Below are 267,373 nucleotides of genomic sequence, written 5' to 3' on the forward strand. Positions count from 1 at the left end.
AATGCGCATCAAGAGTAGAGAGAGTTTCTATGGCACACAAGGATGGAACTTCACTCCCCCCAAGCGAGATGCTCGCCGCTGGGGTATCTCCGTTAGGCCTCTTGTGCTGGGCCCATGAGAGCACACAGTGGGCCCCGTTGTGCCTAGCAGACACGACGACTGGGACCATTCACGCAGACGGGTTTTGACCAAGAGATGGAGAATATTTTAAACGTACACACACCCAGTCAATCACAAGAATTTTTCGCCTCCCGCCGCCCCTCCTGGGCCCCGCCCGCCCCCGCCTGCGCAGCCGCCGCTCCTCCTCCGCCTCCCCCCGCGCGATGGAGGTGGTGCTGGCGGACACGCTGCTGTCCCGCTGCGGGGACCGCGCCGCGCTCTTGCGGGCGCTCAGCGCGCCGCTCTGCGCCGAGCGGGCGGAGGCGCTGCGCCTGCTGCTGCAGCGCCTGGCGGCGGGCGGGCCGGCGGCGGCGGGCGAGGCGGAGGCGCTGCGGCGGGCGGCCTGGGAGGTGGCGCTGGAGCGGTGCCGGCCGCTGCTGCGGGGCGGGGAGGGCGCGGCGGGCTGCGGGGAGCGGGTGCGGGCGGCGCGGGCGGCGCGGGGCGCGCTGCGGCACTGCGTGCAGCTCTGCGGGGCGCCGCTGGCAGCGCGCCTCGCCCGCGACGCGCTGGCCGAGCTGGCGGCGGGCGGCGGGGCGGGCGCGGAGGAGGCGGCGGTGGAGGCGCTGGTGGCGGCGGCGCCGCGGCTGGAGGAGCCGGAGCTGCTGTCGCGGTGCGTGGCGGCGGCGCTGGCGCTGGTGCGAGAGGAGGGCGAGGGCGAGGCGGCGGCGGCGCTGGTGGCCGGGCGGCTGCTGCCGGCGCTGGGCGGGAACGGCGCGGCGCTGCCGCGCGTCTGGGAGGGGCTGCTGGGCGCGGGCGGGGCGCCGCGGGCCGGGCGGGCGCTGCTGGCGCTGAGCGCCTTGGCGGACGCGCTGCTGCCGCGGGGCCCGGCGGGGCCGGGGCTGGACGCGCGGCTGTGCCCGCGGTTCTGGCGGCTGGTGCAGGAGGGCCTGACGGAGCGGGACGGGCTGTGCCGCAAGCGGGCTCGCTACCTGCTGAAGCGAGCGCTGGACCTGAGCGGCGGCCAGCGCGCCGAGCTGCGCTGCCCTCCGGACGGCGGACACGGTACGGCCGGGCGGGCGGCGGGAGGGGCCGCGCGGCCCGGGATGCGGAGCCGGCAGAAATGGGTGTCTTTATCTTTTTTTTTTTCTTAGAATCGAGTCTGTTTTGGTGGTCTGCTGAGAAGAACGAGCAACTCCTACAGTTTTGGGAAACTTACATTTTGATAATGGAAACTTTGGAAGGAAACCAGGTAGGAGCGCCTTAAAATCTCTGCCCATCCTAGACAGACGTGCTGCCTCACTTGTGGCATGTATGAATGCTCCTGTAGGGCAGAGTATTTACAGTTTTGGTGATTGAGGGTATCTAAGTCAGCGTTAACTAGAATATTTTTGTTTCAACTCGTAAATACTTAAAACACAGCATGTGTCATTCATTGGGAATAAATTCAGAACTCTTCTCTGTCATCGGAATACATCTTGTTAATGCAATGGCAAAAACCTGGGGTGCAGCTAATTGCAAGAGCAAGGTAACCAGCTTAGTGAAAGATCCAATGATTGCACTTAATAACCTCTCTTTGGTAGAGGGGACTATGTCTATATGGTGAAGTACCTGTGGCTGTGGATTAAAACAATTTTTTTTGGGTGAGGCTTCCATAATTGTATGGTATCATGGTGTTAACTATTAGTAGTGTACCCACCTCCCTGTAGTTATTTCATGTTATTTGTACATGGTTGTTCTGCAACTGAAAAACTGTTTATTTAAATGCTTAATTATAGATATTTGTGCTGTTTTACTTTTGAGGAATGGAATGGTTATTAGTAAGTATCATTCTTAAAATATGGTAGCATTGATGTATCAGTTTTTCTCCAGTGCTAAACTGCATCTGAGTGTTGCATGCCACAGGCATTATAGGTTTTATTTAAATGTACTTCTCTTGTCAGTTGCTATATTAGTGCTATTGATAGTAAATTCTAGTCCGAGTAACTGACAGCTCCTGGGTTTGAGATATAAACTGTTTACATCTCATTTGCATTTCAGATCCATGTTATAAAGCCAGTATTACCAAAACTAAACAGTTTATATGAGCTTGCCATATCAGGGGATAAAGGTAAGATGGACCTTTTTCTATTTAATCTCTTAAATATTAGTCAGTTAAATTACACTCTTATGTTTTCTTCTTCTGTTTAGTAGCAGCTTTTTGTAGTGTTTTGTTTCTCAAGTTAGGTGTTTCCTGGGTGGCTGTTCCAGTTTTTGTGGGTCTGCTCTATGCATAGGTTGTTTGGCAAACATGCATAGGCACTGGCCACTCTGCTGTGAGAGGAAATCCGAGCATATATTTGTTGCTTACTATATTGTCTTGAAATACTGTTTTTCTGCTAGAAAAGCCAAATAAGTGGTCATTTCCCACTGTGTTTTGCTTTACTTAAGACAATGTGAAAATACAACAAACCCAGAGATTTTTGGGGTTGTAGAAACCAAGTCACCTGCACAACTTTGTAAAAGGAGAAATCCTCCCCCCCAACCCAACTTATTAGAAGTGGGGAGAGAATAAAGAATATGAGTGCTGAGACAGTGTGTCTAGGGCACACGAGTACATGTGATTAGGTAGTGCAACATGTTAGAGATTGGTAAAGCAGAAAGACCACTAATGTGAAACTTTTGCCTGGAAATACATTGGCATAAATAGAGTTGCAGAAAGAAGGATGTGCCATTTGCACTTCTTAGTGATTTTAATTTGTAACTAATAAAATAGAGATCAACTGGAGAAAACTATTAATTTTTAAAATTAGATTTAGCAGGGTGTCTTTATAAAACTAAACAGCTATAGTCACCTTTTTGAAATGTCTTGTACATAGACTATAATGTCATTATGTTACGTGCTAGTGTGTCACTGTCATTTCTGTGTCAGTTTAGTTTAGAAGAATTTCTTTTTGTAATAGGTTGTTGGCTGTTTCACCCATCGTGGCATATGTGCATTTATAGACGAATGTTTGAGAGTGAGAATAAAACACTGACAAAGGAAGGCATTCTTCATTTTCTGGAGCTTTATGAAACAAAGCATCTTCCAAATCCACTTGGTTTCTCAGAGGTAAGGGTGTTACTGTTACTTGCCTGAACAAACAAATTTTCTAATTTGTAACAGATCGTAACACTAATTGCTTCAGTAGTTGGAATTGGACACATTCTGCCTCTGTAGTATAATCAGTGTATCACTGTATCCCATAAAACCCCCACACTTTAAAATATTCTCTATGTGGGAAGAAACATTAAGGCTTAAAGGTTTTTTTTATTACTATCACGTGTGTATTGACTGTCCAACCAGCCTCCAATTTAGTAAGGAATGATCTACATTATACTATTTAGTCTTCATAGGAGCTCCCCCCTCAGAGGTTAACATTCCTGAGTTATACAAATTAAGTCAGCCTTAATATGCACCCTAAATCTTTTTACCTGTGTTGGTTCTTCATCATTCTTTTATTTCATGTTTAAATCTGTTTTCTCTATCTGTTTCCCAAAAGGATTTCTTATTTGCCTGCATCTTTCACAATACTCTGTGAAATGTATCTAGTGGGAAAATCTCATTCCTTGTTTACTTTCCTGGTCCCCCTTCTCTTTAGTTTCTTCCTCTTTTTGCTTCTCCTATTTACTATTAACAAGAGTATTCTCTGATTCCTGGCTCTGTCCTTTAAAGTCTGGTGGAATAAGTCTAGCTTCTATGTAACAGTGCCTTGGAAATGTACATATAGCCATTGTTCTTGTTTCTTTTTTTTTTTTTTTAGTTTGTTATTGGACCACTAATGGATGCCCTTTCAGAAAGTTCCCTCTACAGCAGGTAAACCAGTGGTTTAATTAATCATTTATAATGTCTTGATTGCTGCAAATGTGTTCTAATAATACTGGTTTAAGTATGTGGGTAAAATCTTAGCTAAGGAAAACACATTAATGAAAAAAATGGTGCTGCTAAACTTACTGACAGGTAGAGAGTTTTTCAGGAAAGGGGAGTGGCTGTGAACAGATGAAGTATGTACAATTTAATCTGAGTAACAACAACAAAGGATGCCTCAAGCTCCTATATTGCATCTTGCTTTGAAACATTAATTTGGAAGTGAGATACAATAAATGAATAACTTAGCGAAGTACTTTTTTATCTTCTTATTTTCTTGCCACACAGACTGCTCTAGTTGTTCCCAATTCATAGGTGCTGGATGTGGGTGTTTGCAGGAGACTGTGGTTGGTGGATGACATGGATCCTCGTGGTGTAAATATGTAAAGAACAGAGGAAAGCTGGAGGAGTTGCAGGTTGCTGCACATTCAGTGTAGTGATGGATGGCATTCAGTCCTTTGTGCTAGTTGCATGGAGAGTATTGAGAGAGGAATAAAGTACTAAATGCACTTTCGTTATGACCCAAGGTAACGGAGGTTCTTGTTAATAGATCCCTTGGAGTGGATTAGAGTGAATGACTGGTGTATTTATATATGGCAGGTTTATTTCAGAACAATTTGGTTCAATGAAAAGGAAGTGTGTAGCCATTTTGGTTGTCGTCCATAGAAATGTAACAATATAAAAATATAAAATATATATAATGAAAAGAAAGAGAAGATGAGAGTAGATAGTGGAGAGGAAGGATATCACCATCTGTGGATCCAGTGACAAGACTTAATTGTTGCAATTTTCAATGCCCCTTGGTCGAGTTGATGGTCACGGTCTTAATCTAGTGGGGGAAGGCCATGAAACAAAGAGTTCAAAGAGTTTAATATATGCTTATTTTTGGGGGGATAAAACCAACTGTCACTGGTGATAGTGGGGATTAGGTGATGATGGATGAAGTGTAGTCAAAATAGATTGTTTCCTCTAATTATGGCAGGACAGATGTGACCTCTGTAGGCACTTGGCAGCAGTTACACATTTCTCATCTTAGCTGGCTGCAGTATCTTTCCATGGACATGCACAGATGGGAATTCAGAAGGTGAAGCAAGTGCCAAGTGTTTCAGTGTGTATGTTAGAGCTGTGTTGACTCAATACTTCGTAATCTTCTTAAACTTCTCTCTTAGCTTCTGTGTTTCTGCTGAAACATATTGGCATATGTAGAGGAGGGTGCATATTTGAGTATACCAACAATATACAAAGTTGTCACAGTTAATGTCCAGCTGAGAGAAAGCTATAGAATCTCTTGACTGATGCTAATCTTTGATAGCCAGGATCCTGAGACTTCTCATGAGACATAGGTGGTCTCTGTTGGTCTCATGGATTGCCACTGAATGACGCTTTGTTTTTGTTTAGGGGCAATTCTAAACATTCTAAATCTGTTTGATTTTAGATTAAATCTGTTACATCTAATCCTAAAGCTGTTAACATGCCAGTTGCATCAAAACATGTTTTAAAACCCAACAGGACACCAGGTCAATCAATAGGAGCTTGTCCTCCTTTGGGAATAAGGTTACAAAAGTTTTTGGCTACTTATCTCACTCTTCTTCCAGAAGAAGAAAAAGGTATGTTTCAGTCTCACCTATATCTTTTTTTAAATAAGGAAACCAAATAAAAGCTATGGAGCCATTTTTTGTATGTCATGTAAGCATTTACTTGAGAGAAAAAGGGAGTAGTTGTCCTGACAGTGGACTTTCCAGAGAAGAGGCCTTGAGCCAGTCTAAGGGACCCTGCAGTACTAAGCTACAAAATTGTTCTAGGGGTAAAACAAAGCAGATTTGCTTTTTATTAATGGAAAAATAAAAAGCCCAAACAAGTTCCTAAGATCTGAAGTGAACAGTACTTGCAGATTCTTTTTTCTTTATCTGTCAGACTGTTTTAGTCATGACTTGTGTAGTGACACATTCAAAAGAGCCAGGCCAAGTGCTGAAACAAAATAAGGATTCTTCTGTTGTGAAGCTGGCTGGGGAAAAATTTCTGAGACTGTTTCAAATTTTGGTGCTAGTATAGGCTGACATGAAGGCAAGCAGGATTTAATACCTGGTCTAATTGGATCAGATAAGGGTAGAATCAGCTCTCTTCAGCACCCTATATGTACAGGTGTATTCTAGTAGGAAACACCTTATATATTTGTAATGCCATAGGTGCCTTGTTTCTCTGTCATGTCCCAAGGCATATATTTTATCACTAAGTGGGAGGGTGTGTGATCAGGAATCCTGAGATGGGTAGCCTGCTTCCAGAAACTGTACATGTGATGGCTTATTGAGGATTGCTCTGCCCATTCCAGCATTCATTAAACTGGTTGAATTACTGTGGTCAGCCATCTCACAAACTGAATAGCAACTTAAAAAAGGCATTGATTAGTGCTCAAAACAATCAAGAATTAAAATTCCATTCCTGAACATGGTGATTAGTGCAGATTACCAAAGTCAAAGCTAGGTTTATTTCTGGTTATCTCCGAATCGTATCACCTTACTGACAAACTTCTTTGGAATGTAATTTTTTTCTTTGAAATAATTAGGAAATTATTCTGTTGTCTTTAATTGTCAGAAATTATAATAACACTCTTCTGCTGGAGTTCATGTTATTTGAATGCACTGGAGAACACAAAATCACTCTGGGTTGTTTTGTTTACTTTTATTTTAAGGTAGCTTCCTGTTAAAATTTATTCAGAAGATGACGAGTAGGCACTGGTGTGCTGTTCCTATTCTGTTTCTTTCTATGGCTTTGGCATCTATCCCTGCATGTAAAGTACTTGGTGCTGAAGGCCTTCATGCTTTAAGGTAAATATACACTGCACTGTGTTCTTACAGCCTTTTTCCAAAGAAATGTGCTGACAGTCTGGAGAGCCAGGATTTGATTCATGTTCGTTACTTCTGAAGGGATGGCTGTGCATGGGAATGGAAGGTTCTGTCTCCTTTATGGCTAGTTTTCAGAGGAAAGCAATTCAAGAATCAGTGTATTTATATCTCTCTGTGAATTAAAAAAAAAATTGAGTTTTTGCATTTTAGATCTTCATAATTTCTACTTTTTAGGATATTTTTTTTTCCTGGTCTTTCGCACTTCCTGCTTGATAGATATCACACTTCTTCCTTTTCTTCTATTTACAGTACAGCCTGCTTTAACAGCAGTTGAGACTATATCAGGGGTATAGCCACAGCCCATAATGCTGGAAATGGAAAGATTTCTCAATAGAAGGCTAGGTAAAAGTTTTTGGCCTCATTATTGACCTTAATCACACTGATATTTCCTAAGTGTCTGCTTTCACTTCCTAGAGCCACTAAAAATCAGTTGTCATTCCAGTTTAATCAAATCTGAGCTTTTAAATAAAATCTTACTGGTGGTTGAAGGAGTATTGGATAGAAGCAGTTTACAAAAAGAAAAAAAAAAATGTTGGACATGCCTTTGCTGATAAAAGATCCCTGAAAGTTTCTTTCAGTTTCATGCTTGAGTGAGAGTTTGATGGCAAACATTTGTATACTTGTTACAGATAGAAATGGTAGTATTAAATTATCAGTTTGAACTGATGTGGTCATGGGGGTTGTTCCTTTAGTTTTGGTTTTGTTCTTTCTTCTCCCCCTTTTTACTTTGTCAGGTTTATGCTCTTCCAAGTTTCACTAGCGGTTTTTGAAAGTACATGTAACAGTAGTCTTGGTTCTGGATTGTTTGTGGTCTGATCAGGCAGTGTTTGTGTCATACTTAACAGAATATGTCTGTTAACATGCAATCTAATGTATTTTAAATGGTTAATAATTAGAAAATACGTGAAAATGTTTACATTTTTAAGTGTGTGTTCTATGCAGTGTGTATTTTTCATCTTTGCAGAGATGTCCTCCAGTGTACTATGATTACACATCAGATTTTGTTGCGTGGAGCTGCTCAGTGCTATCTTCTTCAAACAACTATGCATTTGACAGATGTGGTCAGTTTGGGGTTTTGTTTTGTTTTGTTTTATTGTTTTCTTCTTCCCTGATGTCATAGAAACCCCATAGCACTTTTACAGGGCCAACAGTATTAAAAAAATTGCTACATACAGTATTTTTACTGATTTTGCTGGATTTGCAATTTTTTTTTAGTGACTATTTAAATTCTGCTATGTAAGTATGGTATGCTTCTGTTACCTTTGGTTTTCATAAGAAGTATTTTTTTCATTAGCTTTTATGAGTTGATGTTTTATTGTGGGGTTTTTCATGTGCTAGTTATCATAACAGGATATTATTCCATATCTACCATATAAACTCAGGTTTTAACAGATAGAAACTAAATAGACTTTCCTGTAGTACCTAATAATAAAAGTATTCATGATACCAGACTGATAAACTACCATTACTGTTGAAATAGCAGGACCATAGTTATTCAGTAATTGAGGTATTCATGTTTTGTTTGTTTCGTAGCTTGCTTTCTAAATAAGTAGTCTTCCTGTTGTGTGTTATGGCTGTAAACCTGTCTCAATTTCTTTCTAGAGATGCAGAAATAGTACTTACGAGCAGCTCTTAATCATTTATCTACATTAATTTAAAAGGTATCATCAGTGAATAGCACCATTCGTACAGTCACTCATTTATTTTCAGATAGGCTTTAATACTTGGGAAATTAAGTTTTGTTCCTTGGTACAGATAAGTTGGTCCCAAAGGGGCAGAAATGAGTCTGCATCACAAAAAGGAAAAAGTAAATTTCTTCTAAATTTTCTTTAAAAACTTGCCAGATAAAGGCAAACTTCTTAAGTTGTCATATAGATATTATTTGTTATATATTATGTTGGTAGCTATTGTATTTTGATTAATTTTTTCAGGAGAAAGTGTCCTTCCCAGAAGTTTCAAGCTTTCTTCTGTCCCTTAGACCAGAGGAGTCCCTAAGGAGAGATACTTTGTTGTGGACAGAGGTGAGAACTGAAGCTGGTTTTATGTTCATCAAACCCATCACTGGTAGAAATAGCAGGATAATCTCAAAGGGAAGAATGTGCATACCATGTAAAGTGAGATTGTAAGTCATAAATTTTCACAGGATATGTATTTTGTGTCTTTGCGAGATGTAAAATGCTGTGAATAAAAATTCAAAAATGAAATAATTTTTAATATAGTATATACTGGAGCCAACTGATCATGTAGCCATAATGTTTGGTTGCTTGTAGAGCCATATAGTGATAAAGCGATTTTTTGCACAATGTCTTCTTGTTATGTGTACTGTGTGTTTCATCTTGCTCCATTCACTTTTGGCATACAAGTTAAAAAGACAAAATGGTGGTCTCACTAGACAACACTTGATTGGAAGAAGCCCTTTTGAGAGAAGGGAATTTTTACCAGTCTTGCTTAATTTTAAAAGTTGTTGTTTTTCTTATGTTGGTGCCACTGGTTTTTTGGGGGTGCTCTGAGTTACCCTCTGGAAGGACATTTTTCTGTGTGTAGTTAGAAGGGAGCAGTCTGCTCAGGCTCAAGGTAGCTGTGGTGAACACCTCTCGCAGTGTGTGCATTTCCTGATGTAAGAGTTTGTGTTTAACAGTGCTCTGGTGTGCTGCTGTTAAGTCAGTGATGTCAGTGCACCGCTGCCAGATGTGGTCAAGGAGTAACATACTGTTCTTAATTCAGCTTTGCAGTTGGTTGCAAGGGAATGACAGGTGCTTCAGGAAGTCTGTGACCTCTGATTTTGAACATCAAGAGACATCATCATTATGTCAATATGTACACAGTCTTGTGGGAGAGTACTTTAAGACGCCTGCATCTGAAAGTAAGTTACATGTGTATTGATAAAAACCACTATTTTAAAGATAATTTAAAAAGAAATTACAACAATCCCTTGGATTTTAGAAAAGTTGTCTGGTTTTTTATATTATACCTGTTCAGGTTCTGCCCAACCTGTCTATTCACAATTCTTAAGTTTGAACCTTATTTTTTAATTCCAGCTTTCCTCCCTAAATTAGTCCTGCAGTATTAATTGAACATTAAGTCTTAATATTCAGTTTTAATGCTGCCCTGATGCTTGTCCATTAGATTTATTTTGTCACTCTTTTGATGGTGTCTGAAATTGCTGGAATGTGGGGGCGGAGGAAAGCGCAGGGGAATATGAACACCAGATTCTGTCACCTTTCTCAGTAGAGCTTTGTAAAATGACCAAGTATTTTTATAGAGAGAGAGGCCATAGAGTGAGGCAGCTTCTCAACAGCTCATTGCACACCCTCCTGTGTTGTTACATTCTTTTGATCTTGGACAGCTTGCAGCAGGTGAGCTGCCACATGTTATAACCAAGGAAGGTGCAGCAAATGTGCAGATAAATTCCAAAGGGCCTTTTTGTTCACTGATACATTTTAAATGATTACCGCGTCAGGTTAGTTTCTTCTTTCAGGTACATTGAAAGGAATGGCAAGTTGATTTTTTAAAAAATACTTCAACTTCTGTGTGGCATTCACAATCATAGTGAATTTTATAGTTCTATTTTGTCAGAAGTCAAAACTGAACATGTTTAAAGTATTATACATACAGGAGATAAAAAAGCTAGGTCAGAATTTGCTAATGATAAATAGCTTCAGAAGCTTCCTGCAAACCAGGAAACTTCACGTGATTGTCTTATTCTTAGAGAAGTTGCAAGCAAATTCTCTCTGTTGATACTCCAAAGTAAATTTGCTAAAAATTTTGGCAGATCTTCTCTCCTTCCTGAAATGTTTGTTTAGTCCTTGGTCTGTATTATCTGCAATTCCATGGCAATCATCTGCATTTCACTTATAAAAAGTGATGTTTTTAATCTTGGTTTTATATGAAACTTAACTAATGAGCAGTTCTTTAGAGGAAAAAAATAAAAAGAACCATGTCCAGCTGCTTGAATTTGACCTCCAAAGTGTGTTTTTCTTTCTGAATTTCCAAAGCCAGAAACATACCAGTTAAAAAGCCCCTTAAAACCAATTTATGTACTGCTATTTAAGAAACAATTTTATAACTATGATGATGTAGTTCTTCATCAAAGACTGATAAAAAGAGAAACTTCACTTGGTTTTTTTAAAATTTCCTTTTTACAGAACAGTTTTAGTTCTTTATGTAACTACTGTGGTCAAAATCACAGCTGATATTTCTGATAAAGTGTAGTGGAATTACGTTCTTCATTAAATTCATTTGAATATGCTAATGTGTTTTTAAAAGCAATGGAGGAGTCTGTGAACTGCTACATAACATATGATACTACATAACACATTGCCTAGAATTTACTTGAGCATCAAGGCCAGTTGTGTTTGAGTTTAATTTTTATCTAGATAAAGAATACAAAAAGTTAGTAGTAATACTCATGTTAGCATGAATTGTTTTTGAGCTATTATTTTATTAAAGTAAGTTACAAAACCAGAAGTTTTAGAAATTAATACAAAGGTATTTTTTAGTTACTGTGGAAACCTTAAAATATCTTTAATCAGGAGAAAATTGCTTTATGCCTGACTGGTTTGAAGCTAAGCTTGTCTCCACAATGATTCTGTTGGCTGCTGATGTGGAGCAGATGAAGAATAAATACAGGTAAGTATGAAATACCTTATTTTTTACATTTCTCTCTTTTTCAATCCCCTCACTCCTGAAGGATCCGGTAGAAGCCTGATGAAGTTGGGAAGCTGTCCTCTTTTCTCTGTAGACTTTTGATCAGCCTGATCATTCCTTAGGCCTTGTCAAACTGTTGCTGCAGACATAGTGGGTAACATTCTAAAGATACTTAAGTGTCTTGGAAACGTGTCCTATTTATTTCCATAAGTAACTTCAGCACTTAAGGCAGATACTCAGAAGAAGACTTTCTTTTTAATTTTTGTTTTTGTGTAGTGGAAAAAGCAACATAGAGTGGATTGAACTAGAGGCTTTCTTGAACCCTCTTCTGGATGTCTTGATGAAACTTGGCAGTAATGCTTACATACCAACAGTGAAAACAGATAAAAGCCTTCAGCTTCTCTTGAAGTTATTGCAGACCCGTTGGTTAAAATGTTCCAATTCGCAAGATGGTTAGTGACATCTTCAGTCTACTGTGTCTTCTGTTCATTACACTCTTAACTACAGCTAAGCTGCTTAACTGTTTTACAGCTACATTGTCAAACTGATACTAGCCTAGAAGTGGTAAATGTAAAGGTTGACAATCTGGCGTGTGTGTTATAAAACTTGAGCTGTGGGTCCAGTCTTGCAGATGTCCTAAGGACTGGGAATTGAGAATGGGGAAGCCTTCTGAGGAAGCGATTGTTGTCCATTAGGATTAGATTATCAGTTAAAATTTAATGAGTGTGACTGTATTGCAAATATTTGTAGGCCTATTCCTTGCAAACAAATGAATTCCATAAATCATTTAGTCACTTCAGAAAGAAGTTACCTACAGAAACCCAGCCTAGCCTGCTTAGTTGCCACAGCCAGCCTTTCCCGAGTGCATAAAGTGATCCTGATGGACATCCTGTTTTCTGAGTTGACTGGTAGGCTAAGAGGTGCTCATTGAAGTACAAGCCTGGTGATCTGTCTGGGAGTGTTGGCCCCTCACAGATGGAGCACTTTAACTTGTTGACCTTTCAGGAGAGTCTGAACAACAAACTATGGAGTCCTTACTACTCCTTTTGAGAGAACTTGGTTGGTTTGTAACCAGAATAGACCTAAATGTTTTTCCTGAGAGCAAATGAAAAATTGCAGTATTATTTTAATGAATTGGGATGCTGAATGGGAACAGGAGGGATCTTGGTGTTTGGTTTCTGTTCCCCCAGATTATTTTGGGATTTTTTTCAGGGTGTTTATAACATGGAACAGAAGAGTAGTTTTGGAGCGGGGAGGCTCTATATCTAGGCTCTTACTTTTAACAAAGATAGTTTTGTGTTATACATCTAGGTTTCATATACATGTCTAAATGCAGCCCAAAATAAATGCCCACCCTCGTTTTAACAAGTGCTGTATACATTCAAAACCCCTGCGCCCTTAAATTTTAGCTGTTTGTCTGAAATTCTGAGCACTAATTATGCAGGCTATTCAAGTTCATATTGGGGCATGGTCTGTGACTGTTGAAATGGGTTGCTTGAAATGAACTAAACTGGAAGAAGTGTCCACTAAGCTACCACTGGGCTTTCAGCCTCCGGCACAAGGACAGAACGAGCCTGAAGCAGAACCCTATAAAGCACATGCAAGCGCATATTAGTTTTTTGGTATCAAGAGTAAGTAATTACCTTGTGTGCCTTATTTCTTCATGTGCTTGCTAATGTACCTGCAGTGGATTGCTCCTGCTTTGGGAATTTTGACACCTGGCATGGCAGGTTGAATTCTGCTAACAGAGTTCCAAAGGTATGGCAAGGCTGAGCATTGCAGTGTCCCCATCCTTTCAAAGGTCCCTATAGGTGCTCCAGTACAGCCCATCATCAATCTTTTGAGAGGCTTCTGAATTGCATTGTAGTTCTAAGTTAAGCAAGGATTACTTTTCTTAAATTATTTTTTACGGTGTTTTTGTGCTTCTTCCTTCTGCACAGGTGAACCAAGTAATAAATCATCTTTGTCTGCAGCTGTGATTTGAGTGTGGTGAGGGGTGGGAGGATTAATGCTGTAAAATACAGAAGTTGTGTTTCTGTGTTGATTAAATGGGAGGTGAGAAGTCCTGTTTTTCAAATGGAAAGCAATAAAATGGTAGGAAATAATAAAGGAATTTAACTTTGTAAAACAAAAATAATAAGTGGGAATTGTTTTATTTAAGAATATTTTAATGGGGATAGACATGCCTGGAACGCATGCTGAAATCATCAGCATTCTTCTACAGTTCTTGCTGTCTAAACTGTTGTTAGAGTTCACTATTTTAAACAGCAGGATTTTGGTAATTACTATTTTTTGCTAGTGTTACAGAGCCACTGGTAAGGAATTGGGTTTTATGTCCAACATGCTTATCTGAAGATTTTATGAATAAAAATTGCAGAAGATGTTTTAGTGATTTGAGACTTAGGATGAAACATGATGATAATCTGACATAATTAAACTGTTGGTTCTAAACAATTTAAGCCTTAGAAATGTAGTCCAATGAGCCATTTTAGCTGGGAGCATTGAAAGTGCAATATGGATTTGGAACTTCTGGAAATATTTCCCTTTATATTTTTACTTTTTGAAGGTCTTCCATTTCATAATATTTTTGCAACTGAAGTGTTCCTCAGGGTCAGCTCCAGAAAAAACGGCTCTAGCCTCTGGATAATACTAAATACTGAGACTGATAGAACAAGGTGGCCATGCAGAGTATTTTAACTTCATTTTCATACTGAGATGTTATTTCCTTGTCTCTCAGCTAGCCCTTACCCTTGAAACACAGACTGAAGTGTGTTTGTGGTTAAATGTTTTACCAGAGTGACCTACCCTACCTCCCTTGTGTATAAACTTGTGTCTTCATTTGTGAAATGCTGTGTACATGTGGTATACTTGGTAGCCTAGCCTTTTCTTATAGAAAATACCACATTTTGTGTCATAATCTTGTATTTTCATTTACAGTGTTAAGCCTGGAAGCTACTTGGCTAAAATCTTGTAAGATCACACTATTTCCAAAGATGAATTATTCCTAAGCATCAAAAAGCAAGCCCCAAAAACCAGTGTTCATGTCTATAAATACTAGGAATGGAAGACTGTATTTTTCTCACATAAAGTTAATTGCTGGATATGAAAGCTTTTGGTTTTATTAAAGACTTAAGTTCATTAATAATCTGTTTGTGCAGATGGTTGGGAGTAGGACAAAAGTGGGCATTAAAAGTTGGAAAATTGGACTGTGGTCTTCTGGTCTTGTGTGGGTTTTGGTTCACTAATACATTGTGAGTCTCAGGAAATAATGTAATCTGGTTTGATTCTTTCAGCCTTATGGCTTACACTGTGAAAGAATATAGAGCTGTTTTAAGTTATTTTTAGGTATTTGAATACTATTACTGTATAACTTTGTAATATAAATAAACCTGCATGATATAATAAAATTCTGAAGGGACTTGTGTTTCTGTATTTATACTTTTTTTTTTTTTTCCTCCACACAGATGAAGTACTGGTTTTTATCTGGAAATCTCTTGTGACACCTGTGGAGAGTATTCTTGAATTTGTTCTCCGACGGCTTACTACCAATGAGTTAAGCACTGTAAGTAATGATTATGAGACATACTTTGGTGTGGTTTTGCTTGTTAATTTGATTTAACAGTGTTCCTAAAGTTCATACCAAATCTTTAAACACCTCAAAAGTCAATTTGCATAGAAACATTCCATTACCATTTTTTGAATGGGCACAGTAAGAAGAGAAAAAAAAAGGTGTCTTGACAAGTAGTGTTCACTGTCTATAAACTGCATTTCTTGTTTCTTCTTAAATCTAAAGAAACCATGTATTAAGAAATCCCGAGTGTTACGTACTGCATAATATCTACTAGTACAGCTGTGGACATAAGATGTTAGGTGTTTGGAGACTTTAGTAGTCAGCCTGGTTATCATCTTATTTGACTGTCTCTCACTGCTTGCTCGTTTCTGTGGCCAGTGTTTAAGTTTATATTGAAAGAAACCTGACACTTGTAAAGCAAAGCAAAAGTTAGAGTTGAATCAGGAGAATGGCATCTGGAAGTCAGTTTTTAAGATTTAAAAATTAATGACCTCCCACAAACAAAACCCAAAATTAAAATTTGTTCAGTTGCAATGACAATTGTAGTTTTCCTTCTGCAATCGTTACCAGTAGTTTTCTTCCTGATTTTCAGTTGAATTTTCCTCCTCTCACTGATTCAGATTGCTGTTGTTTCCTCGCTTTTAGGTTGGCGACCTGGATCGTTGTGATCTGTATTTGACTGTAATTCCAGAGACAGTGAATTTGTGCTTGAAAGTCAACTGGAAGAAAATGCCATCTATCAAGAATTTCCTTTCATCCCTGATAAATGCGTCTATTCGTAATCTTCAGGAGAGAAATTCTGAAAAGGTAATTTAAAATTATTTACAACAATAAAGATTAACATAAACCAATAAGTAGTAAATAAAATATATGCTAATATAATATTTAGATTCTGCATCAATAATTATATAGACTTACTATAAACCTAAGTTAATGTACTGCTATTTATTTATATTATGATATATATATATAATGCATAATAATGTTATATAGAATGTGAAATTAAATAATAGTTTGTGTGGATGTGTATGTGCTTATATATTCCCTAACACATATGTCTTTATTTGGCAGTGTAATATGAATGTAAAATATTTGTAGCTAAGATTTAGTACTTACTTTTGGTCTTTTGTATTGCATTATTTATAAGTCTGTATAGCAAAAGTAAAATTCTTACTGTAAAAATGAACTATGTACTCAAAGATTTTTTTCCTCAAATATGAAGTAATCTTACTGATCAAGTTACTATTAAATGAAATGCCTTTTGTGTTTGTTGACTTCAAAGCTGAAATATACAGAAAAAAAGAAATTCCAAAATCCAGCATTGCTTTGGCTTTTTCCTATAGTTATGTTGATTGTCCCATAGCTCTATGAGTTAGGCTACTGTATCTGAAATAGATAAATTTTCAAAAGGTAAAGAAACATTAATAACTTCCATTGAAATAAAGGAGATTTAAATTAAGATTTGTTGGGCAGTGTAAACTTTGGTCTTGTTATTTGGTATTATTGTTTTGTGCAAGAACAGTTAATAACACATTAAAAGATTGTAAGTATTTGATTAGTTAGGTTTGCGTTCTAAGGAAACAAAGAACAGCACTTAATTTTATTTTTTTCCTTCATTTATGTGAATTATATACTTCTTCCAGTAGTTTCAAAGTAAACATTTTCTGGTTCAAACTTAGTGTTCACTGGGGGCCTTTACCAACTTATTTTGAATTCAGGGAAATTATAGTTTCATTATGATTTCTTCAGTACACCTTCAGTACAGTACATCTTCAGTTTCAAAAGAAAGAAGAAAATGCTGAGTAATTACAGATGAGAAAAGGTTTTTATGTGCTCTCGACAGCCAAATGTAACTTTTGGAGATATTTAAATAACATCAAAGTTTTCTTATTATACGAGTATTACATGCCTATTGGCGTTTTCTTTTTAATGAGACTTTTCTATTTCATGCCTCTTTGAATATATACGTTTATCACACAAAATAACCATGGCATGGTTGTGATCTTTTGGGTGTTTGGAGCAGCCAGTGTGTTGTATTCCAAATTCCAGCTGTTGGGTTTCTGATTAACTGGACCTACATCTTTTTTTCTAATCGCTCTCCTGCTGTATGTATGAACTGTTGTTACCTGGCAAGATAGGAGTGTTCTGTCACAGCCAAGCTGCCTGCACTTAATGCATAAGTGACTCTAATTTGGAAGATTTTTGGTTCTGTCGGTGTTTGTAGCTTGTGATCATGCTGGCGCAGCCAAGCCAAGCTGTGTTAGGCACAGGGAAAGAAAATAGAGAAGTAGAAGGATGCAGAGTTGCTACCTTATGATGTCTGTGGTGATACAAATAGGAGGATTATTTAAAGTATTAGTGTGTTATTTGAATCATATTAGAAGAAGTTGGTGTGTGTTTGTTCATGTATGATTTGGTTTTTCTTAGGAGCCAAAGATGAAGGAACAAATCAGAAAAGTAGCTAGCATGGCTTCACTTGCAGCTGTATGTGAGATAATGGGTGGGAAGCCGGAAGCGCACCTGGAATCTCTGCCTTCTGTGGATGCTCTGAAGAAATTCATTTCCTTTTCTCAATTCAATGAAGTATTAAAGAAGCCATCTCATGTTGAAGAAAAAAATAGGTATGTCTGCTAAAGCTTCAGTAATTTTTTAGAATAAACTTGATTAATGTGAAGCAGTGGTTAAGATGTTGGCTTTTCCTGTTCTTTGACAGCTTTTGGCCAAGATGAAAAGATGTACACGAACTATTCACTCAGTTGCTCTTTTGTCTTAACATCCAGGTTTTAGAACATTAAAGAAGCCATAATTGATCAGACCAAAGCTGCTTTTGTTCAGTCTGATGCCTTAGGCTGTAAATTTTATATTTTTCAAATTCTGTACTGCTTAGTGTGTAACTCTGAAGTTTCTTGCAGCCTGTTGATTTCTGCTCTCTCATGCTAGGTAGACATAACAAAGCCTCTCCGGGCCTGCTCTTCAAGGACACCCAGACTGTCCTAGGCCCAAAAAGTATAAACCAAAGAGCCTCTAAAGGGGGGCAAGCAGAGGGGAAATTATATCATTAAACTGAAGCTTTAATTGGAGAATTAACCCTGATATGCAAATGAACCAAACCTATAGAAGTGTGAAGAACTTGTGACCTGTTGTCCATCTTGGGGTCCATCTTGGGAATAGCCTCTGGCTCCCCAGGGGGTACCTTTGAAGGCCTTTCAAATAAATACCTACCTTTATTCCCTTACTCCTGTCTAGTCTCTGTGTCTAGTAGGCCTCTTAAGGCATCAAGTCCCGTAGCGCTATGAAGCCAGAGCTGGCTTTGAACACTGCTTACCCTTAGGCCAGATTAAATATTTATACACTGCAGAAAGCCATGGCATGTACAAAAGCAAGTTTAAATGGAAATTATTTATTGTTGGGAAAGGAAACCCAGAGCAAGCCAGAGAGCCGAAACCCAGAGCAAGCCAGAGAGCCAAAACCCAAATACTTGGGTAACAAAAAGCCATGACCAGCATATAGTGATGTTTCCACTGAAAACTCTTAACAGGTGTTTGACTAATGAGACTGACTGAGCCCAGAATTGACTCTTCTCTTTTTAAAAAACACTTCATTTTCAGATTTCTTTTCCATGTACTTGTCCAGTCTTGCCTTGAACTGTATAAATCTTAGCACCTTGAAGTAGCACAGTGAGTTTGTACAGTTAAGCACTTCCTGGTGGAGTAGGAATGTGTGGGATAAACTTAACACAATGTTTATTTAAGAAAAGTGTTTTTTTCACAGCTTATGCGATGAAACGACATCTCAAGGATGGGGGAAAATTGTTGCACGCTACATTCGTGACCAGTGGATTTGCCTTCGTTTTGTTTTAAATTCATTTCCAACACTGCCTCAGGGTTATGAAGAAACTTCAGAAATGTCATTTTCTACAGTTGAAAGGTCAAAAAAAACTCTACAGTCTGCACTGGAAGCCCTGTCTATTCTTCCTTCAGACCAAGTTTTACCTGTGTTTGACTGCATGAAAGTCCTTGTTCCCAAGGTAAAAGATAAACCTGCGCAGTATTAATAGGGTTTTTGGGTGTTTTTTGTCAAATGTAACTTTGTTCATCTCTTTATTTACAGCTTCTGGACTCATCAGAGTCTCTCTGCATAGAAGCATTTGATTTGGCTTGGAAAATTATATCCTCTTTGAGCAACACACAGCTAATATTTTGGGCCAATCTAAAAGCATTTGCTCAGTTCATCTTTGATACTGAGGTTCTAGCTGTTGCTGCAAGTGCAAAGGGTCAAGCATATGCCAAAATAAAAGAGGTCAGTTTCAAGAATTCTTTTTTTTTTTTTGAGAAGGGAACATAAATTCTGTGTGGATGTAAAAATGTATTTATTTTCCCTTCAGCTATTGTTGTGAATTTTTCATTTCTGAAAAGGCCCAGGTTTGAGAGTGTAAAGATAAAACACCTGAGAATTAGATTTAAGATAAAAAAAATATATTGTTCTTGTAGCACAGAAAATGAAAAGTACTATTGCTTTGATTTTTAGATTGTTCAGTATGTTCTGCATGCAGTAAAACTAGTGGGTTTTGTCTTTTATTTTTACATAATGCTCTTCTTCTTGAATATTTTATTTAGGATTTGACACCTGAACTGTCACAAACTATTAATATTCTGGGGAACTGATGCTTTTTTTTTAATAGTTTACTCTTTATGAAAGTGCTGTCTTAGATGAAAAGTTAGAACAGTTCAAAATTTTGTAGATAAGCCATTACCGATAAGCCGTTACTGATAAGCCATTTTTACTGCTTCTTTAAAGGCTTCTTTTTCTCTGGTGGTCAGGATGTAGGAAAAAAAATCCACAGTCACCTTAGAGTTCAGTTTAATACTGCATGGCAGAGCTGCTTCCAGAGCTAAGGAGAAGAAAAACACAATCTTCTTTTTTAAGATTTATGCAGCTGCTAGAACTCCAAGAGTTCTTGCATACGTCGTAGTGTTCTTTTTTTTGATTTTAAGTCCGGGAAACTGTATGCAGTACTGGGATGTTGGTTCATATTGGCTTTATGCATTGGAAAGTTGTTAACTATTTATTTTCTAAATAATCTTTCTTGAGTTTTTTTCTTGGTTTTGTTTTTCCCCTCTGAGCATCAATTAAATATTTGTGCAGAACAGTCCGCAATGACTGCTAGACTTTAACTAGGGCAGTAGTACATTATGAATTATATACCACTAAATATGTCTGCTTAGACTTACTAGCTCATGTGCTGGCTTTGCACTTAGCACACAAATCACACTAGGAGGGATTGCAGTTTTGCTTTGAAGTCACCGTAAGTAGCTCTGTCCTGGTGCCACACTCATAGCTGTAATAACAGCATAATAGCAAATGTCTCAAATTCATTTTCAGCCCAGACACACTAAAATTATTTGTAATAAAATACAGAAAAATAGACACTTCCCAGCTATTTAAAACTGCTGTGCTATATCCGTATTAGCCTTAATTACCTTAAAATGTAGTCCCATTTATTTTCTCTTTGTTTTTTTTTTTTAAACTTGCTTCAAATGAATGTTACCATTCTCTATTTTAAACACTTTGCATTTGTAGTCTCCCTGTGGACCCAAGCCAAAATAAGATACATATGTAAAGATGTAAATTACCTCTTCTGTTGTAGAAGTCGGTTAGCTTTTACTTTTAATGAATATCTGTAACAGCTAATTGTATGCTCAGTGTTGTAGTAACTAATGAGCTATAGTTAGTATTTTATTTTTCTTGATCTTAGAACTTGTTTAAATTCTTAAAATTACTGCCTTATATCTTCAGCATTATTATTTCAAGCATTATGTAAGGTGTGTTTTGCCAATGTTGAGAGTGTTGAGTCCATGTGACAGCTATCCCATTGTCTGCAGTGGGACATACCATGACAGCAGGCATCAAGGAGCTAATGAAGGTCTCCTATACTCAACAAAGGGCATCTGGTCGAGCCACCTTCTGCCCCTTCATAAGAAAATGAAGATAAAGTTCCCAAGCAAGTGCCTACTTACGTATATTCTTATCCCAGCCCTCAGCAGTCCCTGTTGCCATTGACCTGCTGTGTAGTTGTAGCTAAAGAGAAGAAAAAATTGAACTGCCTGATGTTGATTTGTCACAGAAGCATAATTTTAATATTGTCTACCACAGTGTACTCTTGTCTTTTTAGTAGTTGGAAGGGGTGGAATAAAGGGGTATTTTTGAGTCAAAAAAGGGAGTATCGCTGTGGTAATACTGTGAAGGGCTTCCACAGAAGGTGCCCAGAGCACTGTGTTCTTTAGCTTAATTTCTTCTGCTGCACTCTTCTTTTTTCTTCGTGATTATTCATATGTTAATTATGCTAGAACTTAAATATCCTAAATTTCTTTCGTGTGTGCTGAACTTCTACTATTATTAATGAAACAGCTGAAAAAAATTTCAGGATTGAGAAATGTGTAGTAAATGCTGTGCTGCTTCCCTACAGGTGAAACAATAGTTCAATTTTGGAATTATTAGGAAAGTTACAATGCCTGTCTTTGCACTAGAAAATAGGTTTGAATTCGCGGTAAAAACCCCACATACTACTAGTGTAGAGCTTTCTTTCCAGCAAGCATTTCTTCAGACTGCATTGCATTATTTCAGTTTTAAGTTCTTCATGAGCTTCTTGGTGCTTCAATGCTTAGCAATTCAGAACAACTTTCTCTATAAAATCAGCATTGCTGTCAAAGAATTGTCACATTATCAAACCTATCATTTCAGTGTAGGGAAGCAAAGCACCTTTGTCCTTTAAGAGCTGTTACACCTTCTGAAAAACCATTTTCATGGATGAACTGATGTCTAAAAAGGAATTCTTAGAAAGCCTTACCTGTTCATTCTAAATCTCCCTGTCCTCTCCCAAATGCTTGCAAATTCTTAGAAAAAAATTTACTTTGGAAGTGAAATTTACTCTTGCTCTTACCCTCAGGAAGAGGAAGAAGAATTTTGGGGCCATTTTTCTTGTTTTATTTTTCTTCTTTTTGGGGAAGCTTTAGATAGCAGTTTCAAATACCTTAAATATGCCCTCCTCAAAACCAAAAAATAAATGGTACAAAGACACTTTTGCACTGTAACTTAAATAGGAACTTTGACATGAATGTAATCCTCCTTAAAGAAGACAACTAGTGATAGGGCTACTTATGTAAGAAATTTTGCTTAATTTTTTTTTTTTTCTGAAGTGGTGAGGAGGGATTAAAACATGAGGTTTGTGCTCATGAAGTAAGCCCTGGTTCATTTGTTCCACTAACCAGGAGATTTGTTTAAAGCAGCTGGTGTTAATATTTTTAAGCAAAGATCAGTTCTGGTTTTTGTTAACATAAGCATATACTGGGCCAGTTGCTGCCTGTTCACCTGCTCTTACAATCAGGGAATTCTAAATAGATTGAAGACAGCATTAACCTGAGCAGAGATAGGATGCAAAAGACCATGAGACCTATTAAAATAGATACCACTGCAATTTTATTCTAATAGATCTGGCACTTCTGAAAACTAGATTTTGAATATTTTATTTCTTATTTTCAGATAATTTTCAAGCTCATAGATCTGTCCACTACAAAGACTGGAGTCTTCAATGTAGTCCTTAGTCATTGTTGTCAGTCTTGGATATTTCCCACTGTTGATGAGAGAAGTGCCTTGACAAATGCTTTCTTAAATGCTGGAAATTATAGTGAACTTATCACTGAGGCTTGTGTCTTTGGAACTGTGTTTAGGAGAGATCAAAGGTATATAAAAAAATCTTTAAAAAATCTTTGTGATTTATGTTTTACAATCTCGTGTGCTTTTTCTCCTTTTAAACTTTGAGATAACTATTGAAAGGTTTTGTATGTTATTCTGCTAATTTTTCTTTGTCTTCTTTCATCTCTGAAGACTCATTCAGGATGTGCATGCCTTCATAGAAAATCTTGGAGAAAAATGTGCGGCAAATGTTGTTACAGAAAGGTAATGCTTTTGAGGATGCATCTTAGAGTATTTGGTGTAAATTGTCTCTTTGTCTTGATTGGTGCTCTGATAGGAAGGATGCTGCTTTTGAACTCAGCTGTTTACAATACAATCGTGGAATATCATGAGTAGTAGGAAGGGATGCACAGAGAATGTATTCATAATCTTTTTAAAATACTGGTAAAAGGGTTGTACATCACATTATATTCATAATTCAAATACAAAAGGTAGAAAAATGCTAAGTATTTTCAGGAAAATATATCCCACTTGCTAATCTGATTGTGGCTGAAATAATTACTTCCTCATTGTCTCACCTCATAAAAGTAATACTTTTTAGGATGCTGAGCTAATATGTATCTTATCATTGTAAGCAAGACAGTTAGGAAACTCAAATTTTAATGCAGCCAGATTTTGAGCTTGGCTTTTTAACTTTGGTTGCAGGCCCTTTTCGTGTGTTTACTGCCAATAGGCTCTGCCTCCAGCTTTTGAAACAGGGATGTTAGCTACTGGATTGTTAAATTTTTTTCTAGTTTCGCTCCTATCTTTACTCAGTGGAAGAAAGTCAGAGAGAAAGTTCTTTCACCTTGCTTTCAGAAGAGTTAGTAGTTTATAAAACCTGAGCTTTAAAAAAATTCTACTGCAAAATGTGAGAAATGAGACAACTCTTAGTTAAAAAAAAATTAAAATAATTTATTGAGAACAGAAAAATTGAAAAATTTCAAAAATTAGAAAAATATAAAAATTTGGGATCCTACGGCTCGGTAGATGGTATGCCCCAGGAGCGCAGGGATTTGAGATCTTCTGGCTGAGATAGCACTGGACCTCAGGTAGAGAAAAAGGACTTGCAGTGCTGGGCTGGCTTTTAGCTGGTCCAAAAGTCAGGAAAAAAAATTATTAAAGGCTCCTTAATAGGAGTAAGGCTTTTAATGCCTAGCACTGCTGTCCACCACAGCTAGCCTGCAGAGAGCGTCTCTCTGTCTCGTAGTTTTATAGTGCCTTTGCTCCGCCCACAGCCCGCCCCTTCAGTTTAAAGTGATTGGTGCTTTCCCTTTGACAGATCATCTCCGTCCACCAATGGCTCATCGTTGTCAGAGGGGTGGTATCAGTTGAGATAAGGGAGCTGAAATGCCTTCATTAAAATTCAGGTTGCCACGGAGCTTGCCTACAGGGTCATGGCTATGGGGCTAAAAATAGCTGCTGGCTGTTAGAAACTGGGGTTTTTGGAGTTAGCCTTGGAACCAAAGTGCAAGTAAGAACACCTAAAAAAAGTATTAAAATACATCCAGCACATCTTAGAACACTTGTAAAAGTATACAGTAAACACAGGAAAGGTAACTCTTATGGTGTACAGGTGGTTTGAAGTTTGAAAAGGGAGCAAGTTGGTGATTTTTAACTGGGGAATTTTTAACTGGGAAGGGTGCAACTCTCTTAATAAATTACTTTGAACAATTGAAAACACTGATAATGGAACTTGATTGTTGTACCTGGGCTGATGGGTTAATTTTAACATTCAATTTAAAAATATTTAACTCAAAATTAATTAATTAAAGCACTGAATATGCAAAGACCAAGCACAAATAGGGATTTCATGTATGACACAAAAGTTCACTACTCCGGTGTTTTCTGCCAAGAGCTTTTTGGTAATCATGTATCTTGTTGTGACAGTCTGCAGCTGTCACAATCTATAATGTCATTAATTTTACTCTTGCCATAAGTTATTCTAGATGTCTGTAATTAACTGATAGGAATAAAGTGTTGTTTCGGACTAGAATATTTGACCAAACTGTAAGCGTGAATTAGTTGTTAAAAGATTACAGTTTACAGGCACAACATTTCAAAAACTTTTTGATACAGATTTTTCTATAGAAAATTTTTTTAAACACCTAGATGTTACTAAAGAACTCTAGGTAGACTCAGGGTCAAGTTGTGAACTCACTAGTTTTGATCACCAATTACAGATTTTAAAATTCTGGTTCTGGATATTTGATGTTGTCTCACTGCAGACAACTTGATGGCTGTATGTTCAAGATGATGTGTGGTGCTTTTTTATAATTTAGGAATTATCTTTATGTCTAAACAAGTAGCATTTGATTTTTATTTTTATTAATATTTTACAGTACAAATCGAGATGATCACTACGTTCGTGTTTGTGCTGTTAAATTTCTCTGCTTGGTGGACGCATCAAACATCTTGCATAAGGCGTTTATGGAAGACATTTTTATCAAGCTACTTGATAAAGTAAAATTCATTTCTCTTGGTATAGAAATGTAGTGTTAGTACCATCAGTAAAATGCGAAATAATTACAGTTGACAGGATGCTTTTATGGTTGTTTGTTTAGCCTCTCTAGATCTCCCAAGTAATACACTTCTCTTTGTTAGGAGACAGAAGTTAATTTGGCCAAACCAAAATAGTAAAAATTGCTTTTTGGTTTTATTTCTCTGTTTTTAGTGGATATTTTGACTTCCTGGAACATTATCCAAATTGTAACCATTGTTCCATTAAGAGTCTTCCATTGGGCTGCATTCTGAAGTGCTGCATTTGACTTTAACAATTGCAGACTGCCTCTTAAATTGAGAGAGCCGTTGTCTCCTTAGAATACCTTTATAGATAGAAATCATGGAGAAGGTGGGGGTCCGGTTTTCATTTATATCATAGCTGCTTCTGCATTGGCAGGAGTCTAAAGTCAGTGGTAAATTACTGCGGCTGCTATTAGAACATCATCCATACATTCTGGTACTATTGAATTCTGCTTTTGTCTGAAGAACAAGGAGTGGGTAGGTCCCTCAATCCTCTCAATTAAGAACTGCAGAAGAATGATTAGTATTTGTGTTGTGAGATTGACCAAGCGAAAAAAGGGAGCTTTAGAAGGTATTTGCTTACTTTATTATTTAATGATAAGCTTCAGAATTTAATTCTTAATAAGTTAATATATTTTCCTACACTTATGTTCAGTGCTGATCCTAGCTGTGCAGTAGATGCTGTTTTCTTAGTACAGAAAAGTGTATTTACATGTATTCAAATGTAAAGGAAGAATGGGCAATAAACCTAATTTTCTTTCAGGATGAACTTGTATCCAGATCTAGAACACGATATTATGCCAACTCTTTACAGCATAGAGTTAAAAACCGGGTATGGCAGACACTCTTAGTTCTTCTCCCAAAGCTTAACCAGGTATTGCTCTTCACTATTAATTTGCAAATAAATAAATATGTACCTACTTTCAAGACCTAATTTGGTGTCATGCAAGCTGCGTATATTAAATTACAGCAGGGTATAAAAGGCACGTAACCTGTGGCTGATGTGGAAGTTTTATGTAGTATAAGTTCTGTGTAGTTTCATTCTTTCAGTCTGAAGTCATGGATTTATGATGCATTTCTAGAGGACACTGGAAACTGATTCTTACATTTGTGAATTTTAGGAGGCCAGATTGTTCCTGTTAAAGCTAGCTAAAAGTTTGTACTGACTAGCTGATTGAAAACTTTTCATTTAGTAAAAATGTTGCTACTTTATGAACAGTCAAGAAACTGACAAGTGTTACTTTCATCAAATGCTGCTTCATAAGAAAATATTTGAAAAGTACAATAAAGAAATTAGATGGTTCTAAAATGTTTTAATTTGCATATTAAAATATATATCTGGTAGTATGATAAAGGTGAGAATGTTATGGGGTTTTTTTCTCTATGGAAATAACTCTTAACAATATACTAAAGGATTGCCTGATTTTGTTTTCTCAGAATTTTTTGTGTGGAGCTCTTGACAGAGTTTTTCAGGCTGGATTCAGTAATAATCAGGCATCTGTGAAATACTTCATAGAGTGGATTATTATCTTGAGTCTACATAAATATCCCCAATTCCTTGATAAATTCTGGGATTGCTTTTGCTATGTAAGTAAGACCTTTGTCATTCACTTGAAGAGTAATTTGAACAAAGAGGGTACAGTTTGTCTTCCCATACCTTACTTTCTGTGTATTCCAATCTTCCTTTAAAAGCAGTGGGCTGTTGAGTAGTTCAGCTTAGCTTGGAAGTGAGTCTGAGCAATAACCTGAGACATTTAGAAATTTGTGACGTAAAAATGGCCCAAGTGAATTCCTCCTGTTGAGAGATTTCCTTTTTTGATGTATTATTCTGGGCAGAGTAGAGCTGGCATAGCGAGTCAGAGTAGTCCAATGTAAGAGCCATCAGGACCACATGGATGCCCTAGATCCTGAGTCTGAAGGTCTGAGTTACTTGTGGTTTCCACAGCCTACCTTTGTCTTTTTTGTCACATCCTCTGTGTCAGTGAGAACATGACTTGCATAGTACTTATTCAATTTGGAGCTTTTAATGTGGAATTCTCTCACAGTGGAGTTCTGTAATGAGATTTTAAACCTGAAGAAGGGTTTGAGTGATGATACCCAAAAGTTAAAGGGTTGACTGAGGAGAGCTGACTGTTTCAGAGTTCCTTCCAAAAGCTCAGGCTGTTGGAATTGCTGTCATTTTAGTAGATGATAATCTGTTGGATCAAAGTGATCTCATGCTGATACCAAATGTACTAAATCACAGTGGGGCCATTCAAACCATCAGAGCAAGCAGAAAACACGTAGATTTATGACAAAGGAGTACAGACTGTGTTTTCAGAGGCTCTCCTGGTGTTGAGGAATACATGTAGTGCAGGTGGCTCGGTGTGCAGCTGCAGTGCGAGCCGTGGATTGAGCTCTGGTTAGCGGGGCCCCCGGCAAGAGGCTGTGGAGTGGTGCTGACCCTCTGCATTCCTGGGGGAATACAGTGAACTTGGGTTGAATTTTAGCTCATTTATACCACTGTATACTTCATTCTGATTGAAGTGTCAGTAAAAAGCAAGCAGCGTGTTAGGAAAAATTAAATCCTAATAATATCAACCTTGCATTTTAGTAAATTTGGCTGTGGAAACATGTAGATTTTAAATGGTGTTAATATTATTGCGTGTGCAGAACATGGTGCGAAATATATAAAGTATAAAAACGTTTTAAATATGCATATGTCTTGTTAAATTCTTTTTTACTTTAGGATGAAGAAAAGCTTAAAACAAGCATCTGCACATTTTTATCAGTGTTGGCCCACTTTGACATCATTCTTCAGAATACCTCAGAGAAGGTACATTTCTCTAAGAGTGTTCATTCTTTATTCACTTTCAGTGCATATAGAGATCTGAATTGAAAATAGACTGCCAAAATGGTTTAAAGATCTCTTTAATACTTACTTCCTACTAAGGTATCCTTTGTTATGCAAAACACTAACTCTTCCTGTCACCTCTGTAAAATACTGGACTCAGGAAAATTAGCAAAACTAGCAGGTGTTCTGGATACATAGAGCCTGATTACCTGTGAAATTTTCTAGAATAGCTAATCCAGTTTTAACTAAACATGTGGATGCACCTGGGTTTGTTTTTCTTGCTGCTCTTTTAATCAGAAGTAAGTAGAGGTTTCCTCGTAGGCAGAATAATGATTTTTAAAGCAAATGAATACATTTTCAAAAAACAAGTGGGGCTGTAGGTTTTGTCCGAAGGAGATGGAAAGAAGGAAATGATTATCATGTTCAAAGACTTTTGCTTTCCAAAAGGCTTTCTTTTGAGGAACTTTTTCTTGGGCCACTCATAACTTCTGAATGGTGCATTCAGATTTGACGTAAAAGAAGCTTCTTTGTCTTCGTTTCTTTAGAAGCCAGCTTTGAAGAAAGCCCTCATAGTTGTTCTGCAGTGGTGTTTCAACCATAATTTCAGCGTTCGACTTTATGCGTTAGTCGCCCTTAAAAAAATCTGGGGTATGTGCAGAATGCTACGTGTGGAGGAATTTGAAGCTCTGACACCAGTTATTGAATCTAGCCTTCAACAAGTGGAAAACATGCACGGCACAGGGTTAGTAACATTTTTTACAGCTTAACACTGTTCTTCTGAGCCATTTGCAGCAAGTTACATTTTCTAAAATATCACTTGATAATTTTTATGGGGTTTTATGGGGTTTTTTTAATCTCTGTTTAAAAAGAAGTTGGTGTGGGGAGACATGAAACAGAAAAAAGTAGCAACAAGAGGAGTCTTGACTTTATTTTTTTTTTTTTAACGGCTAAAAGCTGGCACTGAACCATGGGCTAGTATCCAGTTTCCATGGGATACTTCTTGCCAAACTCACACCTTTTGATAACAGAATTTGAAGGTGTGTTATGGGCCTTTCTTGAAGCGTAAATAAAACTCATTTCCTGAATGCTGTTGGTTTTTTAAAAATGGGCCTGTACTTAATTATTGAAGTACTTTCTTTCCTATACAATATATAGTAAATAAATTAGGTTGCTTTATGCCAATCTGACAATTGAAATTTTCAATCCAGCACATTGCCTTTTTAATGTCTCTTATATAACTTTCTGCACTTGCAGGAACGCCAGAAGGAATTGGCAGCGAATCCAAGATCACTTCTTCTTTGCAACATTTCATCCAGTTGAGGATTATAGTCTAGAGGCAAGTCCAAGACCACACTATTTGTCTAGTTTCACAACTGTATTTTTTCATCTCTTTTGGTATCTTCTAATGTGGGATGAAATTATCAACTATTATTCATTTAAAACCCCGAAAAATTACTTTGCCCAGATTGTGATGGGTTTTAGACTAAGATTGCAGTTTAGTTTTTCTACTTGGTATTATGTTAAAAACCTAAGAGGAGGTATGTGTGATGAACGTGCCTATTTGTGGGAGTTAATCAGTTTTGGATTTGTGACTGGGAAAGTTCATTCTAATAACAGAAGACCATCTACTTAATTGAGGTAGTTTATTAGGACTTTTAAGGCATCTGTTCTCAGAAGTAACTTGAGGTTGCTTAACTGGATTGTCTGATGTGAGTGGGATACAGATACATCACTTCCAGAGCACCGTTTTCAGCCATCCTTTATGCTATAGCTCAAATAACTAACAGCTGAATAAACATTGAGGAAGGAAGGTAAAAAATAAGGGTGCAGATAAATATAAGAGACAGGAGAACTAAGCTCAAAATACAAGATAAGCATGGGTGTGAATGGGGTGTATGTTTTGGCAGAAACAGTGCCATCTTTGACAAAAGAAATACTTTTTTAACTGATGCTCTATGAAGTATTTTTATAAACAGAAATATGCTAAATAGTGGAGAGTAAAAGTCCTGAACAGGAGGAAAAAAAAGAGCAAAGCAAGACTAGTATTTATGAAGCATTTAAATGTATTCAGGGTGCATCTTCACCTTTGTCTTGAAGGGTGCATTGGGATAAACAAAAAGTCTGGGTTTTAAACTCTTTGACTTACTCAGTCTTTTCCTTGGGATGCATGTTTTTTCCTCCTTGAAAAATCACGGTTAGCTAGCTGTGTTGGTTGTGCTGAGTTGGATTTTACCACTAGATTTTAATGCTTTCAACTATTTTCCTTTTGACTTTAAATCAATCTGCATCCTTTACTAGAAATTTGTAAGGATATTTGAAAACTCTTTAGTGTTACACTTACGAGATTTTCACTAGATTGTGCTGAGAGGCATAGTGTTAATTCTTTGATACTCTAAAAGTTCAGAATCGTAATCAGTGCAGATTCTCAGGAAAAGTTTAATTACAGAGAGAATGAGACTAGATTTACGGAAGTTTTGGATAGCACTATAAGTAAAGTTGTGAATATTGAGAGACATACTGGTAAGCTGTATCAAGTACCCAGAAAAACAAGTATGAAAAGCATAGGAGGCTAGATAATAGACTAGTTCAGTTAAACTACCAGGGATTAATTATCTAGTTTTGCTTGCTCTAGTGCTGCTCTGCTGATAACTCTGTGTTGCATTGCATTGCAGACGATATTTTATACTCTTCCCCGCCTTTCGGAACTCGCTGAAGATGAATGGATCTCCCTCTCTAAATTTGACAGATTCACTGACATTCCTTTGCCACCAGCATTTCAGGGGTACCATTCCCGAAGGGAACTTCGTGATCTGAAACCAAGTGACTGGTCTCAGCAAGACATGGGTAAAATACAGCCAGTATATGTTTGTTAATTACTTGTATGGAGTAGCTGTGTACATCTGTTCAATCTGACCTCTGGTTTTCAGCTGAAGTAAACTTATATCTATGTGAGTAGAACATGCACCATAAAATAATAGTGGATGATGAATGGTATCTCCAGTATTACCATTTGGATTATCTTCTTTATTGAAGCACTAGTTTCACTCCCCCTTGCATACCCATATGAATAATACAGTTTGTTGTTATAGGTTCACATTCAGTTGAAGCAGACAGCCAGCCAGAGTGGACTGATGTTCAGAAAAAGATTATACCCTGGAAGAACAGTACTCCTAGTTTAGACTTGGAAACGGCTTTTCAGGATCGTGCTGCTAAACTTGGCAAATCAAACAGCAGATTGATTGTGGTGGCTTCACTTATTGATAAACCTACCAATTTAGGAGGTAAGGTTGATTGCACATTTTCAAACTTTTATTTTACACCTTGGTGCACACTTAGATAATGGAAGTTAATTTCAGTTTATGTTGATAATTAGAATGTTACTTAAGTACAGCTCAGAAGAATAGATCATTATCCTGAAAAAAACTGGAAGCCAAAGAAAATACTACCTATTTCAGAGAAAGGGGCCTTCTACAGTTACATTTTAAGGGAAAAAAAAAATACTTTCACATGGCATGCATTAATTAAGTAGAATTTGGCTGTAAATCATGCTCAGTTTCTTGCTGATTTTATATTTGCTACAGTTGAATTTTTCAACTGTGTATGCAGTTAGAAGAAATGATTTGCTTTTTCATTTTTTTTCTGTAATGATGAAACCAAATCTTGTAAACCAGCTAGATTCTCATGTCTGTTGGACAGCAGAGCCCCATTTCCTGATTAAGATTGTCTTCACAATGTGTGAGCTGTGACATAATAAATTCTGCAAATTCATTATTGCCATGGTGTTCAATGTTGTTAGCAGTTTAAATAGCTGCAGTGAGTAATGAAAAGCCCACAAGCTGGTGCTGTCTGCATTGTAATGCTGTTATGTGTCATCCTCTCGAGCCTTTCATTTAACAGGTACTGGATTTAAAGCTTAAGCTTGTGTGTGGATGTGTCTAATCACCTATCCTTGCTAAGGCTTGGACACTTAACCCCTTACTTTGTGTAATTAGTATTGTAAAAGCATGTTGTCAGACACAGTGCTTTTCTAATTTCTGTCTTTCTGCTGAGTTACAGAACATTTTTTTCCTGTAATTTATATGGAACAAGGTGTGGCTTGGAAGACCTGAAACTAATTAAAAGTAGATAACTAAAGTAGCCATTTCTCTTTCACATTCTTTGTAATTTTCACTTTGTGTTCTGCCTTGGTGTTCATTTTCTACACAAAAATCACTTTATTTCTTGTTTTTGTAGGTTTGTGTCGTACAAGTGAAATATTTGGGGCATCTGCACTAGTTGTTGGCAGTCTTCATTATATACAGGATAAGCAGTTTCAGCATCTGAGTGTTTCTGCAGAGCAGTGGCTCCCCCTTGTTGAGGTGAACGGAAACATTTTGATAGCTAAAAAGTGTACTCAGCATCTTCAGTTTGTCACATGCATAGTTCAGTTTCTTACATTTTTTATATTGAAAAAAATACCATTTTGTTTAATGGAAGCTCGTGCTGTTATCTCTGACACTTAATCTTGTATGTTTTGGGTCAACCTTACAAAAAAGAATTTAGAAAATACTTGCAATTTCTTACTGCTGTGATAAAACTGCTTATGTGAACTGTCATTGTTACATCTTAGTAGCAGTGAGTTTGAATTTGATGTTTATAGAAGTTGGACAACACTTCATTTTTCTTGCTTGGTCCACTGCTTTTGGTAACTTTCATAGGGATAATCTTCAAGTTTGCCTGAAGTTTACTTTTGCCAAGCTTTTAGAACTTATTACCACTTACAAAAATAAAGGGTATCAACCTGTATGTGTAGTGTTCGGTAGAAAATATTTCTGTGATATTTTATAACAAATCACTTTTTCAAGGTCAGCTTTAAGTGATCTGAAACATCCAGTGTAAATTTTTCATTCCGTGCAAACCCCATTGTGTTCATTTTCAGCCTATTTTCAGAACAAGATAGCTGTAGTGTGTTTTGCCTAAAACAGAATGCTGATGGACACAAGTTGTCGTGCCTAATCTCTGTGCAGAAGTGTACTGATGGTAGAGCTGCTGTTGCATGAAGAAATTGGCATTTTAATACAAATTAGCAGTTTAGAGAGTAGGATGCAGAGAACTAAGAAATTCTTCACTTTGAGCTATCACAAGTGGCAGTGCAGTTTCAGTACTGCCTGTTCTGTGGTATTGGGAAGGAATTTCAGGTTAAATAACAATTATGCACCTTGTCCCTATGCAAGAATGATTCTTTCACATTCAGATGTAAGGTTTGTAGCTATCAAAAGCCTGGAAAAGGCCTTTCTTCATTGTATTGGTGGGGGTATTTTGTGGCATTACTTAACCTTTTGTGCTACTGCTGAAGAGCTTTTAAAATGTTAAGCTATGTACATGGAGAGAGTCTTCGGGGATAAAAGTCATTAATCTTAAAAAGTGTCCAAGTAAATTGGTTTTTTTTTTTTAGAGTAACTTCAGAAGTTTACAAAAAGTGATACTTAAGTATTTTTCTATTTCTCTCTACTTTTAATGGACAGGTGAAACCATCTCAGCTTGTTGATTATTTACAGCAGAAGAAAACAGAAGGCTACACTATTATTGGTGTGGAGCAGACAGCTAAAAGTTTTGATCTTACAGAATATTGCTTCCCAGAGAAATCACTATTATTGCTGGGGTAAGAGCACACACAGTTTTGTAAATCTGCCTCTTGCAGTCCATCCCTTTCTCTAGTCAGTTTGGTCATATGAAAACCAAGTGACACTGGTAAAGGTGATTTTAGAATGGGAAATGACTATGGAAAGAGCAGAGCTTGTCTTTGTGTGCTAAGGACCAGGAGGTATTGATATCTACTGAATGACCCTTCCTATCCATAATAACCTATCCCTACACTGTAACTCCTTTTCATAATGGGTGAAGGTAGCAGCAGCATGGGTTGTATTTTTCTGGGAGTGCTAGAGATATCATCTGTTCAGTTTGGTTACATGGGGCCCTGTATGTGTGGGCTGTGGTGAGCTCAGCGAGGAGGAGGCTGCGTTTGCCCTGCTGAACTTGGTGGGGGGGGGCTGGAGCAGACTGAGTCTGCATAGCTGGGAGATGATTTAAAAGTTAAGATGAGGCACAAGATGAAGTAGCAAGTTTTTGCAGTACAAGCAGAGCATGGGACAATGCTGGAGAAGAGCAGTAATCAGTTTCTATAAACAGACAAGCCTCAAATGTGATACAAAGGGGAGGCTACTTAAATCTACAGTAAAGCACATACAAACCAGAAAGCTTCTGGAATTGCAGGGCCACTGAGTGAAACCAGGAGGGAGGGCCTGGCTATCCTCTTAGAACAAAGTTTTTTTCCAACTTCTTTATATGTAGCTTGTCTTCAAAATTGAGTGCTCATAATCACTTTGTTCTCTTTAATTACAAACAATAGTTTTAACTGCCAGTAAACTTTGGTATCCTCTGGTGTGCTTAGTTTTGACATTCCTTCATGCTGAGACCTGAATGTAAAGTGGGCAGTTGAGCTTTCCTGTTGTGCCAGCAGCTCATACCATGGTCATTTTGCTATATATGGAGTTTAAAAACAAAAGCAGAGAGTCTTTATGCTGAGTGCTCAGCTGTTGCTGGACCAGTGAGCTGAAAATTCAGTCTTCCAGGAGTTTTTTAACACCAAAACTTAAATCAGCTCTCCCCATGTTTTCTTTGTAATGTCTTACTGTTTTTAAAAAATTCATTTCTTGTCATCAGTTACCCTGTTTTGCACCATTTGTCAAAAGATGTCTGGATCCTTTTGTGCCATTTGTATTTTTTTGCTTTCTGGAACACACATGTCCTCTCTCAGATACAAGTTACTGTTTCTTCTTTACTAGAAATGAACATGAAGGAATCCCAGCCAACCTGATTCACCACCTGGATGTCTGTGTGGAAATTCCTCAGCAGGGCATCATTCGGTCACTCAATGTTCATGTGAGCGGAGCTCTGCTGATCTGGGAGTACACAAGGCAACAAGTGATCAAGCAAAAACAACAATAACTGCCCAGAGTCTCGTGCCTTATTGTACAGCTGATGGCTTCCTAGGTGCTACAGCGTGAAATCCTGAATAGATGAGATACAAACTCAGGGTGAACGAGGATTCTTAACTTCTGCATGTTCTGTTCTCTGTAGTGTTCTGAGTGACTTTTATATGCCTTAATACTTTACCTCCTTAAATTGTTGCATTGGAAATAAATATTATTTATATTGCATGTGGTGTGCATGTGTTTTTCTGCTATTTGAACATCAGCACAGTACTGTGAACAATCCCAAAGTCAAAGTTACTTCAATTGTGATGACTGTGCTTGAAATTGAAGTTGTGCCTTTAGCCATAATATTAAATTATTCTAGCACCTAGATATACTAGATTATATTATTTTTGGAAGGGAATGTCACATAATTACATTTAATGCTGCTGCTTGTTTAAATGCCTTCTACAGTCACATTTATTAGTCCTGCTGTAAACAGTCTGTACCTTTCAATAAAGCTCCATCACTAAGGTAATCCAATTCTACAAAAGGCCATAATGGGAGAATTGTGAGAAATAACTAGACATACTTCTAGCAGAGATACTGATTGAAAACCTGTCATCAATGTAAAAATCCCTGTTGCTTATAAAAAAAAGAGCATACTCGAAACATAAATTACATATCATATGCACGGGATGCTTTAGGTCTTCTAGTGACCACTGTTACATAAATTAGCGTCTGACTTAAACTGTATTTTAAAATACTTTGAAATACTTGGTAAATGACAAATACAAATTATATTATATAACCCACTGCTTTCGACAAGAAAGGCAAGTTGGAATGGAATTTTTTATTTTAGGAAAAAGCTGGTTCACTTACTGAAAAACAATTTCATTTTCTCTTTAGAATATGTACATTGCAGTATTAAATAGTCATTTATTCCTGTGAAACAATTTTTCCCATTATACATTCAAACCCTTAAATCTGTGAATACCCCTGCACCGTATTTCTTTGACTTGAACTCATCAAAAAGCTGTCCATGACTTTTTTTTTTTCAGCAGACACGTGAGACCTGGCAACAAGAAGAGCGGTCTGCATTTCAGCGAGATAGCCACATTACCAGTTCTTGCACTCAAGCAGCTTCTGTTGCTTTCTCTGGCTTCTTCCTTCTGTAGTTACTTTCACTTGATTTATTTTGAAAGCAGACTTCCTATGACTTTCCAGCAGCTTCTGGAGGATGATAGCCTTCTGTTTCAAGCTTTTTTTTATATTTTAAAAAGTCTCTTCTTTTGTCAAAGTGTTTAACCTGTTTAAAAAGAGAAAAGATGTTCCTTAGAAGAAACTAGCAAGAGCAAGGGGCTTTGTGTAAACAGTCTTTGATCACTGAAAAGGAGGATTTTTAATACACTAGTTAGGAGCTTCTTCTGTTGAAGACTAAAAAGTGGCGTTTAGTTTTTGGGGTTTTTTTTACCATTTTGCCAGTGAACTTTAGTTTCTTTAAGTTCACCACCCTGTTACTTCATGAAGACATTGTAGAAGCAGTCTGTTGCTTTCTTCACTGCTACAAACAAAAATTACGTGTGATGCAAAGGTAAGTCCAGCAGCCTTTCTATGGTATCACAGCCTCTGTAACCTCTGAAGTCACTGTCTGAATTCATTGATGTGCACGGTGCAAAGCACTGCACGTGAGACCATCCTCCCTTCTGTACTGGCCTTGCTTCTTAGTAACAGGAATTTCTGGGTACTTCTAACAACAAGCTTTCAAGTATCTTCTAAAACTTTTTTCTTAAATTAAACAATAACGCTGTGTGTTTATCTGGAAGTGCGAGACCGTATTTTCCTTTCCCTTTGTACTATACCCTTAACACTGCTATTCTTAGTTCCCGGGCCAGGCAGGGGTGCGCTCAGGCTCTGTCCTTCCCTGTCCAGCCAGAAGTGTGCAAACCAAGCTACGCCTGGCACGGGTGCAGGGTTCTCTACGGAAAGCTTCGGGCTGCCCGGGCTCTGCACCGCAGGAAGCTGGAGCTGCCATCCCAGGCAGCAGCTGCATCCCGCCGCTGCTGACAGGGATGCGCGCACGGTGCTCACCCACTGCTGCGGGCAGCGCGACTCGAAGGCCCGGCGCAGCTTCTCGCACTTGGCGGCGTCATCCCCGTGGCTGTCCAGGCACTGCCAGAACTCGTCTCGGGCCCCCCAGCACGCCTTCCTCTCCTCCATCGTCGGCGCCGCCATCCCGGCTGCGGCCCTGAACACAACACACGGCCGCTGTCCGAGCGCTCCCGCCCCGCTGCCATGGGGGGCCCCGGCGCCGCCCTGCCCGCGGTCCCGAGGCTCCGGGGGAAGGCGCCGGGGGCAGAGCCCCGCACGGCCCCGCACTCACTCACCCGCCCGCCAAGGTCGCGCTCCGGAAGCGATCCCGGCGCTTTCCCGGGGCGCGGCCGGGCCCCGGCGCGATTGGCGGGCAGGACGCGTGTCCCGCCCCGCCTGGCGCTGGCCCGCCCCGCCGGGTCGGCACGGGCTGGCTGCGGCTCCCGCATCGTCCTGTCCCCGGGTTCCCCCCATCCTGGGCCCGCCAGGGCTGCTCTGGCCTCTCGGTCGCAATAGATATTTGGAAATATCAGTTGCCTGATGTGCTTTTCTGCGCGTGATTTCTTTCCGGTGTCATCCTCTGTTCTCTAGCACACAATAAACAACTGTTCTTCTCGTGAGTTCCGTGCAGTGCCTTAGTGGATTATCTGTTCAAAGAAACGAAGCGTCTCTGCTTTCCTTTGAAAGACAGTTGGATAAAATCATTGTGTAAAATATTTGGGGTCAGGACCAGTTTCCATGTGGTGTTTATAAAGCCGTAGGAGTAAACTCAAGTAAACAGTAGTGCTGAGCAATGGCACGTGGTCTGAGCTACTTCAGGCTTTGCTAATGTAATGAATTAGGGGGGAAAAAATCTGATAGCACTTACAGCACTGTAAATTTGCCACACTTTAAATTGCGTAACAGTAAGGTAATGACTGGGTGGACGGCTGATAAAGATAGCATATACATGCAGTGCATGTTTGACAGTTTTCCTTGAAGCATGGTTCCTCCTGAGAGGCAGTCCATTGATTTGATTCAGCATGCACAAACCACTCTGGGAAGGTGTTTTGGAACGGACTCTGTCACTGAGTCAAGCTGATTACCGCAGTGAAAGAAAAGTGTACCCATAGTCAAGGTGGTAAAAGAGCAAGAGAAGCCTGAGGGCAGCCAGGTGGTGACTGAAGCCTGCAGCACTGGTAGAGAGCATCCAGAAGCACACTCTGTTTCATTATTTCATTTGGGACTCGGTGGCATTTCCTTGTGGCAGGCCCTATATGCCAAAGAATTGGCGGTCTCCTTTTATGCATCAATTCCACCTGGAAATGTGGACCAGTTTTGCAGTTTTGAAAGCTATGGCGCATGTTCCCATGGTAACACACTGAAGTTTTGGGAAGGGTGATATTTTGGCAGCTGGGAAGAACCTAAGTGCCAGCTGCTGAGCCCTTGGCAGCTCCCAGACTGCCCAGCAGCTTTACGGGGTGTTTGTCCTGGCAGCTCCCAGAACGCCCGGCAGCTTTCCCGTGAGTTTGCTGGTAGCGGATGCTCTGTGTGGTGTGTGAGATCGCTCGGCAGCCAGTTCGGGGGTGGGTGTAGCTGTCGACCTGCCTTGAGCTACCTTGGTTCTGGCTGGTGGTGCTGAGCATCCTTTCCTGGTTCTCCTTGCAGGTAGCTCACTCATCTTGGTACATGAAAGCTATTTTAGGAGAGGGCCAAAGATCTGCACTTTTTCAGCAGAGCCCCCAGGTAAACCAGCTGGATCTGGAGGGGATTTTGTTGAAATGCCCAACCATCCCTTTGGAAAGGACACTCTTTCGGAGCGATGTGAATGTGACTGCTGCTGTACAACGTATGGTATCTAACACTTGCCCATCTTGTCTGCCCTGCCTATTTGTTTAACCTTCTACACTGTAATAGGTAAGAAATAGAAATGCAGTAATTTAGTTTCTAATAACAGAACAAGGGGTTTAAGGTGAGTTGAAGTTACTGCAAAAATGAAATTTCAGTTATGTTTTTATGTTGCAAAGAATTCATGTGGTAGTAAATTTATATTACAGCTTACTTAGGACCCTTTTGCACTCAGGCTTTTGCAAAGCAAGGTTTTACAAGCATGAATATTGAAAAGAAAATTAATGTTAAGTCTCGAGACCAGAACATGTGATAATGGAACATAATAATAGGAAATGCCAGTCGTGTTTTAGATTTCAAAATTTATGTTGCGTGTAAAGTTGTTTAGTTACTGCATTTATGAAACAGAGGGGATAATGTGATTATATATAATTAATAACAAAGCCCAAATAGCACATCTGGGATATTTGTGATAAATAGTTTATTCTTTAATGACCTGTAGCCCGAAAAGTACTCACTGGAGACAATTGTAAATAACTCTGTGTAATGGATACTAAGGAAATTTAGTGATATGGTTTTATAAAGTGCATGAATAAAAAAATACACAGATTTAGATTATAAATTTTTAATGTCAGTATTTCCATTTGGTTAAACTGCTGTCATAAGGGGGTGGAGGTTTTTTGTTGTTAGTTAGCCAATTCTAAGTGTTTATTTTTAGTCTTTTGTTTTGGCAAATGTGCCCAGGGAGTAATGAATGGGATATTTATAATAATAGGCAGAGCCTGATGTTCTAGAATGATGGGAGAAAAAATTCCAGATTTGTAAGTTGTGCTGGTTGCCACAGTTGAAGCCTTTGAATTACATTTCCATTTAGCAGTTAGTGAGACAGATGTTAAAGAAATAGATACCAGTTTCCCACTGAAACTCTTGCCAGCAGTGTGTTAAAGTGAATCACGTGGTGTTTATACAGTTGATGCCTGGTTCAGCTCTCAAGCTCTTTTGTGCCTGTTCTTGCTAGTTGAGATAGAGTATTGTGTGTGCTTTGCCTTCCAGTTAATGCCTAACAGATCACTCCTCACCTACAGCCTTACTAACCCCATATTTAATTGAAATTTGCCCAGCAGATTCTTGATGTGTAACTATAATGATTTCTCCTTTCACTTTGGAAGAAATTAGTATGTTATAGGTGTCCCTACAACCAATAATAGAAGCAACCCTTGATGTACTGTAGCGCTGTGCTTATACCAGGAGCTCAGTTAATTTGTTTTTCTTTCGTTGAAATATTCTGAAATACAATCCTTATCCATGATAGATTTTCAGGGAACTGAATTTAAAAATGAGTTCTTTAAGCAATATAGCCCTGTGTCTAACTATTTATTTTGCTAGAAATAATAACAAAATCTTACCTGAGGTAGCCTGCGACATTTCCTTCTGTTGTGGAATACCAGAAATTTTTTTTATAAAATTAAAAAAAAAACGTAGTTCAAGAGAACCATATATTAAGATTCTTTCCCTCCTTCCCACCTTCCTTCTTAAATGTCCATTAAGGATGTAACTCTGACTCCTTTGGCCATACAGTGTTCCTTGCTATGCTTGGTGAAAGAAAATAATTTTTAAAAAGCAAAATCATTACAGTGATAATTGTACCTGGTTTTATTATTAAAAAGGAGTAAATTAAGCAAAGAAGCCTCATGAACTGAACACAGTAATCTTAGGTTGGAAACATTTAAGAAGTGCATACTGTACTTTCTATTGCCTTGTACAAAGCACTCCTCTTCATTATTTCATAAAGACTTCACTCTGTCTTTTATTTCTGTGAATTTCTGTTTAACAATAGCATGCCTAAACTTCAGATTAGTTAGCAAAAATTTAGGTTTATGTCTGAATAAAGAAGGAGGAGTGTATGAGGAGAAAGAAAACTGTAGCTTTTGTTTGGTGGTCTTAGCAGATCAGTTCTCCAAATCCCTAAGAAGGTGAGTTATCATGTGGGTTTGTTTGTTTGTTTGTTTAACTGTGTGTTGGGGTTCTTGACTTGATTTCTTCAGAGGGCTCTCTGCTGGGTGTTGTGATGAGTACCCCTGTGCTAGGGAGTGCCAATGTGACGTGAGCATAGAGGATGCAGCACACCAGGGCTTGGGACACTGGGGGAGGGACAGAGGTTCGAGAGACTGCCCCAGCTTTCTGTGCAGCTCTGTGTGTACCAGAGGGCTAGGTGCCTGCATCAGGTAGTGCTGGAGGGGATTTGGCTGGGAAAGATGAGCCATCTGTGCAGGCTGGTGTGGAGACAGAGGAGAAAGAATAGACAGAATGGTGATTTTTCACCTTCTCTAGGCCTGTGTTTGGTGATTTGAAGCCTGCTGAGCAAAGGTTTGTCTTATCTTTGTGACCTCTCATGGACATCAGGGGAGTACTCTGTGGAGTGTGGTCTGAAAATCAGTAGGTACCTTGAGGACTGGTGATTATGAAGATGAAGAAAAAGCCCGAAAACTGGAGGTTTAGGGTTCTTTTAGGGTGATGAAGTAATTTACATTAATTGTAGGCACTTGTTTTTAATGCCAGAATTCTGTTTTTGTTCAGTTGTTAGAAAGGAAGAAAACAGAAAGAAGAGTATTTTGGGAAAAGCAGGCGATGGTGGGAAGACTGACTAATTCTCACTCTTCTATTGGCTCCTGCTTAGCAATTCTCCAAGCCTACCAAGGACGAGACAAGTGTTCTTTGCAGCAATGTTGATGCTCAGCTTTTTGCAAGAAAGCTAGATGGGAAGCTGGAAATCTGCCTGTTCTACAAGGAGACTTCAGTTTTCAAAGCTATGTAACTAGAAGAGGAAAATTCATCTTTTAATTGGATGTCTTCAAATTTCTGTGACATGTTATGTACTAAAGAAAAGAAGTGGTTCCTCGTTCTCTCTAAGACTGAAGCATATCCTAAAATTCTTTATGAAATGCCTGTCTGCATTCTTGCATTCAGGTATTGTGTCTAATAACCCATCAGCTGCACCAGTTACCTTATGTGCACTATAAACATTGTCTGAAACGTAGGTGTACCGTACCAGATGGGATTGCTTACACATGCACAAAGGCAACATCATTCTCAAACATGGTGTTTGTTCCCAAGATCAATATCAATTTTCTTAGCAACCAAGTTAGTAAGTGACATGCCTTTGACCAAATCCAAAATCACACAATGAAAGAGCGATGCTTTGTGTACAAGTCAGGAAGGCATTTAAAATGTATAGTTGGCCAAAAATCACCAGGAGACCATTATGCAGCTTACTCTGCCTACTAGGCTGCAGTCATTAAAAACTTGGCAGCTTCAGAAGCCAAAGAGGCAGTGAGACCTATTGCTGGGAGACTGCAAAGCTACGTTCACTGCCCATAATACCTACTCATAGCCAGGAAAGACAAGTTCACATTTTTGAAGTGTTTACAAATCCTGCTGCTTGGAACTCACAGGAATCCAGGACTTAATTCAAGAATCTTCTAAGTGTCTGGATCAGTCGTGGGTATGTGCAGAAGCTGGTGTTTTGGTGTAAATGTTCTGTGGAAGTTAGGCAAGAAAGCCCTCCCTTAAGGAAAGGCAAAATGCTGCTGAAATCACAGTGTCTCAGTTGTCTCGTCCTTTCATGTTGAAAGGAGTCTGAGGGATGGATGACTTTTTGCAGACTTGTGTGTTGGCTCTTTTTTTTTTTGAGAGAATAGGGAACACTACACTTAGATTTTTGAAGGATTTTTAATGATGCTTCTTACCAAAGAAATGAAGCTACTGTTGATAAAAGGACGTTTTCTTGTGGCTTAATAACTGGGTAGTGAGCCAGGAAATAGCAGGAAAAAATTATTGCTGTTCAAAAGGACAGAGATTACTAAAGGAGCCGTGCTGAGGCCAGTCTTCTTGGTCATTGATTGGTTAAATGATTGGTCAAAAAAACCCTTTACTGATAATACTTTTTTACTGATTCAAGAGATGAGCACTGAGAGGGGATCTGTCACTCTCTGGTAGCCAAATAGCAAAACAGCTCTTTGGTTGCTGTTGTTCCCAATCTGCACTGATGGCTATCTTGAGATGGTGGACTGAATCTAAAGAGGAGGGAAACCTGGGGATGAAGAGCTGGAAAATTTGATTTCTCTTCTGAAGTGATCATCTACTTCAGCAGTAGGATTAAAGAACTGTCTCTAGATCATTGTAGAAAAGTTGCATATAACAGGTTCCTAAGTACACTGCTAATGTGAGCTCCACGACCTCTCTTGTTTAAGCCTTTTCCAGAATTGTAACTCTGCTTAGAAGTTCCACTCTTCACTTCTGAGAAGCTGCTGGCACCCTAGAATGTCTGTAGAATGCATGGAGAAATACTAATTGCCACCTTATTTAAAATGATCTTGTGCATATATGAAGATCTTTTGTACCTAACAGAGTTTCAGGTAGAAAAGAAAAATATAAGGTTTATTATTTTCAGAAGCATTAGTTTGAGCTACTGGTCCTGTCCTTAGGAATTTGATTTCCTCTCAGAAGACTTTTAAGCTACAGGTCATAAAATCTTTCTGCTCTTTTTTTTTTCTTACTTCTCTTTTTAATGTTCAGGACTTCTCCATAAGGTTCAGATTATTATGGAAATGCCCTAGAACATGCCAGCTGAAGAAGATAATCTAATTGCTTCTCTGTTAATAACAATGGGGTAATTAAACTCATCCATCAAAATCCATTTCTTCAGGCAGTTTCTGCAGAGAGATTTTGCATGAGGACTGGGCTGCGAAAGAAGCTTCTCAGCCTTGGCCTTTACCAAGGAATAGCTCAGGTTTGGAGGCCTTGAAGGCTCCATCCTTTCTGCAGTACCAGCAGGGTCCATGGAGCCAAACTCGCTGTAGTTTATGACTTTACAGCATGTGCACAGACTCCGTTTCTTCAAACTGGAGTTGTTGCAATGGACAGGTGGGCATCTTGCCCTGGAAGCTATTTTGCAGAAGGCATTTATTTCTGATTCCATCATCAGCTCTCCTGTGCTTCTGCTTCACATGAGCTGCATTGTTTCTGGCCGCTTTTCCTCCCCACTTCCCTGAAGAAATGCCCAGTCCCAGCCTGGTGTCTGAGCCCACACAGCCAAGGCAAGGTGGCTGGTGCTATTCCTAGGGCTTCTGAAGGGCTGGAGAATCTACTTCCTTTTCAGTGAAGAGAAGGGTGTTTCCATGTGTTTCAGTTGAGCACATTTTTGAGTTTATTTGGAATATGATCCATGGCTATGCCAGTCCATCTAGACTTTTGTGTTGACTCACTGCACTGGGAAACCTTCACTTCTCAGTTTGTTTTTGGGTCTGCAGACACCGTAGCAGACAGGCCTTTGACCAGAAATGGTGTCAGCCTGGTCATGTTGCCTTCTCTGTAAGTGGAAGATACAGTATCTTTAGTAACTCTGACCAGCTCAATATTGCACTAGTTTTGGTTTAGAGCACTCTGGAGAGCTGGGGGTGAGAGATTTGTTCCTGAGCTCACAGGAAACATTAATTCAGCCCCAGAACGTGGTGATCTACAGGTCCTGCTAGTCTACCCTCAGCTCCCAAAACAGTTAAGCTACATATTGGTTTCAGTGTCTTTTGTTCATCTGTTGATTATTGTGGTTGGATTTCTGCCCTTCATGGCTGTTTTCTGAAGACTACTGATATGAATACAGCCATTCTAGACAGAAGAGCAGGAAAAGCTTTTTTAAATAAGCCCGTATCTGACCCATGTGCTGATAAAAGGCTCATGCTGTCACTGTGGAGAGTTGCAATAAAAAATTATTATAAAGGTAGCAGCAGGAGACAACAGGACAAGGACAAAGGCACACAAAGGAGGAGGAGAACTGCTGTGCCTTCTCACTGCTGTATTGTGCAGCAGTGAAAACCAGCAGCTGCAATGAGGTCTGGTGATGCTAGTTGCTTTTCTGAGATTTTTTTTTCTCAACTTGCTGTTATAACAAGCCCACTGGATTGTTACTGGGCACTTTGAGGGCTGAGTTGGGGCAGAAGGTTGCCAGTCAAGGTCAGCCCTTGAATAAGGGTGCACACTTGTGGCTGGCAGTTCTCTGTGAGGGCAGGAGACACACAATGATAATGCAGGAGACCGGCTTAAGAGACACATTAAGAAACCTCACACTGGAGGGACCTGCAGTTCTGCCTAAGGAGGAGGTTCAAGGTGGCCAATGGTGGGCTAAAAGTGCTAATTCCAGGCTTGTGTTTCTCTGTGCTGCAGAGCAGGTATGGCCCTGCAGAGCAGTGTGGGGTCCATAGAGGCCAGCAGTGGGTCTCACTCACAGACTGCTGCAGAGATTGCACACAGTGCTTTGACCTCTGAGGGCAAGCAGGAGAGTCTGCCACAGCTCAGCCCTGCTCTCCAAGGCACTGAATTTGTCCTGGGCATCCTTCAACAGTCTGAGATCAGGAGTTCAATCTTGCCTTCACCTGAAGGGTGGCCCAGTTACATCTAATGCCTTCTCAGAGGGGTTTGCTCTGGCTTGTTGTTCTGGTGAAAGCCAACAACTCCAGTTTTTTCATTCCTCAGCTTCAGATCTGTGATGTTTTGGCACTTAGAGATGTGCACACATACCATATGGACATGGGGAGTTCTTGTTCTCCTAATCACACTCTGGACTTCACTGTCTGGAAGGTTTTACTATGCAGTGACTTACTGTCAAGTCAGGTGCTTATGCCTAGGGCAAGGTGTTGCCTGAAGAAATATAGGTCATTTCATCTGGTTAATATGGCCAGCTCAGAACTGCTTAACGTGGGTAAATCTAGTTTGCACAGTTCCCACTCAGGAGAGGGATGGTTCTTGAAGTGCTGTTTGAAATCCCAGCCCTTGCATGTGTTCAGCCTGTTCTCAGGAAGGATGAGCCAACAGAAGCAATGACTTAGTTGCATCTGGTAAATCACAGTTTTACTAATGCTCCTGTCCATTCTGGTGCATAAGTTCCCCCACTGAATCCATGCTGAATGCTAAAAAACCTGCTTCCATTTTGGTTAAAAACACACGTTAGTTGCCATTTTTAAAATGGCATTTGGAGGCTTTTGAATACCTACAAACTGCATCAAACACAGAACAAAATGAAGTGTGGAGATCACAGAAGATGCCACTTTTTGGGGCAATGGAAAATGGAAACACTGTTTGTATATTCTCTGTCTTGCTCAGAGAGGAAGCTTGGGGAGGATGACATCTCCAAGGATGACAAAATGATTTGTCCGAAGATGGAATAAACATTAATCTGGGAGCTTTGTGGTCAAGTCTCTATGTGTGGCCCTCAATGCCGTTACTGGAGTTGCACTTGTGCTCCTGTCTTGTGCCTTTACCCTCCTCTGCTCTCCAAAGAAATAGATTTAAAAATTCAGGTGTGTAATCTCTGTTAGCAAGTCTTTAGTGTGTGGTCATCAAGCAATATGGTGGGGACAAACATACAGCCAGGACTAGGGCCTGATTATTAATGTACAAATTCATGTCCCACATGCAGCCCCCAAATACCTGTTAGCATATGCATGTATGGCTGCTCACTGATGCATTCAAAGATCAATTTTTCCTTTGGTCTACTTCTGCTGGACGTTTGTTTCCTGACTGATGCCTAACAGCATCCCTCTAGATGGATTTGTCCAGGTAGCCTGGAGCAGGCTTTGCTGTCTTGGACAGACAGGCTAGCAGTGCATTGAGATGCAGCCTTGGCTGCTTTGATGATTGTGTCTCTCCCTTCTGATCACTTTGGCCAAATACTACCCACAGCAGAACTGCAATAAAGGTTCAGTCACGAGAAGGAAACGGATAGCACTGACCAAGGCTGAGTTTAAAATCTTTTATTATTTAGCTTTGCCAAACAGATAATGGAATCTGAAGTTGATTTGCTAAAATGTTTTGAAGTGGATGCCACCCCTGCCTGAGACAAAGAGGACCTCAGTGGCAGCAGGGACCTTAGGCTATGGCAGCAGTTCAAAAGAACACTTTTAATTTTGTATGCAACAATGTAAACTTCAAAAATAGTAAACTATAACCTTTCCCCCCCCCCCTTTTTACATAGCATGTGATCTATCACAGATAGAAATTTAATGGCGAACCAAAATCGCATAAGTAAACATCCTGGTGCTTACAAGTTTCATAAAAAGTGTTACATTTGATGTAAATATGTTACATTTTTAACTCTTAACACTCACAATTATGGAGTAAAAGCAACTGGTGATTCACCCCCTTAGTCCATGCTCTCAGACTGTACATCAGCAACCACGCTCTTGCCAGCCCCTTTGATCATTTTCGGTCGGATTGTCCCACACATGACCAAGACTCCCCCTTCCTCACATTGGCATTAATCAAGCGCAGCTCCACACAGGGGTAAAACCTGTGAAGTGAGAAGAGAACCAGGTCTCCTGCGCTCGAACTTGCAGTCCCCTGGGCCCCATGTTCCCACAGAAGCCACGGAGTGTACAGGAGGCACGTCCTGATGTCGGTGGGAATTTGGGGTCCTTTGGGGCCACAAACCTGAGCCCTGCCTTTGCAAGTGCCTCACAGCAGGACCTGGTTCTGTGTGGATAAAGACAAGAGTTCTGTAGAAGGCACTGGATTTCTCTTGCATGATTCTCAGCGTGGACTACAGTCATATGCAGAATAAGGAGATTTGGGCTCTAGACTGCTTTCTCTCTAGTGCTTTAGTGCAAGCAGTTTTTTGCGCTTGAATTTTCCCTGTTTGCAGCGCAACATGCGCTCATCTACATAGAGTGATTTCTAAATCTTCCTTCCACTCTTCCCCCCATCTTCCCGTCCCCGAAAAGATTCCCTTTTTTTGCTCCTTGAAAACTTTCAAAGTACAGCTCTGGTCAAAAATAAACATGTGATGTAGCATAGCATTTGTTTCTTTTAAATCACAGTGTGCAATGCATCATTCAGTACCTAATGTTCAAAATATCTGCCCTGCTTTTCATGAAAGTCATTCTTTAAAATAACCTATGCAAATATATTTTGACTATATATTACATTCATTTAAAAAGAGAAGAGAGGTTCTTGGTTTGCAGTTTTTTTCAGTGTACTACTTAAGTGAAAGGTCAGATGTGAAAAAAGTACAAGCAAACTGGACATGCCAAGACTCGATGCTTTAGATGGTGATCATATCAAAACTGTACAGGTATGTACACCATGTTGGACAGGTGTGCTTCTTCCCAAGAAAAGACCTTTGCATCATCATATATAACGTTAACCACAAAGTTTTGGTAAAAAGAGCATTTAATGAGCAAAGGATGACATGGAAGGGCGAGTTCTCCGGCTTTTATTAGGCAGTCCTGAAGCAATGTCTCCATTCCCTTCGGGAATTTCTTCCTTCTTCCGGACTTTGAGACGTGTGAGGAGCTTTATTACCCAGACATCCCACTCCTCTGGCAAGAGCAACAGGAGAAAGCCCAGGCCAATAATGACGATGGCGATTACTCGGACACTATTGAAGACAATTTCACTCGTGTAGTGATCAACAACTGTGTGGGACATTGAATGGGTGTTATTATATAGGAAAAGGCACTAGGACAGTATCCCCTTCCCTCCCCTCACCTCCCTAGCTCTGAGGGCTGGCTGTGGCAGGAGTACATGGCCATGGAGGCAGTGATGACAGGGGCACTATTTCCTGCTGGTTGACCACACAGCAGGGTATGCCCTGCCACCAATAGCACAGGAACTCCTGCTGAGGTCCTGGGACACAGAGAACGGGGCATTTCTCTTCCCTGCACAGCAGTTCCTGATTGCAAATTTTTCTTGCTGCCCTGAGGAGTAAGAAACACTTCCTGGGCTGAGCTGTGTGCACACTCTGGGGGGATCACACCTTTTGGTAGCCAAATCTGCCAGAGCAGTGCCTGGCTCTGTGTGCACTTAGTCAGCATGAAGCTGGGAGCTGCCACCCGCACCATGGCACCAGCTGAGCATGCTGGGTTTTAGGAGCTGCTTTAGATTGAGGTTGTGTCTGCACTCCCCTGCCCAGCCCTCTCAGACTCTGCAGTCTCTTGGCTTTCACTAAATTTCAGAAAACTGTCAGAGAAATGTACCAGGACATGCCCAAAACTGAATTGTCCAGTGCTCTTGATAAACACCTGCAATGTTATTTACCAAGGCAAGCAGAGTTACTAGTACATATCTGCTCTAAAATGTAAGCAATTTTATTTGTTTTAATTTAGTGTTAAGCCTGCCTTGAAAAAATCATTAAGAATTGATTTCTGCTTTATCCATGGGTTTTCATTCTAGCCCAGAGATGAATGTTTTCAAATCTACTTTGTTTTTCAGTATGCAGGCTTATTCGGACAGTAATTAAAAAACCAATTCTAGGGATTATGAATATCCATGTAATATTACACGATACATATTTAACACATAAAGAATAAATTTTTAATCAGTGTCATCTCTGTAAGCCTTTGAGAGAAGATGCAAAACATGTTTAATAAATCTATTTTCTTTTACCCCTGCTGTGTATTTGAAAGGCCACAGATTTAATGTGTTCATTAAGATGGAAAAGACAGAAAATCTTACCTGCATTCACTGGGACACTCAGTACAATTCCAAGAGAAATCAAGGTGGGGTAGGTAATAGCAATCCCAAAATTTAGTAGAATATTGAATGCTGATGAAGGAAAGAAAAATGTCTTTTAGTACAGTGAAATTAGGCAGAAGGAATGTCACTTGAAACACTTATGCTTTATTACTCTATTTGTTGTTCAAATAAAGGGTATGTCAGCTTCTGTTGATTTTCTTGAAGATACTAGAGGACAAAGATCTGTCTGCTGCATGTCCACCTGCCTGAGACATTGCTGTTTCTGGGGAACTCTCTATCCCTCTGGAGTCCAGTTGCAGGATCAGGGTGGGTTTTGCATACAGCCAGTCTCTCAGTGTCATGTGCAGTAACTCCTATTCTTTATACCGATCCAGTGATTCACTTGGCCCTGCTGAAAGACTAAATACTCCTCATCTGGGAGATTTCAGCTGAACAGCAGCTTCTGTCTGGGTGCCTTTTTGTGGAAAAGCTGCCTCCAGTTGCAGGTGGAAGATGCTGTAAGTCTAACCCTCTTCCAGGCAGGAACTTGCTAAATATAATTTCATACAATGAAATTATAATATCATTACTACAGAATGATTATAATATCACTCCATTGTAATACCATATGCTGTTTGTGGAGTGTTTCGTGACAAATTAATAATTGCTTTGGATCAAATTCATCCTTGTTTTAGGTGATTTAGCTTTAGCAGAGTCAAGAGAGCCTTTCCAATACTGAGCTTGTTGGGAGCTGGGGCTCCAACCACTAGTACCCATGTATTGCACACGCCAGTGATCACTTGCCCAGTTCTGCACCACTTCCTTACAGACACCTTCCACTGAGTCCACTGATAAGTAACCTGGAGGTACTTCTGGAGACAGGCATTGTGACTGTTCAGTGTAAAAGGAGCTGGGACTAAAGACAGGGGTAGAGAAGAACTATTGCCAGTAGAAATTAATGTTTTAGGAGATGTGATTCCATCATCCAGTTTAGGGACCAACTGTGGCAGCAAGTCAACACATCTAGTTTAACAATGAACAACACCACATTTCTGGTAACCATTAACCTTTAAAACTTAGATTGGCATCCCTCCCCTGGGCTCCTTTGGTAGCACAGCAGTGGCAGCAGAAGAGAGGATTGCCACCTATCAAGATTTCCATCACTGTTCAACACTACATTTTCAAAAGTTTCCTCCTCTTTAGGAGCAGCAATTAGCTACTACTGCAGGCAGCAGAGGCATCAGAGTCTGACCTTGACTGGCTTGGCTGATGAACCCAAGATAATGCCCTCCTAGCAGGGCTGGTCTGTCACAGCCTGGGCAAGCGTCTCCTGTCTCTGTGACACAGAGTTCACGAGTAGGAGTTAGGACAAGCTTTACAGTTTAGTCCCACAGCACCTTCTAAAGAGAGCCACAGTATTTTGGTGTGGTAATAACAGCAGAAGCAAGGTCTACATTGCCCCTAGGATTGGGCCCTCTCATAATATCTCAAGCTACTAATTAGTTTGAGAAGAAGGGAAAACAGCTACAGTATGAGAGAGGTTTGCAGCTTCCTCCAGTGGCCAGTTTCTGGCACCCTCCTCCACCCCGAGCAATGTGAGAGCCCCCCCCATCTACTCACTCAATAAAAGAATTGAAAATCCGCAGAGGTTCCCCCAAGGAATGATGTCAAAAGAGCTCCAGTACTCCACTTTGGTAAAATAAAGGATGACAGGAATACAGGTAACGAAGAGGACGTTGAAGACAGCTAACACAGACAGGAATAAGGCAGCTTCTCCAAATTTAGCACTGCCCAAAAGAAGTTTGAATAAAACCTAAAAGAGGAAAATACATGGGTTTAACTGTCTTGCACCACATCCCTGGAAGGCTGGTGTTTTGTTCTGGCACCTATGCAGTGATGCTTGCTGGACACTTGGGATGGCTGCTCATGAAACTGTGATAAGCAGCTTGTGTCACCCAGCCTTCACCCTCCTGGCACCTCCTGGAGCACAGGCAGGGGCAGCTGCCAACTGAGTCCATGCAGAAAGGGGACTCAGCACATTTTTCTGTGCATGTCCTGAAAGGAAATGTCACTAACCCTAGCATAGACCCTTCAACCCTAGCTTAGACCCTTCAGTCTTTTTTCTGCACCTCCAGAAAACTTGGCATTAAGAAGACTGTGGAGCAGGGCAGCCGGGAGGAGACAAAGCAATATGTTATCTCCCTGCATGAGACATCACTGGACCAGGCCTTTGGCTGCCGCCTGAGCAGTGCTGTGGTGGTGGGCAAGCACAGGCCATGCTGGCTGGCTGTCCTTCCACCTTCTCCCTGGGAACTCATCTCCAGAAGGCAGACAGCAGAGCAGCAGCCCCACAGCCCAGAGCACAGATGCAGCCTGGTTAATGAGACTGCAGGGAGGGATTTAAAAGCTCTGGTTTGTTAGTGGGTGAAGGAAAAAAGACAGTAGAAATGAAGGATGTGAGTAGCCCATCTGTGGCTGGGGAGTGCCTGTGGACAGGTCTTGTCTGGACTCTGCATTGGCTTTTCACCACAGAGCTGCAGAGAGTCTGCTGGATACCATGGTCTGTGGGTACAGTTTTCCTCTGCTACTGGACAGCCTCTGCAAACCTGGACAGCCAATGGACTCTGACTTAGTGGTTCGTGCTGCACTGGCAGCCCCCCTCACCAGTGTCAGTTCTCTCCTTTGCCTACACAGAGCAGGCAAGTCTGCAGGGCTGCCGTGCATGTAGGGCTCTGCCCACTCCCACCACCCCCCAGCCATCACTGGCCAGTGCAGCTGTGTTGCTGCTCTGCAATATGGAGCAAAATCTCCCAAAAGCCACTTACTCCTCATCTATCACCTGAGGACAGCGTGTTGCCCCTGCCAGGGCCACCTCGACCTGTCCTCCTACCCCAGACACAGACAGCAGTGACTCTGCTGCACATGGTGAGATTTGTCTGCCTGCAGATCTGCCTGCCCCTTTGGCACACACAACTCATGGAAACTGAGCCAGACTGTGGAAAGCAAGAGCAGGGTGGCAGCAGCAGTGGCAGTGGCATGTGTTGCACAACAAGCTGCAGAGCTTCATCTGTCCTGACATGCAGAGCACACTGCACCCTGCTGGCACTGCCACCACCACCCTCCTGTGCACGGGCTCTGGTGGAGCAGCCCTGAGACTCCCATTCCCAGGAAGAGCAGCAGTGTCATGGGAAGGGGAACAGAACTATGCTCTAGCCTTTAATTTTCTCTGGTTTGGAGGGCCATGTCTCGAGGAATGAGCTGTATGAAACTTCATGACCTTCCTAAAGTAAGACATCATCTGATCTGAAAAAGTGAGCAGAAAGCATCGCAGCACTGTGCTGAGGGGCACAGGCAGATGCTTCTCAGTTTGGCAAGTTTCCCTGGACTGCTGGTGTTGGGGCTGCAGGGCTCTCCTGGCTAATTCCTGCTGGATGACTGGTACAGTGCAATTCATTAGACCAGATGGAGATGTCTACATCTCCTCCTAATCTACATGTCCGAGCCAGGGTGGGTGAACCACACCCTACAAATGGTTATTCCTCACTGTGGGCTGTGACTCTGAGTGCCATGAGCAGCACAGAGGCAAGTGCCCAGAAGTGTCTCAGTCTGAGTGAAATGGCTCTGCTCAGCAGAGAAGGCGGCATCTTACATGTAGTGCAACTCATCCAGCTTCTCAGGATGAGTACTTGGTTCGTAGGCATGTGCTTTGCATTTTAAGGATGCGATTGCTTCCATGATAAGCAATACTCTTAAGCTCAACACGGGCTATGTATGTTAGTGAAGGAGGACCGGCAAGGGGAGGTAACAAAGTGACTTAAAGAAGCTAAATCTCTGCAGGGTGCTTCCAGAATCAGTGATTAAATCCAGAACCTATGGAAAAGCAGCCTCATTTTTCATGAAGGTGGGACATCTGTAAATCCTCCCCCTGGTGGAGGAGTACTGGAGAAGACTATTCCAAGGAAATAAGAGTTTTTATCCTAAGTGAGAGCAGACACCAAAGCAAGTGAACACCTGAATGCACTGCTGCAGAGCCAGTGTGTTTATGGCAGAGCTCTCAAAGAAGGGCACATGGCACTGAACTGCACAGAAGTTTGCAAGTAAGACAGGAACAGCCAAAGTGAGTGACGAGGGGGACGAGGCATCTTTCTGTGGGGGGGAGAGCCAGGTGTGCTTACCTTGTAGAGAGCAGACATTGAGGCAGAGCCCACCACCAGGGCTATCCCAATAACAGAGTGGCTGTGAAACCCATCGGCGTACGTCATCATAACTATCCCTGCAATGGCAAATATAGCAGCCACGATCTGGTTGGAGACAAAGAAAGAAAGCAAGAAAGTGTTACTAGACAACCTCCACGATGGAGAAACAGGCAGGCAGATTTACATGTGAGCGCAGTACTTCTGCATCATCTGCTTATGTGGAAAATAGTAGCAAGCCCGGGCCAATACCCAGGGAGCAGATGCTGCCTGCCCTCGTGGTTTCCCTGGCTACAGGGAAGCTGCGGGCAGAGCTGCAAAGGAGTGGCTGCTTTGGGCATGTGTGGCAAGCCAGACCGCAGGGCTCACTGCCTCCGACTGAGCTGAAGTGGGGATTTAATCTCTGTCACTGAGCCTCCCCATCAGTGGGTCCCTGCAGCCTGTGCGTGACAATAATACACAAGTAATAATTCCCTGGAGCTTGCAGAAAAGGCTTCGAGTCCTGTTGAAGTTTTGGAGGAAAAAGGTTATAGAAATAAACAGGGGAATAAAACTCATGCAACTACTTTCCAGTCTAGACGAATCATTGCAGAGAGTAGGAGGAATTTTTTTCAGCCAACTACGCACACCGCAATGCCTGAGGGGCGTCTCCCAAGCGGAGGGAGCTTTCACAAAGGCAGGGGACAGGCTGACCCTGATTTACCAGTCAGCAAGAAACCCCTGGCTTCTCTGGGATTGTCCTGTCAGATACCTTCAGCTTCTCAGGGTGTTAATTCTGGGGTGAATAGGGCTTTCTGTATGCTCATGCTTCCTGGCTCTGCAGGGATGTGAGGGAAGCCCTGCTTAGACCACATGCCTTGTGGCTGCACAGCTGTGGTGAGGCATCCAAGATGACTGGGATATTAGTTTATTTTGATCTACAGATGGGAAAGTGCCAGCCAACTGTCCCCCCTCCCAGGACCAGACTGGGGTTGTAAGCCACATCCACAGGCTGCAGCTGTCTACACATTCATGAGTCTCCTCTCGTCTTTCCTGCTTCCCACCAGAGATACCAGGGCTGCAGTGAAGATGCAGGGGGAAAGTCTGTGTGCCAAGCTCTGCTGCTGCCTGATGAGCAAGATGTGGTGAGGTAGCCCCTTTAACAGCTGCAGGTCCCAACCCCAGCAGCACCAGCAGCCTCTTCCCTGGGTTGAGCTGGAGACGGTGCCAGGAGACACCTATAAACCAGACAATCATCTAGCAGATACTTCCCGCACACTGACATCAACACCTTCAATTTCCCCTAGCATAAAAATGGCCCATTTTTGCAAACAAAGCCTTATCAATTTCTCCACAGGTGTTGCTGTACAATGGCAGGGTGACATAAGGCAGAATGCTGATTTATGACCTGGTCAGGGTGGAGCCCAGCACATGGTGCAGAGGCTGGGTATACACGCTGCAGATTTGGAGAGGTTCAGATGCAGTGTCTTGGCTTGCAGCCCAGTTGGTATCTGGTCTCTCCACGTACAGCTGTGGGGCATCATTTCTAAAGTGAAGTTTTGTGGTGGTGTAACTGGGTCTTTTGGTCCAGGACAGGCTTCTTTGTAAGTCAAGGAGAGAACCCTCCCTGCATGACTCTACAGCAGTGGGGGGCTGTTTCAGACAGGCAGTGCTGAAGGAGCTCAGCAGTTCTCTCACCAGTGTGCTGATGCTTGTCAAATAAAAATTCAGACACTCTGTGTGGCTTCAGAGGTGCAAGAAAAAAGGTCATTGAATGAGACTAGCATGAGGTAGGTGCAGAACAAGGAAAAAGAGATTTGCCTTCATCCAACACATAATTAAGTGAAGGAAAGCTTTGCTGTTGCACACTGTGGATGTGAAAAGTTTACAATGATAAACTCATGGAAGAAAAAAATTCCATTAATGACTTAGCTATAGAAACACTGCTTCCATCTCAGGAAGTCCTTGAGCCTCAAATTGTTGGAGGCTGGAAAGTCTCATGAGGAAATATCATTACCGGCTTTTCCTATTTAGACCGATTTCTCCAGGTGTCCACTATTGGCAGCTGCTGCAGGCAGGCTTCTGGGGCAGAGGCACTTTTGCTCTGACTAACTATGGCTCTTTGGAGAGCTGCAAGGTAGATGGCTCAGGGTTATCTGAAAGATGGCAACTCCTTCAACATCACCTGTGCTACAGATGAGTTGACAAAGAGTGGAAGATGCAGCATTTCCTGTAGCATCTGCTCCAGGTGTGGCTGTCCTCCTGTGAGCTGCATGGGGTTTGTCCAGCCTTCACGAGAGAGCTGAGGAGATCCACAACCACAAGCCAGGGCTGTGGCATCCAGCTGGCACCTCCAGGTGCATCGGCGAAGGAAGCCTGCCTCAACCCCCACAGGCAGCTGTAACGCCTCTGCACTGGAAGCTCAGGGTGCATTCATGAACTGCAGAATGAAAAGTCTCCAGCTTTGCTTTTAACATCGGGAGCTGATCAGCTTCAGAGCACCTTGCAAGAGACTGTAGCTCTGCCTGGTTGGAAGGGAAGACTACAGTCTGACATTTGAGAGGATATTTATTTCCAAGTCCCACAGGCAGATGTGCTTTTCTATATGTTATGTACACAGGAGGCACTTGCAAGTGATGGCTCTTTTGGATCCCAAGCTGTTTTATTCACTGTAGCATGGAGGGAAACACCGAAGTCAAAGATCAAAGCAAATAAATGCAGTCTGTAAATAGTTCTGCTGGGACAGAGGTCCTTGTCTCTTCCATCAAGCATGTCACAAGTGTCAGATGAGTCTTGGCCTCACCTCGCAGTCTCCTGCTGACCTGCCAGGGGTGTCACACACACCTTCTGTGAAAGCCTTTCAGCCTGTCTATCAAGCATGTTGTTAGTGGTGGTGACAGACTGCTTGCACACCACAGAGCCCACAAATGTCACAGCACTGCAGGGTTTGCAGAGGCAGTGCTTCAGGCACTCACAGCTTCGTTATGTGTGTGTCTTCTCTGACGGCGCACAGCCCAGCCCAGCCCAGCCCAGCGAAGGGCAAGGGGGAAGAGCTCAACTTCATTATGGGAGGTGAAGGCACTTAAAAGTACCTGAATGGCAAGGATGGGAACTTGCAGCTTGCCCTTACATTTAAATTCCACCCAAATTGTGATTTACAGGATTATAGAGCTAATAGTTGCACTTCTGAAGGCCAAGGAGGATACTTGTACTTACTTTAACTCCACTGAGTGGCTGCCTTTCTCACCTTGCCCCTGTCAGTGAGCATAAACAGGGACACCCAAATTTGCAGTCAGAGCTTTGCTGTGGCACTATCCATCCTGCTGCACTGGTTTGGGGATGGAGCAGGAGCGTGGGAAGGCACTCACTGTGGGGCAAGGCACTCTCCCCCTTGCAGCCTTGTCTGCCAAATACCCTCTCAAAGGGTGCTTCTAACAGGGTCAGCAGCTCTGGCACAGTGTGGCCCCGAGGGACCACGCACTTTGGGGCCGGGCTGTATGGTGGCTGCAGCCCCTGGGTCACTCGCAGTGAGGCCCTAGCAGCTGTCCTTCCTCCTGGCTGCCAGTCCCAGGAAGAAGGCAGTGTGCTGGGGTCATCCTGAGGCTATCCCCCAGCAGTGACACTCTTGCTGCCAGTTGCTTTTCACACGGGCTGTACAGAAAAGAGAGAAAAGAGGGAAGAAAATAATTGTCTCCAAAGACTCCATGCTATGTCCCTCTGCAGACAGGAGTGCCTCGGCACTCCCACTGTGTCACACAAAGCTGGGCAGTAGAACCGCTGTGCTGCCATGTGCCCTTCCAATCCCTAAGCACAAGTGCCTCCTCACTCCCGTATTGCCACGTCAGGATGCCACAACTGCTTAAGAGTGAATAGCCCAGTCTGTCTGCAAACCCCTTCTCCCTGTACCCAGGTCCCTTGCTGGCCTGTCACCTGGGAAGGAGACAGCTGTGTTCCTTCCTGGGTTCAGGAGATAGCTTGTTCCTTCTCAGGAAGACCCCCCCATACACAACCTCACCAATGCCAGGTGCCACAGTGAGGGGCTGGAACACATGGCAGGAGCATCACACAGCCACCACTGCCCTCGTCCCTGTTCTGCTTTTCTGCTTCATTGCTGCTTTCCCAAAGTAGTGCTGATAGGAAACAAAAGACAGCTGGACATGGCCAGGACCACCACTTGGGTCTGCTTCTCTGCTCCTTCCACTCTTTCTGCCCCTCTGAAAAGGAAGGCACCCAGAACAGGATTCATCCCCCAGTGCATGTCCCCTGCCATGGCACAAGACAACCTTCCCAAGAAGCTGCTAGAAAGTCCCTGAGCATCCTGGCTCTTCCATCATGGCCATGCACTCCGGAGAGCCCAAGAAGCACCTCTGCTCCAACATGTACATGCCCATGTAGGTATCCCTACACACACAGGTTGGCTTCTTTCCCTCCACACCACAGCCATGTCCCACGGTGACAGATGGCCCATTCAGACTGAGGAGCAAGCTGCAGGTGCAGACCACAGTGGTCACCCCTCCACACAACATCTCTCCTGATGTCCCACCAGTGCTACAGCTGACAGAGCCACAAGAGACGTGAAGACACAAAAATACCTTTTTTTATTTTCATTTATCAAAATGGCCAGCACGTCCAGCTTTGATAACCATGAGACTTCTTTACCTTCAGGATCATTTCAGGATACCCTTGCTTCTGCACTCAAAAATCACAGTTAATTTGTTTTCAGGGTAAGGCTACTTGGGCAGAGGGGTGGGCAGACACCAGCTGGCCATGCCGAGCTTTTGGCAGGTACATTTTGCAACCATCCCCTGAGCAGCCCCTTGGCTGCCACCACTGAAAGGCTGGCCAAGCTCTCCTGCCAAATTCTCCTGCCAGAGAGGAATACTTCCTGAAAAGTTAACTCTCAGCTGCTCCATACAGCAACCTCTTCTTAGCACTACCAGCATGGGTGGGTGAGCAGGGAGCTCCTCAAGCAGTGAACAGGAGATGGGAATAATTGCAGTTATTGCCGTTGATCTTGATTATTAATTACTATTAATTGGTGCAGCAAGGCAGGAGGCACCCACCTTTTCCCTGCAGTTGCTCCTGGCCCTGGCAGGAGCTCCTTGGCCCCAGGGTGGTGGGTTACCCACCCACCCACTCTGCTGCCAAAGGACACGATGATGTGCTGAGGGCTGCTGGAATGGCAGCAGGGTCAGCAGGGAGCTGAGGGCTTTTCTGATAAACCCTCTGCACGTGGCTCTGTTGCTGCTGCTGCAGAGGCATTTGCGTGGGGTGCAGAACTAAAGGTGTAAGCAAACATTTGGGGTGCCACCAGGAGAGCAGCCCACAGCTGCTGGCCAGATGCAAGTCCCTGTGGACACCGATCCTCCCTCAGTGACACATGCAGACACATGTTTCGGCCACAGGTGGGCGAGGGCAGCCCAGCTCTCCTCTCCTGTCCGCAGCTGCTGCTACCTGACATGGATGCAAAAGATAACTGTCCCACCCTGCAAGCCTGCTGTCACACATAGAAAGGTGTAAAGGGCCCTGTTAAATTCCCAGGCTGGGACCAGAAGGGCATTGTGTGTAGCCAGGGCTTGCAAGAATATGCAGTTAGAAACAACCAGGTCTGGTGGCAGCCTGGGAATAGTCACTTGGAAGGCATTGGCAAAGGCTCACACATCCACAGCAACACAGAGATAGCACATATCCTTTGTGACACACTCTGGAGCAAGTTACCTCTTTCCTGAAGCAATATGCACAAAGGCACTGGGCTGGGGGAGCCAGGGGCTCCAGGAGATCACAGGCACCTGGGAAGGCTGCAGGGAAGGATGCATCCCTGCTCTGCAAGGACTTCTGTGCCTGCTCAGCTGTCTGCATGGGTGCTGCTTGACTCAGCTGGCAGGAGGCAAGGGGTAAAGGAAAGACACAAGGGTGAGGGGGAAGAAGGGAGACAGATAAGGAGTCACTTACCCTCACTCCCATGAACCTGTCCCTCAGAACGATCCATGAAAGCAAGAACACAAAAGCTTTGTTGCAGCAGAACAACACGGAGACATCCGTAGTGTTTATTTTCTTTATTGCATGTAAGTAAAGGTAGTTTGTGAGTGTCCAAAGAACACCAAAGGGTGCTGCCTTGGTAAAAAACACCTTCAAAGTCAAGCCATTGTCTCCAAAAAATCGGCAGCACTCCCTAAAACAAGGAGAGAAAGGCAGTGTTATTACATAAGCCAGTCACAGTCTGCAGCAAATAGATGGCTTTTTTTGCTCCTCTTCTCTTCCTCTGGGGAAAGAGAGGCACACACCTTAAAGAGGAGAAAAAAATCCAAGTTTCAGCTTCTGCTGCAACAGCCAGCACCTGCACAGGGTACAAACAGGGAGGGGCTGCAAACATGGGAGAGAGAGGGCTGCAAAGAGCAAGGGGAGAGGTGACAACAGGAGGTGAAATCTCACTCTTTCCCCAGTCCTTTCACATCTTGAAGCAGTGTGGGGTCATCCTCCTCCCTTCACCCCTGTGGGCACCAGGATGCTGAGGGCCCAGGGTTGGCAGCAAAGCCCCTAGCTCCCTGCTCCTGCTGAAGCCATGGGAAGCTGGTCCCCATCCGATCTGCTATGTGGAGCTTGCAAGAAGCCTTGCAGGAGTCCGGTTTGGGGTTTTTCCACTCAAGGGGTGGGACCTGGCTCAAATCTCCAGCACCATCAGGGCAGGAGCAGGAGGGGGTGGCAGGCAGCTGCCTGCTCCCACTGGGGTGAGAACATGGCATGGTAGCACCAGGGGACACGCTGGATCAGCTGCAGCAGCAGTGGGGAGTCAGGAGCTCGTGTGTGCAATCCAGGCTGGGGATGCTGTGAATCCCTGAGCAGGAGGCAGCCTGAGCAGGTTCAGCCTTGGCACAAAGAGCAGAAGCACCAGCAGTTTGTTTGTGTCCCGAATGTGGCAGTGGGCAACAGGACACAGGAGGTGATGAGGTGCAGCTTGGCCCTGCTGGCAGAGTTGGGATGGGGCTGCAGGGGTGGGGGGGGGAGACCTGCCTACAGCGTGTGCCTGCCTGGCAGCAGAGCTGGGAGCTGCCGACTGCATGGAAATTCAGTAACACAAAGAAGGAATGAATCAGCCTGCGGGGCTGGGACTGTGGCCAGCAGCCTGCAAGGTGTGTGGGGGGCAGCCAGCACAGTGCCCTGGCAGGCACTGCCATTGCTTACTTTCAAACCTGGAAACTCCCCAGGGCCCTGAAGTACTTTATTGGGGTGTTTTGACAAAACCTGAGCAGAATTAAATTTCCCACTGACAATGATGGACAAATAGGTTTTCACTGCTGTCATGAATTTCAAGCTGTTTGTTTCCTGAGACTGGGCATGTAAAGATCATTATTTGGACTCTGATGAAAGCATTGTTTTGATCCACTTTCCTAGAAGACAGGGCTGTACCAGATGAATACCCAAAAAAACCCACATCCATTCTTTGAGGCTAATCAGATCTCCCCATCCACAAGTCTACATCAGCCCACAGCCCTTCTGCTGCAGCAGGTAGAAGACTGCAAGGTAGAGGAAACACATTTTTTGTGTTGATTGGGTTTTGTTGCCTGCCAGTCCCTTGTATCAAATCATAGCTATGCAGAACTTGCCCGTCTCTGGATGTGATGAACCTATACTTTGGCTGCTGTACACGGACACTTTCATTTGAGCTGCTGGTTCTGCACTGTGTCACTCAGTGTCCCTTGTCCTCTGCAAAATTGCCTCCTGGCAGCAGCCTATTCCCTGCCACACCTGTTAACTGCCTCTCCGTATCAGTAGAAGAGCTGCCCATCTACACCACAAACCCCAGCCCAACTTCTCACCTGCTGGAGCCGTGCTGGGCTGTTCAGGGATGCTCATGACCCTGACAGATGCTGCCTATGCTCAGCATGTGGCCTGGATCCATTCTTCCCTTCCACAAACACTATACCCACTTCAAGTCCGGCCTTCAGTCCTGCACAGCACTGACTGTACCAGCCACTTGCCACAGGCGACACCGGGAGTGCAAAAGGAAGCAGACACATTGCAAAAGCCAGTCCCAAACTTCATTAGAGGCTTAAACCTGCTTCCTAAGACACTGCGAGGGTTGACTGCCAGGGTGTCATAGGCAGCCAGCCTCATGCTCTGAAAACAAAATACACAGGCACAGTTTAAATTAAATGACGTGAAACAAGATTAGTATGAGAGGAACAGAAACACTGTACTCAAATGAAAGGACAAAAATGGAGTTTATGTTGGGATTCATCCTGGGGAAAACAAATTCCTCCTGCCAAGAATGTGCTCCCCACACACAGAATTAGCTATCACTATTTCATATGCAATAGAAACATGTGCTTTTACTGTCTTGTGGGCCTGATTCTTGTTCAGTAAATACCACTGGATTCATATGATATCACAGCCCAGATCCCTGAAGCATCCACTGTAGTGCCATGACGCCCCAAAGGACAGCCTTGCCCTGACATGGATCATGACCCTGAGCTGCAGTGCCCACTTTGGGAGACTCCTCTCTCTGCCCTATACAACAAAGCTTCCTTTTAGCTGCTTTGGCTGGTTTCACCAAGCGTGAATTGCTTTTCGTAGGCTGGCTCCAGCTTTCAACGGAAACCTCCTTATGGCAGAGATTTCCTTACTCAGCCCAGTTGTAAGGAAGCTTCTCCCCGAGGACTCCTAGGGCTGTGAAGGGTGCTGCCAGCCATGCACCCACATCCACAGCAAGCCCTGTTGTTCCAAACAGGGGCACTCCTGCAGATGGGTTAGATGGCTGCCTTGGACTGGCGTCTTCAGTGAAGTACGAGGAGGAGCATCTGGGAGAGTGTGGCATAGTTTGTGCACCAGAATGGCTATGTGTCATACAATAAACCTCTCACAATTAATTGTCTCCCCAGGTTTGCTACTGCTTACTGGGAAAACTGACTTTTCCTTGGTGCCATAGCACAGCTTGTGAAGCCACACCAGGAAGCATTTGATGAAGAGAGTTGTCCGTGAGTAACAGTAGATAAATAGTTATGGGAAGTACGGCAGGACTTTGGTATAACCTACGCTGTAAGCTCAAAACGGTCAGGGATGACTCCAGAAAAAACAACCTTCAGCTTAAATATTTTGACAGAACATTTGAACACAGCTGTTCCTGCTGTCCACTAATTTCTGGGCCCAGCACAGACATGGGCACATCCCCTATGTTAACCCCCACACTGTGTTAAAAGAGAAATTTTCATCTAAGATTGACAAAACCTATTCCTGGTCACATTACCAGAAATCCTGTGCCTGCTGCTCTCATCTGCCTCCTCAACCTGAAAGCTGCTTTGGTGCTCTCTTGACAATACAGTTTTGCTTGCTGGGATCACCCTGCTTTGCCCACAGAATAGTGGGACTTTGGGTGTGGACAACAGCCAGAGAGCTTAGAGGAAAAAGTTGATACAAAGCTCAGGTGTACCCTGGCCCTGTGAATCCCCAGGTCATGCTGAGTGTGGCCCCTCTTCGGCAGAGAAGCCGCCCTGAAGAGCCCTTCTGCTGAGATGATCTCCCCCTTAATCTCTGTAATCCTCTATGTGAGGAGTAAATTCCTACAAGTGCCAGGCTGTGTGCAGATAAGGTGGGAGCACACAGCAAGGAGCTGTGGCATTGTAGGGTGTAATGCTGTATTTTTGAGATAAATGATCTTCCTGCATCATTTTCCTCAATTCTGCCATCATGAGCTGGCGCTCCATTGTCATCACAGCATTTGGTTTAAAATGTAAATGCAAGGCATTAACAAAGGCAACAGCCAAAGTCTGTGTAAGACTGGAATGGAAATGTCAGAGGGAGGATACTGGAAGAGAAATGTACTGGCTCAATTGCTGCAGCAGCAATAGAAAAAAGTTTCCTTCCACCCAGAAGTGCCACGTCCACATCCAGCCAATTTGAAGGCTCAAGAGTGAAATAAGCCGTGGCATTACACTGCGGGGAGGAGGCCTCCATGCGAACAGAAAGCACTGCAGCCTGGTTACACGTGGCCCTTGGGAAGTGTTTCCAGTGAGATGTAGCACAGTGGATGTGCTTGCCAAGGGGTGTTGCTGAGGGCACTGCTGCAGCAAGCAGCCTTGCTGTGTGTTGGGGTAACGGGATGGCGCAGGTGAGAAAGAGGGGCAGAAACTCGGCCTGGTCACACTACTCTTCCTCAGGATGTCAACTGGTAGGGGTGACAGCTGGGAGCAGAAGTGGCTGTGTCGCTTTCAGGGCATCCTATTCATGGGAAGACAACAATGAAGGCAGATGGAAACTTGCTTGTAGTTTCTAAAATAAAGCAGTGGGCACCACATGGCACCACTGAACCCACCTTGCTGCTGCTGTGGCACAAGCTCTCCACCGCAGCAGCCCCCATGCAGGGCTCAGCGAGTCCTGACCAGCACCCAGGCAGGTGCTGTACATGCCAGCGGTCCTCTCTCCCAAATCGGGATTCTGGTCCCCTGCCACTTGTCACTTGGTGGTCTGTCAGCTTGGCCTGAAGGAGATGTGTAGTGTCACTTGGAAACAGCATGTAGCTGCTACAGTACTACAGGAACTGGGGTAAAAGATACTACAGAAAAGCCTAAGGCACAGCAATCTTCCTGTTGGTGTCTTAACTCTAAATTGTTTGCTGTTTTAGTTGTCACGTACTAGATCTTGTTCTTCCTCATACTCTTTTTAGTGTGTATGTTCATCAACCCAGCAAATCACAAATTACCTCTACCCCATTAGGCAGGTCTCCAGCACAATACTAGCAAAATAACTCCATCACGGGAACCAAGCATCCCCAGTGAAGTAGATCAGAAGTCATCAGTGCCAAAATTCTATGCTAAGTAAGAGTTAATTATATTGAAAGTAGGTGTTGCAGTCAAATAAAACTAGCAAATAAAATATGACAGCAAAGCTCCACTTTTTCCCCACTGAGTTCACAATTACGTATTTAACACTATTCACCTTCCACTGCCTGTTGCTAGGTAGTCTTGATGTTTCCCCACTTCTCCGAACCTCGAGAAAATGAATTTATAAAATTTTGCCAACACTAGAAGGAATGCTTTTTTCCCTATTTTGAGAAAAAGAAAATCCCACCTATGAAGAGGAAAGGCAGACAAGAACCAGAAAAAGTACACACAGTGTGCTGCCCCAGGCCAGGGGTTTGGTCTCCTGATACTCCTGCAGAACAAACCAGTGCCAGAAAGGTTTGTAAGCCATTGAAACTGCCATTACATCTTTGGGAAATTTGCAGCAAAGTAGAAAATTTCTGGGAGTAATACACATCCTAAGGGAATACTTTTCACAAGCCAGTTATTTCTCCTTTCCAGACTGTTAACTTTCACTAGAATTTTTTCATTGTCTCAATGTTCATACTGGAGCCTTTTTCTTGAAACCAGGTTTGGATCTGCTGTTGCTCTTAGAGGGTAATATTTCTTCTTTGTAGACTGTGCTTCTTACTTTGACCTTGCAAGGTCTGTACCTGCAAATTGAATTTGGCTAAATTGCTTCTGATTTTCAGCAGAGTGAGCATCACCTCCCTGGAGCACAGCAAAGCCACCACTGTGCCAGTGAATCCGTCTTCTTGACTAGAGATTGGCAGGCAAAACATGTTTTGCTAATCCCTGCACCAATTAGGCCTGCATGGATAAATAATCTGCAGATGTGCAACAGTCTTACATTTTCTGTTCAATGTACAAAAAAAAAAGACATGGACTGAAATGTCATGCCATGTCTTCTGGGAGCACTCGCAAGCCAGTTGTAGTAAGCAAAAGCAAAGCAGACAGGCAAGATGCCCTGACAGTAACAGGAGAGAAGGAAACTAGACTCAAGTTTATTTTCTCCCAGTGAAAAAAACCCACGAGGACGTTTTTTGTAATTCATCCTGTTAGGACCACAGCATCTCTCACACATTAAGTGGAGGTAAGTATGACTGCTGTACAGATTAAAAAATGAAAGTTAACTCAATATATTTTTCAAGAATTGTCTCCAGAAAAGTAGATGTGTTTTGCAGAAAAAAGGATCATGCCTCCAGCTCTGCTTCCCTCCCCTTTGAGCCAGCACTGACCCAAAGGGTAGCCGTGACAAAATCAGCTTCTGAGGTGGGTGGATTTCAAAGCAGTGGGAGAAAAGGGTGAGCTCATGAAACCCATTTTACAGATGTGCAAGCTGGGGCACAGAGAGACAAAGTCACTGGATGATTTAAAGTGGCAGGATGAGGGCTGCCTGTTGATTGCACCTTCAGAGAGATGGGGATTTGCTTTTCCTGCATGTTTATTTTATAGCCAGCTCCTGTTACTTATCAAGACAGTCCCTGTGTGCCTTTTTCCTGAGTCACCACAGGTTCACATGCCAGCAGAACAGTTGCACAGAGGCTCCTATGGTGTGTCCCAGATCATAAAATGCCTTGAATAAACCTGCTAGCCTCAGCACTTTGCAGAGAGATGCCCAGGACTCCTGCCATGGCTTTTATTGCCTCGCTGGTCTGAGGCTTCTACAATAAAACCTGTATACTCCTGCCTGCAGCTCTCCCCAGGAAAGTTGCTTTCCAGTGCTGGGAGGGCACAAGCTTCTCCTCAGCTTCCATGGGGCAGAAGTCTGAGACCTGTCCTGGGTGTGCTGGTGGGCCTTGCCTGCCTTGCTGCCTGCAGTACCTACTGTGGAACGCCGTAGCCCACGGCCAAGGACCTGTTGCTCTTCAGAGATGGCTGTACTTATCCAGTCCAGTCTGTCTGTGCTGGGGATCTGTCTGTGCTGCAGATCCTCGCCCTTCGGTCTCTCATTATACCCTTCCTAACGGGAATGGCAGCCCTTCAGCCCTGGAAGTAACATCAGCCCCAATGACAGCACTGGTTTCTGGAGATGGACGCAAAGGGTGGCTTCTCTAAAATACTCTAATGGCTTGTTAATGCCTATCATCTCATGCATATTTTTCTGTAAGCATGTTATTAAATGCAAGAAATTACCATAGAAGCCAATCAAGCATCCAGCTGCCACTTTTAAATATCTGTGCCTGCGACTGACCATTACTTGTTTCTACAATTAGTTTGGGGCTGGTGTTCTGCCTCTAAACTTCTATCTGTTCTGGGAGTTTCCAGCTCATATGCAGAAAATATATTCTGATAGGCAATGGAATGAGAAAATTGTCTTCTCTTAAATTAAACAAAAGTAAATGAAATAAAAAATCTCCAGACTGACCTTCTCTGAACTAGAGAGGCAGAAGCAATTGGTTTTGCTTGGCACTGTGCACGTGCCAAGCTAGACGTTTGCACAATAAATGCTCCCAGGAAATGCTTAGCTATGGATTTACATAATACACCAGAATGGCTCCAAAAGAAGCAAATAATACAAATCTTACAAACCACCTGAATACACATTTTCAAGACAAGTCTTAGCACAGACTCAGAAGCCTTAATGAGAGACTGTTTAAACTAACATTTAAATAAAAAAAGTTTGAAAGAACAAGACCGAACCACATTTTGGAAAATGCAGCAAGTATTCCTGGCAAGAAGAAGCTTTTAATGTGACAAGATGCCCTCAGCAATCAGGCAGCTGAAATGATAATGAATTATCCAACGTTTTCTGCCTTTACACCCCAGAGGTACCCAGAGCCTGCAGTACTTTATGCTCTTCTAGACAACTGGCATTATACAAATAAAATGCAAGACTGTTGCTATGTGCAAGCTCCAAACACCCACAGACCAGGCAGGCATCACACTTGAACACAGAAATGAGCTTTTTAGTTACACTCAAAGATTGCTTTGTAGAGCACCTTGTTTCTGAGCCCATGAGAAATGAAACCCTTGACTTGACCTGGTGTAGCACTCAGCATTAGCCTCAAATTTTTGTTAGAGCCCACCAGAGCAGTGGCCAGGAGGTATTCAGACTGGACATTCCCCTCCACAGCTGCAGTGCCTGAAGCTGAGAGGGGCATGAGGGAAATGAAAGCTTCAAAGGTTCCTGGGGGTTACTGGCATGCCCACAGTGCAAGCAGAGGGAGAGCTCCTGCTGGTGTTTGGGACAGGGCTGGAGGATGAGCTGGAGGGAACTGACCCATTTACTCGGTGGGGTGTGATGAAGAGTATGTCTGGACCCACTGCCATGCTCAAATGGAGTACAGGGAAAGGACTGTCAGCTCCAACAGCACCACATACAGCCAGGCACAGGCAGCCACGGCAGGGTGTGAGGAGCAGTTAATGATCTGTATTGAAGCTAATGACAGTCCTTGGGGAGCTACGGAGCAAGCTGAGAAAATGAGCAGCAGCAAGTCATCAGACAGTATTTACTCAAGAGTTCAAAAAAGCCCAAGAATGAAATAGGGAATTCATAACAGGGCTCTGTAATTCCCTTAAACCAAAGAATTCTTGCCCAAAGCAAACATTGCATTGATTCTTTAAATCCAATTTGTGCAGTGACTGTGGCTGGCTATTTGAAGATGACCATTGCTAGTTAAAGACTGCTCTGCATTACCTCTTCCTCCTCCTGGGTTCATCAAAGAGTGACAAAGACAGGGAATGCCCAGTTCAAGGAGCATGCTGGCACTGGTGAGCAGGTGTCCTTAAGGCCTTAGCCCAGCAGGAATGCTCCTGCTTGTACCATGCACCTAATGACTGCTGCCATCCTCAAAAACAGGATGCTGACTGCTTGCAGCAACTTAGTGCTAATGAATTCAGACCTTCCTGAGGATCTCCCGCTGCACCAGTCATGTGGAAGTGGCCTGGGGTTGCTGGGTCTCCAGAGGGACCTTTCCCCTGAAGGCTCTTGCTCCTCACTTTTATCCTGTGCAGCTGCAATTAGAAAAACTCTTTGGGCTCTGCCTGCCTGAAGGGAAGGCCTCTCACCTTTGCAGGTGCAGCTTCTCCCAGACAGGGAGCAGTGCAGCACCACGACCCCCCAGCATCACCAGCCTCCCCAGCCACCTGGGCCCAGCTGTGGGGGACACACTCCAGTTCTTGGGAAGGGCATCCCAGCTATCAGAAGAGCTGCTTCAGGGCCCCTTTTCTTGCCCACGGCAGGTGGGTGTTGCACTAAGGAGCAGGGGTTGTGTTTTGGGTGGCTTGGGAGATGCACTGGCACCAAAGTTACAACTAAACTGTGTCCTACATGGCGCAGTATGAATGAGTTTGCTAATGTTGGCCTTTAGTTAATCAAACTGTTTTTTGGAAGAAAACCCGAACCACAAACCCACATTATTTTTAATCCACTGTAACCCAAGTGGATTAGGCAATTCCCTGCAGGTCCCAGCAGTTTGGAGAGGCACTTTAAGCAACGCTTCAGTACTTCATTTACTGAAAAGATGAAAAGCATGAAAAGCCTTCCAGGGAAAGCACTTGGAAAGGGCACCAGGAGGCTGAATTTCAGGTCCATAGTGACGGTCTATCACAAATTTTCAGTATGAGCTTGGATGAGTCCCCAGCCAGCCTGTCCCCCTGTGGCAGTGGGGTATGAGGGTACAGGCTCGCTGTTATTTCCCAGGGCTGTGTTGAGGTAAATGCAGTCAAGCATTTGTGCAGCATTCGGCGTGTGGTGAGGGACAGCATACACAAACTGAGGCAGAGAAAACCTAAATATTAGACTCTCAAGGCTTTGACTGCCGGAGTCAACATCACCACTGCTCTCCGTCATCATCCAAAATTTCCATTGACGTCAGTGGATGTTCTGGGTGTGAAAGGCCTGCAGACTCTGAAACTGTGCAGCAATTGCTTGTGGATATCTTAAGTTTGGCCTGATGTGATTTATATCCAGCTTGTCCTCTTCAGCTGTGACCTGAACCACTTAGTACTTTTTGGAATAGTCAGAATGAAACTTTTAGGAGAAACTGGCCAGCTGGCCTCCTGTAAATTAGATTTTTGTAGTAGTTGGCATAGGCAGACCAAAAAAGTATGCAAGAATAAAATGCTTTTCTAGTAGTTGCTGTCTTGGCTTCTGTGCTGTGCTGATACAGAAACAGGGTGCCAATAGGAGGGGGAGCAGTGCTGCTGTGTCTTGGGAGAAGGAACAAGAGGCAAAAGAAGGAGGAGAGAAATATCTCTGTAATAAAACTGGCTATGCAAACACCTTGAGACAGCTGTTACTGAAACGCATATATATACCCTCACATACATATTTAATTTGCACCTTTATGCCTGTGGATTGTCAGAGACACTTTGTGTGGAGATACGGCTCCAGCTGGGCAAAGCCCTGTTAGCTCTTGCTGCTGGCACTGCCAGCCTTGGGCCAAGGGCATAAACTAATCAACTTCATAGCCTAAGTACTGATTGTTCAGCACCATGATGGGATACTGGGGATTGCTGGCAACAGGAAGGCATGTGAGTCAGGAGATACCAAAAGGCACACCATTAACTTGGCAGCTAGTCTATGAAAAGAAAGAAAGTCATACAAAAAAAGAAAGCTGAGAGTTTGCTGACATAACAGAGTAGCTGACATTTACAATGCACAAATTGCCCCTAGATGCATTAAATAAACGGGATATAGAAGGAAATAATCTTTTCTAAATACTTGTATTTGTGGTCATTTTTAGAGTACGTCCTCTCAAGAACAGGTGAATCTTTTCTGTTTGAAGTTTGTTTGACTTTTTAGTTGCACTGCTGATGTCCATTTAACACAAAAACAGAGCACTCTCTGCCCTGTACTCCCTTACTTTCTGTTCTTCAGCAAAGTCATCCCAATCCTACACACAGCAGCACAGCAAGGAGGGGACCATGGAACTGGAGTGAGGAGGTCTCAAGACTGTGATGGCATCTATACCCTCATCCCAGAGCCTGATTGAACAGCACCCTCCAGAGCACAGCAATCTTTGAAAAGCAGCCTGTGAAAGATCGAGAAATTCAGCAGTCACATGAGGTGAACGAGTACAGCTGATGAGTTTGGTGCCAAAAGGAGGGGGTGTTAGAAAATATGATGTCCATCGCTTCTGAGATTGAGATTTCTAAGCAGCTTTACTTGTTTTGACCTTTCTCCCAATAGGCTAATCCTTCAGAAAACACTGATGTTGCTAGTTGCATTAAATTTGTGTAATGCCTTAGTATAAATGGTAAAAAAAGGGCAATATATAACAGAAATTGAATGGCTTTCATTTCTTCTACTGGGACATTAAGGTCTCTCAAGTGGCATACAGTAACTGAGAATGGCTTGAAATCAATTACCTGCTGTGCAAGAGAAACATGAAACTTTACGCTCCCCATATAAGCACTTTGTTGTTTGAACAGTAAACATGCAAATTAAAAAATACTGACACCTACTGAATTTTTAAAGGACCAGACAGTGCAGAAATGGAGCCATAGTACCTGAAATGCCAAGAGAATGTACTCATGAAGGATTAGGCAGATATAACTCCAGTGAAGAGCTGTCAGAACTTGTGTGGTTTGGATTTTTGAGGGCAGCATCTCCTCTACAATGTTGTTCTACAAATGTTGGTTGAGAAGTTGCACATGTTTATTTTCATTCAATTTGCAGGGAAACAAAATACCCATTCACTGAATCAGAAGCTTCTGAAGAAGGGTACAGGTTAACAAAAAAACTTACAAAAATACTGAAATAAGTTTTAAAATTTTTTGGTTTGAACAATTTAAGTGAAATTATTCTTCTTAATTCCCAGTAAATATCAACTAAATCTATAGTGGAAAATAATGGAGGCAGCAGAAAATAATTTAAAAAATAGTCCAGATTGTACTGTACTTGGAAAGTGGTTTTATTTTCATTTCCCACCTGTGTATGCTCTTGGATTTTGCCTGTCATCCATTTGGAACAAGATTTCTTTTAAAATGTCAAAATGCATCCTAGAAAGCAAAGTCTATTAATGACCCTTTATACTATCCCTTAACAACTCTTCTATGTGACTGCATGAGAGGCACTGCTGACCCAAGCTACTCAGCCAAGAAAGCACATTCTTGAAGAGAGGGAGGGGAATTTTTCCCTCCATAGCCTTACAAGATAGTTTATAGTTACCTTCATAAATAAGACCTGCAGGAGGAAATATTAAAAGGAAATAATAAAGCTGATCATGCACATGCCATTTCAGGAGCCTTGTCTCTGAGGAATTTTCTCCTCCCTACTTTTCAGAGTAATTAAGAAATCTGTAAAATTACATGCACATATGCATATGAGGATCCTATATAAAAGCAAACTTTTCTCTGAAGACTCTTCTCAAGACACAAGTGTACAGAGCAACAACTTCATTTTCTTTCTGAGCACGAGAGGCAGGTCTACAGTATAAATACAAGGCACAGTTGTCTTTCAGTCTTCTTGCACTCTGAGGGATCGACATCTTGATAGTTCTTTCAAGCTCTTTTTATGCTTATGGGTTGATGGGCCACTCATTGTTACATGGTTCAGAACCTGAATATCAGTTTCGTGATCCATAAATATGAAGGCTGTGATCTTTTCCCCTTTATACATTCCAAAGAAGTGAGCAGGATACTGAGTTTTGTGATAGATCCTCCCTCCAGAGAGGAAGTTGAGTTACCACAGAGCAATTCTAGGAACAAGATTTGTGTCTGCTTTTGCAGCTCAGAAAATTTCCAGCTCCTTCCATCAGCTCCTTGCAACTCCCCAGACATCCCAGGTGAAAAGCCCTTGATGTTTCAGAATTGTGGAAGTAGGTAACCCTTCCCTCTCCTCCTCTGCTCAAGCCAGCACTCTCCAATTCCAAAGAAACTACAACCGGTTCTCTCCTTGAGAGATATGTCATTTTCATGGGAGAAAGGGCTACCTGTGGGTGGAAAAGGTATCTCCAGAGGTCTGCCATTAGCAGCTGCATGCCCATCTGCATCTCCTCCAGCATGTGGCCACTAACACAGGAGAACTACGAAGCACTCCACAGACAGCTATGGATGCAGAGGTCCTCCAGCAGTGTCAGGAATGGCAAACTCCATCAGAGCCTTGCCTGATAATGCTGGTGTGAACTTGGGGTCCAGAAACAGGAGAAATAGCAAGCAAATACCACAGATTCAAAGAGCTGCAATGCCCCTGTTACACATGTTGTTGCACTGGTCGGATCAGGTCTTTAAAACAGGTGTCAGCTGCCATGGCTATTAAGTCTTATGCTCATTTGAATTCTGGAATGGTGTAGCTTTATTTACCTCCCTGGTTCCTACTGGAAGTGTGGGGTGGCACATATGTGGGTCAGCCTTGTTGCCTTCACTGTTGGCTATTAGAGCAGCCACATTTGGCACTGACTTTTCTTCCAGCTGCTGTCAATGTCCCACTCTGGACTTTCCAGCCAACATCCTCCTTAGACAGAACATAGGAACATAAATACCTAATGGGGTTATGTCTTGGGGTGACTTTTTCTCAAACCAGGACAGGTTATTAGCCTGTCATTCTACAAGTAAGCAAAAGGATTATGGCACTGAGGTGATTATGCTGCTTAGAGGTTATAAGAAATGAGATCTATTTGAAGTCCCTGGAAAGACCAGAAATGAGAATGTGGTGCAGGCTACTTAAGGTGGTTTCAGATTTGCCACATTTAAAAAACAGACTTGAAGTTGAGACAGTGGATGTAACTAAAAATTGCTGGAAGCCATAAGAGTCCCTCTGAACAGGATGCTAACCATTATTATTTATGTGTTTGGATGGAATACACAGCTGTTCTTCAGAGGCAGGCGGAACTTTGTTTTGAATCTGAAGCCTTCCACGGATAGGATGCTTCAGAGTGCTCATCTGTGTGTTTTAAAATGTTATATTATTTATATGAAATATTTTATATTTTTAAGGTTTTCCTCCTACATGATAAGAGGTGACGAAGCACCAAAAGTCTTTGGCCAGAATCTGGTGCCACAGCAGTAGGAAAATACAAAGCAGTTGCATCTTGTCCTTGCTGTGCATGTGTGGGGGAATGCCAGTGTGGTTTGGATAAGGCTGTTACCGCACACCCTGCTCTCCTTCCTAGTGACATTTTTATGTACTTGTTCTTTTTAATTTATGTTTTTATTGCCTACTAAATGGTTTCTTTTGGCTCTGCTTTGTGTGAACCTCAGTGCAAAGAAAACAGTTCTGTGCAGAGAAGCACTTTGCAAACTGTCCTGAGGAGGAGCGAGCTGGTGCCTCGATAGCATATAATGCACCATCCTGATCTTGGCTGTGAATCTGCAAACCAGGATTTCAACCCAGTCATTGCTGAATGCACCAATTACTTTGTGAAAGGCTGAAAGACAGAAAGAAGCCCTTATTTGTAATGGTAATAACATAGGAACTTTTCACCACAAGATGCAGGACTCCTGAGTTAATGAATTGGAAAACCCATATGCTGGTCCAAATGCTGTACTTGTCTTTTTGGGAACAAAATTTTTGAAAGACTAATGCAGCATAAACCATCCCTTCCTTCTCTACCCATTCTGTGTCAGTGATGCAGTCACTAGGAGATGCCTGTGAAGAGATGGGCCTGGACCACACAGGAATTGCCAGCCTGGGTCCACCCAGGCCCTGTCCTATCTCTGGCAGCTGCTGATGGTGGAGGCACCAGAGACATGGCCCTTGTGAAGAAACCCATTCCCTGGGACAAGCTGCCACTTTCTTGTCTTTCTCCTCCTGCTCTCCTGCTTAATCCACCTTGGATGCATTAGCCACGTACCTTCACTCAACGTGTAACACAAGTGTAGCCCCCAGCAGTTCAGGAGCAGTGAAAATTAATTAAAATTTCATTAATTAAAGCACTCTGAAGCCCTTAGGTGTAAGCGCAGAGCTGAAGTACTTCTCTGTTGCCTTTATGAATCATTATCATAAGCTCCTGATTATCTGCACAGCTCAACTTGGACTTTGCCACCCTCAAGGAATGCTCTGCATGTGCTTGGTCTGACAAATTTGGGATTTCTTCCTGTGACAAGAAACCATCCATACTGCATGTTGTGATGGTGCAGGGTGATTTGGATTCACTAAGACTACCTCTCTGGAGAGAAAACAGTATCATTACCTTCTGGGAATTAGCACAGCAGATAGAGGAAGAATACAGATTATTCAGGGGAAAGGTACACTGTCTAGCGAGAACTCCTGGAAGACTTGCAAGGAGAGCCCTTGCTTTCAAGCGGCAAAGATTGACTGCTGACAATAAACTCGAGATGACTCAGAAACATGGTATCTGGATTTGTCTCAGAAATGTGACTGTGACATTTGAAAGTGTCAAATGAAAATGAGAACTTTTAACATGGATTTCCCTTAATCAGAATAGATCATGCATTTCATGCTGGAAATGTTCTGGCTGTTATCTGCTTCTGTGCTATTACATTTTGATGTGCCTCTGGTAATGGCTTTAATAAAATGTCTGGAATAGAGCCTGTTAAACAGTTTTCTTAGATTTAGATCCTCAGATACCATGGGATTGACTGTAGCACAGATGAACATCCTTTTATGATAGAAGATTTCTAAAATAAAATGTAAGAATATTAGGGAGGACCCTCCTGTACTACAACCTGATTTAAAGTCACGAAAGTAATTTCTGTTCTTTGACTATTTATGACTAGAGGAGTAAAGCTCCTTCTAATCTACATCAGTGAAGCATGCAGCGTATCCACTCTTACAGCACTCACTTTCAGCTAAAATGAAATAGCTTTATGACACACAGCTGCAGTTTATGGCATCTCCCTGGCTTTCATGGGTGAGTAACAGGGAATGTGGGACCGTGATTTTCTGAGTGAGACTGTAAGGGCTGTGCAATGAGCCTCCCTCCTGCTTGGTGGTTCTGAAAGCCGAGCAACAGCGAGGAGAGCCAAGTATTTGCCAGATACGAAATAACCGGGCTCATTTGTCTTCCACCTTCTACTCCTGTGACATGCTTATTCCTTCCTTCATTTTGGAAAATGACCTTGTGATCCTTGCTTCCAGCATCACACTATTTCCAGAGCAGCTGCACAGAGAGCAGTGAAAAATCTGCTCCCTGCTATTACAGAGTAAAAGCATTATGAGGGGAGGAAGCACAGGGTGTCCTTACAGCAGGAGCCAGCTCCTGCTGAAACCTTGCAGCTTGCCACCTAGGAGAGAAGTGGACCTTATCTAGCCATGATTGATGCCTGCCCTGTGGGTGTGCCTGCTCTGTCTTCATTTTAATAACACATTTTTAAGGCCCGTGACAGACTATAATTGTAAAATGGATTTTCTGGCCCTCTCCCAGATCTGTGGCTCCAGAGGCCATCAGAACATGCTACATAATTTGGATCAGATACCCTTTGGTTGCAGTTATGGCTAGTGCAATTGCAGCCACGTACCCACATACAGAGGATTGCCCGGGAAATGAAAATGGTTGGGTTTATAGCAGAAAGCATGCAAGGAGGAGGCACAGTGCTGTTCTGAGTGGTTAAAAGCAGAGGAGACAAGCACAGTTAGCTGGCCTGTTTCAGTGTGCCTGTGAATCCTTACACATGCATAGCAGGGGGTGTTGAAAAATTTAACAGAATTGCTGCTGGGGATTTATCACAGCCTACATACTCTGTAAGCACTTACCTCAGTTTAAGTTCAGACATAGATTAATTTAACCAAATAACTTTATCTGGAAAAGCATGTTTACATCTTTCTAAGACTCTCAGATTGCTTTCAGCCTTGTATTTCATAAACTGCTTTTGGTTAAGTCAGCCCAGCCAGGCTGAGCTCAGTGCTGCAAGCCTTCTGGGGGAGCTTTGCAGTGAGACTTGTCATTTGACTGCCTCTCACATAGGGTTTCCTCTTTCACTGTAATTAGTAAGATCTGGACACCTTATGTCATATTGTGACATGAACTGGGGGAGATAGAGGCATTATGTTGGCAGAAAGCAAATCTCAGGCAGAAGAGGAACCAGGCCTTTTGAAAGTCCTGTTACTTGCATCTACAAGGATGTTTGTAATTATTTGCCTTCCGGTTCACCTGCCAGGTTCTGCTACTGCATCACATGTTGTGTTACTTAGGTTCATGGTGAGGTCCATGAAGAGGTGAGAAAAGCATCTCCCTGATGTCCTCATCCTTATGTCTGGCCTTAGAGTCAAAGAATCATAGAATCTCTAAGGTCAAAAAAGGCCTCTTAAGATTACCAAGTCCAACCATCATCTTAGCACCATCACCATGTTCACAACTAAACCACGTCCTCAAGTGCCACAGCCACACATGTTTTGAATATTTCCAGGGATGGTGACTCCACTACTTCTATGGGCAGCCTGTTCCAATGTTTGACAACCCTTTTCATGAAGAAATTTTTCCTAATACCTGATCTAAACCTCCTCTGGCACAACTTGAGGCCATTTCATTTCCTTCTGTCACTTGTTACCTGGGAGAAGAGATTGACATCACCTCACTACAACCTTTCAGGTAATCGTAGAGAGCGATAAGGTCTCCCCTGAACCTCCTTTTCTCCAAATTAAACAACCCCAGCTCCCTCAGCTGCTCCTTATAAGACTTGTGCTCCAGGCTCTTCCTGGGCTTCGTTGCCCTTCTCTGGACATGGCCTTCCCTTGGCAAGTACCGTGGGACCAAAGCCCCTCCACAGGATGCCGAACAGCAGCTGAAGAAGTCAGCACTCACCAGTTAAATGCAAAATGGCAGGTTTTAGCAGATATGTGCCTCAACCTTGATGGCAGACTCTGTGGCACAGATGCTGTGTTTGTTTCCCTGTTGAAAAAGCACCAAGCTGGTCCAGATCAGGATTTGCTGGATGCTAATTTCATACAACTATTAAGCAATAGTGATACTTGCATGGCTGTGTGAGCTAAGAAAAGGAGACACGGGCTTAGATAATGGAGATTTAATATAGCATGTCGCTAGGAGAGGAAGGGAATTAGAAGTCAATAAATAGAGAACAAAAATACATGAATGAACTGTTCAGCAACGAGAATGTGTATGGGCTTGAGTTAAGTCATAGAACCCTGAGCCCTGAGCCTGGGAGAACAAGTAAGACATCAAAGATTAAGGCTGTCTCCTTATTGCTCATGGCAGCTGAAGAACATGTAAGATGATGGATGCGTTAATTAGCTCACTGCATCTCAGGAGCTGAAATAGTTGGTAGGTGGGCTGAGCCATAAACTAAAATAATCCCAGCATGTGAGAGAGGATGAGCAGGCAGCTTCAAGATTATATGGGAGATGGAAGCAAACAATGTCAACTGTCCAACAAGAAAACATAGAATAGTATCTTCAAAATACATAGTAAAAGACTAATCTATCTAATAATACTTGCTCTTTGATATGAATTTTATTTTATTGCTATGCTTGTTGAGCAAAAATATATTTAGCATTTTCTCTTCATTATCAATAGCATATGTAACAAGGATGAATATACCAAGTTTAGGGTATGTGGTCAATGCATTCTTAGAAGGGAGTTTTCACTAATTATAATTTGTGAAATAACAAATAAACTATTATTTTAGTAACTCCCCATATCCATTTTTACTCATGTGCAGTGCCAGAATGGGGTAATTGTGTTTTATATTGAAACTTGGAGCGTCCCCAGAGATCTTTGACAATTAAGGTTTACATGTGTTAGGAAATGGCTCACAATCACATTTAATTTATGCATAAATCATAAATCATCCTAAAAAGTAAACCAACAGACAGAAATGATTCGGTGTTGGTGAGATTTATCAAATTTCTCATCAAGATAATACAGAAAGAATTTGACAAATAATCCACAGACAGCACAAATGAGCAAACTGCAAGAAATGACTGGATTACTCCACACCGAAATCCTAGGAGGACCATAGCAAATTAAAAACATCAATTCATATTCAGGTACTAATGCACTGACTTTGCCAGTGGGCTGAAGATTGTCACTACCTACAGACTTCAAAAGGAATTATGGGTGATCAATTTGGATCTTAAAATAGATGTAGGAAGGTTACCTATGTCTCTCACACAGAGCATCAGCCATGGTGGGATTCCAGTCCAGGAGAGAGTCAAAAAACTCTTCTGAAGGGGAGTTTTCCCTTTTGGAAGATTTGTAGGCAGGTGAGTGCTGGGGGTGCCTTGTCCTCTTCCTGGGGCTTCAGCTCTGTCTGTAGGCAAGAAGGAAGGGACTTTGGGAGCAGCACCAGGCAGTGCTTTGCAGACAGATGCTTGAGAATAAGCAGCCTTCTTCCTGCTGTGGAAAGGCAGGTGTCAGCTCCCTCAGCAAACAAACTCGGGCCTGATCCTGGAGACCGTGCTTTTCTATCCAGACCCCCAGGGTAAGATGCTTGTTGCACAAGGGAATTTTTTCACCCCAGTCAAGAGCATGACCCCACACTGATCCTAGAGCAAGAAAGCACAAAATCTGTGGCTTCACTTTCCTTTCAACAGTTTGCAGTTTACAGGAGAGCTCCTGATCTGCAGGATGTTTTATGATGTCTGTCAAAAGTAAAACAGCCTGTTACCTCCCTGGGACGGTTCTTGCAGGGTAAAGGGGCTCAGCATGTAGCTGACATCAAATGGTGCCTGTATACACACACAGACATGCACACACGTATGTACAACACCACAAGGAGACATTTCCAACAGCTTTTACTACTGGTTCACCACTCCTTCCAACAGAATCATTACAGTCCCACCACAGCCTTCAGTAAGAATAGAGAATCCAGCAGCAGAACCTCAAAAATGCTACCCAAAATATCCTGACACCTCACTAAATCTCAGCAACAGAGTCATTCAGAGTCATAGTGCCCTGTGATATCCTTATCTGTCATTCCCTTCCCCCTCTCCCCCTCAAGGTACCTAACACAAAATCTGGCTCATTTTACTGTAAATGTGCAGGAGGGAATCTGCTAAATTTGGCTCTATCAATACTGCACCTACACAACTAGAATAAAGAGCTTCAGTGTTTGAACTCAGCCCTTTCTCAAAACTTAATGTGCTGTGATGAAACTGAAAGGGAGGTTACTCAATAAGCTGAAGCCCTTGAGAGACAGAAAAATGTACTGAACAGTAGTTACTAATTTTAGTGGAGTGTCTGACTTTCTTTACAGACTGTTTCCCAGGAAGAGTGACAAAAGCAGCAATGTGGTTCCAGCTATCTGTTCAGAGGCAATGCTGTTTTGCTACCCTACTTTCTTTTGGATCCCTAGCGGTGAGGGTGCTGCTGCTCTGGCTGGCCCCTGCTGCTGCAGGGAAGGGATCTAAAACACCTCACTAAGGCAGGTGGGCAAAGCACTCTGAGATGTGCAGGGTTTTAAGTGGCTGGGGACACCAGCTTAGTTATCTCCTAGGGTTGCTGGCTACTTTCCCAGTGCTGGAGAGCTGGTCAGCTTTGCCATGGCCATGTTGGGACTACCCAGGAGGTACAGCCTGCTGAAATCTCCCTACACCACCAAGGATGTATGAGCTGAAGAGCTGTGTAGCTAGCTGGCCAAGGGGGAGGGCAGGTGGCTATTTTGTTGAAGGGATCCCAAAGCCGGAATGACAGTTCCTGTTCATGCAGAAAGACCAGTGGCATGCAGTGGCAGAAAGCAGGTGAACCTGGCATTTAGCTGGAGACACTTTCCATCTTGTTGTAAATCACCTGCTCTTGTTCACTGTGTGGTGGTGGGCTGGAATGAACAGCTCTCTGTTCAGGCATGAGATGTGTTGTGAAGACTGTAACACAGCTACTGGGAATCACTCAGGCACACTGAGGACTATGGGAACATCAGCGTGATTTGTACCAAGTCTAACGGAAAAATCAATTAATTCATTCTCCAAGAAGCGTAAGATAACAAAGCTGCACTAACAAATCTTGCCTGGTCAGTGCTATTTACATCTTTAATTGCCAGAAAAGGGGAGAGCATCAGAACACGGAGGTGGCTATAAACCAAGTCCCTGTGGAGGAGGGATTGACCAGGTAAGCATGCACTTAAACCAGGACATGTCTTTCAGCTGTCTGCATTTTGTAGAGCATGGAGGGACTGTGTTCAAAGGCTTGGGTGACTTGAGTGTGTGCTAAGGAGCTTATCTGCTGGAGTATGTTAGATCAGCCATGATAAGCCAAATTAAGATGGCTTGCATCTCACCTGCTGCTGCCAGTGCCACCGAATCTTTGGCCTGTCTGTGCTTGTGGGGATGGATCTGCTTAGGCCTTACCTCTCGCAGAGAAGAGAGGCTCCTGAGGAGGGGGAAATGTCTGCTGGAAGCCACACACAGATGTTCATGGCTGTTTGCAGGATGGGGGATGTGTCTTAGCCTTTTTGTGGCTCTGACCCTTTGACAAGCTTTGCTCCTCAGGAAGGAGTGCCATTTGGCATTACTGAAAATCAGCACTGGCACTCCTATTAGTAATTAGTCAAATTAATTATTAAAGATACAGAAAATAACACCAGCAAGGAATTAGGAGGGTTTGCTGATTACTCTCTATTTGGTTCATAAATGTTGCTGGGGAGCTGGAAGCCAGTTTCAGGTAACTTACACTAGTCAGGATTCTCATCTTCACCCACCCCAGAGCTGTGCCAACATGAGATATTTTTGGTTTGAAAAGAGTGTAAATGAACTGAGAGTTTGGCTCACGGGTGAGGATTGGATAACATAATGACAGAAGGGCTTTATAAACATTTATTATTCAAAATCTCTTCTGCAAATGTGAACACGCCTAGGCAATTATCTTGCTTTAGCCGCAGATGGGCAATTTTGATGCAATTATTATGCACCTTCAGTACTACAAAGATTTCAGTGCCATTTCTTTTGAAAATGTCTGAATTAAACAGAATGACAAAACTAATGAACTATTGCATCTTTTTCCTGTCAGCTGCACAACGTCTAGTAGATGCCATCAGCATGCTTCATGTGGAGGAACTGCGTGGTCATGGCTGTTAGCCCAAAGGCATGCAAACGCTGAGCTTTTTTGCTGAAGACAAACCCCATCTGTAGCCTTCAGTAGCTGAGTTACTTGAGGAAGGATAATTTGTTGTTGCACACTCAGATCATGACATGAGATGGATACCAGGACTTTATTTGCCATCTCTCTCTCAAATATCCCTAATGAGATGTTTCTACATGTCCCCAAAACCTGTGGTTATTTACTGTTCTGAGCTAGACAAAAGCTTTTTGAGACTCCAGATACCAGCAGCATAATAGTAGAAAGTGTCTGAAGCCACACTGACTAAGAGAACAGTTTGTTTTTAGCACAATTGCTATGGAGGAAACACACTTGTCTCCAGTTTCTCGAAACCACTTGTCTCTGGTTTCTTGCAGCAAACACATCCGGGAAGCCAGCTGTTTTTTGTTTTGTTTTGTTTTGTTTTAATCTTTAAAACAAAGCAAAGCTCAAGAAATATAAAGCAGCAGACAAGTTAGTTTGCAACTTGCCAGCCAAAAGTGAAGTCCACAATTAACTGTACTTATAACTGGCATGATTTTCAAGAGCAATTTCCTCATTATGACTCCTGTTCACCTGAAAATAACACCAATTCACTGCTCACTTTCGAAAAGACCGCAAGAAGATATCTTTAGCAGTTTGGCAAATTTTATTTGTACATTCATTCTTGTCAAGAAACAAATCAGTTAACACATGAAATAACTCTTGGTGGTATGATTATGTCTTCCCTCGGTGGTTCTGAGTGACTTATCTGGACCTCTGTAACTTGGATGGCTGCTGAGCCAAACCAAGCCCCGGTATATCCCATGCTAACAGCCTGCAGCCAGCCACAGGACTCTATACATGAGCAATACTACAAGAAGCACACTGTCCACTGAAATCACACAGGATTTATTGACCCAGCTTAGCTCATAGAGGAGCTATAAGTACTGTCACTCATGCAAATGTTACGTTTCAACAGAGCTCAGGCACCCTGCTTCCACAACACAACACATCTGGCCTACCATCTCTGATTCCCAAGCATGCAGTAACCACTCTTTGAGGCTCTTCTTGTTTTTCAGGCTCCTGACAGCTCACCAGCACACTGAGAGAAACCAGCTTCCTTGTTTCAAATACCTCCCTTATTCTGCTTAATGTCACTTAGCTCTTTCCTCACCTTCCTCAATCCATGGTTTAGCTGATCTTTATCATACTCCCATACAGTTATCTGTCTTACATGATCAAGACTACAACTGTACTAAAAATCCATGTGGAACTTGGTAATGCAGAAAATTTTGGCATAGGAACTACTGGAACTACAGAAGAGCATGGGTTTATAAATTGTCTGAAAAATCTATGAAATCAATAGAGCTCTTTGTTAAGTGCTGTAAGACTTTCAGAGGGTTGGCCTTAATTGTTAAAAATTTCATGAGCAAGGGCAGGTCTGCATGCATGTTAACAGAAAGCAGCTGACCATACAGTGTCTGTATGTCACTGTATCCTCTTCTGGCACACTATTTTTCAACACTAAATTTTTATATTTCAGTTCTCCAGAATCAAAAGTCACTTTTGAAAAGTAATGTGGAGGAGCAGGGTGAATTTCAGTCTGGTCAAAGCCTGAGTTCCCCTCTGCAAGATGAAATAAATCTAAATAGTTATTAACTTGATATTTTTAATATACACTCAGCCAGACCCTTTCTGATAGAAATTAGGAAGAAAGTAGTTGCTGTGAGGGTGGTGAGGCACTAGAACAGGTTGCCCAGAGAAGCTGTGATGCCTCATCCCGGGAAGTGTTCAAGGTCAGGTTGGATGGGGCTTTGAGCAATCTGGTCTAGTGGGAGGTGTCCCTGCCCATGGCGGGGGAGTTGGAACTGGATGATCTTTAAGATCCCTGCCATTCTATGATGAAATCAGCATTCTGTTATGGGGCTCAGTGGAGTTATTCTAGATAGGGTCAAGTACTGCCTGTACTCATCACATTTAATATAGAGAACTTCATGAAATACTGAAAACGCTAGGTGAAAATTTGTTTGATTATTAAAAAGAAGTTAAACTCTCATTTTAGTGGCTTAATACCATTTCTTTTTAAATTTCAAGGTTATTAAAAAATAAATCAAATGGTCAGGATTTAAGTCAACATATCTTTGCCTGACAACAGAAAAATATTTAAGGTGGCTCTGGCAAAAAGGGGCAAACAGAAGCAGAACAAGTACCATTCATGGCAATATGTTCTGGTATGTGTAATTTTGGGATATCCTAGAGACAGCGCAATAAAAGATGCAATAAAGCACACCTAAATTTAATAACAGTTACGCCTCATTCAGTGTCTGCAGAGCACTAATCATTAACAAAATTAAAAGGCAGATATGATGTGGCTCTGCACTGAGCAGGCTGGAGTAGAGCTGCCTCCCCAGGTCCCCAGCAGCTAGAATTTTGCCGTGATTCTATGACCTGATGTTCAGGGTATCGCTGTGAGATGGTCTAACGAGACCACCACTTGTTAGATGGAAAAAATATCAGACAGCATTACAGAGCTGTAGTTTCTTTTTTCTTCCAGTCAGTCTTAAGAGGTACTGAAAGTAGGGGTGAAATTCTTGCAATTTTCTAGTGTCCTGTTGAACAGGAGAGTTTTTCATATCAGAAAAATTATCTTTCTGTACTTGGAAATCTATATGTACTCCAGCCAAATGTATAATAAGCCAGACTAGTGAAGAAAGTTGCAGTTCCAGTGCAGAAAAAGCAAGATACAATTTTCAGTTGGCCTGGCTGGCGTCTATAATAGACACTGTGAACAGAATTTAGTTAAAAAAATGCAGTATTCTAATGAAGCAAAACATTCTTTTAGATGCAATGCAAGGGCAAATACCATATGATGTAGAGGAAAAAGACACAGAGTCCTCCTCTGGCAAATGGACCTGGATTCATACCATCCAAGGTGCCTCATCTTAGCAATGTACTACGTGAAGGTTAATACTCTGTCACTGAGGGGGCACTCATAGATGCTTGAAGGGACCTGAGATCCCTGAGGCTTAATGGTTGTGGATGCTGAAAGAGATGAGGGATGCCATCCTTCACATAAGGCTTCCAGAGGCCCACTCCCCCTGTGGGAATCTGAATGTTTCACTCAGGCAGTGGAAGGTTTTTGAAGATATGAAGGGTATATTGCAGCAGACTCTAACTGCTTGTGAAATGAGCAGCTTCAGTAGAAGAGTAAACACCTCCCCAGCTCCAGAGAGAAGGGACACAATTTATAAATTAACAAACCACAACACCAGCTCTAGGTGGGGAAGAGCTCATTGGGAGGTATGAGGAACAGGGAACAGATGAAGCAGCCACAGGAGACTTAGTGCAGGCTTGCTTAGCCAAGAGATCCAAATGATATGGCAATGCCCATTAAGCTGTAAAGTAAATGATGCTCTTTCTTTTAAACTCACTGACTTGTAGCCCTGACCCCAGGGACTGGCAAACGAACCAACAGGAGGCTTGTTTCTTTTCTACAGCCAGGCTGAAGAGAAGTGATCTTCACTAATTGCCACCCAAAGCAGGTGAACAAGGTAACAAAACCAGATGTTGTTTGCCTTCGCCATCTTTGGATTGGATTCTCTGGCAAAAAAAGCTACTATTTGGAAAGGTGTTTTAGCATTGGAAAACACAAAATGGTTGTACATGAGTGTGTGAATACACATATGAACCTGTCTGCCCATCAGCTCATACCTTATTTCCCTCCAAAACCCCTTATGGATGTTCAGAGACAACATTATGTAGCTGATCAACAGAGTTTTTCAGTTTATGATGCCCTATTCATATACCACTGTTGCTGCAACCTTCACCTTTGGCTATTTGTCCCTTTTTACCTGTTACAGCTTTGTCTAACAGGCAAGGGTGGCCAGCTCCTGGAGACCTGGACTGAACAGGATCCTCGGCCAGGTACATGTGCACTTACATGAAGCTGCCTTTTCATACAAACACAAACACAAACACAAACAATTCTGGGAAATCTGGACACAGTTCATAACCACTAGGCAGCTGGACAAATAGGTTTTTTCCACTTCTGTAGTACTGCCAGCCTCCAACACTTCTCACTGTATCATCCATCTTTATTGAGAGCTGTTAATTATAGCTACAAAGTCTGTTGCCATACATGCACTTTCCTTTTTTAAAGCAGCTTTAAAGGTAGATGCCTTCGAGATATTTTGTCACAGATCTGGGCTGGAAAAAACAAAAGCAGAATTCCTTATCACTCCTTCCCAGGTTTTGTTGTTATTTTTGTTGCTTCTGTAAACATCATGGGGAATCTCTCTAGGACAGTCCCCATTTAATGAGTTTGTGCACTGGGGGCTAAGGTACTTGGTGTGGTGACCACGGTAAACAACATTCTGCAAAAAGGCCAGCTGTGAAACCTTCCATGTTATGATGACTGGAAAAACAGCAAATCCATGCTCACCTCAGCTTTCTGCTTCTCTTTCTACAAAGTAAACATGATCACACACACTTTTCCCAGTCCTTTTTTTTTCCTTTGCCAGCCATAAAATGCAGCTACTTTTCTGTTTGTGTGTGCAGGTTGTGCCTGGAGGCAGAAAAGGGAGGAGGTGACCCACAGTCCCTTCAGTCTGGCTTGCTTTTGTCCCATGGTCTCAGTGAGTGCAGAGAGGTCAGATCATCTTGAGTAGGACCAGCATAGGTGGATTTGCTCTTGAGGTCTCCTGAGAAAAGGCCTAGCAGTGTGGGAGCTTGGCAGCTTGCTTAACTAACCAGAGGCAGTGCTAATGAAATGCAGTTTAACTACTGACCAGAGAGAGATCATTCGGTGCTGTATGACACATCTTTTTCCAAGCAAAAGCCATTACATAAATACATTGTTTCATAGCACATGCCCTGTCTGCAGGTAAGAACAATTACTTCTCTTTCTAGTCCTTGCCTCAAGCACTGTTACCTCATAGGAGGCAGTTAATGTAATTATTTTGAAGCATCTGTTCAAGCCACAGCAGAGGAGACAAAAGTAATGGAACAACAAGACAGAATTACAGGACATTACTTAATTCAATCATCCTTGGAAGGATTTTGCAAACCAGGCTCAAGATTAAAGAATGTGGGTTTCTCCTGATCAAGCAGTACCCAATTTTTATTCTCGATTAGCACTTCAGAGAAGTCCAAAAGCCCAGAAGAGGTGCTTCTCAACAGATGAAGGCTCTTCAGATTAAGGGAAAGCTTTTAACAGGACATAAATTTTAAGCTCTTTTCAGAACATCATGTTCTGAAAAACAAATACAAACTCCAAGTATAATCTGTGAGGTTAAATTAGAAAGGACTGGTTTCCTAAAAAAAGACCTATGACCATTTTCTTACAAAAGCTAAGACACGAGTTCTCAGAGACAGTGTTCTAGCTGAATAGAAGGAATTAGCAAATTAGTCAAACAGAATTTTAAAAGAAATCTCTAAAAGGTATTTCCAGGAGGTTTAGAAAGGGAGGTAAACATATAAATGCCACCTTATGTCCCTGAGTCCACCATGCAGGCTTACCGTTGTGAGAGCTGCCTCCAGAGAAATTAGGACTTAGGCATTAATTTTAAATAATAAAGTGTGTGTCTGCCAGCCACTCACATCAAGAGTCTGATGTAGGTACCATACATTTGAGGGAGAGAAAAACTATCACCTTCATCATGTTCCAGGAGCAGTTTTTTAAGCTTTTCAATGGAAGACACTGAGAGGAGCAGTATCTCAATTCTAGTGAGGTGCCTAACTCTGGAATGGTGGAGGGGTCCCACTAGCAGCGAGTTTGACCACAGCCTTTCTCTTTCTCCTCACCCTCTCCTGCTGCTTACCTCACATACCTCATGTTTGTGCTTCTGCTGTATGTTTCGCTCTCCCATGAATTCTGTGGGGAAACCAGACATTCAGCGCCAAGCTGGCAGTGCTGGAGTATGCAGTGTGACACTGAGGAGCCAGCTGTGGCACATTTCCTCCCTAAATCAACCCCTGGTACTGTCTTCAGAGGAGACTGATGTGAACAGGAGGCTACTCTAGAAAAACTCTGGAGCTGTTATTTTCTCAAGAACAGGCAGCCTGTAGAGCATATTTTTGACAGCTGGCTGAGAAATTTTTGTTTCACGAGGCATAAAGACCAAGAGACCATGACATTAATCTTTAATCACCTAAGAAAACAAACCTCCCCAAAGAAGCAGTGGAAATGACGACTCACGCGATCATCTGGCAATAGGGCAGCATAGCTGTATTATGTCAAGGCAGCAGCAAGGGGCCACCTCCAGAACCCCCATGGGGTGACAGCACACCCATCCCATATCCCGTGGGGAGACACTTTCCTCTTCAAAAGGCAAGAAATAGCAGCTGCTGCAGGTTTCATCAGGAAGAGGTAACTACTTGACTTGAGAAACAGAAGTTAACAACCACATCACCCTGAGCTCTGTGGCTTGGGCTTCGGCTGAGCTAAGCCCAAACGAATGCCCCATGACCAAGCTTGATGCCATACAGACAACAGGTTGGACACTGGACACATGCCCACCAGCACTGCCACTACCACAAACATCACGCTGTTCCAGCAGAAGGCTTCCCTACTACTGCTACTTGCACAATTTGGCCTTGTCTTCATCTAGAACCTCTGGCAGAAAAGTGCATATTCACTGAAAACAGTTGGAGAAGTGATACAGTGGTCCATCAATAACACAACACCACCAGCAGCTCAGATATCTGAGGGAGAGATAAAGATGACTACGAGTATCATAAACCTCTTGTACAATATCCACATCTTCTTTTAATTAATTGCTTTGATACCAAGCACAAAGGTGAGCCCTGACAGATGACTGTAGAGGTCAAACTGATGTCTTGCTGTAGAGATCAAACTGATTTAATCTGGAGTTACTCCTAACTGGTGTCTTTTGAACACAGGTAAGAATCAGATGCTCTATCTTTTAATTTCAAGTTTAACTTGTTCCTTGGTTGCTTTTTTATTTTTATTTTTCCTGAGAAGCTAATGTGAACCTGAAATGTAAAGTGATTTTATTTTGAGGAACACAAAGTAAATAGGTATTATTTTAAGGATAATGTTCTTAATTAGACAAATAGGAGTTTATAAACTGAAGTTTTTTGAAAGAAAACATGCTTCACTGGGTGACATTTGCTAAAAACACTTGCATTTGTCATGTCTTGATGCCTCCACAGCTTATTTATGACTCTCTTAATGCTGTCTGCTCTGGTGGCGAAGATCCCATCTAAGTAGTAATATAAATCAGTAGGATGCCAAAAGTTAACCACACTACAACATTTTAATGCTGCTGGGTAAGAGAGGCTCATGAACACAAACCACTGAAAAATCGATAGTAAAACAGCATCCAGTCACGCCAAATGGCTCTGACCTTTTTTTCCCCTTAGAGTTTCATGGTTGCCAGGGGTTTGGTTACCAGTGGGGTTCTCTGCCTGCTGCAGAAAAGGAGGGCAGTACCGATGGTGCAGTGAATTGCATTTCATATGAGTCAGGATCAAACTAAAGGACTCAACTCCTTGTATTACTGGGGGTGATGGCTAGTGTCTCATCTTCTCCATGGTAGCAGAAATACCTCTGAAACACGTTTAGAAACTGGCCCACATTCTCCTGGACCTCAAGTGAAGCTATGGCACTGAAACTTCAAGGCCCCTTGATTCTGGGCCCATATGCATATAGATCAAAAGTGGCTTCTGTGAAGTCAGTATGTAGGTAAATCAGAGTAAGTGAGATCTACTATGTTAGTCCTCTACCATTGTTGCATCAGTATTTTGGCTCAGTTTCAAAGACATAGCAATACTTTGGTGTTACTTGCAACTTTTTCTTTATTTTCAAAGAAAAATCTTCAGATTCTGAAAGATTAGTGGCAGATAATTTGGGGACAATATCGAGACAAAACTCTGAATCAGTGAAAAAGAACATTCTAAAATGTTCAAATGTGGTGGCAGATCAGTGCGGGGACTGCACTGTGTTGATTTCTTCATTTGCCCAACACATCATGTGCATTCAAGGTTTCAGAAGAGATTTAGTTTTAGCTTCTGTTGTGTTCTTTAGTCCTAAAGCTTTATGAAATAAAAATCAAGATCTAAATGATAAATGAATAAATAAATAAATAATCCTGAAAACCATTCTTGAAAGTCCTTCCCTTTCCTTCTCAAAAAAATCATTAGCTAAGACCACACCATCAAAATGAACAAGCTTTCTGAGGTGTTTTTCTAAAATGGGAATAAACCCCTCTATTATTCCTCCCAGCTGGAACACAGAGGGCGAGTCTTTATAAAAGGCGTGTTTCATTCTGCCTAGACATACACAAAGCTAAGCAATATCTTGCAGAGATTTTAATTTAATCTTTCATGTAGCCAGGGAGTTTTAAGCCCTAGTGCTTTTAATTTATGTTACCTCATAAATTAATAATGTAGGTATGATGGAGGATAGCTCATCAGATTAAATGTGTCATTTTTTAAAGCAGTTTGGAAGCAAAAAGTATGAAGTACTCTTAAATGATGCATTAGGTGCACAAATCATTACATGTGTTATTTCTGGACTGGACAGTGGTTGAAATGAATAATATTTTAGTTACAGTAATTTTATTTTAAGCTAGTGAGCACTTGCACAAGAAGTAGGAGAGTGATGCTGACCCTGGCATGCTCTCCTGTGGCCTTCCAGAGCTCTCCGTATCACTCCCATGCATGCAGTCCTGCGCCATGATGTCCTTGGTAGCAACCATGGGAGAAGTTCTCTCTACGCAGTCTACACTTGGGCACAACCCTGACAGCATTTGATGGAGCTGTACAGGGAGTATAGAGCAGCTGGAAGTGAATGCATGAGTTCTGGTTTGCTATGAAGAGTGACTCTCTCCCCATGGTGTGGATACACTGATAGTCTACTTCAGCTTAAACAGCAAGTTCCTTACCATGCAATATGGTTCAATCATAAATCCTTAATACTTCACATTGTGGTCTAATACTCAAAATCTTATGAAGAAACTGAATAAACCTGCTCTTACATTCATGTCACTACAAAAGTTTGGTGGCAAATTTACAACTATTATACATGTTATAAAAAGGGAAAAAAAAAATCTGTTTTTCTGTCATAAGTCAGGTAAAAACTGGTTTATGTCCATGATGGGTATGTTCTTCTTGTGCGACTACAAACCATAAAAATTAGTGTATTTACAGCATAGCATACATACTGGTACAATACAACAAGAATTTAAAAACAGTAATAAACCATATAATCTATGTAGGAGGGACTATACATCTATTCACTGTTGCTACATTTTATGATCCCCCTTTTGTGTATTTTTCCCGGTGGTTGCTGTTTTTTATGTGCCCTTTAACTGTATAGGGAGGTACTCAAAGCACACCTGCTGGCTCCGGCGCCCTCAGGAAGGGGCGGTGTGAAAGCACTGCCTGTGCCAGGTGGAGGGGAGGTTGAGCTGCCCAGCCTGCTGAGGTGGCTGGGTAGGTCTCCTTGGGGAGCTTTGCTGCCAGAAACATTAGATACCTGTGGATTTTAGCAGCCTGTGTGGGCAAGATCTGAGAACTCCTTCTTTTTCTACCTCACTGCTAAGGTGACTTAGACATCATATTTCCACCTTCTCCCACTACCACCTTTTAATTTACCTTGTTCCAAATTCCTGCCAGAGAGCTCAGATAATATGTAAAATACAGATGAAAGTGAAGGATAAAAGAAGCAGAAAGTGATTATGCCAGTTTCTTTATAGCTCTAGGTCAGAACTGTCTTCTTTTAACTACCCAGAAGTCTATGAAATGTCTCTCTAACATGTCCAACCATGCCTGAACTGCAAGCTTTCCTGAAGATGGTGATACCTCATATGGAGCTGCAAAGTCCCTGTGTATCTCTTTCCCTATATATTTGCACACAAACATAATATGGAAAAAGGGGGAATAATCAAGGGGGGAGGCTGGACCGCAGTGCTTGGGTTTACTGATGTATACGCATGTGACATCTCAGCTGTAATGGAGCAAGCAGATGAGCAGTAAATCTTTTCACAGTTACTCTTCGTGCAGCACCACCAAAAGGCCTCAGTGTAGATAGTGGACATGCTGAGGCAGACACTATGTAAACACACAGTAAGGGGGAGTCTTCCCTCCTCTCTAAAGGACTTCTCATCCAAAAGAACAGGGAGTACAAGGAAATCAGAGGTCTGTAGTGACTTGCTCTAAACCACAGAACAAATCTGCAGCAAAGCTAGGAGCCATAGCCGCATCTCCAAATGCACACATCTTCCCTGACACCCAGAAAAACCTAAGTTAACCCTATTCAGTCTACTTGTCAGACACACAAACACACACTATTTATGAAGCCTGGGCAAGCCTACTGCTAATGATATCCCCCTGCATCCCAAACATGCTGCAGGGCTTGCACTTGCTCTTCAATTCAGCCCTCATTTAATTAATGAAAGACAAAACTACCAACTGTATCAATTTACTGCAGCAGTAACAAGTATGATGCTCTGGGTTTTTAACCCCAGGGATCTGGCAAACCACAACCGCTCACCCCAGAATTCAGCAGTATTTAAAACACTCTCTGAGAGCAGCTGGAAAGAAAAATACTTAAAACCAAAGAAACAAAAAGGTAGTAGCTGTTAGGCTAGCATTTGTTGCTGTTTTCAGATTAAAGTGTAGCTTTCTGTAACCTCCGTACTCCTCTTATCTCTGAAGCAACCACATTTGCCGTGAACAAATACAACCTGAAGACTAAAGTGCAGGAAACGTGGCGCTTATGAAAATGCCTTTAGAACTTCTGGATCCTGCTCTAGAACCTGCAGTGAATGGTCATATCCTTTATCTGCAGCCCCCAGATCATTTAAAAGATGAAGCAACCACAATGATAGTTAAGCAGTAAAATCTCGTAACCCTAGACATCTGAGGTAGAGCATTTCCTGAGTAACCTGGTTTCTTAGCTTTTTCTTGTAGTAAGTTTCCACCTTGCTGTGGCGCAGCTGGGAGCTGAGAAATGTGTACTTCTTACTGTTTACTTTTCTGAGCTACTTCATTAAAAGTCTATGAGTCCCACTGTGTAACAGAAGGGGAAAACGTTGTTCACATCCTTCCACGTATCAGGGAAGCTCTCTGACATGGGACATCTTGATGGCTGAGTCATCCCATCTGTCCCAGACACCTCTCAGGCCAAAATGAGTGGAGCAGAGCTGGGGGAGCGCTCCGTGAGAGGCAGTCTTTCAGGCAGACACAGCATCCTCAGCCTCTCACAGAGGATGGGCACTCAGGGCTTTCCATGAGTGACTCAGGCTTTGCGGGTTTGGCTTGCTATACAGACAAGGTGTGCTGAAGACAAAGTGCTGCCTTTGGTTATGACTGTACTTCCTCCCGGAAATAAACACAACAGCCCAAGTTTAACTGGGATCACAGCTTGGCCTTTGATGTCAAGGGCGTAGTGCCAGGAAAATACTGCAGTACTTTTTACTCAGCTATTCAAGGCTTTGCTCTACTCCTGAGCTTGGAAAAGAAAAGCTTACTTAGCTTACTCAGAGGCTGACAGAGAAGTCAGGTAGGGGAAAGAGATATTAAAAAAAAAATTACATTTGCAGAAAACTCTTGATAAATAATAGCAGAAAATGCAGACTTTCATTACATGACTTGCACATCTCGGAAATAAATCTGAATTTCTTAATGCTGAAATGAAATCATATTAGGAATAATAACAGCACCTAGCATAGGACACACAATGAACTCAGACCATCCTTTAACAAACCTGGAGAGGAAAGCAAACACAAGTTTGATTTAACCGACTGATTTGAACAAAATGTCTGCGAAATGTAGAGCAGCATGCAAGAGCCACGGGATTGAAAACAAAAGCTCCCATACCTGTATCTTTGCTTTGGAGACTGCTTTTCAGCTGACTTAAAAACATGTCCAAGATAATACAAAGGAAAGAATAAAAAGTTCCAGTTTGTTGCAAACCACGTTAGAGTGAAGGGTGCATCGAATTTCTTAAAGGTCAGTTTTGCTAGCTGGGTGGAACCCGACCAAGAGGAGCAGACACCCAGGACCACGGCCACACCCCAGAAAATCTTCTTGAGCTGCGTCACGGAGCATTTCCAGCAGCAGCGGTTCACCCTTCCACTGCCTTCCGCCCCAGCTTGCATCTGTGCTTCGGCTGGGGCTGGAGACTCCCGGGAGCGCTCATCCCCTGCGGAGAAGAAAACACATGGCTTACTAAGGAAATCCATCCTACATTTTAGTTTTCAAATCTTAGGCCTTTCTGAAGTCACGTGGAGCTTTATGAGCAAAGGAACCCACCGGATCTTGCCACAAAATGTCCTTTGTTTTTAGATCATTGCAAAGCCTCTGGTTGAACTGAGGCATAATTAGAATGCAAATAACAATTATCACCTCTAGATTTAGAAGCTGTTGAGTAAAATGGAAGTGAAAATTACATGTTGCTTTGATGTACATAGAAAGGCTTAACACACCACTTAAACTCGTGCTGTTAGGATGTGTAAATGAATGAAAAATATGGTATTGAGTTTAATAAAGCAGCAAAGGGGATTATAACAGCACTTGAAATTGTTATTGTCTTGGAAAATGCAGAAATGGCCAGTTTATGGAATATGGTGTTTCTTAAAAGAGAGGGAGGGCAATACATTTAATCTTGAAGTTAAGCAAAATCACTGCAACACAAATAGCATGATTAATACTGAATTGGATCACCAGGCATTTCAGTGATCCCTGGAAAAACAGGTCTCCTGTGGCTGTAGCCAGATGGCAAAAACTAGACCAACCCACAGGCTGCCCTGAAGTCCATCTCTGATCAGGCAATCCTAACTTTTTCAGTTCGAGTCCTGCACAAACTGAGACTGAACTGGAGCTTTGCCCCTTTATAACTAAGCCTAGCATGCTGCTGGAAATTTTTCTCCTAAAAATCCTTGCCCCTTCAATCCTCAAACACCAACTGTTATAGCCCTGCTATCCTACAGCTATCAGTCAATAATGTATCCAGCTTGTGAATGAATGAGCAAAGAGAGGTTAGGTGGTTGAGTTCCAGAGATCAAAACATGCTGGCAGACCTCAGCAGCAGGCCACTGCCCTTAGGGATTTCTACCTGCCTTTCCTAAATTCACCCCATTCAACATCCGCTGAAGTTGTCAGTCCCCCCCACACAACACTCAGCAGTGATGTCTCTTAGAGGCTGACTGCAGTTTAGTTGGTCCATTTGCCTAAAGCAGGAAGTAACAGTAGTTCATGTTGAAATCCAGCAATCTACAACTTCAAAACTGTCCAGAATTTACTGCATGCATTGAAAGATGAAAACATGTAAGTAAAGCCAGGACAGTGAGAGACTGTATTATTGCCAAACATTTATATATGTTCAAGGCAGATGAAGAGAGGTCCACATACGAAAAAAAAGTCCTTCCTTATCCTGGTGTGAATTAGTATTTGGAATGGAAAATCTCCTATTTCAAGGTAACATAAATTTGTATTTACATGACCTAACACATTATGAAAGAAAATTTTTTCTTTTTATGGAAAGAACTATTTAGTTATTTCTCTACAGGTAAGAAATACATTATCTGAGCTAAAAGTACCATTAGTTTGCCTGGTGAAGCTGTATTTTATAACAAGAAGGACTGTGGCCTCTGTTTGATGGCCTGATATCTAAAAAGAACGTACAGCAGCAAAGATATCAACATCTAGCCTTTTTGTGTGGTTTTCAGAGAGATAGGGATGTTTCTGATTTCTCCACTTATTTCAGTTTTCAATAGAAGATTGTGTGGGCAGCCTCCCACATAACAAGAGATGCACCAGCAAGCCAATGAACTGTCCAAAGTTAATGTGACCTTGTATTAAACACATAATGGAAAGGTTACAAGTTACCTGCCAAATGTTTCAATTGAAAACAGACTGCCTGAGAAGACTTGGCTCATTCAAAATAATTCTAATGCATTTTCTTAGTAATACTTTGCTTGTAACTAATGCTTCTTGCCTCACTTGCTGCACAGACCAGTGTCAGGGTTCAGTTTATACCAAACAATGGAACACTCATTTATTTTAACCTCACCACGTAATGGGCAGTTGCCAGCACTCTCTTTGCTGTCCACCACGCAAGTCCTGCAATGATTACCGCATTTTTCCTTTCCACTCAAGATCTTCTTCCGAGCATTGTCACTGCAACACCAAACACTTCACACACCCCAGCAAACTCCAGCATCCTTCTTCCCATGGACCACTGGGATTTCTGGGCACAGAATAAATGAATTCAGGAAGCCAGTGTGCCAAACAAGAGCTTAAGAGGAGTTTGTGCCTCTGGGTCAATGCAACTGCACTCAGAGTTTACATTTTTGAAACTACTTGGACACGTAGGCAAAAATGGTCCTCCTTCTAGAAGACAGCCAGTGAGGTATCTGCCATTCCCATCTTTCTGCAGTTACTCCCCTGGGAAACAGGAAACCAGGATTTAAACCACTCCTGCTGAAGATATTTAACATTAGGAACGTGCCTAAAGCCACTGGGGTATTTTAAGATGAGTAGGTGCTCTGAATCACAGCACTGAAGCTGTGTTATTTCTTCTAATATGAGAATCAATCACAACTCTACCATCTGACACTCAAGATCTGGCAATAAAGTGTTGATAGACAGCCCACTACAGACACTGTGGTGAAGATCTTCCCCTCATGAAGGGCTGAAGCCACCTGCCCAGATCCCCATTGTACTGTGCATGTACACAGGAGTCAGCAGTTCACCTGGACAGCTTGCATGCCTTCTACTCTGTTCCATGGCAATTACTCCCTAAAGCTGAACTTTACTGATGCTTTCTCTGCTACATAGGCAAAATTACTTGTCCAGGTATATTTAATTTTGTGTTAAACACACCAACAGAAACATTTGCTTTCAGCAATAGACAATACTGCATGCATAACTTCTAAAGGGACCTTGCACCTGAAAGGTTAACTTTCTAGGGATGCTCGTTCTCTTGATGCTTTTACATCCTGGAGGGACTAAAAACTTATCCCAGGCACAATGGATTTCATAATGATAGGGGTAAAAACCACTGTCTGATGATTAACAGTTACAAGCTGAGACTTGTAATATCTCTCAATATCTGTAGTATCTATCAGTGAAACTCATGATTGCTTGTGCCATAGCCTTTTCCAGTGGATGCACCACTGACCTGGAGAACACCTGGGACATAATCTGCCCCCAAAAAACAGATTGTCTTTGGAGATGGCGGACACGACAGATGATATACACTCATGCGGTCTCATCCTCTCATTTACTGTGGAGAGCACTTGCCTGCCAGCTGGCAAACACAAAACCCAAAGCTGTAGTTTGCCTTGTCAAGTGCCTGTGTCTCTCCTGGGGACATTTTCCTCACCCGAACCACAGGTGCACTGTTGGGGTGACATTAAACCCACACATGGCTGAAAAGCTCCTCTCTAACACTGCACAAGGGCACAAGGGTCAGCTGGCAACAGAATACACATGAATTTAAAGATGGCAAAATGTCTTTTTAGAATTGATAAGGCAGGGCATTGAAGAATTTTATTTCTGCAGACTTTTAATGGGTTTCTTCCATTGCTCCTTGCAGCAGACTGCTCTATATGCTACTGTATCCCCCAAAAGAACAAATTAAGATACTGAGGTAGAGGGAAAAGTGCCTATCTTGCTTTACTAATTTTGGTTTTTCATTGTCCCTTTTGTTCATTCATTTTCCTTTGTCATAAATCCCAAATGGGACCATTCCTCCTCCCTCCCTTTCAGTCCAACCTCTCTCCCATGGCATTCAGAAACAAAGGAAGGAAATCATCTCCAAAGCTACCGCCAATGCCATTAACCATGGAGATGCCCAGCTCCAGAAAACTGCTGTCCTTCTGTTTCCTCTGTTATGGCTAAGACCCCCCTCAGTTGACTTCAGATACCTCTAGCAGGGCCATCTGTACCTGAGCTATTTACTCCACAGACCCAGCTAAAGGCCATGAAGCAAAAGAGGCATGGTTAGGCACTACACCTTTAAAGCTTTAAAGGTAACACCTTGAAATAAGCTGTCCAGGCCTCTTCTAAGTCTGTACAAGAGTCTTACGACTCCTGTGCACAGCTAGATAGCTATAAACTTACGGTAGGACCACACTGTACCTCAATGTGTATGTTAAAAATGTGATACTGATAAAAACCAAGGGTGGCATTCATCTTCTTAGTTTGAGACATCTGCTATGCCGATTTGTGTATCTGAGACGGTGATTTACACTTTCTGCATAGTTAGTAGACAGAAAAAAGACATTTCCATAGCACGATTTATCCCCTCCTAAAGAAGATGATTAAAACGAGCCAGATGAATCACTCTCTCTAAGCGCTTGTTTCTCTCCACCAGCTCTAAACAGTCTGGGGCGACAAGCTGGAAGTAGGTGTCTCTGGTGTGGGTGTCTGAAGCTGGGTGAGATGAGTCCCACCTCTCCACCACTGCTGTCAGGAACAGAGAGTAAAGCCACCACAGACAGCGCTGGTGGACTTGGAGCTGTGCAGTGCCACACGAACATATTTAGCTGTCATCAGTGACCTGCTTTAGCTGTTGTCAGCTAGTCAGCAACTCAGGGAAGGAAGTATTACACAAGAGCTGGGTGCCCTTTCTAGTCCTTCAGAGTGAGAAAGTGACCCTTACAGACTAAGGTCCTGCCTATTAAGGACCAAAACATGTACCTAATGATAATGCACAACTCTTCTAGGTTCCCCAGGCTAGGAATGTGCTTTGGAGTAAGCATATTCTTAAACAGTTCTTTAAATCGGGCTTCTGGAAAAAATTCTGGTAAAAAGAACCCTCACAGGTCTCTCTGACAATTACAAATGAGACATCCTGAAGGTATTTCCATTTTGCCAGCCTGTCAAATGTTTTGTAACTGCTTGAGCATTGCGCAGAACAAATCTGCTTGCAAAAATACATGCTTATCGTAAAGAGGGGAGGAGGAGCTGAGGCAAGTCCTGTAAGACAGTGTCTGACCCTCAGCATGGTTAGAGCTCTAGAAACCTGTGACATGCAGGGGGATCAGAGCTGGATACTACCCAAGGCATATTCTCACAGCCTTGAATGCTGTGTGACTTCTTCACCCAGTATCTACTACAGGGAGAGATCAGTGGAAGACAATTAGTTCCAACATACCTGAGAACACACACAACAGCTTCTGATGGTGGTCTTCTGGACACCCAATATTATTTGCCTCAGTAGCAGACTCACAAACTCCTCAAATTTTGTTTTTATCCTGTTCCTGCCTATCACAGTTTTACCCCGTTCCTACCACACCAACCATGCATTATTTAGGTGTTCAAGGTTTTTGAGCTAAACTGATAAAAACCAGCTGAAGCATCATGCTGGGAGGATGAAATACCAAATTCATGAAGTGATTTACATCTCTAATTACCACTGTAGTTGTCTAAACCTTAAATGTTAATATTTGTTCAGATCTGTTGCCTAGGCATTTTTTTTGCAGTCAGTCAGGTTAAAGAGTGAGGTCTCAGGGACTCACTTGTGGCCTAGCAGACCACCCAGCACCTAGTGCAGCTTTCTTGTGCCATTGTCAGTGATGGCCTCTCCTTTCACAGGTCATCCTGGTGTCTGGTTTTGAGAAACTGTTAATATTTCATTTGGGGAGCCAGTAATCTCCATGTATCAACCTTCCTGCACAGATGTAATGAGAGCATGCTCAGCCTAACTTCTGCATCAAGGGACATTCCCTCATTTTCCAAATTAGGTCTAGCTTTGCCAAAACTGTTTGTAGCAGCTGTAACCTCCTCCCAGTCCCACTAGAGCTCATCAGATGCCAAAGAATCTGTTCCTGGGCATGCCAAAGGACCATGACTTCTAACACCTATGTGCCTCTCTTACACCCAGACTCTGTCAGGATTCAAAGACACATAAGTTTTCATCTCTCATTTTAGGAGTCATCTCCAGTATGTATTTCCATTCTGTATTTGAAGTAGTCACTGGAACAAGGCTAGGGCCTCACTTTTTCTCCTCTGGGCAAATGACCCCCTGAATTTATGGTTTCCTGATAAGTAAGGATGTTTTCTCTTCTAAGCCAACCAGTTTTGCTGGTATCTGGGTTCTCCTGGCCTTGGAGGGCCTGTGGACACTCTCTTTGGCAGATGGATTTCCTGCTCCTAGCAGAGGGGTGGAAGGCTGCTCTATGCACTAAGCTACTGAAGAGGGACACACACTCCTCCTCCACTTTTTGAAGGAAAGGTTTCAGCCACTTAGCTGCCAACTCAGCTCTGAAACAGAGTTGTAAGCGCTAAAGAGAGTGAGCAATAGTCAGAATAGGCATCTTAGATGGCATAAAGGACAGCATAATCTATTGGGCAAACTAGATGATTCATCCTGCAGCCTCACCAGTGTTCTCTGGCAGTGGTCAACAGGCACATTGATAAAGGAGGTGCAGGTACCCTTTCCAGGTTTTGAAGAATCTCCCAATAAAATCCGTCTCCAAAGGGCCTTACAGAAAATGGGCAGACAGGGAAAGTGCTGGAATGGATAAAAGGCTCAGTACAGGACAGGAAACCAACAAGGAGTATACACAGCAATAGGGGAAGTGGCCAAAGCTCTGCAGAGCTTTGCTGTGGGAACCGCACTCTTCACCATTAACCACAGGTAACCGGAGCAAGGGAGTGAGCCACAAGGCAACAAAGTTTCCTAATGATGTGAAGTTAGGCAGGTCAGCAAGGGCAATGGCCAGCTGCAGGGGATGACAGACTATGTGACCAGGTCATACATCAGCAGATGGAGAAGTGTGCTGATAAAGAGGTGCAGGTGGGAGTAAACAACCCACATGCTGCATGCTCAGTGGCCACTGCCATTAGGGATTATGAGCTCTTCGCACACTGCTCTGTGGAAAAGGGCAACTCAGTGTTCAAGAGCAGCAAAAAAAGCAAAATAACTGCCAAAAATTACTAGGAACAAAGCAGAAAAAAGAAATCTTTTCCTACATCTGGGGAAGCTGCAACTGTCAGCACACCCACACTGTGAGATGAGTGTCAGGCTAGAAAATACATGTTCCTGTTCAATTCCACCAAGCTGGAGGCAGGACCCGATGGACTTTTGGTCAGGCCCCATATGGCAGCTGCGTGTGATTTCTGAGGAAGCTGCTCTCGGGTTCCTACAGAAAAGCTGTGAGTCCCTGTGGGTGGCTGGTGGGTGGGAATGTAATACAGCATTGGAATGACTGGGTTTGCTCACATTTCCCCAGTTTTCCAACCACAGTCAAGGCTGAAGGTCTAAAAGATCAGTAGTCTATTTTTTGTTGAATATTAATTAACGTATCATAATGGAAAAATGCCAAAACCCCCAAAAATTTTATTAAATCAGTTTTTAAATTAGAATATTTGGTCAACACAGCATTGCACATATGGATTTTTAGATGTTATTTGAGAGAAGTTTAAAGTGCTTTCTTTAAATACTTTGCTCTTAGAGTAAGAGAAAAATAATTTTACTTAATTTGATTGTGAAATAGCATGACTAATACAGAAAACAGTTTTAAAGTCCACAATAGAATTATTTTAAAGAACAAGCCCAGGGTATTAACCTATTAGGTCAGAAGGTCTGAATTGGCTTGAGGCTACAGAATAAGGGACGGAGGTATATGAAAATAGGGAAAATTGCATGAACACAAACTCAAACCAAGAAAAAAGCGTTCTGAGTTCAGACCTTCTTCTGCTATTGAAATTCATAGTATAAATGAATTAATTATAAAAGTAAAGTGTTATGATAATCTGTGCAGGATATTCGAACTTGTCTGATCTTCTCACCTTAATTTCAGCAGGGTAGAAAACAGGACTTCTGGTTCACTGACAATCAAGGTGATTCTCATCTGTGGAAATCTGTCCCATATTACTGATATCACCAGATCGTCCATATAGTTTGATTTGTATCTAATAGGCCTAAGTTTCTTGTAGCAGGTACTCTCATATTCTGAAGTATTACTCACAGATACAGTGGATTTTACCACTAAAGGTTATTATATATGAATTCCTGTTTTATCCTGTGCTAAATATTGTATCTAAACTTACTAAGAGCTGGAATTAAATAACCTCCACACATTTTTTGAAGATATGCCAAATTCTCCTCCCTAGTATACATATGCCTTTCTGCCTCTGTCAAATGTGCCAGCAAGGCTTGCTGCAAAATATATATTCTAATTCCTGTTAGCAATATAAAGAGAACTGAGAAGTTATCAACTTCATACTGCAGCAATTTGGACTTTAATCCATTTAATTTATCTTCAGAGGCAACTGCCTTGAAATTCTATTAAAAGTCCTGCATTCGAATGGGCTCATTACGATACTCTACTTTGAATTTTATGAGGTGAGGAGTTCCCCTAAATACTGTCCCTAAATTCATGACTGGAGTCCACAATCATGGAAGAAAATGGAAGATACTGGGTGCTTTTTACAGTAGCAGCATTGTGGGACTGGAAAGTAATCACCATAAAAGCATGCAAACAGTAACCCTGATTATAAGTTACATATTCTTAATATTATTCTGCATTCCATTCTTGAATAAAAATTGCACTGAATCTTACAGTGAGTTACCCGGTCACTGGGAGTTTCACCACTTACTTTGAGGAGTTATGGAAGCAAAACTTCTATTAGAACAAAAGTCAGATATGACCAAAACTGTGTTCTGGGCAAATTTTGATCAGTCTTTTCAAATTTTAGACTGAACAGAGGGTTGAGAGGTGGTAACAGACCAGACTGGATTCTCTGCAGGCAACTACTGTAATAATTATCCAGGCATTTGAGTGCTACATGTCTTTCTTCAGTAACAGTTTTATCTCCAAGGGAATTCAATTACTTATATACCAATAGAAAGAGCACATTTATATCGGTGCATATATACAGGGAGGTAAGTGAACTCATGCTAACTGTGGAGGCTCTGCTAACTGCACTGTATCAAAAACAAGACAGTGTTCTTTCTTCCTTATGGAGCGTTCAAAAATTCAGAGCTGCCTGGCTTTCAGGTAAGCACAGTTTTCGACAGAAGACTCTGCTGTAGCCCATTTATTTCTTCCATAGTGAATTCCATCTCCACCTGATTTTTCTCCTAGAATCTAAAGGCTTAACCTGCTATTGACCTCAAACACAATGCTTTTCTTAGGTCCTAAGTTCAGGTCAAAATAGTTGGAGCATCTGTTCTCTGTCAACCAACAACCAGATTCTAGTGTGGACTTGACACGGACTTGAGCATGCTCACAGTGGTTAGAGGAATGCACATCTATCCATAGAAGTCCCCACATGATTTACTCAATGATCAACTGGAAGAAAGAAGAGATGCCTCCAGCAGCAAACTCATCAAAATCTGAGCCTCCTTTAAAAAAATACAGGTTTGGCTAGGCCCATGTGGGCACTGAAGTACTCAGTATAACTCCAAGCAAAAATACATTACATGCAAAAATTCTAGTTTCTATTTTCTCTCTGATACTTGCCTCGTCCTCTTTGCAGTGAGAAAGGCTTTTGCAACCCACCATTCCTCACTTGTTTCAGTCAGCTACAGGAGACAGACTCATGCCTTTTTCAGTCACAAATAAAATATTACCCTTGCTGAGAGTTGTGCTGGGGAATTTGAGGTGATTGGGGAAAAGGCACTTCTAGCTCTTACCTCCTCACTTCTGTACTCTCCACGACTGAATGACAAGGCTTACAGGGCTCACACTTGTCTGGGTTTTTTCAGTTGAGGAGGCTTGCGGTCAGAAGTAGTGATACTGAACAAAATGTATACCTAATACTTCCAGAAGAGGCAACAGACAACTTCTGTATAACCAAAGGGTCCTTGATCTCGTGTCAAAATTCATGCCTTGAGTAGGGCTCACAAAATTTCCAGGCTGGGTACCTCTGCATTATGTCCACATAGAGCGGATCCATGTGTTTGGAACCAGGCAACTAACATAGGAGGCGGTACCTGATTTCTCCAATAGATGGTAGGCAGCTCTGCCTAGAAGGAAGCCAGCTCTGCTCTGCTAAAAACACCTTGTTTCCTTTTGCCTTTGATCTTGTGCCTCAGTGGCTGTCAGCAAAGTTCAGTGAAGACTACAAAGTAAATCTACTCTTTCATTGGCCAAATTCCTGCTTCCGCAGGATGCTATCCAGGTCTGCAGTGGCATCTCACAGTTTATAATTAACAAAGATTAACTGGGCTGTGGACTAAAGGTTGGCAGTGGTGCTCCAGCCAAGCGGAGAGAGCTGCTTACTACATAAGTGAATGTGCTGTACTGCATATAATGTGCTAGGAAAGCAACAACATAAATAATCCTATATATGAGCCTTGCTGCTGGGAAATTGCTGGGGAATACATGTTGAGATAACTTAGGCTTGTATGTTGAACTAGGAGTCTTTTTGGAACTCCGGCTCTTACACTCAGCTGCTACAAATCCTACTGTTTACAATTGTCAGCTGTTAGGAAAGAGGGATAAAATTTCTTTTACAAGACATATAAAATTAAAATACGGGAGTGAATAATGTATTCTGGTGACTTCATATTTATTTTTTACTGGTTCTTGTTCCAGCTTCTCATGGGAGAATCTATAATTAAATAGGTGGATTAGTAATCTGCTTATTTTTTGAAAGCAAATGCCTAAATTGATTCAAGATGACTACAAAATGCACCTTACTTCATTTAGGGATAAGTGGGTGAAATGTAATGGTCTGTGATCTATGGAAGGACTGAGAAGATGATCCAATGGATGCTGTCATTCTTAAGTTCCATCATTGTAAATGAAACTACTGTTTGTCCATTGTGTGTACATACTGTCTCATTGCAGCCACTAAGGTAAGGAAGCTTAGATAAATCTTTAATAACTTATCTTTCTGCTTTGTGATGCATTAAAACTCCTGCTCTGGCCTGAGTTTAGAACCTCAAAATGGTCTTATTTTATTTTTGCATCATTTGTGGAGGGGACACAGTGCAGAAGTAATGAGTCACCTCCAAACCTATACCTTATGAGTTTGCACAGGCGAGATGGTAGCTGAAACAACCAGTGGGACATGATCAAAGATGAGCTAGAGGGACTCCCCAGTGAGTAAGCTAGCACAGCTAAGAGCAGCTCATTTTGAGGCTGTTTAAAGCCTAAGAAAGCATGGTGCCATTTGGGAAGTGAGCCAGTTGTTATGCAAGAAAAAACTCCTCATGCCTTTGGAACAAGATCTTGGCTATCTGATCAAATATGCTGTTGTGCTAACTGAAAATACTGCAAGGTATACAAAAATTGGGCAAAAGCTGCCTTGGGCCAAAGCCAGAGTGTAATTACTGCCCATGTGTACTTAACACTCAGTACCCACAGTAAGCATGGAAGAGGGTACTGCTTTTCCGTCAGCTGAGTAAGTGACATTATCATTATCCTGCGGTAACCGGGTGCGTGCTGCTAGGTCTAGTGGAGAAGCAGACACACAGCAAACCTAAACCCCCATTCATGCGAACTTGTCACTGTCACCTTTACCAGTTCCTGTCAGGAGAGGGAGAAAACTGCTACCATAGCTAAGGAGAAAGAACCAGGTGGGTTAAAGTGCCCTGATGCTCACACTGAACACTGTCTCCTGTGCAGAGAGGCAGCCTGAACAAAAGCAAAACACTTTGCAAGTTAAGTTCTCCATGCAGAAGCCAACACACATTCCTTTCAAGGCCGCTTCAGTGGGGAAGCACACCCAAACCAGCAGCCCTAGCTGAGCCACCGAAACACCGGCCTCTGCTGCCCGCCAGCTGCTCTGTTTTCCAGGATGCACGAGCACTGCGTAGATCTGTCATGCATCGCTTTCATGGGAAAAAGACCAGTGGCCACCAAATCTTGCTTCTACAGATGTGAAATCCTGGGTGAGATGTTCACAGGGTCTGCCCTAGTGCTCAGTGGTACAAACATTGCCTGACTACCAAAACCTTTGGATGCTGCCAGCAGAACACTGCTAATAGCTACACAGTATTTATCCAGAAATACAATTATGCTGCATTTGAGCTTATTTCCCAAAAAGGAAGCTTTAGTCACTGATTTCAATAAATGAAGGCTTCTCTAATCCCCATTGCATCTGTTCATGGCCCTCTCATGGCCAGAAAGGTATACATGGGAAGTTTGGGGGTCTGTTCCTATCTGCTGTAGGTCTTTTCTTGCCTGCTCTGTGAAAAGATGTGCTGCTTGTTTTCAGGCAAGTTGCTTCATTCTGCAGTTTCTCAGCTGCTCCATCTGCAAAATGAGGATAATAAGAATCTCATCTCTTAAAGAAGCTGACTGCTACTCATGGAAGTTTTTGCTGTGCTTGGGATCTTTAGTTTGTGCTTGCTAAAGAAGTGAAAAAGATTTATTATTAAAGCGATTACAGTGTTGATATGCTTCTGATGAATTCCCTGTAGGCATGCAAATATACTAAAGTCCAAATTTATTTCTCATTCGTACTTATACAAATTCCCTACAACTCCAGTGATGCAGGCCAGGTTACTCCAGCTGAACATGTGGCAGTATCTGGCTCCACAGCAACTCCGTTTAGATGTTTATGCACAATAATCGATTGCAGAGAGATGTCATTTGCCCTATAAGAAACTTTGAATATCACCAGTCACTCATTCCTGATAGAACAGTGCAGAGGAAATGTGCTATATGGGGAGGCTGCAATAGCATTTCCTTGGTGCTGAAAGCCTGGAAATAAGCAGCTCCAAGTAGGGGCTAATTAAATGGAGGATGTGTTTTCTCTGGTGTGGTGATAGTTCCGCAGCTCTTTGTCAAAGCTGATGTTACCTGTCTCTGCAAGATCCCAAGATGCAGAGCAAGAATGGAGATACTTACCTTCCCAAGGGAGAGAAGTCAGTCCTCAAAGTACACTGTGCTTTCATGTACAAATAGGGTGAAACCAGTCAACTGGCTGGTCTGAGAGGAATGGCCACTGCAGTGTGGACAGAAATTGGTAAGAAAAACAACAACACAAGGAAGAACAAGCAGAAATCAGGCACCAAGCCTACATTTCTCAAAATGTGAAGGGTGTACAATGGTACCAGGCACAGAAAACACATGGTAGGGTTACTGTCTGCCTGAGCAATGCATGTAGACACAGTTGTCTTGAAAAGTGCTGGTACAGCAGGCTCCAAGCATACTGATGATTCAATCTCTGAAATAATTCGAAATGGCAGTCACGCTTCTGAATGCACAGAGTCCTTATCTTCCTTTTAAAGCAAAGAAGCCACTGCACCGCCAGGAAAATAGAAGGAATGCTAGAGGGCTTTACAGCAATGCATATCAATGAAAGGCTCCTCTTGGCTAACCATCCTAGAATGAAACATATTCCTAGTGGTTCTGCCAAAGATCCTTGAAACGCTTTGATGGTGGTTGATAGGGGAGAAAATAATCATAACTATGAAGCAGATGAAAGTTTTTGCTGTCTTGCTCTTGTAGCATTATCTGTGCCTTTGCTATGGACTTGGATTACCAGAGGAAGGCAAATCTTTGCCAGAGGTACGGCAGCCAAGCCCAGGGAAGTCAGCAATCCATAGCGTGCCAGCTGCCTCACTTTATTTTTGCCTATAACTACGTCTTGGCTTTTTTTTTATATGGCTTTAACACCAGCTGGCAAAATTAGTCAATGTTAGTCTGAAACGAAATGTTGTCAATTGATTTGGAAAAGGAAGCTCTCAAACAGCCAGTCTGTTTCACTAAAGAGAAGGAAAGTAACTCTGGGCCCTATCATACACCATCAAGGCAATTTAGATTTTTGCCACTGATGATAAAGGAAAAAGGAATCTGAAGTAAAGAAAGAAAAGTCCAACTAGGTCAACAAAGTCCCTGGTGGGCAGCAACAGGGTATCTGAGAGCTGGTATGCAGAGCAGACATGGAAATGCTTGAAAGGATTCAATTTGATGGCACAGTGAAAGATTGCTCTGCTTCTGCTTCTATATAAGGTAGGTAATAAACTGTATTTGAACTGGTAAAAGAGGAATGAGATGACCCACATTTCAAAGCTGGAACCTGGTAGGTTATTATTATTTATGATTCATAAAGCTTGTGCAGTGCACCAAAAGAAAGGGAGGCAAGCTCCTTGCCCAGAGGAGCCTCCAGTGCAACCTTGAGAGAAACACTCTACTGTGCACGGGGTCAACTCCAAGAGCTTTTTAAAATTCTAATTATAGTGTAATGAAGACCAGGCCTGCTCTTTCCATCAAAAAACTGGGATCCCTTTTCCTATCTCTGCAGTAGGTGGTTATAGGAATGCAACAGCTGAATATTCTGTGAACTGAAATAAGAACCTTCAGGTACTCCTTACTTTCCACTCCTACTTGCTGATTTTAGTTCCTTTTCTCCTCTTGCACATTTCTGCATTTTCTCATTTTCTGCTCCACAGAGCTTTTGCTACCATTTTTTTCTTTTCCTCTATTCATTTCTCAGTTTTTCAATATTAGTTTTTTCTTTTTCATGAGCTTTCTCTGGAGTCTCACATTCACATTTCACCTCTTACTGTTCAATCATTCCCTTTTTTAGCTGTTCTTCCTCTTTGACTCACCTTGCTCATCCCTCTTCTGCCTCTCCTCCCTCCATTCCCCCTGGGCGACATTTTTCTTTCACCAACTCCATTCTCTCAACCAACAACCAAATACCCCAGTGGTATCTCCCAGACCATCGGCTTTCTCTTTGCTCTTCCTTCAGGAACTGAGCTCTGTATCTGTCCTTCAGACGGACTCCTCTTCCTGACCTGCACCCTGCCTTTGCATCACCCCTCCATCTCTAAGACGTGCCTTACAGGTTTCTACCCAAGAGAACAGCTCCTCATCCCAGACCTCAGATTTCTCCGTGGAACCCTCCTGAGCACATCAGCGTCCTTTTCAAGGTCCCCTGCCACGATCCCTGAAAAGACTTTAAAGGTCCCTGTGATCCCTAAAGGTCTGCCAACCCCCACTGCTCTTTGACTCTTATGTCCCTCCTGGCCATAAGACTCCAACTCCACGGCTACCATGCAGCTGGATTGGCAAAGAGAGGTGAGGACAGATGGCTGGAACACGGGGCTGTGTTCCTCACATCGGGAGAGCAAATCTGCCGAGCATCTTCCTTCCCTCCTGCCAAGGGTCCTGCAATGGCAGGTACTTGCCCACGGGTTTGGGGGCTGCTCTCGAGCTCCGAGGGGAGCTCCAGAGAGGTGCTCTGCCTCTGGAGCATGGGCGAGGAAAGACCCGGAGCTGAGCAGGGCGGTGGACAGGGGTAAATGCCGGCGATGCGCGGCGGCGGGGGAGCTGCACGCTCCGTGGGTCCCCACCGCCCGCTCACGAGTCGCGCAGTCCCCCGCCGCTGGGCATCGCCCGAGCACCGCACTCGCTCGCCCCGGAGCATCCCCTGTCGCGGTACCCGGTCTCCGCGGAGCATCCCCCGTCGCGGTACCCGGTCTTCCCGGGATACCCCCGTCCCGCTCCCAGCGACGTCGTTTACCTTCCACTTTGGTGAGGGTGAGGACGGGGCTGTTGCAGGCGCTGAGCGGGGCCACCCTGGCCGAATGCTTCTTCATGGCGAGCCCGTCGCCGGCGGCAGCTCCCCGCCGCCCCGCGCCTACATCCTGGCGCCGCCGGAGCCCTCCTCGGCGGCGCTCCCCGCTTCGGCTCCCGGCCCGCCGCCCTCTGCCGCAGCACCGGGCGGCGGGGGCTGGGGCTCGCCCGCCCGCCCGCTGCCGCTCGGGGCTGCTGCAAACCCGACGTCACCGGCACGGCCCCCCCCGCCCGCCCCCAGGGCTCGCGGGGCCGCCCCCGGGTCGCGGCGGGGGAGGCGCCCGGACGCCGCGGCGAGAGGCGCTGCCGGGCCCCGGACGGCGCCGGCCCCCGGTCCGGCTCCGGCGGAGGTCGCAGGGAGCCGGGACCGTAATGCGGCTGCGGACACCGCTCCCGCTCCCGCCGGTGCGCCAGGGCTCCCCGGAGCGAGCCGGGCTCCCGGCCCCGGCCGTGGCTGCTGGCGCTGGGCTACTGCACCGCACGGAGAGGGCTCCTGGCTCATCACGCTCTGCTTAGTTCCTCGCACTGTCTGAGGGGAAAGAATTCCCACTCTCCGAACCAATTCATTACTTACTCAGTATTATCCTTCCTCTGTTTTCCTTCAAGTCCAGCCACTATTCTGAGTCGATTTTCATCCATGCCTTTAGTAATTTCTGCCATCCTCGCCACAGCCTTTCTGTTCCTGCTGTATCGTTTTGGAGGGAGACCAAAACTCGACCCAGCAGCCAAGGTGAGATACTCCATGGATTTACCAATAGTACTCCAATACCTGCAGTCACATACTCTACAGCTTTCTTTACACAGTTTAACAACTTCTTTTTGAGGCACGAAACAAAGCATGTCCATACCTACACACGTTAAATAAAGTGTCACGGGTCACAACTGGATGCTGCTTGTATGTAGCAACCTTTTATGGTGTTTTTGGTTTTTTCAGCAATAATTTTAAGATCCCCAGTCATGACATACCAACAACATGTGGTAGAGCTGCCACTCTGTCAGAGCACAAGAATCTAACTGGTATTAACAAGACTTAATGTAAGTGGATTCAGGAGAGAACACATAATAATGAATGAGTATGAAAAATGTAAAAAAGATTTATATCACTGTAAGCAAAGCACCAGAATTCACAAGATGCTGCGCACAGTGACCTCAGCACCCTTTACTCCTTGTGATTTTTCTGTGGATAGGAAAATACTCTGCAGATTTACCAGGTTCCAAAACAAGATGCATCAGCAGACAAGGTGCAAATACTCAACACTTCTTAAGATCTGGTCAAATTAAAATGAGTGTACTTTGCAAACAAGACTGGGCAGCCATCAATACTCCACAAACATTCCAAAGTATTCTTTAATTATATAAATAGTAGCTATTGAAAATCAGTCCTGACAGACTTTTCAGGAAACTGTGGGAAAATATCACCTTACTTCTGCTGGCTAGAAAGTTCTTTATACTTAAGAGGCAAGCTTTCTCAAGGGGTCAGATCCACACTGTTAGTTTGCATGGGCTCATTGGCTGATCTGCAGTCTGATGGAGCTCCAGGGTGTTTTGCACTTCCTGTGCCTGTTCTGTGCAGCCTTTGGGATGAACTTTATAAAAAAATCATTAGGCTACTTTCAAAGGAATCCTTCTTAAAAGAATATTCATGTACTCAGTGCTAAGACCACAAAATACCAGCTTGGTCAAATGAAACAATCCTGGTTTTCATGGTTATTTCTATGACTTTTTAGTAGAATTGTCTGACCAATTCAGCTTCCTGGGATGTTGATCGATCATACGCATGTTGAGAACCATGGGTCCATCTTGTTTCATTGCACTATTTTGTCTCAGAGTCCAATTAGTTTCTGGTTTTTGAAAGAAGTTACATAAGAGAGGCAGATTTCACCTCAGATGGTTCTGTCCATTAAATATTTTGTGATGTTGCAGTGCCTGTTATCTGAGGATTTCAAAGAAAATTATAAAACATTAACTCATTTTACACTGCCTCTGGGAAGAAACTTCAGGCTCACTGGTAGATAAAATACAGCCACAGAATTTAAGAGCCTCCCTTAGATTCAGATGACCAGTAACACCAGAATTTGGAGAACTCTGTCTGGCTTCTGCTGTAAGCAGACCTTCCAGGATCATCTCAGCCTCTGAAAACACTAAATCAGCATTTTACATCCAAATGTCATCAATTTTTTCCCAGAAGTAGATGGCTGTGCAAGGATAATCAGACTTCTCTTCTGGTTATACTTGCAATCAATGGAATGGTCATAAGAATTAAAAGGATATTTATTAAAAAGTATTTGTTGCTGAGCACTTATATTCTTTCCTTCTGAAAGCCTTATGCTCTCTTATTTGTTAAAGGAAAGACATGGTAAGTACCATATTTTGCTTGGAGGGTGGTGCTGCTCCCCTAGAAAATCACATTGAAAACAAATGGGGTTTTGGATGGCATGTTACTTTAACCCTGCACATGTGTAATATTGCAGGGTTTGTAGAACAGTCAACATGTTTCAGGCTCACAATGTTTTATTTAAGCCTGGAACTCCAAACATCAAAGATGTGTATGGCAGTAACTCTCTCCTGTGGCTGGCTGGCCCCCTCTGCAGCTGGTGCTGTGGGAGAGCTGAGGCATCCTTCCTCCTCTGATGATGCCTTGCATGACCACAGCACTCAACCTTCCACTCCTCAGTGTTCAGTTTAGTCACCCAGAGAAGCTTTCAAAGTCATCAAGGCATTCAGTATCCAGCTAAGACTGGTTTCAAACTGGGGAAAGGACATCTAACCACTTGTGGGCTCTTGGAAACCTTTTGCCCAATGTGTGTGTGAAGCACACAGCTCTGCTCAACTCCAATCCCAGAGCACTTTAATGGTCTCTGATGTCTCTCACTGCCTTTACAGGCACACACACTTACACCAGAGATCCACACTAGGCCCCTGTCTTACACTGTGCATAAAAATACCAGCCACATATCACAATAACAAAAAAGTTGTGTTTATTTAATGAAGACTAGGATGCCTGAGGACTGTGTTCCAGGGACCCTTCTGTGAAAGCTGCATTTGGCAGCAGGCTTATTACTTTCTGTAGCTGCAGCATCCCCACCTCCCTAAGCTTTAACACATTTGCTGCTGGATTACATTTAATTTCATTTACAGTAAGCATCTTACTGTATATAAGCAATGCAAAATTGATTCATACAAGGTAAAATTTCAAGTCAAATGTATGGCTTTTAACCTTTACAACACCACTCCTGTATTCAAGAGGCAGTGGAGGAGAAACTGGTGGATGTCTGGGCTATGGACAGCTTACAAATATGGAGAGAAATTCTCAAACCTTGGAAACTGGAGAAGGCAGATTTTCATTTCCAATCAAGAGCAAGGATGCTTCATGTGAAAAAGAAAAGGTTAGATTAAAAATTCAGAATTTGCCCAGGTTGAAGAACTTGCAGAATTTGTAGTTTGATGGAACCAGTTTTGTTACAGTTGGTTACCCTTCTTCATTTTAGGTTAAAAAATCACAGCCATTGTGATGATTTTGTACATATAAACCTATATACAAGTGTGCTAACATTCAGCATCTCACTGCTTCTAAACCTATGTATTATAACCACTTTCCTGAAAGATTCTTCATTCACACAGGAAGGTAGATTCAATACAAAACTAAATTCTCATGGTTAAGTGGGCTACAACCTTTGACTTTTATCCTATTAGCTAGTTTGTTTAACCAACATGAAACACGCCCTGTTGGTAACAGGCACAGTTGGTATTTCCCCAGTTCAGACATTTTCATGTTTAGTGTACTCATTAATAGGACATTTATTAATTTATGTGCTTGCCTTATCACTGAGGGCGATAATTGTTGTGCTTAGCAACCTTAAAGGAAATGAAGTGTGGACTTTTACTTGTGTAGCCAATTTCCTAATAGGCTCCATCTCGTACCAAAATGAATTCATGTGCCTGGAGTCAAACACATACACAAAACCAACACTGGCCACAGCCTGCCTGGAAAAAAATCATCCTTTCCTCTAGTATATTTGAAGTAATTTGGTGAATATTCTCCACAAATAAATATTAGTCTCTTTGTGAGGAGCTTGTTCTACTTGAATGCTGTGTTAGCTTTGGTTGGCTACAATAACTAATAACTTTCTAATCTGTTTCTATTTCCCAATTCAAAAACCACAGATGTCAAAAGCACATTTCCAACACAAATATTAGCTATTTTGGAAGTGATGGTTGCTGTCCTGCAGTGATTCTGAAATCTGCATTGAGATGCTCTGTCTGGTGACCATGCACCACTATTCTGTTTGCAGCCTCCTACATTCACAGCCTCCACTCAGAACAAATTCACATTTTTGTCAAAATTACATACAGTTTTTCTCTGCAATATTAACCTAGCTGTAAGGACAATGTCTTTCCAATTTTCCCTCTTCCAAAATAGTTCAGTTACTTTTAGTATCATGTCTTGAATTCACAGAACAAGGCTGTGAAGGGAAGGAGAAAGGAAGAGGAGAGATTCAAACCTCCCTGGCCAAAGGTGTTCACCAGACTGCACCACACGGACACTGCTGTAGAGTCACCGCTATACCTGAATGCCTCCTCTTCAAATCTCATCAGAAGAGAGTGCTACAGATAACAGTTTAATGTGAGTTGTCCATAAGGGCTGCAGATTGTCTGTATGACAATATATCCAACAGTTCCTAGACACAGATGCAAAGTCCTGGTGAGAATATCTTCCTTGCATTTTTTTTGACCTTCTGTTTATAACTGCTGTAAGCATTACTGGAGAAGACGGCACTGATGGATTTTATTTCCAAGTCTCATAAAATATTAACTATTTCCAATATTTTATGAGAAGCTCTCCTGGTTTTGTGCATAAAGAACAGCTGCATTTCAAATAATACTGGTGGATTCCACAAAATGTAAGAAAAAAGCTAGATTTAATCTCAGAGTTTTAACACCCTCCTGGGTTTATCTGGCAATTGCTTTTCCTTGCATATTTGTATATGGGACACTGTCTGGCTACAAGACCTAAAAAACCTCAAACCATAAAAAATACATTGTTATGCCATCAACAATCCAGCAACAATTACTTCTTAACCCTTTAATTATCTAGGATACATACAGTATTAAAAATAACTGGGCATCACCTCTACATTCTTTACCACCAGCCCACTCCTGGCCAGTTGTTTTTGTAAAGCACTGAATGTGAAATGCATTTCAATGTAGTTGTGCACATTTTCTGCCATCATAAACAGTGTGTAACTCTGTAAGAGTTAAATCTCTACACCTGAAACACCCCGGCTTGGGAGGACTTGACTCTTCTAATAAAGATGCAAAGGCAAGGAGACCATGTTAGACAGTAGCTCACACTTTGAGCACTCTAAGAAAAGTAGGTGAAAAACATCTGAAGTTGGAATATATGAAAACAGAATTAAAATATCTAACACCTAAAAACAGGATTAAATAAAAAAATCTATTGTTCAGACTCTGACTCAGAAAGAAAAGAATAAATTCAATCTATGAGGCAACCTTTTGTCCTCAAAGAAAAGGTTCTTTCAGAACTGTCTGAGCAAATAAGCATATGCTCCTGGCCTCAAACATCCAAGAACAGACCATAAGAACTGAAGATAGAATCACGTTTTTTCTTCTTCTCACCTGAATATTCACAGAACTCTGCACTGCCCTCCCAATTTGTATCAGGCAGGACAGGAACAAGACATGAGATGAAAAAGAGGCTTCCAAAGATCTTTCAGAAAATAACAGTAAAGACACGTCCAAGGAGAGTCAATTCACTGTCTTTTTACAGACAGTGCTCTAGGATGAAAATCACGAAATCTGTCCAATTTAAGTTTTACTGCCAGCTGCTTGAACCACAGATTAGGTAGGATTTAAGCACTCCCAATGGCCTGCGAAATGGAGAGGGTTTCAACCTACATAAATAACTAGCCAGATATTTGCCAGGAAGAAAATTGCTGCCTATCTAAAATACAAAGACGTGTAAGAGCCAGCAGATCCAGACTGATTCCTGTGTTGCCCTTTTACCAGGAAGACTGATTTTAAACACTTTAAATAACTACATTCTTTCCTGTTCTCCTGTGTATACTCTGCACTTTGTCTTTCTTCTTATTTTTTATTGTCAGTATTTCTTTGGTTCTTTTTCTCCTTTGCATTGTCTTTTCTCTTTCATGTCTTTCCTTAGTCAAATTCCTCCCAGTGCCAATACTAAAAAGCTTGCAGTATGAACTGAATGCCACATCCACTTTTAAAGTTACACAGACAAACAGAAAAAAAATTCTACTTTGCCTTCTTTTTTAACTGTTCATGTCCATCACAACCCTTAATAGTTAGTACTGGGAGTTTTGGAAATGTCTTAGACTTCACAATTTACAGCTTCAAAGTAAATTTGCTGTAGCTGTCCAGAAGCTGTGCACCTGTCAAGCTCTCCTACCCTTTGCTCTATGATTTAAGTTTCTGCCTGTGCACAATAATGGTGCTATTAGAGAATTCAAGAATGAGGATTAGAAATAATGTCACAGGCACAGCCTCTCCCCAGATTTTCCAAGTCTGCCCTGCTTCCTCACAGGAGCTCCAAGTGAGGTTCAGCAAAGTGGGCTTCTGGGTTAATTCTCAGGAAGCAGCAAGTCAGATCTCTGGAAGCAAATGGGTTAATTTTCTTGGGAACTCTCACTGAAATGAGAGTAAGTTTTAAGAAAGCAAGTAGCTGTGCTGATTGCCCTCAGAGAGACCAATCAGTTTGGCACACTGAGTTCCCCCTTCAAGCATAGATTTTATTTAAAAGAAATTATATAGGATGAGCCTTTTAGCACCACGTGCTTTGTAATTATACCCTCCCTATCCTGCTATCCTAATCACTCCAGTCTCCCACTCTCACTGAAGCCAATTGTTTTTCTTCAGCCCACTGGCTATTTGTTTTTTTTGGGGGGCTTTTCCTCTTGCTTCATCCAGCTGCCATTAAAGCACATATTAATACAGTTGGATCCCAGCTATCTTATTATGAGACAGCAATATAAGCCTGTTTCCAAGATGAATATCTGCCTTCGGACACTGGGAAAAGGGAGAGAATGTTGTGATGGAAATGGCTTTTATAAAACCTAAAAGTACCTACTAGTGAGTGCAATGAGCAGTGGCAGTGCAATCCTCCCACTCCACTTCAGGCTCTGCCATCATCGTGGCACCGGGCCTGAGTTAAGCTGCTGCCACCAGTTACTCACAAGTACCCTGGGACAAAACCTGGCTAGTTTCTTGATGTGCTTTTGAGATCCTATGCTGAAAAGCCCTGAGAACACCCAAGCATTATTGTTATTCAACACTCAGAGTATATCTAACAGGTTTACTATTTATAATCTATTGCCCTTAATGCAGAGAATGACTTTTATTATTAGTGCAGAGGGTGAATATATTATTACTGCTGTTTATCACTAGTGCAAGGATAATTAAAGTCTTTGGGTCACATGTTAAATATGAGTTTTTGAAATGACAGTGAAACAGTGCTTTGTAGACCAAGAAGTACCTCTCTTAATACTCTAGATGTTCATAAATTGATTCATAATCTTATATATCTTTACAGAGTTGTTCCAGTTGGGCCAAATCTAGAAATATATCCTCTGAGAGAAGGCAGGCTACAACCATCCCTCCCCCACCAGGTTCGGGAAAAAATAAATTTTAATAATTTAATAATTAATAAATTTAATTATTTTAACCTCACAGGTGCATTGCTGAACAATGCAATGTCAGATGAATGCCCACAGCAAAGGAATAGTGACTGTTATTCATGAGCAACACCACAGAGAAAGAATAAGTCCTTTGTGCTGGTTCAAGGTCATGGAAGTTTTGATTAACAGAGCAGGGTTAAAGACAGGAAACTAGCTTGAGGTTGTGGCTGGAAAGTTAAGAGGGCTGCTCTGTCCCTTTGGAATGAAGGTACTTTGTATGAAGGTCCATGAATCAGGAGATTCATAACAATGCAAATCTAGAATAATTCCACAGATTTAAGTGTAGCCCTATCAGATGAATGCGCGGGAAGAAAAGAGTATCATCTGCCCCAAATATCTTGAATTAAATCCAGTCTTTTACTTAGACTGTAACACTGTGTTTGTAGTAGCCTTCAAGGGAGGGCTGAGACTGAGGAAAATGGGAAGCTTTTTCCCAGCAGTTTACTTTGGATAAAAAAGGCAGGATTGTAACATTCTATTTTCTATTTGATTAATTTAATCTAAAAGAAGCAAAAAAATTGCATGTTTAATTCTTCAGATTGGAAATTCAGCTCAGCTCTAAAATATTTGGTACATACTGGTCAGATATTGGTGAGAAGGTTTAACACATTGCCTTATGTTTCAGCAGATATAGAGGAACCACAGCCCTAGGATCTGTGAAGGAGGTCAGGAAAGAAACAGGAAGAAAACGATGGTTTCTCTTAGTCACTCACATGCTTCTCTATTTTCAGCTGGGACTGTACTATGGCACATAAATTTACCACAGTAATTTACTAAATTTACTACCTTATTTTTTCCCTACCCATTGGGCACAAGGTACAGGTGTTGTTTGTGGAGGTTCTGTATGATACACAACTTTTGTCCTTTGTCACCTTGATCCCTGCTAATGTTTAGGAGTTTGCATTTTACATATTGTTTCAAAAAGCAGCGGTTTCTACAACCTTTTTTGCTATGTGAACATCCATTGGTGGATTTTGTCTTTTTTTTCTTTCAGTATGAGACAAAAGAAGTTATAGTGGGTTCATGCTGTCTCTCGCTAGCCAGGAACTGCTATACAGATCTTGTTAAAATAGGCATGATGATTCCTTAAAGTGCTGGAGTAGAAGCTCCAAGTTCCATGCTCACAATGGCTGTGAGCACCAAAGATGTGTCATTCTATGCTATAAACCCTGACTTTCATACAATAACAGGACAAGTCTTTATAAAGCCTTCCTGCTGCTTATCATTAATCCCCCAGCTTCTAGACTGGATTTGGTTAATGCTTTTGGGCAATGAATCTGGATGATTAATTAACAGTACTAGGGATATCTGTAATAAGATTATGCACATGGTTTTACATTCCCATGACTCAGTTGATTTTCTTTTGAGCTAATGGGAACTTTGTTATTGCTCTCAATGCACTCGGTGTTGGAACAGTCATTGCTGATAAAACAGTAGTAATAAAACAGCTAAAAGGAAACCAAATTTAAAATGTAGACAAACAAAAAATATTAGCTTATAGAATAATTGGAGGGAAGGTCATGATAAGCTAGGAATCCACAGGAAAACTAAAGGAGGGTGAAGCATTAGGCAGAAATATCCAAGATAAAGAAGGAAAGTGAGGACTGCCAGGTAGGATAAGCCAAAAACAGGTGGACAATAGTTCAGGCAAGCATCAGAACACAAATACAAAACATAATTGGAGTAAGAAATAATAAGAATGTTAGGTTAATTCAGAAAAGCTGAAGCAACTGCCTATTGTGAGGTAAGTCCATATGTGGTTTGGATAGAGCAGGGGAATTCATCAGATCCTGTTCCTTTCAAGTGGAGTAAAAAACACACTACTAAAACCACAGTTCTCTATTAAAAGGAGGCTCCTTGTCCTATAATGCGTTAGGAGTTAATGTGTCCTTGTGCAAATGCACTTCTGACTCTTTCTTTAGCTGCAGTTTGATCCCTTCACTACATTCCCCAGGACAAATCCTTTGGAGAATCCAGCTGATTTGTATCCCTCCTGTCACACAAAGCAGACTTGTCAGATATGGCCATAGGAGCATTCACTGGATGGCACAGAGATGTGGAGACGACTGCCCTCCATGAGAGGCTCCCTTGGCTGGTACCCAATGGTCTCAGCATAACCCTGGGGCCCCATCAGCTTCTGGTGTCACTTACAGGAGGATGAGGCCTGCTCTGATCTTTGCTAGGAACTGGACAGATGCCTGGATGATGGTAGGATAAGGGAGCTGGGGGCAAAAGAAATCCTATGCATCTCTCTCTCAACTGCACTGAACCTCCTTAGAGGGGCTCCAGCCTCTGCACCCATGGCAGAAACTTTCTCCTGAGATCTGGAACAAGGAAATTCCCCCTGAGTTGACCATATGTGCTCTTCTTCCCTTTCCCACTCCCAGCAGATGAAGGTCTTGATCTCAGGCTAAATTTCCACGGAGCTGAGAAGCAGCAGGAAAGCAGATTTATACCTTGCACGTTATTTCCACCAGCATCTCCCAAAGTGTATATAAAACATTGCTATAATTCTGTCCTAGGGTTATGTTGGTATTAATAAACCACTTGAATTTTGCTCTAAGTAATTAAAATCACATCTACTTTTTGTTACAGGCAGGAGGCAAACACAGCTAGGGCTTTATTATTTAGATATGTGTAATAATTCAGGCAGCAGCATGTATTTCTTCAACTGCTTTTCTTTCACGTAACAGTTTAAAGCCTTCACCAATGCAATTCACTGTTCCTCAATGCTTCAAAACGTAAATCTAGATTCCATACCACCTGATGGAAATAAATAGCACAAAGGCCAAGCAATTTTCTCCTGATTAACAAAGTATAAAACACCTTGCAAATAACTTATTGCTGTTTCATATAGTAACTCACTGAAAAGAAATTACTCTTCAGTGTAATTTACACCTGGCTTGGATATTGGAGTTTCCAATGCAAAATGTAGTTCCAAACTGAGTATTACTCACTGAGATGTAAAAAAATGAAGCTTTAGACTCAGTCCAGGCTCTCTGGCTCTTTCAGACATCACTAGGAATAAGTCAGCACTTCATCAGAAGTAAGCATAAGACTTGCTGTTTGCTCAGTCTTTCCCCGACTAATGGCATTTCTCTAGGGCTGACTTTCTAGAGCAGATGAAAATGACAGCAACAACAGACGCGTAGAGAAAAGAAGGGGAAATCAGTAAGCAAATGCATTTACAGGAGACTGGAAGGTTATAAGGCCTCTCAGGCCCTATTTGCTGAAGCCTTTAATCACTGTATAGGGCATTGCTAGTGCATTGAAAGGAACTTCAGAAACCCTAATCAAAAAAGCACATGTACTCCCTGACACAAGATTATGTATGGGAATCGACAAGCTTTTTCTTGGTTTCTTTTTGCCCATCAGAAGAACTTATCTTGTGCTCTTTTCCTGATTGTTTGGATGAACAAGGGAGGTTGCAGAGTTATGCCTGGAAGGCTTGTGTGAGAGAGATGAAAGAATCAAAACACAGCTTTAAATCTACAAGGAGTTAAGACAACTGCATGACTAAGCTTGAGATAAGTTCTTGCCAGTCAGACGGACAAAAGACTCTTGAGCTTGTTAACCAGGATATCAGAATAGTTTTTTCATCGTTATTTAAGAGCTATTCTTATAATCACTGTGTAAAATAAGGTCATAGAAGGCTTATTTGTGGGAGACATTTTTTTGAATGATACTTTTGTGTCTGACAAAGCAAACAGCATCAGCTGAAGAAAACAATCCAAAGGCAGAAAACAGGCAGAAGCATACAAAACTTATAAGGGCAATTAAGGCAACAGCAAGGAAAGACATGAAATACTAATAAGACAAATATTGGGAGTGCAAGTTCACTTTGCTGAGAAAAAAGCAACAGAGTTCAGTCCACAACAGCATCCAAACAGATATTCACTGACAGCTTGCATCCATTTCATTATTTTATGAGTGTAAAGATTTACTTGAAAATTACTTAAAAAAATATGGATTTAGTAATCTGGACAGGATCCAGATGCAGATCCCTTAGGCCAATCTCCTTCCCTTAGCTGCAGAGGCACTACAGAGAAATCCTCCAAACCACAACTCTAGCTTTTAGGAGAATACATTTAGATGAAAACTGGCCCTTAATTTCTATGCTTCAGTCCGTGTCATACAGTAATAATAATAATAAAAATGCTTAATCTAAGTTAATGCTATATATTTAAAAGAGTTTTGACCCTGCTCTTCCTCCTCTGTCAGTGTATAATGTACATAAAGATAAGAAAATAAGCTGTTTACATTTTAGTCAATCTATACCGCCCACATCGAGCTTCGCCCAATTTAACTGCCAGTTGATGTCTGACTGCAAACTGTCTAAATCCCTAAGGAGCAGGACTGGTTTAAGTTCTTTTACTTAAAAAGAAGCCTTCTTTATCTTGTATATAATCATACAGCTGCTCCAATAGATGTTATTTTTCAATGAAGCCAACACCTAGATATTGGCACTCTATCTGATCATTTTAAGTACTTTAGCATCGAGCAAAGCTATTCATTTTTATCTCGCTACATCCTTATCTCCCCTCTATCTTATCAAACATAACTTTGTCATATGTAATTGCTAATCCTAAACAGTTCACCCTTAAACAGCAGCATCATCTGTGTATCATGTGCTCTAATCATTGAATACCACCAGAACTAGCAATGAGCATCTTGCATTCATTGGAAAAGCCTTTACCTCTGGTGTGGATATCCTGTTTTTTCCTATCATTCCCTTCCTGGGTCACTGCAGTGGAAAAATAAAACCCTTGTACATTTTATTTCACAGTGATTTTTACTCCTCCTACTAATAATTGGTTTTTTTGGGTTTGTTGATCTTTTTTCAACAGAAAAACCCTTTAACTGAAGAGACACCACATCCTATTGCATTACCAGTAAAATGACTACATTTCAGTGTGCAGAGCTGTACAAGTTCAGCCAGATTGGTCTCACTTCCAGATAGTTTGTAGCTTCAAAATTGTTTTATCTGCTTCAAGGGAAGTCACTCAAACTCGCTTAAGACCTTGCTTTAAATGGTAGTGCGATATCACTATATACTGGCAACAACCAGGGCCATTACATTCTTCCTTTCATACCTACATTTCATTCCTTTTACCCCATCAGCAGGAGGTTTGGGAAAGTTCTTTAATCTGCTGTATTTTTTCCATGTTTCACCTGGAGAAATTATGTTTTCTTTTTTATTTCCAACTTGAAACAAGTACAATGCATCTGGTATGATGAAGTTGCTACCCAAAGGGACTGCCAATGATTGCCTGATCAGTGCTGAGAGTGCTGGGCTTCTGGTATTCTGGTCTTGTTTTGGGGGAGTTTTTCGTTTGTTTGTTGGGTTGGGGTTTGGGTTTTTTTGGGGGGGAGGGAGCAGTGTTGTTTGGGGTTTTTGTTTTGGTTGGGGTTTTTTTTTTTTTGTTTTTGTTTTTGTTTGTGGGGGGTTTTTTAATAGTTGCACAACTTTGAGGTGAAAGGTATGGAAGAGAAACAGAAATCATTAATGCTTCTGTTTTCACTTATCTACTAACATTCTGATATTCTCCTGCCTGCTTATATACTGCACACAAGCATTAACAAACCTCATTTTAAAAAGAGATTAACAGAGAAGTGGTACCCATGAATGTGCCAAATGGGGGAAGGGAGCTTCTTTGCAGGTTGAAGAATGCCAAATCATCAAAAATTTGCCAGTAAGAGAGGAGAATATGAGCAGAATATCTGGTGCTGGAATAGGACGACCTCAAAGAAGAAACAGATCATTTATAAAATGTTAATGATTACAGAAATTCCATAATTAGAATCACTGCTACTTCTGTTGCAGATAATACAGATGGATGAAAGGGAACAGAGAAGGTCCTCCAGGCTTGCAGGAAATTTTTTTGCTGTTCAGCACTGAGGAAGATTAGGGAATCCAAAGCCTAAGTAAGGGAGAAGATGAGTAAGAAGGAGGAGTCAAGTATGTCTGGATGAGAAAGGCAAAGCAACTGTGGATAATACATAAGAAACAAGAGTGTGTCAGAATGGTTTAATATAAATCTCAACCAAGGGCCTATTTTAATTTGTTCTCATTTTTCTTTTTAGACGTTCCTTCTTCAGTACATATTTTAATGTGAAGGAGCCTTAAGAATTTGCCATGGATCCCAAGAATGACTTGAACTGAGTCTCAGACTCAAAAGAACAAAGGAAAGTGAGCATAGCACAAAATCATTTCTATTATAGTCATATAAAATAGCATATTGTAAGTCATACACTTTTATCTGTCACATCAGTAACATGCTGTGATTCCTGACAAAAGTCATGTATATTAGCGGGCTCTGTCTCATCAGCTGAAGCCAGAGCAATGGCAATAGGAGGACTGCTTTCAAATATTACACCTTTTGATACATATGCCTTCTATGTTCTTCTGCTGTCTTGCATGGTTCATAATTTCATGCTTAGTATGCTTGCTGTTGACATCACCCCTCAGCATGTTTCAATTTCAGACTCCATACAATGGAAAAGTGCCCAGGCTTATAACAAAACACCAAATAATAAAGCTTCAACTTAACCAACTTGAGCACATCTTCAGAGCTCTGTAGCTGCTTACTGAGTGATTTGCTGAGTGGCTTTAAGTAGATATTTAAAGCTAAAAATGTGCATCAGTGCTTTACTGATGCTGATTTGCGTCCTTCCCTCCATGTCATGTATTTAACCCTCGATACCCACATCTCCCGTTCTTTCATTTGATGTTGTTGGGACTGCATTGAACTCCACCCAAAAAGTCCCATCCTCTCCTGAGTCCTGCTGAACTTACAGTTCCATTAAATGTTTCACTGCAGGAGTCCTACAGGTTAGTTTTGCCCCATGTGAAAAACACTACTCAGTTTCACAGCTGCCGCCTATCTGTTTTACTGGCTAAGGAATCCAAAACGATTCTCTTTTTTTTCTTGTTTTATGAGAAAATTCAAACAGGAGAAGTCTGAGACATGATCCCTCAACCATTTTTTATTTTCCCTGCACTCACTTTGCTCTCTCCTATTTAACCCTTCTGTAAATGAAATAACTCCGTCTTTCCATCCTCTCTTCATTCTGGATCTTCTCTGTGAATGGTTTTTTCCCCTCCTCATTGTTTTCTCCTATTTCTACTGAAGTTGGTCTATGAACAGTTCATCAAAACTGAGGACAACAGATAAACTTTATGTAATAATTTAGGGATTTATACTTACGGGGAATTATGCTACTTTGGTGTGGAACCCAGAAAGACTGGGAGGGTAGTATTTCTTTAAATTTAGTGGTCTGATTTAATATGATTAATCTTGCCAACAACTCTGACAGAAGTCAGAGGAAGAAAAGAAGAAACTGAAAATACAAAGTCACGTTTTAATCTTTTGAATGTTAAGGGAGACAGAGAACTGGCTACGTGTCTGTCTTTCTCGTAACCGAATTCGTGAGACCAAAATGCTGTACAGGTATTGCCTTTCATAATACATAAATCACATTTACCTACAGAAAGGAGGAATGTTCACATTACAGTCACTCTGTCTGGGACAGAAAGGGACTGCAATGTAATTAGCAGGAGGATATGGCTGTTGTAAAAGGTCACCTCTCCTATGAAGAGAGGCTTTGCACAGTCCAACCTAGACAGGCTTGAACAATATTACAAGAACATTCATTATATCCATTATAATGTCTCAAGCACATTTGCAGCCAACCCAGGCTGCAAATACAATATGTTTCCCTAAATGGATTAATAGGAAAGCAGAGATCCTAGAATTGCTCTGACATATCATTTATACACATTGTAATCCTGACAACTGTTAAGTATTAGAGAAAATCCAAGACAGAGACTGTGCGAGGAGAGCCCACAATTTATTACACTCTACAATGCAGCAAGCTGATCTGTTGATTAGCCCTCAGCTATAACAGCTAAGAGACTTCTCAGAAAAAGTTTAGAAGACAGCTAGAATTTTTCACCTATAAATACATATGATTTTATCTCGTCTTCCTTTTTTAACACTCTTATTTTTAACTATGTTTTCATATTTATGATCAAGAACGTAGCATATTGCTTTGCTAGACAACACTTGTTTTCATTCACTTTACGCCTGGCCATCATTTAAATCTCCTGAGACAGATAAATTACTTCTTCAGAAGCAAAAGGATGAAATAAAGCAATATTACAGTCAAGCTCTGGATGCCAGCAGACTAAGTCTCAGCTCGGACTTCCAAACAGCAGCAGCTGAGGGAGGAGTGCACTGCTGTGGGTGAAGTTCTGTATGTGGAAACCCATTTGTGACAGAGCAGAGGTGCCCCCAGCTCCCCAGGCCAAGCTCTGCACAGGCACAAGCCTCTTGCAAGGCATTTGTGGAGAGGAGATGTGTGCACCCAGACACCCAGGAGCTCTGCAAGTACAAGGTCTTGCTCAGGCATCCTGGGTGAAGACCTCAAGACTCCTGCAGCATTTGACAGTGCTTTTAGGTAGAATTTGTGACTGAGTACTTCCCTCTCTGCTACTGTATACTCTGGTTTCTCTTCAGATCATATAAAGATAAAGATGTGTTCAAAGAATTTCAGTGAAGCAGAAAGGCTCTGTTTTCCGTTTTGGAAGCTCAGTTTGCTACTTCAATGAGGAGATGTTCTGACTTTCTGGAGCATATCTGTGCGAGCCTACAAGTCGACTGTGTGAACTATGTCTATTGACCCTCCAGGAGAAAGGTATCTGCAGCCTGGTCTTGAAGATAAGATCCAAATTCCACAGGAGTCAACAGAGAGGCTACTGCTGGTATCTCTGGAAAACTTACTCCTGGCTTAGGCAACTTTGGGTAACTCACCACAGTTGGTCTATTCTGCTGAAGTCCATGGAATTGTAGAAGAAAATAAGTCCCACAGAAGGAAGCATTCAGTGAATCACTACTTTTTCATCAGTAAACTGGACCATCAGGAGTGCTGGAAAGTGTAGAATGTTTTCAGTGGAGATTGAAAGAACCAGAGAAAAGGATTTAGACCACGCATGCCTCATCTGTGAACAGCTACTAGATGTCTGGTTTCCAGATAAAATAACATTATGGGCAGTACAGAAAAATTGTGTAGGTATTCAGAACATCATATTTATAACCTGTACACATGACATCTTAAAATGCATGGTAAAATAATCTTCACATAGACACACTATTTGTAGAAAACTCACTGTCATTTTGAACTGGAAGGCAAGAGAGAGAAAAAAAATTCTGAGAAATTTATTTCAGTAATTCTAGTGATACAAGATCTAATTTTATTTGCTTCCTTACAATGTCCTTGCATTCATATATAACTGGTGCATGATAATAAACAAGTAAGAGAAGATTATTATTAGAACCCATGATATACTGTATAGTGACTTATTTTTCAGTTAAGATATGGCCTATCTCAAATACTTTTCTTCAGTGTGAGCCTCCCTATAAAGGCAGCAGAAACTGCTGCTCTGCTTTTTATAAAACATCTTTGTCAAAGCACTACAACTGGACTCTAAGTAACCAAAATGCATTAGGCTTTCACACAAAGTGTGATAGGGCTTTTCCTCCTCACTCAGCCATTTTGGCTGGCTGTTACAATCACCTTGAGATTGTTCTGATTTGGCTCTGTTGTGCCTTTTAGAGCTGAGACAAGACATTCTGCTTGCAGTATTACTTGGTGTATTTGGCATTTGCTGCAGTCCTGTGTGGCTCTTGTTAGTGTGGAGCCATGTAAGTAGTGACAATGCTGTGAAGGGAACAAAACCCCTATGGAAAGTAGGGGGGAGGATGGTGCATGGAGAGAGTGCTGGTAAGAGCATCATCTGTCCTGCTTTACATGTGTGTGTGCTGTCTCCGAATAACTCAAAGCAAACAGAAAGCTGAGAGTCTGTTAGTACATGAATAGTAAATATTTCAGATACATGATTTATAAATACGATACTGTCCTGGAAATGTAGTTACCATGAGTAACTAGCACAGTTATTAGTTCACAAAATGCAGCGACCATTCAAACTTGAAAGAATGCGCTAATTAAGAAACACAGTGGGGAGAAAGAAAGCCCTGACTTGCTATATTAACATTATTTTATTTCAGAGCCTGGTGTCAGATAGGGAGGTAAAAGGCTGCTTCATCACAGTCATTTGCTTATAAGCACAAAATTTACCTGATGGTGGGCAGCAAGACTGAGATGACAGAAGATGGGAATCCATCCTAAAAAGAGGAACAGAGCAGATTCAAAAAAGTAGAGGAGCTCCCAAAGCAAATCAGAGTGGCAAACTAGGTTGCCTGTTGTGCTAGGTGGTTTTGAAGACTCACTCCATGGGCAGGGGATTGCTGCTAAAAGGACACTTGGCTACCGCTGCCAAGTCCGCACTCAGAGCCCTGGCTGCCAGGCAGTTGGGGTACTCTGACAGTGCAGGCTGCTCTTTCCCACTTCTCATTTTGGTTTTGGTTTACATTATTGGAGCACCACCCTTCACTAGAATAAACCGGGGGGGGGGGGGTGGGTGGTGTGTGGGTTATATTTTAGGTTAATATTTGAAACAGGTTTGAGACAACCTAATGCCTCTGGGTTTTCTTACTTCCTGAGTAGTCGAGAGCCCAGACCAAAAGTGGTGTGCAGAAACCCACCATGTCTGCAGCTTGGTATCTATGAAGAGACCCAGAGGCTTATGGAGGTGCTTATGGCCAAGTGTTAGGGAGAAATCAGCCCTGCCTCACAGGCAAGGAATTGTTCATTTACCACCTTGGGTGACTCTCAGGTTAACAAAAATATCTTTACATGGAGAGATAATGTGTATTCCAGAAACCTAGAAAAGGGGAAAAACTTGTAAGGCTGGAAGATAAATGAGTAATCTCTCCTTATAAGAGTAGAGAGAAACAGAGTTTAGTTATTCTGAGCTGTACAGGGTACATCAATTAGTTTGAAAGTAGGCTATGTGGCAGCAAAGTGTAGAAGCACTTCCATTGCTTAGTATTAAAAACAGATCAAAAGACAAACACTGTAAATTGGGATTTGAGTTTTAGTTGTTCTGAAGAGCTGTTAGCAGTGGAAATTACCTCACTACTGACTCCCCAATCTTTTCATGCAGAGAGAATGATCCAAAGGTAATTAGCATCAGTGGAAAAAGCTCCTGGGTAAAATTCGTGTCTGCACTGAAGTGAAGATGAAATGCTTCAGTTGTGGGAGAAAGGATTTCATCCAAAGCACATCCTGTGAAAGGGTTACACCCAGTGAGCACCTCAGACAAGAATAACACATCTCCATTCTGTTCCGCATCCATTCCTCTTTGTTTTCTCTCAGACATCATCAGGAGCTTCCCTTGAACATGAAATAAGGAGTTTTCTTAGGAGTGACAGGATGTGCACATCTGCAGTATGCTTACAGTAAGTGTGTGAGAAAACAATCTGAAATGTGCAGCTTCTCCTTCCACTCCTTAAAATAAGGACTACTCACCCATCCTTGTATATTTAAAAATAAGGCATTTTTAGAAGCAGTATGAAGTAAAAGTAATTTTAGTAGCCCCATTCATAAGTTTGACAGCTTTGGTAAGGTAGGAAGAATATGTAACACAAAAAAATATGTGGGATAGGAATAAACCCCCCAAACTGCCTAATGACCAGCTAATAATATATTTTGCCTCATACTATTCAATGCCTAAGCATATAAGAAAGATTTCAAGAAGGAAGTATTTCAACTGGGCTATGAAATCTATAGGATAAAAGCTATCAAATACTGCCCTGGGTTACATTTGTGGTATTTTAAACACACTATGGTATCCTTCTCTGTCATAATTTCTTAATTCTACAGCCCCCAAAAAGCATGTGTTCCTAAACCAAGTTCTGCTTTTAGGAATGAGTGCCCTTGACTTTTAATTTCCGTGGCACTTGAGTGCAACTATGTCAAACCCTCAATGTTTAATAAGTGTCCTTCATCTTGTTCCACATCTCCAGGCCATGGTACACTGCCAAGTCCAGAATTCAAGTGCATCTCTAACTTTTCTTATCCAGTGCTACTGAGTCATTAGCAAAGTGATTATTAAAATACATATTTGTGCCCTATTATTCATCCATTTCAGGAGAAAATCACAGTCTAAAATCTTGTTTTAGCTCAAGAGAGCAGGCACAGTTTTAAGGGCAGACATTTGAGATTGTCTTCAGCCTTGCACATCATCAACAATCCTTTCCAGGTAATTTCCACTTAAAAATCTTTAGTATGAGTAATTGTATTACACGTAATTGTGTTAAAATCTTTCCTGCCTAAGATCCCCAGTGACTTTATAGTTCAGGAAGAAAACAACAACATGTTTTTCTTGTAAATTTACTGAGTACTCATACACTCTCCATATGTGTTTTGAGCTGAAACCTCTGCAGACCTTGTGGGGAAGACACATGGACAGACTAACGGAAGCTGTCTCCCTTTTAGGCTTTCTGTATTTTGGAGAGGAGGAGGAAGAGGAAACTTCCATTGTGAAAGTGAGTAATTTGTCCTGACATTTTAAACCTAAAACCCAGTTATGTTACATTAAAGCTTTGCCCAGCAGTGTCAAGCCTGTCTTTATTTTAAAGTCTCCTTGAACAATTAACTTACAATGACCTGGATTTTTAAACATTGCCAACAAATCATCAGGCAGAACCACTGGTATGTCTCTTGGATGTTCTATATGACGTTAGCCTGCACAGGAGCTGAGCCAGTAAGTCTCCCTCTCTCATCAAGGATGATGCAAAAGCTGCCTTACTACAAAAGGAAGGGGTTTCTTTTCCAGATGAAAAAGCTCACACATGAGAAATGCTGCCACACATATCAGTCTTTCTGCTGCAAAAGGATCCAACTTACTGAAATGCCACAAGTCTCCCTGTCAAAAATACAAAGCTTATTTGCCAGTGATACCCTCCTACTCTGCTGCAGCCCACAAGATGCTTAAAATAACTAACCAAAGGTAAGCTTCAAAGCCTTCTGCCTTGAGCTTCAGTTTCAAACAAAGCAACTGAAATTTAAACAGAGGAAGTAACTGTTGTTCTGTTCATGATTTCACCCTTCAACCAGAAATAAATATAAATCCCTTATTCCTTAACTATTTCATGGATCTTTGAATCAGGTGAGTGTTCAAAGTGCAAAGCATTGTTAAAAGTTACAACAGTGGAGTAACTTTCAGCATGAAAAACACCTAGTGCTTGGGGTGGCCTTGCCACCTCTGGTCACCTTGCAAGTATGAGGAAGGTGCCAAAACGTTTTCTAATGCATCTCTGTATTTTCTCTGTAATATTACTACACAAGTACTTAACACTGGAGGCTGTAAATCCTGAACAAATTTCTAGCATTAGCTGATGCCTTCAGTTACAGTCAGCCTGGCAGGCTTTACCTTCCAGTAATCAGAATGAGCCATGAGAGAGACAAAGAAGCATCTGCCTGACTGCCCGTAACACCTAACTGCATCACACTGGTGGGTTTATGCATTACAGTTCCCTATGTCCTGTCTTTTGCCTGCCCTTTCTGGCCTTCATCCCCTGATTTTTGACCCAGTCAACAAGTCAAGCAGGCTCCTGCTTGCCTTTCCTTGGAAAGTTTTTTTTGTCCCCTCGCAAGTCATGGTCTGTGTTCTGTGTTTGCTGGGTGACCCCTTTCTGCCTCAGCCAAATAAACAAACATCATTCCCCTTCATTCCCGTCCCATTCTTCTACCACAAACATCATTCCCCTTCATTCCTGTCCCATTCTTCTACCACATTTCTGTCCCTTAATTCCAAGTCAATGATTTTTCAGCTTGACCCTCTCTTCCTCCAATCCTTCTGAGGTTGTTAAGGGCTGAAAAGCCCCTTATACCTCATTTCCTTATTGAAATTATATGAAAATTTCCTTATACTTCAGCCATATACAGGCACTGCTGACAGTGCTGGGAAGCACCCTGGGGTAGCAGATGTTAAAACGGAGATTATTAAATATTCTGGTTATGAAGCAGCATGAGTGAATTTGAAGAGATGAGCTTCTAGCTCTTCTGTAAGTGACTTGAGAAGAGTTAACTGCAGTTTGGGTAGCACAGGGGAACATTTTCAAAGATAGAAACTCTGAAATGTCAAAGAACAGAGTTATCAAAACAGATCATTGTTAACAAATGGCTGTTTATTGCTAACACAAAGCAAGTGTACAATTTGAAGCTGGATTCCTTCTGTAAGTGTTTACTGGAGGAAGAGACAAAAATAGACATTTGTATCCTATCAGTTGTTCATAACACTCACAACTGCTTCCATATGGCCCACTACTCTACTGTTTTACTTCCAATTACTTTCAATTCCAATTGCTTTCAATACGAATTCCAACTTTGGTCTTTAACAACGATCCATTGAGTGAAACACTCTCTCAATATTACTGTAGGTACATCCTATTCCATTGTTTAGAAGAAAATTAATTTGAGATAGTGACCAGAATAAATTCCATGCAACTGAAACTCTCAAAATATCATTCCTGTCTGGACAAGATTTGCCATATCACAGTTGATTTTTAAATCTATTGGTGATTGTATTGCTTAGTTTGGGTTTGTCACCTCAGTTTTCCTGTCTAAATTCATGCCAGTATCTGTGCATCTTTGGAGATGACTTGGCACCTCTTTTGTGGTAGGAATTAAATCAGTAATGCATAATGCACAGTAGCAAAACCACACTGCAGAACATGATCTGATGAAAGCACCACTGAGAGGAGGAATTGAAATTACTCAGACAGTTCAGAATACTGTTTTCAAAAAATATTCACCAGGACGTTTCATCCATAACTAGTTTCTGTTACCATGGTTTTTCTTCCTGCACATGTTCAAGCAGATAAAAAAATGGGCATCAAGTGCACATGCCAGCTGAAAGCCTCATTCCCTTGCTTCTGTGCAATACAAAAATAGTATTTCTAAGAGCTAGGCTGTCTGCTCTCCTCTGCCAAATAGTGGGAGAGTCAAAGGTAGAAAAGAAACCTTTGCTGCTCTGTTTGGCATTCACTGTCAGTCATACAGATATGACATTACAAAGCCACATATGCCAGCATCCATTAAGTGCCTTTACTGTAAATAACACTTCTTTTTCATTGGCAGGCAATCTCACCCCACTGGAAGTGCCACAAATGCAATAGAGTGTAATTGAAATAACATTTGCCATGCCATTTGAGAAAAGGCTTCAGCTTGGAACTTATTAACAACCTAAGGATGAAACAAAACACTTAAACTACAATTTGAGGGGTAGGTAAACATCTAGCAGACTTTGATGGCAAGGCAGGGGAGAAGGAGCTTATCACCATTTGGCCTTCTGTGTGAGAAAGAAAAAGAGAACTTAAACAACACTGCCTGGTTACAATGAAATGCAAGGCAACATAAGGAAAAGAGCAGCTATCCAGGGGCACAGCGTGAGTTCTCAAATCTTTAAAACACACAGACCCAGAAGTTACAAGTCACGATGCTGCATAGGTGGAGCAGAAGGCTGTTTTCCCTCCATGCCGGGTACTGAGGGCTTGCTGGCACCTCAGAGCAAGGGCAGGCTTGGTCAGTGCCAGGGCCAGGTATGCCATGCTAACTGGGAGAACTACAACAGGGGAGGCATTGCAGCAGTGAGGGCTTCTGCACGAGCTAGAGACGGGAGCAGGAGCCTCTGGGGATCTTGGTAGGCAGGTTGGTTGTTAAAATCCATATCCTCAGAACTAGCTGGAGCAAGCTGGCAAAAAGGAGCTAGTATCACACCTTTATGTTATGCATGGACATGTCCCCTGTTCATTCTGCATAGGCTCTAGCATCATAAAAATTTGGAACTTGTTCCTTCCCCTGACTTCCAAAAGGAAGGGCAGGAACCACCTGCCTCTCCTTTTCAGGCTCCAGGAAAGTGAGGAAATCTGCTACTACTCAGTACAGCCCCTGGCATCAGCGAGACCCCACCAACACACCAGAGGCTTCACCAGAATGATTGCACCAGTCTGGATTGTGAAACAATACCTAGTCCATAAAGTGTGCAACTTTCCCAGAAAATGGCCCAGTACAGCTATCATACTGGCAGGAAGCAGTTCTGCTGACCTACCTGATTTCATTTCTGGATTAAGCTGTACAGGCAAAAACCCACTTCTGGTAAGAAGTAAATTTAGGAGGGTTGTACTCTGCTAGTGCAGCCACATCTGTGAAACCTGCTGTAGTAGAGGCAAAGGGTGAGTTTGTCAACACTTGCAAAACAAAGAGTGATCGAGACCTGTTTTTAAATTCCAAGTAAAATAAGCCCATTCAGCCCACTGGTCACAGAACTGTGAACTGCCAAAGTTGTAAATCTCCTAAAACAGAGACAGTAGCAGGCATGGTTGCTGGGAGGCAAGATTTAGTCTTTGGATTATAGCAACAGCTGAGAACTCTAGCTAAGATCAGTCTGTCATGACAGTGATGTGGGGACAAATATATTGAGGGTGATGCTAAGACAACCAGACAAAAGCTTTCTGAGGTGAAGTGCTTTCTGTGTCTCAGTACAGGTGTTTCATGCAACCACAAACTAAATATACTCAAAATTTGTGACTCATATAGCAATTCCAGAACTTGCTTCTCAATAGTCAGCATTTGCAATGAGCTCAGGCATTAGGGCCTCTTCTCAGCTGTTCTTTGAAAATTATGAGCGCCAGTGAGAGCTAAACCCCTTTACACAGCATTTGACATCAAATGTGTGTGTTCTTATGCAGTTTTCTACATTATTAATTTTCTACCTGATGGCAGTATGCTCCTATTATTTTTGCCTCCCACTCATGTTCTGTGATGAAAAGCCTGCAGTAAAAATTCAGACTAATTCCTTTTCTTTTACTCTCTCCTGCTGCTGTTCTATCTGTCAGAGCTGCTGCAGGAAAGAAAAACTGTAGCAGAACAGACTAATGAAAACATTGCTCTACCTTTTGCAATATGGATAGTGACAGAATTTCATAGCTCCCTGTCTCAGACAGTAAAGAAAACAGCTCTTATTTTTCATATTCCAACTATTATTTTCCCATTGTCACAGGGTAGCAGAAAATCAGAACCACCCACCACCTTCTGCACAAAAGCCATCCCCCAGAGCTGCTCACAGAACACAGCCATCTTCCAGTGGCTTCAGCAATCCAGCTTTCCTGACTTCTTTTTTTGTTTTGGTTTTTTGGTTGGGTTTTTTTTTTTTTTGTTTGTTTGTTTGGTTTGAGTTTTGGTTTTGGGGTTGTTTGTTTTGGTTTGGTTTTGTTTTGGGTTTTTGGTTATTTGTTTGTTTTCTTGTTTTCTATATCACTATTAGTTTCTAATCCATGGCTAGAGACAAAGCAAAATACCAACTTCTACCAGAAGGGAAAGAGGCAGTCACATTTGTGCAAATTCTCCTCCACCACCTGATCTGGAAGCCCAGTGCAGAAGCAGCTGGGGCTAGAATCAGCCACAACACGAGCAAACAAATTTGCAATCCCTTTTTTTTGCCTTGTTCAGCCACAATAATGTTACTTAGTCACATATCTTAGAACCTAGAGTGTCCTGAGATGCGTTATGTATGATTAGCAATGTTGTATGAATAGTGACGGATGGATTGCTAACAATTCGGGTAAGCACCTAAAAACGTCAATCCCTGGTACAACTCTCTAGCTGCAAGCCTTATTATTGAGATTTAGGGAACTATTTTGCCCTCTCTTTTTTTCTTTACATATATGTTTTAGTAAAATATTACTCTAATGCCCTCTAGTGTCAACAAATAAGAGAGAGTCTTGCTACTGCTTCATCTCAGCACTCCTCTCGGCAGGGAAGTTTACAGCCTTACATGCTGCTGAATAGCATGCAAGGAGTTCAGATTATTAAATATTAGACATGCACTACTTATTCCCATCTCTTTCACTGCATGGGGAGAACAACCAAGTCCCACCAAAGCTAACTGGGGCATGCAGGGTGACACTTAGTTCTTGGAGGAAACACATACATAACACTGAAGTTAATCACATATGAACTTGGAGAAGTTACTGACTCGACCTGGAAAAACCCCAAACTTTCTCTTGCTCCTCATTCCCATTGCCTTGAAGGCAAAGATGCCCTCAGAAGAGACGTGTAGTGACCACAACAGAAACACTTTGCAATGTGTTTATCTAAGCATAGATATAACACCGGATGTGCAGGAGCCCAGAAAGGATAACCTGACTTATCCAAGGTCACAGCACACGGCCACGAATAGATCCAGACCTCCTGGCTCCCAGACCTGTGCTTAAACCACAACAATGTGCTCCTTCCTCTCAGCAAATGTGCTGAGAAGTTGCACAACCTGAACCTACTGGTTACATTTCTTTCTGAAGTTCCTAACAGCAATCCATAACCAGATACTTCAAACTCAGCATTATGATGGAGATCTACTGGTGGTGACACACACACTTTTTGTGTCTAGTGTTGTATCAGCTCATTTTTAGACAAAAATCTGGTCCATGATTAAGAGCTGAGGTGCAATGCATCTGCAGAGATCGTACATACAGTGAATTCCAGTGCTCTCCAGGAGACTTAAAGTATGTTGGTTTAGGGTCATTTTGTTGCCACAAACAGTTTAGCTATTACTATTTATTGTAACTTCTGAGCTGACAGAATCCTATTCACTTGACTAGTTTTGGTTTTAATCTTATAAGGCAACTGCCAAAGTATCCTGATTGTTCTTATGGGGTCCTCCCTTTAACCCAGTTTGCTGAAGGAACGATTCTCCCTCCTGTTACTGATTTTAAATTCACTGGAATTTTACAGACACTCAAGAACTGAGCTGCAGCAGCACTTCCTAGGTTATGAGACTATTTTGAGCCTTGAAATCTATTATTTAAAATGTCTCTTGCACCAAGTTACTTTTTCTGATTTCACAGACTTGTGTGAAAGGAATAAATCAAATTCCTTTTTTCTTCTCTTCTCTTCTCTTCTCTTCTCTTCTCTTGGAGCTGGAGCAGACCACATATGACTTGGGTTTTGCTCTGTGAACTGCTGAAAGTGGCTTGCTGTTTAGTTAGTAATAGGAAATGACCAAATCCCCAGCCTACAGATGGTAGGTCTAACCAAGCCATCACTAGATTTGGCTTCCAAAGTGATAGCAGGGACAGTTTTGGGGATAATTCAACAGAAACAAGTCACTGAATGAAATTCTGTTTTACAGTAGAAAACATAAAAAATACATTTTACTTCTCAGCATATGAGTGTGCCACAGGAGAGCAGGGATGCTCTGCAGCTGCAGTGAAGAAGAGATGGAAGGCTGTTGAAATTGCCTCTGCGTGGCAGGCACTGGGCTGAGGTGTAGAACACAAATGCCCTTTAGATGGAAAATGTGTTTCACTCCTTTTTATTAATTTCTACATCACTTAGGCTGTCTTCTTTTCTCTCACTTCAGGGGCTGTAACCTGTGATCCAGCAATCACCCACCCTCCCCTTCCCCGACAGGTGGAGGCTGCTTCCCGAGGGCTGCTCACTGTGCAGTGTGAACCTCTGCTCCTGCAAACCCTTCACGCCCCAGAGCACATCGTTCAGGGCACAGCATCCTTGTGGGACAAAAGTCAGCACTGTACCACGTGGAACTGAGAAGGACATGCAGAGGAAAACCTTAGTGTTGTTGTCTTAGTTAGTATTTCATCTCCCCATTGGGAAACGTTGTAAGATCAAGTGATTGCAACTGTAATGCTGATCTTCCTGAAAAGAATTTAGAGTGCCCAAGTTCAAGGAGCAAATTACAAGGGTGAGTTTACTACAGACAAGGTACCTTGAGGGTCAGATATTTAAAAGTCAAAAGCCTGAAGGTACTGGTATGTACTGATGAAGAATTTCAGAATCTGATAATATGCCCAATTTCCATTGAAATTAATGGAAATCGAAGAAGCTTAGGTCCCTGAAACTCCATCTAGAACAATAGGTGTCTCTCTGCAGCTTCAGGTGCTTCACCAACTTTAAATGCCAGGCCAAAAATCCATCTTTGAGCTGTTAGTACTATGTGTAAGATGGATCAGGCATACAAAAGCTTTTAAAAATATTCGTACAAAAATCATTCAAAAATTACAAAGAAACACACACTGTCAAATGTTCCATGACTAGTTCTAGAGCCAAAGATTCTTTTAAAGTTACAATAACTGAAGGGCAAGGTTTTCAAGGGTACATAAGGAATAACAGAGGCTTATTGAAGGATTATTAGGATTGGGTTTACAACTATTAAAAAGGAAAAGATCAACACAATTTGATTAATTTCATATAAACACACACACACTACTCAAGCAGAAGGTCCTGCCATAGGGCTATTTGTTCTAACAGTGTTTGCCAGCAATATTATTATTTCAAGTGTTTTGTAGACAAACAGGCCCTTCCTTCTATACACTTGATATACCCAGCAAATGTGTTCAAGAATCAGCTTTATTAGACACTGGTATAGTCTAAATATTGACTTTTGTAATCCCCTTTAACAGCTGCTGCTTTCTGCACTTGAATTGACATTTAGCTCAGAACAGAGTAAGTACACCAATGACACCCTGTTTAGAAATTATTCGGGTTATTTAAATCCTAGGATGTGTTACAACAGATACAACAACTGAAATGAAATGTAAAAGAGGAAACATTAAGTTTACTGGCAATATTTAGCTATGGGAAACATCCATAATTCATAAACATGCCCATAGCTTCTTTCCCAATAAACATTTCAAATCAATAGTTTTAAGCTTCGTATGTATCGTCTTTACTGACTATAGATCTGATGCACATTTCCACAGACCTAATATGCTTATTGCAAAATTATCATTTACTTATGAAAAATGTTACAAACACAGAAATTTTAAAAGAAACATAGAATTACTGAAGAAAAAGAAATGCTGATTTCACCTTGTAAATAGATAGATAGTTTATTACTTTTTACATGAAAGCAACATGAAATTGCAGTATGGACAACATTCTTCAGGAAAGCAGGAACAGTAAGAACAACGTAAATTCTTTAGAGTGTTTTTTTATAATACTGTGGTCCATATATCCATGCACTTTTCAGCCTCGACACCGCTTACCAACGCAGATGCCCCTGCCAGTGTGGGGAAGAGGCAAGCGGGAAAAGGGATGCACTGGGCTGGGAGGGGATGTGTCTGCCCCCTCCTTTCTGAGCTGTGAGGCTTTTGGACAAACACTCGACAGCAGCACGTTTCTGGCCCATATCAGCCCCCCTGACATATGCAACTCAGTCAAGTACTTTCTCCTTTCAAACTGAAGGCATTAAGGAAGAGACAGAAACAAGCTCCCAGTGCTGAACCAATCAACTCTTGCCCTCTTCCCAGGCAACTACCAAAGTAGTTCAGACCGCTTACAGTGCTGAGCAGCTGGCTGGCAAAGGCCAAGGCCAAGGAGGGTGTCTGTTCTTCACACCGGACTTTGCTGGTGTAGCACTGGTCACAACACTGCCTTTCATCTTCTGTTTTGTTCATGGACTTCTATATAATGACAGCCTTTTTTAAAATTAAGAACTACTGTAGCAAACTTGTATATCAAAACCTGTTCAAAGCAACAGGAACACATCAGTAAAATTCTGATCGTGGGTATTCTTCTACTATTTATTTTAAAACTCAAGTTTGCTCTTTGGACTCAATCTTTTTCACATCACTTCAGATTGAAGTCAATAATGTTAGTCCATGTCAAACTGAAACCTATTCAAAATAATTGTCTTAGGAAGCCATGTTGTCCACCCCCTTTGGAAAAATGGATTTGCCTCATACCGCCATGATGTGAAATTCTACTAAGAGTCACGTTTTTCTTTTAAAAGTTTATCCACAATTTTCCTTGTTACTTGTTGAGGATGGACTCTCATATCTCTTATTGGAAAATATTGCTGAAAGATTACTTTTAAATTAGAAGCTTATAACACAAACAAGAAGCTTTTCTGTCAGTCAGAAACTCTGATTGCTGACAGTGTTGCATTTGGACCATTACAAAAGACCTCCACATCTTTAAGGTGAAGGTCACATGCATAGGTATTGCTCCTGAACTAGCCCATAGTTCAATTGTTATAAATAATACTTAAAAAAAAAGATGTCCATTAAAGGTACCTTTAAAGTGAGGCATACATGTTTTCTAAGAAGAAATTATCCTGGTTTATCTAGTTTCCAGCTAAAGCAAATCTTCACAAATAACCATTTTTGAACTATGCTGAAAAAGGCATTAGATAAAATGCCCTTGGTAGTGTTTCTAGGTGGAATTATGAACAGATTAAGTCATACTTGCTCTTCTACACATGCCAGTGGTATGACTGTTGCAGAAGCAGATCTTTACTTGCTTATTTCATTTTTGCACCTGGTGAGAGATTACCTATTGAGTTACTAAAACAAAATTTACCTTTTCAGTGTCACCACTGAGCTGAGAGATGAATACCTACTTAGATGCTTGAATTCAAGCAGACGCTTTCTCCCTCTGGAACACTTTAGAGATTTCCATTCATTTGACATGGAAGGCAGGTACATATCTTAGGAGGCTTTCTCCACAAGACATATAAAATTCAGATCCAAGCTAGACAGTCAGATGCAGAGTTGCAGTACTGATGCAAGCTGGGTCTTACCCCATATGATAAACATTTTTTGAAAGTCAGATGGCCTTAAGTGAAATGTCTCTCCCAGTGGTCTTTCTGCCATCAAATGGCCATTAAAATTCTGAACTATTTTTAGCATTTCAATATGATTTATTAAATATTAAAAATTTAAGTAGGTAAGGAAAATTACTGTGTATTGCTGTCAACCTGAAAAACAGCCTGGTATGAAAAGTTTTGGAGTCTGTAACTCACACTGTATTTGGGTCAGCACAAGCCAAGTAATGAGGCAGCTTCATCTTGGAACTACAGACAGTGAAAGGAGGTCAAGAAGCATGAATGCCCAAATGAATGAAGGAGCATGGACTCTGAAGCTCAGAGAAAGAGAAAGAAACAATTCCAAACCAAGAATTTTGAACTCAAGTTGGAAAGTAATTAAATGATACAAATTTGGATGAAATAGTCTCATAACTCAAGAAAATAACAGTAGTAAAAAAGACATTAAATTTAAGAGCAAAATCAAAATCAAAGGAAACATTTCCCTATTAATAAAACAAGATTTTTATTCAAGATAGAATCATGTATATTCTGGAAGTACATACATTCAGTTCTATATACATTGCATAAAATGTTTTGGTTTTGTGACAAGAAATTATTTTTTCAGATGTTCTCAGCTGACCAGCTGCTACTAATATGGTAGCACATGCCCAGACTGCTGTCCAGACCCCCTGCTGCACCCCAGCTAGTCCTTGTTCTGCAAAGGCTCCTCACAGCATTGTTCTAACACACCTCACAAATCACAGGAGGCTGCACTTCCCACGTGTTCCCTTTTCTCGTACATGTTATGCTAAACACTTACTCTGAATTTATGCTTATGGGGTCACACAAAGAAGGTCTACACATCTTTAAAAGAACTACTAAATAGTAGGATTGGTTTCTGTGTCTTATATTGTTAAAAAGCCCTTAAGATTTTGAATAAAGTGAAGCAACGGAATGCTGAAATGTCTTCCAAAGCAACAGAAAGAATTATCTGAAAGTCTCATTAATTGATTAGAGCCAATCAAAGGTGTACAATGCTTTGTGGACAGCTTTGTCAAACAGAAGCTGCTGTGCTATGAATACATCTGGCACGTGGCGGTGATTTTAATAATGATAAATTGTGGGGGATATAAAAATAGGACTACTCACTTTGTATGAAGCATTGCTCACCAGAAATTAATGCACATTCTGGAAAATAAATTAATTCCTGATGTCTTTTCTGAAATACATATTATTAGACTTACTAATTTTGACAGTGACTTTTTCAAGGTACAGTATTAAAACACAAAAAGTATTTGCTAATTATCTCTCATAAAACCAGATGAAACATTTAAATACAGCATAAATTGTGTCACTGAAAAAATCTCCTATTGTTGGTGAAATTTTAAAACTTAAACTACAAGGGAAGGGCTTTCTATAAAGCAATTAGTTTTGTGGAAGTAAGTAATCACAATTCAAATTTGAAAGAGTTACTCTACATTTGTATGCAATCTTATTTTTAAATCAGTCATGTGTAGTTTGAATGAAACCCTCCACCCCAGCTGCACTTTTCAAGGACAACACTGGATCCAGAAGCTTCCACAGCTCCCTAACAATTCATGCACATCTGGAAGCCCTTCACGTGCCTGGAGAGTGCAGAAAAGAGCACAGATGTAGTTTTGTTTTTTGAGATGCTTCAGAGGCCCTCCATTTCTGTATCTCCTTTTGGCTTTTTGTCTGCCAACATCACAAACTCATCACAAAGGTTGCAACAGAACATAAAACCTGCAAACACACGAACACACGCAGCTGTGGGTAGAACAGTGTAGGTGCTCAAGATGCCAACTCTCAGGGGGGAAATGTTAGGCTACCATAGTGTTTACCTCCTGATTTTGTATTGTGAATACATCCATGTGGCTTGTCCCTCAGAGATCGTGATCCCTGGAGAATGAGCTCCTTAAAAGTGAGAGACAACTCCACCGGAGTCAGATGTAAAAGAACAATGGGAATGGATCGACCTAAGACAAGCCTTCTAAATCTGATGTGATGTGGGGAAGGGACTATTACATATTTGCAAGAATCAATATTAACAAAAATATTTAAATAGTGCAAATTAAGTGATATGGAAAGAGTAATGACCTATAAGAACAAGAGCAGTACAGCACTAAAAAGGTTAATGTTTTACCTAATTAACAGAATAGCTTCTAAGGAGGACTGTGAAAGAAAAGAAAGCAAGACACTAAAAGAGAGAGTTCTAAGGTAGGGAAATTCAAATATATCTTGTAAACCTCTCTAACAGGCTTCTTAAGACTTTCTAATTCAAATTCTTTTATTCTGCCACACCTCCTTCTCAACTCAGTACTTTGAAGATTAAAGCAAATATACTGGAACAAGTGCCAACAGGATCCTGCTCTTTAAAATGATCAACCAAAAGCAAACATTGCACACTAGCTCCTGAAGCTGTAGAGTTTTGGGCCACTCTCTACTTTTTTCCTTTCTCACTTTTCTTCACTATTTTACCTTCTCAGTTGCCTGTTATGGGGCAATGTCTCTAATCAAATCTTCATCTCCACATCAATATCAGAAAAGATACTGCTCTCTGTACTTTGGAAAACCTGAATGGGCTCACATGACTATCATATTTTAAGAACTACTCCTCTTCCCTGCCTACCAAGATGGAACATTCAGATCCGTGTACATGCTCTTCTTTCTTTACAATTCCATTGGGTCTAGACACCTAGTATACAAATACATCAACCTGTGAGCTTATGCCTGTGGGAGTGGTGGAAAAACATTTATACTTGAAAATAAAGTAGGATGCCAATGTCTTGGGAACAAAAGAGAGTTTGATGATTACAATATAATCTTAAAACACAGGCAGATTGGAATGTTCTAAATTTGCAAAATTTAACTCCTTAATAGTGAAAGGTTCTTGCATGTTAAACTACTACATTGGGATCACCAATACCAAGAAAATGAAAAAGTTTATAACTGTATCCACAGGGATTTCTTTCAACTAGAAAAAAGAAGACATTGCCAGCATCAGCATATAGCTGTCAGACCTTTACAAAGAGACCTTTACCATAGTTATTAAACAAAAATAGATGTCTCTAACAGAATTTTGCCTTGCTCTGGTTCACCCTTGCTCATACACCATATCCATTTGGGATCCTATGATAAGATGTTGCTGTTTGTAGGTTTTGCTAGACAGACACAATGGATACCTGTAGGACATATGCATTTTAGCTGCCACTTTACTAATAAGGCAAGCATTCTCTCTTTGCAAACAGAACTTGTTTAAAATAATGGTTTTGATTTTGCTTATCAGATATGAACAATATGAGTTTGCTACTGAAGCTTCCTTCATAACTCTATTACCATTTGTATCATGTGTTCTTCTAGTTGTTGAGAAAGTTGTTGAACAGACAGTGAAAAACTTTGACACTGTCAAACCAGCAAAGTCAAAGGCTACTTCTTGCCAAAAAATTGTTAGTAAGGCAGAAAACTAAGCTTCTAAGTCCTCAGAGAGGAAAGGAAGAGGTCTGCAATATCCTAAGGAATGCATGGCACTGAATGGAACCATTATTCTCTTTGTTTGAAAGAAACCTACCCTCACTTTCCTAAGAGATGAGTTAACTATCTGAAAGAAATAGGAAGATTATCAGAACCTGAAGACTCTCTGACTGGTTCAAAACCAAATTAGCTGCAACATCATTATAACTCTTTAGATGAAGCAGTTTTTATGCTTTTCATCTTTATGGATTATATAAATTTGCTGTAAGGACTATCCAGATGAATTACTTTCTGTGATTTGAAGTCTCCCCAGATTGATTGTGGATTCAATATGTACAGATGCAGCAGACATCTCAGCAAAAATGGGCTAATGGTTATTGCTCTAGGAGTCGGGTCTGAATATTCCCCTGTTTTGCAAGATAGTTACAGCTTATGTTGTGAGATTCAATTCACCTTGGTCTGCTCTCCCAGGGATGAAAGCACAGCTCTGGCTCACTCACTGCGCTCTGTTCCCCTCTTAAAGACCACCAAGCGCTTGCTGAGTTCCTTTGGGAGCTGACCTCATTTAACGCTGCAGGTGCTGTGCTTTGCTGTGCCCCAACGCCGAGGAGCTGCACTGCCAGGCAGCCTGAGAGTCGGGCACTGAGCCACACGGATTACAAGGCAGAGCCCTTGCTCTCTGCTGCCACTCCTCAATACGCGGTTGCATTTTCCGCACTCCTGGAGGTAACAAGGTTCTTGGCTGGAATTCTGTTACTCTTTCCCTCAATTTTAGAGCAAAAAAGTCCGTAAGGAGTTAAGATGACTGAATACTGTGCAGGGCCAGGAGTTGGGCTTGATTCTTGCGGGTCCCTTCCAACTAAGCGTATTCTGTGGTTCTATGATTCTATAATACAGCTCTAAGATGCCAGCTACAGCCAACAGAGTTTGAAGCATTTTGTTTCAATACTAGGAAAGGGTGATAGAGTGGCTGCAAATGGTATTGCCTTGGAGCTGGCCTCATCACTTGAAAGTGGTGCTGTTAAAAAAACTTGTAGACCTTATTAATCCAAAACTTTCAAAGTCTCTGGCAGCAATTTATCTGAGAAAGGGTAAGCTCAGGCCCTTAGAATTAACCTTCTCCTCTATCTCCTATGTCCCAATGCATGCACAGTGTCCAGATGATGCTGATATGGCAAAAAGTTTAGAGTGTCTAGACTCTCTCCTTTGTAAATTCCTATTTGCTTTCTCTTTGGTTTGCATGAGCTGAAAGTTACACAAACCCTTATGGAAGCCAAAAGTGCCAATGAAGATAATCAAAAGAGCTTCTGCTACTGTGAATCAGTTTTTCAGGCTTGCAAGTTCTGCCAATGCCTGCACATGGCAAATTGCTCACAAAATGGCCCTCTGAGACTTTTTAGAAATATCTTGATTGCTCCATCTCTTTTCTTACGGTAAAGTAAGATTGTAAATGCCCAGAGACTTTCACTAATAAGATGCTCAGTAAATGACGGGAATACATTAACAGGTTGTGATCCTTTGTGTCATTCCAGTGAATACAAATTCTTTCAATAGGAAAACCAACCCACAGTACTTTCTCTATTGAGAAATACAAAGTATTAAGACCTTCTATCTCACATTAGAAGAGAGAAACACCATCACTCTGTACCACTCACCGCAGGCACACTGCTAATGAGAAATCACGAATGTAGTGCTATTACTGAGAAATGACTGGGGTTTTTTGATCGTAACTGATATAAAATCTCTTCAGGAAATTTTGCAATAATTTAACTATTTAAATTAGAAGTCTCATTCATTTTCATTTTAGGTACCATTTAAAGGCTTTTCACTTCGAACATAGAATATGAATGTGCCATGAGTTTAGGAAGCTGCTTTGCAAAACCTTACACATACTACTATTTGTACAATTAAAACATTGATATTGCTGTCAGGCAGAGGAGCCTGTAGGCAAATGGGTGTCTGTGGCTGTGTTATACACGTGAAAAACAGAAACAAGAACCCTAATGAAACTGTTCAGTATGTATAGTGGCTATGAGCATCCCTGCCTGTACGTGTGTTTGGGCACACTGTGAACAGGAGCTTGGAGAAGGAGTAAAGGAGAGAGGGAATATACAGTGATATCTCTGGTTGTATGCTTCTGCCTTCCAGCAGTTTGCAGTCCAAGAGCTTTGTGAAAGAGAAACTATCTTCCTCTCTTTGTTTAGCAGGTCCTTTCCAGCTGTAAATTCATTAAATATAGAGTCATGAAATATCTCAAGTTGGAAGTGACCCATAAGGATCATCAATTCCAACTCCCTGCTCCTTGCAGGACTATTTAAAGCTAAAAAAAATATGAATAACAGCATCATCAGATAATAGAGATTCTTGAAATGATGTAAGTATGCAATACAAGATAGGTGTTTTGACTTCTATAGTCACTACAATAAGTGCTTTCTAAGGGAAAAGTTTAGTGAACCACGATCATGTTACCTTGAATGTGAACTTTTCAGTCTTTCTGGACAAAGCTTCCCATTGTTTTAAGAAATCTCTAAATTTCCCAGTTTTTTCCCTGATTTCCCTTTGGTTTGGTTTTTTTTTTTAAGCTGCAGTGTGCCCAAATGAGAAGTAAATCTTGCTTCATCTTTATAGGATACAGAAACCTTGGGCAGAGAGGCCAGAGCAGAAATGCCCAAAAGAAAGAGAGCAGGAAACAGTCTCCTTGAAGCACGGGGATGGAGGTGCTAAACTTCAACTTAAATATTGTTGTCAAGATCCTGAAAAGCATCACCTGCTTTACTTAAGCATGGTATAGAAACACATGTTCTGGCCTAAGGGAGGACTTGGGGGAAGTTAGCACCCCCATGGGTCCAACTCAAAGTCCTTTGGTCAGGAGCACTCCACAGTGACTGACACTTGAGCCAGCATCTGCCCCCCAGAAAGGAGCCCAGGTGCTGTATAGTGGCAGTGCAACAGATTACAGAGGGATATCTCATCAAGGTCATTTAGGACATCTGCAGAAGTTCCTGACTAAAAGAGAAATTTTGTCTCATCAAAAAGCAACTGGCTTATTTATTGCAACATGGAGCTTTTTCTAACCTATACTTCAGTTTTCATCTTTTGAAGCAATGTACCATGAGCAGGTAACTACTATAGATCAATTGAAATTATTATTTATAGGCTAGAGTTCTACTTCTTCTAAATCAAATCTCAAACCTTCCTGCTTTCACATGTCTTTAATTTGCTATGAACAAAGCAGAGGAAATCTATAATTGAGGAATGAGATTTGGGCTTACATTTGATCATTTTCCTTTCACATTGTAGACTAACACAAAGAAACCTTTATATCACTGAGCATTTCAGATAAGAGCTGACAGTATCTACTGTGTAAGTCAACAGAGGCATCAGTAGACTTTATTCTGTCTACAAAAAAAAAAAATCAGGCTTATCCTTCTCCCTCAGCTACGTAACACAAGCTTTCAAGAAGTAACTGTAAATATTTATTTTTAAAAGCCTTTGTTCCTGTGAAATGTATCCATGCCATTTAAACTACTGTTCTTTACTTGTTAAAAAAAAAGCTGAGATCCACTGAATTATCATCAGCAAACTTCTCATTTTCATTACCTGTTTCTTTTACTGATAACTAGGAATGCTCCAGGCAAGAGTCCCTCCAGGACAATCGCAGGTACCAGGCCTGGGTTCCACCTAAGTGTGAGGGCTGCTCACTACCGCTGCTCCCCCATCGTGCCCATGGCGCTGCCACCTCCCCACCGCAGCACTGGGCCTTCTCGGTGTTCACCAGCCACTCCAAAAGGATGACAAAAGGCATTAGCTGGGACCTCTGTCAGACTGCTATAATATGCAGTTGTGCACGTGGTATTTAGTGCAGCTCAGATGATTGGCACTGATTCTTTAAGCCACAATAGTATGCTTCTCTTGTTGTCCACCCCCTACTATACCTGCTAGCCCAAACCAGGGAAAAAAGAGAGTTCAGCCCTTCGTTCTGACAATCTTTTCTGTTGTTTTCCACTCTGGCACCCTCATTTTTTGAGAAGTTCTGATCGCTGACATTTTAGTTATAATTTTTTAAAATTCTGAAAATTAAGCCTACCATTATTAATTTTTGAGTTTTATTATTTAATAACCAGGTGTCTCCTTGTAGAGCAGAGGCTGCAGATTGAAACGAATGCCACATGAAATTTGTACCTTCTTTAGGTAGCATCAAAGAGTAAACCTAGTATCTCCAAAACAGTCTTAAAACTGATCATTGCTGCAATTAGCATGTGCAACATATTAATTTAACTGGGTGGCTACTACAACGAACAGTAAAATTGGACAGTTATTAACAGCACAAAGTGTAAATAATTGGAATACTTCCCTAATTTGTTAGGTGAATAAGAAAAACAACTTGTGAATATGTATTTTTGTTCTATACTCAACATGATACTGTCAAAGACACTTTCAACTTTTGATACTGTAGAATCATAGAATGGTTTCAGTTGAAAGGGACCTTCAAGATCACCTAGTTTTACAATCCCCCCTGCCCAGAGACAAGATGATTCTTTTCACTAGGAATTTCCTAGTTAAGTGTTTTAATAAACACACATAAGATCACCCAGGCTTCATTTTCACATATTTAGAAATAGTAAAATAAAATTTTAAAAAAATTTGAAAAACAGAAATACAGGTTTTTTATTTATTTTTAGTTCTGCTGCTGTCACATTTCAAAGTAGTTGGAGAAAAAAGGCTTGCAATTATTCAGTTAGGAATCACTGCCAAACCTATATCCCCCTTATAAAGTAGAGCTAATCCAACCTTTCCCAGCATGTGTCACTGAGCTGACATCTGCAGGACAAATGATTTCCTAGGAACTGAGGCCCAGATCATAAAACTAAAAGGAACACAGAAGGTGCTTACAGACCAGTTTGGTACCACTACCACCTTCAACCTGCTGCTTCACTGTCACAGGGCCTTGAGCTAAGCACAAGGCATCCTCAGGACTGGTGCCACCAGAGAGCAAATGAGCTGCTCAGAGATCCAACATGAGCTAAACCCCCAAAACAGGACTTGTTCTGTGGTCTGTCTCCAGCCTTGCCAGTGACCCAGAATTTTGTGGGATCCTATACAAGAAGCAGAACTCAACTGCAATATAGGATGTGTGTTTCTTTAAGGATCAGAAGACTCACCAGAGGTACAGAGTATCACATTCAAGCCCTTGCTCCTACATGGCTACCTACATTCAGAGCTCCCAAGCCTGTCTGAGTCCAAGAGAACACTCTCAGTTTCTCCACTTTACAGCTTCCCAGGACCCAAGATTATTTCTTGACACAAGTCTCTCCACTTCTTTCCAGATGTGAGACATTCTCAGCATGCTGGTAGATTCATAGATGGAGATGGAAAGACGTGGAGACACCTACAAGTTCTGACTTTGGGAATACCATAGCTGAGAAATTGTTTTGAGTGTCTTGGAGACATATGTTGGCTCTGACAGAGACTTGGTTAAGCAGAGCACTAGGACTGAGTTGGGAGGTTTCAGCAGCTTCTCATATAAAGTCTATCCAAATTATGAAACATGGTTCAAACTAGAGATATTTTAAAGGAAGAGCAGTGAAGGCCAGATGATTCCAAGCCCTCTGGATCAGTGGTCAGCCTTCAAACTTCCTTGGGGGGTACCATACATCATGTATGTGCAAGCTTTTATTTGAAAATCATATAAAACTTGACTGATACAATTATCTGGCATGGACTCATTGACAAATTTTGGAACCACAAGCTAGAAGTAAGACAGAAATTTTTTGTTTAGGTTAGTAGCTGGACCCTGATCTTTCCCAGTAGTAACTCGAAGGTGTTTTTCCCTGGCAGGCATTGGCACCACATGACAAGAGGCATTGCTTTTAGCCATTCCGATATCAGCATTGTGTGATACTGTGATTGGTAGGCAGTGCAGGAAGTTCTGGGACTAAAAAACTACAGAGAATTAAAGTACCCTCTAACTGTATGAAGGCAATCGCTCGTAGCTAAAGAATCTTGTTAAAAAGATACAGAGAAACTCACAGCTCCACACTTCAGTCCTACAGCAGTTGTGTGAAAAAATTTTGAACATGTTTCCAGCAGTTACTATTTTATCACATATTTTCTTCTGCTAAAGTTCCAGCTCTTGGATAATTGATCACATGAGCATTTTAATATTTTTCAATAAAAAAATGCTTATAGATCATAACACTGTGAAAAGAAGGTCTGAACCAACCATCTAAGTATCACTTTGTGTCCTTAGAATCCAGGCTCAAAAAACACAGTGACAACATTTATGTTTGGGACCATAAGAAGAAATAAGCATATTGTGTTTTGTGAGATAATGCCTTGACTGTGAAGGGCAGTTCACAGCTTTTGAGTGCCTGTGGCTGATGATGGGATTCCAAATTCTATTGATTGGAGCAGCATTTGTGAAAACATTGAAAAAAATTCCTGCACACCTCCTCAACCCAAATGCTGTGCGTGGTATATTTTATGACATCCAACAAGGAAAACAGTGACGAGAGGTGTTTTTATAAGCATTTTCCTGCTTATGAAAATGAAAGAGCAATGAAAGAAGGAAAACACTTCAGAAAATCTTCTGTAAATTCAATAGAACATCTTGTTCCACTACAGTTCTAACCAATGAGATGTGAAATCACCAGACCGAAGTCGACAATAAAGTACTTTGACTTCAACTTACAGATTTTTTAAGTGGCTATCACAACTTGAAGATATTGAGATAAAGAGTCCTTGAGATAAACTTCTTGAGACTGGCAATAGCTAAAAGTCTGGCTTTTAACTTGAAACTGATGTGTATTTTAATAGATGATAGAAATCTGATCACATACTGGATATCCCTGTGAGGCAGTATGCAAAGTAGAATGAAAATAATGCCACTGGCCCAATGATCATATACTTTATGCATTGGGCAAAGCAACCAAGAGAAGAACAGGAGATGGATGATAAAGATCAAGCCCATCTTAGCAAGCCAGTAAGTTAGTCAACACCCCAGATGCTCCTCAGTCTCTACGTTTTCACATTTTTGTAACCAGGGTGGGGAAGGGGTTAGTATTTGCATTGTGTTTGTTCAGTCTTTTCAGAGCAAAAATTGCAGAGCCTGTGATTAGCTAAGCCACATTGCTGTGGTTGATTTCTATTAATTTTACAGTAAATATGCTCTTACAAATTCCTGAAAATGTAGATGTGAAAGCAAGAATACTCTCTGAATGCCTATAAAGAGCACCACAAAAAAACATTAACTCAGAAAATGAATTAAACATTGTAAAATTAATTCCTACAGTGCCACCTTGTGTTCAGATACATTTTCTAATCCTTTCATCCCCTCAACCATTTATTTGTGCCAATGCAGCCTTCCAGCCCTGGAAACTGATTCACCCCAAGACTAGTTTAACATCTCCTTGGACACTGGAGAAGCTGCTTCTCTCACGTTTTATCATTAAACTCCTTCCTGGAGTTCCAGAGACCTCAGTTCAGAACCCAGATTCTTCTAGAGCTGGGATATTTCTTAAGCCACAGCAGTACCTGGCAGTTAGGACTTTTCATGATAAACTGGGAAACAGGAAAAATCCCCGGAAAATGAATGAACTTGCTGCATTTTGGAACTTTCAAGGAAAAGTTTTTGCAAAAAACATTCAAGCAAATTACATTAACCTGACTACAACAGGCCACAAAGATCTATGTAGAGGTATAGGTCCAGATTTAATCTCTCTCCACACAGAGGAGTTTTGTTAAATTTACCAGCGACTCACTTCTAACTGCAAAAAGCTCTGGTGAGAAAACACAAGCAGTCATTCTATATGCAGCGTAACACTAAAGTAGGTCACTTCTATTCCGTAACAGAAAACTTGCAGAATTTCAGGGTAGCGCAGTGAGGAAAGTGTAGGTAATAATTATCAAAAAACCCTGAAATGTCTCCTAAAACTAGTAGCACAAGTGAAGAAATTCCACTGAAGTTCAGCATATTATGGTCATTCTAGATGACCATAATATGCTGAACTAGATGTCATTCTCAACCCTCCAAAGCAGCAGATTCATTTATTTATAAATTTATGTTATTTTCATTCAGACATATTTTTAAAGAAGCTTAATGATCACAGCTGGAGGATTTCCTGGTTATATAAGGTTTCCAGATACAGCAGAGACACCAATGGTGCATATAAACCAGAATTTATGGGTAGGAGATACACCTACATCTACTGTGCAGCCTTGGGGAATTTAGGGTGCACATGGGAGTTTAGCTGGGCATGGGGCTCTGTTTCATCCCTTGTGGTATGAATATCAAACATGCAGTACCACTTGGTGCTAGCCTAGGATCGGAAAAGCTTAATTGGTTCAGCTAAGTGCACTGCTGCACTCCTCCTGTGGAGTGCCAGAAGGCAGTGCTCACTCCTGCACAGTTCTGTGAGGCTGCTCCGCAGATTACAAGAGTAATCCCCTCCCGGGTGCGAAAGGCATACAGGCATTGTCTTGGGGAACAAGTCATGGAACATGACACAGAGATTTCTAAAACTCATATTTTACCCAACTCACAAACACCTTCCCTGCCAGTGACCTTCTGAAACAGCAAACCCTGAAACACTAGCCATGGGTAGCAACCTTTGTGACACTGCTGATCTCATTTACTGAGACGTGCTGTGGCTTAAGAGAGGATGGGGAAGGAGGGGAAAGCGAGCAGGAAGCTCCCGGTAGCTTGAGGCAGGAGGAGTCATGGAGTGGCTGTCCCAGGAGATGGCAGCATGATGCAGGATCGTGAGCAGTACCACCACCAGACACACCTTGACTGTAACCAAGTGCATGAACAATGTTGCTGGACACTGCTAAGCACTGACCTTCCGTGTGTCAGCACTTCTGGGCCCACATACTGCCCTCACTTCAGTGACAAGTCTGGAGGAGATGAATTAGGTCACGAATTCCAAGATATGAAAGGCCACTTTCATCAAAGACTGACAGAAGGGCTGAGGTAGGATGGGAGATCTGGAAATCATCTAGTCCAACCCCTGCTCAAGCAGGGTTATCCAGAGCCAGTTTCCTAGGACCATATCTGTATGTCTTGAATATCTCCAGGGATGGAGGCTCCACAACCTCTCTGGGCAACTTGTGCCAGTGTTCACCATAAAGCCCCAGTGCAGTTCTCCAGGACCTTCACCACCTCTGCCAGGGTGGAGGGAGCATTCCCAGATCAAGCAGCTGAGGTAATATAGCACTTGGCAGTCCTAGCTCCCCTCCACTCTAGAGGGCAACTTACTTTTCAAGTTTTAAGAGGACTTTAAATATTTGAAGTGTGAATGTGTGAGCCTTTCCTTCACCAAATGCCACAGCTTTAAAGAACTGTGAGATTCAATAAAACACAGTTCAAAAAGCAAGATGGGAAGGAGAGCAGATGTAAGACAAAAGACTCTAATGTTTCAGCTAATTTGAGCTTATGTTTTGCAGACTCCCATTGCAACTGGTAGAATTCCATCAATATGTGCCTATCTGGATATGTTGAACTAAACATCCGTACACAGTGACTACTCCTTAGGCAGAGCAATCCAAATGCTCGCAAACTCTTCGCAAGATAGCTGCTTTATTTTCTCTCCCTAACTTCAGACTATGCCTGCAAAATAAGCTTTATTCCTGAAGTATGAAAAGTCTCTTGACATATGTACCCTCTCCACATTCTGTCATGCCAAAGATCTTGCTGTCCTGAGCTTCAGGATGTTGTGACTGGATCATGGTCAAAAGAGGGAGCACAAGCCCCTCTGCTTTTATTCTCAGGGCTCTATCACCAGCAAAGATGCTCAGTTTATTTGCTTTTATGTTTTTTTAACATGGCATTTTCAGTTCTAAATAATTTATGGAAGCTGTTTGGAAATTCAGAACACTCCTCATCACAAAATGCATGAAATCTGAAGATAAATGGAAGGTGATTTAGGGCCTGAGAAATAAGACTTCAAAATCAGGCAGGATTTATGGCTACTTCAGAAATACAACAAAAATCCCCAGACCTGAAGTTATGACTTTCAATCCTGGAGCACTGGAGACTTTATGTGTACCTATATGTATGTACATGTATTGCATATATATGTATGCATGCACGCATACGTGTGTTTTACAATTTTTAAAATTAAGAGTGAACATTTCTACCCCTTTACAAAGAAGGAAAGAAGTCTCCCTCTTGCAGATGGGGACAATCCAACACCAAAGACACAGCAGGGATCTTGGCCAGACTGCACCAGTGACGGGACTGGCAGGACGACCTTGGGGCTTATGCTTACGGCTGGGTGCAGACCCCTGTGCATCTGAAGAGCTCAGCTCAGCTGAACATGGCTACAGCTTACAGACTGAACCATCTTCCATTTGCTGGGTTCTGACCCCAGGCAGAGCAGCTACATGGCTGTTTGAATTTCCCTGGGCTGCTATAATCTGGAAGGCTTGACTCCCACTCTGTTATCACAGGCTCAAAACCGCATTGTCTCAGTGATGAGAAGGCGTTAAAATGCCATGTCTGGTAAGAAAGGAGACATGCAGGGTGGAGTACAGCAAGAAGAGCATCCTATGGGAATGCTCTTACTTACAGTATGTGGGGGTCTGTGAGGTGTACCTTTGGAAACTGCAGATTTTTAAGACAGAAAGGAAATATTTACCCACTAGCTAGTTTACACAGGAAAGGGAGGTATCGACGTATCTATGGGAATTGTGACACTACCAAAAACAAGCACATGCTTTTGGCTGCAAAAAGCCCCAGTGCAGCAATAAACACACTGAAATCTTTGTGCAAAGAATCATCAGTTACATTAAGCTCAGACTTAGAGGGAAATCTGTAACATTGTCAATTCTCCCAGTTTCATGCAGATTCTCAAGACACCTGCTATTCTGCTCCCACCGCAATTGCGGATGCGTCCCTATGAGAATCTGGAATACCTTCAAAAACATTCCTAGTGCTGTTGGTTAGGGAAACATGGTCAAAAATGTGATGCACGTGCACTCTGGGATTCAGTTACAAGATGACAAAATTATTAGATAAGAGCAATAAAATGTTACTAAATTATGATTATTATATCGCTGTTTTTCAAGCCTTCCCTCATGGGGAGTTCTGGAAAGCTTACTGATTAAAATACTGAACAACCGAAAACCAGCAGATACAGCTACTGAATTTACTAGTGCAGTATAAAGTGAAAAGGAGTCCTGGGTATACAATCCCAAAAGTCTGGGCCTGAACCAGCAGGTGACTAGAAGGGCTTCTGCCCTCCAACAGAGAGAATGAGTAAAGAAAACAAAAATCTACATCTCCTGTTTCATCACAAGTCAAAAGATATGAGAGCTTCAAGTTCCTCAGAGAACCAGTTAGCCAGAAAATGAAATGAAACATGGACCCTCCAAGCAGTGCACAGACTCCCTCATTAGTGGCATTCCCAGCATCCAAGCTAGTAAGTCCCAAGAAATGCCAACAGCAGGATAATAGCAAGGTTCTCACTAGGTCTCAGGCTTCAAGGCAATACTAACAAATCCCACTTCTCAGTCCCCTATTAATTTTTCATCTCTTATCTTAGCTCACTCAGTTGTGTGGCTGTAAGCTGGTTGGAAAATAATTGCAAATTCTGCATCATCAGGTGTGTAAGTCTTACAATATATGCAATAGCCCTTTTCTTCACTTACTTTGACTGGGAAGGTGATTATTAACAGAAACCATGCAACAATTCCATTGCAAGGATTGCTGGGGACATAGTGAGCATCTTGTTAAGCACCCAAAGCCAGTTTTTCCAGAATGAAAGAAAGGATCTGAGTTTTGAAACGGCATAATATTTTGCTCCTGAATTGCACAGTAATGTTTGCCAATACTCAGTGCTGCTGTCCTCAGAAGAGAGAAAAGTCTGCTTCTTCCCCAGCTGGTGCCCAGGAATAGAAACAGGAACCTGCACAGTCAGTGCCAGCTTACACATGACCCATTTGGCTGCCAGCTCTGGGTATGGAGAAACATACTTGCTCCTGAGTCACACTGAGTTCATTTCCCAGTGCTCTGGTAGGGTAAAAAAGTATAATGATTAACAAGAGCAATGTTTCCATCAATTTTAAGGAGCTCCTGAAACTGTTAGGATGCTATAAAGTCATCTCAGTATAAATCTCAATGGGCTATATCAAACTACTTTTCCTGGGACTGCTGAATCCTGTATTTATCCACATTTCAATATAAAAGCAGCAAACTCAGTATTGAGCAACAGCAATATGCTAAAAAATTTACCATTAATTCCTCTTCACCAGAGACTTCAAACCTCTTTTTGCTGGCTTTTCTTACTTATGCCCTCCTTACCGCTGCTCCTTCTCCATCCTTCCTGCCACTCACAGATTTGCCCAAGCAGTCTGGCACACTGGTCTGCAGCAGTGGCCTTCTTCCAGCCCCGGCCACTGCCTTATCTGCTTCCAAAGTCCTTGCAGGAAACATGCAAGTAGAAGGCTTGAAAGCAGAAGAAAGAGTTTCCTTAACACTGCTGCTGTCACCCCTCTGGAGCAGACAGCTTGAGCTCCCAACTTTTCTTTTGGGTGGGAAATTTTAGTAAGTTGGTACCAGTGCTCTACACTGGTCTATGAAGCCTTCTGCTCATCAGAGCTTAAAACATTTCTCCACTGAAAATCTTAATTATATTCATGCTAGCTCTCTTCACCCCTTTATATTTCTCTGGCTATAAACTACATGTAAATATATCTTCTAATGTTTCTTCACATCAGTAGAGTTACAGAAAGAGGTCTCAATGCAAATGAGAACAACACTCAGGCTACCTAAAATAAGTTATATATGCCTTTTGATAGGACATAATATACTTTGTTCTTCATTCTGATTTTTCATGCCACTATCACCACTGATTTTGAGCACATTACTGTGAGATTACACAGCAAAAAGGAAATTAAAGATCAAAGAGATATGAGACAAATCCTATGAATTTCAGCATAGTCTTTAAAGTATTGCAACCCTGTACTTTTCACACCTGTCCCCTACTCACTTTACAAGTTATCTACGAGTAGACTGTGTGTGCTGCTTCCCAGAGAACACTGCATGGGAAGTTAAAGGAAGGACTTCGGTGAACTTAATGTGGGACATCACATAGATAAGAGACCACCCATTGTGCACTGCTTTGCTGCGTAGGTAGCAAAAGACTAACTTGAAAGCTCTCTGTGGGTATATCTCAACAGCTTAGTGAGCACTGCTTTGGGAATGTCCATGTGGGCTGCTAACTACACAAATGACAGGGAGTTCTGCACGGATTTGTGTCCGGTGAGACCAAAGAGTGCTGTGTCATTAGGCCGATTATCAGATCCGTTCCCTGATGGTGTCCCATAGGCTGAGCCTAACACAGCTGAAATTATTTCAGAGCTCCTGACTCTAGAGCAGGCTCGTTCAGGGCAACCGTGCATTCTTCCACATAGTACTGGATTGCCCTGTATGAATTCCCTGTATGAATGCTCCAAGGTATGGAGCACACCTTCACAAACTTTTAACCATTTGCTCTCTTACTGATCAAGTGTAGGTTATCAAGATATATTGAAGTTTATTTTCAGATTGAATGCAATATTCCTAAACTTACAAGCAGGCCAAGTCACCTTGGTAAGCATCAAATGGCAAAAGAAAAAGGAAGAAATTTAATCAGACTTCTAGGAAAATTCCCAGTGTCAGAGATTTCTGTGAAGGCAGCAGGGAGAGCAGTTCAGAATTTGGTTATAGTTGAAAAATGGTTACTATTTAGCTGACATCAAAAGGCAGGTTTGAGAGATTTAATACAGTGTGAAAACCCCAGAGCAATGTCTTTAATAGAACTGCTAAGAGAGAAAGTAATGCTTTTCATCTGCAAAACACTTGCATTTAGAAGGGAAGTCTCTACTATTAATTTGGATAGTGACAATGTTTCTCAGGGGCCATCTGGAAGTAAAGAATATTCATCTCCAGAAAAATCACCTCATTGTGAGAGAACACTATTTCTTTTCAGATCCGACAAATGTATTACCTCCCATGTGTTATGGCTATGAATTTGTGTTAAAAGGTAAATGCAGGACTCCACAGTGGGTAAATACTTCATAATCATTGACCCTGCTATGTATCTGCAATTGAAACCTCCAGCCAGGTAGGGGCAGTGGTAGTTAATACATAACCCACTGGCCTCAGGAAGCGGCAGATACTAACAAATTTGAACAACTTCCTTCTCATGCAAGTGCCATTACTAAATCCATTCACTGCCAGGAAGGAATAGAAAAGTCAAAACTATTCAGTACACTTGAGTGAAAGGAAAAATATGAACAAAACTTATTACTTAGCAACTCATGTGACAATTCATGATGAGAGGCAACTTTCAGTTAAGAAGTACCCATTGGCTTGTAGATGTATGCCCACATCAAGCATGAAGAAAAGAACATTCCTATAATCATTTTAGTAAGAAATACAAAATAAGCAGTTCTGTCTCATAAAACCTATGTAGGAATCAAGTTAATTTCTACTCTGCATAATGGAGTTTAGTGGAAACATACAAACTAGTTCCTAATTAGCTAAACTGGCACTGGGCATAGCATTGGCATTTAATGGCATTTATTATGACACCTAAGCCACCCAGCCTGTCTGAGAGGCAGGGTAAACTAGCCTAGATGGAGCACTCTGTAAACATAGCTGTAGGTCTGTGAGAGCCTGCACTAAACTGTAGTGCTTATACACAATTTGGTTTAAGCCAAACAGATATAATTTGACTCATGTATACCAGGAAATCTGATGTGTGCACCAGTGTGCCAACAGCAGTGACCTGAGACCCTGGGAAACAAATATGTCAGCTGATGACAGGATAAAACTTATGCCAGATAATCCCTCTGCTTGAAAATAAGCAGTGAAGAAAGCACAGCTGAAGGTTGTAATTGCTGTAGCTCACTGAGTGTTCCCTTGGGCACTGTATTTTGAAGCCTGGAATAAAAGCTATCAGCATCCTGAATGGAGCTGTCAAGCCACACTTGTTAGCAAAATTGGTTGAGAAGATGAAGAATTCCCTTTTACTTGCAATTGATAGAGGCAATAACTCAGGCTTGCCTGAAGAAGCCTCTAACAATAATGACATCTGAGGCAATTTGAAACCATCCAGAGCTCCTTGATGGGCTTCTCTGAGTTGGGCTCCCAAGGGATGCTCTGAAATAAGCAGAGCCTTGTATAAAAATCTTTCCATGGCTGAATGTTTATAGAGCACAGAACGATGAGTTTCCCCCATGGTAGGTATTCTACCATGAGGAAAATCAAAGAAGTTGGATGTGGAAGACCTCAATGGTCAACACTCACATGTTTGTCTAAAGTCACAAGTTTAAATAGCTTTTTTTTTTTCACTGTGTGCTGGAATGATTCTTAAGAAAGTATTTGAGAGGGTCCCCAATGGCTTGTGCAAAACCAGAGAACTCAGGGGATACACCACTGCAAAAAGCTTCTTGCCACTCAAAGCAAGGCAGCAAAGAAAAGCCTAAGGCTTTGCTCTGTTAGGAAGAGGTTTTCCTGCTGTTGTTTCTGACTAGATGTTAAAAGGTCACAGCAGAGGCATTTTTATCCACTGAATGTATGTGAGATTTCTACAGACAGAGGAATGTATTTTTACCTGTTCATGTTGTGAATGTAAAAGTCCCTAAGAAATCACTTAAAGGAGCTTGGGGAACTTCCAGTGTTTTTTCAGTAAAGCACAGATAAGAGAACTCTCATCTGATTTCTAAACCATGAAGAATATCTTCTCGATGACAGTCTACTCACAGTATGTATCACCATCACAGGAGGAAGATGCCACCTGCAAAAATTTACATATTTTCTAATCATGTTACTGCTTTTCTTGTAGAAGCTGATGGTTCTGCTTGTGAGCTGTCACTGCTACAGAGCACAGCTCTACACCCCTTAGTCTACAGAGAAAACTTGAAGACCAGGAAACATTAGAACCACATAAATGCTGTTCTCAATGGAACAATTTATAGCTTTTCTCCAAGGATGGAGACTAACAATATTCTTAAGAGAAGCCAAAGTAGCTGAAATGCTCAAGGGAAGAAGAATTGCAGGATGTTTCATTTTAGGCATTTATTTTTCTCAAAGGTTGCTGATCCATGCATTGGACATAACCTATTTGTCTCAAGGCTGATAGTGGGTACAAGGCTTATTCATACATAATCCCTCTGCAACATAAGCAGAGAGACAATTTTTGTTAGAAGTGTTCAAAGAAACACAGAAAATTGATGAATCATACTAGGAAAGTGAATGTACCCTCTGCTCCTCATGAGAACAAGCACAAACAACATTACTGGAAATCTCTCCAGCCAGCCCAAAAAGAGTTCACAGAATCCGAAAGTTGACCAGAATCTCCACTTGTTTGGCACAATCTGCACCTCTAGAGCAGGGGAAGAACAATGTGCTTGTCTGAACAATGTAAGCAGTGGGTGGATGGCTGGTGTCTGCAGCTGACTTTGGGTAGAAATAGCTACTCAATACCAAGAATCACTTGGGATTCTGTTTTACCACTGTTATTGTTCTTACCTAATACAAAACCTTATAGAAATGCTCCATTGTCAAGAGAGCCATGTTACCCACGTTTTTACTGTGGATATTACACTAAATACATCTGTGTTTTTACTTGCATTCATTAACACTCTGGGGTTTATATTTTCACAATAAAAAGCTATGCTGAGCTAATAAACAGCTCAGATCTCTGGTCAAGTGCTAAGCAAATCTCCCACAAGCCTGGGGCTGAAACTGGTCAGATCTGCAGTAAGTGGTTTTGCAGAAATTCTTGGGAGAGACGTTTGCTAAACATAGCCAGTACCAGGCTTTTTTTCCTTTAAGAAAAACTGGCATCTGGAAGAGTCATATTTTAAGGAATAAAGCCTAAGGCAATTCATTTTCTTAAAAGAAGCCCAATTCAACGCAAGAAGCAGCTGAGTTTCAGTGCAAAATTAGATCTCAAATACCACAACTGAGCCCTTCAGGCATAAGAAGAGATATATTCCAGACAGAGAAGTTCTCTGTCTAGAGATGTCCTTCACCTCCCTGAGACCCTTGAAATCTGCTAAGCTTAGAGATAATAAACATTTAGCCCTCTCCTCTTGGGTGAGCTTCAACATCACAGAGTCATCAAGGAGTTTCCTAGGCCCTGGTGCAGGTTTTTCTTTACTAACTGACATAATCTGAAATGTGGTTTCTAGAAAAATCTGTCCATGACTTCACCTCCAGAGGACCTGTTCGGAAATCTGGCTGATAAACTTGTACCTATCATGACCAAACTAAGACTATGAATAGAAGATACTAATTCTTTTCACAATAGACTTTTCATATCAGATTCAGCACAGGTTTTCCTTTCTAATGATGAGAAACTAATTTTCATGTTTCAGAAAGACCAACTCTTTAGCTGGAGACCAAGAATTTACATAAACCTGGCTATTTCTCCACCACCAGCTCCACCTGGGAGTTGAGTGCAATGTGTGAAAAGTGCAGACAAGTAAGTAAATTCTAAGGGCAAAAAATGCCTATTCACTGCCCTGAAGCACTGAATGTAATTCTTAATGCATTTTGCCTTAGCAACACTTCTTGTGTCTCAGAAGGATCTCCATGTAATCTGAAAAGACAGATTCTAGCAAGTCAAACCAGCCTAATTTTTTAAGTCTACAGCAGGATGTTTTCTCAGGGGAATCCTGCTAAAATCAAGACCACGTACAATTAGTTTCTTCTTTTCACTTTAAGTTACTGCATTAAAAAGTAAATGTCTATAGTGCAGCCTTGAAGTTCATAACCTCCTTGGAATTACCTGCAGCCAGGAGACTCTGCTGGTCTCCTGTGATGGCATTTTACCAGCTTTTGTTACCCCATTGACTGCCTGATGTGAAGTCTAGTATATGATTTATATATATTCTTTCTGTACTCAAAAGGTAGCAAGACAACTCTCATCTGGTCCACTTAGGTGCTTCTAACACATAAAATGAACAAGGAAAATTCACTCTTACTTCCCCCTTAAGGCTATTTTTAAGCATTTCTTTTTGAATGATTCCTCTTCAGGCTATTCATAACCCGATAATAAGATGTCATTCAGCTACCCAAAAAAACCTCCCCAGGGACATGGTGAGAGGACTCCCCACCACTGGGGGTGTTCAAGATGCTAGATAATCTCACCTAGGCTCCCCTTCCCATAAAAGATTGGACCAGATGATCTTTTGAGGTCCCTTCCAGTCTGGGCTGTTCTATGATTCTGTTTCACATACTGTGGTTTTATGAATCTGAAATGTGTGACATTTTTCAGCTTTAATTGACCACACTCTTTCTGTACTGTTTAGTCCCTTTATTCTGGTGAATTTGGTACATGGGATGGAATATGGAAAAGGTATATGTGCACAAGTGCAAAGGCACCACTCAAGTTCTTCAGCTAAGTATGCATAAACTACATACATCAGGACATTCATTAAATGCAGATCACATTAATAGTATATTGCCAAATTTTACATAATAATTTTTCACTGCTTGAGCACTCTGAGGCTCAAATAACAAAAACAATTTTTCTGTTTTATGTTACTCACATTGAAAGCTCCAGATGAAGATTGATTTTTCTGCCCACTGTATAACAATGCCATTTTCCAAACGGGGGCCTGCAAGTGAGGCAACCTGCTGTTTTTACAACTCCCACAGTAGACTCAAACTCTAAGACAGCACAGGAGACCTTGTAAAGGACTGTGATTTACTGATTCATGGTCTTTTGAGGGAAGCGCAAGATGATATCTACAGAAGGAACTGGCACATGGAAAAAAGCAAAGATAAATACAGGGTAATATACAAAAGGACTTGGCTTCAAAGAGAGGTGGTGCTTTCTTTCCTTAACTGTTTTCAAATCCCAATGGTGCTTCTTTGGCTCTAAATGGGTTTGAGCACCTTTTCAAATACAGCCAAACTTTTACAAAAGGTTGAAAATAGACAGCCCTCATGGTTAGCTGAAAAATGCTTTCGGCATTATGTGACAGAAATGACCAGGATCCTTTTATCTAGCAAACAGTTTTAGCAAGCTACATGTTTTAAAAACGCAGCACAGATCATACAAAACACTTTTGTGGAGGTGCCACCGACCACATCCTTGGGTTTGTGGTCACATCTTTGTTGTCTGGCCTCCAGTTCGTTTGCAACCTGCAATTCTGCTTTAGCCATGCAACTGCTCAAAGCCCAGTGCTTTGTAATGTCAAAAAGTTTACTTCTTGCTCACATCCAGAATTATATATATAAATATATATATATATATGTGTGTGTTTGTGATAAAACATATTGTACATTATGCAACGCTTATCCTCATTATTTTAGACAGTCATCTACAGAGAGTTGAAAAGAGATAAATAAATGACATATAGCTGTAAAATGAGAGACAATAAACCCATTGATCAGGGTAATGCCAGGAAGGAAACAAGCTATCATTATGCCTTTCCTTGAAAACCAAACCAAACCAAACAACCATCCAAACTTAGTATTTTCAAATAGATGACTTTGGACACTGTTCTTTAAAATTCACTCACCATTCCCATTTCACATCTTAGACTTTACTAATTCAAGCCTGTATGAAAAACCCCATAGCTCTGTGAGCAACTACTACTTGTACTAGCTCTCCTACAAACCGATCCTTTTGTTTCCTCATGTAAGCAACAACTGCTCTCCCCTTTCCTGCCCTCTTCTCTCTGTTCCTCCCCCTGAATGCTCCTTATCATGACACCAGAGCCACTGTTTTTCTTTCAAAATTACTACTGGTACAACCCTGTATGAAACACTGCCTTGAAGGTTTCCTGTCAATCTATTAAGCTGCTATGCTTCAGATACTGCAGAGATAAGCAGCAAAAAATGCTAGGGGGGTGGAAATCAATAAAATAATGGACTGTATAGGTGTGACATCGTGAGCATGATTTGGTTGAGCGATAAGTCACAGCATGCAAGACCTTTCAATCAAAAGAATGTGAAATGGTAAAAACCAGTGACCATTAACAAGAAATGAATGCACAATGTAAGGATTAGGATTCAAGTAAGCCCTGAAGAGAAAGAAATGTCACATACAGTTAAGTGAATGCAGCATGGCTACATTTAGAGAAGACTTTTTGGTTTTTAAAGATATTTCTGGCTCCATCATTACTTCTGAGAGCGGATTCTTCCAACATGAATCACCTGTACCTACATGCAAGGCTTGGTTAATTGCTTCTGCTTTAGTTCTCGTATTTTTAAGTTCTGATTTTGATACCTTTGTGCTTATACCACTGAAAACAGTTTATGTGCATCCTGAAAAGAGAACATAACATTTATGTCATATTCTGAGCACTCTTTTTGCACAGATATCTAAAGTACGTAAGGTCCGGTTTCTTTCTGTGTGCACACAGCATATAAAGATGGTAATATCCTTTATGTTTAAGAGAGAAGGTACAAAGAGAAGAAAACCAGGGTAGAATCTTCCTATTCAAGTTGCCTACTGGACTCAAAATATGTTTTCCACCAATTCCAAGAGCACAAAATGGACTTCAGACATGCAGTTGAAAAAAATAAAAGCAAGATCAGTAGCTCTGAAATATCTCAGGGATAAAAATAATAAATACCAATAAAATATTGTCGTAATTGTTGTTGTTTCCATTGGAAAGCCTGAAGCAAATCCTTCTCCTTGCATGGCCTCCCTGCTAGGGAAGGAGAAGGCCACCTATGAACTTGTCTACCCAGCTGGGCTGTCTTTGCAGTGCAGTAGCTAATGTGAGTTCACCAATACACTATAGGCATTTCCAACCAGCCAGCTGGGTCTCACCCTGCTGTGGCTCACCTTCCACAGGGCCTTCCTTTTCACTAAGTTACAGCAAGTTATGGGGCCAAGTGTCCCACAGTGCTTTGTCCCACCGCTGGGTCCAATACTGTGAACTGAAGACAGTGAGCCATTCTGGAGGCACTCAAAGTTCAACCAACCAGAAACTAATAAAGTATATAAGGTCCAGGATGCAAATCCTGGAAACAAGTGGGTCACATCTATGCATATAATTTTCGGGGTTTTTTTAACTTCTAGTTTTTCTTGAAAATCTTGAAAAATTCAACAATGAGCATGAATCTTCACACTAGTGTCAACAAACACAGCAGTGCTAGGGCATGCAGACCCCACAGTGATTGACTAGGCTCAGTGACCTGCTGTCTCCTAACCCACATACATATGCATGTTTCCTTGCAGGGCACACCAGGCTGAGAAACCAGCTGCGTCCTGATACACATGCAAGCTTTCTTGTAGGGCAGATGCCCAGGCAGCACTTTGTGACACATTCACAGTGCCTATCAAAGGCAGCCAAAGACAATGATACTCAAAAAGTCCCTGAGCCACGGACCATGGGAGCCGGGGAGAATACTCTGGGGAGCTACAGCTGCATTCCTGCCCTGTCTGCAACGCTGCCCACAAAGCCTGCGGCTGGCACTCTTTGATGTAAGATACCGTGCTGGACGGATCTCTGGTCTGAACTGTCACAGCCATTCTCAAGTTCTAATGCCCTGGTGACAGCTTGATATATTCCATGCTCACTAATCCATTGTGACAAGGACTTGTTCTAACACTTCAAAATTCAAAGCAGAAATTTTCAAAAAGACATTTTAAGCCAGGGAAATATTCCTCTTCAGTTCTGTTTGGCTTTAGCACTATAAATGTTGGAAAAGGTACCACATTTTAAAATTTTATTTCCATCTGCTGACCCATGAACCAGTTTGATGCAGTTCATGGCCAGTTAAAAACCAAAAAAAAGGACGAAAAAAGCAGACACAGGGTTTTGGAAGTTTAGTCCTAAAGCCCAAACTTTTCAGAAAGTTCCCTAGGCGTTTATAGGGCCACTGCCTAGGTAAGCCAAACCACCAAGGTGTCAGTAGCATGCCATCTATTGCAGGACAGTTCAAGAAGATTAACTGAGCTCTCCCCTTCCCTCTCCTGACTTCAAAACAGCACTTGCACACATACACACACCCCACCTCCAAGGCAAAGTATAGGGCGGAAGTTTAAACAACAGCCACAGACTTGGACACCACAAATGCTGCAAAGGCCAGATGCTCCTGTGCCACACAGCACCTAAAGAAATCATATGTATGAGCTCAGAGAGATTAAGAAACCTACTAAATCATCACTCTGAGATAGAAGATTACTTCAGTTTTTCATTCAAAAGGTACAGCACAATTTCTTCTTTTATGCTTTTATGTATGGCGTAGAAGTAACCCCTCAGTACCTTCCAGATTAGGATGCAGCCCGCTCCTCCTCAACCAAACTCTGGTTGAAAAACTGCCCAAACCAGCATAGTTAAGCAACATGTAGTTGTGCTATGCATTAGAAAGACATCTTCCTCAGATTCATTATGAACAACTGGATAAAAGTTGGGACATCCATTAAAAACATGTATCTAGGTTGGTCAGATTCTCAACTCCCTTATATTGCACAATGTACAACCATTACAAAATACATGAACACATTCTGGCAAGCTTTTGAATTAAAAAAATATAAAAGAAGAAAACTCTTTTGGAAGAACAGATAAAAATGTTGAAATATAGACTAGTTTTAAAGGAAAGGTGAATTTGAAATCTTACTGATATTTCTAGAAAGAAAAAGAAACACAACCCCCACTAGCTACAGTATAACTCCCCCAGTTAGCATCTACAGTTGTACTACTTATACTCTCATTTTCTCCCTCTAACCCGTTTCTTTTGTAAAAATATACCATAAATCAGAATGGAAAATGATTGAATGAACACAGTAATCTTCTTATAAACCATATATGCAAAGGAGGCATATACAGAATAAAAGAGAAGTTAATTTTCATTTTCATTACCTTTGATTACAAGTGATCTTCATTGTTAGATGAACTTATAACACTAGCAAACTGAGAAAAACATGACAGACTGTAAAGTTATGTATCATCTACATCTAAGATTAAAAATCTTCAAGAAATTACTACTTGTAGGAAAATATTTTACACAGAAATACAGTTTTTAAGCTAATATAATTTCTCCAAAGGAGGGTCAGATGAAAGTAGAATTATCAATAGAGGTTTTGTTTTGTTTCAGATTTTTTAATGCCATCTAGAATAAGCCAGATTTATAGAAGAGCTTATAAAGTACACAGATACCTTAAAAAATTAAATTAAATTACTTTTTTCTTTAATTCACTGTCACTTGAAATAAATAAACCTATATTATGAACCTGAGTAGAAAACCTTCAGACATTTTAATGGGTTATTTTCTAAATATCAGGCAGTAAAGTCTAAGATAAACCGTGATCCAAAATTAACTTTCACCATTACAAAGTTGTCTTGTAAAGCAAATTGGAATAATGACATTAACCTCCAAGTAAAATTACCAATCAACATATTGGCAACTATTATCAACAATTCAATAAGCTCCAGCAAAACATTTCAGTATTTTTAAGCTACTTTTCAAATATTTAATATTAACAGGCAATAAAATGTGTATGTGAAAAGAAAATATTTTAAGAAAAGGTTTAAAATACCATGAAGTATTTACTATTTAGCATCTTCTTATAGTTTCGAGCAGCTGAAGGCTCTGGTACAGCATTGTGACACAGAATAATTTTCTGGTGGCCCAAGAACAATTCAAATGATCAAAATGAAGATAATTTCCTACAACTGCTCACATTTTCATTTTCCAGTAAAAATTAAAAGCCCAGTTACACAACTGTTTTTTCTAAGTAAGACGATTTATGCACCCACACCGTTCCCACAGGCTTGAAAAGGATAACTGCATACATTGGTTTGGAAGCTGACAGCTTAACTATTTATACAGTTTAAAGAAATTGCTGTGTTTGATATTAAGCCAACTCACTTGAAGGTTGTACCTCCTGGTCTCACATTTCAGAACACTAATTTCACTAATAAATTCATTTTAATGTAACCTTGAAATAAATATGTGTTGAATAACAATATAAATCAAGAGACGGCTCTTTGCTACTTCTGTGTGTTATGAAATAAGGGTTTTGGAGGCTGTTTGACACAGAAGTTAATTAAACAGACCCTTAATTGTCACAGATGTATCGAGGAAAAGAGTGAAGGGGGGACAGGGTCGTTATTTCTCCAAACGTCCACTCTGAGCTTCATTTCTGCACTACGATCTTCAGCTGTTAACATTGCTGGGGAACCCCAGTGCAGCTCATAAGGATTCTCCTAACAAGGGTAGCACTCCCTGGTAAACCATGCATCAATATACTAAGTAAGCTTATACATACAATCATATATTTAAAGCATAAGTAGTACAAGTTTCAGGAGACTGGTGATAAAAGAGCCATGTGTAGAGAAGTGTTACTTCATGGTTATCATTTCACTAACAGGAGGAATAGCTTAGGCCATCTGGCTGAAAATGAAATTCCTGGACCAAATTAACTTTGGTAAGAAACTTCCCACGTCATTTTTCAGGTACACAATGGACACAGGATAAATCTCACAATCCCAACCACTCCAGTAAAGATCTCCCTTTTCTGTGATCTCAAAGATGAAATTTAGTCATCTAATAGCTGAAGCAAACTTCTCTTGACCTCAAGAATGCACTCCTGAGTAGAAGATTAAAGGGTGCCTAACTCTTGTGCTGAGGACACTTGGCCCTCCTGCACAAACAAAACCTACTGACTTCTTTCAAGGGTAAAAAAGGACCGTGCAGATTTTTTTTGTTAAAAATCTTCCTGTGAAGAGTCAGTTCACCAAATGCCTGATGTTTCCCCTCTCAGTACATTTAAATCAATATTTAAAATGCCAAAATACAGGACAAAGACCAAAAAATTTACCCTAATGCATTTACAATAATAAAAGGATGTAAAATAAAACTAAGAACTGGCACTTAGATCAGCAAAGAATTACAAATTTGGGCCTTCTTGCTCTGGTAAGAAACAGGTGAGTATCAATATTAGTGGATCCTCAGAGACGCTATTGACCCAAAAAAAGTTCACAGAGCAGGAAAGGAAATTATCTTACACAACATCTTATACAATAGAAATGCAGAGAGAAAAGAAAAATCAAGGGTTTTTTTTAACTTTCATCATTTCCAGTCATGTTTCACTCTGATCCAAAGGGCTGAGAAAAAAGATGAGGAAGGTCAATGGATTATGCTATCACTGGCAGCTGAAACAGCAGTAGAAACACTACTTTCACAAAATACAAATTGATCAACAAAGTAAATTGATCTATGTATAATATGCAGAAGAAAATTTTAAAGATTCCCGAGTTATGAACCTAAAAGCATGGAGTAAATCCAGTATCCTCTGTGTGTACAGAGTTTCACTTTTATGGCACTGTCAAAAGTGAATCATGATTCTCTGCCCTCCTTCTCTGAGCATGACTGCCCAGGGAGGCGCAAGACCGACTGCTCTGTGGACATAAACGGAGGAGCCAATGAACCCGGGCTTAGCAGGAACTCGGCTGGATCAGCTGGGAAGGAGCACAGTTACACGATATATAAAGTTATATGTGGAACAGCTTCTTACTGTTTTAGACGTAATTGTGCATTTTGTGTGGAAACGACAGAAAAAAGGATTTTGTATAGAAACTGAAGCAGCATCTCCCAGGGCCTTCACTTCTTGGGAGGGAATTCTGTGGCTGGGGTGGGCACTAAAAAGGGGTCTGTAACTGCACACAGCACAGTTTCTCCTTTATTGACCAAAGTCTCTAAACAACCATCTAAATACAAAATACTGTCCAGATTTTGTTTGCTTTTTTAAAAAATTCTGCTGCCTAGGATATGTAAAACAACTTAGTAACAATCTCCCCTGTCCAGCTCAGGAGGGGTGGTAATAGAGCAGCTTTGGTGGGTTCCTGGTGTGCAGCCGAGGTCAACCTACCACAAAATCAGTTCAGCAGAAAAGACAAGTCAACTGGATGAGAAATGGATGCTTACTAAGTTTTCTTCATGCATAATGAAAAGGCTTCACCTTATTTTTGATTCCTGGAAATTTAAATTAATGAGATGTCGGAAGTTTTTGTAGCTCCTTTATTATCGACAAGGATGAGACACAGTCTGTACCAGCAGAATTCACATTTCATCCCTAAGAATTGCAAGAAAATAAATCTGTGATCAATCTACAGAATACAGATCGTCCATTATTAGCTATTTGAATGATTCATGAGATACCATACATTGTCACAAATACTCTTGCTTAATCATAGCAACATGTTTGACATTGCAAAGAGGCTTTAAAATGTCTTTAACTTGCATTTCTCTGTTTTAAGAGTTGAAAACATAGTTAGAGCTTGCTTCACAAAATGATGCTAGATATGATGATGCTGAGCTTTCAGAGCAGAATCCAGCCCCCATCCATAGAGAGGGAGAGGAGTGACAGAATGGGGCACACAGGTTAGCACTGGCCCTGAAATTAGGCAGTTCAGCAACTGCAAGGGAGTAAAGGACACATCAGGAGCGGGCGTGGGCTCCCTGTGGCTCCTGTTACTGCACTTAGCACTGCCAGGGTGAGATGGATTCTCAGTGCATGGCCCAGTGGAGTGCCCTGACCTTGACTTACAGACAGATTTGGAATCGAGGTGTGGATTTGCCATTCCTATTTGTAAAAATTTAACATGTTGTGGGAAACAGAGCCATGTATCCTTGAAACACAGAAAAAGGATGGGAAGAGAAGCCAGTACGCCCATACAGGAGGACAGATACACAGATTCCAGAGATGACTGAGATTCACTCTTTTCTTCTTCTTCCCAAATACACAAAAAGTTCCAACCAACACTGGAATGTTTAATACTAAAATCCAAGCAGTCCTGGAAGCAGAGGTGAGTAACTTTAGGGCATATTTATGTGACTGGACACTTGGGCATAAGAGGAGAAATACTCTATGGTCTCTGCTGCTTTTCCTCAGGAAGGGTTAATACATGTTTTTCATCCTTTCTTTTCAAGGCAAACTTCATAATAAAAGACAACCCAGCAGTTCATCAAAGAACATCAAGGGTTTGTTTGGGTATTTTTTAAAGATGTCATACACCAGTATACAAAAATAAAATTATTATGGCAAATCTGAATGCAACTAATACATGAAAAGATCTGGGAGAGTTCAAAGCTTGAAAACTACTTGCAGATGTATTCAAGTACTTCACAGTAATGGACACTTGTAAAGATACAGCAAAACAAAGAGTGGAAATGTGAAAGAGTCTGTGCTAAAATATATTCTAAGGGGAAGAAGATTTTTATGCTCAGTTTGCCCAACTTCTAATGACACATCCAACAAAAGAGTGTGCTCTAGACAAAGGAATAGCAGTACTTCTTTCATGGTAATGCAAACTTCCTTTTGAAATGGCCTCAGATTGTGCTCAGTAACACAATTATAGTTTACGCTTTTTGTTTTTCAGCCACAGGTAAAATAAAATTATTTATGTTCAAAATAAGGATGCTGATTATCCCTTGTATCAAAAGCATTTTAAACAGTAATGGTAGAAAAATGGTCTTCAAATTACATCTATGTTTATTTTAAACCTTCATTATGCTGTTGGATTGGTGCAACAACATCTCGTCCAGGAAGTCACCGAGATGCAGATACTGGATGTACTATTAGAAAGAGGTGTTGGTATGGGCTTGTCCTGATCTTACTCCTCCTTAGTAAACGGTATTCAGTCATTGAAGGAGTGAAGATACTGAAGTACCTGGGCCTTTGATATGACCCAGTACAGCTGCTCTTGTACCCAACACACTTACTCAAGGAGCATTATTACTATGCAATGCATGCATGTGCTTTCACTCCCTCAGATCTCAGCTGAAGCAGGACTACTGAATGTAAAAAAGAAAAAACCAAAACAAAACAAAAAAAACCCCAAAAAACCCAGAAAGCTCAAGTCAACACTTAAAGAAGCAAGACATCAAACACTGTACATTCAAACATATCCTATACAATAAAATAGTGAATGTTTTTATTTTTTTCCCTGAAGCTGTTTTGAGTTCCACTGGTTTATCCCTTTATATACATTCACTATCCAGCAGCATTTACATTTAATATCTACCAGTATTTGAAAGACTATTTCCTGATATGATGTAGTTAATCCAGGGAGCAGCAATTATTTATTTTAAAGACATCAGCTAGGCATTTGCCTTTGGCTAAAGACATGGAAGCTACAGCACATAAGAAGTACTCTAGATGAGAAAGAGAACAAATTAATTTAAGAATATAATGTTCTCAAAAGAATGCATAGTGTTTTTTTGCACTAACTTTCACATATTTAATGATTGGAAATGTATTCCCAGAACTTAGTACCTACTAAAGAGAGATGAAGGCAAAAAACCAGTCTGTTGCCAGGAAACAGTAAAATAACATCTGAAGCAAACAGCCTTTAAGTTATAGCTACAATATGTGAACTTCTGTTTCTGAAAATCTTTGCAGTCAGAGAGAAAGCATAACTTAAACCATAATCTCAGAGCTGTGTGGACATTGTTTGCTGCATCAGTTATATGGAAGGAAAGAACTACAAAATCGGTTGAAATTTTGCCTCTATTGGAAGCAAGAGAACAAATCAATGGCAAGAGAAATGTGACAGGAAGAAGAATGCCACTTGGAAGTCTCTAAGGAGTCATTTCAAGGAGAGAGAAAAAACCCTTACAAAATGAACAAAAATCCCACAAAGAGATAATAAAAACCAAAATCTTTATCATGTATGGGGGGCAGAGGGGGGTTACAGAGAAGTATGTGCTTTATGTGTGGATAGGTTCATAGAGAAAATGAAAATTGTGACTGAAATGTATTAGGACCCTTGCAGTGTCTTTCATGGGCAGCAATGTCAGTTTGTGCTCAAGCTGTCTTTGCCCTGTTGCTACCTGTGCTAGCACAGCTGCTGAGCCTCATCTGTGAGCCTCCTCAGGCACAGGAGGTCTCTGAGCAGGGAAGAGCCACAGCACTCTACAGTCTGTGGAGCTGACTTATACACAAAGGGGTATGCTGTCATGACATTTTATCCAGCAGCTGCTGTCCACAGCAGCTTTTCATACAGGCAGGCTGGTTCCCCCTGTTCAGGTGAAATGAGGTACTGGTGTACTCTTCATTACTGCAAAATGCTAAGACACTAAGCAAATGAATTCCAAGAACAGGGAGGTAATTCCCTACCAGGAAACCCCTATTTTATGTGTCCTGTTCTTACCTTGTTCTTAAAATATCTGATAACAGCCACTCCAAGAAGTAACACATGTTAAGGTTAGACAGACCTGTGATTTTCTACAATGGTCTTAAAATGAGTCAGAAAAAAAGTTGACAGGTTTGCACAAACTACATCTTCTTTTGTATTGTTGCAGAGACATAATTTTAGAGTTATGGCAAACAAATGAACAAGGATTGCCAAAGTACTCAAAGACATCAGTTTAAAAAAATAAAAGCGAAACAAAAAAAGCATTCAAAGGACATCATATACACAAGATAATTTTTAAAAGGTTAAGGAGGGCCAAAATCTTATGTAGGTACTTGAGAAATACTCTCAGAAAGAAGACAGATCTCTACTGAAAAATTGTTTTTCTTGATAAATTTATCATTTGTCTATGTTCATATTTATAATATATCTATCACTGTCAGGTTGTGAAAGAAACTAATTTAGTAAGGCTTATCCAGAGACTGAACAAATATATACAGTATTATGCAAAAAGACTGAAGTGATCCATAATGCCATGTTAGAAATCTTCAGTTATTCAAACGAATAGTATTTTTCATTCCAGCACCTTAAGATTTCAGCAAAATTTTAGAATGGACTATCATACAGAAAATGATGCTTACGCAGTCTGGATAGCTCCTCTGTATGGCAACACATGGATAGAGAGAGAGAGTAAACCTGTCCTAGTGGTGCTCACCACTGGAGTGCTCACCAAAAGTAAGACTAATAAACCAACTTGATGTCTGCCAATGACAGCCAACTGAACATTATATAATGCTTAAAATCACTGATCTAATCATGAATAAACTTTGATGCATCTACCTTCCCTGTGAATTTCCCCAAGATACGTAGTTCAGCCCTTAATCTGTAAGTGCTCCATCTTTGGGCTAACAATTTACAGAGCTTCTTCATCTCTGATGCTAAGTCAAACTCTTACTTTGAAGATCCTCTTCCTGCTGTTTCCTTACAGATTTCAAACTATCATCCAAAACTGAAGCATGGCTAGATTAATGCATGACATGCATTCAAATGACTTTTCCTGTCTACTTCTCTCTTAATTTCCAATTAATTCCTCCACTGATTCTACAGCTTCCACTGAACTGAACAATTTTATTTTTCAAAGCTCTCTAGAAATTATGCCTCGATTGTCAGGGTGGGAGCTGCATTTCCAATATATTTTCTGGGCTCAGCTCCCACCACATTTTCACAGTGTCATAGAGACACTGATGATATCACCGAGACTAAGAGCAAGAGGAGACAATATGGGGGTAGAAACCAGAATATTTCCTTCCATAAGCTGGAAGAAAATTTGTTCATTTTCAGCCTCACTGCTATCCAACAAGAATTTAAGTAATCAAGACCCCTTTACTGCATTTTTACCTCATTTTCCTGTTGTTCTGCTTTGCATCTATCTAGTTCTTATCTGTTACAGCGGGGATTACTGTAACACGCATCTATCAAACCAGGAGTCCCGTGGAAAAGAAGTATACATGGACAGATTCGTGGTAGATGTTTCAGAGATGTTTATTTCTCCAGCCGCATGGCCAGGGCTCTGCTCAGGAACTCCCCCAGTCACGGGACCCCAAGGTCCTTCCCACACCGGGGAACACAAACCAACCAACCGGGAATGAGGCTGACCAGGGGCAGGGAAACCCCGTGTCTCCCCCCCAGGGCCCCTCTCCCAGGGCTCCATGGCAGGGGGGGAGACCCCAACACTTATCCTCTCACTTCTCCTTAGTGCTCACTTCTAACCACAAATTTCCATTTATACATACTTTCACCTATTGAAACTCTCACTAAAATGCCCCATTTATGCTTTCATTCAATTCCTTTTACTATCCCACAAGTTCATCCTGTTAGAAGCACAGCAAACATATATGGAGATCCACTGTGTACACTTCTCAGAAATTTCACAAAAAGACTCAGCATAGCTGGTATTTTAGTGGACTGATTTGAAAGAGGAGAAGATGGAAAGATTTGGAAATAATGTACCCAAGGCAGAAAGTGTTTCAAGTAAGGGCAAAGTTAGGGCAAAAGGTATCTTACTTTCTCTCAAGCTTCCCTAAAACACCTTTTTTCCCCAGAGTCAGTTTAGAAAAACAGGATTCTTTATTCTATTTGCAATATTTCAACATCCTAAGCAATAATTTGCTGCCATATTCTTCCTCCCTTAATTGATATTTGGTCTCTTCAGTCTTTCTAGCAGAGGTCACAATGATATCCAGTATATAAATGGTCCTTCCTCATATGCTCCAATTGTTGGAAAAATCAAATTATAAACACTTCCTACAAGTCAGAGGCAAATGGAAAAGACCAAGATGGGACAAAGATTTGGGATTTTCTTTGTTTGTTCTGTGTGGGTTTTGTTTATGTTTGGGGTTTGCTTGTTGCTGGAGGCCTTTCATTAGCCGATTTTTTTATCAAGTTGTACTTCCAAATTGGGGATGGTAATTTGAGAAAAACATTGATAAACAAAACATAATCCACCATTTTCTCAGACTGCAAGTCAAAAGACCTGCATCACTGAAGCCAAAATGGGAATTTCTTAATTCATTTATGACCTTCAACAAAATACATTCTCTGAAGGAAAAAAAAAATCCTAATTCTTCCTACCTATATCCAAGTAGTCAGAATAAAATGGGTTCTTTGCAAACATCTCTAAAGGCATTTAAAGATGACAGTCTGGTCAGTCACATAACACATTCCTGTATGGGTTCCTATTCAAGTCTTTTTATGAAAATCATTTTGCAAAAATTTTTAAGGTAATTTTTAAAAGTTAAAGGTAATGAGTTGCATTCTGTACAGATGGAATGAAGGACACCTGGCTTGCTAATGAAAAAAATTTCCAGCTGCTAGCATCCAAAACTCCACCTGGACCAAACGAATAATGTTTCTAATTTCATAAGGCATATTTAGTGTTCTAGTTTCTGAACTCCTGGAATAAAACTGAAGTCTCCAATTCTCTTTTGAAGTTCTGTTTCCAGCCACCTGATTGCATGCATGGCATGGTTTGCTCTGAGCCATGTGAAGACGCAGAGTGTGAGAAACAAGAGTTCCAAAATATGTACACGACCTCTTCAAGTCCTAGCTCAGACAGACTTAATTTTGCAGTCCTGAAATGAAGAGAGTGGTGGCGGGGACCATCCCATGTCTCTGTCTCCCTTCCAAGGTTCTTCTGGCAAAGTCTGAGCCACACTGACATAGTGCAATCTCCTTGTCATTACCTCATGCAGTTTAACGGTGTTTGTGATCCATCAGCTGAAGATCTGGGGGAGGTTTTGCAGAAAAAAAGGAAAAGGAAGGATGTGTTGATGGCAACAGTGGGAAGGATGCATACCTGCTCTATAGTGGGTACACTCTGCAAGGCAAGTAGCAGTAAGAAAAATTAAGAACATGCCTTAACTTCTAAAATAAACACCGATGGCTGTACCAATCTGAGCTACACACTCATTTTTCAATGTAGGTAGGACTACACTTAAAGTCTTGAGATTTTCCAAGCATGAATGTGGCAGCAATTCAAGTTCCTGAGCTGAAAAAAACCACAGAGAGCTTTAAGGAACTGACAGAAAGTTATCTGAGGAACAAATGCAAAGTATAAACACATGGATTTCCAGGCTTTACTGTGTCCTTAGCTAGCTAGAGATGTGATGAACACCAAGGGCCAAATAGTAGTTCTGCTCAAGTCAGTTGGAGTTTTGCCATTGGCTATAACTGAGCTGTATTTGCCCCTGAAGTCAGAATTCATCATCGTCGTCACAGGAAGAAGGCTTAGTTGCCTGATGTTTACACTAAATGGAAGTTTCACGGGAGGTTGAGATGAGATGCACAATATACGTCTGCTACTCTTTAAAATATTTTGTTGGAGAATCTTGTAAGCAGGGATGTTTATGAACACAAGTACAAGAGAAGAGTCAGACCCAGTGTGGGTGGGGTGCTGCATAAACAGAGGTTTCATACTGGAACCATTACCCCCAGCTTCTTCACAACACTGTCTAGAATGGCCAAACAGTCGATCTAAAGTCTGGTTTTGTTCTTGGAGCTTTCCAGATGATGGCTGCAAATACAGCATAAATATATTGCAGTCATATTGCTTTTGCAACCCAGGCTAATATGAGAGCACCAAACTCTCTTCAGTTGTGATTTATTCCAGACTGAATCCCAGGCAAGAAAAATTTAGAGAACCCGGACCATAAACTCTGCTATTTACCAGTGCGTCTGCACTCATATTATCACTCCCACACATTAAAGAAAACATGGTGAAAATAATTTCCTCATAAAACATCAAAATACCTGTAATCTAGAAAAATATTCTTAATACTTTCCTTGTCGTAAGAGGTCATAAAAGCTTCAGGCATGTTCTGACTAATGCAACATATTTGCAGATGTGCTCGTGAGTAAACACCTTAATCTCGTCTGATAAATTACAGCTTTTACCTCATTCTTCTTGAAATTCCTCATTGTATTACCCTGCATTTTTCAAAGAGGATTTTGTTTTTTCACTCCTATCCACTTCTTTCTCCTCACAACTCATAACTCCACATCACCCGTAAGTTTCACAGACACAGTACTCACCCTCCTCTTATTCAGCAAGATATTAAAGTTTTACATCTTTAAAAAGTCTTCGATTTCTACATTATCTCTGTTTGACATTTCTTCTGTGACAAGAAAACCTAAGAAATTTGTCTGCAAAGTGAAATTAATAATTTGCAAAAGAGGTCTATGTTTTTCAGAGGTTTTTTTGTTCTCCTTTATATCCATGAAAAAGTAATTATTCAGCATATGGTAAGAAGTACATTGATTTTTTTTCTACGCCATTGTGTATTCAGTTACTTCTTCAGTGACAAATTCAGACCTTTGAAATGGAAAGTTGTTCCAAATATTACTCAGCTATTACACTTATAGAATAATTACTACTTTTACAATTGTAAGGCAGGAAGAAACCTCAGTTTAAAAAGTCTTCTGAGGAATTGCACCTTCAAGTCTGCATTTATGACTGTTCACACACATTGCTTGACTTCTACACAATACATTCCTTTTCCTAATAGGGTCATATAGAATCAGAATGATTTTTGAATTCCAGTTGTGGTCTTAAACAAATAAGTTGCATTTAAAATCATCTCTAACCACAAAATCACTTCCTACAACTTGTATCAAACCTAGTCGGACTTAGAAAAACTCTAGCTTGACTTTGGAAAAGATAACAAAGCAACACGGAAACTTCTAAAATTGCCTGCCAAAGCGCAATTAAAAATCTGAATGATCAACATTTGGTTCATATGCAAGGTAACAATATTACTACGAACACATTAGGCTGAAAGATAATTGTAAGGCTGCAAACTGGCTTTACACACAAATATACGTAAATAAGAAAGCATGTTCTTCTGTCTATATGTAAAGAAAGCATGTAATCACAGATAAAAAGAATAAAACAATGCAGCAGTAAGTACAGGGATGTAAGCAAGCTTCAAGTAGTGCCACATAAGAAAAACTCCATTTTGTTATAGTGACTCTGCAGCAACAGCTCTATCTGTACCAGATAAACAGCAGAGGAATATAAAGCAGAAGGTACAAGGATGCTGCTGGAAGCCTGCTGCAGTTTCAGCTTCTCCCAGAGCTCACAGTTGTACCAGCACCTTGGGATAGAGACATGAATTTATATCCATTGCTGTATAAACGCCATGAGTCACCACCTTCTGAATGCAGGCCCTACAGAGCTGCTCAGCTTTCCATCCTGCAGGTGGCCAAGTGGGTGGTGAGAAAGTCAGGCACTTCTTCAGTAGGTATGACACTGTTAAACCTCCTTCCTGGGGCATTTGCAATGGTGGCTGTGGTTTATTCCTGTCCTGGAGCAACAGGCAGATGTAACAAAGAGCCGTGTGGTGGGTGCTGGCAGAGCCCTGCTCCAAATCTCTCCTAGTTTAACTGTTTTCCTCCTGGCAAGTCTAACAGGGTTCTCTCCCACTTCCTTTGAGAACGGCAATAGACAAATCCTTCTATACAGCTGGGTGCAGCATGGGCATTCCCAGCAACCCTGGAATCTCTCACGTGCCTGAGCGATGTGTCTTCTGACATGCCACACTCTGCGTCCAGAATAACAACACACTTTTGTCCCTCCTTTGTGGTATAGTTTAGGGAAAATGTAGCTAACAAATATTTAACAACTGCAGAACCTAAAACATGAGCAGTGTCCTTTTCAATAGGTCTAATTTCTTTGGAGGGTCAATACAGGATCAAAAGTATTTTATGGCCAGTGATGAGTAAAAGCACATGGAGAAGACTGACCTAACCAGCTGTTGACTGGCTACAGAGGCTGCACTGGCCTGGATTCAGAAACTCTGATGACTCCACCTACACAAACTGGGTCACAACCAGGTTATAAAGGCAACTTAAATTCTAGCATTTGCAAATTACTCCACTTTTCTGTCTTTGTAATTTTATTTTAAATGAGAATTTCTCAGTATTTTGCTACTTCTAAAGTGAAACCAAAGAGAAAAAATTAATCTCACAGCATCCTACTGAAACTTTACTCAAGCTAGGTGAAATATTTCTGGATGCACTATCTTTCTGTTACCTGAACTAGGGGAAGAATTGACACCAGATATGTGATTAGCATATGCTCATAAGCATGAAGCACACACAGGTTTTCATAGTTATTTGTTATCTTTAAGGAATATTGAGATTTATAAATCCTGGACCACATTCCCAGCTCGAAAAGGGAGAATATTTTAGCAGAACCAGAGTTTTCTGCTGGTTTTTTTTTTTGGTCAAGAAGAACCTCGATATCTGACCTTCCATAGTCTGGGCCATTCATAACTGTCTCTAGATACCGGATTCATTCTTGACTGTGCTATCTCAGTCACAGTTCTGTAATCTCAATTTCTGCATCCTAGTCTTTCCTTTTCCCTCTAAAAGCAATAACTGAAATCATTAGAAAGTAAGTTTGTAAGTCTATCTCCTATCAAAATCAATAGAATTAGTATGAATCAAGGGGGTTCTTTTTTCTTGATGGATTATTTAAAAGATAATTTCAGCTGGCAAATAGAAGCAAACATTTAACAGCACATCCAATTTTAAACATTTAGTTCCTGGGAATAGCCAAGAACTTTAATAATAAAAAGATAAAGGTGAATGGCAGAATCGGATAAAACAGAATAACACAGTACTGAGATAATAATTCTGGCCTTATCATCTGAGGTTTTGTAATCATTGTTGATAAGAAAAAGTATTAAGAGCAAATGCAAAGCATTTCAGAAAACCTTTCCCAAAACTCATGTAGATCAATACCGGTTACTCGGAGGGTAAACACAGAGTCTGTATTACTGATTCAACCTAACAAATCCAGTGGGAGACCAATTTGACCCAGATACATACAAACCTGGTATTTGTCAGAACCCACGTGAACAGTTGTCCTTGTGTTGTTCCAGCTGCATAACTAAGACTGTTTAGATTCCAAACCTTAGAAAAATTTACAGTGTATCACCGATACAGTGCAATGTTCCTGAGACACTTTCTTTTCCAATAGATTTGGTGACTAAATGCTTGTATTTGCCAGGTACTGTTACTGCTGTTAATATTAATCATGCTTTTGTTGTGCATAGAGAGGAGTAAAACACTTTATTAAGCACTTGGTGCCCAGTGAATAGAAGTAGTGTCTTTGCCCACAGGTGATGCCTCCAATACCCATTCCTTTGGTTGCTTGCATTAGCAACTATTCTCATTACCTACTGAACATAATTAGTATCACCTATTGAGAACAAATCCTACTGAAGCATTTGGTTGCATTCCTTTTCCAGTTCTATATGTTCAGGAACAGCACAATGCATCCTTCAGAAGTACAGCCTACGTATAAAAAAATTGTTCTTTTAAAAGCTACAACATATTCTGTGGTTCCCAATGTTTTCTCCTTGAAGAAGAGGAGAAATAAAAAAATAGAAGGATCCTTCAAAGTGCTGAGATTATGACTCTTCAGCCCACATATCCACTTCACCCTCCTCAACAATTGTATTGGAAAGTGTTTCTAAACAATCTCTTTAACAAGACAGATTTATAGACCTTTGTGAGCACAGTAGGTGAATTACAAGAATTTGTTTTTAAGTGAAATTATTTATTATCATCCTTGAACTTGGCATTACACTACTAACTGAAGATCAGGATTATGTATTTTTGCTGTTTGGTCACATGCAGTTATTTTTGTATTTCCCCATTATCTACCCCACCTCAGCTTTTCCTTTCAAACAAGTATAGTCAATTCAGATTACAAGCACTAACAATTTAAGTTGACAGAGTTCACTTTTGATAAAAGAATTAGCTATTGCAAACTGTTGCTAATTTTCTGCTTTGGCATATGTTCTGCAAGCTTTCATGGAGACTTTAAGCTTAAATCTCTTCTATAAGCTCTGTAAAGCTCTAATTGGCTTTTTGACCATAAAATCCCCACAATTTCTTTTCTTGCTTGATGGATTTGGTAGCTTTTAAGTCTAATTCAAGCTGCATTCTGTTTTGTATGACTACTGCTTTTATACACAGAATACTCTAAAATTATCTTCATACGCAAATATATAAACCACTACTGCTTCTCTGTGTCATCCAAAGAATTGCTAAAACTTCCTTGTATTAGGTTTTGCAAGGTGGCTACCCCTGCAAAGCACCCTGATCCCCTCTGGACAAACGGCCATTGTTCAGTATTATCTGCAGTAAAGGTCAGGTCTGCAGGAGCCATCAAGCCACACTGGCTGCAGACAAACTGGATGTCAATCCCACTTAAATCAGCTTGCCAATGGCACTGCCTGCCCAATTTCATTGAATCAAAATGTTTTTAAGACACTGAGACTGTGTGCATCCCCCATTGCCAGACAACTTCAATATTACTGCCATTGTTAATACTAAATCTGAAAGTAAAGGCATAGCAAGAGGGGGGTAACCTGAACAAGTATCTGTAGGATGCTAGTAAAAGGTTTTCACTTCATCTTACAGTGCCTCCTGATGGCTCATCTCCTGGGGAGAGACCCTTTCATCTCTTGGCAGAAAGACTAGACACCGCACCATATCTCGCGCCACAGAAGAGCGCCTCACACAGATCCTGGGGCTCTCGGACCTGAGGTCCCCAGCTCCACTGCTTTGCTTAGCCTTCCTCTTCCTCCCACATGCACAAACACACTCTGGCCTGGCTGGCAGCTGCAGGTCCTGGGCAACATCTGGTCTCTGACAGGTAATGGATGACTCTGGCCTATGTCACCTGCTTGCTTTCAAAGCCAAGGCAAAGGGGCTGTGCTGGAACATGGTGCAGCTTCTGCCGTGTGCAGATCTGCTTGTTCACCTTGAATTCCCCATGAGCTTTCTGGCAACGTTATTAAAATTACCAGGGAAACTGCTCTGATTGAAAATTAGCAGCAGCACCCCAGGTATGTCTGCACCCGTGTGGATGTGAATGGATTATTACTGCTGCTGAAATATTTCCACTGTTAGGAAAATCACAATTAATTACATCTGCTATTCAACATACAAGATCATTTATTAAAACCCACCTATTAATAATCTCATTTACCAACACCAGTTTTGCTTATCCCCAAATCACCTTCCTGCGAGCAGATGCCAGACACTTTATAAAAGAGTTTATGAGCCTACAGATTCAAGTCTAGAGAGAAAATCCTGCTGAGCAGTCATAAGAGAGAAATCGCTACAGCTGCTGAGCAGCATGTCCTTAAAATATTTGCTGTTCTCAATGCTGAAGGACAATGAGGTCTCAGACAGGTCCCAGACTTCAAATCAAACCTGCAGCACACAGGTACTGTTTTTGCAGTGCAGTTTGTTTAAGCAAATCAAAGGAGCTGGAAATGCTGCATCAGACAGCAACAGAACAGTAAAACAAAGATAAGAAAGAATACAGCAAGGGGGGAATGGGTGGACAAGGAAAAAGATGGCCTGGAGGTAGCTGAACAGCAAAGAAAACAAAGGCAGGACAGGAGGGAAATGAGTGAAAAAAACCCAAAGAGCAGTGATTGCATCCGCCTTTTGAAACTACTTCAGTTTAAAAAAATAATTTATTGATTTTTTTTCATAGCCTTAGATTATATGAACAATTTTACTGCACCAATTCTAGATAAACTTCTAAAATAAAGAAGGTTGAAAAGGCTCCTCTAATTGAAATAAAGGAGATTGAGAATTGTTCTCCAATTCACAAAAAAGCACCCAATCTCTGTAGGCAAAACAGACACTGCTGAAATGTAACTCACATTACTATTCCTAAAGTCTTTCACAAACTGTTTTTGTCCTTGAAATTAAGCATGTGTATAATTACTGCAGAATGAGGAGCTAAGTGTTTTATTTTTTAATTTCACAAGATTTAGTTCCATCACAACAAAACAGCACAGCCTTAAGAAAGAAAAGTAATCTTGACTTTCAGACTTTCAGCACAGTTATGGTGAACTTCTGAAATACAGATTTAAGAACCTTTGAATGACTTCTGAATTCATGGTCAAACGCATTGAGGAAAATTTCCAAAAGCATTTAAGTGACATGGAAGCACGAGTGACATGGAAGCACAAGCCCCAGAACTCTCACCCAGACATGCAGAAGTGCAGGATACTACATAGCAACAGCGGTTACAAATAGCACTCACAGCATTTACTTCCCAGCTTTGCCTATAATGTGTCTGGGGTATTGATACTTGTGAAGCCCTGGAACTGCATTTTGTAGCTTAGACAAGCACTTAAAACCGAACATAAGAAGGAAAAAAGCATTCTGACAATCTGAAACTTTAGAAGAATCTATACAATCTGAGGCTTTCACAATTAGAAAAGTTTATCTGTAGACATTGCACATTTCAGTTCACAAAGCACAGAAAATAATGAACTGCAAGGTTCTAATTTTTTAATCACAGTTTTGTTCAGGCTGTGTGTGGAAGGAATTCACTGGTAAAATACAAAGGCCAGTTATGAAGCACAGACTTATGAAAATGACTGTATTGTGGGACCAGGGATGAGTACCCATTTGAGAAGCTGGTTGTTAAGCACCAGCCAGAATGTGAGGTAAATCATACTGCCATGTATATTTCTTCTTCTTACCAGCAGAACTCTCACAAGGGAAAAAAAAACCAGTGATATGACTTTTGTCTTACTCTGCCACAAAGAAAAATAAAACCAAACTTAATATATTTACAAAAGGGAAGAAGGAAAGGTTGATGTTACCATCAAATAGCAAGTACACCAAAGTTTTTCTGCACACACTACAGAACTACACAACTACAGCAAAATGTATTTTCAATATTGAATTTTCCTACATAATGAAACTATCATTTCCATTTCCTTCACATGAGAATTATTTTTTGAATTTCCATCATTTTTTCGCCACCTCAACACTCAGACTGCTCCTTGGGATTAAAGCCAGAGCAGAGGAATCTGGCATTACTCCTGTGACTCATCTGCTAAAGTTCTCTCTCAATCCATCCCTATGCAGTGCCATAATTTCCCTGTGTGATTATGTACTTCTCTTTCCTGGTTCACCTGGCACACAATACACAAATTGCTACACTAGAGGAAGAAGAAGCAGCTGTCCAAACACCACCCGAGTTTGTGCTGTCTTGCCAACTCTTTGATGGGAAGGAAGGCTGGATGCTGTTCGACAAGCATAACTGCAAGGGAAAACTCAGTAACACTAATATGGAGTAAGTAGAGCTTCTGTAGAAATGCAGGCTGTTGTGGATCATAAGGTGAAAAGAAGTCACTGAGACCATACTGCTATCTGGGATACATAAAGAAGAGGAGAGGCCTGAAGACTCACTGGGTACACCTAGTACAGATACGATGTGAGTGCTTTCCCTTATGGCCAGGAGGGTGCCCCCAGGCACAGGGAGTGACCCATCTGCAGCCTCCTCCAGCAGCTGGACCCCAACATGAGCTGTGCGCTAATCACAGCAACCAGCATGCACTTCACTGCTGCTTAAAGTGCCACACAGGCATGCAGTCCTGCAGCCTGAGCAGCAGCAGGGAAAGGAGCTCCAAACATTCAGCACAGGTAAGGCCACAGCTGGAGGAGCTGCCAACCACAATGGAGACATCTGGACAGAATCCGATGATCAGAAGTCAGGCAACAGTGACCTACAAATAGAAGTCAAAGGGATGCAAAATACACAGAGAGGAGACAAGGATATTAACACCCTAACAAAACATGAAAAGGTGCTGCAAGGAGGAAGGGAATAATAGTCTGCAATCCATGGGGGAAGAATAAAAAGTGAGCTTCAGCCACAGCCAGATGAATCCATGCTTGATATTTGTGATGAACTATTCATCACCCTGATAGGTGTCTAATGACACGATAGCAAGCACAGGCATAGCCCAGTTAAATGCTTAGAGGCATTGACTCAAAGTCCAATGAAGTTGCTACAGAGATGACTCCCCTTTCACACATTCTCCTTAGCAAGGGTGGCTACACAACCAGCAATTTGTGCAAGTGCTTTCATGGCCGATTGATCTTCTAGCTAATGACCTTCTGTGAAGGTCAACAAGTCCAGAAGGAGATGGATGTGTTCATCTGAGTAGAAACCTACATTAGTAGGAGGTGGTCTTTCATTTCAAACTATGGCCAGTGACAAGGAAGCATCGGTGCTCCCCATCACTAGTGAAGAAAAGTGTTCTCTGTTTGCTTTTTCTTCCCTGGTTGCTGGGCAACCACAGAATCTTTTACATCTGTAAATGCTGCAAATATCTTATTTTGAGCCATTTTAATATTCAGCCTGGTGAAGAGCTGATTCATCGTCACTTTTCTTCAGATGGTTATAATTAAGCTTTGCACTGTGGTGTATGTCTCTGGAGTTGGTAGTAGGTTGAAATTACAGTAGATGCAACAACAGTAGGGAAAAAACACAGGTTGGGCATCATTTAAAAGGGAACTGACATGTTGCTCATTCTTCATCTTCACATGGATCAAGACTGTATCACAATGGCACTTCGCAGAATGGGAATTCTAAGATATATATACATGGAACCCTTCTGCATGCTTAAGTTATTCTGTTTCTATTGGGAAACCATGTACACGAGATTAATAAACATAAAGGGTATCTTACTGATGTTACAGTCATGATTAAAATTATTGGCGTTGTAGGGCAGGCATAATTTCCATAGTCTTTAATATCTCCAGCCTCTCTTGAAAGAAACAACAGACAAGCCCAATTAATAACCATGTGGATGTATACTTCTACCACTACATGGCACCAATTATCAGTTGCAGTGTTACACACTACCAATAACCTCACCTACAATACAGTAAATAATCCAGCTCCTCCTCAACTTGTCAAAGTACTAACATGTTTTGTGGCGATCTTGCTATGGGGGTGCAAGATTTCACTATTTCCAGTTCTTTTTTCCAGTGTGCTGCCTGCCCTACCACACAGCAGCAGAAGAGAATAGGCACTTATGGCTCACTCATTCCCATGCAAAGCTTTGGTTTTAAGCATTTGAGCTGAAACAGCTGAATGCTGAGGTGACACTGGGTTTGAGCAAAGAACGTGCACTGCAAATGGGACTGTACTGAGGAGCTTTCATACCAACAGCTCTTGCCACGTCTGCCATAGGGTAGGAGGCTATGGATGACAGCACCTAAAACTTGTGTGCATAAGATGCCTGAGATATGCCCTAAACCCCTCACAACTGCTCAGCAAAGTTACAACAGTTATTGTTTTGAAGAAGTGAGTGGAAGGTAGGGAAGTACAGGTTTTGTTTGGTTGCTTCCCTCAGGGCTAGTGGGCACTTAGCTAATTGAATTGTGTTTATTTAGTGCTTTTGAAAACCCCTGTCTGCCCATTTATAGTTCTTGGTGTTGGCTGCTCTGAAACCAGGAGAATTCTACCACTGACGTTTATGGGGACAAAAGTAGATCAAAGTAAGCAACTGTAAGAACCGTTATCTTCCCTGTGAAATTTTTCAAGATGAAGCAGGACACCAAAGCTTCTTGACATTTTCCCTGCTATGTTGTGTAGTATATGACAGGTCTTCTACCTACAAGCCTGCTGTAGTGGGCAGTAAGTCAGAGTCACACAATCCACAAAAAATAATGAAAAAGCAAATGTTTCAAAACATCTCATATAGGGTAGAAGAGAAAAAAGATTTCAGGATGTGACTTCATTGACCTACATGAAGCATTAGTACACCAAAACCTTATCAAAGGAAGATATGTTGACCTTAGGAGAAAGAGAAACAAATGGAGTAAGATTCAAGCAAAGTATTTCTTGAAATTATTTCCAAATCATTTATAAAATATAAAACCTAATTTCCCCAAAGAATAGAAAGATAAAAAGTAGGCATATGTAATGACTGCATGAAAAAGTCAGTTTTATGTGATCTCAGTTGATTGACCTTAGAATTCTCCACTACTGCATTTCATTCTAATTACAACCATGCACAACAGATTCTCTTTCAAAGCAAAGCTGACATTTTAAAACATAACTAAAAGTTCAGCTTTGATATTACATTAAAAACTAAAGCCATTGATAAGGAATATATTTTAGCTAAGAACTAAGCATTTTATTTTAAAACTTCTTCAGAAAGGAGAAAGTCTGCTAGACACAGAGGTTACCGCAAAAAACCAAACATGAATGTTTTTTACTATATCCTTAATTTTTCTAAGCAATGATTTCTGATGCAACTCACAAGATTAGAGTTTATGACATCTTCGATAGAATACTTGAATGTCTTAAGAGTACCTGGACTGCCTAGGATATACAGCAATATTTGTCCATTAGGAAGTGAGCTAAAGTGATTGGGAGTCCTTGCAAAGTTGCAGTAAGAATAATACCTGGTGTCAACCTCAGAGTATGCCATCAGTCATGATTATGGGTAAAAATCCACTACTAATTAACCTAAATGACCTGGAAAACAAAGCAAACTTAGCTATTTGCAGCAAATATGTTGGGAGACTCACTCTTTTCTTGAGTTGCTCAGGCTTTCAATGTCCTTGATCCATTTCAGCTCATGTCACCTGGATATAAATCTCTCCTAGCTTCTACTCCTTACACTGCCTTTTAATAACTTACAAGATCCTGCAGAAGGTACAACTGATTTATGTGCCTGCAAACAGAGCAGCATCTATTTTTTAAACATGCCATTGGTAGTACACATGAACTCCTTAAGGCAATTTCTTGCACAGTGAAGGTTCCGTAGCTGCATTACAAGTGATGTTGGTGACTGCAAACAAAAGATGTACAACTCCAGAAAGACCTCTCCAAGCATTTTTTTCCAGAAGGTCTGATGCTTCACAGCCAGAAAAGCACATCAAATATGCTCCTGAGTGTGTTTGTCTCAGGCAATGTCGATTTTGATAATCTATGTAAAAAACAGCAGAATCATTGTCCCTTTACTATTTCCAGAGACATGAATGCTAAATTAATCATGTGTTGTGTTTCTGTCCCTTCTTTTATTTCTTAAGCAAGCTAAATACTGTGCTAATTTCTGCTATTCTTCTCTTACAACATGGCCCCCTCCAGCCATCTAATACAAAATACATTTTTTCCTTTGGGTTCACTCAAGTTTGACCAAGGAGATGGCACCCAGAATCAAACTAATTATAGATGCAGCTCAATTCCCTCATTGCCTCAATTGCCTTTTTGCCAGGAGGGGATGACGATGCATGAAAAGCCACATTTTCCTCCATCGGTATATCCCAATATAAAGTCATGTCTACAGTATTTTTCCTACTGTCAGATGGCCCTCACTACCACTGTGTCACTGGCATTTTCTCTTTCTAACAAATACCTATGTTGAAAAATCTTTTTTTGAAACTGGGTGAAGTAAAACTCTCACAAGTGTGGATGTGACTTAGCAACTTTCCAAATTCAGCTTTTACTTCTGTCCATATTTCTAAAATGTTTTGGTATTTTTATATTACTTACTGTCCCTGCCAGTGTTCTGTAGAATTAGTGTTAAAAGTGTAGCTGTGTTAGCTGTATATTACTTTCTCCAATAATTCTTCTCCCTTTTTAAGCAGAGATGCTGTGCTAAATTTCAGATTAATGAAAAGATACCATTCATTTTAAGACAGGATTTCCTATCTTTTGGTAACATGTCAACCAGAGGAAAAACTACACTTTTGCTCTTTTAAAATTGTGGCTCTTACAACATTAATCATATTCTGTTGACCAACTAGGTTATCACCTTCACAGGTATCAATGGAATGGTACCTTCACAGGTACCAATGTAGTAAGATTAAAAAAGAAAACAAATCACAAACCACAAACAAACAACAAAACACTAAATAAACAAAAATCTACCATACCAATTCCAGCAAAACCCAATCTGTAAATAATGTAACTTGACTGTGCCACAGAACTACATCCTCCACATCCCTTTGGCCTATTAATATTAAAACAATGTTAAGATATGAAAAATAAACAATTATTTTACACTGCTTGAAGCAGATGATTTCATCAGTTCTGAAACTTAATCACAGAAGTTCTACACAATAGTTTGCATGGGCATCTGATAAATATTCAGTTAAGCAATGTTATTAAACCCCAAAATTGTGAAGAATAGCACTGCTGGGATAGCATAGTGGTACCAGCAGTCCTATGCAGCAAATCTGTCATTTAGAATCCAGCACCTGACATGCAGGTCAGACTTCCTGGTTGCATTAACAGCACAGATGTATTGAGACTACAGGTTACAACATCTTCAAGCCAGATGCAGATTCTGAAGCAAAGACAAGTAGGAAGACTGCAAAAGAAGAGTGGACATAATGCACAAGATCCACCAGGATCGAGAGCACTAATTTAGGCACATACCTAACTGCTTCCACAACAAAATTGCTTTATGCATATAACATTGACTGTGGAATAAAAACCCCCAAAACAACAACAACAATAATACAGCTGCCTAGTAAGACGTAAGTTTTAAGGCATTAAACGGAAAATATAAGGAAGAACTGAGGTTATTCTAAGAGAAGAAGAAGGAAAAAGCAATAGATAGGAACTTCCAGATGAAAGTCTAAATGAAAGTTTATTTTATTTTTGTTCCAGTGATTAAATAGATCACCTAAAAATTCTTTTAGAATTTGAGATGATTATGTCTTCCCCTGTTAATTAAAGAGACCTGATATGCTAGGTATCCATGTGCCTAATGAAAATGAAATTACAGATGTTTTACATAAGATGGAAACATGCAGAGGCAGTCAGACAGGAGGTGCTAGGAAAAATACAAAATATAGCAACAGAGCAGAAATATTAAAAAAGGAAAAAGGAAAAAAAAAAACCATGTCAGATAAATCTAGTTACAGTTAATTTATCATAGCAACCAAGGGAACAAATGACAAATAATTTAATGAGAAACTACAGAAGTTAACTAGATGCAACTGTTCTATGGCATTTTTTCTTTTCCTATTAAATACAATAACGTAATAATTTATACCTAAAGCAGTATAGAAAAACTGAAGATAAACCACATAGTTATATATACTTAAGCAATCACCAGAAATATTGATAACTTCATCCAAATTGTAACATTCCTTTAAACAGAAACCAAACTTTTCTCACTGTTCACAAAGCATTGCAGTGATGTGTCCAAATAAGGGCTTTGTTTGCTAAAATTTACTGCTTTAGCCACCAAACAGAATTAGTAGGGTCCCAAAATTCCAGAGAAAGATAGAATGAAATAAGGTATTTGACCTGAAAAACAGCATTGAATGCTATCCACACTTACACACAGAACTACTCTTACCAAAGGAAGGAAAAATAATAATAATACCAATAAAAAAGAAATCAGCTGCACAAGTTGGAATGAAAGGAAAACATTTTCAGATACTGACAAGAAGAACCTAAAAGATGACTAATGCAGCAAAAAAGCAAGCAAACAAAAAAGCTGGTGTCTTTTATTCTCTCGGTACAAAGAATGAAGGATGCTTAGAAGGAGGTGTTAAATAAAAGATGAGTGTTTCTCTTCGTGTTAAATAACCGTAGATTCCTCAGGTTTTGACGGATAACTGAAAAATAATGAACATGAGGAATCATGACAGAATAAAGCCCAGTGGCTTCTGACTTGGTGTGTTCTCATTAAAGAGAAAGGATGTTAAGTCAGGTTATTTTAAATTCTTTGTTTATTTTTCATTTCTGCTTAAACCTGTTTAAAATAAACTCATGAGAACGGATGGGATAAGCTCACACTGTGAACAGATTCTTGCAGTACTTCAGAGGATCCTTCAATCAAAACAGCCAGCCTTGGTCTTCCTGGCCTTTCCTACATAGACAGCAGGAAAAAAGTCCACAAAACCAGCAAACAAAGAAAGGAGCAGAATATTAAAGAAATCCTGAACTGATTTCATTTTGAGATGGATAGGTTATGAAGGTTGGAAGGTATACAAGCAAAACCTGTTTTTCCTTGGACTTCACTGTTCACTCTTAAATCCAGTAATTTTAACCCATGGAGATCAGGCAGGGCCATGTATAAAGACAAGTATTCAAGAGAAGGGAAATGACTTTAACTCATTTGACTCCAGTTTAACCAGAAGACTATGGTTTAAATGAACAAGGCTGGCAGACGGTGTTAGTGTGGAGGCTAATATGGCAATCCCTCATCAGCATTCCCACTGCTGGCTCCAGGAGACGAGTGGTGCCCTGGATCTGACAACCATTTTCTCTATCTCAAGAAGCTCACAGACAGGCAGTCTCCTCAACCACTGTCACACTCTAGTAGCAACATCAACCTCTGCCCTGTGAGTCTGCCTGCACACCACACTCCTCCTCAGTGGGCTGCATGAACTCCTGAGAGCTCCCTCTGAACAGCTCTGTGGAAACACCTCTGTATGGTCATGCTCTGCTCACATCATTTCTTTTTTCTTACATCCCACCTGGACATGAACTGATGCCTCAGCCCCAGTAGACAGCCCATATGGCACCAGAGTGGGCCAGCACATGACCTGGGGTAGTTCCACAGCTGTGGGGGACAGGAACTGAAGAGTCCTTCCATGGGGCAGTTGACCAAGTACGTTCACAGCACAGGTGATGGGAGCTCTGAGAGAAACCCCTTCAGTGGCCAAAGTGAGCCCTCAGCACATGGGGACCAGGCTGCAACCTCTCTGCCAGCTCCTCCACAGACTCCCAACTGCTCTTTTCAGCTCCCAGTTGGCTCTTTTCCCCTTACACTCCTATAAATCCACTCTTCATCTGAGCTCCCATCACACTGTGGGGCTATCCAGGAGAACTGCTAGAGGTGGAAGGTGCTTGAGCATGTCCAGAGAAGGGCAACAGAGCTGGTGGAGGATCTAGAGCACAAGCCTTATGAGAAGAGGATAGGGAACTGGGATTTTTTAGACTGGAGAAAGGAGGCTCAAGAGGAACCTAGAGAGCTAGTACATCTTTAAAAAAAAAAAACCAAAAAAACCCAACAAAATCAAAATTAGTAGAAAAGAAAATTCTTATTGTAATATGATCTTCAGCTTCCAAACTTACTCATTTGATTTATTCAATCAAGAGAAAATTCTTTCCACTCTTCCAGAATAGATTACAAATACCAAAAGTGGGCTCAGCCATTCAAAAAATGCAGTCTTGGTTAAACAACCAGGGACTGCTACCTCTTTTGCTTTTGACATTTCTTAACACTTCAGCAGCAAACAAAGCTGTTATACTGATCAGTTTTAGTAACTCACTTGGAATTATCTGAATAGATTATAATGTATTTACTTAGGCATAAAGTCCCCCGAATTTTCAAAATTAGGCTTCACTTATGAGACTTTTTCATAGCCCTTGAAATAATGTTATGCATTTATCTATCTACATAAAGTAAAATTACTGCAGTTTACCATGCCCATCACTAACAATTCTAAGACTGAAAAAATAGCCCACTCTGCTGGAGTTGAGGAATGATTTAATTTCATTTGAGAATGTGAGGCAATTCAGTAAACTTCCAAAGGTGCAAGTGAGATGCATAATACCTAGCCTCCAAAAAAAAAGGGAAATTCCAGCCTTCAGCATTCAGGATTTTGCAAATGTCATTCTTGTTGTAAAAAGAGAAAAATGCCATGCAATGCTACTAATCAAACAAGTCTACTCACTTTGTCCAGACCACTGGAATCTCCCACTCTCAATTGCTACATCAGAATACTTCTGAACTGAAACATAATTTCATCACTTCATAAATTGCTTCACCAGACATATCCCTCCCCAAAAAGACCACTGTGCAGTGAAAAGTATCTGTTTCCACTGTATCATACAGAGGATAGTTAAGCCTGACAGTAGAAGAGAACACTCTCCTTGCAGATACCATCATATTGCAGAAGCGTCAACACCAAGAACAGAAATTCTTTCAGAGGTTCATTCCTGTGCAGTATGCTCCCTTTTCTGTGCAATACATAAATAATTAAATAATGGGAAAAACCATACAGGAGGGAGATATCAGCCACAGTAACCAGAGAGGGAGGAGGCCATCACTTAAGCTGTTCACTTCCCTCACTGGGTTGTCCCGGCTTCCTGCATGTATCTGTTGACAGGTCAACTCACCAGGTGTTAAGAAAAATCACTGCCAAGAACAGTGCTGAATGTCGTTCCTTTCCTCTTGAACCTACATTCAGAGAGGACTTTAGTTTGCTTATAACAAAATAAGACTATTGTCTATCCCACCTCTAGTCACTTCCTATCTCAGTCTGTTGTGCACAAGGCTTGACGCTATTGATTTATGTTCCCGCACTTTACACTTCCACCCTGGGAAAGAACACAACTTGTCAAATACTTCTTAGTAATTAATATGATGTAATCTTTCTGAATGCATTAGTCACCTTGGAGTCAGTGAAAAATAGATTTTAAAAAAGATTCAACTTGTGGAGCAGCATGCACCTGAAAGACCCAGGCTGCCCCCGGTCTGAGGTCACTCACCTCACAGTGTGATTATTACAGGTCACCCAAGCTGGCATGTAAAGGTCCAAAACTACCCTACAGGACACATGTGGAAAGAGAATAGCATTCCTCTTTGAGTCATTTTCTAACAAACTTCTACAGCAAATCCAAACACCCCATCTCATATTTATAGATGTTATAAACAGGAAAGTTCTCTCAATTACCTTTTTCTGTTAAAGAAAAGAAAAACATTTATGCAACTAATACAGATGTCTTTTTTCCAGCAAAACTGGGAGAATCCAAATGCTTTGTCTGACTCTATGAGCTAGTTCCTATTAAATAATAAACCACACACAGTCCCTCCTTCTCAGACATGTCACAACATATGTCACTTGACTGGTTTGCTGGTCTGCAGCTTCCCCATGTCAGACAAGAAACACACCAACCCTTGGCATTACAGTCAGTGGGCATAACTTATTAATATTTATATTGTGGTAACATTCAGAATCCACCTACACTGGGACCATCAGTATCAGTAACAGAATTATTATTTAGAGCACTTTTCCCCCAATAGTACAAAATAAACAGGATCAAAGGAGGGTATAACAAGGGAACAAAGAGAACTGGTCTGGGGAGGAAACACGGTGGCAAAAATCACAAAATATACCTTATGCCTGGACCAGCTTGGAGCAATATTCAAAACTAATACCTGTTATCAGGTGTCTTGGGGTGACTCTGTGATGTGTATCTCCTATTGCTGCTCTCTGCCCAGAAATTAACTTTGTGCCTTTCTGTGCCTTTAAACTGAGCCTGAGAGGGGGGAGAGGAACTTTTCAAAGCAGTTGTTCAAGGACACACATACACAGACTCCTCTGCGTTCTCCTGCTGCGGTAGCAAGAGCAGAGGAAGCACCCTGCTTGCTTTTCAGCCAGCTTTCGGCTCCTTTTCTCCGGAGGGAGACGGAGAGTTGAACTTTGTTTTCCTGGGACTTTGGGCTTTCCCTTCCTCTCTTCTGGACTGTTTCAACAATATCAGAACACATTGGGAGAATTTTCCACCAAGGCCCTGGAGGTGGCCACACGCCGACCCAGCTCCGAGGAGGAGGAGAGAGACCACACCTACAGAAGGACTCGGAAATCTTGCCAGGTTTCTCTGCACAGCGAGAGGTTTTATTATTTAGCATTGTTATCCTTTTCCTGTGTGTTTGTTAAATAAATAAGTTTTTTAATCTCTTTTACTTTCCTCCGAGGAAAATTTTTTTTCCTGAACATGGTGGGTGGTTGTAACCTGCCTTCTATCAGAGGATATTTTCCTCCAAACTTGTCCAAACCGGCACATCAGGTTAGAGGTCTTTTTAGATAGCATGTAGGAGAAACTTTCAAGAGGTGATTCCAGTACATGAAAAAACCTAGCATGAGAGAAAGGGTTTAGGTATAACATGCTAAATACATTTGAAAACATAACAATAACTGAAAATCTGAACTCCATTAAAGAAAAAGTCAAACTTACACAAGAATGATACTGTGAAACAGAATAAGTGAATTTTTACTTATACTTTGCATTCAAAGATCTTTTGCACTTTTTAACACACTGAGTATGTGACCAGCTTGCCTTTTACTCAATGGGGATGAATGCTCATGCAATTGAACTGTACTTAGACTTTTGTAAAGGCCTCCTGGTTTCACAAAAAAGCACACATAATTTAATTTGAGAAACAAACCATGAAGAAAATAAGTCTATCTTCTGATGATACTTTTGAAAATTAAAAATTACTTTTTCATCTTCCTGTCCTTCATCAAAACTGTGTGGAATGTCTAGGCATCAGTGCAGCTACTTTTTATACTTTTAAGACATAGAAATATTTTAGATTATACTCCTTTATCTGGTTCACCTGCTTGTATTCCCATTTCAGACAAATTTGTTTCTAAGACACATGGCATAAGGGGGGATGACATCATGTTCTGATATTTTTTCACTGTTACTTTGGTAGCTAGGCATTTTTACTGCTTAGCAAAACATCATTTCATGATCAGCTTGCTGTTATCATTCAATCCTGTTTACCTTGTCAGGTATTTGAGAATTCTGAACTAAATCAGTGACAATCAAATCAATAAAGTCCCCTGCAATTTGTATGGCCAAAGGTAATACTCCATATAGCTTATCATAACTGGCATAGTATATTCTATTTTGCAGTTTAAATATACATAGGCAAGCTGTTAGACTATTTTAAGACACTATCTGAACCTGTAAGACACCACCTGCCAAAACATTCAAAACCTGAATTTAAATATGTGAACTCCTATTTTTACCAGCTAACTCTAAGGGATCAGGAAAAAAACAAAACAAAACCAAACCAAACTAAAAAAACACCAAAAAAGGCCCCCAAAAAATCTAACAGCAACTTTCTGGAGAGGTTCTCTCATAACACGCTCTCAGACCTGCCTAACCTTGCTTTCTCTTGAAATGTAAATAACAATTAGATGGAATTTAACTCAGAGCAACCATGGCAATTCATGTATTTCTATCCTCAAGTAACAGGAGTTACTGGAAAGAAATGCTGTAAGAGGTAATGGGCTATGTCTAGGTGTTAGAAAGTCAAAATTAGCAAGAGTGTACCAGCCCAGAATAAGCACACCTGATTTGGGGCTTGGCAGTGTAATTGTGGTGTCTTCTGGTTACAGTATCCTGTCTGTGGACCCTAAACCTTACTGAATAAGAAGTCATTTAAAAAATTCAAACTTTCTCATTTTAACTGTATTAGCATATTATTTCAAATTATACTTTTATCCATCACCCGCTCAACATTATGCATCATGGATAACACAAAAATTTCCAGTATTTTGAAATAAATTTTCAATGCATATTCCAATTTCTAAATAAAAAAGAAATCTGTCTCTGAATTCCATTGAGCACCCAAAACAGGGATCTTAGTACACTGTGGGTGCTTACAGACTTCTCAGCAGAACAGCTTAGTCATAGGAAAATAGCACTAATTTCTTTCCTAATGCCTTCCCTCTTTTTTTCCCTAAAAAGGTTAGCCTTATTTCTCCTGGCCATGTAAAAAGCATAGTACGTAGACTTTCTGCCAAACTCCCTAATTTTTCCATTTCTCTGTGAACACCACTCAAGGAATGATCTATGCAGGTTGAAATAACTGGTTGTCAGACTACAATATTCACTTCTGCAACTGTAGAAAAGGCTAAATTAAGGCTTTTGCAAAATGCCTTAGATGAACAAATCCATAGCTGGGATAGAGATAATAAATTCAGTGCAAAACGAATGGGCTTTATACAAGTGAACAAATTAAATTATTAGAAAGGGAGGGGGGAAAAGAATTGCAAGAACAATCAGTCAACATAAAGAAACCACCCAAAGGTGTCAGTGGGGATCCCTACATAATGTTCTCTTGTGGTACTTTTTCTGAAAAATGTAACTGTTTCTGCTCAGGGACACATATTTCACCAGGGTAACACTAAAAGCCCAGCAGCACTGGATGCTAACACTGCACACACATGCACTTGGTTTGCATGTGTGAGAATCATATTTATATTTAAATCAATGGAAAGCACAGAGCACTGTAATATCAGGATTAAAATCTTGATTTAGATATGTGGCATATTGCATATGTCCATATTGCATATGGACAGGCTCAGCCACCAAGCAAAGGAGGTAGAGAACTGTGGATTCTGGTGTTACTTTGCCAAGAACAATTTATCTGGAAAGGAAGGGGTACCTTTCTCAGACAACTTCCCAGTACAAACCACTTCTAGAGCACAGATCACATCAATATGTTACCCCATTCCCTGTATTCCTGTTATCCTGGACTGATACCAGTCGAAACAATGTCCATAGAAAATAACAGGTAGATGCTGCTGCTTGTTCTAAGATCACTCAATTGTACCACATTGCCCCCAAAATCTACTTTCAATGGAAGATGTCTCTCTTCTCTGTCCCTTATCACAAACAGCTGAGTTTGCTGGCCAACAAATTTCTAAGTCAGGAAACAATACAAGGTGAGAAAAAAGCATAACCAGATCTGACCAGTATTTTTGTTTATTATGGATGCTAGGATATAGTACAGAGAGAAGGAAATGTTTAAATGGAAGGAATCTTCTTAATATTCTCTTTAAGTACTTATATGACTATATGAAAATGTAATTTTTAACTGATACTAGCTGTGTGGGGTTTTTTCATTTGGTTATTTCAGATAAAGTTTCTTTCTTTCTGTTTCTTTCTGTACGAAAGAGTACAACTGCAATATAGCCCTGCTAGTAGTCACCTTTTAACAAAACTTGTTCGGAGTGCAATCAGTTCATGTGTTAATGTTTGAGCTCATAATCTATTTATATAAGAGTATAACAAATGTATTAAGATACTAGAAACCTTGGCACTTCTGAGATTTTCAACAGAAGAGAAGCCTAGTTTTCTTCCCAGTTCTAGCTCTTCAGACCTATTTGAAACTTTCATGACCTCTCCTATGCCTTTGCTATTCTTCAATATCTTTCTTATCCTATTTATTTCCTTACAAGTTTTCACAGAGCTTACATCAGATGCAAATTTGGCTGCCCGCAACCCAATGCTCCATATGGCATCTCACCCACGTACTCTTACACTTCCATAAAAATCTCTTTCACTTTGTGTTTTATTTTGCTTTAATTTTTTTACTTAGTGAATAGATTCAGTGTGTTTTCCTTCGATTTCCATATTTTATCCCTGTTGCTCTGTTACTGCCAAAATCGTTTTTGTTAACTGCCATATATATGCATATGGATAGTCCAGCACATCATGACTATCAAAACCAGAACTCAGGTGAGTTACATGACATTTGCTGTGTGAACCGACATTTCTCATTTTTGCCTGAAGGAGCTGTGAGGGAAGGTCTGACCAGCTCTTCAGAAAATGCTGGTTTAAAGGAGGCAGAGGGCTTCAATACAATTTACTAGCATTTCATTCTTAGAGATGACTGGCTACACACAAACAGATTGGGACATATATTCCTCTGCAGAACAGATACTACTTTACATTCATAATATTTGTACTGATGCCCAGCAGTTGTACAGATCCTATCATAAAGCAACTTGAAACCCCATCTCTATTTAGAAACCTATGTTCACTCATTTTAAATGTTAAAATTAACTGGTATAACTCATGGTTTACCAGCCTTCCCCTTCGCCATTTTCCCCCAACTCCTTTGAGAGTTGCCTTTCTAGCACTGGCCACCTTCTCTCTTTGCGTTCCGCACAGAAAACTCAGAACATATTAGCAGTTTTTGGTTTTAGCACATCAGTGTCCAGAATGTTGTTAGTGTTTCTGAATTTCCTTTTCTTCTAGGTCTGGTCTTTATCTATACACGACCAGTACTGCAGTCAGCTGTTAGAAAATGAAAGAGACTTTCCCATGACAGATAAGAAACCTAAACAGGAGAGGAAAAAAAAAATCATCAGTAGCTGAGAGAAAAGACAAATTAAGTGCTAAATGGGGTAGAGAGTGCAGCAAGGAAGAAGCTGAGGGCTTTGAGCAAGAGAATGATCTGGCTGGAGAACAGAAAGCAACTGTAAGGCTTCCCACAGGACACCTCCCAGCAGGTAGGATTAATTTCTCTCCCTCTCTCCCCACTCTCTTTGTTAAAATTGCAGCTGAACACTCACAAATAAAATGTGGTTAATAGCGGCTACATAAAGATAGCTGTCCCTTAAGCGATGTTTATCTAGAACAAGAAGAGTTGTGTTCTATACAAGAGACTATAAATCTTGTATAGACTACAAGTCTATAAGACCTGTCTGTAACAAGATCTTTTCTCTTTCCAAAAACCTGACCCACAAGAAAACCCCAAACAAACAAAAAACCTCAAAACAAAACAAAGAAAAGCACCAGGAAAAGGTAGCTACAGTTTCTTGTCACATGCCGCATTTGGGATCCAGGGCATCCAAATTATAATTTTTATTCAGAGAGACATCTGAAAATTTAATGCTGTTTTCCTTAAACCCTACAACTGATAATTGACTTTACTTGTCTTTTCCAAGCTACTTATTTTAAGCGGTATTCTACAAGCTCGTACTGCTTAATTAGCACTTCACTGAAGTCAACAGAGAACCAATGTAAATAAAATAAATGATGTATTTGGTTTGAAGAGGATTTTATGCTTAAGGAAATGGTGCTTCTTGCGAACAAGATATCAAAGTCTTAAGTTCTCAACACGTTGCAACAACGTCTAATTGCTCACTCAGAATTATTACCTGAAGAAATACATTTTTCTGAAATAAGACAAACATCCATCAAAACACTAATTTATACAGATTCTAATTTGTATTAAATAAACCACAAAGAAACCCTGTCACAAGAATTTTTCCTTATAGACAGACCATTGTGTCAAGCTAAATTGCTCAGCACATGCAAGTTACTTTGGATTCCATTATATTCTGTAAAAATGACTAGATCAGACTTGAAAAAAATTAAAGCACCGATCAGTGATTACGTTGAAAAGGACAAAATGACTATGAGAACTCAAGTATTTTGACAGTGCATGGAATTATTTATGTTTGCACCAAAAAAAAAAATTGGTCTATTTACACAGAAATTTACTTAAAATTTATATATGAGAGTAATGATACAATCTTCTAGATAGCTATAATTAGCACAGACAAATAAAAATGATATTTTATGACGTGAAGAATATTAAATTAGTATTTTTTTAAAAGTTCTACATTCACTGTTGGCTAAAACCAACTACTTGGAGCAATACAGATAATTCATATCCTCAAAGCTAATATATACAGACAAATAATTTTAGTCACACAGCTTCTGCACAGCTTAAGTTACTCATATGTAATTTTGCAGGCTTGAAACTTGTGTATTAAATAGTTGCAGTGACATTTCCATGCAACTCAGTAACTCCAATGAAATACAGCTTCCTCATTATTTAACTGAATAAAACCACTAAAGACCTATTTTTCAATTGCAAAGCAGACGCATGATGCTGTAATTACACCTATGGGTGTTTTCAGCTATTATTTTGGTTACTGGATAAGGTCCTTAATATTTTAATGGTGTAACATTAGCATAAAAAAATTATGAGAGATGAAGAGTAGGAAAAAATAGAACAATTTCAGACAGGACCTACCATGGTCATCTCGTCCAGCTGCCAGCTTCAGAGGGCTGACCAAAAGTTAATGCATATTATTAAGGACTTTGTCCAAATGCTTCTTCAACGCTGACATGCCTGAAATGTTACCTTATCATAACTAATATAATATTTAAATTTCATTCATTAGTTAATCCCAAAAGCTTATAAATGCAAAATTATTTGAGATATGTTATTTGAATTATGTAATGGTTGAGAATGGCTCTAATTTTAATACAAAAAAAAAGAAAATCGAATGAAATCATCCTTATGAGATGACAGAATAATTCAGCCTATTGGGAAATAAACCAACAGCAACAAAAAACCCAAGAAAGATCAGACTTGCAAGGTTGGTTATTGAAATTCGTCAGTGAAATTCACCAGCTTCAACACTGAGCTGAGATTTATATAACCACTTATCCTTTAGTAAAATCAGCTGCTGTTACACAAAGCAGATTACAGTGCAACTGTTTTAACCTTGAACTAACTGAGAGCTATATATCTCAAGTAGAAGAAGCCTTTCTGCAAGGTGCTGATTTTGTTGTACCTTCCAATTATTCTACAGTGCAAGTAATTCAGCTAGAGCACTTAATATCCAGGGTATTTTATGCCTCTTGATCTTGACCTCTTATTTCTCTGCTACAATTCCTACAACTGGGCGTGCAACTTTGCATAGGTTTTACAAACCTCCCTCCAAAAAAGTGTTTCAAGATCCTAATTATCTCAACATTTGAGATTGTTTTACCTCTTCCTGCTTTGAACTTTTTCAGAGGGAAAGGCAGTTTCATTGCTCCCATGCTGTCCTCAGCCAGCATAAATAAGAAGGATCATTTTCTTATAGATAATTGGAGGATCAAAAATACCAACTGTCTAATTACCTTCAGCATGGAAAAAAGTGAAGGAAAGCGAAAGAATTCACTAGACGTTCACAAGGAGAATGCTCTTGGCTGGAAGGGAATTTTCTATACATGTTTATATCAATAGATAGTTGCAACACAAATGCTCTCAGCTAGAAGCTGGGACCAGATCCAGTTACTTTGCACTTCCATTTGAAAAGTGTAGAACATGTTCAAACAGCAAAAGAGACTCTAGCCTTGTGATACAGCATGTTGTGTTTGTAAAAATACTTTGGTGAGCATGCTCTGGGACTCTCTGGAGGTTTAAGAGTGTCCAGGCTTGCCAAACTGCACAGCTTTCACAAACCTATTACAGAGTCATACCAGAACCCTCAATTCCTTTCAGGACTGCAGTATTCCTTCATATCATTAGTTATTGGTTTTAGTTTGGCAAAATTCCTCTTAGCTTCTATCAGTTTTACCAACATGAAGATGGAACAATTTTGGCTTCTGAAAATAAAGAGATAAGAGGTTAATGCACTAACTCAAACAGTTTCATTAGATAGATTTTAAACGTTACCACGGAGTTTCTCCAAGCCGCATCCTGCCCATCACACATATGGCTTTGTGGTGGGATAATTTAACAACAACATCACCACCAAAAACCTAAGCTGAATGTACAACATTTTTTTATCTCTAGCATTTCAAATTTCTCCAAGAACACTGTAATTCCATCCCACTGCATACTGTCCTTTGTTTACATTTGCAAGGAGTTCTGGGTTTATATGTTCTTATTCCTCACCTGAGTCAGGGCTGTCAAAACCTAAATGGCTTTCAGACTGCTACTTATACAAATGATGAACTGGAATGTCTTTCTTTTACTGTTCTGAAAGGCTTCTGCCTCAGACCCATTCAGTGACCCCCACTCTAGTACAGGCAGATTTTTTGTCTTCATCTGAAGCAGAAAGACATGAACAATGTTTTATTATTTAGCAAAAATGTGGGAGTTAGAGCTTAGGGCAATACATATTTTCTATTGATAACAGACTTGTTTAAGCACTTTTTTCTCCTCTATTGTTGCTTCTATAGCATGCCCTGTTAGAAGTCTCGATTCTTTACTCCTAACCGAAAACTGCAAACAATTGCATGTATGTTCATTCTGCTTTCAGCACTTGGGATCTGGTAGTCAGTTTTCTAGGCAACGGGAAGAAAGAGTGGTCTCTTCTCAATTTCTGTAGATACTTTCTACCCATGTTCGGACAAGATATTAAGTAATAACTAAACACCAAGTTTAAGATTAAAGAAATTTAAAATTGCACATCTATTAAAAGAAATAATTATTCTATAATTTAAATTGAGCTCCTCAGTAGCGCTCAGGAGCATATAATAAAGACCATGTATGGGTAGGTGTAATTGGATGCAGTTGCCTTAGGAACAAATGTTCAGCACACAAAGCAGGAAGCCTGCTTAAAAGGCAAACTCAAAGACTTAAGCCTGGTAGGTGAAGCCTGGCTTGACTGAAGTTGCTGAGAAAAGTGCCATGGGCTTGGTTGGAGTCAGGGATTCATCCTAACAGGTTTTCTAATTCTCTCATCATTATCAGTGCAGAAATAATAATACATTAAAAAGTGCTCTACTGGAGATGCATTTCCCTGTTTCCCTTGTTCAGTAAGCTCATCGCGGAACAAAAACTACCTAGAGAGTCATAAGAGAGTTTAGGCTTATACTCTAAAGATTCTAGTTTCAGTACCACTTCCAGCGCATTTTCAGATATAGACAAGAGATATTGTGCCTTTAGAGAAATGTTATTGTACGGTGTAAAACAATTTGACATGCAGTGATAAAACACTGTCTGGTATATGAACATCATTTTAAAGTAATCTTAATAGCAAAGATTCCTATAAAGATGCTATGCAAAAATATTTTCATGTTGTATAAATAAATACAGAATGCTTAATATTGTTTGTCATAATTATTTCCAATGAGATCCAGTTTTTACTATGCAGATAGCAAAACCAGAAAGCACAAAGTATCGTTCCCAGTACAAGACATGTTTCTTGTCCATGCATTTCTCTACAAAGAAATTACTCATCCATGCTTCTATGATTTACTCTCGTTTTTGTTTCCATTTGGAGAAATATTATAAAACATGAAACTACTTCTCACTCTGGGTGAAATCAAAACACATCTACAGCCCTCTACCTCTTGAAATCACTATTTGCAGAAGACAAGGAATTTCCTACAGATATTAAACTACATATTACAAAGCTATAAAGTTTGAAAGCAAGTTGTCTTTGAAACAAGAAAAGCAAGTAAGTAAGTTGTTTATTAAATAAGTTGCTTATCAAATAATACTTCCCAAAGACTGTGATGTAATTTTATGAACTGGAACCAGAGATCCAATTCCACACTGCACCCTCTAAGAGGATCTTCATAAGTCTTACAAGCCAACAACCGTGGGAAGGCAGTCATTTAAGATGTCTTTGTGCATTCTTCATATATTCTCCCAAGATAACCTGGCAAGCTGGAAAAACCATACAGGAGTCAGATAGTCTCCCAAAATCCCTGAAGCCATGCATAGAGTAGCTCTATTCCTTCATGCTACCCTAGTTTTTACTCCAACTCATGTAATTTCCCAGACTGATAAAGAGGACTTTACTTCCCATATATTGGAAGAAAGTTCACATGGCTGTATGTAGGAGTACCATGATATACCTACTATAATAACTGAATGTGGGCTTATGTTCATTTCCAAGTCAAGACCCACTTGTCATTCCTATGTCTATCGAGAAAACTTAAATAATTTTATAACTCCTGAATGCACCAGAATACTTGTCTGGGCATAATCTCTGGCTTGCTTGAAACCTGAGTTCCCAAGTTCAGGCCCATGGGGCCTGAATGCATGTAAGAAATAGCTGAAATATAAGTCCTGAAAAACAGAGGCCTCTAGTCACAACATATGATGTAGAAATGTCAGGAAGCCAAATCTGCTAAAAAAAATATAGCCTTTTCTGCTCTTTTCTCATTCCTCTTGCTCAACTTGAAAGTGATCAAATCTCCTAACTTAATTAAAGACACTTTCCATGTCTCCACTGACATTAAGGGGTTTGTTTTTTGACTGCCTTTTTCTACCTTTACATTATTTTGTAATTTTTTTCTTTTTAAGTAGCCTTTGGTAATCAAACCTAAACATATTTCTTTACTTTATAAATGTCTTGTTTCTGAAGGGAAGAAAGACCCACAACTGAGAAATTACCAGGCCAGCAGAACACTAAATGCTATGCAGCTAAAAATCATTTCAGCAAAAGTACAAGGAACAATGTTTTCTGTCATTAATTTCCATTCCATGGAAAGTGCTAACCAAAACCATAAGTGGTAGCTAGCGCCTAAGCTGAAAAAGTGAACATGATTACCATCTTCGCTTGTCCAGAATAAATGGCTGCATAGTAATTAAATCAGTCTCAAAGTTTCCAAAAAACATTGCACAAGTGAGAAGGAGAGACAACAGAATCAAAGCCATAAAGTTGTATTTCCTGTTTCACGGTGCAAACACTGCACTGTTGATGTTAATCCTGGCACTGCATATTTCAGCTAGGGCAAAAAATTTGCAAGCAGATAATCCCTACTGAACACCCAATGGACCAGATTTTCTGGAAAGGAGTTACTGCTTGAAACAGGAAAAACAACTCCAGGTTTTCAGGGCATGACCATGAATACACCATCACCATCCTCACACAAGCACAGCAGCTCTGAAGGAGCAGGTTCTTGCTTTACTTCCCACCTGAGCACAAACCTGTGCTCTGTTCACACAACTGCATGGATCTGGCAAAGCCAAAGCAAGATATCCTGGATGAAGCAGAGCCCCCAGGCTGCCACAGGGCTAAAAACAGCACAACAGTCAGTGAGTTTAAGGGTGGAATGACTTGGCCTGCTCAGCTTGGACAGTGGACAAGCAGCTCAACTTCCATGCTACTTTGGTACCTTAGCTGGTGTGAAGAGATAGTGAGGAAAAGCATCAAATTTGTGGTATTTCTGATGTAAGAGTCAAGGAAAAAGATACCCTTTGTGACAGAGGCCAGAGAGCAATGAAAGTTGATAGCTGTGTGGATCTACTAGCTTTAGTGCTGTGAAAGCCATGGGACAGATAAAAACTCAAGGCAAGAACAAGAAACAGACGAAACAAAGCCCAAGGCAAGAACAAGAGGCAAAACGGGACGAACAGGACGACATGACCTGAGCCTCTGGTGCAAAAGGACGGTTAGCCAGGACACACCACTGTTGCAAGAGGGAATCACCAAGGACTTGATGGGGCAGGGGGGGTTGAGCCTATGGATCTACCCAGGAGTAGTAAACTATAAAATGCTGGTAACTTGTGTAATAAACTGGGTTTGCATGCATCACCCAGCAGAGTCCACCTCTTCAAACCCTGCACCTTTGGGTTGTTACTATCGGATCAGCTCTGCCACAATATTTTTATTGCAATGGGATCAATAGGACTCTGCACCAGTGCTCAAAACTGAAAATCTGCTTGCTTCGTTTAGACATATAAGGCACTTCTCATGAATTATTTGACAGAGGCTAGTTATGGCAAAGCAAAAAGAACATTTAATTGCAAGATTAAGGCCTTTTTATTTCACTAAAAATCAGTTACATTCCCTTATCCTGGAGAAGCTCAAATATGCAAATTTCCTTGCCTCAGATGATTGGCTTGCTGAGTTAATACATCCTATTGACTACGTGATGTCATTGTTATTCTTCTAACTGTGAGGCTACCTAAATTCCTACACTGCTGGAAGAGCTTTTCTCAGAAAGCAGCCCAAATCCTCTATTGGCCAGATACATTCATGGAAACAAAATGACAGGAAGCAAAATAAGGCACATTTGGTAAAAAAAAAAAAAAAGAACCTTATTAGGCCCTCAAGTTCCAGAGAAAAAGAGAGGTGTCTGAAATCACTCAGATGCACTTTTTTATAAGGGGAGATGACTGAGAGGAGAACAAGCTTCTCAAAGTGTAAAGAAAATGAAATCAGGGAATATCACTGCTGCATCCCTTCTGTCTAAGGAATAGTACATGTAGTGGTTCATAAAGAAAATATTTCTCTATGGTCTTCCATGCAATCATGTGGTGTTGTATTTCCCACTGATTCATTTATTAAATGCCTTTCACATTGTTCCCCCCCACTGTCCCCTGCCCCTACTCCTGGCCACTCCCTCGGGTCCTCCCTGCTGGTTCCTGTACCCCAACTCTGCCCATGTACCGCCCCATAGCCCCTGAGGAAAAGCCCCTGCGCCCGGATCACGGGGTCTCTCTGCCTCTGGGGATCTCTGGGACAAGATGTAAGATTAAAGATCCTCTAAAACCCTCATGGGGAGACCCTTCTCGCCTCCTTCGCTGCCACTGTGTTGTAAAGCTGATAGCTGCTGGAGCAAAACTGCAGAGCCATCCAAAATGGACTACGGGAGGGCGACAGTGGTTGTACTGCCCTAAGCAGCTCCGCTGAGCTCTCAGGGAAAGCTGCAGCTTGCTAAGCTAAACCTAGCACTACAACACAATCACAGCATCTTTCTTTCTTCGAAGGATATGCTGAGGAATGAAAGAACACATGCCTAGTGGAGACAAACAGGGAATCATAAATGCTCAGGGAAGTGGTTTCTACAATAAGATGTATCCCATGAAGGCAAGGTATTCCCTAGGTAGGGACCATGATCTGCAGATAAATTTCTACAAACATAAGTGCTCATCTTATTACTGTTCTCTGAGTAGCCATCATTCACAAGCAACAGCAGAAAGTCTATGGCTTCAGCTTCCAAAACATCAAGAGGGACAAAATGACACCCTTGCATTCCAAAGGATGGCACTTGCCAAAGGGCTAAAGTGGCCTTTACATAACTTTTCTATAAAATCACAGAACAGTGTGGGTTGAAAGGGACCTTAAGGATCACCTGGTTCCAACTCCCTGCCATTGGCAGGGTATAGCTGCCCCTATACCAGGTTGCCATCCTCCTCTTTCTCTTGAGGCTTATTTGATCTCAAGTAAATGGCAGAAATTATCAGCAATTTACCCAAGGAATACAAAACGCAAACACCTCATTATACTGAAGAGAGATTATGGCACAAAAACTCACCTTGAAGACAGCCCTGACATGAGCCAAAATCTAGTAAAACTAGCTATTAAGCTAATGAGCACTGCTGGTCGTTGTCCTTTTATGGCTTTGTGTTTCAGTAACACTCCAGTAACACAACAGTATCTGGTATCACGGTAGAACAACACGGGCTTTGTAGTCTGATTTCAATGCCATTATCTTGTGCAATTAATTGTTTTTTTTAAAGAAATCATTATTTAAAGTTGCAAACAAACCTCACACAGTGCACTCCAGAACTATTACAGAAATTTACCCTGACAAAGGGTCTGCAATAAAAATAGTTCCAAAAAAAAAGTATTTGTTCATGATTCTTGATAGTTTCCAAATTAATTTTTTTCACAAATTAACTTGCTCCCTCATTATTCCATATCAATTCAGAGTAGTATGTGATTTTAGCAACAACCCATATTTTATTGATTAGTGAACATGCTCACATTTCTATTTAAAAACAAAAAAACAAAAAAACAAAAAAAAAAAAACAAAACAAAAAAAAAAGGCAGTTTTCCAATGAAAGGATTCTCAAATGCCAGGTAACTCTCTTCAAAACTGTTAACATGGGTCCTGACCTTGCAAAAACGTACAGCTAGGTTTAGCAGTAGGTTTTCATGGTGGAGACTTCAGTGGTATATTCTAACAAAGCAGCATTCAATGACAACATTCATTAAGGGTATAAAATGAATGCTGGAAGTCAACAGACTCCTAATTGCTGTCCCATGAACTGTTTTGCATAAATGGCTGAAGATGACATGAAATTAAAGCTGCACTGAAAAAAAAGCTGAAAGCAATGAATTAATTTGTTTAAACAGCAAACAAGCAAAAAAAGAGGGCCCGTTTTGTAGGTGGCAATTTTTAGTTTCTTCCCTTTGAAACCTAGATACGAAACACAAAATATTTATTTATCTGCCTAGTTAAAAGTGGTGGTTACTTAACACTACACAATTAAAACTGTTTAGTAAACAAGTTACTAAGTGTTCACTGAACATTTACCATTTACTAAATATTTATTAAACAATCAAAAATGTTTAGCAAACCAGTTTAAATTAGAATTTGCTTGGCTTGCCAGCAAGAAATTTAAAACTTAAAGTCTGTGATTAATTAAGCTTTGTATTGCAACAGGAACCAGTTTTCTCCTTAGTACAGGCCAAAAAATTATTACCAATTTTCAAAAGCCTAAGAACCCCCACGTTTCTTCTCAATTGGAATTGTCTTGAAAAAGAAGCATCTGAAAGGCTTTTTTTTTTTAAATATTCACCTGGAATCTTTGCAGCTGCTCAGTATTCAGCACCCATACTGCTCTGCTCTGCCTTCGGTGGCCAGATAGTGCTCATTCTCAGTTGCAAGACCACCCAAAGATCTAAAACCCCCAGGAGCCAATGGGTTCCCTTTCAAAGGAGAAACATATCCTGTAGTATCTGGGATACAGGCAGACTTGTGACTGGGTCTCTGAAATACTTAAAAAGACTGTTTCTGGGGACAGCTCTTCTCAGTTACGCTACTATGTACGTGAGAAAATTGCTTAAGAAGTCTTTGTGTGAGCTGCCATGTGGGCATAAGTCACTAATATCCCTGGTTCATGTATCACCGTATGTAGGTTTAGCTTGCAGCAGATAACTGCAACTGACATTTGAAACAACAACGCTACAGTAATTTAAATCTGCAGTGCAATTCATCACCGTTGCTTTCTTTCACCTGTAGGCATTCCCATGTTCTCGTAGGTTTTCTTGGTAGCATAAAAATTACTTATGTTAGTATTGAAAATGAAGAGTTGAAGAACATTGATTAAAAAATAAACTAGGCTTCAGATGCCATAAGCCTATCTTAAAGGAAAAAAAAAAAAGAGCTATAAAACACATATTGTTATTAATCTTCTAATCTTCTTCAGTGGTGACCTACAGATTGGGTATTGTAGAAGGGCTGTTGACCTATAGATTGACCCTGGGGAGAGAAACTTAGATAGCTGCACCAAGCAAGATATCTAGAGGTTACTCCATGTTTTCACCTGAAAAGCAATATTCTCACATAATCATTTGACTTCAGAAACAGCAACATGAACGATACCACCAAGTCTTGCTTCAGTTATAAACTTATTACATTCAATATGGAAAGCAAGCAATCAGTTTAAATTAACTGCTTACAGTTGGCCTGAAAATGGCTTTCCCCAGAGAAAATTATAGTCTTCAACTTACATCTTTGAACTTCTGGAGTATATCAACTCAAAAGAGTAAGTTAAATTCTCCCTCAGATGCAAATACATGAAAATGGTATTTGCACAAATTTCTCTCGATTCATATCCTCACTGGATTTGCTTTTAGCAACTGTGAAATTTCAGCATTCAGTGGCACATGAAAAGAAAATCACAAGGAGGAACACTGGGGATCAGTTGGAAACACTGGTCTTTAGCTGTATAACTGATACTCTAATATTTATAAGGGTACAGTGCTCATACGTTTAATTAGCTAAAACCAACACTAAACTATTAGCTTGAAAGGCTGTCAAAGTCTATAGGTGGGAACAGTCTGCCCAGAGGAGTTAAGAGTGCCCCATCCCTGGAAGTGCTCAAGGCCAACCTGGATGAGGATTTGAGCTAGCTGGTCCAGTGAACGTGTCCCTGCCTATGGCAGGGGGGTGGAAACTAGATGACTTTTAAGGTCCCTTCTTACACAAATCATTCTCTGACATAATTCTGTGATTGGCATACTCAGACAATTATGCTTTCTGTGCAATGCTCAGGCTATTCAGACAATGTGTTCCAGTATGTTACTTACACTGGTGATAGCACTTCAATTCCACATTCAGGTCAAGACCTAATGTGCTACACACTGGATGAGTACTACATTGAAATTTTGTGCATTAAAATGATATGGTTTTTGTTATTGCTGAAATAACTATGAGGAAACATTAAAAATATGAAACCTGATATTTAAGGTAGCAGGGAGAAGCAAAGCCAGAGAACTTCATTTAGTTGACACAATCTTTCCCTTTCACCTGAACATCACATCTCTTAAAAGTTACCACTGGGACAACCTGGAATTATTCACAAGGTCGAAGTCTCAGAGAAATGTATGTTCACAAGCCATGACCCACAGATAGCAGTCAATTCCTAGTAAACAGAACTGAGAGGAGTTAAAACTACATACTATTCTCTTAATTTTCTTTCTGCAGGTAGAGAAACATCTGTGAGCACAGAAAGAATGTAAGTGAATAAAAGAGGGAGGCCAAGGCCCATATAATCCTGTTTTGTCCACAATAAGTCTGTATTTACAAACACATGCTAAGGATATATGAAAGTCCCTGCTTTAAAAGAAAGACCCTAATCTTAAACAAGGAGTAGAAGCAGGTGATCTGTAGGAAGAAGATTGCAAAATAAGGATAGCTGGCTCAAGCCCACGTGAATGTATTTAAAATACTAATCACATAATGACACAGTGTGATATTGAATCACCACAAAATAGACCTAATTAGAGAAAAATGAAGGTTTGGTAAAGGTGATAGCTGTGCACATTTGTTTCCACAGGAAATAAGCACCCTGGTGATTGCTACAATCATTAAAATAGACAAGTCTTCCATACTGCCCAGAAGGACAGTCCAAGAGTTTTGTGACACCAGTATCTGTCAAGCGCAGAAAAGCTCCCAGGGAACTATACTTCTAAAAATATTTAGAATATTTTAGAATATTAGAATATTTTTAGAATATTTTAGAATTATTCTGACTGATAATGGTGTGAAAATGAAACTTAAAATACGGCTGTTCACCTCCAAACTTGGCTTTGCTCTTCAGCTGAAGTCCCAGGCTTCCAGAAGCAGAAATCATGAGAATTCACATAACCTTCACGGAAGAGAACAGCAGTGCTAATACAGCTCTAACAATAGCTTCTTTGACAGAAGACTGTCAATGGGTTCTGCAAATCTTGTGGCATTGTTTAGGGGGCTTTTTAAAATTAAAGTCTTTGATCCCTATGTTCTAACTAAAAGAAAAAAAATTAAAAGGCAACATACCTCTTACTGATAATGAGAATTTCACAAATATTGAGCTTTTACATTGGTAGCTGCATAAGAGTATGATTCTACAATCTGATGGCATCTTATCTGTTTCTTCCCCTCTGCCTTTATATTCGAAAAATCAAATCACATGCTGCAAAATATTTCCCATGGGACACGTATGAATATTTGATTTAGACTGGAGAGCAGTTAACCACATAATTAGTTACCCTGGAAATCAAAGAATTCAGAAAAATAAGAACTACCAGATTGGATCAGGAAACACTCCTATTCTCTTTCTAAAGGTTGGCAGATGCTATGGAGGGAAGCACAAGAAACCCTCAAGAAAAGTCTCCTCACACCCTAAGGAGGGGCTAATTTGAATTCTGGATAATGAAATTTAATATTCTCTCCGATATGTTTCCCATTTTATCACAATTCCAGATCTTTCCACTGCTATTACAATCCCTTGAAATCTTCGTCTCAAGAATAAATTACGTTTTCTTAAATATTCTTTTTCAATCAGTCTTTAATTGATGGCTTTTCAGTTTCTTTGCCTGCCTTTTTCTCTTATGACACAGAAAGAAGAAAAACTCTCTGCCTGCCTAAGCAATGTGTCAGTACTTTCCAATACTTTCATTTCAACCTCTTTAAGGTAAACAGCAAAAACTCTTGAGGCTCTTTACAGATTGCCTGTACTCTTTCTCCTTGCTCATGTCAGAGCCTCCTGTAATATTTTTTGAGAGCAGACAACCAAAATTACAGTATTTCACTAAATTCTCTGAAGGCATCCTAACACACAGGAACTGCATCACATTATTCCAGTTCCTAAAATCTGGTTTGCAAGTGCAGGCAAACAGCAGAGGTCTTCCCTGAGCTGTGTACAGTCCCAAACTCACCAGCCAATGTAATGTGAAAGCTGGCAGGTAATTTCAGCATTTTCAGGAAACATGAGGCTTCTGTTTGTGATAACTGAATGACATTTATTGACATTTCAGCAAGTCACCTGGCTGGGGCAAGTCTCCTGAGAATAATGTTATGAGTCTTTTCTCATTCTGTCCAATCCAGATCAATTTGTGTCTTCAGCACATTTTCACTTCTTTCTCCTCTCTTTCCACTAATTTATAAGAATATTAAATACTGGATTTGCTACATAACCTTGAGGCATCCCAGTATGTTTTAAATTGTTCTCCAAGGAAGTTTTGGGATCATGGTAACACTATTTTGGATTATTAGTGGTAGTTTCCCTAACAGAGGTTTGCTAAAACAAAAATAACCAAATAAGCCAAAGCTTTCTGGATCCCTCAAACAATTATATATATCTGCACATACACCTGTATATATATAAACAGTCTAAATAAAGTATGAAAGAATACACTCGAGTGCAAAAGAAGTAGATCTGGCCCTAAAGGCAATTTAGTTGCAATAAAAAGAATGTCACCAAGAGAAACAGACTAAATAAATCTAGATCAGACCATATTATAGATTTATTTTCTGCAAAGCAGGTCCATTATTAGTGCACTCCATAATTATAATCATAGTGCATCCAAATGTCTACAAGCATGCAAAATAAGACGACAAAAAGTACCCAGGTTGCAATCTGAGCTTAACAAAAATCATTTGATCGCAGTACTTGAGCCAAATAAATTTTCTAACTGCAAAGTCACAAGGAAAGTCCATATCCCAAAATTAGATGTCAACCCAACTTGAGGGAGTATTCAAAGAGGTTTCAAAGTGGTGGTGACAAAGTTGTCTTCCCACTTTATGATATACCCTATTCAGTCAGCTATTCAACTGATGCAGATCAACACAGCTCTCCTTAAACCATGCTTTAGAGATGTGTCTTTTCTTCTACGTGTCCTTCCATGTTCCTAGTAACTCAGATTTTAAATTGGCAACAAATTCACATAACCTATTATTTTTAGACATACATTTATGAAAATCAGACACTTTGTATATTTATTCCCCACCATTACAATTAAAGTATGTAATTTTGTTATTCACATCAATTTAGGAGAGAAAATGTAACTAGAATAGCAGGCTTAGGCTTGCTATTAACTTTTTCAGACAGAGTTATAAATTTCAACAAATAGGTTATAATTGAGGAGCCAGCATGACCTTTATTATTTCAGAAGGTTCAGCCACAGCAGCTCAGTGTGACTTCAGCTAGACTATTAGTCACTCTGTTAGATAGAACCATTAACATCCAACTCAGTCTGGCAACCACATATGATCTGATCCTTAAAACTGCCTGAATAAGCTTTACTCTCAAGAACAGCCCCAATCCAGGCACTGGAATTGCTCAGAAATACCATACTCCTAGTGAGTAAAGTAGCAAATATCCAATATTTCTGTCATAATTGCAATCAAAGAAAAAAAATAAAAAAAAGGCTCTCACAGACGAGGTATTAGAATATTTATTAGTAAAGTCCTATTTTCAAGCAACCAGGAGTGGCTCTTCTCAGAGAAAAACTGAACTAGTACTGTGTGCCATGCATTCTTGTATCATTCTATTCCATTACTAAACACACTGCCAAATAGATAATCCAGTAGTAAATATTTCAGAACACTTGCACTTAATACTTAGGGAAGTACAACATGAAAACAACCACTTTATCAGAGCCAGTGTTTCCAGCAAAGTGATTATTTCTGTTACAGCAGAATCCTTTTTTTCAACAAAAACCCTGTAATGTTACAAATGACATTAAGACAACCAAAATAATGCTATGACTTCAATTAACTGGTAAACTATTCTAGAACTTTTTCATGCATACAATTGACATAAACATGATGAATGATGGACAGGAAATAGGGCATTCCTTTTTTAAATCATGTATATGAAAGAATACAGCTACACCCCTCTTCATATCGTTATCATTGGAAGTTTCTTTCTCAAGTGCATGCGTACGAAAGAAACAGTTTCACTCGACATAGGAAAGACAGATCATTCAGCTCAAGTGCTGGGAAAATTTGACAGACTCCTAAAACAACGGAAACATACACTGATAACGCGTTACTTGTGGAAATGGTACGTGCGTGAACGTGCAGGGGCTTTTACACAGCTGTCAGCCCACGGTGATTACCGTCGCTAAGTGTGCCTGCAACATCGAAGACAAACATTTGACCTATTTTCTTAGCAGAATTTAGCTGTCATCATTCTTAGCACCACGCTCTCGTGAACCAGCCACTGCCAAAGGACTAAGGCAACACGGGCATAGAATTTTTCGCCGAGAGTGAGAGCACTTGAGCGAGGTTTGTTCCAGCGGCAAAGCGATCGGCCCCTCGAACCCACATCCCTCAGCCGGTTCCGGGCTGCCCCCGCTCGCCCCCGTCCTGGCAAACCCCCACGCCCGTCCGTGCCGGGGACTCACGTTTGTAGCTGGCGGCCCAGGGCTGGTAGCCGTAGTAGCCGGTGATGCGGAGGATGCGTTCCTCGATGGAGGTGAGCCCCACGGACGCGCTGGTGAGGTCTTCCACGGAGCGGGACCACTTCAAGTCCTCTTTAATGGCCTCGTCCACCACCAGGTACTTGAGCTGCCGCAGCTGCGGGCTGATGTCGGACAGCCGCCGGGGGCTGACATCGGGGGAGCGCCGCATGCCGCTGCGGGTCGGGAGAGGGGCGTCAGCCCGGGGCCGCGCTGCCAGCGCCACCGCCCCCCGCCGGCCCCGGGTGAAGTTGGCGGCGGACGGCGGGACCCCTGCCGGCAGCGGAGCCCGCCCGGACCCGCGGCGCCCACAACTTTCCTCGCCGCCCTCCACCGGAGCGACCCCCGGGAACGGGCGGCGCCGCCGCCGACCAGGGTAAGGCGAGGTGGGGCGGTGTGGGGTGTCCCCGTGCCCCCGGCCCACCCGCCCGGCCCCCGGCGGTACTCACAGCGTGGCGGCTTTGCCCCGCGCGGAGCCGTTGGGGAACTCCCGGATCCCCATGGGGAGCAGCAGCGATGGCTGGGGGGCGCCCAGGCTTCCCGGCGGGGCGAGCCGGCGGCTCTCACCGGCCGGGTAAGAGGCGGAAAGGAAGGGAAGGAGCGAGCGGGGGAGGCGGCGCCCCGTGGCAGAGGGTCCCCGGGCTGGCGCTGGCCCCGGCGGGAGAGGCAGGCAGGGAGAGAGGCAGGCAGGGATGGAAGGACGGAGACGGGCGGGCCAGCGCTGCCGTCTGCGAGCCGCTGCCGCCTGCGGAGCGCCGGCGGCGGGGGCCGGGCAGGGCAGGGCGCGCTCCGCGCCCCCCACCCCGCGCGCTCCCGCCGGCCGCCGGCAGGGGGAGCCCCCGGGCCCGCCGCCGCCACAAGCGGCCCTCGGGCGGGGCGGGGCGGCCTCACCTCCCGGGGCGGCCTCACCTTCCTGGGCGCGCCCGCCCGGCCCCGCCCGGCCCCGCCCGGCCCCGCCCGGCCCCGCCCGGCCCCGCCCGGCCCCGCCCGGCCCCGCCGTTCCCACCTCTGTTCGGTGGCGACCAGCTCGGTACAGCGCGGGGGGGCCTGACAGCCCGAGCAGGGCCGGCTCTGAAGTGACCGTGGACCCCATCCAACCAGGACACCCACCTGGTTACCCCCGTAAGGCCGCCGAGGCAGTTTCAGAGCCACACAGCCTTCTATCAACTCACCTTTACTTTTTAATTTTTTTTTAACACACCACCTAACTTAAGTGGCAAACATGCAGTTAAGCTTAAATGAACATGTTAGCATAGATGTTTATACAAAGAATTTATTCACAAATAAATAGGATTAAAATCTGATAATAGATTCTTGGGCAAAATTTGATCACCTAGAAGTAGAGATAGTTGAAGAGTGTTTTGTATATATGTTTCCATATATATTTGGGGTGGGAAAAAAAAATCAAGTCCAAGGAGAAAAGGTTGTTACCTTTCACCACTGCACAAGCTCAGTTTACCTGGAACATTAAACCACTGAGGCATCAAATGTGGAAGTGAAATGGATCAGTTAAATGCAATCTTTCACTGTCACTGAAGGGAACATTACAGCATCACTGCACCATGATCAGAAAGGAAAAGTAAAACAAATACCCAGCAGATGAAAATCAAGCTAATTATCATGTTAAATACACATGTATTGAATAATGCACTAAATTTATTTCCTCTTCAACCCTTATTTTGAGCCTGCGAAGGGGAAAAATGTTTGCTGCTGAGGAAGCCAGTTCCAAAATCCACTACAGGTGAACAGCAGTGGTCCAATAGTGCAAACAGAGAGTAATTGTGCAGGTGTTTGATGCTGCCTGCCAGCAATGACAGAGCTCCTTGCAGGGTACACAAATCAGTGCAGAAGGATGATTTTGGTTAAGATGAGGGGATAAAAACACAATGCTCACTAAATCTAAGTATACTGATCACTGTCTTGCTTTAAGTCTCTTTAGGGCATTTAGGGCAGGAATGGGATTAATCATTTCAGTCAGGCCTCCAAAAGCCATCACTGGACCAGCATTATTCGGTGTGCAAAGTCCATGCTATCTCTGGCTTTAAGTGATGGACAAGGATAGGATTTATTCTGAGAATTTCCTGTAATACTACCTGTATCTAGTGTAAAATTCCTCCATAATTATAGGTCCAGAAAAAAACCATAGTCTCAGAGCCAGCAAAGGTTCTAATAATGAAGCAAGCTGAACACTGTTAACCAGCCAATAGTGACTGACACCTGCTGAGCATTCATCTGCCTCTTGGCACGGGCTCGTGCAAACTAGCGGAGGCTGGTTCAACCCTGCTAGAAATTTTGCCTCCATCACTGGTATGTTTAGCTGCCCATCTTCTATAGCACCAGAGAGTAGCTGTGGAAGTCAGAGACCCTATTACACACATATCCATTTTAATATGCCAGAACCATCTTATTCTTCGATCCAATAACATTTTTTCAGCTGTTTTATTCCTCCCTGGCTGCTGCCATCCCAAGGCGTAAATGAAATGACGGATGGGTGTTTCTCCTGTCATGCAGGCAAGTGACTTTGGACAGCTTGGGTGGCAGCACTGCCAAACTTGAAGTGAGCATGCATCTTGTGAGAGAGGAAAAAAATGCATGGGAGGGAACATCTTAAAGTTCAGTGAAACGTTTAATAAATATGACCTTTCAAAATTGTTGTAAGATGCAACATCTACCAACCGCTACCTCTTAGGATCTTATCAAACCTTGATGTAGATGATGTTTCTTTAAAAATTGCTGGAGACATGCAAGTAAAAATTCTCATGTATATTATTTTAATTACATTCAAGCATTGTAGCTAAAACTGAAATGTTACAACATGGCAAAGGACATTAAAGCAAAAATTATGAGATTCCACATGACTTGGAATTTGTAGATTTATGGAGCTGTTTAGGATTTTGAATACGAGGAGAAGAAAATGTTGCAGTATACTAGCAGTTCTACAAAGTGTAAGAAAAAAAAATTGCTAAGCAGAATATACCTACTTAAGGAATAGTGGGAAAAATGATATGCAACACCAAGCGAGCCACTGTAAACAGCTTTTCTGAACCTTTTATTAGTGAGAGTTTATTACTTTAGTAAAACTCCTGCAATCATTCAAACACAGAAAAGTTAGGAAACTGTATTTTTTTAAAAGGCAGAGCTCTATAGCAAGGGAACAATAAGTAATTATTCTAGAGTGTGGTGCCTTATTCTGTCCTGTTAGATACTCCTTTTTATGTTTTTCCAGACAGCATAAAGTTATATGCTTGACTGATATTCAGCTCTTAAAAGGCACAGCCATTAAGATATATTAGCATTATGTTGTCTACAGTGTGATGCCATATCAAAGGAAAATGTAATTTAAACTGCATTTATTCTCACCTCCCATCAATACTAGCTTGCCAGAAGATTCTCTGGGATGGAGTTTTACATTTATCAAAATACTACTAATTTCATGAGATAGGTGAGTGCATTTTTTTATTTCTCCCAACCCCCACCCCAAGATAACAGTTTTACATTTAAAAGATTCTGTGACGTACTAGACTAAGATAGCAACAATGTTTCATTGGGCAACAAAATAATCACTACTGCATAAACAACAGCATGAAGTTGATGTGTTTCTTCTTCTCCAGTTCATAAAAATCAGCCCTGGGACCTGAGTCTTTAGAAGACAATTTACCTCCCTCCTTGAGAAAGGAGAGACTTAAGCAAGTGCCCTTCTCACCGAATAGTCTGTAGTTGATGCATAGTCCTGCTTCTTAATATTTCTATGTTTAGCACTGAAGGTGTAAGCCCAAGCCATTAATCAGATGTTCCTGCCCCAAGGGTTTTTGGGTGTTGGACAGAAATACAATGTACATGATAAAAGTCCTATATAATGTATGGAAATGCTGTATGGCAAAGCTATTAATTTTCTCTAGCTGGGGTCAAATTTGACATCCACATGAATATAACGTCACTACATAACCCAAATGACTCCAGCTCTATCAATGGGACTAATTGTAGCATGTTCAGATTGAATAGGAATGCAATTTCGAGCATAATTCATTTCACATACAAAATACTTTGAATCAGCAACGACTACAAAATAAATCAGAAACTTTCTAGTCCATCCTAGATATTTGCTTACATTCATGTTTCTAAGTATCAAATACCATCTTGAAATGGTTGAAATAAACCCAGCAAACCAAGAAAAACTGATACAGCAGGCAGAGAATGGCCAAATGAAGACTGAATGAGAAGCAAAAATCAGCCTGACCACCTTTGACAGAATCACCCTTGCTCTCTCAAGTAGAGAAACCAATGCTGTGCTTGAGAGAGCAGTCAGATGAATTTAAGACAAGTGGAAGCAAATTTGTCACATGAGCTCTCCCATTCCTCTGATCCCCCTGCAATGCATGGCAAAACCAAATAAGTGTCACAATTTTTGTCATGACACCTTGCTGAAAGCAACTGGAAAGCTCTGGAAATCACAATGTAGCTGCCTGTTATAGTTAGGAAGGGCCATACAGAGTTAGTGTCCCAGTTCCTGGGAGGTATGCTGCCTTATAGAAAGCTGATTTTAATCTGCTGCTTTGAAGTGGTTGAATATAAACTGTTCACTTTCTTTCTTCAACAGACACAGTGGAAAATAGAATTCCTTTATATTTGGAATGGAAAATAGACCTATTTTTTGTTTTGATATCCACTGTTAGATGAGAAGTGCAGAAACAAATTAGAGCAACTTACCATGTCTTAGTGGCATACGAGCCCTGCTGGTGCCTCTCTTCCCAGTTCAAATCAAAAACTGAAATGCAAAAAGCAGAAAAACAGTAATGTTTCCTTCCTCCAACAAGAGCCCCAAAAGGACTGTAGGAGATGTTAGTGAGAGATTACAGAACAGCAGACCTCTTCATTATCCCATATTTTGAGACACGCCAGAGGCTTCAGTTTCAAAGTCCATCGGTGTGCTAAATAGCTTTGATATCCCTTCATGTTCTGCCATTTCAAGTTATTTGTGCTAGAAGTAACATGCTACAAAACCTGTTAAGGTTAAGGAAAGGCTAGATACTGGTACTGTAAGTTTTCTGTATTTATCTGTGCGTGAGTCCTAGCTTATCCTTGTCCCATGAGTTTGCTGAGAGGCGAGCCAAACAACCAGGGAGTGAGGAAGAGGGGGAAAGATACGGGAAAGAGGATAAAGGACTCCAGAAAGAACGTGAAAGAAAACTTTTATTGGATTTGTGCTCAGGGAGGGAAGTAACTTTAGTGAACTGGAGCACAATATTCAGGTTATGTTTTAAGTTGCTTATCTGGAAGTTGTGCTAGCCCCAAGCAAAACCCAATAATTCTCACCCTCCAGATAAACTCCTGGGTTGTTTTCTAGTTTTTAAGGTGTTTTTAAAGTTGAATATTTTTGATGCAAAAAAATGTGTCACTAGCCTTGAACTGCACAGATTTCTCAGCAGGAGAGATTTCTGAAGAGAAAGGAACACTTGGAAACTGATTTGACAGGCAATTTTTACTTTATAAAATTAATGGCAGCTGTTTGAAGCTGCACGTGTCTGAAACATTAAAAACCCCACAGCTGAATTTTTGATCTATAAGCATAGAAGATCAAAAAAGCATTACGCTTTTGCCATATGGTTCTAAAGCGTGGGGCAAAGCCGCTTACTTCCATGTGTGCATTTTAAGTTCTATTTTTAAGTTAACCCTACTTATTTTTCCAGATCTGGAATTAATTTTGGAAGCTACTATAACTATTCTGTTACACCAACTCAGACCTCACTTCTCTCCACAATATGCAAAATGTGCTCTTTCTTCACCTTTTATCACCTACAATGGATAGATTTCATCATGTCATGGATAAAGACTGTATCTCACTACACTTTTTTCTGGATGTTTTTTGAAATCAAAAGACTTAATTAGAAAAAGTAAATCTGTTAACAGTATAAATTGTTAGTGAGAGCAATAATAAGAACCAGGGACAGACAATTTGCTATGCAGGTCCCTCCTGCAGATTGCAACACCCCTATACACTGCATGCCCACAGAGACACGGATGTTAGCACTGCTGTGAGCCTCAAGGCTGCACTGCTTCTTAGTGGAAAATGATACAGCATTAAAAATGAGTTCTTTCATCTTGTATTTCCTTAGTAGATTCTTTTATTGTGGTGATAAATTTGGAACAATGAGATTATTTGATTAAACTTTCTCAGTCGCTGCTGAATGGACTACCCTGCTTGTAGAATTAATAAAAAGGCCAAGACACCTCATTAACATGCTTGGTATTGAGCTGGATTGGCAGCAGCGCAGTCTAATCCTGCCAAAGGCCATTTGCTGAGGAAAGTCAGAAAGCTTTTAAATCATATTCTTAAAGGTTGAGTCAGGAGAAGATGACCTTGCAAAAGCTGTAGTCCTGAACTGTCCAGAATTCCCTCCAGCCTATTCATGCTAGAGCTGCTTACTGCACTATGTGAATGGTTTCTCCATATGCAGCTCAATGCACCAGGTTTTATTTTGCTGCGCATGCTGATTGGAAAGCTAGATACCAAAGCTTAGTTTTGAAAAAGACACATGCGCTAATGTCCTCTAGCTGGGTTTTTGTGTTTTAGTTGTTATTTTTCTCTTTTTTGGTAGCTGGACATATGCTAGCATCACTTGATGGTCCAAAGGTAAACTTTCATTTACAATAATCGATACAGACACTCCACACCACTTTAACTTATTGCCTCATGGGCTGTATAAGCACATACAGCTCAGAAAGACATGCACAAAGTGGATGGAAAGCATGTGTACATAATCATGCTTATCAAAACACCACAAGATCAAGATTAATGACATCATTGTTGTTTAAAATCATTCATCTGTGGCACAATAACTATAGAACATTTTATTGTCAAGTAAATTGCATTGTAATTCTAATACACAACAGCCTGCTTTGGAAACACTGTTTAGGTTATTTACTTATATATGAAAAGTGAATGTCCCGGGTAGTTAAAACATTCTTTACCTCTGGTCGCCTAGATGGAAATAGCGTTTTTGTATGTAGACACAAGCAGCTGCATTTTTCAACAGAAGCACACTAGTTTCAAGTCATTAAAATTTATGGCACAGGTATCCTCTAAGCTCAATTAATCTACTTCATACTGGTAAAACTTCACCAGCTTAGCAGAGTTGCTTCCCATGTCTATTCTCTGAATTCACAGGTAGGCTCTCATTGTGAAGAGTGGCATGATTTTTGTGATCAAAATTTTTGTGTATTTTCAAAAGAAATGTGACTAAAAGAAAATTTTATTGCAAATATTTTAACTTCTTGTGTTTTTGCTTAAGCTAAGCACATAAAAATGTCTTAAAAGTTCATAGAACCTTGTGTTCCTCTCTTGGTAAAGTTTCTTCTAAAGCGTATTTTTATATTCCTTTTTCTAGGCTACCTTTATTGGTTTTGAGCTAAAGGTTTTCCTTGTATAAAGGTTTTCTTTTGCTTGCGCATGCAAAACTCCTATTCAAGTAAAATTAGGAGAATGTGAGAAAATTCAAAGAAAAATTGAGCCATATTTACAACATGATAAATATTAGGAAGGCAAACTAAAACCTTACATGTAGTTAAGGAAGAGATTACATTATGGTTACATATCTTCATTAGAAAAGGGACACTCAAATTTCTTGCAATACAAATATTGTCCTTGAAGGAGTAATCCAGAGACAAAATTTACAACTTTTCCTAGGATATAGAACTCCAGGGCACTTCAGGAAATGACAGTGCTGTGTGAGACTGAGGACCTGTAAGAATATTTCTCTCCCACAATCTTCTTCATGTTGCTGTGAGTTTTTTAATTATTTGGCCATAGAGATAAATAAAAATGTTAGCCTTGACATTTAGAATCTGTAGTAAATAGAGAAAACAAGGATATTGCAAACCTCCCTAAATGGATTTTTTAATGCCTGCCAGAAATAAAAATTTTAGTTGTATCAAATAGCTAAAAAGGAGAAATAAATAATAATTTTTTTTATTGTCCTCCTGCAGTTGAAATTTCACACATTAAAAAGTTGAAAACCAGCAACTTTTTATGCTTTACTGTGCAATGAAGATGTAATTTTCACCCTTTGTATCTCACATGGGATTTTTATATTGCCTTGAATGCATTTTTATAAACATAGAAAAGGAAATAAAACAGCCTCTTTAAAATACAGCCATTGTTACTGCCTGAACACTGAGCTACAGATAGTGTTTTGCAATACTCCAGTACTCATACACACTTATAACTAGGGTTTTAACCCTCAGCTACTACTAAAATTAATGTCTTGTAACCGTAAATATATTTCTCTACTAAAACAAAACAAATACTCATCACAACACATTTTAGCCTGTCTTTTGACATCACCTAGGGAAAAAAATTGTATTTATTCCTTTAGTTGTCATATATAAAAGAGCCTTTTTTTGTGCCTTCTACTCCCACCAGCTGAATTCTCAGTTACTATGATACCATTCAAGACAAAAGCCCACCCACACAATGCAGTTATTGAGGTGGCCATGCTGTTCCATGCCTCAAGTTCACTTTGGCTGCATTAGTCCATAAAAAACGACCTTGTCCTTGCAGACCCAAGTCAGGCTCCCTTCTCTCCCTCCTCCAGTAGTTGTGGATGTTCTCTGCTTTACCTGGTATAATATTCCTCAATATTATACACAAGCAGGGATATTGTATTGTCTGTAAGTAATGTACAGAAGCCATTTTTTAAGCCTGATTTTAACAGCCAAATTAAAAAAAAAATCAGCAAAAATATTCAGCTCTGCTCATGACTTTGAAGAGATATGCAACAAACATGCAATTTACCAACAGCAGTTTTCCATCCCAAAACAGTGAAGTGCTTTGCTTAGGTGTGTTTGCTGCAGCCTCCATCAGCATTATGGAAGTAGCAGGACACACACGTCAAAGCATGAATTCAGTCTTGTCCATCTCTTCTCCACAGCAGAGACATCAATCTCCATTGCTCACTGGCAGCAGCTATTTCATGTGCTTGGCCAAAATCACGCCAGTAAAAACACAGACTCAATATTAGATTTTGAGGGAAGTGCTGCCACTGTTGCTGCTATTATACCATTTAATGTTTTGTATTGCATTAGGCAATAGCTACCTTTTTACTTGCAGCCTCCTTGCTTTTTCCATTTTATTACATTTTAGTTGTCAAACAAGATTGAAAGGAAATAAATCCTGGAGCTTGTGTAATGACTTGTTTTCCTTTTTCTGAGTGTCCATTCTCTGGTTCAGTATGAATGCTTTTTTCACCCCCCTCCAGAGTTATCATTTCATCTGATAAAATTTAATTACTCTTGGTTCTCATGCTTTACCCATGGATGCTCATCAGCTCTATGGCCTATGAGCCGGCTCAGGGCTGCAGAGTGTTACCTGTGTCATAGCCTTCAGAAATGCAGTTTGTAGCACTAACTTTTGAAAAGGTTCTTTGGTGACATTTTCTAAAGATACAAATGAAGCACAAAAGAGATTTCCATGCAGCCTGCAATGCAGGGGGGTGTTAGGAGGAGCACTGCTTGCCTGCTTCCATGGCTCCAATTTCACCACGTGGAATCATAGAATATATTGAGTCGGAAGGGACCCACAAGGATCGTCAAAGTCCCACTCCTGGCCCTGCACAGCACCATCCCCAAGAATCACACCATGTCCCTGAGAGCATTGTCCCAATGCCTCTTGAACTCAGGCAGGCACATGAGTGAGGCAGTCATCAAAATGACAAAACAGAAGCAGCCAAATCACAAGGGAAAAGTAAAAAACACCAAGAAAAAAACCAGCACCTCCTCCCACTACTCAAAAGCAGAAAAAGAAAATTTTGGGATGAAAAAATTGTGAACATCCTTGAGAATTCATTAATATAGAATCCAAATATCTGAGCATCATACAAGAGGACCCATAGTTGTCCACCAGTGGTAACAATTATCAGCATGCCATTTTTTAAAAAGTTCAGCCTTCCCTCTCTTACCTTATTCTAGAATGGGCAGGATGGCTGCAGAGCTCCCACTTACCACCTGAGATCCATCTTACTGCAGGGGTTTGCATCTCATGCCATCTGTGTTGTGGTATTGCTTGACACACACCAACAAGACAAGCAAATATACAGTGGAAAGATCAGTGAGACACCAACTAATCTGATTTACAGAAAGAGCCTGTGATATAAAGGAGATAAGTAAGACCTCTCATGTGGCTGTGGCTGAGGATAAAAAGGTAACCATTATATGGTTAACTGATCTATTATATTTTTTACTTGAGTTTAACAAACTTCTTTGTTAAACCCACACTTCATCTCTATACCTTTCCTAAGCAACTGTTGATTTTATTTGGTTTTAAGTTACTTACCTACATAGATTCATTTGTTGCTAGTGTTAAGCAAAAGGCACAAAGAGCTGAAGGGATGATAGGAAAATGTCCCCCGAGAATTGTGCAATTCTGCAATATGAAACTGCCCAGGTATATGCCAGCATGCACATGTTCTTACCCTCTGTTACTGCTTTCCCAATAAAGTATATGTGTCTGCACACACACACTTAGCTTCAGACCATGGCACTGATCAGCTCATTCTCCAAGCTGCTGTACCAGCTGTGGGCCCCACTGGAGTCTGCTCACATGGGGCATTTTTGCCATCTTCTGCAGGAGCATGATCAGGCCCTAAATAAACAAAGGAGCTAGCTATAGAGATGTACCAAGAGATTTATCTACCCCCCCCTTCCTCTACCTGGGATCAAACTCAAGCATGAATTTTTTAATAGAAGGACAGTTTTGTAGTCCCTGGCCTCTTTGACTATCCAGGTTTTTAAAAACAGCCCATTGGTTCCGTTCCTTTTGAAGTTGTACACAGCAGGATCATTAGCAGTAGAGAAGCAGACAGATGCAGTGCTCAGCGTTAGGTTCCCACGGTCACCATAACAACATTTAGTAGGGATGCTGAGCTATACCATCACTTAAAATGAGACTGACAAGTGCTGCAGAGTGGTGGGCAGGTGACACAGCTTTTGTTTGGAGGCTGCTCTCTCCAGCAGTGAGCCAGGAACATGGAGAAGGATCAAACAAGAGGCAAGGGCACTCTGTGCTTGACAGAACAACTGGAAACTTTCAGCTCAGCTTGTCTCCTGGGAAGAGATGAAGCTTTGCAGACCTTGGTAATTAATTGTGCAGCTTCTAGTTCTGGCTAGTCTGCAGCTTCTTCTCTAATTGTCAAGCTAGAGAAACTTCTGCAGATGATTGTCTTCTTTCCTCTCTTCCCTCTGCCACCCCAGCTCTAATGGATCATGATTAGATGCAAATGTTATGAGCTCGGTTCAGAATTTGATCTTCCTTTTCTAAACATATTATTGGTGGCAAGTGGTGGTTGAGAAGTCATATAAGAAAAGTTTCCTTTTTCTCCAGAAACTAGATGTTTAAACTGTGTTTTATTAATTTCTAGGCAATTATAAACATTATCAACAAGAATTAACAGTCTCAGCTTATCTACAACAAGATAACAACTTGTAGCACTCAAAGTCATAGATCCTTTCTGGTGGCACCTCCTTGACTGTGAAGTGTGATAATCCTTCATATTGGTTTCTTAGTTCTAGACTGTCAGGCAAGATAAATGGGTAATCAAGGACCTGGTTAAAACTGCAAAACAATTTTTAGCAGTATGTGTTTTAAGTTGAACAAAAGTGATTCCCATTTGAAGAGAAACAGTAAGAGATCCCTGAAAGGCGACGCTGGATGCTTCATGGCAGAAGGTGGTAGGAATTGGTAGCAACCTGCATGTCACCGGTTCTTCTATGATAGTGTCTAGCCAAGAATCACTTCTATCAACCCAGCATTTCTCAGTGCTGTAGGTAGCTTCAACTTTATCTTTTAGGTTATGACAGTAGAGCATATGATAAAGATTTAGTTAGTATCACCAAAACCTTGTTTGACATAGAAACGAAAGCCGAGTTCCTAGTTCTGACATCTAACCCATGACACCAAGTAAATGGTAGTGCAGCTTCAAACACACTCTTTTTACAGAACTGACAGTAATCCTGTAGACTTCACTATAGGGTCACCTTGCATGATTTGTCCAAACTAAAAAAAAACCCACCCAAAAATCCATAAGTAACAGTCAAGTCAGGTGAGCTCATCTTGGAGGTAAGAACAGTTTGACATTCAAACAACAGCACAAGAGTTTGCTGTCAGGAAGAATGCCGGGGGGGGGGGGGCAAGAATAGAAGAGGACCTTAATTTAGGACTTGCTTATTGGCAAATTTATGCTGAGTTACTGTAAAGCATTATTTGTGGTGACAACAGGCACAAGCATCAAAAGGGAATCCCAGTGGAACGAGTTTTGGTGCTATATAGCATCAAGACACTAGGCTGTCTCAATAGACATAAGTGAAAAATGGCATTTCTTAGAGTTTGGAGAGGTTAATTTCAGCGAAGCCTACAGCCTCCAGGTGGTGCAAAAGCAAGGCCCTGAATGGGTGAATTTATTGCAAAGCTCCATGCAGAAGGTTCTTCTGCTGCCACATTTTGCCACACTCAATTACTAGCACTTCTTGTCCATACAATGAAATATATTCATTTGTTTAAGATGTGATAGTATTAGCTTAATAAAACACGTCTATAAGATTCAGAGTTAGAATGAAAATGAACAATACCAGACTGACACAAACCTCTCCATTCCACCAGGTACATGCTTGTTAGAATAATACTAGCTTTGTTTTCCATTGTTCGTGCATCTATAGTTTTCCACTGCTTTGAAGATTATAATGAGTATATTGATTTTCTCATATCCACACATACAAAACTACAATATAGCTCTGCTGTGAAAAAGCTCTGCATACTAATACCCTAGCTGGTGTCTCAAGGGGGCTGCTTGTGGGCGCTGATCTCTACTTCAGGCTAAAAGAAACTGAGCCTTCTTTTTAGGGTAAATTAGAAACATGACAGGGGCTACAAAGATACAGATCAAATAACTCCAGTCATTCTAAAAGCCAGCACTCCATGCTTATGCCAAAGCAAACTCTGAGCTTACTAATTGAGCAATAGGAATCAAAGAGCAAGAACTTTGGAGTAGAATGAAAAAAAGTGTACTTGTGCATCTCAGTACTCAACATGTGATCAGAATAATCTCCTGAAACAGCAAAATGCTTTGGCCCAATGGCCTACAAAGTGCAGTAGCATAACCACCACTGCCCCTAAATATGACAGCTATTGGTCACTTTAATCACATGGACATCATCTGCTTTCATTAGAGGTTTTTTAAAATTTTATTCTACCACACATTTTGGAAACTTTTGAGAGATGAAATAATGATGCATGCTGGCCTTTGACTTGGTGAACATGAAAGTTAAATGTAGTGCCTTTTGATTATTAATTGCAGAGTTCCTTATAGGCAGTATGATCTGAGAGCAAAACAATTCTAAGAGGACAGGCAAAGGTAAATTCTAAACAGAAAACCAAAGAATCAGAATAAAAATTATGGATAAAAGCTCTAAGAAAGGAAGAAAAACATTGCAGAAGACAAAAATATCCTAGGATTCCCAGGCTGGCTGGGACTGTTATGTGTCTTTTTCCATGCTGCTGGTGTTGTTCATCTAGTACCTCCAGCACTTCTAGGTAAAGCCCATCAGAGCTTTTTTACTGACATGAGGGTATAAAAAATTAGATTGGCTTCTTGAGTTCTTGAGCGCTTGTGGAAGCACTGAAGTTTTATGTTAGCACTCCATACCAGGAACAAAGAAAACTCCATCAAAGAACAGAATACCTCATGCCTTCATTCTGACATGAAGACAATTCTTTTAAAACATGAATATGCCTTTCATGAACACTCCACATTTATGTAGTATATCAATCAGTTGTATCTAGCCACTTTTCTGATTACCCTGTCTGCAGCTTTCACCATGACTCTTTCAACATTTCTCACTCTAAAAGAGCAGGACACGGGTGTGTGTTCACCTGTCCTGTTTCCTGGAGAAATCCTAATCACTTATTCGCGATTAGCCTAATCACTAATGAGACAGTGTAGAACTTCAGGATTGTGTGTTCTTCTCCTTTCACTTCTCTCCCTTAATGGCTCACTGACCATACCTGAACAAAATAAACTAATAAGCTTGATTGAATGAACGTTCATCTTCTTAAACATCTGAGACACAGCTATAGCACTGAGCTAGGGAAAAAAGTGAGATTTAACATCCTCCAGCACACATTGGATGTAAAAATATGTCTCCCACTTGCACTGCTTTTATCCATCATAATCTCCATCCTGACATTTTAAAGTCAGCAGATGTATGTTCTAGAGGGACTAGAATCTGCTGCCCAGGTTCTTAAAATGTAACTACTAACCCAGTTAGAAGATGAATATTTCTTCTGGATTCCAAGGAGGTTCTGAGTCAGAGTTGTACAGCTGAGATTTCTGACCAAAGGAATGCTCACCAGCTTAAAAACAGCAGCTTCTAGAATAGTGCAGTGCAGTGTCTCTTTTTCTTGCATATTCAAGACTTCAATCATCTTTATCCAGCACAGAAATTCAATAAGAGCTTCAGAACTGACCCTTGATCAGATTATAGAGGTAAAGTCAATGTGAGAGGTAATCTATTTTCTGTTGCACCAGTTCCCCTTGAGGATTACTATGGGCAGACATATGAAAACACTGTTGGGGTAGCACCTCTGGAATAACATAATTAGTTAAAAAGGGAAAAGTAACTGTGCAAGAGCAATTACAGCTGGAGAGAGGAGTGAGAATATGTGAGAGTAACAGCCCTGTAGACACCAAGGTCAGAGAAGGAGGGGAAGGAGGTTCTTATGGAGCAGGTTTGTTGGCAGTCCCCAGGAGGAGCTCCTGCTGGAGAAGTTTGTCAACAACTGCAGCCCATTGGAAAGATTCTCACTGAAGAAATTCACAGAGAACTGTCTTCCATGGCAGGAACTCCATCCTGGAACAGGGGAAGAGAGTGAGGAACCCTGAGGAAGATGCAGCAGAGAAAACATGATGAAGTCTTCCACAGCCCCCATTCCCCATCCCTCAGTACTGCTCATGAGGAAGGAGGTAGAGAAAATCAGGAGTAAAATTAAGTCCGGGAAGAGGGGAGGTATGAGGGGAAGGTATATTAAGATTGCAGGTTCTTTTCTCATAATCCTGCTCTGATGTGTTTTGTAGTAAATTAAACTGATTTCCCCAAATCAAGTCTGCTTTGTATCTTGCAGTAATTGTTGAGTGATTCCTCCCTGTCCTGATTGCAACCCACAAGCCTTTCATTATATCTTTTTCTCCCCCTTCCCAGCTGAGGAGGGGAGTAATAGAGCAGCTGTGGTGGGCTCCTTGTGTCCTGCCAGTACCAACCCACCACATTTCTCTACTTAGTCATCAACACAAAAGAATTTTGGCATTGAAGAATATTGAGTTACTTGAATTCTAATAATTGTTTTCCTTGCTAGAATGTCAAGGCTGGCACTGACACATGCATACTCTTCATTTACAGGGAGAAAATGCATTTGAACAGAAGGGAAAGCAGATCAGACTTTGCAATACTTTCCAAAATACCATCCACTTGTCTTGGCTAGATGAGCTTTTATCAAGATCTTGTAAAAAAAATTTAACAGCATTTTTTTTCTCTTGCCTGCTTTGATCAGTTGTGAGGAAATTAGAAAGGCCATCACTGTTCAGCCTTAGCACCAGAATCCTATTGAGATGAATGGTGCAATTAACACTTCTGAAAACATTTGTTTGACCATTCAAGCAGTCCAGAATATCATCTTTCTCCATGTAAGCTTTTTTATAGTTGGCATTTATTAATATCAGTAAATGTCAGAGACATTAAGTAGCAAAATCGTTCTAATTTTCAAAATGCAACCTGTAGAGAATTCTTTTCCTAACAGGACCACATAACTTTTCACTGTCCTGGCCTGAACTGGAAACTTAAATATCATTAATCTGCAGGTAGAAAGACTGCATCCAAGTTTTGATTTTCAAAGCACATTAGCTTAACAAATTAACCACGTCCAGTTCTGGGCCCCTCAGTTCAGGAAAGACACTGAGGTGCTGGAGTGTGTCCACAGAAGGACAATGAAGCTGGTGAAGGGTCTGGAGCACAAGTCCTGTGAGGGCTGGCTGAAGGAGATGGAGGTGTCTAGCCTGGAGAAAAGGAGGCTCAGAGGGGGACCTTATGGCTCTCTACAACTGCCCGAAAGGACGGTGTAGCCAGGCGGGGGCCAGTCTCTTCTCCCAGGCAACAAGTGACAGGACAAAAGGATACAGTCTTAAGCTGTGCCAGGGGAGGTTTAGCTTGGACACGAGAAAAAAAAATTCCTCACAAAACGGGTGATTAAATATTGGAGTAGGCTGCCCAGGGTAGTGGTGGAGTAACTATACATGGAGATGTTTAAGGAAAGACTGGACATGACCCTCAATGCCATTGTCTGGTTTGCAAGTGGTGTTTGGTCATAGGTTGGACTCAGTGATCTCAGAGGTCTTTTCCAACCTAATTGGGTTTTTGATTAGAAAATCCCAAACCAACAAACCCAGAAGTTTGGTTTACCTTTTCTGAGTGGCTCAATTGTTAATTGTAATCAAAAAGACCTGTTAGAGTACAGTAGAATCAAACTGTATTCTAGTATTAAAGTGTTTGTCTACTCTTCATATGAAATAGAAGATGTAAAAATACAGAGAAGAATTTGGGCAGGTGCTGTGGTTATGCAAGTATTAATATTTGAGTTTGTTTAGGTCTTCAGTTTTTGGAAGAGTTTGATCAGTTAGAATACGAGATGTTCACCTGAATCTTTCAGAAATTATGTATGTGTAGATATCTAATACACCTTTTCCCAAGACAGGATGTTCAGAAAGTATAAAGTCAGGTCCCTTCTGTGTATATCTACTGCTGCCTATTTAGGACTACTTTAGGAGATGAACTATTATATTCAGCAGTAGCCACTTACTTTCATTCAGAAAGGGATGTAGGGAAGAGCTCAGTACTTCATCATCACACTTTCAGTGCTATCTGGAGTCCCAAGCTGGTTGAGGGTGTTGTCGCCCCCTGTAAGCACTCCCAGTGCCAGATAGATAGCATTACTGGGATTTGAAGTCAGGCATATTTTCTGAGACCATTGAGAAGATAATTCATGTCCAACTCATTCAACAGGATTCACAGGGCTTTCAGGATACTTTTCTATAGATTATCTGTCTTCAGGAGCAAGAAAAATATATAACTATTAAATGAATATCAAGGAGACGGGAAATTTCACCTCCTGCTTTTGTTGAAGTATGGGAAGAAAGGGCAATCTGAGAAAGCAGTGTGCACAGGAAAATACAAGAAGATGCTTATAGAGCATTTACTGAGCATTTTTTATGGCTTTCATAGCTCCACAAGACAAATCTCTTAATTTTGCAGTTCCATCAGTTTAACTATTTCAGAGAACTTGTTGACTTTATACTGCGGTTTGTAAGATGCAGCAATAATGTTATTTTCCAACCAAACTGAAGATCAAACGCAGCTTACCCAAACAGGCACTTGGAAACAGAATGAGGATGGGCTCAAATGGTTCCCTCAACAATGATAATAGAAATCTAGAGCATCTGCAATCAATGATGAGCACACAGCACTTATGCCAGAGCAAGTATTATTACCAACTTTATGTTAGGCCTCCTTTTCACTCTGGATAGGAGTAAAAACACAATCACCTGACAGCATTAGTGAGATATATACATCATTCCCTCAGTCCTGCTTTTCCTCTATGAATATCAAATCCTCTCATGCAAAGAGGAAACAAGGACTTTGGAGTAAGCAAGAGACCTGTACTCCAGTCTCCTGTGCAATACAGTTTGAAACACCTGGAAGGTTCATCTTTACTAACACAGATTATGCAATTTCTATTTTCCCACATTAAAAATGTATAATTTATTGTTCAGTATTCTGTATTACAAAGTTACATATCCTACTTCTTGTAAAAATATTCTAAAATGAATATTTGTATTCTGCTAGCAACTTTTGGTAGGTCCTGTGATCATGAAGAGAAAAAACAAATAGGGTATTTATATTTCTTGTTAAGACAGTTAAAAAATTGTTAATATATTCCTCCTATTAAATCAAGTAAACATAACACAGCAGCATACCATAACAGCAGCCTAACATAGAATGCACCTGCTAGAGATCACTGATTCAAAAGCTTTTATAGCTCAGTTGTGCATTATATATAAGTGGCTTCCCCTTCCAGCTTAATCAAGAGCAACTGCTTGGATCGCAAATACTCTCTATTCTCACATTACTGAAAACAATTATACAAATGCAAAGAAATTTCATGTAAGAATTATGTAACTGAAAGTAGGAATCAGCACTTATCCACATAATGTTAAGTTCTGCAGGTCTGTAGCAGAAGCCAGTTTATATTCAGTGATCACGTAAAACATCTGTAGAGTTAGAAGTGTGCCTGAAGTGCATCAGCTTCTGATGGGGGAGGTCACTAGAAGTATCTTTAAAATGAAGACCCAGGTGTTGTGGTTTTTCTAGCAATTAACAAGTGTTTCTCTACTTTCCATGAGAAATCCCTGTCCTAGATTCATTATCAGTATTTCCCAGCTCATGCCTAAGAGATCTTTGGCATAAAATCCCCAGCCATAGCCCAGAAGCAGGTTTTTCAAGGAATAGCTCCTCTGGCAGCTCAGCCTGTCCTTCAGCAGCCCTTTTCAGGCTGAAGCGCCAGCCTGTCTCAACCCTCACCAGAAAAGACCTTATTCCATTTGTTTCCTTCTGTCTTCCAGTCTCTGCAGTTAGATGATCACAAAAGTAACCACAGATCACTTCTGCTGGAGCAGAATTCCTAATGAGAGTATTCAGACACAGTCTTGCTTACACACTTTGGTAGTAAGCATTCATACAGATGCAATAGGTCCAGAGAGTATTCTGTGGAAACATAGAGCTTATTGTAATCCTTTAATTTAAAGTTTGCTTCAGAGAGTATCACTGTTATGAAGAACACTTTATACTGTAGGTGCAATACTTATTCAATATGTTTTTTCCAAAATAAGAATGAATCCCTTACACACAAAGTATCAATTTGGTTTTCTTGTAGCCTTTCTATCAAGTATTTTATTAAATAAGGTTATGTGAAATGGGCATTGTCATGTCATCTTGGTATCAGTATTGTATTTTGTAAACCATACTTTCACAATTAAGCTGTGTAGGAGGTTCAACATGTTCATCCTCTGCGACTTAGAATTTCAAGTCTTGTCCTGTATGGGACAGGGGGGTTGTGGAGCTTGTCCTTTTCCCACTCACTCATAAGTTTATCTTATGGCATGATTGAACCTCAGAACAGGGCATATTCCAAAACCAGTTTTAATTGGCCTGTGTTGAGGGCTGCTTTGCAGTGATCAAAATATGCGTTATATCCTAAAAGACCTTATGTTTGAGAGAGGGAGCTGAGGTACTGTGGTGCAACAACTGCCCTGTTGCACACCAGCAGCGGAGCAAGATACCGCTGCATACTTTGGGCAATGACACACTCTTAAGTCTCTAAATTACCAGTTTCTGACTGGATTCTCTCCAGAAATCTTTTTTGACCTACATGGAATGGAGAGTGGGCCAAGGTCATGTTTGCTGACAGTAGACCAAGAAAAAGAAAGGACCAGATTCCAATTTCACTGCTCTGATTTTTTTGTTGTCACATAATTACAGAACTTCATTTCCTGCCTATAAATTGAAAAGCTCATTGCAATACATTTTTGCGAGCATAATTGCATACCCATGTAATTCAATCCTTACTGTGTGTTTAATGAGTTGCATTACAAAACAAACTTGATGGTTGTTAGTTGTTAACACGTTTAGGGAATTAAATCAAGCTTAAAACCAATGCTGAAGTATTTGACACAAATATCAAAGGCAAATCATAATACAAATCTCTACTATGTACCCTGTTTTGCAGTTCCTTATTGCCTCTTTGGGTAGGAGAGTGAGCACATACCAATTTACCTATACTGACAACAGCTTCTAACAGAGTTGTGCACCTCGGATAATGTTTTGCATGCACCTCATTAAATGTGTGGCAGGGGGAGTGGGTGACTGGGGAGACAGAAGAAAGCCTCTTCTCCATGGAATCAGTTGGGTGTAGTTCCAAGGATGGTTTTGTCTTCATTTTGCCCAGAAGAGCAGGCACTGACTGAGGTATTCTTCACATCCAAACCCCCATCTGCAGGTGTTCTGGGTCTATGGACTCTGCAACATAAAACCAAGAAAGTCTAGCCACCTCTAGTTTAAATTCCAAAAGACAATTGTGCTGCCTGTGGTCTGACAAGTTGTGGAAAAAAAAGAACCCTCACTAGCAAAACAGTCTAACAGAAGCAAAGCATATGCTCAGGCAAGAATATTTATTCCTGGATGCCTGAGTATACGCAGTTGCCTTCCTCAGACCTTGTGAGACCAATTATTTTATTCACAGTATTTCAAAATCCCACTTCTTTGCTTCCTGCTGTGCAATGGAGGTGTAACCACTACGAGAGGGGCCTGAACCTCTGTCTTACACAGTCCAGCCAGGTAGAACGTAGTTCTTCCCTTTCCAGTTCCCTCACAGGTTTTGGCCTACTGTCTTCTCTTGTTCTATGTGAATTTATAGATGTGTGCTTCACTGGAGAGCACATCTCCTTTTTATCTCTGGTATGACTGATGTAAAACAATAGAGTCAAAACAAACTTAGCATGAGTGGTTGGGAGTGTTCAAGCAAACCCATGGGAAGATACTTTGCATTAATTTTTTGCACAATTCCTATAAAATATTAGGTGGAAGGTGTAGGGAAGTAAGAAAGATGTCAGTTTGTCAGTTATCTTGATACAATTTTCTTCTTCATCACAAAACTCAATGATGTCTTTTGTCCTAGATCTGTGCAATTATTTATAACCTGGAGAATTATTAGAGCTTTATGAAGGACAAAAGAAAACACCAAGCCATAATGCTTTATGTAGCATAAGCCATGACTCTACAGATGAGTTTAGGTCTCAGGGATCCATGCAAACACTTTCTACAAATTTCACAGCACAATTGTCTTTCTCACAAAACATAGTCTCCCTGGTGAAAGCAAGATTGCACTTAGTGATATTTAAAAAAAAACCCAAACCTCATTAATAAAAAAGAAAATCTATAGAACAAGTAATGTAATATTTATTTAAGAGGCAGCTTGAGAAATTGTTTATTCTGATTATTTTAAAATTTGATACCTTCAAGTTGTGATTCCAATCAGTGTAGGAACCTTGCAGTAATAAGATTGTGTAGGAAACAGGGATTCATAACAAAGTATTAGTTTCAACTGATAATTGCCATGAGTCATTTCTTTTCCCATCCACCCTCTCACCAGTGTGTTTCTGATATCCAAAACCCCAAGAAGCAAAGTTTATTTTGTACATTATATACAGGCAAAACAGGAAAAGTCAACCACAGTTCCCCACACACTGAACCACAATGTGCCAACTACCAAGTTTTGGGAGGAGAGGAAGCAGGGAGTTATCCTGCACTACTAAACCAAACCAGAGGAAGAAATTGCATGTGGGGGCAGGCTGAAGGACCCACATCAGTAATTATTCACTCTGTGCTCACCAGCTGCCAGCAACTGGCAGCTTCCTGAGGCACAGTTCTGCCGATTACACTGTTCCTGAAGAGGGACTCAGAGCTGACATCTCCCACCTGAGGTCACACTGCACCTCCTCCAACAGCCTTCACCTGCTGTGCTACCCAGCACAAGCCCTGGCATCTCCCTCTTCCCACAGCCACCTGCAGAAGCCCCAGGTAAGGGTTTCTTAGGGCTCCCTCTCTCCCAGGGTGCCTGGAGTACAGATCCCTACCCCTCCTGCCACCTAGTCCAAATAAGAGGCCACAAATTAGCATCACTGATACTAGAGCAAGAGTGGGTGGGAATTTCATACCAGCAGATGGACTCTGGGCCTCCTTTTTGTTGGTATGAAGAACATGGTGAATTTTGTTTAAAATAAGATCCCTCACCCTTCCCATGTGAGCCTGCAAAAGGTTCTCTTACTCGTTTCCTACATGTAGATCTCTTATGAACCTTTCTCATTTTTCATCCTTTCCAGGACTATCTTGGGAGCTTCCTTCTAGAGCAGTCCTGCCTAATAGGCTATTTGGGCAAGAGGAGGAAGCAGGCTCCTTTTAACCCTTTCCAGACTGCTACAGGGGGAAGAAAAGGGTGCTTGTACCTCCACATGGGTTATGAGCTGTTAAAGACATTGTGTTGGAAAGTGGGCTGATCTGATGCCTAGGGGTAAAGGGTGCAGAAGGCAGGGGAACTCTTTGTGGGCTGGTGAGGCTGATATAGCAATAGAGCATTGTGCTTAGCTACTCCCATTTTTTAAGGAACGTTGCAAAATCAAATGAGTGCAAAGAACTCTTATGAAGTGATTAAAGGGCTGAAGCAAATTCCTCAAACAGAGAAAGACTTTAAAATGTAGTTCATTTATTTTGTCAAAAGTGAGACTAAGAATATTGACTACAGTACATAGCTGTCTCCATGGAAAAAGAAAAAAAAACCCTCAGTATTAATTACCTATGTAATCCAGAACTATAAAAAATTTCAAATGAGAAAGCTCATGTTTTAAATTTTCATGAAATGTAACTTTCAAGAAACCACCCACAAAGCAAACTAATTTATTCCTTTTTTTTGTTTTTATATCTTCATTATTACAGAGGTTATGACTTGGTTGCACTTTTTTTTTCTTAATATAAAAATCATTACACCTCTGTGCCATCAATAAAAATTATTATCCACATTAAAATATATATTTATTAAACACAGAAAAAATGAGGCAAGTATGTGAGTCTGGTTGCTTGATTATTAATTACGGCTTTGGCAGAAACCCAACTTTTAGTATCTTTTTTAGAAAGGATCATAAGTTTCTAAAGGCATTTTAGGACTAAGAGGCAGGGGAGGGCTAGAAACAAACTCCTTCTCAGAGGAATAGAGGCAAAGTCATGTACTTTCTGCTTTGGATGCTAATCAATTTATGGGAGATTCCTAGAGAGCCTGATAAAAAGTTAATGGGTTTTCTCCATGGCAGATCTCCTTAGAAAGTCTTCTGAATATCCATAGGGAACTTAAATCATCCTTACAATTGCATTTTTAAATTGATGTTCTTGAAATACCTCAGTAGAGAAGGTATTCTGTATTAACTTCTGTAGCTGTGACAATAGTTTTTCAAGCAATCTACTGCTTTAATCTTTATTAAACCTTGTAAAGAGTCTTCCGAGAAAGTTATGCTGTGGTTGAAATCATGTCAGCTTTTGCATAATTTTACATAATTTTACCTTCTTCATGATGTGTGGAGAGGAGCCAGCAGCTCAGCTTGCCTCCCTCTGGAACAGTGTGCTGCCCTTTGTGGTATGGGTGACACTGGGGTGGGGATGTGCCTCGGCTGAGCTGGTCCGTGGGGAGTCCTGGCCTCCTGCACCACCAGGCTGAGGACACGCTGGATGGAGGGCAGTGCAGATCTCTTCTACAACACATGCTGCTGTGTGTCTGTGTTTGAAATGAAGTCAGGAGTGTATGGATGTGGCCTGGCTACTTGGAAAATCTGGGAGATCCCTGGGTCATAAATGGCCATTGCAAGTGCCTTCTCCTTTCTAACTTAGCATCAAGGATCTGTACATAAAGGTCCTTTCCTACCTTCACATGAGATTTTCTGTGGTACTTTGCAGAGAGCATGAAAAATTTAATGGAAAGTTCAATGAGCGTGTTTCTGGGTGTCTTGGCTCCTTCCTGACTTTAAATCCAACAAACTTCAGCCAAGTGAATCTACTGGCCAGAGAGCATGGCTGTCATCTCAGCAAGGCAGCTTTTGCTCCCAGCAAGGAGTGTCATGGGTACCAATTCTATTTTCATTCATCTTGGCATGGTGTGCTTCTGGGAACTGCCATAGAGAGACAGATGTAAAACCACTGCAAGCGTCCATGCCACCCCAGGCACGTCCTTGATCTGCCTTTCTGTGTTCTGTTTGGCCAACAACCTGGCTCATAACCTGTTGTTTTGGAACTAAATCACTGAAATGGTATCTAAGGGAAGTAACAGCCCAGCTCTGGCTCCTGGGGGTGTTTTGCGTATGTAGAGGATGGCCTTCGATGGCTCTTGAGAAAATGACAACAGGGAAGGTGGAAGCATATGTGCAATGTTATTAAAACCAAAAAGAGAGCAGTGGTGGAATGACAGAGGAAAGCATCCATACTCTCTAAAGCCTGGGGTTTTGTTACATCTTTTCTGTGTTCCTATATTGGATAAAACTTTAGTAAAAATATTATCCATTCAATTCTAAAATTCATGCTGCAGTACTTGGCCCAGTGACTTTCTGCAGTAGCACAAGCCACCAGCTAATGAAAGCCTGCATAAAGAAACATCAGATTTGAAAAAAATACGTTTTGGAATGAGGATGCAAGAAAGCAGGGCCATGACCACACTGCAGATTCACAAGGGCTACAGGCTGATGTTTTTCATCTTGAAGCTACAACTACACAATTGTAGATGTCTTTGAGCGGGAGATGACTAAGACAGTTTTGGCATTAGGTTCTCTAACACACACCCTGGTGGCTGAAGGGAAGGTCCCCTCAGCACCAGCTCTGCACAACAACTTGCATTTTTCTCAATCTGTTTTTACTGAAGTGGGAAGGAGATGCTTTTACCTCTATGCTTCTCTGCCCTGTGGTTGCCATTGTCCCCATCGACCAAGTTGTGACAAGAGAGTAAAAATGATTAATGAAGCAAATTCTCTCTTCTTACCTCACAATGAAGTTCTGGATGTGGGCATGTTTCTATAGTAACAATAATGTCTTCAAAAGAATTTGTTGGTTTTTCTCCTGGATTAATTCTTTGGAGTCTTACAATGTTTGGAATTTAAAGCATCTTTCTTCTCCACAGAAAGCAGCTTGTTTCTTCACTTATAAAGAACAACCAAAATTAAAGTGACATTTAATATTACTAAAATAGGATATTTTTACAATTTTATAATGCCAACAAACACTCCAAACCAGCCCCTCTCTACCCCAAAATAACTAAGTATGGGAGGAATATCTATGAAATATACTGAAAAGAATGGATGGAGGAAGTGGTCTTTTCATTTGGTAGAGCAGGGCAATGGCTCATGACAAGGAAGAATGCAAAGGTGTTTTTTCTAAAACACAATAATATCAGTTCATAATTAAACCAGTCTAGTGGTTTAATTCTAATACCTTGTAGTATCTCTCTCACAGGATGCAAGTTTTGACAAACACTTTTCTTGTGTGCAGGTGCCTTTATACAAATGCTTAGGAGCAGGTTTTTTTATGGCAATGTGATAGAAAAACTGCTTGAATTTCCAGAAACACTTGGACATGCTTTTGCATTGCCCTGACAATAGAAAAATGACACAATGCAGTTCCTTCATGCTGGCTCTTTGCAAGAGGTCCTCCACGCTTTCAGAAGCATCAGTGTATTTCAGTCAGTCTTTGCACTGTGCTGAAATTAGTTTGTGGAGACCAGGGTCTTTAATTCTCCTCATTTTAAAAGAATAAAGATTTTTTTCCTAAATATGAGCTCCATGTCTTTTCTCCCTGTCTAAACAGATCTTTAGGGCAGAATGCATACTAAACCATCCTATTTTCAGATGAGTTTTATGGGTCAGTACAGGTTACCTACCAAGAATGTATGAGTTTGATCTATGTGACACTGTGTCTTTGCAGAGCAAGGTCTGGCACACTCCTGGGGTTCTGTAGACTGTCCCTTCTATTCTAGAAGAGGTTGGAGAGAGACTGGTATTCTGGCCTTTATTTCTTAAGTTTAAAAGCTGTCCAGAATCTGGACATGGTCCTGGACAACCTGCTCTAGTGAAAGCCTTGGTGAGCTGGAGGCTGGACTAGATCATCCCCAAAGGTGCCTTCCAACTTCAACCATTCTGTGATTGGAGGGTGTTATTTTTTGCCTTGCCTGCAACTTTCTGCAGAAGCATTCCCACGCATCTCAAAGCTGTAAGACCAGACCAAGAGTTCTTGTTACACGTGCTCATTTTGTGCAGTGCTGGCCACACGGGACAGAAGCTTGTCAGATGGTGGGAGGCAGCGAGAGACACACAGAGACATTACACAGGATGTGCAGAAGTCACCAGGGAAAACACAATTCTCCTCATTACCTGGGAGGAGGTAACAAACAGCCAGCAGGCAGCAGAGCTCTGGCAGATGTGCTGTGTGCTGCTGTGGGACCTCACGGCTGCTCTCCAGGTGGTGCCGCTTTCTGCTCCAACAGGGATCTGAAACAGACAGAGCAAAGGCTGATGTGGCTCATGAGGAGGATTTAGGAGATCTGCCAGTAGGATACAGAATCCTCTGATATCCTATATCCTCCTCAAACACTACTGAGCTGCTCTTAGGCTCCGGGTTTCAGTATCACATAGTTGCTGGTTGACTTATCTGAACAGATATGCACATAGATAAACTTACACACTTTCACCAAGTAGAAAAAAGTTGCATAAAACCTGGAAATAAGCATTAGTAATGGAATATTAACCTTTTCACTATTGCTAATTGCTTGTTTTAAACTTATAATCCCTGAACACAGAAAGAACCTGAATTGTGGCAAAGGAGCAGCTACAAGTACCACATATTGCATGATTTTCTGCTGTTAGTATTCTGTAAATACTTTCACTTGTGCTCTGACGATAGTATCAATCTGGGCAAGTGAAATTGTCATAGTAAGTGTTTAGAGACAAGTAACTTGGGAAAATAAAAAAAAATAATAAAAAAGTTCTATTAATGGGAGGAACACCTGTGGATATGACAGATGTCTATGTCATGGCTCCTACACATGAAGCCAAATAGCTCTGCAGGGGTGATTTTGCAGCCTTACAGTCTTGGGAATAACTGTAAGAGAACTTGGAATTATTTGTCCTTGCTTTAGGTATTTTTCTCCTCAGAGTTTCAAGATAATGCTCAGAAACTGACAATCACATTTACATCACCTCACAGAAACTGTAATTTCTGCCATGATTTTGCTTATTCTTCCAAATGTGCCAAATTCCCTACATGGCACTTGTTTCTAAACTGGCAATGTGCAAGATTTCAGTCTATTTCAATGCATCTTTTTGGTATTTGAATCCAGGAGCCTAACAACTAAAAAGAAAACTGAAACCAGTTGAAGACTGGTATGAAGGCTGAAGCCTATTTGTTTCCTTGTTTCTTCACACAGTTTGCATATGTCCTAAGACTTTGTATTTTCCAGCTTCAACATCTTTTGTGTTGGACTCCATAAAATAAGGTAAAGAATTATGTTTTATCTCAGCATTTTTGCTGAACTGGAATACACGTGAAGATTTCTCATCTCCTAAAAAAAAAGCCACTGTAGAAGATGTATATTTTCTATATGTGAGAAACATCACTATACCTATATTTCACTTACCATAATAACATGGACGGACAGGTTCTCAATGACCCTTCATAATATGGTGTTCTCACTGATATGGATAGAAATCCCAGGAAATAGACAGAGATTAGATTTGTTTCTGAGAAAGTAGTTTATTTTCACTTGAAGAATCTTACTTGCTCTTACTAGGATTCATAAGTGTATTTAAGTATTTATTTTTCAATATACATGATCTCTATCTTACCTGTCAAATTCTCCTTTCCGCCTGAAATAAAACCAGTGCACTCCTAGTGGATGGACTGTGATTAGGTGTGCAAACCAAGAAAAATCCTAATAATACCTGTTAAAATGTCTCTACACATTTCTGTGGGATGAATCAGAACTGATGTGTGCAGTAAGCATCTTTTTATGCAGTGTCCCCACTTCTGCCAGGTTAGTTCTGCCAGGAGAGTCCTGCTTTTCAGCACTTCTCTTCTACAGGTCCATTTGCAATTTTGTGGGAAGTTACAGGGTTTTTGTCCCCAAGACTATCCCAGCTGAGTGTTGGGTCAAGCAAACTCCTTAGAAGGGTATTGCAGCTGTCCTCTGAATAGTGAACATCCCAGCCCACTTTCCCCTGAAATTTGTTGGGATATAGGTTTGACTGTAACTGAATACTTATCAGCCTCTGAGGGATCATTAAGTTAAACTATTCTGTCTATTTTAAGGTATTAGAAAGCAAAACACTGGGATTTTTAAGCTGTGAAACAAGCCAGTTCCAAAGTATATAACCAGCTCAAGGGTTTTGAACTACAAACATCACATGCAAAATAAAGGACTATGCCTTTCTGTTAGTGGTGTCATTTTAATATAACTCTTCCTTGTCACAAGATTTTTCATGAAAACAGCCCTTTACTCAAATAGCATTATCTGAGGGAGGATGAAGTTAAAGAGCTGTGACAGAGTGAAGTAAAAAAAATTTTTAAATCGTATTATCAAAAGGAGACTTTTGTGACTCATTCAGTTATTTCATGCCAGTAAAAGCCCATACTTGCACCATGTTTTCATTGATTTTCATCATATAAAAATAATGCTTAATTTTGACTGTAATGTGTTATGTATAAGGACAGAAAGATACTTAAAAGTATAATTGTAATCATTGGCCTATAGCTCAGAATATTATACCTGGACGAATTTTATTGCCTTTCTTCATGGTACTCTGAAGCAGGAGCAGGAATTTGGAGACACTGTAATCTTCCAAGCAAGAAATAGAATAGATGAAGCAGTTGACTGACATATCCTGGAGGTTTTATTTTTTGATTAAGCACAATTTAATTAACTTTTGGGTTACTTGTGTGGAAGTGGCTGTTCAGTATAGTGAGGGGAGATGTTGCACTTAAAATTATAATACACCAGAAAGTATAATAGGGGGTTGGAAAGAAAAGGGTTCAGAAATCAAGAAGTGAGAGAGTTACTATTGCTCTTGCAGCTTTACTGTGGTGTGCTTACTGCACACTTTGTCGTGGGTGGTGGCATGTGTTCATAGGCAGTGCTCTGCACAGGGCCTTCCTCCTTCAGATCATGGGATGAACCTGCTTGCAGACTGAATCAAGGCTGTGCAAGGAAAAGGGCTGAACCAACTCCTGTGCCTGTTGTAGGAACTGGAAAGTACTCAGCAGATGAGTCAGAAAGGATGAGCTCATGGCTCAAGCAGATTAATGTGGCAGAGGATACTGTTTTCCTGTCACTGCCTCAACCTCAGATGACTGTGAAGTGCTACAAGTCACCTACTGTAATTCTTTGCACTAATAAGCTGCATTTGATGGGATCCAGGGTTGGATTTGTCTAAGCACTGAGCTGCAAAGGGTGTTTGCACCCACAGCAATGACTGCTCTCAAACACCCAGGCTAGTTCTAGCGACCCAGCTGCTCCTTCCCACTGGAACAGTTAACAGCACGTAACAGTGTGCAGAGGTTCATCTGTATTCAGGATTGCCCTCCCACATGTTACATCAGGCAAATATTATGAACATGAAAACCATAAAGCTTATGGTTTAGAGCTCTCTAATGCCACAGAAATACGACTTTCCACTTTGAAGGCACTTATCTGTGCAGTATGGAGGAGCTGCTATAGTTGCTAACCATTCTGCTTTGACCAAAATCTCTCCAATCTCTTATCTAGCCTGGAACCAGCAGTAGAATGCAAACCACCCCAAAGGTGGTTTTCCAGCATCGGTAGCCTCAGTGATGCTAAAAAAAATGCATTCAGATAGTATTACATTTGCAAACCAAACACCATCATATTGGAATTGACATTGTGACAGAAATTGCAATAGTGTGTTGCCTATGGATGCCTTAACGTAGCCTTCATTTAAATGGTACTTTAGGTGGAAATAGAGGGACTCTGCACAAAAAATTGCACGCAGATTTGCAGGCTGTGAGATCTTTAGTGCTCACCTGCCAAACTCATGTCAGATACTACCTTTTATTCCATGATCCCCTGATCCATATAAAGCTCTGTGCCAATCTCTGCTGTCTTCAGTAGGTAAGGTAGGTTTGTATAAACTGTGAGTCAAACTGGATAAAAATAAACTGCATTCGAAGCTTTTTGGCCAGCCTTAACCTGAATACCAAAGAAACATTATGCGTCCATATGTAAGTTTTTCAAGTACTGCTCTCTCCTAAGTCTTCTTGAGACTGTGCATTCGCCAGCTATCCTGAAAGCAATCTTTCACATTTCCAAGATCAACAAGTCTTTTAAGACAGTGGGAGGCAATAATCTTAAAGACAAGCAAACAGAGGAAGATATGAAAGCTGTCTAAAAACCTGGTTAAGCAAACAGAGTTCACAGTTCCTTACTTATCTCTTCGAACCTAAGTATCTAATGTGAGAATTGTCGTTCTGCTTTAATTCAGAAACAATATTCATTTAAGCAGAAAAAACCAACTGTAAATACAAAAATATTGAGTCCAAGATTATGATACTGACAACATTATTTTTGTAATTATCACAATAGATTTATGAAATATTTTTGTTGTAGCACAACAGTCCTCTGTTTCAAATCACTGAACAGTTTCAGGCAAGACTAACTTAACTAGTTTACTGCTGATGAAACTACATTATCTGTCCAAAGTCCATGATGCTGAGGAATGCACTAGCAAAGGGACAGAGCTCTAAAACCTGCGTACATTGCAGTCTACCACTTGTGAAATAGGTATCAGTAATATTCATTTATGAGAAGAGCAGAAATCTGAGATACAGCATTGGTTTCACTTCAGTCTGTTCAAAAAAACTAGAAATCATATAACAGTTTTAAAGTCAGTTTCAAATCATTCAATAAACACTTAAAAAAATATTGTTTCTCCTATAGCTACATGATTCTTGAAGAATATTGTATGTATAATACTAACAGAAATCTTTACAGACATTTGGCTGTCAATATTTTTTTGTTTTGGAAGGTGCAGATTCACCAGGCAACCAAGTCCTTTCTTTTGCTAACAATTAATGTTCCCAGTAATTAATGCATTGTATAAGTTGTTTTTTTACTTCACATTTATGCAGTACCTTGGTTGTCCATTCACTGTATGTTTGACAATCTTAAGAGAAAAGATCTGTAGTATAACCAAAGTTCTCACTGCAGCAATAGTTTTGGTTCTCTGAACATCCAGGTATCACCAGCCTGTCTGGACTGCCCCACATTTCTGGAGGGCGACCTCCCATGTTACCTACATTGCAAGAGAAGGTAACACTATAATGTTTGGGCCCTACTGCAGCACATTTATGCACAAGACTGTACAGTGCAACTGTAATTATGACTAAAGGGGAGAGAATTGTCCAGATACATCCATTCCATTACAAGCACATCTGGAATTTGATTGTACCAAACACAAAATGTCAATAGCTAACAGTTTGTAGCTGATCAGAGCTGGCAAGCAAAGGATCATAGTCACTGCAAAGAGAGTGTTCACATGGATGGCTACTGCAACACAACCATAGCAAGCTCTGAAAGGACTATGAGAAAAGCTATTTTGACTTTCATGAAGGTGTTGGCCAAAAAAACCCCAAAACACCCCAGAAAACGTACAACCTGCAAGAAGGCAGCAACCAACATAACTCTGCACCTTTGCACTCTGAAATATCAGTGCAACTCACTGGAGTAGAAATACCAGCCACAGCAGAACAGTACTCACTCTATTTTCAGCTCAGGCAACAACTGCAGCATAACATTTATCAGAGAAACCCTAGGCCTGAGGCCAAGCTAAAGCACTGAGACGTCATTTTGCCATGCACTGATAGGAAGCGAGGCTTGCCACGAGGTTTTGGTCAAGGCCATGCTGAGTAGTGAGTCCAGTCACTAGGTTTTTAATTGCTCCCTTGCCCCCAGTTCAGAGTCCTGAAGTGTAAGATATAAAATAAGAAGATTTCACAGGGCTTCCTGGGAGGGAAGTTTTCTTTCTCTACAAGACATCACAGAATTATGTTGAACCAGTTTGTGCTCACCTGAGCTCTTCCACCAAGCTCTTCAAGCCTCATGTATTCAGGTGAGCTTAGATGAATACATTTTGCTCTCTCATAGGTGTATATAGCTGCTGATGCTAGAGGCAAGAATAGGACAAAGGAGGCTGAAGATCTGAAATATGGCAGGCAATGACTGCCTCTGGCAGAGATTACAGCCAATTTGTGCAGAAGCACTCTATTTGAACAGTATTTATTTGTGCACTGTGGGTGTTAATACAACCCAGAGCCATCTTCACAAGCTGCATGAAAGTCTTTGCAGAGACTCTCAGGAAGCTTCTTATTCTCCCAAAGCAATTCCCATTAGTTTCCATAGGAGATCCAAAGTGAGATCGTGGGAGGTCACAGACCCATTAAAATTTGCAAATGAAAACTGTAGCTTCCCATTAATGAAACACTTTTACAGAGATGCCCAGAAAATTTAGACAAAGTTCAGTGTATTCAAGCCTAATCAGAGATCACAGAAAGTGAGAATAGTCACCATTTTAAAATCAATTGCAGCTTTCATGAGTTAGGTGCAATTTTCAGAGCAATCATGTCAATTCTGCAGCTAACCATTCTGCAAAATACGAATATAAATTGTATGATATCAAAGAGAGAGAAAAAGCCAATTCCTTTTGAGTTCACATGATTGCAAGTGAAAGACAGCAAGAAACATCAGGGAGTCGCTTCTAACAGAAGTACAGATAGCAGGTGTTTCATTAGGCTCAGATCATACGTATCTGACTGAAAATGTGTCATGCATAGGTAGCACTTCCACAAGAGACCAGGCTGATAATCTGCACTTTCAGAAAATATTTATGTATGTGGAGAAATCATCCTGGCCACAAATAATCACAAACTGACTGCTGCATACCTACATAAAGGATAATTTTGGGCATAAAACATCTTAAAGTATACATTCAGTGAGGCTGTAGTTTGTATATGACAGAGAAAAACCTTTCTGCCCATCAGAGATGTGCAATTTACATTTAATGAAAATAATCTACAGTAAGTTTTTGAGTTGCTTGGATTTATTTTCCTTCCATCTGACTAAGATAAAGTACATTCATATTTAGGATCTATACTAGTACATTTTGGGAACAATATTGTAGAGCTATATTAATGTCTATGGGTTTTAAAGTTGCTTGACTTTTTGTGCCAAGATGAGAGAGAAGAGAGTGATGCATTGATCACAGGAAAGGTGTTGGTGCCAGGGAGAGTTAAATGTATATAAGTAATCCCATTTCCATACAAATGAGGCACCAATTAGGGAACACACCTGCATTTCTTCTTTATCCAGTTGTTACAGAATCTACTAGCATGTCTCTGGGGATTTCTCCTCAGCCACCAGCCTGCAGGAGAATAAACAAACCCAGATTTTCATCTGTATGTTGTCTATTTGAGTACACAGCTCCAAAAGAGACTGTAAACAAGAGATCTTCATGATCCAAACAGATTTCTGAAAATGCTACTTGATGAAGCGTACAAATTTTCTTGTACCTTTCTATACTATCATTTCTCCTGGCCTCCAATGTTTCTCATGAATCCCTGAAATGGAGATTTTGAAGGTATAGGGAAACACTTCAGACAGAAAGATGACAGTTTAGCTTACTCCAGAAATTAACCTGATTTATGATGTTTGAACAAGACCAGGAATTAAAGGACGGTCTTTGGAGACTCTGCTTTAAGCTGGAGAGATAAATGATTTTTATACTTGGATGCTCCTGTTTACATTTTTCATTATGTCATTAGTTTAACAACTTAATATTTCTTTGAACAATCATGAGATAAAAAGAGGATTTCAGAATTGCTTCACATCTGTTTTAGTAGATTATAGGCTAAGTTGCAGAAGTTCTCTGACTTCCAACTTGTCAGGAAATACAGAGATGTGATAGTTTGTCACTAAAGCACTGAAGATTTCTTTATTTTGTTTGAGCTTTTCTCCCTAAGTATTCAAATCCCTTTCTTATACCTGTGGACCATGATCAAGTTACCTCTTACCCTTCAACTGCAGTAAGCAAATATGTTAAATTTTAAATATTTTTCCTCCCGTTTTAAAATTTTTCTTGAACTCTTTTACACAAAGAATTGTGCAAAAGAGTATTAGCTCTAGAGCAGGTTGTTTTATTCCTGCAGCGGTGATATAATAAACCTGTACAGAAACAGCATATTCTTTCTGCTCATGTGACATTTCTCTGCTTATACATTCTTTGGTCCAGGACTAGGCAGTTTCTTTATTGTCACAAACAGGTATTTGAAGAGTGCTACAGTGCACATCAGAGCAGTGTACTGTGTGATTCCCTTTCCCTCAGGAGATAAAACACAAATCCATTAATTAAGCAGATTTCAGTCCCTCTCTTTGTATTTAATATTCATTGATCATGGACTGTTGTTGTTGTAGTTGTTTTTTAAAAATTAAATATTGTTACAGAATTTGAGACAGGTTCATAGGTGTACCTGTCAGTTTAGTATCTTGACTAAATACTCTGTTTATGCTTCTACTATGCAAACATCTTTAGAATGAAAGTAAAAAATAGCAATGACATATATATTTATACATGTATGTAAAAAATGTGTGTTAATAGGGATATCAATATGTTAAGAGAACAGGGGGACGTTTGTGACATAACCTCCCTCACTCAGTTTTCCTGAAGCACATCTGCGTTTTAAGTGTTACCCCTGAGCTCTTCTTGTTTTTTCCAAACCCACATTCTTCTCCTACATGAAACTGTAGTGTGATCATGCTTTGCTCACAGGTAGGTGTAGAAATTAATTTTTAAAGTAGAAACACCTTTTTAGAGTTAATTCTGTCTAGCAGACCCAGAACAGTCCTGAGCCAGTGGCAATACCTTGTTTGGAAAAGCAATATTTAGAGACTTGACAGGTGTTTTGCCATTGGCAGGGACAGCCCTCTGGTATGTGACCTGAAATTCCCTGTGACAGTGCAGATCCTTTCTGCACACAAAGGAGCTGCTTATCTCTGTCCTTCCCCTGATTTGTGCATTGTTGCAGACACCCTGGCAAGAAGTCCCATCACTGAACCAGGGGCACTCCATGCCTCACCCTTCTATCTGTCAGTAATCACAGCAGATAACACCACACCTGTGCAAAGCACTGATCCCTTCTGCCTTTCACCAGCTGGGGGTTCAGTGAAGGCTCATCTTTCTCCTTTTAATTTGGAGAGTGTCTATTAAAGAAAATAAAATGAAATCCCAACTCATCAATAGATCCAGATTTATGGCAAACTGAAAATGATAGTCCAGCATGTTACGACTTTTTTTTTTTTTTGTATCACTGGAAGGGGGGGCTTGAGAAAGAGTTTCCACATGTTACATAGATCAAATTGTTTATCAGAGTTTGTTATTCCAAATCTTCATTAGACACTCAATAGGTAATTTAGACTTCTGAAAACCACAAGTGGTCTGCAGCTTCTGAACCTAAGGCTGCTTTCTCACTTGAGGCACTTGAAAATATGTGCATGTGATATATATACCAAAAAAAAAGAAATTTGCAATGGAAACTGCAATCCCAGAAGATCTGCTTTTCAACAGCTAATGGGCTTTATAAATCCTATTTTCACGTGCCATTTTTATACACTATATACGCATGAGCACAGTTTCTATTTCCAGACTTTTACATCAGCTATATGTTTTGATCTCCTTTTTTTCTTTAGTAGGAGAACTTCTTCATGCTTATTAGGTAGATGCACCTCATCTATGAGCATTAAGCAACACAGAAAATAAGTAGACATAATATTTGACTTCCGCTGATCTCCGTATTTACTTCCGTATTCTAGAGACTTTGAGCCATGCTCTTCTGGTAAAAGAAAATTAGGATGGCTGCTCACCCTACCTATGAGCAACAGGTGTGGGGACTGGGGCTTGCGTGTGAGCCTGAGAAGAAGATTGTCTTAGCTGCTACTAAAGGGTGGAAATATCTGCTGGCAGATCAAACAGAATGCAAAATCCTGCTAAAATTGAAAAAGAGCACTGAGGTACCTGACCTGAGCAGCAGAAGGACAGAGGGCCTTTGAAAGTGAAACTAGGACAGTGCTGGCCTGGGCAGACAGTGAGCAGTCAGGCCACATTTTGACAAGAATCATCCTTCCAGTGTTTAAACTAAAAGGTCATTTATGTGTCTGGTGATGGTCAATAGGATAAAAGCATCTGAAAACTTCAGGCTATTGATTACTTTAAGATAAAAGCATGTTCATATAAGAAAATGTGTACAGCACTTGGACTAAGAGAAAGTGGATACACACCTTCCCTCCAAAGTGATGAGGACAGCATAACTATTTTTTTCATGAATAAGTAAAACCATCTGCCTGGAAAGCAAGTTGTGGCATCATGTATACTCAATTAATTGAGAGAAGTCAAGGTGTGAAGGCTCTGGTCCCAGACTGGTACTGAGGACCTGCTGGAGGATGAAAGCACTCAGGTAAGATGCAGAACCAAACTTCTACCCTCTGCAGATGTCACCTTTTGAGGACAAGGGCATGGAACAGAGGGCATGGAACAGAGGGCATGGAACAGCCAAGTGTTCAAAGTGATCAGGTAAGACTTGGGTGATACCTGCTAACATCGGTGCAATGGAAAGCTGGAAGAAGATACGAGATTGGTGATAACACCCTCCCTCAAGAGTGTGGCCATGCTCAGTTAATGTGCTTTCTATTCCTTTTCTGCTCAGTCATCAAACCAGGAGGAAGAACCCCATTCCATTATCAATCCCACCCAGACTGTGGGCAGCAGAGAATAATCTACTGTGTGAGAGACTGCCTTGTGTGATGCTAACTGTACAGAGGAGGCAAGGGATGAACAGACAAACCAGACCCACATGCAACTCCTCCTTGCCTCTTCCCCTAACCCTTCTGTTGATCCAGTCCTGTCTCTCAAAGCCTGTGATTTCCCACACTGAAAGCAGTTTCCAAAATGCTGTTTAGCTGTTGCTTCAGCTGCATCACTTTTACACGTACAATCTTTCTTTTACCCATTGCACCAAATGTGCAGCACACTGCATGGCATTGGCAGTGCAGGCACTATCCAGTCCTACAGTTCTAGGGGGAGTGTTATAAATTTAAGCCAGACCATCTCCTGGCATATCAGCCATTTACCTTTGTAGAGAATTTCTACTGAACACACCTGCCACAAATCTCTTTTCTCCTTCCCTTTTCTTGGATTATGAGTAAAATAAAACACAGCCGATGACATTAATGGTCTTGTAATATTGGTTGAACTATCTGAATGCTAGGAAACATCGCAGCAGAGGCAATTTTTTTAAAACAGTGTATTGAATTACAGGTTTCCACTTGCTTTTTGTTTTGCTTTTCCCTGTGGGACCCATTTGTACACTGAACAAAGTAGGAGCTTGCTTAATACAGCTATTCAGTGTTTTATCTCACTTTCATTGTCTTGTCTAACCACACTATTTCTGGGTTTTTTCATGACAGGGAAACTGTTGCTTTTCTATTTTTCTGCACACTCACACTGTAATGTCTGAGTACATGATAAATAGGTGTACATTTACTGCCACAGCAATCTGGTGTTGAGGGATTTCTACTTTCTCTCCCTTTCTAGGTGGAGGATAAAGAGAAACTGAAATGTCAGACCATCCATTCATTGCATGGTCCGCTTCAGACAGGTGGGATTTCTCCTTACAGAGCACTCACATTATACAGACTTGTAACACGTGGTAATTATAGAGTTCTATAACAGCAGACATGCTGGAGGCATGGTGACGCTTGGACTAATTCAGATACTGTAGGTGAGCTAGCAGTGCTGTGAGAGCCACAAAGGATTGCAGTATTTGCATTGTGCAAGGGAGCACCAGCCCTCTCATTACCCAGTGCCACATCACCTAGGCACCACTTCCAGCTTTGAAGCCCAGTTACTAGCTATTTAATAGAGGTGTGTTTGAGTGTCAAGTGCCTTTTTAAGTCTTAATCAGAAAAGAGGGGGAATAAATTACAGGGTTTGTCTGCACAGCAAAATGAGGTATGTCAGCTTCTGCACAGAGTCGAGTACAGCTCATGCCATGGGAGAAAGAGACTCAGAGCAGGCTGTGCAGTGTGCCATGCAGGGAAGGACCCAGGTGATGGTGGATGTTTACTAGTCATGGCCCGTGCACTCAGGCAAAGCCTTTTATTTATGGTTCTGTTTGTGGCTTGCAGAAGCAAATACACCACACTTACCAAGTGGTTATACATGGTAATTCTAAAATGAGGGCACACTTTGTTCCCAAGAGCTGTCACAGTGTCAAAGCAGGGATTCAGGTGGGAGCTCAGTGCCTGGAGGCAAGTTCTTGTCTGATGTCAGCATTTAATTGCCAGACAGCTCCCTCTCATAGAGGCGTAGAACATGGGTTTTGCAAGGTTTGACCCTTAAAACTGCATCTTCCTATGAAGAAAAGCAATGTGATTCATGCACTTTTCTTCCAGAAGTTGTCACTGGCAACAGTAAATTCTAGAGAATTAAAGTCTTTCTGTCCATGTATCTACAAAAGTTCGAATCATTGCCCCTTCTCTCTGTCTTACTTCTTTGTGGCCCCTTTTGGCATGGTCCCCATTTCTAGTCTTTCTCCCCTTGGTGTCCCATCCTGTGTCTTTCTCCTCTCCTGCTTCCCTCAGCTTGTAAGCACGGCTTTTGAAGACTCCTGCTCCACCGTCTGCTCCCATAGGACCTCATCCAGCTCTGCCAACTCTTTGTGCAGTGCTCACGCCCAAACATTAGAAAGTAAATCAGCATTCCAGGTTGCTACAGGCTTGGGCAGAAAGTCCAAAGAGAGTGGTTTCTCTTTTGCTGTCTTCAAGACCAACAAACAAACCAATTGATTCTTCTGCCCAAGAGCCTTTGCGATCTCTCTGTCAAGTGATGTACAATTGGTCCCCCAGCAAACACAGGGCACAGAGAGCAAGTGAGGCCATAGAGGGTATTAAAAGCAAATTGCCCAGCTGCTAAGGTGATGAAAGCTTAGGGCTGACAGTGTCTGAAAAAGCATTACTTCTTCCAATGAACACCAGGTATTTGTTATGAAGTCTGGTCTGGGTTTGAAGGCAGTATATTTTAGCCAAAAAAAGTTACAAATGTGTGAAACCTTGAAGCTGGGTGTACTGCTAATGCCAGTTGAACAGCTTGGGAGAGACTGGCATTCCATACACAGAGTTCACAGGATTCAGTATTTTGCCTTTTTTCCTTTCACTCAGCCTTAGTTTTTTGGTAGACTAGAGAACTGAAAACACCATTTTTTGAAAGCAACAAACTGGAATGCAGCTGTAATGGGTTTATACTCTGCAGTCTTTAGAAGGAACTATCAGCTGTTAAGGTTTGTGCACAGGTGAGCGGCCCTAAGGTTGAACTACAAAACAGTGTGGAAAAGCACCAAACATTGCACAGGATAGAAGAGGGAAAGCAGCTGGCCAGCCACAACTGGCACTGCAGTAATCCAACAGGAACTGGAAAAAACTACCAGGCATTTCAGCAAGTGAAACCGGAGCATTGAAAACTCCCTTTAGGTGAAACCTGAAGAGATAGGGAGATGCTAATTTATTGGCTGTCACTGAGGTAAAATCAACAAAACTGAGCCCTGTGGGTGAAAATTAAATAGAGGCAGATTGGTTATTTGGGAAAGGGAAGGTGTTAAAAGGGATTGCTAGGTGAAACAACTCATGTAATTTGGGCTCTGTGGATTACTTGTCAAACATCCATGCAGCTCATCAACACAGCCTGGGGCAGGACAATAAACCCGATGCTGTAACCCTGTGTGTGCATCTGGCTTCCTTCCCTTGCCGGAGTGGGGCAAGAGGGTGTCCTCAAATGTCAGGCTGGATGGGGTTGGAGGATGGACCAAACACCACCTTTACATCAAGGGTCCTAAGCAATCTTCCTAACGTGAACCCAACTCTGTTATTTATTTTTGTTTTAATGAAGATTTAGTGCAAGAAAAAGTGTTTAGGAGTAGTTCTGTTAATGCAGAACACTGGTCTAAGCCTGTTTACACTCTCCTGCCATGTTGTCCTTTGTAGCAGCCCTTGGCCGAGCATAGCCGTGAGAATGCTGTCTGTGCTCCAGCCACACCTTGGTACTCTGCCTGCACCCTGTCCCACTTGTTTTCCATCATTAATACACTGCTCAGGGAAGATTGAGGGACTTGGCAAGGCTGGGCAGTTATTTACCACAGTAAAGTAGTACACGGGAGCTTGTGTCCATCTGTCTTGTATGTGTGCCCTTGTTCTCTTCCTCTTTTATTCCCTGTCAAGTATTTTCCCCGGTTAGCAGAGCAGTAGCGAAATTTTAGCAACACAGAAAAATCCTGGGGGTGAAGTCTCTTCTGGAGACAGTGGATCACTTTGCTAATTACCCCATGTAGAAAGTTAGGGAGAGAAAAAAATCCTATAGTGGAAAAAAACCCCAATAAAATAGATGTGTTTGTAGCTGACAGCCAGCTACAGATAAATTCAGAAGCAAGAGCTCTGACAGACTGCAGCCATCCAGTGTGAATCTAGTCATATGCAGGGGGGTTTGACAAATCAAGCATACAAAAGCTGCAATTCTGCATGTCTCGGGCAATTCCATCAGTGAAGTTTGGTGCAATAATAAAAAAACCCAAACGAAACAAAACTAAAACCCCCTGACTCCTCTACCATGTTGCTTGGTGCAAGGTGCCACCCGGGGCATCCCAGCCTCGTGGGCAGAGAAGAGCCCTACCAACATCATGGCTTCATGCAAGCCGCAGCTCCCTCAGCTGGGGCTGTGTGAGATGCAGGTACAGCATGCACCTGCCTTAAGGAAAACAATCCTTAGAGAAGGGCCACAGGCAGGTGGAGGCCTGTAATTGCAACTGCAGGTGCCCGAACACTACTTCCATGCAGGGCACCTCCAAAAAGGCTCAAACCCCTGTTCCATGTGGATGTTTTCATTGTGCCCTGTGTTGGGCCTCCAGGAGCAGCACCAGAGCCTGGGCTTGGTTCTTTGCCTTGGGAGAACACCCTCAGCCAGAACGTTGTGACTTGAGTTGTTGCATGCAGGGAAGATATTTTCTATGTGAAATTTCACTCAGCCTAAACACAGCCAAGTGCCACCCTTAGGACGAGATTGGACAGAGGTCATATCATTGCAGGTGTGCTTTAGGGTATCAACATACACCTCTCCCTTCCCACAGGCTTGGGGGGATGTCCCATGCAAAAATCTTTCCCAAATAAGCATAGTAGGGACATATCAGTCTTCCAGTCTCTGACAGCCTACATTTTGCTGAAGGTTGCTTCATTTTTTGGAACTTCATGAACATTCAACCCTAATGTCTGACACCCCACAACAGTCAGCTCTTCAGTATCCACTTGGCCTCACAATGGGGTGATTTCTTCTCCTGAGAAGTGTCTGGAGCTGCTGAGCTTGTAAAGGTGCTGGAGACTCACCATGAAGGCACTTTTGCATTCCAATAGGTGTCAAAGCTGCCATTCACTTGATGAACAGAGCAGAGACAGAGGAAAGAGCCCAAGGATCTCCAGAAGGGGATGGTTCAGCAGGAGGTGGTCAGAGGAGAAGGGGGACAGGGGTGAAGGGAAGACTGGGAGGAGAAAGGAGTGGGAAATCAAGGGGAAAGTACGGAGGACTTAAGGCAGTTAGGGATTTATGACATTGATATGGGTGACAGCCGGGATTTCATGAAGCGTTTGAAAGAGTGACATGCTTTTTAGGCATTTAGAGAGTTTTCCACTGCTGTGTGATAAGGGAAATGCAGCTCCGAGAAGGCATATGGCTCAGATAAGAGGAAGCTAATAAACATATGGATGAGGTTTAAACCCAGCTAGATCAAAGGAATATATTTGGCTATTCTCATAACAAGGGCTTTATCCTTGCCTTGCTATTTTCCCTCAGATAGGAAACTCATCCTTTAGTTCCAGGTCAGTTTAGCCTTTTTCTCTAGGTCTCCAAACAGCACTTGTGAGAATCTAAAAAGGAAATGGATCTTTTACCTTACACTTGCTTCCAGCCCAGCCCTCTGATTTCTTTCTAGTCTGAGCTACTCACTCCCCAACATCACCCTCAGTCATTCACAGCTGCACCCACCCCAAGCACCAGATGCATCCCCTCACAGCCCTGGAACTCCTGGATCAGGCCAGGATGCTCCACAGCTCTGGCCCTGAACTGGGGAAAGGTGCAGTAAGCAAGAGATGTACGCTTGTGTCTTACCTTTTTCCAGGAGCAAGGCCAGAGCCTTTGAACATACGTGCATGCACTGACCTGGACAGTCTGCCTGCAAGGCTGCTCACACCTCCTGCGCCTGCCAGCACTGATAAGAGCCACCGTCACTCTCTGCTGCAAGCCCTCACTCCATAGCTAAAGCTGCCAGGACTTGTTTTACCAGGTGGGTTTTTTTCCTTATATTTTCATGATATTCCTTTTCACCTAGTCTGACCCTCCACAGAGGAGAAACTCTCGCTCTTCAAACCAACCTCTCCCCACTCAGCCACTGATTGCCATCAGCTACATCAGCTGCCTGGCCTCCTTGAGGCCAGTTAAAGGTGGGGCTGCCCGACCCCCAGAGGACTACACTTTTTTTCTTTACGGAGCTCTGCAGATCACTTTGTGCTTGTACACTCACATTAATCCAGTAAAGTTAGCAAATGTTTAGCTAAAAGAAAATGACAACATCTTAAAGATAGCATTGAGTATGATTTGAGGGCAGGATTTGGTCTATTGAGGAATATTAACTCCCCCTTTAAGGTAATATCTACTTTATCTGTTGAAAAAAAGTACAGCTTTGTTTACTCTCCATTGGTATTTGCCCAACAGATAGTATTGTCTAATTTTGTAAACATATCAGGCCACACAAAAGAGCTTCCAGACTCTTACTGAGCTGATGATTCCTTTTTGTATCATCGTTTTCCTTATCTTGGGATCCAGGCTGTCATCTTTAATTATTTTAAAATGAACTGCCACATCTTATCTTTATCAGAATATTTTATCCCCTGTTTGCCCTTCTATCTCTTCCTTATTCAAAATATTAGAAGTAAAGAATTGTGATTCTTTTTATTTGGTTATTGGTGTTTTACCTCATTGCTTCTTAAATTGAGGAAACTTTTAAAAAAAAGAATTTATATTAATCTTCCCTTTATATTCTGGCTCTCTGGTGTGAGTGCCCTTCCTGGCTGCTCAGCTCTTTCCAGCAGACTTTTCTCACATTCTGGATGATGAAACGCTGTGTGTCCTCCTTGCAGTTTGCCAGGAACTTATCAGCTATGTGATGCTGGAGAAGAAAGACTCCTGGAGTCTAGAATAGGTGACACACGAGCCCACCTGTTCTGTCTGCATTATTCCATTTCTTGTGCTTCATTAACCACAGGTCTCATGTCCTGGTCACCGTGCCCTTCCCCACCAGCCCAAACACCATGGCCATTTCCTGTGTACAACAATTTCCTTAATTTTAATTGTGGCCTCTTATAAAAACCAAAGTCTGATCTACACAATCTAGTCGCACACAGCATGGACAATATATAGATAAATGTCTAGGTAGCTACATTTCTACTGGTTCAGCAGAACGCATGCATCCAGTGATCAATAAAATACAAATTTGGTAGAGGGGGGATTGAGTAAAATAGGTTTTTAGCATTTCCATTATCACAGGCGGAACGTAATAAAGAAGCTCTATACCACAACACCAAAAGAGTTATCTCATAATCGATGTGTGCCTATCAAGGGCCATTTATTTAATATTTTATCATATTGGGCTTAAAATTAAGAAATACTCTGTTCAGAATTGCAATCACACGAACCTGCAAACACAAGAGGACAGAACATGCAGGCACAGAGTAGAAGTGGACCAAGTAGGAAGAAGTGAGGGTGGGACACTGGACAACAAGCTTCCCTGGTGCAGACAAGGACATGATGAGAGGAGGCCCAAAGAGTGGTGCACAGCACCCCACAGAGCAATCAGAGCTCCACACCAGAGAGCAGAACAGTAACTGGCATCAGAGCAGAAGCTGAAATGAAAGCTGACAGTGGAACAAATGTTGGTTGGTAAAACACAGGCTGATTATATACCAGTTAGCATTGATTTGGGTGCCAAGAATAACAGCAGGCACTGAACAGAGTGGGGGAGTGTGAGGCACTGAGAAAGAGCTCAGCACAACAGAGCAGGAGATGATTAAGCAAACAAACAAACAAACAAACAAACCCTCACCCCAAGGAGGAATTATTAAAGCTGCATGAACATGGAGCTGCAGCCCTCTTCTGTGGGAAGCAGATTCTGCGGCAAGCCCGCAGACCAGGAAAAGCCACAAATGGCAACTCTACATTTCTGGGGAAAAGGAATTGGTGAGAGCTGTTAGCCAGCATATGTTTGACCTTTCTGAGAAAACCAGCATAAGCACCTTTATTAATGACCATGGCGGGGAGATGAGCCGGCACAGAAGGAGGTTTGATTTCCGGACCATCTGCCATCCTGCTTGCCAAGCAATGGGAAGGCACCAGCCAGCCCAGGCCCTGGCCAGTATTCCTCCTCACAGGCAAGAGAAGGTGAGACAGGCTTCTCCCCACTTCTCACATGCAGGGAATCTCATTTAACTCTTCAGCACTTGGGGACCTGCTGGAAATTGTACAAACAAAAGGCGCTGTTCTCCTGAGCAGAGGCAGATCTGGGCTCTCTGTGACCGCCTCTTACTGGGAGACAGGGAAGGATATCGAGCAGAAACACCCAACAGACTAAACCATATTAGATCTTTTATTTCACATGTACTGCCAGTGCTTTTGTCCATCAAGACACAAGATGCTTCCTTTTTCTTTCAAGCACACATGGCAAGTATTTTTCACCTCCTTTTTTACATTTTATCAGTGAGCAGGGATAAAGCTGGAAGACAACAAAGCCCATCATGCTCCCTGAAAAGAATACATGATCACAGAAATACCTGGGTGTTACACACAAATGCATACAGATGGGTAGTGCCGTGAAAATGGCACAGGTTGGTCGGCCTCATCTCTACAGAAGAGTTTAGTACAGTGGCTCACAAGGATTTGTTTGCAAAGTTGGGATGTACTACAAGAATTACAAACAGCATAAGGATGTGGACAATGTCTTGGGGTGACTTTATGATGTGTATCCCCTATCACCTGCAGGACAGTATGAAAAGATCAATTGGTAGGGGTGTTACCAGCCCACAGAGGTATCTCAAATCACAAATTAGCCCATCTCCCTTCATGCCCATGGTGCAAGATAAGGCCTGTGTTTATAATGGATGACTGGATTCTGCCATAGGAAGAACTAAGTACTCCTGGAGCTAGTAAAATTATGGAATGTGATGGGAAAAAAGTGTGGCATAATTCACCTGGGGTCAAAGAAGAAGGTCTGTTGCCTTGTGCTGAGATTTTCAAGGGATGATGGGGAGGAGGAGGATATGGTTACACTGCAAAACTGTACACTACTGCTTAGCCTAAATGCCACAGCCAGGAAAGATGTGACAGTAGATCCAGGAAGTGTCACGAGAGAAGTTTTCCATGGTGTCATGGAAGGTCCTGGCACTGGCTAAGGTACCACGAATTGAGCTGTCAGTGAGCACTTTTCTCATCAGATGTCTTTCAAAAAGATGATTTTAAACAGACAAAGGGAAAAGGGCTACTCGGAAACATGAGTTGAATTTCTGTTTCTGAAGGGTAGATCAAATAGCCTGTCTTGTGTAGCTGTGTTAACAGAGGTTTGAGAGAGGATTGGGTTATATTTGAGCAATAAATTCAGGAAGAGAGAGGAATTATTTCAATTTAGATAAAAGCTACTACAAGATTAAGCAGGTGTACACTGACCCTGAAAGAATTTGGCTTAGAAAGAAGAATAAATGTAACATCCAGAAATAAAATGCCAGAGCAGCCTTTGAACAGGGATGCTGGGAGAAGGTACTTGACTGTTACAAGATAACGTCGGATTAAGTTACAGAAGAGATTGTGTGAACACAGGGATGGTTCTTGGGTTTGGAAATTATGGTGTGAGATATGGGGTTTCAATTGCTTTAGTATTATTCAGAATTCTAGTTGAAAGGAGACTTTGTCACATGTGTTTGTGACACTAGATTTAGCTGTTAGATCTCACACTAGGCCAGGTTCCTGGTTATCCCCTGGTGCCAGACAGATTTTCTCTTCCTTGCTTGATGCTGTTTGTTTTGGGTTTGAACTTTACTCTTCTTTAGGGCACTACAGCTTTTTCAGCAAGCATCATGATGTTGGTCCAGGTGCATGGATGCCTCAGTGGCACAGGGACAACATTTAGGCAGCCCACCAGTTTATGTCCTCCCCTGACCTCAGAGCAGTCCAGCAAGCAATTTTGATTGCTCTTTTCCATGAAATTTTAAATGGCACTATATAAAATGGGGGAAGACTCTCACGTTTAGCAGCTGACTGAGCATGAAACTGAAAAACAATAAGATGAAGAAAGGCATTGCCATTTGCAATTGAGATGTCCTTGCAACTGAGAGGCTTTTTCCTCTGACCTGAACTGAGTCCAGTCCTACAAAGATTTCCACACATCAGTAGATCTGGGCTGGGAGAGATCCTCTCATTTTGGGGAAAATTTGCCTACAGAAACCATGACTATTTGTGAAGTAGGGCTTTCAGTCTGTACCCTTCCCAAGCTGAACACTCATCCAGGTTTTCTTATTTTACTAGAACAGGAGAACAAAATCCTATTAAGTGACAACAAATAGAAAACATTGAATATAAATACCTGAAAAGTACAACCCATTTACACATAACCAACAGAGCTGTTATTTAAAGTGCACATTTTTAACCTAGGAATATTTCCCAGCTGCTAATCTGTAATGTAAATGGGCATGAAGTCCTCTTTCCTCAGCAGGAACACTGTTTAGCCAAAATCTCCTTCAGAACCAGTCTTGGCAGCCCTTGAACATGCTGGATGTACTTAGACTAAACCACTTGACAGCAGCACCTCTCAGAGGACTGATAACTGAGTAAGACTTCAACTTGTTAAAAACATATTTTCTGCCATGGCTTAAATACATACCTGCAGCTGGTATGAAGCCCAAGTCTCTGTTTGTTTTGAATTTGTCCCTCTAGATGATAAATATTTAGCCAGCACCTCCCAACCCATCAGAAATAACTTCCTGTAATCCCCTTAGCTGAGTCTGAGGCTAAACAATACTACAGAGAGGAATAGCTGTTAATGTTCTGGTTTGTGCATGGCCTTGAAGCTTGGAAGCAAAGTAGGCCAAATTTATGTTAAATTTGCTAAATGTCCATGGCAACATGCACTGTGGCTGCTGCATCAGGGAGAGAATATGAATTGAATATAAGCAAGACAGGAACTGAAAATCAGCTCTGATCTCATTGCTTGTTCTTGCTTCCTCATGGTCCTTCAGAGACCAGTTTGTCATTACAGAGATGAATTTGGGCTCTTGAGATTGAGGGAGAAGCTCCAGGTCTCATACATCTGATTCTTGGATAAACTGTTTGTGTCAGTGCTTTAATCTGTGGTAAAACAGTAGCACAAATAGGAAGGGGACAGAATCTGGTTGCATTTTTAAAGTGCGATAGAGCCATGGTCTATCAAGCAGAAGGGTTTATAAAATCATCAAACAAGATAAACTGGGTTCTTTCTGAGAGAGGTGCAAAAATACAGGCTGAAATTGGAGTGGTAATTCCTTGCAATACTTCACACATTGGTTTTCTACTGCTTTTATATCTCACATCTAACAAGACGTGAGGTTAAAGGATGAGATGCAATTAAAACGCCAGATTGACCACATAACCTCAGGGAATGCCTCAAGGAGCTGCCAACATGATAGCATCAGCACACCATCATGCTGCTGATGAAACATCTCTAAAAACATTTAAAACCAAGCCTGAATTGCATTCAGGAAGGGTGACACTTTCTGGGTTACAGGATGACTGCAAAGAGTGATAGTGCCATCAAGGTAGAAAAACAGCAGTAGCGAATTGTTCTGTTTGCTAACCTCTAGGTCAGTTTGGTGCACACACATCCTCTTCTTTCTTGGAATGCAATGAAATTATCTTATTGGGGGTCTTGATGAACCAGGTTTGTGTGCTTTCCATTTATCCCTACTTCTCTGCTCCAGCTACCACCTCTGGGAATTTCACCCAGGCTTATATTTTGCAGCTGGGAAAAAACAGCTCTGGGTAACCATTTGCCCCGGGGATCTATTTTTGTTCAAGCATTCAGTGTCAATCTCCTGTCTGTGTACCAATCAATACGTTATTCTGTTTAGTCACCAAGCTCACATCTAAGGGCATTCAGGACTAAAACTTCCCAAGAAACTGTTTTCACATTGAGATTGGTTTATGGTTCAATGCATGACTTACAAATCAAAAACTGTAACTCTTATTAGCCTCTTTCATGGGAAGATGAGGTAGCAATACTTGCACCATCAAAATTATCAGTAGCTTGGCAGATACAGGGTTTTGGATTGTTTAGAGGTGGGACTTCGCTGCCTGACCCAGGACATTGCCTTACTCACTCGGTACCTTGGAGTTATGTCTCTTGCCTCATCTCCAACAGGAAATTGCAGCCTCAGTTGCATTTTAATCACAACCAGACCTCACCAAGGGGGTTGCAGCACAAGTGTCCCCATGAGCATCACAGGGGCACTGTCTATCACAGAGGGATGTTACAGCCCTGGAGCAGCTCCAGGATGGATGTAATATTTTTTTTTGAGCTGTACCCTGAAGTTAATAAAAATACATCTTCCTTCTCTGTGCAATGCCCTCCCTGCAAAGGGCTTCACTCCTGACCAAGAGTGCATTTATACATTCATATTTGTGCTCAGCACCTTGTTGATGCCTGAGGTGCAGCCAGGAGGGCAGGAGGACTGATGAGATAGCCTGATTGCCCAAAGTGAGTGCTCTGAGGGTAAATGTGCAACTGACCCTTCTGGCAGGTCTGCCCACGTTCCTTCTGAGCTCTGACAACCTCTTGCATCCTGAGGGGCTACACAAGAGACAAACAGCTTCTGCACAGCAGGCTGGGCAGATGGACTAAGAGGCATTTGCAAAGCTCCTGGCTCTTACACGGTGCTGCAGACTGTGTTTAAAATCAGCCTCTGTGTCAGACACTTAGGACCATCTAGGGCAGAGATGCTGCCACAGACTCTCCTGTCCCCCATGCATGTCCCCCAGGTTAGTAGGAGTAGGGGCAAGTTTCAGGTGTGCTCCATGGGTGAGGAGAGGGATGAAGTGAAACCTGGGGTCCCCAAAAAGACAGAAAGCATGGTGGTAGGGGCATGGTGGCTAATGCCATCTCTCTTTTCCACTCCATGGCCACGGCACAGCCCTTCTCCAGAGCTACCACCCTGGGTACTGGCAGGAGTGTGGCACCCTGGTTTCAGTGCTGTGCTGAAAAATGCATGTTGAAAAACTGGAACAGGACAGAGCTGAGCTTATGACAAGATGCTCATGTTCAGCGCTCAGAGGAGCGTGGCCTACTTCACCTATTAAAGAGGACATTTCAAGGACGCTCATCTTTTCAGGGCAAGCTGCTAGCTAACATAACGGGGTCTGTCACCTAGCAGACAAACACTTAACAAAGTCCTGTCGCAATGCTGCTTTTGGAACAATTAATTAGAATTGTGCAGTTAGCCAAAGGAAACAGGAATTTTTAACAGGGAAAGTAATTAGCATCAGGGACAGAGGATGAGAGCTGGGACAGTTCTGTCAGACCTGGAAATCCTATCTGCTCTAATACTGCAGATGTGCCGTGGTTCCTCTAAGAGGCCAGGGAAGAGCATCAAAAGGGTCCTTTCTGCCTTTAAAAGACAGAAATTAATCTTTTCCCTCCACACCTCCTACTTGGAACAGATTCACTAGTTTCATACTAGTGACACTGCCTCTTTGATAATCCTGCTATCAAATTATTCCACTCGTCTCTTCACACTGCCTTGGGCACTGGCCCCTCCCCAGGGACTGGGCTGGAGCAGGCTGACTGCCCCTGACCCTCCAAGCCCCGCCATGGCCCCCCTTCATGGCCAGCTTTGCTACCTACCTTTGGCTTCAGAGCAGCTGTGGTATCTCCTCTTGTGTCCATGGAAGCTGCTCTCCCTGGACCACTCCACCTTCTCGAGGCTGATGATGTTGCTTGCAAACCTTCCCAGAGCACACTGCCTGACTCCAGGCTCTGCACGGGTCAGGAAAGCCAGGGGGTTTTCTCAGCTCACAGCAGGGTCAGCAATACCAGGGTCAAGCTCCCCAGAAGAAGGGCTACAAAATGAGCCCTTTTGTATTGATTTTTCTCTTCACTGAACAAGCAGTAGGAATTGGAGTCAAATGGAGTGTGGATTTTCATTTTTGCATAATAAATTTCAAACAGGGCTTCATTATCCCATGCAAATAGCATTAACCTGAAAAAGGAGCCTATTAAACGTTTGAGGGATTTTATCCCAAAGGTGATGTTGCAGTTCATTACTGGGCAATGATATTTTTTGCATCTCTGTTCAGAAAGCATGCCTCAAATCACAGCTGGCAATCGCTAAACAAATTTAACAGATCTTCGTCCATAATCAGGTAACCAGCCCAGAAATGCAGAATTAGGATTTGCTAATTCCTATTTAAGTGGACACTACAGTTTGCTGTCTTCTGTTTATGCAAACATGCTAATTAATTTTTGCCCATGTGGGGCTGAGATGGAAGCTTTACAATTGTAGGATAGTATGTCCAGATATAATACTGCAGGCCAGAATACCATCAGTCTAATGCTCATAAGCACAACAGCGATGCACTCAAAAAGAAAAATATAACAATTTAATTCTTCTAGATGAGCTATTAGTTTTTATGTTATTATGTTAGCAGCAGCATGAGCACTGGCTGATATGCACAGTGCAGAAGAGCGAACCATACAGTCCTTACATGCCAGACACTGGAAATGGTTTTAGAAATGAAGTGGTGGCTGCAGCTAAAGCTAATGGGCAGGAATGGGGCTCTCCTGTCCCCTCACCTGGTCCCCATCATTAGCGCAGACAGTGAAGTCCCCTTCTACTCTCTGAATCTCACCTTGCCACCTACTGATACGGCCCAGCCAGGTACTAGTGAGAGCTTAAGGACAGTCAGAGAATACTGTGAGCCACGTTCCTAAATGGGGGACATAAATTCAGAAGGTTAAGGGGGTCAGTCAGTCTCAAAAAACATCAGGCATAGAGAAAAGAAGTGACATTTCTGTGTGCTACTCCAGGTACTTGTACGTATGCACTATACACACAAGGCTATGAAACCCCTGTGATCAGCACCAAATGGATTTGGGGAGGTTTGAGCCTCCCAGAAGAGTGGGTTTCTCACTTTTTAAGGTAGAGAGTTCACGCCTGTCTTTCCAGACAGCCTGGGCACTAAAATGAAAGGCTGACCCAAGGCCAGGCAGTGCCTTGAGCCACATTTGCCCTTGGAAAGTTTCAGCAGTGACACTAATCTACACTCCTGCTCATGGGTCTGAACACTCAGTAAACTTCACACAGAAAAAACTTGTTAGGGTAACAAGCGTAACTTGCCTCAGGGGCCACAGGAACCATCACTGGGGAACACTGGGGAAATGCCAAACCACTATCCTGATTCACAGGATATATGGTGCAACTGAGTAACAGAGAGCTGCAGACTGTAGATAAATGGTGAAAACTTAGTTCATTTCAGATGACTTTTGGCAATGTCCTTGCTCTTCCTTCCTCTAACTCCTAGTGACAGGCAATGAAGCCCAGTGAAAACGGTGTGGTCACTTAGCAGTTCGCCAGGATGCTTTTTCCCTGACATTGGCCGTCAGCCCATGCACCTGCTCCCAGCCACACTGTCCCTCCTCATTACCTAAATCTGTCGTTGGGCCCCAACTGCTACGTGTGAGATCGCCTCGTTATCAGCCAAGGCAATGGCTCTGGCAAACCTGCATCATCACCAGCAAAATAACTGCATCACAGTCCTCGTACTCGCTGGCAACACAATGACCTTTGAAGATAACTGTGATAAGAACTCTGTGATAAAAAGCAAGTAGAATGGTAACTTAGGAAGCGATGAGACTAACACGGTAGGCATTAAAATTACACACACCAAGTACCCAATCTGCATTAAGCAAGCATGCAGCTTTGCAGAGGTAGCCTCTAGGATCTCAAAAATCTGGTTTCCGTTTGAAACAAGCAACAAGAACATTTTTTGGCTATCTAGGAGCTTTTTGATAGATGCTACAATACTGATAGTTACTAATGCAGACAAAAGAAGCCCCATTCTCTTGTACTGGTGCACATTTGGAATAACACTGCTTTCCACCATAGTAACTACTTCAGTAGGAAGCAGAATCTAGAAGAATGAATAATAATGGAATAACATTAGGGTAGTAGTATTCTTAGCAACTTACGGTTCATCTCACTACATTTCCTGCTACTGTTTACAAAGCAAATTGTAACATGGAGATTCAAGATTCGGCATTAGCAAACAGGTTCTGTGCAAGTTCCTACCTAGCTGGAGGACAGCACTCTCCAACATAAAAGGCTTTCCCCTGCCTTTCTTCCCTTTTTCAAGAGCCCATCCCATGTAAGTTACCTGCTAACTGCACAGCACCTAACTTGCAACAGCTTTGTGGGAAATCTCCATTTGATCACGTGCAGGACAGTCTCTCACTGACCAAAGCAGAGAGCAGGCACCTCAGTGTAAAATATCCTGCACACACCACACCTACAGTGACTTTCCATCCCTCATAGATACTGTCATGGTCCAGAGCTGCACACTGCTGGGAGCACTAACATCCTGGGGAATGGTTGCTACACACCTGCCCTTTCCTTACACAAGTTCACATGTTGCTTCTGGCCATTGCCAGAGACAAAACCCTGGGCTAGACAAATGTTTAATGCAATCCAGAACTGCTGGTCTTATGCAACTCCTCTGACATAAGCACCCAGCTAGGGAGGTTTTGCAGTACTGACATTAAAGCTGCAAACTGCCCCAGTCTCTGGGGTTACCTACTTAGAAAATAACTCATTTCAACCTCCAGCAAGTCTTCAGCACCCACACAAGGTGCCACTGGTGAACCTTGGGAAGAAACTTCAGGAAGAGAACATGCTCTTTAAGGGACAACATGGCTGTCACTCAGCTTCAAAATCAAAACTCAGGTGGGTTTTTCTATTTTCTTTCATCCAACACAATGAATACCCTGCCAGTTCTTTCCTTTGAAATAACAATAAAACAGGTTTATATTTAATGACTGACAGACAAAGAGAAGATGGCAAATGTCAGCTGTAGCACAGGAATAAAATTATAAATGGGATATATGCCTGGAACAATTGAAGACAGGAGAGTGAGGACAGAACCCAGGCAATTCTTTCATGTATACAAGTAATTTGCTTGCATTTCTAACTCTCTCTTGCAACTTTTTTTCAGCACCAGTGCTTTATGATCCATGCTCTCCATTTGGGTTTACATGCACCTGCTTCATAGTTTGCCTCTAGGTAAGGGATGCACTTTATACTGAGGGTCTTGCATGATAATCTTTCTCCTGATCTGGATTCCAGTTTTACCTCATCTTATATGCTGGCTTCAAGTGAAGATGTAAGAGCTGTAGGAAATGAAGGCCATTATTTCATCAGTGGTACTGATAACCTCCAATGACAGTT

The 267,373-nt window shown here is 41.1% G+C and overlaps 3 protein-coding genes and 1 long non-coding RNA gene across 6 annotated transcripts; 2 read left to right on the top strand and 2 right to left on the bottom strand.

The window, feature by feature from the left end:
* Nucleotides 1-308: 308 nt before the first annotated feature.
* On the top strand, nucleotides 309-35,389 carry TARBP1 (TAR (HIV-1) RNA binding protein 1). Of its 2 annotated transcripts, none has more exons than XM_032102288.1 (30): nucleotides 309-1,161; nucleotides 1,251-1,348; nucleotides 2,137-2,206; nucleotides 3,039-3,187; nucleotides 3,879-3,931; nucleotides 5,492-5,589; nucleotides 6,672-6,807; nucleotides 7,850-7,946; nucleotides 8,817-8,906; nucleotides 9,610-9,748; nucleotides 11,418-11,514; nucleotides 11,809-11,984; nucleotides 14,997-15,094; nucleotides 15,749-15,910; nucleotides 17,531-17,724; nucleotides 18,875-19,130; nucleotides 19,214-19,402; nucleotides 22,643-22,842; nucleotides 22,988-23,059; nucleotides 25,177-25,297; nucleotides 26,121-26,231; nucleotides 26,795-26,944; nucleotides 28,086-28,172; nucleotides 28,736-28,932; nucleotides 29,445-29,526; nucleotides 30,863-31,034; nucleotides 31,280-31,471; nucleotides 32,424-32,548; nucleotides 33,695-33,831; nucleotides 35,015-35,389. In XM_032102288.1, the coding sequence occupies exons 1-30, from the start codon at nucleotides 324-326 to the stop codon at nucleotides 35,175-35,177; spliced, it is 4,749 nt and encodes a 1,582-aa protein (XP_031958179.1). In that variant the 5' UTR covers nucleotides 309-323; the 3' UTR covers nucleotides 35,178-35,389. The 2 variants fall into 2 exon arrangements, with proteins under 2 accessions (XP_031958179.1, XP_031958180.1); XM_032102289.1 differs by having other exon boundaries at nucleotides 748-769.
* A 587-nt stretch (nucleotides 35,390-35,976) lies between these two features.
* LOC116440919 (cytochrome c oxidase assembly factor 6 homolog) lies at nucleotides 35,977-37,613 on the bottom strand. The gene is made up of 3 exons (XM_032102290.1): nucleotides 37,531-37,613; nucleotides 37,235-37,391; nucleotides 35,977-36,452 (listed from the first exon to the last, which is right to left on the bottom strand). The coding sequence occupies exons 2-3, from the start codon at nucleotides 37,376-37,378 to the stop codon at nucleotides 36,357-36,359; spliced, it is 240 nt and encodes a 79-aa protein (XP_031958181.1). The 5' UTR covers nucleotides 37,379-37,391; nucleotides 37,531-37,613; the 3' UTR covers nucleotides 35,977-36,356.
* Nucleotides 37,614-46,851: 9,238 nt separating this feature from the next.
* Nucleotides 46,852-214,725, bottom strand: SLC35F3 (solute carrier family 35 member F3). 2 transcript variants are annotated; one of them, XM_032102292.1, is made up of 8 exons: nucleotides 214,437-214,725; nucleotides 213,934-214,163; nucleotides 93,236-93,560; nucleotides 59,689-59,908; nucleotides 53,740-53,865; nucleotides 51,185-51,377; nucleotides 49,565-49,654; nucleotides 46,852-48,525 (listed from the first exon to the last, which is right to left on the bottom strand). In XM_032102292.1, exons 1-8 carry the CDS (start codon nucleotides 214,487-214,489, stop codon nucleotides 48,281-48,283), a joined length of 1,482 nt encoding a protein of 493 aa, XP_031958183.1. In that variant the 5' UTR covers nucleotides 214,490-214,725; the 3' UTR covers nucleotides 46,852-48,280. The 2 variants fall into 2 exon arrangements, with proteins under 2 accessions (XP_031958183.1, XP_031958184.1); XM_032102293.1 differs by lacking the exons at nucleotides 213,934-214,163; nucleotides 214,437-214,725 and adding an exon at nucleotides 108,797-108,995.
* LOC116440921 lies at nucleotides 214,190-229,446 on the top strand. Its single transcript, XR_004238803.1, has 3 exons — nucleotides 214,190-214,363; nucleotides 217,364-217,429; nucleotides 228,873-229,446. It is a non-coding gene; the product is annotated as an uncharacterized LOC116440921 (long non-coding RNA).
* The last annotated feature ends 37,927 nt before the right edge of the window (nucleotides 229,447-267,373 follow it).

The sequence above is a fragment of the Corvus moneduloides genome, chromosome 3, assembly GCF_009650955.1.
Source record: "Corvus moneduloides isolate bCorMon1 chromosome 3, bCorMon1.pri, whole genome shotgun sequence".
NCBI lineage: Eukaryota > Metazoa > Chordata > Aves > Passeriformes > Corvidae > Corvus > Corvus moneduloides.

Coding starts and splice junctions, on each gene's coding strand:
- TARBP1 (XM_032102288.1), top strand. CDS start 324: ATGGAGGTGGTGCTGGCGGACACGCTGCTGTCCCGCTGCGGGGACCGC. Junction 31,472..32,423: donor TAAACCTACCAATTTAGGAG/GTAAGGTTGATT, acceptor TTGTTTTTGTAG/GTTTGTGTCGTACAAGTGAA. Junction 32,549..33,694: donor AGTGGCTCCCCCTTGTTGAG/GTGAACGGAAAC, acceptor TTTAATGGACAG/GTGAAACCATCTCAGCTTGT.
- SLC35F3 (XM_032102292.1), bottom strand. CDS start 214,489: ATGGGGATCCGGGAGTTCCCCAACGGCTCCGCGCGGGGCAAAGCCGCC. Junction 59,909..93,235: donor TCTCCAAAGCAAAGATACAG/GTATGGGAGCTT, acceptor TCCTTGTTTTAG/GGAGTGCTGCCGATTTTTTG. Junction 51,378..53,739: donor CAATGTCTGCTCTCTACAAG/GTAAGCACACCT, acceptor TTCCTCTTTTAG/GTTTTATTCAAACTTCTTTT.
- LOC116440919 (XM_032102290.1), bottom strand. CDS start 37,378: ATGGCGGCGCCGACGATGGAGGAGAGGAAGGCGTGCTGGGGGGCCCGA. Junction 36,453..37,234: donor CGCGCTGCCCGCAGCAGTGG/GTGAGCACCGTG, acceptor CTTTTTAAACAG/GTTAAACACTTTGACAAAAG.